We start from the raw sequence: 288,358 nt of genomic DNA, 5'->3' as shown, positions 1-288,358 counted from the left end.
CTAGAACTGCCAAAACTCTGGAGTCCAGGTCAGCATGGATGTGAGCGACTTTATCTGCAAAGTGACAGGCAAACTGATCACAAAGAGCTGTAGATGACTCCTCCCCCATTGTCTGGGGGGATGTGTGGAGCAAGGTTTTTACCACACACTTATAAAATTAGTGTACAATGCAAAAGGATTCTCTTGGTGCAGAGAGGGGAAGATTAGGGTTTCTTCTATCCTGTGCAGATTTAATAAACCCCAAGGGCTGAGTTTAAAATTAAAAATAGACCTATCTCATCCAGTTGTTAACCAGTGCCAGTTTTCTAGAGATGAATTGTCAACTGAAGGCTAAGTTGAGCTAAAACAGGGTGGATGGTTATTTATTTTGTTTGTTTCCACCATTTATATCTCACCTTAAAAAAAAAAATGTTCAGAGTGGGCAATAACAAAATATTATGCAAAGATTAAAATACAGATTTTTTAAAAATGAAACAGTAGTATTAAAACCAAACCTTACTCCAACTGATTAAAACAATGAGCCCTTTCTCATGATCATGAGAAAGGGCTCAAAGAGACGAGAGCAGGAAGACTTCAAAAGCTTACCTCCCCGGCAGATGATCCATTACCGCAGATGATCCATCCCCGCAGATCGCACACCCAGACAATCCTCTGCAGCTGCCAGCAGCAGAGAGGTTTGGGGGCTCCCAAAAGTCCCCGCACACAGGAGAAACCAGGCTGGGCTTCCTTTGCTCGGATTTGCCTGTGTGTGAGAACAGCCTTTAAAAGCCTCAAATAATAAAAAGATCTTCAATGCTTAGAAACAGCTTGATGGATCTTTCCAGAGAGATCATTCTAAAACTGTGGTACTACCACGGAAAAGGCCCTTTCTTTTTTGGTTGCTAGATAAATGTCAGTTAGAAATGAGAGCAGAGAGCAGAGCCTCTAAAGATGAAATAAAGGTTCATATTAAAGATAGTTTCCCAGTGACAAGCTTAACCTTCTCTACTTACATCTTAGATGCTACAGGTATAACACAGTCCTAGCACAGTCAGACTGATTTTTCCCCAGGACTTCCTTCAAAGCCATGGCATCAGATATAATCGATCTTTCACATATATAATTGCTTTTTCTCAATTATGTTCGCTCCCCTACAGACACTTAACAGGGAGCTGTGCTGGAAGTGGAATTTACCATAAATGGTTTATGTAATACTAGTTTAACAGGAGAACTTTATTACGAGCCTGCGATTATTCAGGCCATTCACACAGACCTCACTTTGGAGGGAAACTCTTCCAGAGTAACAATAGAACAGAACAGCTAAGACAAGATACAGAACCTTGCTAAATAGTAAAGCATGGAACAGCACCACCTATTGGCCAGTGGTGTTAATTTTACGGTCATTACAACTTCCACCCCCTAAAGCAGTGTTTCTCAACGTTTTTGGAGTCATGGACCGGTACATTATTCAATGAGCCCCTGGTGGCGCAGTGGTAAAACTGCCGCCCTGTAACCAGAAGGTTACAAGTTCGATCCTGACCAGGGGCTCAAGGTTGACTCAGCCTTCCATCCTTCCGAGGTCGGTAAAATGAGTACCCAGAATGTTGGGGGCAATATGCTAAATCATTGTAAACCGCTTAGACAGCTTCCAGCTATAGAGCGGTATATAAATGTAAGTGCTATTGCTATGCGCCATTTCCTGGACCAGCAGTTAGTAAGGGAGTCACCCCCCTTGCCCCCAACCCTGCCCCCAGGCACCCCTACCCCAAACTATTTCAGGCAGCTCTCTGGAGCTCATTTCCAGACAGCCCTTGCTGCTGGATAATGTTCATTTCGAAGAAGTGACATGAACATTATCCAGCAGCGAGGGCTGCCTAGAAATGAGCTCTGGAGAACTCCCAGTGGCCCCTGCCAGCCCAAAATTGGTTTTTTGGGGGTTGATTTTTATTAGTGATGCCTCATGGACCAGTACCCAATGCCTCACGGACCTCCACAGAACAGTGGTTGAGAAACACTGCCCTAAAGTAAGCATCTCACAAGAATTTTCATAGTCAGCTAGCTAACAGGGGGCGTATGTATTTTCCTGCTTTCCCAAATTCTATATTCCAGGGATGGACATGTATCAGTGATAGCTGATTCCGAGTGATTTGGGCAGAGTGGTTCAACACTCTCTGCTACAGACAGGTTGTCATTTTCTAGTAATCCTGGTTCAGGATTACTAAAAGTTCCTGGAAATTCCCCCTCAAAGGTGGGGCCTCTTCAAGCTGGCGTAGGTGTCTCCCCCACTCCTTGCCAATCAGCTGCAATAGGCTCAAGAGGGTGGTGCTGACCCACCACGTTGGGTTCATCTTTTCTCTCAAAATATTGATGGATCAGGGTCCTATGGACAGGGCAGTCCCTAGGGGGCCGTGGGGCTGGGGGCAATTCAGCATGTGCGGGGCCTCCTTAACGTTCCGATCTAACATATGTAAAACATGCACATATTTTTACACTTATGCATAATTTTTATTCAAAACTGAATTCTCTTGCAGTAAAAACCTTATTTTGAAGGAAGACAGATTCTTAACATGACTGTACATTTATTGCAAGCGCAGGTATCATTTTGAACAAGGCGCTCCACACTTTTGCACAGAGGCAGAATTAATGCAGTCCTCTCTCCCTCATTAAAGGACACGGAGAAACAACTGTTTTTTAAAGGGTGGAGGAAAGCACCTCTGCACCAAATTGTTCAGTGCGTGACATTTGCAGAGGGGCACCTAGGCAATTTTGGAGCCTAGACATAAAGGCCTTTGGAGGCCACCTCCCCGCCCTGTTGCAAGTTCAGCATCATCTACACACACACACACACACACACACAGACACACAGAGTCATGCCGTATTTTTAACACATTGGTTCTTGAGGGCACAAACAGCAACTGAATAAACAAGAATGTGAGGATGTAACAAGTATATTCATAGTATATTCATCCAGAATATGCTTGTGGCTAATTTTGCTCTGGTCTCCCGACCCTCCCACCCCCAATTTCTGAGCAGTTTTTCTTTTCAATAAAAATTCATTGAAATGCCCCTCTTAATTTGAAGTGCTTGGTTTTAAATGAATTCACTCTCACTAGAATCAATTATAGGGAATTCGACTGAACTCTTTTATACTAACTGCACTAGCTTGTAGATAAGTATTAAGTTAGTGTTAAGCAAGATGTCAATTTAAAAAAAATCTTTGTTACTATAGTGTCTGCAGTTTTCAAGATTTTTTCTGAATGAATTATTTCAGAAATTAACAAGCATGCAGTTTTAGGAGCTATAATTTAGAGCTACCACACCTCAGAAAAGGGGTCTGAAACTTATCAAAGTTGCTTCAAGGACTCTGGAGACCACATGTGGAGAAGTAAGAAAGGGCTTGAATTCTGAGGGCTGGCAAAATATGTACACCAAGCACAACAAAATGAGCCATGGTCAGAGGTAGCCCTAAGCTACCAGACATAAGAAATGAGAAGCACTGAAAATAACTCCATGCATACTTCTGAAAGCTTTCTCACATGTTTTCATATGGCAGCTTGCAGTAGAAATTGTGGTACAAGTAGAGATCCTGCTGGAAAATTGAACATGTACTGAAATAATGATAGGCCTGGGTTTACAGTTTAAAGAGATTGCAGTATATTGGAAGCAGAAGAAAAAGCCACAAGTTTGCTATCTATTTAGGTTTAGATATCCACCAATCTGATTTCAAACAGGACAACAGAATGGAATACATGGAGTTAACCCAATTTCTTAGGATTTACAGATAAGCATTTCAAGGCCAAGAGAGCTTTAAAAGGGACTTTCTTGTGATCTGATATGCAAAGCCTTATTTTGAAGGAAGTATATTAAAAAAGATGTACTTTTGGTGATGGAGGAGGGGAAAATGTTTAATGTTCATTTTAGCAATTTGTGAAGCTGCTTTCAGGAAATTGGGGTATGTTAGTCCATTACAAGCTTATAAAAGACACAGTATGTAAGTTATCTGTAAATCCCTAGAAACTGGGGTAACTCCATTCTGTTGTCCTGTTTGAAATCAGATTGGTGGATATATAAATCTAAACTGACACTAAATTGATAGTAAACTTCTGGCTTTTTCAATGCTTCTCATTTCTTATGTCTGGAATTATAGGGCTACCTCTCAGGCATTATTATATGCAATGTGACAAAGTTTTGCCCATCCATATTGCCTGTCACTGCAGTGGTTTTTCCAGGCAGGGAGCTTCCACATTCCACCTCTAGAACTCATCCATTGGCCCCTCCTACCCCTCAATTTTGGGCCAATGGGGTGGCGGAGGAAGAGGGGGGATTGCTGGCACTACTGAACTAAAAAAAACAACAATTCTTGGTTCAATGGGCGTCCTCTTCAGAAAAGTGCCGGGGAATGCGCTTTTGGCAGGGAAAGGGGTGGAAGGGAGCCTCTTGCCCATCACTCACCACTGTAAGCATTGCCTGACCCCTCCCTTCCCCCACCACAAAAAAATGATGATAATGATAATGATGATGAAAATAACTGTCCACACTACAACACGCTGCAAGCATATATAATGTGACCAGCCTCCCTACAATGGAAAAATACAGCTACTTTCCTGCAATACTTTTGCCACATTATAGGGCAATAACGAAACAATTTAATCCAAAACAGGGCATGGGGAATATGAACGGTACCCTGCTGACAAAGTAATGACACCAATGTCGTAACACAGGCAAAACAGAGGGGCATTTGGTGAACACGTAACGAAACTGTTACAGCGCATAATTTAGAAAACGCCCAAGAGAGCCAATTAGGGGCTGGCTGCTGCTGGTATTGTGAAAGCAGTGGGCAGGGGCAGAAAGCATGAATGATTAACCTTTCCCTCCCCCTGCCGTGCTGAGAGCCGAGGTAGGCATGAGGCTGGCAGGTGTGAGGCTGCTGAGTGCCAAGCGAGCGGAGAGACAGGATGCTTACCACTTGCTTGGCCACCGTGAGACCTGTCCAAGTGCGAGGCCTGGGGCGATCGCGCCGGTCGCCCCGCCCTAACAAAGGGCCTGCCTATGGACTACAAATGGGCAAGAGCAACCTTTCTTTATGAGCAAGGATAAATTGCTTCTTTAGGAAAAGTATAATGTTCCCCAGAACGGTATAAGTTATAAAGGGCATAAGCCTTGGATTTCCAGTTGTGGAGACATACTTTCTTCCCCTCCTGTATGAGGCATAGCACATTTTGTCTCTTGTAAATTTTAGCAGGATGTGCCTGGCACTCCCTTTTGCGCTTCATTTGTTGTTCATCATGAGCAAAAGTGCCCCGCAAGTTGGAACATAAGCATGTGTGGAAACATTACTCTGTGTTGAGACTAGAAGCTTAGGCTGGTCCTCTTGCCAGAACATGAAGTCATACAGGAGCATGGGTTTGCCAAAAATAATCTCATAGGACAAGTACTGAATAGTGGAAAGCCAACTAGTATTGTATCCAAAAACAACATACAGAACTTTAAAATCCCAACTATTCTGGTCCTCACTGTCCAGAACCCTAAGTATGGACCCAATGGTTTGGTTTACTCATTCAATGCCCTCGTTACACACTAGCAGGTTGGGCCATGCTAGTCTTCACCTTGATCATCTTGAGCTGCCTGGTAATCCAGGCAGACTTACTGGGGCAGCCATGATTCAAATTCTTTTCCTTGATATCTGCAAATACAATTTGGGGGACCAAACTGCAACATAATGGATTTCGTAAGTGCTTCAGTCACCATCTCAGTCTTTTAATTTTTAAGAAGTTGTGCCACAACATACTTTGAAAAGGCATCATACACCTCTAACAAACACTGACTGCCAGAGGTGTTTCAGGAAGTGGACCCTTTAGGTCTACTTGAATAAATTCCCAGGGCTTAGTAGGCTGCAACATTTCCCCTAACCAAGTCTTTCTCCCTCTAGACAGAGCATTCTTATGCTGGCAGGTGAGATAAGACTGCAGCCACTGTTTAACATCCACTGCCATGCCAGGCCAAAAACACTTGCCTGAAATGTGGTCAAGGGTCTTCTCATACCCCAAGTGACCTGCTGGATCATTATCGTGTAGGTATTCAAGCACTGTCCTCTGCAAAGAAACCAGCATGATCACTCAGTGTCTCTCCCAAACCACTACATTTGTTACAAGATCAATGGATAAATGCTTTTGGTTGGAATTAAACCTCCCTAAGCCAAGTTGTTTCTGATTGAGCTACTGATGGACTATGCACTGTTCAGGGTCCCTGCACTGTCCTTGGCAAACATCTTTCCAGGATCAGGTGGCATCTATTTTCACTGCTGCTATATGGCTAAAAGCATTGGCCACTACATTCTGCTTGCCAGGTTTATGACTAATTGTGAAGGTGTATTCATACGGTTTGTGGATCTAGCACCACATGCAACCCTTTGGATTGCGTTTGGCAAGTAGCCACTGCAAAGCACTGGGGTCTGTGTGCACTGTGAATTCTGTACCCAATAAATAAGGCATATATTTTAAGGGCCAAACACTCCAGCTCTGTTGCAGAATACTGGATTTCTCTTCAATTCAACTTCCAGCCTCCAAATGCTACTGGCTGGCGCCTGCCCCACTGATACTTCTGTTCTAAGGCAAAGCCCAATGCCACTTTGGAGGCATCACAGGTGACAATTAGTGGGTGATAAGGATCTGGAAATTGGAAAATTGCATAATTCAGCAGACCCTCCTTTAGTGATTCAAATACTTTCTGGTGTCCAGCGACCCAGGTGAAGCTATTCTTGGTGAGCTGTTACAAAGGTACTGCTTTCTCAGAGAAGTCTTTCACAACACTTTGGTAGATTCCACAGAAATCAAGGAATTGTTGCATGTTTCCCAAATTTGCAGGTACTGGCCATCATTTATTCACACCCAGTTTCTGGGATGAGGCTCCAGCCCTTTCTTACTGACAATATATCCCAGAAAGGTGATGTGACTTCTTGCAAACTGGCATGTATTGCCTGCCAATTTAAAGCCAGACTCCTTGAATAGGCTGAGAACCCTTTCCAGGCCCAGCAGATGTTCTGTCCATGTTTTATGAAAACAAATGAAGTTGTCCAAATAAATATCTTCAGTCTTCAGCATCCTAGTGAGATAATTAACAACCCTTTGAAAGGTATTTGGGGCATTCATAAGTCCTAAAGGCATCCTGCAGAACTGAAAGGGTGTTATTTTCATAGGCTGTTATTTTTGCCTTTGTGGTTCTTATCTCGGGGTAAGGAGAGGAAGGTGTGTCTTGGGCTGGCACTGCTCTGAAGCAGGGAAGGTGCTGAAAATGTCAGGGGTCTTCCAAAGAGAAACTGCAATTTGAAACGAATTTCAGACTTCCTCCCAAAGGAAAGACAGCCAAGAATTTTTGATGGTTTCACCACAAAGGAAAACTAGAGAGCTGATGTGAGGAAACCTGTGATAATCAGAACTACAGAGAGACAACTCTGGACTCTTGTCAATACTTCTACACATTTTTGTTTATTTTCCTCCATTCCCCAGATTAAAGCAGCCTCTATTCTGACTCAAATCATGATGAAGGCCACGACTGCCAGAGAATACTTCCAAGGGCAGAGTTCCAAGAGTTGCAGCTCTACAGCAACAGCAGCAGCAACCCCCCAATTCTTATCTGTGCTTGAGTCATGGCTGCCCTGCAATAGTATGCAGCAGGCAAGCAATGCTGAACCGGCAGAGGTTGGGGTGGATCAGAGCCCTTTGGAAACAGGTGAACCCTTTGTGAGCCCTTTGGTGACAGGGAGCCATCTTATCTACTTATTTATTTTGCTATACAAACCACTTTGAGAACTTGATTAAAAAGCAGTATATAAAGATTAAATATTATTATTTCTTGTTTACACAGTCAGACAGGTATTATTGACTGGTTTGTTTTATCCAGACATCGAGTCCTTTCCAAGGACCTGGGATGGCTGAATTTTATTGTCAGTATTGTTGCTGTCATTGTTATAGGTATCATAGCAGAATATAGGCTGTTCCCAGTAAATATGCTTTTTGTAATTGGCTGATGGTGATTTCTGTGGCCCCTATGGTGTTGAGGTGCTCTTCAGGTTGTTTTGGAATTGCACCTAGGGTGCCAATTACTACTGGGATCATTATGGTCTTCTTCTGCCACAGCCTTTCAATTTCAATTTGTAGATCTTTGTATTTTGTTATTTTTTCTATTGCTTTTTCTTCTATTCTGCTATCCCCTGGTATAGCTATGTTGATTATTTTGACTTGTTTTTCTTTCTTCTCGACTGCAATTATATCTGGTGTATTGTGTGGCAGATGTTTGTCTGTTTGTAGTAGACATCTTCATTTTCTACAACATTTTCAATTTTTTGGCCCCACCAATTTTTGGCTACAGGTAGCTTGTATTGGTGGGGCCATAAAATTGCAAAAGTTGTTTATTATTATTTTGTTTACACAGTCAGACAGGTGTTATTGACTGGTTTGTTTTATCTAGACATCGAGTCCTTCCCAAGGACCTGGGATGGCTGAATTTTATTATCAATGTTGTTGCTGTTATAATTATAGATATTGTCGCAGAAAATAGGCTGTTCCCAGTAATGCTGCTTTTTGTAATTGGCTGATGATAATTTCTGTGGTCCCTATGGTGTTGAGGCTCTTAAAGTTGTTTTGGAATTGCACCTAGGGCGCCAATTACCACTGGAATTATTTTGGTCTTTTTCTGCCACAGCCTTTCAATTTCAGTTTGTAGATCTTTGTATTTTGTTATTTTTTCTATTTCTTTTTCTTCTATTCTGCTATCTCCTGGTATTGCTATGTCGATTATTTTGACTTGTTTTTCTTTCTTCTGAACTACAGTTAGATCTGGTGTATTGTGTGGCAGATGTTTGTCTGTTTGTAGTCGGAAGTCCCATAATATTTTTGCATCTTCATTTTCTACAACTTTTTCAATTTTATGGTCCCACCAATCTTTGGCTACAGGTAGCTTGTATTTTTTGCAGATGTTCCAGTGTACCATCACTGCTACCTTGTCATGCCTTTTTTTGTAGTCAGTCTGTATGATCTTTTTACAACAGCTGATTAAGTGGTCCACTGTTTCATCTGCTTCTTTACAAAAGCGGCACTTGCTGTTTGTTGTGGATTTTTCAACTTTTGCTCTTATTGCATTTGTTCTTAGTGCTTGTTCTTGTGCAGCCAGTATTAAACCCTCTGTTTCTTTCTTCAAGTTGCCATTCTTAAGCCATTGCCAGGTCCTGGTGATGTTTAATTTTCCAGTTATATTGTGCAAATACTGACCATGCAGTGGCTTATTTTTCCATTTTTCTTCTCGGTTCTTGACTTGTTCTTTCTTGTAGGCCTGCTTTGTTTCATTGGTGTTGAATAGTTTCTCATTATTGACCATCTTAAGTGCATCTTCTTCACTGTCCTTGATATATTCTTCAAGGCCTCTTTTCTCCTCCTCTACTGTTTGATGGACTTGCAGCATTCCCTCATTATTTATTTATTTAGTTTATTATTAGTGATAGTGGTGGTGGTGTAGGTGGTGTAGTAGATGTCTGGATAGGAGACCTAACTGCACACACAAGCAGACTGCTAGGTGCATCAAATTCTCTTGTTTGATCTGCTAAGCTCTATACCCAACCCTGCTTCTGTGTAGAAATAATATCTTGTGAATTGAGCATATGTGTGGAATACATTCACATTTTGTCCTAGGAATAATCTTGCAGTATTATTTATTTATTTATTTATTTATTTATTCGATTTCTATACCGCCCTTCCAAAAATGGCTCAGGGTGGTTTACACAGAGAAATAATAAATAAATAAGATGGATCCCTGTCCCCAAAGGGCTCACAATCTAAAAAGAAACATAAGATATACACCAGCAACAGTCACTTGAGGTACTGTGCTGGGGGTTGATAGGGCCAGTTACTCTCCCCCTGCTCAATAAAGAGAATCACCATGTTAAAAGATGCCCCTTAGCCAAGTTAGCAGGGGTTAGTATATCTGGAAGTATCTGGAAATATCTAGCCATGAGGAAGTTCTTAGATCTCACAACATTTTAACGCAATTACTGCTGTCTTTCCAAGTAGAGCTAAACAATTACCATGGTTGTTCTGTATTTAGCAATATAAACTTCACTAAATGCATTGTAACCATACATTATAAGAAATGCTTTGCTGTTAGCATAATGAATCAGCGCAATGATGTCAAGGCTAGTTTATCATGAAGTTTAAGGAGCTGAGCAGCATCAACTGCCTTTGAGTTCTGACAAAGATTCAGACATTAGAAAACAAACTATCAAGTCTGCTGCAATGGATTTTATTTTTTGCAGCAAATATTAGCATTTGTGCTTTTTAAATTAAAGATTCAATTAAAGATTTTTATTTCCCCTGTTGGTTCTCTATACGTGCAGTCAAAGTATAATGATGCATTTCTTCATAGACCTCTTTTAGTGTAAACAACTGTGTTGCCTGCCATTTTGAATGTACCAATTCACCACACAGAATCTGTCTGTCTATGAAAATTGTAACATTTTATGTTGATGACAGGGAAATAATTGCTTAGAATAAATGTAAAATACAAGATAGGCTAAGAGTTGTGAATGGTTTTCTGAAAGTAATGTGACAGAATTTGGGATTGCTGACCAATGAAAAATCCAGAAAAGATTAAAGAAGATTAACAGGCTAGAACCTGGAAATGATTCAGCTCCCAGATGGGATCATTTCATTGTTGTGGCCACCGTGATTACCACATTGGACCCAGAACTACCAATCCAATAATGTGAAATCAAGACCTCTGTCTGATTCTGTTTTATCGAGAAATCAATTGATGCCTGAATTCTGAGTGAAATGACTAACTCCTAAAAGACAAGCCAAATTGTCTGGACTTTGCTCTCAGGTAATGGCTTTGGGAAAGCTGGAAGGTAATCCTGCAGAATGTTTACAAAGTTGATGCTACCTACATTGTTTTGCCTTAATCAGATGCACTGATTACTAGTCTCACACATATATCCTTTTGCAGATACTTTGGAATGTTTTTTTAAGAATTACAAACTAGGTAAATTTACACAAGAAGTGATTTCTCCAGTTGTGCACATACTGTATGGGATTGGCAAGACTCAGGGGTCTAGCTGTAATTGAACAAGGGCAGGAAGGGAGGGCTGGGTGACAGCTTGCTCTTCACTTGTTGATCGTGTATGAATATATGAGGTATTTGTAGTTGGTATATATGTTTTTAAAATGCTTTAAAGCCAGGGAAATGCATGTGTGCATGTTTGTGTGTCTGCATGCGTGGTGAATGTGATGTGTGGAGAGTGTGTGATATTATTTGCATAGAAGCAAGTGAACAGGCATACCAAGAATATTTTGTTTTTCACTGTGTCCTTACAGTTCTTCTGGAGAAAAGACATGTGGGGGGAGAAGCTGGCTGGGGGCCAGGGCCCCATCTTCGCTTCTTGTCTATGTTGGGATTTGATACAGACATTGTCACCTTATTCAGGGCATGATTTGATACAGACATTGTCACCTTATTCAGGGCATGTTTCTCTATTTGAATGTATCTATGTACTGGCTTGGGGGGGTGCAGTCACAGTTTGTCTGCTCCTCACTTGTTGCCTTGAATTCAAACTGAGAGGTTCTCCTCTCTGCATAAGAGACTATTAGTCTGTTTATTGTTTTCTTAGCCTATGTTTAGTTAGTAATAAATATCAAACTCTTGTTTCTTAGTTGAAGTTGGCTTACTTTAAGTAAGTTAGAGAGAATAAGTAATTACTCTGCAACAGTCCCAGGGCCCCTCCAGCCTTGTTACCTGCACCCCTGTTAAGACTGGTCAAACTGGTGAAGAAAAAGTGTGCTGCAATCAAACCTGACTTATTCAGTAGAACTGAGCAAATATAAACTTGCCAGTTTCCAAATTTAAATTTGTACAAGACGTCTTTCATTTTAATGAGCAGAAGGTCTTTGGGGCTTCAGTGATCTAATATTAAAACTTTCGCACAGTTGTACAATGCCTAACTAATTTATAGCAAGTCTCTGAAGTGTAAATTGTATGTTTCCCCCTAAACAATTAGAGGAAAGAATGGGAAACAACAATTCACACTATAGCCAAAAAGAGAGAGAAGACTGTCGCAAGTAGAGAGGTTTTAAATTTGCATGTCTCATCCACGTGGTGAGGTGTTAATGAATTATATTTTTATCCAGATGGATATGTAAATTTCTTGGAGCTTTGTTACAGCACAACTACTGTACAAGTACTGTTTAAGAAAAAAATAGCCCGTTTCAAGGTCATTTTGTATGCTGCAAGTTTCCTAAGATGTACTTCAGTTTGTCAAATCTGCTTGTTCCAAAGCTTATTGAACTCAGTGGTAACAATTCCAGCAACTTCAACAGATTTTGAATTAAACTTAGATAGTTCGGAGCTTCAGTGCTCTTACCATGAAGTTTAATTTCATAACAGGAGAGGGGCAAGTTCAATTTCTAACATAAAGGTACTGGGGCTCAAACTGTGTGGAAAGTGATAACTTTAATTGAAAAGTCTTCTGATCTTAAATGTGTGGAGTCTGGATGTTACTATTTCAGTCATGTTGGGTGAGAAGACACTATTTTCAGATACACTTTCCTCTTTGGTAAGATTATGCAGGAAATGTGTGATAAAGAGTTTTGATATGAAACATATGGATCATAAGGGTTAGGGTTAGGGTTAGGGGGAATGAATGGAGGGGAATATCTTACAGTGCTCATACTTCTAGTCTCCCATTCATATGCAACCAAGGCAGAGCCTGCTTAGCTAAGGGGAAAAGTCTTGGTTAACTTGGCAAAGAGGCACCTTTTTAACATGGTGATTCTCTTTATTTAGCAGTGGGAGACTAACTGACCCTATCCACCACCAGCACAGTACTTCCCGTGACTGTTGCTGGTGTTTATCTTATGTTTCTTTTTAGACTGTGAGCCCTTTGGGGGACAGGGATCCATCTTATTTATTTATTATTTCTCTGTGTAAACCTCCCTGAGCCATTTTTGGAAAGGCAGTATAGAAATCAAATAAATAAATAATAAAATAATAAATAAGTCATGCTTGCTACCACAAGACCAGCTCTCTGTTCCATTCTTCTATGGATAGAAGAATATCACCCTTCCTCTTTGCTAATTGAGGATAGATTTGTCCAGCCATTTAGGGAAGAAGGCATAAGACTGAGGGCAGGTTGCAACAGGACAGACAGATGAAGGGGTGAGAGGGAAAAAAATTACAAGACTGCTCCTCCCTCCCTTTGCCCTAGTGCAAAGCAAAATGGAAACCCAAGCTGTGTCATGGCAGTGTGAGATAAAGTGGCTGCCTTATTTTTGCTCCCGCTCACATCAACCCAGATTGGTGTTTTGTTTTTGCCTAGATCACACACAGTCACAGCCAAGAGGTTGATGTGATATAGGGAGTAAATTTATCTTGGTTGCAGATGGCAAGGGCAGAGCGGGTAGGGCAACAAAATAACTGGAGAGCATTGGTGAGCACCCTGAGGCACTTCAGTAGTGAAGACAGGCTGCTCAAAACTCATGCTGGTCCCTTGAGGTTGACCAGGATGAAGAAAACTGGGAATTTTTTGCACTCCATGCAGCATGGATTGTTTGAGGCCAGGAATCACTTTCCTGGCTCTGGATATCCCTCAGTGTATTGTACAACAAGTGCTTTAGGCGCCCGATTCTGTGCGTGCTTACACACACGACCCTAATGCCTCAATTACAGGCCAGGATACAAGCTGGGTTAGGCAGGTGGGCAGCACCGGGATCTGTGCAGATCCTAGTACTGCACCTGAATAGCCTAACACAGGCTGGGCTACCTTAGCCTGGTTTAGGCTTCTTGTGAATATGGCCTTAATACGTTGTTTGCATTCTTTTTTTTAGTTGTTGTTACATTTCCTTCAAAAATAAGGGGACATCCAATCTTATTAGCCATCCAATTCCTTTTAACATCAGAAATGTATGCATGTTTTTGACCCAAATATCAAGACCGCAGTGCAGACTTTTATTTAGCTGAGAGTCACATGGTCTGTCTAATCTAATTCCAGCACTTCAGATTCACTGAGGTCAAGGAGAACTAAGTAGAATACAGCAGCAAAAAGAAAGTGCCCATTAACTAATTGCAGGAGTGAGGTGTCCATCTTATGGTCAAGAAGAAAGTAACCTTAACTGTGATATGAAGGATGTTGCTGGAAAGCTAGAGAAAATTACAGATGGCTGCTTTCATGATTACACTGAGGTCACTACTGCTAGTCTCTATTGCTAATGGATAGTATGCAGTTATTAGACTCCAAGATTTCATGTATAAAAATAGGGTTACTACTGCATGGGCGGGGCTGAGAACAAAATACAGCACTTAAACAGCACAATCTGGCACACAATGGAAGAAGTAAGATAATGAACTGTGCCACAAGCACAAAGTGAAAAGTATATTCCATTTCCCCATCACTTCAGTTGCAGCTCTGACTGGACTGTCTAGTTTAAATAAAAATGAATAAATAAATTAGTGGGATGAAAGAAGTAGAGAGATTTGGCCAATAGCAAAAGCATCAAATTTGTATTTAGCACTTTGGCTTTGGGGAGAAAAGTTCAGAGCAAAACAAATAATCAGTAATAACATTTAAAGGGCTACATTTTATTCAAGTTCCTTTGTTTGCCTCAGTGACAGTATGCAGACAGCATACATGTCAGTGATGACAATTGTACTCTACCATTGTTTTTGCTGTGGTGGGGTGGGTTGATTTCAGGTAAATCATGATCGGCCAGCACAGGGTTATCTGTCCCCACAACTTGTGCTGTGGCTTGGGGTGGATATTTAGTCTTGGTATGTTTCAGTTGTTTTTTCAACCTGTTAAGGAGTGGCCACACATTGGTTGCTCTCTGGACTTGGTGTTTTCTAAGTGTTTCTTTGTGGCCTAGCATGGCTCCTAAGCAGCGTCACTCTGTACCATCTACCCTGTCCTCACACTGGAGGGGGATTCTGAGGAGACACGACTTCAGGCCCTGCTAGATGATGTCTGGAAGCGCCTGCCGTGCTTGGAAAGGAGAAAGGGGCCCAAAGAGCCTAACACCCAGGGATGTGGGGCTGAGATAGTGGGCTCGGCTTTGGTAAGCTCCGGCTCTTTCGAGCCTTTGGAGGAGGTTACAGGTGGTTAGTGCTCTTTGCTCTCATTTGGATGCCCTTGAAAGGCATTCATCCAGAAGCAAATCTTTATCATTTACCCCCTCCCTGCGGGTCATCTCGATGAGCGGAGCTTTGCCTCAGCCATCCACCAAGTCCAGACCCTTATCCATGGTGTCTCCTGTATGGGATGAATCTGCCTTAGAGAGTGTAGTCAGGGAACACAGGTCTGCATGGACTCCCCAACGTGTGTGGCCATGTGTGCTGTGGTCTGCCCAGGCCTCTTTGGGCCAGCCACAGCCTGCTGTTTGGCCTCCACCAGAAATGTTCTCTTTCCTGGCTGCGGACAGCCCTTGACAGCAGGCATCTCAAGCAGATGAGCAGGTGTCTATGGTGATTACCAGCCCAGGCAATAGTTGGGCTTTACTAGTGGCCTCCTTGGCAGACAGTGAAGCTGCCCTCTCCAGAGTGGGAATTTCCTCATCCTCTGGTGGACTCGTCGGTGTGGGGAGTACCTTGTCTACAGTGGCCCCCGTGGGAAGCAGTGCGGTACTCACCGGCTCACTGGGCTTTGCCCATGGAGCTGATGGCGTGTCTGGCACTCACTGAAATGTAGCACCAGAGTCCAGGCCTGCTTGGTGTCACAGGTGATGTTGTGAATGGCTTGGGATTGACACCTCCTATTCCTGGCCCAGCAGACAGCAGTGCTCCAGCTGCTCCTCAAGGTAACCCAACTTCCCCATCTACTCTCAGAAATGGGGCATGGAGCATAGACCTGGTTTAAGGGCAGTGGGTGTAGTTCCCATCAGTGGGTCGCAGGACAGTGGTTCGGGGCTTAGCTGGGATAGTTGGTCTTCTTTATGCAATCCTTATTTAGACATGGCCACACCTGCAACAGGCCACAAAGGAAAAGATTTGGCGGGGGGAATATGTTGGATTGTTTTCCCTGCTGTTTCGGAATTGGGAACTAAACCTTCTGGTCCAGGATTAGGTGTTGGTCAATCTCCCTAAGGATGTTGAACATATTAAGGAACCTAAAGTTGAGATGAATTGGGTCAATTGGTTATATGGGTACTCCATATTCATGGCGGTTGTTCTTCAGGCACAACCTTGGAGGGCCCTGTTCTTGGTGAAATATCTAGACATTCACAGGGCATATAACGCTTATGTGGGTGCCTAGGGGTACATGCAGGTACATGCCTAGGGGTACATGCAGGGGCATAGCTAGGGGAGAGGGAGATAATGAAAATAGGGAGGGGTGGAGCTGAAGAACCCTCAGGAGCTGGGGCCCCTGGGTTCTTTGAACCCACCCGTTCAATTATAGCTACATCCCTGGCTTCATGGCTGGCATATGATGAGTTTCTTTGCATGTGCAGCTCAGTCAACAAGGCTATGTCCTGGGACCGAAAGGACAATGAGCTTTGGTCTGACTTGATGTCCTTGGATTGGGCTTGTGTGGACAAACGCTCTGATAGTAGCCATCTTTTGGCAACAGCCTCCGCAAGGGGTCAGTACTGGAAGGCTGAAGCAGCGACCAATTGCTTTCGAGCAGGGGTCACATGGTGGGGTGGAAACAGTTCTCCCAAGGAACAACCTTATATGGGGGCAGCTAAAAGTGCTCAAAACAGGATGCCAGTGCCAGTGTGGTTGGAAGCTCTTCGTAGATATCTGCTGCGTAGAGCACTGGCAAATTATCTGTGGCTCAGATTTTCCGATGGTTTTTTGCATCCCATACATGGGCCCCAGGGTTGCTTGTTCTGCCAACAATTTATTTTCAGTCAAGAATGTGGAATATATGTAAATATCTGCAAAGAAGTTGAGGCTGGTAGAGTGTTGGGGCCCTACAGGTCCCCACCTTTGCCCAATTGTAGGAATTCTCCTTTAAGCATTGCCTCCAAAAGACCACGGGTTAATTTAAATTGTTCCATCATCCGTCCTATTCTAATGGTGGCTCAGTTAATTATTTTATTGCCCTAAATTAGCATCAGTTAAATATTCTTCATTTGACACTGCTGTGGAACTGGTACACACTAACGGCAAGGGGGTGGGTGAAGCTCATGGCTAAATGTGATATTAAATTGGTTTTTCATATGCTCCCTCTGCATCCCAATGACTGATTTATTGGGTTTTCACTTTCAGGGTTGTTTTTGTTTTGACAAAGCCTTACCCATGGGCTGCTCTATTTTCTGATATGCTTTTGATAATGTTAGCACTTCCATGCAGTGGTGTTTTACACTTTTGAGGTCCAATTCCATTTTGCATTAACTAGAATGATTTTCTTTTTGTTGGCCCAGCAGGCACTGATGCATGTTCCTGGGCTATGGACAAATTTGCCCAACTCATGTCAGAGCTGGGAGTTCCACTGGCTGAAGAGATGTCTGAAGTCCTGCTTCTACTCTCCAATTTCTGGGCATTGAGTTGGACTCTGTCCACCATGTTTCTAGGTTGCTGGGGCAACCTGATTGCCCTTCAGGAATTGTTGCTGTCCTTTATGGCCCGCAATAATCCTTTGCTGCTTTCTTCTGCAAGTTAAGGACACCTTAACTTTGCTTGCAGGGTGATGGCTCCAGGCAGAGCTTTTTGCTATCAAATTTATTCATTGTTATCCCTAGCTAAGGTCCCACATCATAGGATTAGACTGCCCAGAGGATTTCACAAGGAAGTTGCTGTGCAGCAGGAATTCTTGAATTTGTTCAATGGTGTCTCATTTTGGAGGGACTCAATTTGTTGGGAAAGCAGCTTTCAAGTCCACTCGGACACAACAGTCTCCATTGGCAGGGCCAGTGGTGCTTGGACCATTGGCCCACAGAATGACAGGCCGACAATGTTGAGAAGGACCTCACATTTTTGGATTTTTAAAAATCCTGGTGGCAAGGCTGGTTTGGGGTCATTCTTTCCCTCTTTTTGGTGAGACAACCTTGCAGTTGACAAACAGCTTGTCAATAGTCAGTCTTCCAAGTAATCACGGGTTGTATGCCTAGTGCGTGAGTTTCTGTTGCGATAGTTCAGTATTTCTTTTAAAGCTCATCATGTGCCCAGCCTAGACAATGGGATTGCAGATGCCCTTTTGTGCTTTCTATTTTCCAGGTTCAGACTGCTTGCTCTGAAGTCAGACATGGAACTGATGCCCCTTCCTCCAGACCTGTAGTTGCATGACACAGCAAGGTGGATCAGGCCCTTCTTGCCTCATTGGTTCCTTCCACTTTCATTGCCTACTATAAAGCTTTTAGGCAATTTTTGATTGCTTCACTGTATCTGGTGAGGGTGAGGGTGCCCCCCTAGTGCGTTTAAGAGTTTCTTGTTTTTCTTCATGAAATGGGGTTGTCTCATCACTCCCCCTTGCAGCAGCTGGCAGCAATATCTTTCTTCCTAAGGGACATGGGCAGCTGGACCTGTGCATGGATTTTAGGGTTTGTAGAGCCATTCAGGGTTGGACCAGGGTGGCAGGTAGGTCTACTAGCCAGCAACTAGATTGCTTGTTCAGGTCCCCGTTCTTATGTGAATCCTTCTGCTTTTTCCCTAATTTGTTCTTCTGATTTTGAGGTCTGCCTTTTCCAGGTCACTTTTGTGCTGCTCATTTTTGGAGCTTTGCATATAAATGAACTCTTGCCTCTGTTCAAGTTTGACTTTTATAACTATTGTTCCAAGATGTTTCAGTGCAGGATTCTATGGTTTCTTTGCACTTACATTTTCCCATGATTTCATATTCCCTTTCCCCAGTTGGGTAAGGTTGCTGGGATTCAGCTGAGGCATGACATTGTGCAGGGTATATACTGTATGCCCTCTTGAAGTAGTGGCCAGCTACTAGAGAAAGAAGTTGCATGGCTTCTGAAAGGTAAATCTTGTCTCACTAAGCATTTGGAGTTTTTTTGAGAGTGTAAACAAGTGTGTGCATAAAGGTGATCCAGTTGACATAGTATACCTGAACTTGCAAAAAGCTTTCGACAAAGTTGCTCATCAAAGACTCCTGAGAAAACTTAGCAGTCATGGGATAAAGGGACAAGTACATGTGTGGACTGCTAACTGGTTGAAGGACAGGAAACAGAGGGTAGATATAAATGGAGAGTTTTCACAATGGAAGTAAGTAAGAAGTGAGGTCCCTCGGGGATCTGTACTCGGACCAGTGTTTTTTAATTTATTCATAAATGACCTAGAAGTAGGGGTATGCAGCGAGGTGGCCAGATTTTCAGATGGTACCAAACTCTTTCGGGTAGTGAAATCCAAAACAGATGATAAGGAGCTCCAAAAGGATCTCTCCAAACTGGGTGAGTGGGCGACAAAGAGGCAAATGCGGTTCAATGTTGGCAAGTGTAAAGTGATGCACATTGGGACAAAAAAACCCAACTTCAAGTATACATTGATGGGATCTGAGCTGTTGGTGACTGGCCAAGAGAGGGATCTTGGGGTTGTGGTGGACAGCTCATTGAAAGTGTCGACTCAATTTGTGGCAGCTGTGAAAAAGACCAATTCCATGCTAGAGAAAGGGATTGAAAATAAAACTGCTAATATTATAATGCCCTTATAAGCAAGGATAATCAGCGAGGTGGCCCGATTTGCAGATGATACCAAACTCTTTCGGGTAATGAAACCTAAAACAGATTGTGAGGAGCTCCAAAAGGATCTCTCCAAACTAGTTGAGTGGGCGACAAAATGGCAAATGCAGTTCAGTGTTGGCAAGTGTAAGGTGAAGCACATTGGGTCGAAAAACTCCAGCTTCAAGTATATGCTATGGGATCTGAGCTGTCGGTGACTGAGCAGAGGAGGGATCTTGGGGTCGTGGTGGACAGCTCATTGAAAGTGTGGACTTAATGTGCGGAAGCTGTGAAAAAGGAATCATTAGGAAGGGGATTGAAAATAAAACTGCTAATATTATAATAGCCTTATACAAAACTATGGTGCAGCCACACCTGGAGTACTGTTTACAATTCTGGTTACCACGTCTAAAAAAGGACATTGTAGAACTGGAAAAGGTGCAGAAGAGGGCAACCAAGATGATCAGGGGCCTAGAGCACCTTTCTTATGAGGCAAGGCTACAACACCTGGAGCTGTTTAGTTTAGAAAAAAGATAACTGCGGGGGGACATAATATAGGTCTATAAAATCATGCATGGTGTGGAGAAAGTGGATAGAGAGAAATTCTGCTCCCTCATACATACCACTAGAATCAGGGGTCATCCCATGAAATTGATTGCCAGGAAATTTAGGACCAGCAAACGGAAGTACTGTGAAGCAGATTGGGTGCTGGTCTTCTGGTGTGTTCTGGCTCTATGTCCAGAGGAGCCTATGCTAATGGACCAGTTAATTGCTACTGTTTTATTTCCTCATTTAGGTGCAAGAATTGGTGGGGACTCCATATTGATTTGGATCATCAACCACAATATTACTCATTGGGCATCCTTCAACTGCTGAGATCTACAGCCTGGGGCCAGGTCTCATGTGGACATTTATTGGGCAAGTCATAGAGGGATGTTGTGGAGAGACTTGATCCCTGTGAGTAAATTCTTAATCTGAGAGCATTAACCACCACACTTGTTAGTTATTCATCTGGGAGAGAACAATATTGTGTTCATTCCCAGCCTCAAGTTTATATTGTTAGTCACCAATGATTTGAATCATGTTCTTTGTTTTTGTCCCAGCTCCACCATCACCATGGTTGAGCTATTATCTTGGCTGCAGTGGCCTGGGGCTTGAGAAGTTCATGCACTTAACAGGTCCAGGAAGAAGATCCATTTGGAACTGTTTTAAATTGTTTCATGGCAGGGTGGTATCCTCTTCATACAGCCTGAATTTCAGGTGCTTAGAGGGGGCATATTTGGCAGGGATGGGATTCATCTGTCTGAGGAGGTTGGGAAAGCTTATGTGTGAGGTTTAAAGGTGGACATCTCTGCCTTCCTTTCTAGGTGTTTTCATACCTGCCAACATGTCCCTATTTTCCCATTCAGCTGAATGAGAAAATAGAAACATGTTATCAGGTATGTGTTTGGAGGCACAGGTGCGGGCCTGCCTGTGGCAGTGGGAACTGAGGGACATCAAGAACATTAGCCTTGAATGTTAATTTTGGGCATTTGTTTATCTCTTGCTACATTGTAACCTTTGTTGTTAATTATTTTGCTTAGTTGATTAACAGGTGCTTGTAACTTTGTGTTAGACAATTTATAGCTTTATACAGCCTATTTGTGCAGACCACGGGGCAGTGCAAACTGGCATTGTCCTGGATGTTCTCCGCTTCCTATTGGTTGCTGTCCTTCAGTCTCCTTTTGCAAACAACACCTAATAATATAACACCTTATATTAACAACAACAACAACAACAACAACAATAATAAAGGTTAATAATAGGGTTTTGCCATGTGTCCTATTACCACCACCATTTCAGTTGTCTGGCCTGGTCATTAATGGCCTCAAATATGTTATCAACAATCTTAGAATGTTGTCATGTTAAAGTATATTAAAAATACCAAGGTTTACATACAAGATTTGTAGGCAAATATTCTATGATCTCTTCTCAGTAAGCTTCATATTTAGCTAACATAAGCATATATAGGACAGAAAGAAAATACCTGGTGATCAGAGTATAAGATCTATCTATCTATCTGTCTATCTATCTATCTATCTATCTATCTATCTATCTATCTATCTATCTATCTATCTATCTATCATATTTGTATACTACACAAAATGCAAGTCTCTCAAAGCTTAGAAAAATAGCAAAGCTGAGAAAATAGTGGCTATTCTGGATAATGAGGGTAGTTGTAGGGGTTAACTTACAGCTTTGAAAGTGGGGAGGAAGTCCTGCCCTGGCACTGGCACTCATCCCCTCCTTCTGGCCATTCACAGTTATGGTGCTGTTTCTGTGAAGAGGGAAGCACCATAACCGGGATGGCCAGCACTTCTGTGAGCAGCAACCTGGATCACCAGAGGCTGTCACTTATGGAAGCACCATCCATCAGGGTTATGGCAGGAAAGCAGACCCATCAGACATTCTTCAAAGACATCCCAAAATCTTCCTGGTATGTCCCTTTATTGCATAGGGTGAGTAATCTGAATAGCCGATTTACATGCACTCCAAATACTTGTTTAAAGAAGTATTTTGAGCACATGTAGAGGGGTGTGATTCAACAATAATAATTAACAAAACCCAGACTAAAATGCCAAGGTCAATAGGGGGGCACTCTAGAGTGCCCCAATCAACTGAAGAATCATTTTTATTTAATAGGGTCTGAAAAATGTAGATGACTTGATTTTTATTAATTCTGCATGGAATGCCTTAAATATAGCCTATTTATATGCTTGTTTTCAAATACAGTTACCAGAGTTACCAACCTCTACATGCAGGAACCTCCCTGTTCCCATGGTAACCATGTTCACTCTATGGTTTGAAAAGGAAATTTGGCCCAACAAGCTCAAGGGGATTTTGAAAAATTGATATAGGTCCAGTCCCTTAATTACACCCATAGACTCAGTTAAAAGCCAGTCATATAACAATGTTTTAAAATAAAATAAATATATTTAAATAATATTATTTCATTCCATAGCTTTAACTGGAGATGTGTGTTTCTGTTTTTTGATTTTGCTTATTTTAATTTGTCATCATGGATACAACACTTTTGATTAAAAGATATATGTGCCTGTGAAGAATGTACACTTAATGCCAACTTAGGCTTTTCCTTTCCAAGCAAAATGAACATTTGTGGTATTAGACTAGGCTAATCCAAAGATAGTTCAGACAAGAAGATGACTTTTTAAATCTCAAAAAGAAGATAGTATTCATTTCTCCTCTAATGTCTTGTTATGGCCCAGGGCCTGGTCCAGTTGATTTTGTTTGTCAATTGACAAACAAAATAAATGTCGGTATTATATGGCACATTACTTGAGGAAAAGTACAAAACTCAAGCATTGATGGGATATCAAGGTAAATGGAAAGTGTGCCATCAAGTTGATTTCGACTCCTGGCGACCACAGAGCCCTGTGGTTTTATTTGGTAAAATATAGGAGGGGTTTACCATTGCCTCCTCCTGCACAGTATGAGATGATGCCTTTCAGCATCTTCCTATATCACTGCTGCCCAATATAGTACCAGTGGGGATTTGAACCAGCAGCATTCTGCTTGTTAGTCAAGCATTTCCCCACTGTGCCACTTAAGGTGACAAAACTTAAATAAGAGGTTTTTAGTTTCAAAAGGCAATGGTGGTATCAGGAGCAAAAGCAAAAATCAAAAGATGTCAAAAAGCAAGCTCCAGAGTAAAAATCCATTTCCCCCCCCTCTCTCATTCGGAGGGCTTGCTATAAAAAGCTTTCAAAGTTGACTTCTTCATCCTAGATGTCTGCTTCAGGAACCATTCAAGATGTTTTCCTTCTGTCTCCCAACACACTAGCCCTCTTCAGGAGATAAAAAAATGGCCCACTGTAACTGTGTACAATGGAGTGACAGGGGAATGTTGTATTCTATCTAGTAATCTTTTATGTTGTGTTGTTGAGAACTTTGTACCAGTAGGGATCCTGTAGGGAGTGTGGAGTCAGAAAGGAAAAGGGAGGGAAAGGAGAAGGAGAAAATGGAGTGGTAGATTTAACCTTTAGTTAAAGCTGCATAATATCATTTCTGTGCCAAAAAAGAATCCATGTTTAGCCTTGAGAATAACTTGTGCTTCACTCACAGCTCTGGTCTCTGAGCTCTACAAGTTGCATTCCTCATTGCAAGCTCAGTCAAAATGTGGCTGAAGACATTCTAGTTGAGCTTAGTTGCTGGATGCTAAGGGTGCTGCTGTAGCAGCTGTTGTAAGGAATCATAATTCTGTTCAAGAGAGCAACTTGTGATGTTACTCTCTGTTACACAGAGTGTGTTACATACAATTATTCTGTTACACACAGAGTTACGGTGATACACACAGCACGGTTACAGTGGCTGGTAGTGGAATAAAGACACATTTATTCACCCGGGCTTTTAAACAGATTTATATTTTTAATTTTTAATGTTGCGTTTTAAATTATTTTAATCATAAATGGCACAGAGACTCAAGTTTTGGGTAGCGTAGAAATATGTTAGTTTAATTAATTAATTAATTAATTAATTAATTAATGGGTCAATGATTCTTTCTTGGCCCTCTTTGGAATGTGTGTTTGACAAAATATGTTGTTCTGTGTTGTGAGAGATTGTGTGTGACTGTGTCTGCGTTGCTGGCTTTGTTTGTTTGTTTGTTTGCAAGGCAGGGGTGCAAAAATGTGTGCTCTCTGCTTGTTTTGCCCATAGGGAACAATGGAGAACTCAAATCACTGAATGCAGACACACACTCACGTGTCTTACACATTGGTGACAGCCTGACACATAGGTTAGGGGAACCAGTCCATATCTTATTGTCATGTATATGAGACCCCTGAGGGGGAGAGGTATGTGCTTGATGTAAACTTTATCCCAGTCATGCCTCTCACATAACAAAGTGAAAACCTATGGTCCTAGGATAAGCTAGGCCAGGGATAGTCCAGACAAGCAAAAAATGAAGAAGGGGGACTCTTTTCTCCCCTAATATCTCTTTTATTGCAAAAAGAAAATAGAAAGAATGCAGTATCAATACTCAGTCATTGACATCAGGTGAAGGCACACAAGTAAAGTAAGCAAGTACAAAAAGCACATGAAAAAATACAAAACAGTTCTTCTCTTTCCAGGAATACATCATACACAAAAGAAAATCCCATCCCTGTTGTTTTCATTCCACTGTAATATCCAGATCTTTTCTTCACCCCCAGAACACAGTTACAGGACTCTGTTATACAGTTTCACTTTCACTTCTTCAGACAAGTCAGAAATCGATGATCTCATTGTCATGCCTGGCTGGTTGTAAATAGACTGGGAGGAGAGCAGTGAAGACCATACTCTGAGTGGCCAACAACAGCAGCTGTTCTCAGCACAAACAGAACTTTGCTAACAGGACAGTGCAAATATGACTTTTCTGGGGTCATAGTATCTCTGCTCAACCCCCCCCCATCCATTTTAGATCATCCATCAAAAATTGAACGCTATCCATAACATTACCATCCGCCATGGTGGTGAGGTGGGTCAGTAGGTCATTGACTTACTGCCCCAGATAAAATTTAAAAATTCATTAAAAAATCACTTGATTGATCGATTCCATTGTGGGTAGTTTGACAATTCGATTCTATTGTTGTGGGCCTTCTCCATTGCTGTCCTGAGGCTTTGGAACGTGCTCCCTGCTGAAATAAGAGCTGCCACATCTCTGACAACTTTTAAAATGTCCTTAAAGATGCATCAGTTCACCCAGGCTTTTAATTAAGTACTGTTTTAGTAGTTTTTAAGATTGTTTTAAAATTTTAAGTGGTAATATAGAATTACAAAATTTTAACTTTTAAAAACTTTTTTTATATTTTAACTTTTTTCAATTGTAATTTGTATTGTTTTATTGTAAACCACCAAGAGCCATACGTTTTGAGCAGTATACAAATAAGTTAAATTAATAAATAAAATACACAAAAAAGTTACAAATCGCACCATAGGAAACAATGGGGAACTCATATCACTCCATTGTCCCCATGGGGAGGTCAAGGGATACCAAAGTGGGTTGTGTGGTAGGGCATTACCCAAACTACCTTCCAACCCACAAAAAACAATTTCTGATTCAATTTGTCAAACTGACCGGCTGTGGCCAGCCAGTTTGACAAATCAATTCTGTTTTTGCAATTCAGCTCACTAGTGAATCAAATAACAAAAAGTATTTGTGAACACCCTAATGTGGACACTCTGCCCACAAAGCCAATTTTGCTCTGCCCACAAAGCCAATTTCTGTTACTTGCATGGAAGGTCACTTTCAACAGGTGCAATCAAAGGGGAAACTATGCTAAGGTTTGCAAGTCTGCTGATTCTCCATTATCACTGCATTACTGATTCACTATATGATAAGGATAAGATATATGAACCGCTTCCTGACAGCTTTAAGTGTGACAGAATCAGAGCTTTCTTCTCCACATTGTCAAGTTAAACTTAACAGCCATGAAGTGCAGATGCTGACTTATTCTGGTTATCTGTATACTATCATTACCCATCTACTTTACAAGAAACTCCTTACTACATCAGATCTACACCTGCAGACTTCAGACATCCACCCATGGGGATATAGAGGTTCCCCTATTGCCATAAATGGATACTTCACTGTTGTTCTGGAATACATATACAGAATTCACTGTGTATGTGCCACAAAAAGGAGTCTCAATATTGGATTGGAAACATCAGAAATATCTATGGATCATGTTACACCCAAATAGTATGGAACCCATATTACAGATGATGGAGCATCTGTATGCTGATATGTGTCAGGGATCCCCTGACAGGCCGTGGACTGCCGCAAAAAATCGGGCCAGCTCTCAGGAACCTACCCTCCCAGTGTGGCCAGTGTCAGTCCCTCCCAGCCATGTAGCCCTGGAGGTGGCTGCTTGCTCCAGCTAGGAAGCATCTGCCTGGCCCCCATGAGATAGCAGCATGCCATTGCTTGAAGATGGTGAATCGTCACAGGATCAGGGGCAACTCATGCAAGATCTCAGCCTGAGTTCTCATGAGGATTGCTCCACTTGCAACGGTGGGGCCGAGCTAAACCAGAGCTAGCCAGTGATGCAGGGCCAGTCCAGGAGGAGAGCTGCCAGGAAAGGAGCTCTGTGAGAGGTGGAGAGCTGGAGGCAGCAGTTCCCTGGGCAGTCTGTGAAAAGAACAGATTTCTGGATGGTGGAAAAGTGCTCTCCCAGTGACCATAATTCTGAAACCGTCTGGACCCCTCTACACATGAGGAGGTGGAACCTTACAATATGATTGCTGATTTATTGGGCCTTTTTGCTGAAACCCCTGGCACTGCTGTACATTTCAAACATAAAATAAAGATGAAGGCAATTGCAATACAGTACCTGTAAAACACAAAGTGAGGAATGTACCCATAGCACTGTGCCAACCACTTAGAGAGGAGCTCTTAAGACTACAGTATGCTGACTTCATAGGGTTTGTCCCATTCTCGTGTGGAAATCAAATGGTACACAAAAGTGAGCGTAGATTTAAGAGATGTGAACATGGTAGTGGATTGCCATCTATTACCCAATATCAATGAACTGCTGCTTACTCTGAAAGAGGCCTCAGTGTTCACAACCTTTTCGTCAGCCTATCATCAATTCCTCTGCTCAGAAAATTTCCCACAAATACACTTCCTTCATTACCCTAGAGGGTTTTTCTAAATACAAAACACTGCCCTTTGGATTAGTCTCTGCAGCTTTGGTATTTCAGTGAATGAAGCATGCAATTCTTGGAACTACGGATGACATAACTTACTTTCAGGATGATCTTTCAGTGTATGGCTAAACCATTGAGAAGCATGATGCTAAATTGACAGAAGTCTTAAGAAAACTCCAACACAGATTTACTCCCTGCAGAGAAATATCAGTTTTACAGACATTCGGTGATGTACTTGGGACACACAATATTTCAATATAGTGGCAGGGCTGTCCTTAGAGAGCCCTGGTGGGGTGTGGGGCCCAGAGCAAATCAGCAAGTGTGCCCGCCCCTTCCAATTAATTCTAATGAGGATTAAAAGCGTGGGGCCTGGGGGCTGGGGCGGTTGCCCTGCTTGCCATGCCCTAAGAACAGCCCTGCAGAGGTGTAGCAAGAAAGGGATGGATGAGAATGCTTTTTATCAACTTTGCTATGCCCATTTTTTGAGATGTCAATTTCTCGGGACAAAAAACCTTAAAACAGTGATGTTTAAGCTTGTAACATCCAGGCTTGACTACTGCAGTGCACTCTACATTTGGCTGCTATGCCAATTAGATCCATTTCTCAAGATAAACAACCTTAAAACAGTGGTGCATATACTTGTAACATCCAGGCTTGACTACTGCAATGCACTCTACATTGGGCTGCCTTTATGCATAGTTCAAAGACTGCAATTGATGCAGAATGCAACAGCAAGGTTGGTTTCTGCAGCTTCCTGTAGAGACCACATGACTCCTCTTTTAAAATAATTACACTGGCTGCAAGTTAGTTTCCGGGCAAAATACAAAGTGCTGGTTATTACTTATATGGCCTGTATGGCTTGGGCACAGGGTATTTAAGAGAGTGCCTTCTTCTTCATGAAGCCTGCCTTCTTTTAAGATTATCAGGGGAGGTTCATTTGCAGTTGCCACTGGCTCATTTGGTGGTGACCCAAAACTGGGCCTTCTCTAGGGTTGCCCTGAGTTGAACACACTCCCATATGAAATCAGAATTTCCAGTTGTTTTTAAATGACTTTTAAAGGCTTTTAGTTTATGGTGTTTTAAAGTTTTAAAGTTTTCTTTATGGTAATTTTAATCTGTTTATATTATTTTTGGATTTTGGTTTGTTTAAATTGTAAACCACCCTGAAATTTTATATAGGGTGGGTGGTAAACAAATGCAAGAAATAAAATAATAAATAAATAAATGTTTCTGCTATTCTGGACTAAAACAAATTATCAAAATCCAAGGAGATTCTGTCATACTGGATGATGGAAAGAAATGGAACAAAAACTTTCCAGCATGCATACTATGAGACAAGAAGGAAAGGAATCTGATTTCAAGAGAGGAACTGGGGAAGAATCTGGAACTGGGGAAGAACTTGCCTCCAGTTTTGACCTCACAGATGAGGCTGACAAAAGTGATGGACAATCCTCTGTACCATAAAAATCACTAACAGTTCCTGTGACAGAGAACCCAAGAATTTGGAGAAGTGTGCAGAACAACCTAAAAGACTTTAAGACTTTTTCATTGAATTTTAAATTAATTCAATTCTGGTTGTTATAAAGGGGAGGGATATATTGTATTGTATCTAGTAGTATTTTATGTTTTTGTGTTGAGAAGTTTGTCTCTGTGGAGATCCTGTAGGGCATGGCGGGGTAGGGGGTGGAGACAGAAAGGGAAAGGAGAAGGAAAAAATGGAGTTGTTTCTGAATAAACCTTTCGTTACACCTACATAAGATTTCTTTGTGTCTGTGAGGGAAGCTGCTGTAAAACAGGGAGAAAGTCCCACCCCTGTGACATCAGTCACCTGCACGCTGCCACCCACACTTACAGCAAGGCTTGTCTGAAGAGGGAAGAACTCTACTTGTGATGGAGGGCACTTCCATGATGGTGAGGGTGGATCAATTGAGTCTTGGAATCATGGGAGTGCCAGCCATCAGGATAGGGCTCTGCCCTCTTCAGATGAGCTCCACTGTGTGAGCATTGGGGCTTGTGGGTAAGTGATGTGGCGGGGGGGGCACTTCCTCTCCCATCACCCCACTGTTCCTGTCTACAGCAAAGCATTTTTATAGCACCTACTGTTGCAGGCTGTCGTTAAGGAATTCTCGCCTCTCTTCCCTCCTTCCAATTTAAAACAAAAGTCAGGTGCAGATGATCTCATTGTTTTGACTAGGAGGGTACAAGTGAAGGCCATGCAGACAGTGCAAAACTACAAGTGCTGCTTTCAGAGAAAATACAGACACTTTATGTAAGGGTAATAAAATAAATAATAATAAACTGTAATTGTTAGCCACCCCATAACAAATTGTTCTCTGGGCAGTTCACAACAACCCAATAAAAACCATCCAATTAACATATAAAACAAAAACAAACAAATTACAAAATAAAATAGAAAATACAATACACAATACAAAACATTTTAAACATAACCAAAATGGTTCCTCTTAGGTTTGCTTTTGACTTGTTTTAGTCATTTGAAAGCAAACATCCACTAAATATACATGAAACATATATATTTGTTAAATTGTTAAATATATTTTTATTGAATTCTGTTCTGAAGTTAGATGTCTTGAAGACAGCATTGTTGAAAAATTGGGCAGAAATAATAATAAATAAACAATAATGAATGTAACTGTATTATGCAGTAAATGCATAATGAACTGGGAGTATGTCTAGTTTCTATTCTTCATGAGCATATGATTGCAATCACAGTACCATTTATATCTAGAACCTACAGGACTGCTAATCCAAAACTGTTAGGAAAGAAACATTCTTCTATATCCTTTCATAATACAATGTACTTCACTAAGTCAATCCATATTTAAACTGAACAGTGTATTCAAATTGATGCATTAGGGAAACTGAGATCTTCAGATGGCTAATAATCTGTAATTAAGTGGCAACTGGTTGACTGAAGTGAATTATGCATGAGGTGACATTTGTTTTGTACAAACAGGAAACATGAATGTAGATTTGTTGAGAGACTAAAAGTGGAACATGGTCACTCCTTTTGTCCTGAAAGTAACCTGGCTTAATGGACAACATTCAGAGTCTCCAATGACAATATCATACCTTGCTTCACCTATTCAGTGCCCTTCATTTCCTCATAGATATGGGCTGAATCTAGACATAACGTGAAACTGGAGTTAAACGGGGTAGAGGCTTGAACTCAGTTACATCCGAATGCATGCAACTGCAGTTTCGCAAAAAAAGCGACCTGCAGTTCACCTCACTAAACTCCAATTTGAACCTTTGGTTTGCAGTAAGGTTTGCTACTGAAACCTGAGTTTTTGGCTGCTGACGTGTTATTCATATGGCACCATAACCATGGTTCCATACATTTTTGGGAACCACAATCATAGAGATGTCAGCGCAGACCCGCTTGAGATTCGCCTGCTCCATGCCTTCTGTGCTTCTCACTGGCCACTCCTCTGAGCCCTCGCCCCATCCCTCCTGTCTCTGATCCATCAAAACAGTTGCCTGGAAACAGGGACATCGCCATCTCCCAGCCCCAGCTTGTCAGCATGTCAAACAGTAAAGTTACACAGGGGCATTCCCTCTTCTCATTCTGTCCCTTACTCCCTGCTCCTGGCAAGCAGAAGGGAAAGGGGATAGGATGACAGGACGGGCACTCTTTGCTGCCTGAAAATAAAGAAACAAAGATGTATGTTCATGTGCACGATTGTGCATGCATTCCAGGTGGCAACATGAGCAAGGCACACCATTAGGGCACTGGGACGGAAACATATGGCAGAGTGGGGACACCCAGGCAGCCCCAGGGATTCTTGAATGGAAAAAAGTCTAATTTTTGTACAGTGATGTTGAGGAAAGAGAGCCCAGTCCCTTCCCCTTGGGGGTACCTGTGCAGTCCCTAGGCTTATTCATAAGAAGGTCTGGGCAGCAGGATCAGCACTGCCTACGTGAAAGGAGCGATTCGACATCTGCAATACTGATGGATGCTGATTCCGAGCCTACCACTCACTCATGAGAGTGTAAGGCCATGGAAATACTCCTTCACAATCCATGAGAAGAACTGTTGGTGCAGACAGGGGTGTGATTTGTCGGCATGGAGTGCTTTACCAGGGTGAGCCCTTGCAAGAGTTATGGCAGGACAGACACACACACACACCCCGCCCTGGATCCTTTGCCCTCTCCTATATACGTATATACGTGTTCCCTCCTAGGAAGTCATCATGTTCCCTTCCCTTTCCTGAGTAACATGAAAAAAGTGCTGCCAATACTACCCCTCCCCCAAATGTGCTTGTGAAGGACGGTTTTGTTTAGGGCCTCTTAGGAAGGCAGTGGTGCAATCACTGTCAGAAGAAGCACTGGCATGGCATGGCATTTAAAGGATTTTAAAGGCCCTTTCCTTGCCAAGGGCAGGTGGCCATCCTGAAAAGGCATGCCCACTTGACATTGTGTCAACCTGACATTTATCTGGGATTGTGAATCTTAGTTCTCAGCTACGGCTGTCAATTTCAGGTAAATGTCAGGTTGGCACAATGCCAATCTGATATCACTGAAAATGACTGGGTTCACATGACCAGAAATTGGAAATGCATGAGCTGTGCAAATCTGGGATTTAACGTTTACCAGCAATTGGCTTTCATTGCGTGAACTGGCCCTATATGTTTTCAATTGTTATCTGGCCCTTGGCTAATAAAACAACATCTAATATGTAAATATGATGCACAATAAGGGTTTCAGTGAGTACACACTACTATTCTTAACAATCATTAATGCCCCTTACAAGTTTCAGTGGCTTGTAACAAATCCTATAGAGGCATAATATAAAAATATTGTTGCCAAACGAATTATTGATACAAATTATTCAGGATTCAGACAGAAAGGAAATGAATTATCAAGCCATGGAATGTGATACTATGCATCATTGTTTCTGTGCACCATATGAATAACTCAAAATATGGAATGAAACATTTGTATTTGGAAGCAATTAATGCAATTAGATTAAAAATTTGTCCAGTTGATAGAGTTAGGGATGATAAAGTGGCTGTAATCTACATTCTCTGAACTGATTGGTTCCTTGATCTTCTACTATAAGCAGTGGAATAGTTTGTGTTCCTAACAAACAAAACACTTATTAGAGTGTATTGAGTTGCCGGAGAACTGCCCTGTTCTTCTTTCCATTCAGAAATATCTTAACACATTCCCAGATCCCTTGTCACATCTCTTTCCCTTTTCACCTTTTTGTTATCTTCTGGACTATACCCTATTGACTCTAGCTTGTTTGAAGGATGCTGAAGTCACCATACCCTTTATTTTAGTTGTTTGAGTCGAGCAGAATCACCTGAACTATAGACACAGTGCTAATGTTGTCATGTTCCTCTGGTTTAGATGTTGACCAGCTGTCTTACTTGAAGGCCACTGAATATGTGTATGTGGGTTTACAAATCATCATTCTGCAAATAACTATGTTGTGAATGGTTTTCTGAATAAGTGTGGCATTTTCTGAACTGGCTGCTTAGCATCAGGCGCAGATAGAGGAAAAGCTCAAGGAGAAACTTCTCACATAAATTTTTTTGGGCGGGGAGAGGAAAGATACATTGTTAAGGGGGAAAATATGTTTTGAGGATTGAAACTATATGGTTTATTAGGTTTGGCAGTGGGGCGGTTCAGTAAAATGAGGAAGGAATTCATCAAATGTTTAGGGGAAGGATCTAAATGTTTAGGGGAGGGAAGCTCACCATGCTCATATTAGCGTGGTGTAGTGGTTAGAGTGGTGGACTAGGACTGGGGAGACCTGAGTTCAAATCCCCATTCAGCCATAAAACTAGCTGGGTGACTCTGGGCCAGTCACTTCTCTCTCAGCCTAACCTACTTCACAGGGTTGTTGTGAAAGAGAAACTTAAGTATGTAGTACACTGCTCTGGGCTCCTTAGAGGAAGAGCGGGATAGAAATGTAATAATAATAATAGTGCTTTTACCATGCATAATTTCTGTGCTGTCTGCACCACATTTAGCTCAAGATGCATACAAAATGATCCTTAAAATTATCTTGTTTAGAAGAGGATCTTGTTTAGAAGAGGATTTTCCAAGCTTCTTTACTTTGCTCAGTTAGCAAAGCTGTTGCCAGCAGGCCAACTCTGAAGCATCAAAGCTATTTCTTCTATCAAAGTCATCATCAGTGTGTTCTCAAATGGGGCATTCCTTGATAGTAATTGGAAAGTTGCTTTGAAACTGTTTTCCATGTATAAACTATTACTGTGCCTGAAAAATGCATTCCTTCCTTCCTGTGGTACTTTGTTCAAAGCATCCTATTGATTTCATCTGTTTCATCTGTCATTCACATACAACTGTTTTGCTACCTGAAATCTCTGCATTCTATTCCCTAAAGTTCTACCTGTCATTGATTTTTGACTTGTGTGTGTGTGATTTTCTAGAATTAGACTTTTGACTGCCTTTCTCTAACAATGTCTATAATAAGGAAAGAAAAACTGAAGAAATCGCTTGAGGTTTTACAAAGGATATGACCTGCAACATTATACTTCTCTTTCAGCTTTTTAAAAAAAGATGATAATCATTTCCTAGTACATCTAATAATAGAATTTTTTAAAAGCCATGGCTTCTTTGAAAATTCATATTGAGTTCCTTCTGTTATCTTTGTCTGGAAATAGGTTTGTAGAAGTAATTGAAAGTGTAGTTTTACATATTTTTCTTCTATTTAGTTAGTGGTTCCTTTCTTTCCTTGGAAACTATTGAATATCTCTTACAATACTGAATTCATTTCCTTGTTATACAATGAGAAGACTGATAGAGTAGATTGAATTGAAATACTCCATTTAAATTCTGAGTACAGTAGTCAGTCTTGCAGATAACAGTAAATCTCAGGGCATTTTGTCAATTGCAATATTTCCTAGTTTCCATGATTTACAAAGTAATGCAAATACCTAGGAGCATATGTTGCATCTACTACAAGCAAAGAATCCACAGACTTTTGACATTACTAGAGTTGTCTGATACTCTGGGAGTAGGCTGTTGAGAACTCTCAGTCTTTACAAGTTGAAAAAAGATATGTTAACAAGTTATCAAAAGGATATGAGAACAACTGGCATGGCTTATAAAAAAGTGATTAAAAGAGTGGGCTCTAAGCTAAGAAGCTCCCATTTCATATCTGCATTTAGCCATAAACAAATTGGGTTGCCTTTGGTAAGCTTCCACTTTCCAGCCTCATTCATAATATGGGAATAATAATACTTACTAGTCAGTAAAAGATTACTGAGACAATATATATGGAGAATTTCAGGATGAAGATTACGGTGGTAGTGAAAGGGACAGCAGGTGCCTACTAACTCAGACTTGTACATAGATAGCACTGGCTATCACTGTGGACCTACTAGCTAGAATTATCTCAACTACAAAATCTGAGTACTGGGAAACCCTTATATCAGAAGTGCAAACTTGAGAAAATATATCTGGATTTTCTAAAACAAGACTGCTTAATATGTTTATTTGTTGCACAGCTGAAAACTGATAGTCCTGTTTGCCATTCTTCTCTTAGAAACAAAGCTGCCTTTGTTATTTTAAAAATATTACAACTTTAAAACTTTTTCTATCTCATGAGTTGTGACTCAAAAATTAATGTTTAGGAAAGGGTGCAGTGACAACTGTATCATCATAGTGTCACACAAGTGGAAATCTAGAACTTTGATGCAGCTGTGTGAGTTGGTAGTATGATAATAGTTTCACAACAATAAGGAATAAAAACAGCTGTAAGAAGTAAGCAAAACAAAAAGAAAACAGCCGCATAAATTGGTCTGAGACTGCTTGAGTTTGCTGCATCTATGAAAAATGTTTGAGTTGTTACTAAGGAGTAAATGCAAGCATTTTTCTCCTTGAAAAAATATACTATATAATGAAATGTATTAGGAATAAAGACAAATTTATTGGCAACATTGCCTGCTTTTATTTATTTGTTTATAGTTAATTTCCTATACCACCTTTCACAAATTTCTCCCAAGATAGTTTACAAGGTTAATATAAAGCAGCAAAATCTAGAAAATCACATTAAAATAACAAACAATACAAACCACAAAATTCAGAGAAAGCAGCAAAATAACATAGACACCAACATCCCCTAAAGGTAAAAGCCTGAACTAACAACAAAGTCTTCTTTTTAAGAGAACTCTTTAATGCATAAATAAAACATAAAAGATTTTCAAAGAGAGCAGATATTTTGATGTGACAAATCAGGTTTAATGCTGTACAGTAGTAGCTGAAATGTGCTCTTAAATACAACTCAACATCAACTCATCAAAGCTGACAGCAATTAGCTAATCCTGTTACAGTGCCAGTGCCAACCAATCCGGTCTTAAAACCCCCAATGTCTCATAATAGGGAAAGAGTAAAAATTCCCACACTCACATAACAGGAGGGAGAGAGTGAAAATTCCTATCCTCACTCAATAGCCAATGAATTTAATCGCATGGAGGAGAGGTCTATCAATGGCTACTAGTCGGAGGGCTGTGGGCCACCTCCAGCCTCAAAGGCAGGATGTTGTACCTACGATTAAATGTCGTACCTACTCCATTGATAGACCTCTCCTCCATGAAGTCATCCAAACCCCTCTTAAAGCCATCCAGGTTGTTGGCTGTCACCACGTCCTGTGGCAGAGAGTTCCACAAGTGGATCACGCATTGTGTGAAAAAGTACTTCTGTTTGTTGGTCCTAGACCTCCTGGCAATCAATTTCATGGAGTGACCCCTGGTTCTAGTATTGTGTGAGAGGGAAAAGAATCTCTCTCTCTCTCCTTTCTCCACACCATGCATGATTTTATAGACCTCTATCATGTCTCCCCGCAGTCATCTTTTTTCTAAACTAAAAAGCCCCAGGTGTTGTCTTGCTTCATAAGAAAGGTGCTCTAGGCCCCTGATCATCTTGGTTGCCCTCTTCTGTACCTTCTCCAGTTCAACAATGTCCTTTTTAAGATGTGGTGACCAGAATTGTACGCAGTACTCCAAGTGTGGTCGCACCATAGTTTTGTATAAGGGCATTATAATGTTAGCCGTTTTATTTTCAATCCCCTTTCTAATGATCCCTAGCATGGAATTGGCCTTTTTCACAGCTGCCGCACATTGAGTCGACACTTTCAACGAGCTATCCACCACAACCCCAAGATCCCTCTCCTGGTCCATCACCGACAGCTCGGATCCCATCAGCATATACTTGAAGTTGGGTTTTTTTGTCCCAATGTGCATCACTTTACACTTGCTAACATTGAACCGCATTTGCCATTTTGTCGCCCACTCCCCCAGTTTGGAGAGATCCTTTTGGAGCTGCTCACAATCCGTTTTGGATTTCACTACCTGGAAGAGTTTGGTATCATCTGCGAATTTGGCCACATCGCTGCTTACCCCTGCTTCTAGATCATTTATGAATAAATTAAAAAGCACCGGTCCCAGTACAGATCCCTGGGGGACCCCACTTCTTACTTCCCTCCATTGTGAAAACTCTCCATTTATACCTACCCTCTGTTTCCTGTCTTTCAACCAGTTAGCAATCCACACATGTACTTGTTCATTTATCCCATGACAGCTAAGTTTCCTCAGGAGTCTTTGATGAGGAACTTTGTCAAAAGCTTTTTGGAAGTCCAGGTAGACTATGTCAACTAGATCACCTTGATCCACACATTCGTTGACACTCTCAAAGAAGTCCAAAAGGTTGGTGAGGCAAGATTTACCTTTGCGGAAGCCATGCTGGCTCACTCCCAGAAGGGCTTGTTCTAGCCCATTTAGTCCAGCATCCTGTTTCACACAGTGGCCCACAGTGGCCAGCATTCTGCACAAATGGAAAAAGTTAGAGAGAACACTGCTCAAGAGAGGAACTAAAGAGGAATTTGATCTTGCCTTCATTTTTCACCATACAAATAAGGTTGATAAAATTGATGGACAATCTTCAGTACCAGAAGAACAAACAGCTCCTATGCCAGAGAACACAAGACTTAGGAGAAGTGTGCATGACAGGAGACCACCTAAAAGACCACCTAAAAGACTTTTTCACTAAATTTTAATTCAATTTTAATTCAATTCAATTTTTGTTTTTTTTTATAAAGGGAAGGGGTGTGTTGTATCCTATTGAGTAACCTTTTACAGTTTGTTTGTTTGTTTGGACACTTGTCTCAGAGGTGGATCTTGTAGAGAGTGTGAGGGAGGAGATGAGGAAAATGGAGGGAAAGAAGGAGCAGAAAATGCAGTTGTGTATATGAGGGAAGCAGCTATAAAACTTGCTACCACACAATCACTTCTACCCAGGTTTTTCTCTTAACTTTCCCCCACATAACTGAACATTGAAAGCACATACAGCAACTAGACATATCCCTATCATTTTGGTTTAAAAGGGATTGAAGCAGGCCAGTAATTATCTAGGTTGAAGGGATCAAGAACAACCTTTTAAAATAGTGGTTTTACCACTGACTCCTTGAGACTCAATGAGGTGCATAGGAAGCTGCTGGTAGTATGGGTGCAACCCGCCAGTGATAACCTAGCATGCCCCCTGCTTCTGACATCAGAGGCAGGGGCATGGCCATATGCAAAAATTAGGCTGAGCGGTCCCATTTGTAAGGCGCTTAAACCCGCATGGGATTTCCAGCCTGGGAGCAACATGCAGACCCATTTGTGAGATGCTCCAGCCTGTGCTGGGTTCCCAGATGGGCTGGGAGTGCATCTCTCTGCCTTTTGAGGCAGGGAAAGGCACTCCCATCCAGACTGGAAACCAAGCGTTGGCTGAAGGGCCTTATGAACGGGGCTGTGTGGCCCCATTTCTGCATATGGCCATGCCCTCTTCATCTGATGTCAGACTCAGGGGGCATGGGTAGGTTGGATGGGCTCCACCAGGCAATGGCAGTCAGGTTCTTCAGACCCGTTTGCATAATGGTGGCTCTGCCCTTCAGCTCAATGATATCTGGCCCTCCCTGAATGAGACAATAATAATAATAACCTCTACCCATTGAACTGATCCTCCCCTGACAGATTTTATTAGCCATGAAGGGCAAGAATCAAGAGTGCATGGTGTTGCCCTTACACTGCCCAGAACCTGTCCACTTTCTTATGCTGCATTAACTGAACTAAATCCATCACTATAGGACCAGGCAGTGACCAAGGCAAATCTCTTAGAATGCCCCAAACTGCCTGGAATCCAAATCAATATGGTTGTGAGCAACTTTAAGTGACATGCAGACTGGTCACAGTGGGCTGTTGATGGTTTATCCCCCATTACATGCACAGATGTGTTGTGTGAAGCAATGAATTTGCTACATAGGAACATAGGAAGAACATAGGAAGCTGCCATATACTGAGTCAGACCATAGGTCCATCTTGCTCAGTATTGTCTACACAGACTGGCAGTGGCTTCTCCAAGGTTGCAGGCACGAATCTCTCTCAGCCCTATCTTGGAGAACCCAGGGAAGGAACTTGGAACCTTCTGGCTCCATCCCATGAGGGGAATATCTTACAGTGCTCACACTTCCCTTTCATATGCAACCAGGGCAGATCCTGCTTAGCTTTAGGGGACAAGTCATGCTTGCTACTACAAGACCAGCTCTCTTCCCACATGCCATAAGCCCATAATCTTCCATCCCATACATGAAACAGCTCCACTGGTTACACTGTGCAGATGCAATGGAGGTGGCAAATAAGTATTTATTCACTGCTACCACCACCACCATGGAGTAGACCCCTCAACATCTTGGGTCCAGGGTACTTAAGAGAGTTAATTATTTGTCATGAACCCAGTCACCTATTAAGATCATGTGGGAAGGTCCAGTTATGGTTGTCAGTGGCTCATATGGTGGTGAATTGAGACCAAGCCTTCTTTGTGACTTCTCCAGGGCTTTGGAATATGCTCCTTGTTGAAACAAGAGTATTTCCTTATCTGTTTGCTTTTTGGAAGACCCTCAAGATACACCTGTTTTTTCAGGCTTTTAACTGAAATTAAATTTTGACAGTTTAATTTGCTTTTATCATATGTGATTGTTTTTTTCTCTTTATTCTGTGAAATGTTAACAGCTAAAGATGCACACACCACCTAAAGATGCACACATCAGGCAGTATAAAAATATGATCAACCAACCAACCAAATGGGACTCTAGCCTGTGTTTGGTTGGATTCTTTACACATCTTCTTCCAGTTTTACTCTAGCCATAATCCAAGTTGTTTCACTGCCCTAAGTCCTGAGAAAAACCAAGGAACTGAATGGGCTTCACCAAACTAGAGAGGGCTTGATAGGCTTATTTTTAGTATTAAATAGGATTTGCGGGGATCTGGATGGGAGCAATATGGTTAACACCTTGGCATCATGATCCCATCCTGGCTGCTATTTATTTGGTAAACGTCCAAGGTGCTCAGCCCTAATAATGGAATTAAGATAACCTGTAGTTTGGTCCAATACAGCTGAGCTGTTTCCTGCTACCATAGCAAAACTCATTATTGCTATGTACAGCATCGTCTCATTGCCCAGAGCAGTACTAAAAATGGAAAAGGGTTTACTAGAGATATGAGAGCACACCAATGCATCATCCAGTGGTGACCATAATGTAATTCTTGCCACCACAAAGCTAGCTATGTATGTCATGCTTTAATATTTCTCTTACACTTCAACATAAATATACTGGTTCTAAATATTTTTCATTCATAATGTGCATGGAATTCATATGAAGGAAAAAGGCTTTAATATGAATTTTACTCATATAAAAAATAATATGCTTATGTATGCTTCTATAGGAATCTTGGGTTTGGTTTTGCATATGGAATTGCACTAGTTGATACTGGGATTATGTTGTACACACAACATCTCTAGATTATTTTACATTCTGACATAAAAATATAGATTCTTTTCTAAATAAAAGTGACAATGATTCATATATGTGAATCATTTGGCTTATCTTGGCACTCAATATTAAAAGCAAATTGACACCACTTAATTTCTTGAATGGTTCAAGATATTTTCACTCGAAACTGCTTGGAGCTGAAACCTATTGACTTGGATGATGCCTCCTACTCATAGCTATGAGGGGGGGGACATGTCTGGGATTTGTGAGCGATCATTCTAATGAAGAACTGCAAATTAACTAGCACTCCAAGCAATTTTTAGATTTTTGATACCCTGTCCCTGAATTCCAACAACAATTCTTTGTGGGGTGTGTTGGAGGATTCTATCCTTTTTCATTTGCTTCATCCATGTAATTGTGATATAATGTTCCGCATAATTCCATTGGACTAAAGCTCATGTGATAATAATCAAAGCTGATATAAAATCAATTTCATATTAGTCTCATTATGGGCCTGAAATGAGGGATCAGATTCCACCCATCCTAGAGCTTAGCATTCCAAACCACTAGGGCTTTACAATGTTGCTTTTCACCTAAAAGAATAATTAGATTAGCAATTACGTAACAGTGCTACTGCTGTGATAGTACACTTGCGTAAGTGATGTTCTCAATTCAATTTGCTGTAATCTACTTCATAGAAACTTTTAGCAAGTACCTTTGAAAATGTGCATACATACATCATTATAAGAACAGCATTTCACTGATGCACTTTCAGACCAGTCTTAAGAGTATGGCTGCACTATGCTTTTACTGGGATCCAGTTGTGATGTATCCCTCTTCTGATCCCTGCAAACCACATAGCAACTGTGCCAATCTTCACTTGCCCACAAGACAGATAGAATAAATTATGAGGCTGGTATAGTTGTACAGAATACTTGGAAACTGTCTATTTATTCAGAAAAAAAAGACTAAGAAGTAATCTAGAAATTAAAGCAGACAATATTTATGATATGGGAAGATCTATAATTTCTGCTTGCAAGTGAAAAGTACATTATATGATCGCATTATATGATCTTAGACAAGCCAATGTTTATCTGTTATCAGTATCCCGTGTGCAAAATGGAAATAATACTGATCCTACCTTACAGGGCTGTTTTACAGATTACTGAGATAATGTAGTGAAGCAGACATACTTCACACACTCTAAAGCAGGGGCGTAACTACCATTAGGCAATGGGAGGCAGTTGTCTTGGGGCCCCACTGCCTTGAGGGGCCCCGCAGAGGCACATCACATGACTCCCCACCTGCCCATGTTGCACCCTCTATGAATTATGTGAGTCTCTTGGAGATCGGCAGGAGCAGAGAGTAAAAAAACTAGATTCAATGTGAACTAGATATTCACCGTATTCATAATGGGGATGTGAGTGTGAGTGCACTATATATTGTGAAGTGTGTCTGTGTGTGTATATTAGCGAGGGGCCCATTTTAAAATCTTGTCTCTGGGCCCACTCCAACCTTGCTACACCCCTGCTCTAAAGTCTATATAATGGATAATTCCCACTAACTTACTTAAGGGTGTTTAATATTATATATGAACTTATCAAAGGCACTTAATGTAAACCGTCCTGAGCCATTGCTGGAAGGGTGGTATAGAAACTGAATGAATGAACGAATTAATGAATATAAGTTTTAGCTTTGAGAGACAATAGGGTTTTATTTTTACCTTGGCTGAAATGATTAAAAGCATTTGATATTGGCAGAATTTCCAGTCACATATCTGTTCCAATGATAATGCCTGAATAAAAACTTGGTTTCCTCTATTAAATGAGTTCCTGACTGGAACAGTTCTGGTGTGGCTGAGCTCCATGAAAGTAACTAGATAATGCATCTCAAAGTCACTGCAAATATAGTTCATGGCTTCAGCCTCCAGCACAGTAGCTATATTTTCCCTCCCTCAACATGCTTCATATCTCAGACCATCTGTACACCTAAGTGACCTTTCAATACAAAGTCATAACAGACAGCATTTCAAACACAATGTATTAATAGTTACTGACAAAGTGGCTGAAGATAATCAGTCATGATATATGATATAGCTAACGATTTCTGATCAGCCAATATAAAAAAGCCCCAGTATTGACAATGGGTAGAATTTTCATTACTGTATTCTTAGCAATATTGATAATGCAGAAATTAACCCCTTTCATGTCAAACATAGCAGTCAACACATATGATATTTCAAGGCTATATTTATTTAATCTGTCTTAAAATGGAGCATGCATCTCCTAAGTAAGCTTAGAAGCAATTGAATCCTTTTAAAATTTTCAATGTATCAGTGCTGGCCAAGCAGAGGTTTTCATCTTCAATGAGATTAATGGTCATATCAAATTTCAAATTCAGTGATTCAACAGTGGCCTTGGCAATATTAGCATAAGAAAGTATAGTTTTCATATATTCATGGGTAACAAAAAACCTGGATTTGATTGTGGCTATCCCATACATTCTGTTGCTGTTTTTCTTTCATGGTAGAAAGGGGCAGCAGATTATGAGGTACTTCAGGTGTCTGTGTGGGGGGGAACTAAGTAATCTATGTCCTTCATGTCAGGGGCATAGCAAGGTTGGAGTGGGCCCAGAGACAAAATTTTAAAATGGGCCCCCACCCCCACTGAAGCTCAGCTCATGAAGTAAAGAATTATTTTTTAAAAGGTTTTGTAAACTGTGGACGATTCAAGTCATTTAATGGTACTAGAGAAAGACATGCTGTTCTGGTAGCTCCAGGTCTTAACACTCTCACATCAATTTTGGAGGATGAATCCAACTGAAGGAAGCCCGGGCGGCTGCGCGGCTGGGGGAGTCAGTCATGTGACTTGCCTCTGGGGGCCCCCCAAGACAGTAGACCCCCAGACAACTGTCTCCCCTTGCCCTATTATAGTTACACCCCTGCTTCATGTATACATACACTTAAATAGTGGAAGTTCAACAGACAAAAGAAATATGAAATCCCAGGAAATGAAACCTTCCTATAAGTTATATTTCATCACATTATGAATCAAGAGTACAGAAAATGACTAGATTCAAAGATATCTGATATATATCTTTGGAGGACTGTTAGGAATTGCTTTGCATTCTCAATAGCTTCCCAATAGCACACTGGGGCCATGCCCATCTCCACTGGTACATTAGGCCCTTGCCCCTCCCACGCCCCCACCTTAAAGGCAAATTTGGATGGGAACTCATTGCTAGCAGGCAACAGATAGTGCTAATTCTTCTCTCTTACCCTCAGAAGGTAAGTGGAAGTTGAGCCAGTGCTGCATTCATTTGCCCCATTTCTTGATGGAGAGGGTGTAAGAAGAGGGGCGGCCATTGCTGCCAAGTCCTGGAAGTGACAGTGCTTTAGAGATGGGGATGCCAATTGAAGGTGGTGGTGTCAAAAGTCTCTCTGCCAATTTGTGTTATTGCTACCACCCGCAAAGCTGGTAGTGGGGGTTCAGAGGTTGAGTGGGGTAACCTGTGATGGGTATAGACCTTCAGGCTGGTGCCCAACATGACCCAGCTGTCCTGAATTGCACTGTTTCAAACTGATCATTGTATGCAGAGCAAAATATGTGCTGTATCATTTGAGCTACATTTTTGCCATATATCCTCAGCACCGCTCCTCCATGCTTTCTGTATAGGATGCTCCCCAAGACTCACTCCCCCAAGGTGCTCCCTGAGACAGAGGGCTCAACAACAAACAAATTCACAAAATGTGGAAATAACTGGCAGTGAGTAAGCACGCTGAGTTGTGGGTTACAGCAAATATAAAATAACTTCTACAAATAGAAGGAAAATCAATAGACACTAGAGATCTACAGCCAAAGATCTGGCTGGTAACTTCAAATCAATACATGAAATTAAAACCAACATGTTCCTTTATTTTCCCAGCCCTCTGGTTTTCTGACCCACAGCTACCCTTTTTCTCCCTAGCTCCCTGATCTTTCAGTTTGCCTTCATAATCCTACCAAAGGCACACAGATTTCATTGCCCACTGGTACATCCTATGTAATCCTACATACACAAAACCACATTATCTCCATTGATTAATCTTGGATAACTGCCACTTATGGAATGTATATAATCATACTAAAAGTGTTAGGATAGTTACTTCTTGAACAAACATGCATTGAATGGTAGTAGAAATCTACTCTTTTATTACTCTTTAAGAACTCTGATCTTGAGTACTATCTATATTATTAATTCTCCAAGACAGGTCATGCGTGGGGACGTGGTAGAAAGGAGGCGATTGACTGACAGAGTTTGCAAGCAGAAGCACCTGATTGGGCAGAGGGGATTCCATATGCAGATACGGAGAAAGAGTCTGTGAGAGCAGAAGCACCATGGTGATTGGGCAGTGGGGATTCCATATGCAGATAGGGAGGAGGAGCCTGTGGCACTGTGGTGACTGGGCAGTGGGGATTCCCTATGAAGATAAGGAGGAGGAGCCTGTGATGGTTAAGGTCAGTTGGAATGCAACTGTTACTGGTCGGAAGATGTGCTTGATTGTAGAGGAGAGGAATCTCTCTATACAAAAGGATAGCAGGCAGGGGTCTGCAAAAAGATGGATCCTGAGGGACGAAGGAGCCCCTTCAGGAGAAGGAGGCTGCTGTTGTGTGAATTAGATGAGGAAACAAGATGAACAAAATCTGTTAACTCAGAGAGGGAGGTAGAGAGAGAAAATACATGAAGGGAGGGGGAAGAAAGCGCGAGAAAGAGCGAGTGGAGGAGAGAGAAAGAGAAAGAGAAAAAGAAGGGAGGGGAAAGAGAAAAAGAAGGAAGGGCAAGGGATGGGCCTGAGCCTGTCAGCAGCCTGAGGGGAATGAGCGGCCATGGCAGCACTAGCAGCAAGGAAGGGCCCGGTCAACCACTGCTGCTGTTTGGGGCTACCGAGGTCATTGTCAGAGGGAGGCAGGCAAGCAAGGGATGGGCCCGGGCCTGTCAGTGGCCTGAGGAGAACGAGCGGCCATGGAAGTGGCGGCAGCGAGGAAGGGCCTGGTCAACCGCTGCTGCTGCTCCTGGGAGGAGAAGCAGGTGCGGGGTTCACGTGAGGGTGGGAAGGTCTCTGGGAATAGGGGGCTGCAGCTTGGCCAATGCTGCAGCTACGACCAAGAGGGGTGAGGTGGATGGAAGCAAAGGGATAGGGGAGAAGCAGGAGTGCAGCTCAGGTGAGGGTGGGGAGATCTCTGAGGTGAGGGGAGCAATCAAGTACCAACGCGCAAATGCTCTAGAGCATGCAAGAGCTTTAGCATTGAAGAGGAGATAAATAATGGCGATGGTCAGGATGCAGAGGTGGAGGGCCAGCAGGTGAAGCCCCTCCAGCCAGAAGAAGTGGGGGGATGGTGGGCGAAGCCCCGCCAGCTAGGAAGAGGAGGCAGTGGCGGGGAGAAATAATGGTGGTGGCAAGGAGGTGGGCAGACGGCGGGCAAAGCCCTACCAGCCAGGAGGAGGAGGTGGGAGGCGGTAGTGGGATGGCCTGGCCCTGGCCCTGGCCCGCCCAATGGTGAGAGCAGCGGGAGGAGGGGGGTGAGCGAGCTGCGAGGGTAGAGCAAGCAAGCGAGCTGCAGGGGGAGAGCAAGCGAGCGAGCTGCGTGGGGAGAGAGCGAGCGAGCTGCAGGGCGGAGAGAGTGAGCGAGCTGTGGGGGGAGAGAGTGAGCGAGCTGTGTGGGAGAACAAGCGAGCTGGTGGGAGAGCACGAGCGATCAAGCTGGGGGAGAGTGCGAGCGAGCGAGCTGTGGGGGGGAGAGCGAGCGAGCGAGCGAGCTGCGGGGGGAGAGTGAGAGCGCTGCGGGGGGAGAGCGAGCACACTGGGGGGAAAGCAAGCGAGAGAGCTGCGGGAGATGCCACAGGCTTAGTGCATAACTGCACAGATGCTCTGTGCGGGGTCAGCTAGTAAAGTAATTAAAGTGTGCTAAGGTGTTGCTAATGCACATTAAGTTATGATGAATATATGCTCTGAGGTTGCCTTGGTAGACACACCAACCCTTTGGTTTATATTCTGTATGCAGTGTTGCCCTGAACATATTAATGATATCACAGCAACTCAGCCAATTTTTTCAGAAACTGTCAGGCTAATGTGATCAATTTGATCTTAGAAATATTGTGACTTAACACTGTGTGCGTATGTTGGAAAAGTTAAGCGTGATTTAAAATTCAGTATTTCTTACACTGTTTCTTCAATCCTAGGAACACAGGCAGCTGCCATATACAGAGTCAGACCATTGTCCATCTAGCTCAGCATTGTCTATACACACTGGCAGGGGCGTCTCCAAGGTTTCAGGCAGTTGTATCTCCAGCCCTATCTTGGAGATGCCAGGGAGGAAACTTGGAACCGTCTACATGCAAGTATGCAGGTTCCCTTCCCAGAGCGGCCTATCCCCTGATGGGAATATCTTGCTCACGTGGTCTCCCACTGAAATGCAACCCAGGCAGACCTTGCTTAGCAAAGGGGACAATTCATACTTGCTACCACAAGACCATCTCCTGTGCTTGGTCTCAATCCTGTGCTTGATCTCAACTACCTGTCCACATTAGTAGTTATTATTATTATTGTTTCTTGTTTACACAGTCAGACAGGTGTTATTGACTGGTTTGTTTTATCCAGACATCGAGTCCTTCCCAAGGACCTGGGATGCCAGAATTTTATTGTCAATTGTTATAGATATCGTTGCAGAATATAGGCTGTTCCCAGTAAAGCTGCTTTTTGTAATTGGCTGATGAGGATTTCTGTGGCCCCTATGGTGTTGAGGTGCTCTTCAAGGTCTTTTGGAACTGCACCCAGGGCGCCAATTACCACTGGGATTATTTTGGTCTTTTCTGCCACAGCCTTTCCATTTCAATTTGTAGATCTTTGTATTTGGTGATTTTTTCTATTTCTTTTTCTTCTATTCTGCTATCCCCTGGTATTGCTATGTCGATTATTTTGACTTGTTTTTCTTTCTTCGCCACTACAGTTATATCTGGTGTATTGTGTGGCAGATGTTTGTCTGTTTGTAGTCGGAAGTCCCATAATATTTTTACATCTTCATTTTCTTCAACTTTTTCAATTTTATGGTCCCACCAATGTTTGGCTACAGGTAGCTTGTATTTTTTGCAGATGTTCCAGTGTATCATCCCTGCTACTTTGTCATGCCTTTGTTTGTAGTCAGTCTGTGCGATCTTTTTACAACAGCTGATTATGTTTGATCTAAGATCGTAAATAAACAAAAACAATAACAATACAACAGCTGATTAGGTGGTCCACGGTTTCATCTGCTTCTTTACAAAGGCGGCACTTGCTGTTTGTGGTGGATTTTTCGACTTTTGCTCTTATTGCATTTGTTCTTAGTGCCTGTTCTTGTGCAGCCACTATTAAACCCTCTGTTTCTTTCTTCAAGTTGCCATTCTTAAGCCATTGCCAGGTCTTGGTGATGTCTGATTTTCCACTTATATTGTGCAAATATTGACCATGCAGGGACTTATTTTTCCATTGTTCTGCTCGGTTCTTGACTTGTTCTTTCTTGTAGGCCTGCTTTGTTTCATTGGTGTTGAATAGTTTCTCAACTGAAGATCCTGAGTCCTGTTGCCCACTTGCCACCAGATGTCCAGGGACTCCAGCACCTGGCGCGGTCCTTGTTGACCCAGGCGACGACCAATCCGGTATAGATTTATTAAAGTTACGTCTCACCATATTATTGATGGGAGAGGCACTCTTTGTCTGGTTCCTCTGGTGAGACCTCTCCAGTGTGGTTGGAACTCTGGCATAGCTCTCACCTTCCTCAGAGCACGCAAGCCCCACAACCATGCCAAGGTAGTGCCTCACTGGGGGCCAAGTTAGTGCCTAACAACAACAACAACAACAACAACAACAACAGTTATATCCCATTCTTCCTCCAAGGAGCCCAGAACAGTGTGCTACATACTTGCGTTTGTCTTTCACAACAACCCTGTGAAGTAGGTTAGGCTGAGAGAGAAGTGACTGGCCCAGAGTCACCCAGCTAGTTTCATGGCTGAATGGGGATTTGAACTCGGGTCTCCCCGGTCCTAGTCCAGCACTCTAGCCACTACACCACGCTGGCTCCTGGCCCAGTTCATGGCCACTGTTTTTAGATCTCACATCCATAAGGTATGTTATATTTTATTCCACTTTTCTTCCAAGAAGTTCAGCAGAACGTATGCTTTCTATCCCAACCATTATCCTCATGACAATCCTTTCAAAGGCTAGTCTGAGAGAGTGAAACTGGCCCAAGGTCACCAAGTGAGTTTTATGGGTGAGTGGAGATTTACAGTCTGGTCTGCCCAGTTGTAGTCTAGTACTCTCGCAGCTACACCACAGTGTCTGGCTACCTCCTGCACAATGCAGAGGATCTGATCAGAAGAAGGTATGACCACCAGTGTCTGAGAAGGAAGCAGAATGACAATAAAAGTTCAGATTGCACCATATGTTTTATAGCTACCAACCAGAAATGGCTTGGTGTTTTAATGCATTGACATAAGTTAATTTAAGAGAAGAAGTGTTTTGTTTGTCATTGCTCTAATGGTCTGTAATACCTTTAAATGTATTTCCTGGTGAGTTGCTGTTGTCCATGGAAATATTTTTGGATTTCTCTATTTCCCTTTTAAATAAATTCTTCAGCTATTAATAACATTTGCATATGTATACTAAAATGTCTCTAGGGCATATTCATTGCATTTTTAGAAGCTTGTATGTCTGGAAGTGGCCAGCTTTCCAGCTATTAGTTATTCATATATAATTAATATAAACCACTGAGTTAAAATATACTGTTATTTTAAGAAGATCTGAATATCAATAAGATTCTCTGTCAGCTGCCCAGAATGGTAGCGCACTGTGGCAATAAACTTCCCCATAGAAACTTCAAGTTGAAATAAATTACCGCTAATTTCCTCCTATTATTTCCTAATATGTCCCTGCTAATTAGCTGTTTAAGTCTCTTAATGTGAAGGATGGGTTAGGCCAATTGTGTAACTACTTGAAACATTCCAATTAAAACTCACCACACAAACGATCTAGTTTTTAATGCTCTTTGCATAGTTCTTCCCACATGGAACCCTGTAACTGCTATTGCTTTCTTTGTATGGTTCTTCAGAGTAAGGTATTGCAATTGCTGTGTTATGTCAAAAGCATCAGGTCCCAGTGGTGGACAGACATTGACCATTCTAGAAAATGTAGCCCATATCCAGAAGATCAAATCCAGATGACATCAGGACTCAACAGAGCAAATCAATCTGTGTCCCAAACTGAATTGTCCAGAACTATGCAATTTATGAAAAGATTTATTCATTTAAAGATGGATTTATATGCCACAAATTTATCAGGATATACTTTTAATCACGGTCCACTAAGCTGAGCCCCAAAACGGATTTTTAAAATCAATGCTCAACACTGAAATTAATAGGCGATTAAAAAAAGACACGCGCTTTTGTACAGATGCAGATGGCCTTTTCTAAAGCAGGGTACCACAACCAATGCGTGCGCGAATGTGCGTTCGCATTGGGGTGTGTGCGTGCGTGTGTCAATGGGAGGGGCGGGGTGGAAAATATGCCAATGCACTTTTACAAACTGCTGTCAGTCGGGAGGGACCCCCTTTCTCCCACGTTCGCGCCCACTCACTCTTACACACCCAGAGCATTGTGGGAATTCCTGGTGTAACTTCATGCATTTGAGAAGAACGTCTGTGTTTCATCCATGTGGGTGGGGTCGGTCGCGTGGGTCTTTCTCACCTTGTCTGCACCCTATTCCCTGATGGCGCCCATGAGGCGGGAAAGACCAGGTGACGCCCCCGCCCCCCGCGGTTATGCTGTCATACGGGGTCCCCAGAAGTGGGCGGCTCTCACACCTCGGAGAGTTTAAAGTGGGTAACGAGGCGAGGTAGCAGCTGTAGTGGATGCGTGCCAGTGCCGCGTTGACCATCGCAGTGTCCTCCCCCCCCCTTTAAAATCCCTTTCTCATACTCTGCAAACTCGTTCTGGCACCTCCAGGAGGATGCCTTTAACTGGCTCTTTAAGCAGGGAGACTTGCTCCATCTGAGGGCAAACAGCGAGCGAGGGCGAGGCTTCCGAGTCCCCTGCCTCACTGAGTCCGCAAAAACACGTGCGTGGAGTTGGGGAAGGCTGGGCTGGAAGGCTGGCTTGACGAGGCGGCGGCGGCGGCGGCTCGAGCAGGGAGCAGTCAGCAGTAGCAGCAGCATCATTGCGGCTCCTCCCTTCAGGTAGAGACAGCACAAGGCAACCAGCCGCGGCAGGAGTGAAGGCGAAGCTGCTCCCATTACCCCTTTCTTGACTGTTGTGTTTGGCTCTTCGGCAAGGGAGCTAGAAAACAGGCACGGCTGAGGTGAGTTTCCTGGGGTGCGAGCTGAGCTGGGGAGGTCAGTCTGTCGAGGGGAGGGCTTGTGCTTGAACCCCTTCTGCAACTGACAAGAGAAAAGCTCTCCAAAGTCTGCTAATGCTGAAGAGAGCTCTAAGGCACGATTTAAGGAAGGGGAACAACGCGGGGCTTAAAATGACAGTTGTCGCCACCGATTAGGAAGGTGAAGGTCTTTGTCCTTTTCTTTATTTTGGAGTTTTCATTGCTGGAGTCAAATAACGTTGTCTTTGGGAGGGTGCAGTAAGGTTTGTGCATATGTATCTGTGGGGTAGGCATGTGTGACTTTTCTTCCTCCCCACCTCAGGCCCCCAATTAATCTTATTTGGCCAGTCATTGCCTTGAAGGGTGTAATCAGAAAGTGTATAAGAGACTGCTGTTTGAAAGAACAGAGGAAGCTGCCACTGGCTTACATTTTGGTTGACTACAAAAAGGGACTTGCTCCCTTTCTCCTTCATGCATGACTCCTATGCCTTTTGAAACTTTCAGACCTTGCTGTTTCCAAGGCTATTCCAAGGTGAAAAGAATTACAACCTGTGTGACCGACGAGGGAGATAGAAGAAATAAGGAATACAGTTGATTTTTAATAACTCGAATGAGGGCTTCCTCAAACCTTTAGAGTCTTTACAGCTCACTGAAGAACTCTATCACCCTATTAGTTTGTAACGCAGAATCAAGGGTTCAGTGGACCCACATGCTTACCTGTCCACACTTGGATAAACCAAACAGGACAGGAACCATACTGCAGTTGGGGAGCTCCTTCTGGGACAACCCCAACAGCCAATCTCAGCCAGAGAGAGGGAGGAACTTTCTCCATCAACACTGGTTACAGCCAATGCAGCCTGCAGTGCAGCATTTGGATATACAGCAGGTGGCTACAAACTTCAGGTAGAAGCAGTGAAACTTACTACAGCCCAAGGTTTCAAATTGGAGTTTGGGAAGGAAAACGGTCAGAAAAGTGACCCAAGGTTTCCCTTCCCAAACTTCAATTTGAAACCCACTTTTCTGATGGGACTGGGGTTTCATGCATTTGAACATACAGGAGGAAGGTCAACCTCAGGCTAATTTAACTCCAGTTTCTTGTAACATATGAATGGGGCCTATGAGTGAACTGAGAAAATGTAATTGGGAAAGTGTTAAAACAGTGAATGTGTGCCCTTTAATCCTTATTTGCTGCACACTTGTATGATAGTTCTAATTAAACGAATTGCCTGCACTTGGGCCAATACAACTAGTATGTGGAGAAATCCTTTGCTAGGTTTGCTTAATATAGTAGGGCTACGATCCAGCACAGAGTTAGGTATGCCTAACCCACTGTGGGCATAAGTATACTTAACTTGGATTGTGGCCTGCATATATTTTATGTATGTATGTATGTATGTATGTATTTATTTATTTATTTATTTATTACATTTATATCCCGCTCTTCCTCTGAGGAGCCCAGAGCAGTATACATGGTCATCTTTATCCTCTCAACAACCCTGTGAGGTAGGTTAGGCTGAGAGATACATGACTGGCCCAGAGTCACCCAATGAGTTTCATGGTTGATTGGGGATTCGAACTCAGGTCTTCCTGGTGCTAGCCCAACATTCTAACCACTATGCTGTGCTGACTATATTGGTAAGTACAAAGCAAGCTTACTGTTGTGTGCACACATGTCCTCTGGTAGTTGATAGTGTGAAATACAAATTGCAATAGAAGATTTAATTTATCAGACCAGTGCCAGCTTACTTATATCAGTGTTTAAGTGAGCAGTGAAAGTTTTGTCTAGCTCTTTTGTTTCCTTCAACCACCAGTGTGGCAGGTCCGGTGTGGCAACTCCCCTACAACTCTAATTAGCTGTTCTGTATCAACAGCTGGGAATTTTGGATACTTGATTTTTGCAGCAATAGTGCAGGGTATAGTTCCTTACCATAAAGGCATTTATAATGATAGTGGTGGGTTACAATTTTACCAAGTCCTGTTCCTTTTTTCTCTTAGCAATCTACTTATAATTGCCTACTTTATAAATTATCTGTATAAACAGTCTTCAGCTTTCATTGACAGCCCACATTGCCATGTAACAGTAAATCAAGCCATAGAGTGTGGTCATTGTCATGGGCGGTGGGGAAGGCTGCAGGAGTCCATGTTCACTGCAGATGATTGCTGAGGACTGTTTAGGCCAGTGTTCCCTCTAAGGCGTGTACATGCTCACAAGTTTTGTTTTTTGGTGTCTGCAGTCCCCTCAGTTAATTTTAGACCCCGGCTCAGATTGAAACAGGAAGATCCCATCCTGAATGTACATGCACACACACTGCCTTACTACTGCCACCCAGAACAAAACTCATTCCACACAAAGATGAAAAATTGGAGAGAACACTGGTCTGAGCATATGCATCTTGCACCCAGACAGTCTGCCACTGCCCCAGGGAGTGCGGAGGTGCAGGGCCCAAGACACATCATACTGGCCCCTGGAAATCCCACAGTGCATTATTGGGATCTCCACAGCAAAGTTTTTAAAGATGGTTTTCTGGGTATACAGGGTCTTCTGCTCTCTTACTTGAAGTTTTAGTCCTCTGATGATGATTTTCTTGGGCTTCAGAAATGACACATAAAATAAGGTGTGTGTGGTTAAAAAAAACAACCCTATTTTGTTGCCAAGCAAACATAAGATCAAAAAGAGAGAGTTTAGTGTGTCTCAGCTGTGACTGGATGTGGAAGTCCTGCCCACAATCACGACTAACATTGACCCAAGGCAGGTTTTGCCATTAGATGATCCTGACTGGCTATCCTAGGCTGCAATAACCGATGAAAAGATGGCCTCCATTTTCCAGGATGAGGAACAAGATTGTACTGCTCATGAACAGAGAGAGCCATCGTGGTGTTGTGGTTAGAGTGCTGGACTAGGACCGGGGAGACCCAAGTTCAAATCCCCATTCAGCCATAAAAAAAAACTAGCTGGGTGACTCTGGGCCAGTCACCTCTCTCTCTCTCAGTCTAACCTACTTCACAGGGTTGTTGTGAAAGAAACTTAAGTACACTGCTCTGGGCTCCTTGGAGGAACATCAGGATATAAATGTAATAATAACTAGCCAACCCCGCACAGAGCATCTGTGCGGTGCTTTGGGGCAGCTGTTTCCCCTCCCTCTTCCTCCTACCCTCGCCTCTCCTCTCTTCCCCTTCCACGATCTCCAGCCCTCCTCCCCTCCCGTTCCTCCACACACACAGAGCTGCGGCGGCCGGCCAAGAAGGGCCTGCCCGCTGCCCACCACCGCCTTTCTCTCCCCCCGCCCGCTGCCCTCCCGCTGCCCGCCCGCTGCCGCCTTTCTCTCCCCCTGCCCGCTGCCCGCTGCCTCTCCCCCCGCCTGCTGCCCACCCGCTGCCCGCCTTCTTCCCCCTCCCCTTCTCAGTCCTCACTTCAGAACTCTTGCAGCCTGCACGCATGTCCCACTCACCCCCTCTGGCGCCAGGCCAGGGCCAGTCCTTCCCACTGCCTCCCAGCCCAGGCCCCCCCCCCAATGGGCTGCGCCAACGCCCAGCCAATCAGGTGCCTCTTCTGGCCAAACAGAGCTTAGCCAATCAGGTGCCTCCCTCGCCGCACTCATTGCCTTGCCACATCTCCACGCTGGCTGGCTAATAGAATTAATTATAAAGATAATAATAATGAACAGAACTGTCTCTTCAAGGAAACAAGGTGAGTCAAGTGAACATAGGCAAGAATTTAGTGTGTGTGAACAGTAGCAATGGAACTGAAATATATGGAGAGTTGAGCAAATGGGAGAGAGTGAATTTAAATGCTTCATCAGAAGAATGCATGTATATGAATGGAAACAAGACTGACTCTTGGGGTATATGAGATGATGAAGAGGAGGATGCCAGACCCTATAGTTCCAAAATAAGGTGCAGAGAAATATGCCTATCACTTCAACATTTGGTCAAGGCTGCTATGTATCAAAGCTTGCAGGCCAAAGCATAATTGCATGAAAGTGACTTATTGAACTCTCTGGGTCTTGTGTCTGAGTAAACGTACTTAGAGATGTGTTGCAAAGCTGTATTAGTTACTTCTATTACTCCTTTGATTTGGCCCTGGAGCATTATCTGTAGAGCTATGATGCAGCAGTGTTGCTGAAGCAGGTCTTAGTCTGGTCAGTATGTGGAGAAAAACCACCAGGAACTCAGTGCACGCTGCCTACAATTTATGATCGAAGACAGGCAACATATAAATGTAATAAATACTTGGATTCAGTTGAACCTCTACCTTATTGGACAACAAAAGCAATGTTTTGTTTTTTGTTGCTGAAAGCTAGGGATGTGAACAAAACTGGTTTGGCCTGTTTGGTTCAAATTTGAACCAGGGTGGGTAGGTCCGGTTTTGGTTTTGCTTGAACTCCTCCCCACCCCAACCTCCCGGCTCAGTTTGAATTTGAACCCAACTCGATCCGCTTCTACATAGGGTATAATGGGGAATTGAACTGGCCCATTATTCCCTATGCAGAGCACCTAGGGGCACAAAACCAGGGTGGGTGGTAGGCACCCAGAGGTGCCTATCAACAACTGAATTTCAAAGCAATTGGACACTCCTGTGATTTTAGATGACTTTTTGAAGATTTTTCAATTTTTTGCATTCAGAAAAAGGAAACAGTGTGTGATCTTAATTGCTGTGAACTCTGAGTTCACAGCAATTAAGGAGGTCAGGTCACACAGTGTTTTTTTCTGAAGGGGGGAGGGATTCCTATTCATTGCATTGAAACAGACTGTCTTTTAAAAATATTTTTTTAAAAACCCATGAACATCACTGGCTTGAGATTTCCAGTGGGAGTTGTGGCCACAATTGCCTTGTACCCAAACCCACTTTGGTGCCCAGGCACCCCCCGGTGGGGCAGTTGGGGCATCCTCAAATCCTTATTATTCTCTATGGGGAAGATGCAAGAAATTGAAAAATCTACCCCCAAAAATCATTAAAAATCACAGGAATGTCTGATTGCTATGGAGTTTGGGTGATAGTTGGCACCCATGGGTGCCTCACAACCCAACCCAGTCTTGGAGGCCTGAACCTTTTGAAGCAGTTCAAACTGGTTCAAATAGAGCCAGGCTCTGTTTGGTTCGAACTAGGGCTGACATTGCCAATTCAATGCCCTGTTTGGTTTGAGTTGAAACCTGTTTGCACATCCCTACTGAGATAAGAACTGCCATTTTATCTTCTGGCATTTAATTATTTCAGTGTTCAGCCATCACTATGGTTGCTATTGATGTTGGATACTTCTAAATAAACAGTAGTATATAAAAGTGCAACCATTATTTTGATTAGAGGAGACAATAGATCAAGTTGATAACTATTGGAATGAAGGATATTTTAAAAAGTAATAACATGATTTGGCTAGATCAGAGAAAGTATAAGCAGTATTTGTATTTGTTCTAGATTTGTGGCTCATAGCTATTTAACACATAAGCTTAACTATAAGGAGAGGAGGAATACTTATTTAGGCCTTTAAACATCCTTCAAGTACATAAGGTTTGAAGAATAAATCTTTCACAATTAGAGCTGGGTTGTAGGGAAAGCTATTATATACCTAAACCTAGAGAGAAACAATTCAATGTTGTGAAATGACACTTGCACTGAAGCTTCCTCCCATTAGTATAGAATTTTATTGTTATGATTTACTGAGAGGATAAAACGTTCTAAAAAGCTTCAGTAGAAGTGAAGCACTTGGCATCAACTTGGATTGTAAAAATTGGCATAGATCCTCATTTGTTGTACACCAGAGTATTTAAGGCAATGAAACCATAGTAACTTTTACAACCTTATTTTTAGTCTCTCATCTTTTTTTTTTTAAAGACACATAACTCTTTTGTCCAATTCAGGAGATAACCGATACTGAAAACCTAACCAATGGAATATGTAGCTGAGTATGAAAATGTTAGGATTTTGATATCTTACTCTTTGGTTTTCACAATTTTATTGATTTGTAGCTATCGTTGTGATGTGTGTGTGTGTGTATCAGCGAGGGGCCCATTTTAAAATTTTGTCTCTGGGCCCACTCCAGCCTTGTTACGCCCCTGAATAATGCAATACATGTGTTATACTTAAATACAGTCTCCTGAATTTCCCTGCATTTTATTGTCACTAGCAAAACAAGAAGTTGACACAAAGCATCAAAAATAAGGGAATGGGATGGAAAATGCAATAGAGATAATAACATCAGAAGGGCACAGAAACAGGGGACTATGTAAAAACTGGAACTCAACTATCTGGAATGACTCCTTAATAATCAAACTGAATCCCCCAAACAGTGTTTAGAAAACCATATTTTAGAACTGAAAATGTTCCAATGTTGTGCTTAGTTAGCATGCAACCTGCTTCCACTCCCTCATTTAATCTTTTGTTCTTCACCACAGTATGTTCTATCCAGTATCTTTTATGTTTTGTTGTTTAGAAGTTTGTCCCAGTGGGGATCCTGTGTGTGTGTGTGGGGGGGGCGCGTGGAGTCAAAAAGGAAAAAGGGGAAAAAATGGAGTTTCTGAATAAACTCTTAGTTAAACTCTTAGTTAGATTAGATTACTTTGTGTTTGTGAGGGAAGCAGCTATAAAACACACAGGAACCAAAGCAATACCATGGGAGCACGGCCAGCAGTGTTGTTTTAACCCCTGAGAAATCTAGTTTCATGTAAAGTTAAATGGCCGCAGAAGTAAAAGCTTAACCTGTGCAAAATGCACCTACAGAGTAAGCTGGTTCCAGAAGGAAACATTAGTTGTGTAGTAGAAAAAATATATGTTAATCTCCTTTGTTCAGAATATTTCAAAACAAAAAGAAGTTACTCAGAAGCCAGAGCAACATGCTAGAAACAATAGCATTTTGTTTTGGGTCTATCAATGGGTATCCACCTATTCAGTCCCTGCCACCTGGATAGGAGCATTTCCCACCAAGTTTTTCCTGTTGGATTTTCCTCCCACCCTAAATCCTACTGCTTTTTTGTCTCTGGGTAGGTGGGTCAACTGAGCTGAATGTACTTGGAGCTCTGGCAAAGCTGCCTTATGGACCACACCAGTGTTCCCTCCAGCCACCACACTTCCACCTTTCATACAGCATTAAATATCCAGACATTAGACCCCAACGCTTTCTAATATATAAGTGCACTTTGTGCACATCCCATATAACAAATGGCCACACACAGTGTATCCCACAGACTCGGATTGCTGAGACAACCAACAATGAACATTACAGCTGTCCGATGCAAGATGCACTCAAAGCAGTGAATTCAGCTTAGCAAGTCTGGATCTCATGATCCAGCTTGGGTCTAGAGATGTGAAGACTGGTGGGGGGATTTTCCAAGGGAAAACAAAACTGGGTCCCCCCCCCATTCCCATTCCCCCCCCCCTGCAATGTTTGTCCATGTTTTCCCCAGTCTTTCACATCTTTACTTAGGACACAGAAGTTTCAATTTCAGTTCAAAATGGAAAAGCAGTGAATGTAAATGCAGGCATTTGTCTGGATGAATCCTCGTGCCACCAGATTCCTGCAGTGGCAGCAGGCCTGGCTACCTCTCAGATCTTCTTCCTGGGAATAGAGAGATTATACATGACTATAGTAGTAGCACTTTTTAACTACTACTACAAGATTTGTTTATTTAAACCCATTCCCCAAAGTGGAACAACTTTGGGGCCTGGATCGGAGGTACAGTTTAACTGCAGCTAAAGCCAACAGTGTTTGTAACAGCAATACCCCCAAACACTGCAAGCCTCAGTTAAGTCTAAAAAGTTAACTCCAGTCTGCCTCAATTAACTCCAGTTTGAACCTGAGATTTACCCCATGGTTTGTCACTGATAACTGCGGTTATGCTGCCAAAGCCTTACGCTCGAACCCTTACCTGTTCCTAACTGCAGTTAAGCACTCAGCAGTCCAAACTCAAATTATAAGGCGGCAGCGCTGACCTGCCCCAGGAAATCGCTGCTCCAAGCTTTCAGCACTTCTTGTTGCCAGCTGCTTGGAAAACCAGCCCTGCCCTTCCTGCCAGCCAAGCAGCTATGGAATTGCCAGGCTACAGGGACACCAATACACCCCATCCCAGACCAGCCAGCCTGGGGGCAACAGGCACCCCAAGCGGAAGCACAACAGGGCACCCCATCATGGCTCCAGGAGGGAGAAGCCCAAAGGCAGACCAAAGCAGGGCAGCTGGAACAGCCAAATTCTATTGTTGACAAAGAAAGGGTGGAGAAGCGTGGCCCAGCCCCAGGAAAAAGATTTTGCACCATAAGTCTTACTCATGAGAAGAACCATCAAGGGAAGTTATCAGAATTCTCCTGTGTTCCATCTAGATATTGCCCTGCCATTACAGACCAGGACTGCTCTCTCATGAGTGACAGGCCATGGAGGCATACATGCAGGTTACAGATGCCCAGCCAGGATACGATGTCTCTGAAAGCCCCAGGGAAGGGTACCACAGTACGCTTTCCTGGTCTCAGTGGATGGTGAACAGCAGGATCCCAACCACTCACCTGGCAGCCAGGTCGCCCCACAGCACATATTATTGTTATTATTAATAATAATATTTATATCCCACTCTTCCTCCAAGGAGCCCAGAGCAATGTACTACATACTTGAGTTTCTCTTTCACAACAACCCTGTGAAGTAGGTTAGGCTGAGAGAGAAGTGACTGGCCCAGAGTCACCCAGCTAGTTTTATGGCTGAATGGGGATTTGAACTCGGGTCTCCCCGGTCCTAGTCCAGCAGTCTAACCACTATACCACGCTGGCATATACAAAGGTTTCTCTGCCCACTACACCAGGCTGCTTGTCAGGGCTAGCTTGAAATGCCATCTGCCCTTGCCCGGGGTGCCTCGCTGTGTCTCATCTACATACACCACAACAATGGCCCTGTTCCAGGAATTTTGAATTGCTGGAAGGGCCTGCTCTGCAGCCTATTGCCCACACATGCAATTGGTTTGTGTGTGGGTGCAATTGCCAGGGTCTAAAAGGTAGACCCCCTGAAGGGATTTCAGATCAGCCAAGTACTAATTTTCACCAAGTAAGAGTGGGGAAGGGGAGACCAGCTCCTTCCCCAGGGTGTGTGTGTTTGCTCACTAAATCTTACTCATGAGAAGAACTGTCTGTGGGTCGCAAATGCCAAATTTATACGATGGTATTCTTATTGCTGGCTGAACTGCCAGCCCATGACTCCATAGATTGCAATGTTGTGGCAGTCTAAGGGGAGCGAGGGGCAAGTGCTTTCCTGGTCTTGACAACCACAGTCAAGCTGCTGTCAGACCTAGCACTCTGCAATCCCAACTGCCAATGTGGAGATGTGTGCCCCTACCGTGGCCCCCGACATGTGAAGCAATCCTGGGGCAGCTTGAAACTGGGACTCTCCACTACTAGAAATCTCCATGCCTGCAGGTCTACATATGCCATGATGCTGACCCAGGCCTGGTAATTCTGAATGGCTGGAAGGTCCCACTCCACAGCCCACTGCCTGCTAGGGGTGTGCACAGAAGGAGCTGGTTCAGTTAGCGACTGGACCGGATCAGTTCGGAGTGGCACCACCTTAAACCTGCCCCCCCCCCGGTTTGGTCCAGGGGGTTTGCAAACATGTTTTTAAATACAGAAAATGGAGGCCGCCGCGCCTGCGTGATTGGCCTCTGCATGGCCTGGGTGCAGGCATGATGGCCTTCCAAAGGTACGCTGCATTGGAGGGAGAAGCCCCGAATGGGCTGAAGTGCTGGCCAGTATGGGCATCAAGGGAGGCCGGCGGAGGAAGAGGGAAACTCTGCAGACCCCCCTTCCCCCGCCCGCTGCCTTCAACAACTCCTCCAGAGGGGGTAAGTAAATAATAATATTTATTTTATTTTATTTTTTAAAAAGTATCCACGAACAGTCAGTGTTTGGGGGGTTCACAGGGGATGGTTCAGTTTGACCCCAAATGGTCAAACCAAACTGGTTTGCACATCCCTACTGCCTGCACTGTCCATGCTAAAATCTTCTGGTGGTGCAATTGAGGGGTATGAAAGGCAGACCCCAGAAGGGATTCCAGAGCAGCCTAGTTCTAATTTTGACTAGGTATGGGTGGGGGAGTGAGCCCCAGCCCCTTCCCTGGGGCGTGTTTGGTCCCTACGTTTTGCTCATGAGAAGAACCGTCTGTGGGGAACTAGAACAAACTCCACAAGCAAGTGCTGCTGCTGGAGAGGAAGCTGCCATTCGTGGATTTGGTAGAAATGCCAGGGCAGAATCCCCAAGTTTGCACTCTCGCAAGAATGGCAGATTAAGGGGAAATTGAGGGAGGATGCTCCACGCTGGCAAGCTGCAGATCTGGGCACTCATGCAAGTGCTTTTCCTGTCTCAATGACTGCCACAAAGCTGATGCCAAACCATGCGCCATGCCATCCTACCCACCAATGTAGAGATATGCACCCCTACCCATGGCTCCCAATGTGTGAATCAGCCATACTGGGGTCATTGGTGACCAGGGCTTTCTACTCGCGTGGATAATTGCAACTCCAGATCTACATATGCCGCAATGCTGGTCCTGACCTAGGAGTTTTGAATGTCTTGAAGGTTCCGCTCCACAGCCCACCACCTTCACTATCCATGCAAATGGTTTGTGTTGGGTGCTATTGCCAGGGCCTGAAAGCCAGACCCCCAAAGGGATTCCAGAACAGCCAAGTTCTATTTTTCAACAAATTAGGGTGGAAAACGGGGCCCAGACCCTCCCACTTCTTGGGATGTATGCCGACAGCGGTTGGCTCATGAGCAGGGCAGGTCACCGGCAACAGTCTTCAGTCAGCTGGGATCCTTTTCCAAGGAAACTTCTGTCCGATCCACGGTTGGTGGCCAAGCATGAGAGTGACAGGCCAAGGGGGCCCCCCTCCCCCCAACATCTCATGAGAAGGACCATCAGAGTGCAGAAGAGAAGTGAGTTGGCTTGCCTGGACAAATCTGCCATGATCTAATAAACAAACAAATAAATACATTCAATAAATAATGATGCCAGATAGCAAAAAAACCTCCCCTTCTTAACTTCTCTCATGAGAGCATCAGGCCATTGGTGCTCTGGATAAAGTGATGATGGGTTGCAGCTTGTAGGAGAGGGGAGGCCTGTCCTGGGGAACACATTCCTGCTCTGAGTGACAATGGGCAAGCTGTTGTAATCCTGTGCCCCCTGCCCGCCTGCATGCCCGTGTGTGCAGGTGTCCCCTTTCCAGTGCTACGGAGTGGCAGCCCCACTCCCCGGTAGTGTCTGGAGAGTGGGTGTGCTCCTCTCTCCATCCGGAGAGTGGCTGTGCTCCCATCCCCATGCCCACGGATCTACATACGGCTGGTGGGTGGGCCATTAAGTGGGAGCTCTGGATGGTGGACAGGTGCGTGCCCATGCTCAACCCTAAAGCATGCACCAGAACAAGAGGGAAGGAGCTGTCTAGATGTTCTCTTGGAGCTTCCAGGCACACACAGGCTGAGTGTCTGGAGGTGGTGGACAATGAAAGGGTGGGGAAGTGAGAACCAGTCACTTCCCCTGGATGGGGGGCATGGCCCCCAATCATTCATTAATAAGGCCAGGTCTACTTGGAGACAGGAAAAGTATGATTATGAGTGTGGCATTGCCCATACAGACTGCACCTGCTCACGAGAGAGGCAGTCCATGGGTACTTTAAGTTGAGCTGTGTTGGGATTCGGTGGGTGAGGGTACCTTGATGTTTTCCTGTTGATGGTGGCTGAGATGCAAGGGAAGCCAGCCCCCTGCCCAGGCACCCGTGCCTGTGCACAGGTGCACCATCTCCAGTAATCCCTGCAATCAACTAAGCTGCACCAGGCTCAAAGAAGCTGAGGGAAGTGCACTCTCACTAGATTCCCCACACCCAGTCATCTACATGTTGTGCACAAAGGGATCAGACCCAGGAACTTTGAAACTCTAGAGCAGGGATTCTCAAACTTGGGTCCTCAGGTGTTATTGGACTTCAACTCCCATAATCCCCAGCCTCAGTGGCCTTTGGTTGGGGATTATGGGAGTTGAAGTCCAATAACACCTGAGGACCCAAGTTTGAGAATCACTGCTCTAGAGGATGTGCTGTCCCATGTGACCTTCCCACAGCCATGTGTGTGGCCCAGCTATTGATGGTGGGATGTGGGGATGTCCTCCAGGGTAAGCGCAATGTAGAAGAAGGATGAGGGGAGAGGCAAGGTGTTGTTTTTTTCTTGTTTAAAAACAGAAAAGGATAGTTGGGGACCCCATTAGAGCAAGGGCCCCTTGGATTCTCTGAAGGTTAAGTGGGCAGCTCAACTTGTGAGCTTGCAGTCCAGATAATGCCTTAGTGGGCACAGGTATATTACCAGTAGACTGGCTCTCTCATGAGAGTGTGAGCCTACTGGACGCTAAGCCGCTTGCAGCTGCTCTTGAATGGCGCTGGCTGGAGTGCTCTGGCGGGGTTTCCCCTCATGACATCTTCCCTGCTCTTGATGGGGCAGAATTACCCCCCCCCAGTATCCTTTGCCCTGCTCTGTCTGCGTATCCCATCCTGTCAAATGTGTGTGCTCCTCTCCCATCCTGCAGAAAAAGTGGGATTTGTCCCCCTCCCTCCAGGATGGGAGTTTGAATGGTGTGTAGTAGGGCTATGTAGGGTGGTGATGCCATGGCTATCAGAAGCGGCACTGACATTGCAGGGCATTTAAAGGGTTTTTGCTGCACTTCCCCTGCCGAGGGTGGGTTAGGCACTCCAAAAATGCCTGATCTCGCAAGGCACACCCCCTGGAGATCATGTCCAATCACAGTGACGCTTTGCTCACAGTCTGGCAATGGAGCTGCATGGGATCAGGCTGAGTGTCAGGGAGGGGCTCCCCTCTCTCTCCACTCCAGTTAGGCTAATGGTAGTTGGTTGAACATCTGCAGCACGAATTGGAGTTACAGATTTTAACTCTAGTTAGTGCTAAATACAGTTGAACTGTATTTGTGAACCGGCCCTTAGCTTAAACCAGGGTACCAAGGGCTTGAAAGGCATGTAGGTGCATGTTGTCTATTCAGAAGATGAGCAGAATAAAAGTCCATAATCCAGGGGCGTAGCTAGGAGAGAGGAGGGGTCAGTGTTCACCCTCTTTCTGGTGGCCCCTTGGAATGAGGAGATAAGGAAATAGGGGGCCATCAGGAGCTGGGGCCCCAGGCTCCAGGTCCTTTTAACCTATCCACTCAATTGTAGCTACACCCCTGCCATAATTCAGGTTCCTGGCTTTGATTGCATTTCAGGGTATATGAATAAGGAAAGGCCTACTGTGGCCTCACATGCTTTCTGTACATTAACATTTCTTTTGTCTGGCAGTAAATGGTGCTAATTCATGCTTCTTCCTCAAGGATGCACTTAAACAGGAAAATTGTTTTCAGGTGGACTTTCCACTGGTCTAGCTTCTGTATGACAAGTCATCTGATCAGTTTCAATATTTTATTTCTTTCTATCTGGCATCAAATGTCTCCCCTGTCTTGCGGTGCTGTCAATGGCGAGCCATAGACTGCCAGCATAGACAAAAGGAAGGATGTGAGGAAGCAGGCTGTCTAACAAGTCTGACAGCAGAAGTTGTGAGTGGAAAGACAAATTGCTTAGCTAATATGGGCTCATTTGAGGGTACATTTATCACCTGCCATTTTATACTTGAGGACTGAGAGAATATAAATTCTTGCCTTGCTGGTAACTTCTTACTGTATATATGTATATATAGAAGGGGCTTAATCCTTTCCTAATCATCATTCGTCTGATTTTTGCTAAAAAGCAATTTAAATGACATATCTTCTGAATATGCAAGTGCATAATATGAAGACATGAACACAATATTTTTATGAACTCTTGAAATCTTGCACTTGCCACCAGTGTAAATTGAGACTGACTTCCCTGTTCATCCATAAAATTAACCAAAAAGTAATAATTAATTTGACATTGTGTTTTTAATTATGTGTGCAGAATGCATCTGATGCTTTTGAAAAACCAGGTCTATAGTGAATTAAGCAGGGCACAGAAATAGAACAAAAGATCAGATGAAGTGCGTGCAGCATTTTGTTATTTGGTGTCAACCTAATTTAAAAGATTTCAATGAGGCAAGGTTATGTTTACACTAGATCTGTGGCAATCATAACAAATTGTTATACTCCATGGACCTTTTATTGATGCCAGACCAAATACTGCAGATATATAGTTGTAAGATGTGCGAGGTCACCAAGTTCTTCCAACAACCAGAAACTGAAAGTTTCTAATAAGGCTGTAAAAACTGGAGCTTACTTTCTTTTTCTTTTGAGTATTTTTGAACTGCCTGTTCTCTCCAGCAAGCTCAGCAATGGAAGAAAGCTTCATCTGATGTCCATTCCCTTGGAGCACACAGATTCAGATCAGTTACTTCACAGAATAATTTATCTCTGAAAACGGACATCAAACTTAACCTTTTCCTAGAGTTCAGCTCATAGCTAAAGCTAAAGTCTCTATCTGCACAGAGACTTGACAATTAAAGCTTTGAATGCTTCTTAGCATGGTCAACTGGAAAAAGGAGAAAACTAATGTAACAAACACTTCTATAAACCTCCCTTTTTACTAGGCTACAGCAAGGAATAGTTGCAATATTGGCCCTACTGTTCCTCTAGCTCTGGGATCAGCAACAATTCTGAAGTAGTGTGCAAGGGACTGCAGATGCAACTCAAGTAGAGTTGTGCATCTATGTGAATTTGGCATCCCTGCCAGGGGCAGATTAAGCCTTTTGCTGCCCGCACCGCTGCAGCAAGGAAGGTAGTAGGGGTGGCAAGGAGGAAAGAAGTCCCTCCCCCATTTTTCTTTAAATGCTGCCACAGCGTCGGGGCTGTCCACTCATTTGAGGAGGAGGAGGAGAGCGGGAAGGAGCTCTCTCTCATTATTTGTCCACACACAACAGCACACAGCAGATGGATGCTGCTTTAAGGTAAATGGAGGACTTCCTCTCACCAACATACAAGCCTCGCCGCTGCCTGCCACCCGATTCTGCTGCTACATGGCATGTTTTATTGTAAAAGGACCGGGTGGGGGGACTTTCCCTTTGTCCTCCATCCCGCTGGCACTGCCGCCCCCCGAGTTCCATCCATTCCACTACTGCGGTGGCATTTAAAGAAAAGTGTGTGTGTGTGTGTGTGTGTGTGGCTTCCTCCTCATCACCCCTACTATCCTCCTTGCTGTGGGGGTGGCAAAACAAGACTTGATCTCTCACCGCCTCCATGCAGTGGCCGCAGTTTTAAAAGTTAAAGACAAGTTTGTTTTTAAAGATTAAAAACATTCCCTTGCCCTAAGATCTGTGCTGCTCCTCCTGAATTTGTCGCCGTAGGCAATTGCATCGATTGCCTCTGCGGTTATAGGTTATCTGCCTATGATCCCCGCCTTGCTAGCTCCATTCCCTGCATTAGCCAGGCCATGACACTGTCCCACCCCCATATCATTGGTCATGCCTCCAGCCACTGGACTCTCCACCAAAGCCTTATGCTGATAGCTGCTATTCTTCTTCCCAGCAGTGTTCAATTCTGTTCTCCAGCCAGCATTAAGCACTGCTGACTGATCTGTGCCTCTTATCTTTCAACAAACCTTTGTGCTTTGTCTCCTCCATTTTGGGAGCAAAGTACAGAAGTTAATTGCTGGAGGGGAAAGAGAGGGAAACCAGTCACTACAATGCCTGTTGCCTGTCTTTGGCTGGTGTGCCACTGCTTGCAATAGCAGACAGTGGGTGTTGGGAATTCTTTCTGGTAAGAGAAACCCCTTTTCATTATAGCAGAGTGCACAGAGGCACAACACAGTGGAATTCGGTGGTTATTATTATTATTTCAATTTCTATACCACCCTTCCAAAAATGGCTCAGGTTAGGCATGCATGTATGCTGAGAGTAAAATAACTTGGAGCCAGTTCATAGTTTCAAATCAATATAAAGAGTATTTATTAGAGAACTCTATTCTAGATAGGAAAGTGAGGAGATAGGATCTCTAGTCTATCTATCTAGCTGGATGCAGATGGATTCTGCATCTCTGCACACATGGTGCAGGGAGAGAGGAGCTTGCATGTTGCAAGAGAGAAGGAAGGGAAGAGGAAGTGGCAGGCAAGCAGGCAGGAAATCCCTGAGATTAGCAATCTACATATCAAAGGGATAGTGTCAGAGTAGTAGAGAAGGGATGACCAATGTCTTGACCCTCTAGCCCTCTGACTCACTAGTCTGTCCTCCTATGTCATTGAGACAAGAGACAGCGCATAGTCCTTCACTTCCAACAGTGGGCATCCAGGATGGCAGTGGTAGTCTCTCTGGTTATGCCAGCTGGCTCATTCCCATATACACATGCTCATTTCCCCCCCAGTGTCCACTAGCAGTGTGAATGTTTCTCAAAATCTTTTCATGTGCTACATTTGGATCCCATACCATAGGTAGCTGACCCTATTCTAGCTCATAGCCAGTGGCTTTATTATTCCAGTTCTCTGGCATATGGACAGAGTTAGGGTAAGCAGTGAGAAGTAGCCATGTTTTGAATTAGAATAAGCCCAAATTGTAAGGATACAGAAAAATGATTAAATGTTTTGTGACAAGAGCACAAAACATATGCATTCTAATGGGTCAGAGCCAGACAAATGGCAGCCTGTGTTTGGCCCTATCCAGTGGCCCCGCCAGTGACACCCTGTGCACATGACATCATGTGCACAGGGGTTTGGCTCATGCTCCGGAGAGTCCTGAGCAAGCTCTCCCCATCTCATTTCAGGTAGTGCTTGCTGCTTGATAGCATTTTTCCCCCTTCCGCTCCTTCCAAGTGCTGCCTGGAAATTATAGTGAGAGGACTGTGGCGGGCCTTCAGGCCACACCCCCTTCGCACGTGACATCATGTACAATGGGGGCTCGAGCGGCCCTTTTCATTGGCAGCCTGGGTTCTTTGAACCAGCTGGCTCAATGATGGCTCCGCCCCTGCTGTCTAACCTAATCTAATGTATTTCACTCTAATTTCTTGTTTGCCAGAGCCACAATTAAATTGTCGCTTCTGCCAATTCTTCAGTTTTGAAGATTTGAAGGGCAAACCTCTGGACCAATGAGAAGGCAGTAATTTCCCACTCATGATAGAGATGGGTAACAGTAGACTATGGTGTCATAACAACTACAATCACACTGAGCTTGACCTTGATTCAATGAGAAGCATCACTATCAGAAGATAGATTCAAGGTTTTAGGCATAGATTTCCTTAAGAATTTCAGCCAGAGACAAGATCTTACCCAAGAACAAGTCTTTATTTCAAGACTTACCAGAATTCAAAGTTGAAAGCCACAAGAAAAGTTTCTTAACCTGTATGGTGGACCAGCAAAGATCTGTGAAGGACCTGTTGCTATCAAATAAAAGTATTTTTATAATTTTAATGGTAGTTGTGTACTGCTTTCTGATTAGATCTTTACAATGTGCTCACTGGCAATGCTTGTGTGCAGGGAGCATTCTTCCATGGTATGAATCCCTTAACTTATACAGGTTCCTCATACAGGCCAATCGGATTCCTCTAAGATTCCCATGAGGAGGACATGAAGGCAGTCGCGCTCTAACTGTTGCCTCCCAGCAATCAATATATAGTGGCATTTTCTCTAACCTCCATATTCCTTATAGTCTATGAATTTGTCTAATCCCCTTTTGTGCCTTTTCTTCCCCTAGCATTGACACCCTGTACTGTATCTAATACTTAGTAAATACAGTTGAACAATGCAAGAAACGGAGAAGATCTAAAACAGAGTAATCATGGATGACAGATTTGTTTTGGAAAAAATAGAACAGGAATAAATTCAAAGACCAATGCAGTTTCTACATTGATGAAATCCTTAGCTTCTATTCTAGAGTCTATAAAAATGCTGTCTGACAACTGTTGTGAATATTCAGCAATCTGGTATATCTTGGGCTGCATCCGCCCAGAGGCTTATGTTTTCTGTAGCTTTGAAGAATTTGGAACTTCCCATACAAATTAACATATATTCAGCTCAACTGCTGCTCTGATTTAGATGAGGGTGCAGTTGGGATGGCTTAGTTTTATTTTGTTTGTTGGGATTGCTTTCCTGAGAGGAGTTTGTTGGGATTGTTTCCTGAGAGGAGTTTCTAGTGAATTCTGTGAATGATTAATTGGAAGATGACTCTCTTTAATTCAGGCTAAAAATGGAAGCCATGAGCCAGTGAAATCTTAATAGGCTGAGGGTATGCATGCATCAATTTAGTAGGATGAAGTACTGAACATTCTTAAAGGTTCAGCAGCTAGTTCTTACATTTAAAAAGAATCTTGCTATTGATTTCTTAGCCAGTTTCCATCCTGTCTTCAATAACTGATTAAATATTTATTATTTCTCTGTGCAAACCTTCCCATTTTTGGAAGGGCGGTATATAAATTGAATGAATGAATGAATGAATTAATTAATAATAATAAATTGGTGATCTGTTGCTGTCCCAGTTTGATATCATATTCCAGGACCTCTTAGTCTAGCTTTTCACACAGTTATGAGCAACTACACTTGTTGGTTTGGTTGAGGTTCTACTGTCCAGAGGAAAACCATATATCCTTTTAATCCTAATTGGATCTTTGTTTTACATGATATAAACCACCTAAACAATAACTTCACACAAGGGTTAATTAAGTTTATGGCAAAGAGAGGAAAAGCAATCAAGGCAAATCAGTATGAAGAGAGAAGAATAAAAGAGGAGCAAGTGAGAAGTAAGCAATCCAGAACTAACTAATATAGATGGGCTTTAGTAGACCATGATGTATTAACATCCTGAAATGTCAGAACAGAACATCCTGAAAAGTCTACTACTTTGACAGAAGTTTGTGAACTTAAGTACATAGTATATGGCAGCTTCTTGAGTCAGACCATTGGTCAATACTGAGCTAGATAGACCAATGGTCTGACTCAGTATATGGCAGCTTCCTATGTTCCTATGTACTTAAGTTCACAAACTTCTGTCAAAGTAGTAGACTTTTCAGGATGTTCTGTTCTGACATTTCAGGATGTCAATACATCATGGTCTAATATTACTCTTTTAAAGAGCAAAAGTAATGAGATCTCCAATATTGAAGGGTTAATCTCTTTGCTATCAAGAAAACTGCAGTAGCTGAGCATAGCAGTAACATCGGGTGATGCCAAGACATGCACAATGACTGCTTGTGGTGTCCCAAATCCCTGTCACCTACTATCCAGTTAAGGTCACAGAGTAGGCACGTAGGCCAGTGTTATCAGAACCAGCTGATGTCTGTGGTCCAGTATCATGTCTGCAGTGAAGTTGTAGTTATACTTCAGAATTGGTGCCTCATCTGAGTCTAATTTCATTTTATCCCTTCTACATCAAAATAGCTGGATGAGATATTCTAACCAAAGTCTGAATATGGTAAAAAGAGAAAGTGCTTCTGAGCTACTACAGTCCTCCTGACAAAATTTTGATCCTGAATAATGCATGCATGCATTCATTCATCCATCATGTCAAAGTCCACCAGAACTTGGGAGAAGCTCTTAAAATTATAGTCTTTAACAAGCTAAGAAATTATACAGATTTGATTTGCCTATTCAAAGGAATTTGCCTCCATAACACCATTTAGTCTCGGAAACTTATATTTGTAGTATTCCATAGACATCTCTGTATGTCCAAAGGAATCCAAGCCTAGTTTTTGTTGTGCCCTTGAGTTGGTGTGACTCGTGGTGACCACAAAGCCATGTGGTTTTCTTTGGTAGAATACAGGAGGGATTTACTGTTGCCATTTCCCACACAGTGTGAGATGATGCCTTTCGGCACTTTCCTATATCACTGCTGCCTGATATGGGTAACATACCACTGGGGATTCAAACCAGCAGCCTCTTGCTTGTTAGGCACCGCTGCACCATTAGGTGGACTTTTAAGTCAACTTAAGTAAGTATTAAACAATTGTTAATTAAGTATTGAACAAATAAACTTAGAAGCATTAAGATGCAGAACCAATGCCAGATAGCCATCTAAGGAAGTTGATGGGTCTCCAGCTTAGCCCACTCAGGCACAAAGTCAATTCTCTAAATTTAGCATCATCTACAATGCTTCTGACAAGAGCAAGAATTATGGTACAACGTGATTTAGAGAGCATGAGGCTCCCAAATCAAGTTGTAACTTGAGAAATTTAAATCTTGTTTCAAAATTAAATCTTCCAGGTCTTTTTCTCTCTCCCCCGAATCTATGATGTAAGCACATCAAAAAAGATCCATGATTCCATCATCTGTAAGGTGGTGTCATGACTGCAGGCCTTGATAAGGATTTTCAGGACTACTGAGTGACTGCATTCATTTTGTTTGCCATCTCTCCAGAAGCTTCCTTAAGTCCTGACAGGATTCCGCTCTTTCCTGCCTCTGTTTTGATGAACATTTGAGGCAGTTGGTTGATACAAAATATAGCTCAAGGGAAACCATTGCTTACTTACAGCCAGGGGCGTAGCAAGGTTGGAGTGGGCCCAGAGACAAGATTTTTAAATGCCCCCCCCCGAAGCTCAGCTCATGAAGTAAGGCTGGGGGAGTCAGTCATGTGATTTGCCTCTGTGGGCCCCCAGACAACTGCCTCCCCTTGCCCTATTATAGTTAGGCCCCTGCTTACAGCTTCTAAGAGGGTATGATGTAGTTCACTCTGAATAAAGGTTTTCTGGCAAGGGTGCTCTCTAAAGTGGAAAGGTTGAACTTTTTTGACCATACAATTTCTCACTTACTCACCCCATCTACTCTCTGTTATCTATCAATACCTATCTGCAATGTATCTGCATTTTATTTTGGGGTGAAAAAAGTCATTGGTCAGTTGATAAGCTGTAAGTAATAACAGGGAGTTGGTTTAAGAAACTAGAAGATGAGAGTTTTAATCCCCATCCCTATTTGCTAGATATGCTGTATTTCCAACTTTGCAGTGAAAAACAAAAACACATTAGATTAGTAAAAACAGAACATAGTTCACTGGGAATTTCTGCTACAGAATATTGTTAATGGAACTGCTCCGGGATGATTGGCATACACTCCTAAATGCGTTTAGGCTTTTTGCGGGGAATTAGCAAGCTGGAGTGGAGCAGTTTCACATCAGAATAATTTTGTGCAAAGTTGTGGACCTGGGGAACTAACAGAGGTTGAAATTCAAAATAAAGTAAGGTTTTATTTAAGGGTTTAGGGGTACAATGGGATAATAAAGTTGCTTAAAGCAACATTATTACTAAAAATAGGTTGGAGATTAACCAAATATTTGCAAAGAGCCACTTTAGCTTAGTGTCTGAATTAAATGACTTCCAAGTTGGCTAGAGAAAAGAAGGCTGTAGAGAAACAGGTTTTTGGATTTAAGAAAAAGCAGGGATAGGAAAAGCCCAGAAGGGTATAGTGGTTATCATACACCCTCATCATTCTATTAGCGTTGAGTGGACCCACATGGTTCAGGCACAACCAAAGGACCTCTTTCCTCAGGGATGGAACAAGGCAGTTTCAGAGAACCGAAAGCAGCTCAGGGGCTAGGCAGCAGGGGTAAATCCCAATGGTGTCTGTTTTAGTGCAGCCAGCTTCATGTAGCAGTAAGGTGAGCTGGGTAGATTAGGCCAGCAAGGAAGGCTGATCTGGAGGCTGGAGCGTGAATGGTGCAAAGAGCAAGACACGGCCTGTTGTTATGGCTGATGTAAAGTCTATCACCCAGACAGTGGGTGACTCCACAGTATAGGGACCAAATGAAACACACTGGTTCAAGAAACCAGGACCAGTTATAACCTAAAATGGGCCCTGAGGAGAAATACCAACCGCTCCTCCTTTGTTTGTTGTGCTCGAGTAAAACACAGTGGCATGAATGGTCAAGAACAACCTATGTAAAATAGACTGAAAGGAAGTGCAAGGACTGTATCTGTTAGGTTGGAAGAACCCAGTAAAACTATTGGTAATTTTAATAAGTGTACCTCTTGAGTTCCTATTGCCCACTTAGCTCTTTGGTGATGGGGAAGGGAGTTGTGTTCACAGTGCCTTATCTGGCTTTCCTGTTGAGATGATTAGCAGTAGCTTGTAGGGATGTGCGAAACGTTTTGGGTACAGAATGATCTGTACCCGAAACAGACAATTTCAGGTGATTCGGATCCAAACCGAATCACCCTTCTAGCCCTCTGAAAATTTTCGGAGCCAAAATGAATCACCCCCGTTTCGGCCCAAAATATCTGTTGTTTCGGCCCTCCATTTTGTGGCCAATAAATGCCTTCTTCTTCCCCCTCCATTTTGAGCAATGATGTCTATTTGAATTTCCTGCCTTTTTGTCTCCCATTGACTTCAATGCAAAAAGGCCTGATGTGACCTCTACTTGAATTTCGGGTCCCGGGGCAAAATAGTGGGGTGTTAGTGCCTAATGGGTGGAGGCTACCACCCCAATTGCAGAGCGATTGGGCAGAGGGCTGATTTTTGGTCAATATTTGAAGTTTTTGTGTCTTTGTGGCAGATTTGGGGCATAACGTGGGATCAGGGGCAGAAGAGTGGGGTGGGGTGGTAGCGCCTAATGGTTGGAGTTTACCATCCCAATTGCAGAGGGATTGGGCAAAGGGCTGATTTTTGGTGAATTGTTGAAATTTACGTGTCTTTAAGGTTTTTCCTCATAAGGTGTAATGGATGTTTCAGCAGCCCCATAAGTGCACTTGGGGGGTGCTGGGGTGGCCCAGAGCGAGTGGTGGTGTATTGCACATAGGGTGCCAACCACCCCCCATGCGTTGCTAACCCATGGGGTACAGGGTTCTGTTGTTTCTGAGGTTTTCTGAGTGTGGATTCTATGATAGCAAATGAGATTTTCAATGAGACACCATGAATCTACTCTCATTTGCTATCATAGAATCTACACTCGGAACACCTCAGAAACAACAGAACCCTGTACCCCATGGGTTAGGAACCCATGAGGGTGGTTGGCACCCTATGTGCACTACACCACCACTCGCTCTGGGCCACCCCAGCACCCCGCAAGTGCACTTATGGGGCTGCTGAAAGCTCTATTATACCTTATGAGGAAAAACCTTAAGGACGCGTAAACTTCAACAATTCACCAAAAATCAGCCCTCTGCCCAAATCCTTTGAAAAAATTCAGGTAGCTTCCTTGCCCCTACCTTGCACTACCACCCAACCCCACACTGCTCTAGGCCACCCCTTTCCGCCTGATGTGAAGCCATACACCCTCCATTATACCTAATGGGGGAAAACCTTAAAGATGCGCAAACCAACAATTCACCAAAAATCAGCCCTTTGGCCAATCCCTCTGCAATTGGGGTGGTAGCTTCCACCCATTAGGAACTACCACCCCACCCCACTCTTTTGGCCCCAGGACCAGTTCTTTTAATCCGAATCGATTCAGATTTGGATTTGGATTAATTCGGATCCGAATTGTATCAGGGGTGATTCGGAAGGGCCAGATTCGGATCCAAAATGAATCGGGCGTGTTTCGATTCGGATCTGAATTGAAACACCAAAAATCTGAATTGCACACCCCTATTAGCTTGTTTGAGGCAACTGCAGAGGAGGGGGAAGTAAAGGGGTTAATCTTGGACAGAGAGACCTGAGTTAACTCGAAAGCTAATTCAGGTCTACTTAGATGTTCCCTAGTCTCCGTTCAGATTGCTTGGTAGCTGGTGAAACTGGGGGCAGTCGTCTCACTGCCTGCTACATGACCTGTCCCCATATGCCAACAAATGGGGAGCTCACAGTCCCGTGAGACTCCTGAGCATGTTAAGAGTAGGAGCCACAAGTCTGTAGTCCCAGACGTAAGCAGAGAGGCTTCTGGGAGCCCAGAGAACAGCAGTGCTGGCAACAGTATCTATGGAGATAAATGGAAATAGAGCAAGAGTAAAGTAGTGCTTGTGTCAGAGTACAATAGAGCTTGCTCAAGTGATGCTCCTAATGGCTGTGTGCCCTAGTTGTGTCTGTTGTACATGTCAAGGTTATGTTGTTTATAATGCTACAAAATCAATCTTGTATGAAACAAGCACATAATCACTTGTTGCTCTAAAATATTGCTCTCATGGTATCTTTGGTATTATGGTCAGAGCAATTTTCTCTTGTCAGATCCATTTTCTTGAAAATGTAAAATGTGAGCTGTTCAGATTAAATTTATGCAAATGATATTTTCTGCATTGTAAATTTTATTCCTTCTTTAGTTTGCAATGCCATTTTAAGAAAAAGTAATATGTTTTGGTAGTGGCTGGGCAGAGAGCACTATCATTTAGTCCTTCTCATTTCTCAAAAAGATGACCTTAAGAAAAAAAAAGCAAATTCCTTATCTGATCACAGCAGTGAGAGCGACCCTTGTATCTGCAACTTTATCAGGAAAAGTGCTCCTGTATCAGATTAGACAAGGAAGCTTAAATCCACACAGGATCTATTGTCCTTTTCTTTCATTGATAATTGCACTGTTGTAGATGAATAGATTCATACTGCTGGGTTAAGTATGTGCTTGTTTGAAAATCCATTAAAACAAAACAGTCAAGTGGATATAAACCAGCCTATGCACAGCATGGCAGCCCTGTATTGGAGCTTGGTAGCTGTCTGATACCCTTCTCGTTATATAGTATATAGTTATATACTTGTCTGGGCCTGCAAGTACAGGTCAGGGTCATAGGGGTGTACACAAAACCAGAGCTAGCGGTTCAGTTCGAATTCGAACCAGACACAAACCAGGGCCGGCAGTTCGAGTTCTGGTTCTGTCAAACCGACCGCTGGCCCAGTTCAAATTCAAACTGGGGTCGAACAGGTTTTGCCATAGGGGATAATGGGGATTCAAAACAGCCCGTTATTCCCCATGGGTAGCACTTAGGGACACCAAAATGAATTGGCTGATAGAGCATGATGGGTGCTACCTACCATCCAACCCACAAAGCAATAAGGTGATTTTTAATGCATGTCTGAATTTTTTTTTTCCTGGGTCAGTAGGTCAACTCTAACGTAGAGCTGACCTGACTGAGAAAAAAAATTCAAAAATGCATTAAAAACCACCCATTTGCCAGATTTGCTTTGCATGCTGCCCTCAGCATGTGACTATGAAGCCCTGGAAAAGGTTTGGCGGCCCAGACAGCAATTCCTGCACCTGGAGCCTGATTCACCTGGTTCATTCCTGCACCTGGTGCCTGGTGCTCATCTGCTGTGTGCTCTGTGTCCAGCAGCTCCACATGCAGCACAACCCACCTGTGCTTCATTGCATGGGATGTGCTGGCCACATCAACAGCAGCAGCTGCTACCCCCTCTATCGTCTAACCCTACCAGTGCACAGTGAGTGACAGGAAAGCAGCCTGTACCCCATGATAGCTGATTCACCCATCTGTAGTGAAGTGCATACTGGTATCAGGCCCTGCTAACTCCAGCAACCTGCTTGAAGCAGGAGCACATGCTTTGCTGCTGCTAGTTGAGGGCACACAAAGGCCTATCCCTGGGTGGTGCAATTGCCCTAGGCCCTGCGCCTAGACAGGCTAGGGCTGGACTGGGGTCACTGAGAGGGTGCCAGAATGTTTGTGGGGAGGGTGCCAGGTTTTGAACAGAATAGGTAATTAAGGGTGGGAGTTGGGGCGCAGGGGCGCCGTGCGGGTAGGGCGCACCAGGAATATGCCCTGTTACCGTGTGGGCCAGTCCGAGCATGAGACAGGCCCTGCCCTGAGGTGCACACCAGTGGCCGAGCGAGCGGCGAGCAGCTTGCCTCTGCTTGCTTGGGAGCCTCAAGTCATGCCTGCTGCCTTGGCACATGGGGGGGCGGGGCGGGCTCTGAGTGTGACGGACAGGCCTGACCAGGCTTCCCAGGTGAATCCCTACTACCCCAACAACATGAAGCATGAGAGGTTTTCCCATCTGACCGGGATTCCGGAGGGTATGCTGGGGGTGCTTGGCGAATAAGGGTCTCATTTCTCCTCTTCCTCCCCACCTCCCTATGCAAGCAGCAATTGCTCCTTCTAAAAAGCTGCTTCTAAATCTCCTCTGAGTGTATCTTGATTCATGCTTGGAAAGGGGCTCAAGGCATGCGGGAGCGCTAAATCTGAGTAGCAGTTACTATGGGTGAAATGACACGATTGTGCAGGAGATTGTCCCCCACCCCACCCCTGCGGGCTCCGCTGCTATTTCCCAGGGGTGTGTGTAGCACCTCAATCTGAAGCATGCTGTTTACTCTCAAGTAATTGTGGTTGAATTAGAACTGCTCCCAAGAAGCAGGCATATGCTAGAAAGCTAAGCAAAGCTTGTGCCGATTACATCGCTGCTCTACCTGAGCTGCCTCCTGCTCTTCTTCTTAGCCTGGAGCCATGTGATCTCTGATGCAGAGTCGTGCGCACTGGCAACACAACCACGAGTCAGGCAGGATGCCGAGAAGGAAGAATGAAGTGTTTTAAATACACTTTGAAACTCCCGCTTTTTTGCTCCCCACACAACTAATGGGGGCAGAGTTGCCCTGACAACACTCTGATTTGAATGATAACAAGCCAGCCAGGAGAAAAGAGATTGGCTAGCAATCAGAAGGCAGTGACAGAAAAGCCATCATCAAGGGAAAAAGGTTGTGAACAGAACAGACAAAATGGAGGCCACCACGATGTTAGATCCATCAAACTGGTTAAACTTGACCATCAGAAGCTGCTATGACTATGGAAATATGAATTTTTTTTAGACCTCTCAAATCACATGTCATTTAGGTATATTACTTTGGTTAATGGTGGATTATAGAAACATTGTCTTTATAGTGACAAAGTGATATTTAATTGTTTGCAAATAAATATGGATAAAAGCAAATACAGGTGGACCTCGATATTCACGGTGGTTCCGTTCTGTGGCTGTACTGCAGATATAGAAACAGTGACTATTGGATCATTGATCCCTATTGGATTGTGGGGTTAGGTTTCTGGTCAGCCATTTTTGGCTGAAAATTGGCCGATTTTAGCCTTCCCACAGGCCCACCTATTGGGATATGATATATAATGAACTAAAGAAAATATTTAAAATGACATTTCCTAAGAAGCCAGAATCCTTCCTGCTGGGAATAACACAAGGAGCTATCTCTACAACCAATTTAACATTTTTTATGTATGCCTCTACGGCAGCTAGAATTATATATGCACAGAAATGGAAGTCTAGTGAACTGCCTTCAAAAGAAGACTGGCTGATAAAAATTTTGGAATATGCGGAGATGGCAAAACTTACAGCACTATTAAGAGATCAAAATTTGGAATGTTTTAAAGAAGATTGGAAACCATTTTTGTTGTATTTAAAAAATTACTTCCCTACTATGGACTTGACAGCAGGGTTTGAAATTTAGTATAAATCGCAGGTTGCTTAGTTTAATTATGTTTGTAAGGGCTTGAACTTATGTTTTGAATTATTATTATAGCAAGGGTAAATATTATAGTTGATGATTCACGAAGAAATGTGAGCGGGAAGTCCATCTTTTATATGTGTATTTGTAATGAATGACAATATTGCTATTGTTAAAATTAATAAAAAAATGAACTTGCAAAAAAAAAAAAAGAAAATTGGCCGATTTTTGCGGGGTGTGTGGTGGAGCTCTTTATCTGTCTCTGCTACCCCCTGCCCAAGTTGCACTGCACCCTTCAACTTCCTGGAAATTGTGTATTTTTTAACAGGAGCCATTTTGTGGCTCTGATTCCTAAAATGCCATCCAGAAATGATCTCCATGGTCACTTCCAGCCACCCTTGAACCACAGATACACGGTCGATGTGTTCATACCCCTGCATATGCCAAGGTTGGGTGTCATTTTCCCAACTGTGGATATGTGAAACTGTGGATAACGAAAACACGAGTAAGGAGGTCCACCTGTATAGCACAAAAGTGGCAGGTGTATAACTCATAACATTATGTTTACATTGCGTCCCCACAACTAATTACTACATAGAGCCCTTAACTTTTTGTTTAGAGGCATATGCAAAACACAAGTATTATGTGTTTAAGAAGTTCTGGAACACACACACACACACACACACACACACACACACACACACACACACACCATGTTTGATGCTTCCCTATGTGACTTCCATTGAGAGTGGTGGGCAACAAAAAGCTCAATTTCCCTTCTCCATGCTTCAGTGATTGTCCTCAGATTTTCTGTTTTTAAAGTTGGAAGTAGTGGAAATAGTGCAAGATTAAACTAGTGTTTGTGCCAGAGTACAATGGAACCTGGGAAGAGATAATCCTAATGGGCTTGTGCCCTATATGTGTCTGCTGTACATGTACACAGGGGCAGAGCCACTATTGGGCGAACAGGTTCAAAGAACCCGGGCCGCTACCATTCAGGGGCCACGAGTGCAGCCCTTGAAATGTCCCCTGCATCTAACATCAGACGTGGTGGTGTTATTTTGGAGCCGAAATCGGCCCATGCTGCATTGGCAGTGCGGACAGAGTGACTCTCCCTGCTTTAAAGGCAGGGAGAGCCGCTTCTGGTCTTGCTGCCAATGCAGCGGAGCTGATCAATCTCCCTCCCCAACGGGGCTGCGCAGCCCCGTTAAGGAGAGAGATTAGCCCGCGCTGCATTGGCAGTGTGGCCGGAACAGCTCTCCCTGCCTTTAAGGCAGGGAAAGTCGTTCCAACCCACGCTGCCCAATGCAGCGCGGGCCGATCTCCCTTCCGAATGGGGTTCTGTGGCCCCATTTGGGAGAGAGACCACATCTCCCACGTCTGATGTCACATGCGGGGTTGTGGCTAGCTGGGCCCTTGCGTCTGATGTCAGATGCAGGAGGTGGGGTCAGGGCTGTGGTGGTCGCCGCCACACACAGGCTGCCACAAGCCTCCCTACACTCCTGCATGTACATTTTTAGCATCACATCTATTTTGGCCCTAGGATTAGGTCTTTGGACTCTTGTTTGCTTGTACTCTAATCTGTATTGCCTCTGTAGTTCTCAGCATGGCAGTTCTACAGTATTGGTATTGTAATATATTCTGTCTTGAAGACTGTTGGCTATATCATTTAAATAAGGTAACTGATTTGTATCACATGGAATCTGTGAACATTACCAAGTAAATTGCTTGAAGGCTACCTTAACTTCGAGTAGATACTTGGAACAGTTTCCACATGACAATCGCACTTAACTGCAGCTTTAGACTTCTAGAATCCCAGTGAAGTCAATAGGATTTAAGCAGCCTAACTGTATGCAGGATTGCAGCCTTTGCCACTTGAAAGCCTTTGTATATTTTAGCCCATTTGCTTTTTATCTGCAGTCTGTTCTTGTGAAGGACGATATCAAGGTCTTTTCAAAACAATGTCGTTAGCATACGCTCTGTCAATTGTGTTGGCTCTTCAGCTATTTTGCATAAATATCCACCTCTTTCTAAGTGCTGACAGTATTATGGTGTGTTGATTGCTATTATAACATGCCTGTTAATCACAGCAAAAATGAAGCTTGAAAAGAAAAAAATTGTATGTTTTGGATGATGACTGATACATTGCTGGGGATATACTATTGCATTTACAACTGCCCCACCTCCCTCGGTCAAGTCAATTTACTTGTTTACAATGTCTAATAGATAATGAAAAATACATCCTGCTCATTTTGTCTCTTCAACCCTTCATCTTATACTGACAATAGTTGATTATCTGTCTAAATTTTGAGTGCATTGTTATATGATCAATTCTTACAAGTGTTAACAAAGAAAGTCACCATAACTGTGATCAGAAACCAAATGTATAAACATTGATTAAGTGCGCCAAGTCAGTTGAATTTACATTCATTTTGAAATGAGTACCTATGACATTTCCCTTCACTGTAATTTCCCAGGGTTGTAGACTAAAATTTCTGAGGAGGGGGGAATCTGGAAAAAGTTGGGTATCAACTTTTTAACAAGTTCAGATAAATTAATAGTCCATGTAGAGACAGACAAAAATAATCAACAGGGAAAGCCGCAAACGTTGAGCCTGCAATTCTTTAGTACCCTAACCGGGCAGCAAATCACTTGCATATATTGGGACTTGCATCTGCCTTAACACAAACCTGCCTTTTAAAGCAATGTTTCTTTAGTCCTTGGTGGGACTAACAGGTTTTAATAAGGTAGAAATTATGCCCACATTTCTGCCTGTAAAGAAAAAGGAAAATATATTCATTGCCCCCCCCCTCAGGATTTATTGGTCAGCTGACCATAATATAGAGAAAGCACTGAATGTGTGTGCATGCCCACACACACAAACATACACTATCAAAAGATTTCTAATTATTAAGAATTGGAAGTCTAATATTAAAGATAATAAAGCTCTTCTCACAATCTGTGAGAAGAGCTTCTTCTGGATCTGCCCACAGACGAGCAGCTGCTTGTAGCTGGGCGGCTGAATCGGCCGCCCACATGGCTGCCGGCTCCGTCATGGAGCCGGCAGGGGCTGCAAGGATAGGGGGCTGCATCCTGGAGAGATCACTTGGTTGGGGGTCCACTCGTGTGTTGCCACGTGCCATGGCGACACACAAGCAATGAAATGAGGTTAATGGGGCACTTGCTCTGTTAACCTCATTTAAGGGGACGGTGTTTTAGGCGGGTTAGCCGCCTTGGGAGCACTGGGCTTGCCAGCGAGCCTGGTGGTTCCCACGATCCATGGAAAGTGGGCTCCTTTAGCCTACTTTCCATGGATCATGGGAATAGCCTCAATGTTGAATAATTTAGCTACTAACAAAATAACATTGCTATCATCCCCATCAATAAAAACAAAAGAAGAACAAGATGAGAAGAAGATGGACCACTGAAATGTCCGTATGCCACATCTGCTCCATATACCATGTGGTCCATATGAAGTGTACATATACACTGAGGACTGCAACCTTAAAATAATTTATAGCCATCATAGTGGCTCACAAATGATAATACAATGTATGCTGTAAACAAAATTAAAATCTGAAATAGCCATATATGGAGGAAACTGATTATCTAGAAACATTTCAAACTGGCTTTAGAGTGGGTCATGGTGTTGAGTCTGCATTGGTCGGCCTGATAGATGACTTTTACCGGGGAATTGACAGAGGGAGTGTGACTCTGTTGGTTCTTTTGGATCTCTTGGTATCCTTCTGGGGGAGTTGGGGATAGGAGTTGGCCTGGGGGAGCTGGGAATATGAGTCATTGCTTTGCAGTGGTTCCGCTCATATCTCTCAGGCATATCCCAGATGGTGGAGCTTGGTGACAATTCCTCTTTAAAATGGGAGCTATTATATGGAGTCTCTCAGGTCTCCATTCTGTCACCAATGCTTTTTAATATTTACATGAAACTGCTGGGTGAGGTCATCAGGAGATTTGGTGTAGGGTATTATCTGTATGCTGATGACACCCAAATCTATTTCTCCTCCTCCTCCTCCTCCTCCTCCTCCTCCTCCTCCTCCTCCTCCTCATCATCATCATCATCAGGAAATGGCATTCACTCCCTAAATGCCTGCCTACAGGCAGTAATGGTCTGGATGAGGGATAACAAATTGAAGCTGAATCCAAGCAAGATGGAGGTGATCATTGTGGGGGATCGTAATTTAAAGGATAAGTTAGATCTTTCTGTGCAGGATGGGGTTACTCTCTCCCAGAAGGAACAGGTACGCAGCTTGGGAGTGCTCTTGGATCCAGGCCTCACCCTGGTATCTCAGGTGGAGGCTATGGCCAGGAGCGCTTTCTATCAGCTTCAGCTGATTTGACAGTTGCGTCCATTCCTTGAAGAGAATGATCTCAAAACAGTGGTGCATCAGCCGGTAACCTCCAGCTACTGCAATGCTCTCTACATGGGGCTGCCTTTGTACATAGTTTGGAAACTTCCGTTAGTTAAAAATGCGGCAGCCAGATTGGTCTCTGGGGCAACCTGGAGAGACCATATTATGCCTGTCTTAAAACAGCTGCACTGGCTGCCGATATGTTTCTGAGCGAAATACAAAATGCTGGTTATTACCTTTAAAACTCTGAACTGCTTGTTTCTGGGCTGCCTTAGAGAGCGCCTTCTTTGATCCCCATAGCTCGTTGAGGTCATCTGGAGAGGTCCATCTCCAGTTACCACCGGTTTGTCTGGTAAAGACTCTGAACTGGGCCTTTTCTGTAGCTGCTCCTGGTCTATGGAATGCACTCCTGGCATATATCTGCAGTTTAGGCTCACTGTCGGCCTTTAAGAGAGTCCTAAAAACTCATTTGTTTGGCCTGACCTTCCAAGGTTTGTAAAGGGGTTCTTAAATTGGGTTCTTAAATTGGGTTCTTAAATTGGGTTCTTAAATTGGGTTCTTAAATTGGGGGAGCTGGTGGGATCTCAAAAAGCTCCCATGGGTGGTTTGATGAGGAGTGTTACAAAGCTAAACACCAACTTACTGCTGCCCTTTTGGTCCACAGAACTACTCTGACCTCTACCTCATTGGCTGAGGCGATGGATAGGAAGAAAGCTTATAAACTTCTTATAAAGCGCAAAAAGAGTGAAGCAGTTATGGCTGACTGGAATCAATTAATTATGGCAGCTAAAGCTAGAAACTCTGCAGTCTTCTGGAGACTGATTACCTGTCAGTTACGATGCAATTCTATTCTTTTTGATTATGTAATCCCCCCATTAGTTTGGGAGCAACATTTCACGAAGTTATTCCAAAAGGAGGACGATTTAGTCTTCCATTTAACAGACATTTCGGCCCCATCATCAGACTGGCCTCCGGTGTCATGCAGTGAAATCAATGCTCTTATTACCCAGTTGAAATCAGGCAAAGCCCCAGGTATTGACCATATTACCGCAGAGATACTTAAGAGTAACATGGCTTGGTGGTCTCCTGTTTTAGCTTCCCTATTCACTTTTATAGACCGAACCACTCAGATCCCGAGTGATTGGGGCATAGCAATCATTATTCCTATCTACAAAAAGGGAGATAGGAGACTCCCAGAGAACTATCGCCCAATTAGTTTACTTAGTACTATTGCTAAACTCTATGCTAGGCATCTGTATGGCAAATTGGTGGATTGGTGCGATAGAGAAAACATTCTATCGGATGAGCAATTTGGATTTAGAGCGGATCGATCAGTTTTGGATCCGGCTTTAATCCTTCAACATCTTGTTGGGAAATATGTGCTTGCTCATAAGGCTGCTCTTTTTGCCGCCTTTATCGATTTTAGGGCTGCATTTGACCTGATCCCGCGTGATAAATTATGGTCTAAGCTGTCTGAATCCACAATTGATCGTCATCTTCTATGCCTCATTCGCAAGCTTCATAATAATTCTCGGATCAGAGTTCGTTGTTCTAGAGTTGGGCATCTTACTAAGGAAGTACTGGTATCTAGAGGAGTTAGACAGGGATGCATTTTGGCTCCCTTGCTGTTTAACCTATATATTAATTCATTGATCGCTCACTTGAATCAACTGCATCACCATCCACCTAAGTTAGGCACAAGACATTTGTCCATCTTGCTTTATGCTGATGATGCGGTAATTTTATCTAGAACTCAAGTGGGTTTAAGGAGAGCTATGCGTGCCCTTGATGATTATTGTAAGTTGAATCTGCTGGAAGTTAATTGTTCCAAAACTAAAATTGTGGTATTTGCAAGACGCCCTATTTTACATCGCTGGTTTTTTAATGGAGTCCAACTTGAACAAGTGAAACAATTTAAATATCTCGGGATTGTTTTTTCTGCTACTGGATCACGACTACTGCACAGAGATTATGTTATCCAGAGTGGAAGAAGTGCTAATTTGATCCAGTCCTTTTTCCGCTCTAGAGGTGCTCAGTATGTCCCAGCAGCCATCAAACTATTTAATGCAAAGGTAAGGGCTCAACTACTGTATGGTGTTCAGTTGGGGCTATACTCCAATTTCAAGAAAGTTGAGGCAATACAATCAACCTTTCTGAAAAACATCTTTCAAGTACCTGGCTGTGTGCCCAGAGTAGTGCTGCGCCTTGAGGCAGGATTGATTAAAGTTGAAGCCTGGGCATGGCTTTTCATTTTGAGCTATTGGCTCAAATTGATGTTTAGGCCTATTGGTATTGTCTCATTGATTTTTCAAGATTCTTATCGCTCAGCCTGGTTGGAAGCTATTGAAGCGAGATTGCAGTACTATGGATTTTCACCTGCAGCCATCCTTAGTTTGCCTTATGAGGAGGCCAGGGGCAGACTTAAGGAAAGGATTCTCGATATGGAATCTCAGATTGACAGGAGTTTAATTCCTAGGGGTGTTTTCCTGAATGTCGAAACTGTAAGCTATTCCCCAGCCAGATATGTATCTCTTCTTACAGTACCTAAATTTCGTAGGGCTTTAACTTTGGCCCGTTGTAACGCCTTGAATACAGCTGTGCTGCAGGGGAGATTCCAAAATATTCCTTATCATTGCCGTGTTTGTCCGTGTGGATCGGGAGAAGTTGAGACGACGGCTCATGTTCTTTTGTATTGCCAATTTTACAGTGATATTAGGAAGAAATACATTTCACCTCAACTTATCCTGTTTCCAGGATTAACTGAAACTGATTATTTAAATTTAATTTTAAAGGATTGTAAAGAGGAGAACTTACTCAATGTTGCTAAATTCTGTTATATTTGTGGTGTTATTCGGAATGAAGTTGTTAATTCTAAATGATTTTATTTTTGTAATTCTGGCCATTGGCTGTATTAATAAAGACTGACTGAGACTGAATTGGGTTTTTGAAATCTTTTAAAAGTTATTTTAAAAGAGCCTTTGGATGGGGCGGTTTATAAATGTAATAAAAAATAATATATGGGGCAAGACTCATGTTCTAATAAGGGATCTTATTGTGCATATACATGGGAGCTAGACAAATGGGGAAGACAAGCTTCTAATGCAAATAAATTCAACATTTATTAAGCAGCAATTAAAGTACACAATCTAATTAGGGAACTAGCAAAATAAATTATTTTTGTGGGAAATTTGATAAAATAGACTTATTTGCAAAATTGCCAGTGCAATAAAACAAATCCAACTATAGGAATTCAAGTGAATGGGGAAACTATAGAGTTCTGGGAGGTTCGACTCCCATTTTGAATCAGACCATTGCAAACTTGAAATGTTCTGCACATAGTTATTTCATAAATGTCACCATTATAGGAATTTCAAAGTTATGTTTGCCGATAAAACTCCATCTTATAAACTTTTCAGAATAAATATGCAGAAAATATTCTGAGAAAGAAATGAAATGCATATTTATTTCTAAAAGTGTGTTCCTTTCGGGTTTGAATGATAGATTGGACTTTTCTGTTTTTCTTTGATATAGCCTTTTGTAGTGGATTAAAATCTCTGTCTCAGAGCAAGATCACATGAATGGAAGAAAAATGCTTAATCATCCCTGCTGAGCTTTCTGGATGAGGCTTCTCCTAAAACTTTCCAGTAATTTTTGGTAGGTTCTAAAGGCTGCCACCACTACCCACTTATCAACAGAGATTAACACCCTCACCCCCGCCCTGGGTTTGGGATGCAAATCCCAGGGAAACTCTTTCTCTTGCTATTGGAAAATTACACAAAATCCTCCACGTGCATGCCTACATGTGGTGAGAAAACTGGTAGTTTGCTTAACGTCTGAGCACGTGCTTGCACCAGAGTAAGACCCCCTTTCAACTCCCCTTTCTCCTGAGTTAAAAACCCGACTCAGAGAGTCTTGTAAAATAAAAGAACAAAAAGAAAAGCAAGTTTATTCAAATGCTACAGACTACTTCCACCTGAGGCTATCTGGTTACAAAAAATACTTCAAAAAGCACCCCAAATGACATTGAGGTGGCATGCTTTAAAAATCATGGCTACCCAGTTGCAGGGAACAGATATGTAGGAAAACACAAAAGCACATTTAAAAGCTTTCAGAGTCTTTTGCAACACCCTGGCTGGATGGGTGAAGGCTAGTGTTAGTTTAGTTATGTTACAGGTAAACGATCATAGAACAGTTTTAGGCATATACAAAGCACACACCAAAGAAACAGAAAGTCTAACACAAAATCTGACTAAACAAACTTTCCCTAGACTAAACTTCCCGAAGCCAAAGCTCTGGCTTCCTATGTCTTGAACTCACCAAATCCTGGATGAGAATTCAAGCCCCTGCTGTTCTGTCTTCCAAGCACTGCAGTCATCCTCCAACGCCATCCTCCCCCAGCCAGATTCTTCTAACAAAGAACTCCTCCTTCCTCCCAGCAGCTCTCTAAGTCCCATCCACCTGGTGTGCTGGCTGGCTGACAGGCTGGTGAGTTCACTAGTTTCTAAGTCAGGACAGGGTTCACTTCTAGTCAACTCTTTAAGGGAGAGGTAGCTGATCACTACACCCTGTATACTTTGTAAAGATACATTTGTGATGTATCTTTAAAAAGCAGAACCTTTGCAGGCACTTAAGTGTCACAGCTGTTGGCCAGCTACTCCTTCTGTAGAGAGAGCTGTACCATATGCTCATGGCAAAGGAGCCATTATTTGTTCTTTTTGACAGTACTGTAAGTTTGTCTTTTATATGAGAAGAGAAATCACTTATTTGGTGGACTATCTTTCGTGGTTTGAAGAATAGCTGGGTTTCTTAGAAAAATATGTTATGTGAATATTAAATGAAAGCCACCGGATTGGGGATTTGCTGAAAAGGTTTGTCTCTGGTTTGCTGACCAGCCTGGGACAACAGGGTGGCCATTATGGGGTGCTGGCATGGATGAACATGTACATATGGTGGGCTGGTAGGGGGCACGGTTTCACAGCAGTTTATCCATGGTCCCCAAGGCAAGGAAAGCAATCTCTGGGGTAGCCCAGCCTGAGGCTCACCTGCACACAGCAATCTGGCTCTATTCAGAGGCCCTATGGCCTGACACTCAGCGATGCATTGCCCACATGGGCATGCAGACTAGCAGGACACAGGGTTTGACAGCAGCCACCAGGACAGCTCTCATCGAAGTGCCCGTCCCTGCAGCTTTCCTGCACAGAGCATCCTCCCTTGTTCCCCTTAGTCTGCCACTCTCATGAGAGAACATTCCATTGGGTAATTGGCTAGGTCTCCAGTGTGATGATGTCCAAGATGGGACATCACAAGCAGCCGTTCTCATGGGCAAGACTTAGGGGGCAAATCTCCCCACTAGAGGAAGGGACTGGCCACCCCTTTCCCAACCTATATGTGCAAAAGTAGAACTTTGCTTCTCTGCCTTTTATACCTGACTCTGGGGATCCCTTCCCCTACCGGCCTTTGCTCCCCTCACAGTCCTGTGATGGGGTGTCCTGCTCATGTTGCCACTTGGAGTGTTTGTGCTTGTGAGCATACATGACTGCTGCCCCCTTCTCAGGAAGCAAAGAACTTAGAGGCCATCCTGTCATCATGTCTGCTCCTCCCCCTGCTTGCCAGGTGGGAAAAGCAAGGGCTGTCCCCGAGCAACTTCTTGGCTTGACAGGCTGGCCAGTCCGGGATGGGGTATGGTGGCATCCCTGTAGCCTGGCGACTCCATAGCTACATAGCTGCCAGAAGGAGTATGGCTGATTTTCCAAAAAGCTTCCAGTGAGAAGCGCCAGAGCATGGAGCAACTGAGTCCCTGGGCGGGTCTGTGCCACCACTCTATGATTGGGGGTTGAAAATTGGCACACAAGTGCGGTTATAGCTGCATCAGCAGTGGGATGTAACACCTTGGCGGCCAAACCTCAGTTGGTGGCAAACCTTGGATATAAGCGAAGGTTCCAAAGCATGGCAAACCAGAGGTAGCTTTCAGGCCCTAACTGTTACTTCATGCATTCAAACATAACTGAATCACAACCTTGGCCAGGTTTAACAGCAGTTGGCCATTACTTCAGAATGTGGCCATTGTATTATCCCCCCGCTCCCATTATCTTTGTTCTCCTTGTCTGTTGAATATACATGAAGCTGTACTTCATATCACAGTGTATCTAAATTTTATTATACTGGTACTCATCATTTCTTGTTCTTGTATCATAGGTTTTTTTGGTACTACGATACAGAGACCCAAGAGTTTCCACGCCCTTAACTTTTTACCAGAGTCCCTAACAGAGTCTCAATCTGTTAGGGACTTGAGGTGACTTTGGGGCTCCCCAGCAGCTGACTCATTCAGTTTTGATAGCATTGATTTTTAAAAATTTGGGTAACCGTGTCTGCAGTTTCCACAAGTGTCACTAGAGGGCAGCAAGGTGCTATTTGACTGCCAGTTTCAGTGCTTGCCAAGTTCCTTTTGGATACAGAAGATACTGATCTGGGGGGGGGGGGTTGGTGGTAGCAAAGTCTGTTCACTAGGTTACCAGGGTAACACACCTTAGCCCCTATCCCCTTATTTTTTGCTCCCATACTGGAAAGTCCACCCAACGAAATCAGCTCAACCTATATTCGTGTGTCACTGGAAACACCACCCTAGGGACCAGTCTAGGGGATCAACATGTGCGGAAACGTAGCTAGCTGAGCCCTCACTCTTGGGTGTCTTGTGTCTTGAGCCTTCCTGTTCCTGGAAGAGGCTGCCTGTCCAGCCAAAAGGGGTGCATATACGGATTTGCTACCTGATCAGTTCAAACCTAAATCGCATGGACAAATTATCTCTAATTGTTCCAAGTCATCTCCTGTCTGGCTACTTTTATTTAGTGGATGTGTGAGAAAAGACAAAGATCACACCAAACATATCTTTTGTTACTATACTGAAAAATTGTAAAAGGCATACAGAGAGAGAAGCTAGGCTAGGCAATCAAACTAGACTTCCCTAACCTATTGGGTACAATTCTTAAAAGGCAAAGGGAAGAAAAAAGAGAGAAGAGGAAGATATGAGGGAGAAATATCAGTTCAAATACTGGAGGAGTTAATCGATGGGCCAGATTGATTGAATCATCAGTCAGTCATCGTGGCTTACCAAGATGTTGTAGATTGTAGTCATGAAGCAGAGTAGCCAGAGAGTGAAGAGACAACACATGTTGGAGGGAAGGGATATGGATTCCCCTGTTCTAGCCTCTTGCTGTAGGGTGGGAGCAGTTATCCCTCTGGGTCTTCTTTATCTCTTTGGGTCAATCAACTCTCAGGTCACCAGGTCAGCCACTTCCTTTGTACCATGTCAGTTCTGATGCACCCAAATGTCAAAATCTGGGGCTCTGGCAGGTGTTTTCATACACTTGTCATGTTCAGCTCAAAGTGGCTTGTTATCAAGTCAAGTCACTATCTCTCACAAGATGTTCCGGGGTCAGGATGTCTTCTTTATATGTCATCACTCATGGACATTTGGCCTTGATGTACTCAGCCAGAATTGTCAACAGGGTTGTCAGTCTTCCAGTCCCTCTTGGCTCATCTTAGCTGTTGATGTCTGGACAGGGAGTAGGTGAATATGGGAGCACTAAGATCTCTCTCTATCATATTTTTATACCGCCTGATATGTATTTCTCTATACACCTTATAATTAAAACTTGCCAGAGCCTTGCAATATGTAGCAATGATATTTGTTTTTAAAAATTATTTATTTATTTAACATATTGTTATACCGCCCCAAACTTACAATATAGAAGTGTCAGTTTGTACCTCAGCCTATCGTCTTAATTGTACAGTTATTTTAATAACAGATTGTTTCTTTCCCATATTGTTTAACCTTTGTCATCCTATTTGGTCTGGAATATACAGAAGACACACACACACACACACACACACACACACACACACCCCTCACATCCAAGGGGGTATCATGATGCTGTAGTGTTGAGAGTATTACTGACCCATATGGCTCTTGCCTCTTTCCCTGCTTGCCATCATGGCCATTTTAGTCTGGTGAGAGAACAGCTTTCTAGAACGCCAAATCTCACAACTGGTTACATTCCCATGCCAAGTATCATGGACAGAAGTCTTTTTTTTTTTTTTAAAGAGGAACATGCTGTTTGGTAACAGGATGACACAAGACTGTGTAAAGTGTGTGTTATTAAAACAAAAATCACTCCCAGCCAGCACTATAGGCTGGCACATCACTATAAGCTTGACTCAATCCTCCAGCCCCATGGGGATACAAATAGCCTCTTGGGACCCACTACTCTTCTACAAATTCCTTGAATGAATCATTAAAATATTTTTTGAATGCATAGTTAAAATTGTGCATTGGCATTTCCTATGGAGTATCCCTCTTTGACAACTAGAAATGATTTGGAAATGAAACAATCTAATTGTGTGCAATCTCCTAGAATAGAACAGTTATGGGAATAGTGGGTTACTGAGTATATTAATACCTTAAACTAGAATGAAGCTTTTCCCAGTAAGCACCATATCAATTGTGATATACATCTGTACGTATTATCTCACTCTTTCTGCTTCCACTCTGAAACTCGAATGCTATGGTAGGCAGAAGCCTTTTTTAACACTGACAAATCCTTAGGCCTCACTGCTTTCTGATCATGTTTAACCTTCAAAATGTTTTTAAATATCTTGTGCTATGTTGGATGTTAATACTTGTGTCGAGAACTGCAGCAAGTGGGTGCTGAAGCAGCAAGGTAGATGGGTCAAGCACAAGTGGAGAGAGACTTGGCTTGAACCAGACAGATTAGAACACAGAGCACTTTTGAAGATCGATGCTCTGGCAATGTGTGTAGCAAAGAAGCAGATCTTTTCTGCCTGCATTGCTCCTGCAAGCTTACATCCAGCGGAGTTGTCTAGGGTTGTGAGATGGCTAGTACATGCCCCTCTTCACCTGAATGAGTATTTGGATCCATCTGTTACTGTTGCGGCATTTTAAATGAGTTTTTTGCAGATAAAATCTCTGGTATTTTAGCTGAACTTGACTCTACAGTTTCCGCAGAGTCTACTGTGGAGGTATCCAGCAGCTCCTCTTGTGTGGTTAAATTGGATCCATTTCAGTTTGTGACTCCTGAGGATGTGGACAAGATATTTGGGACACTACACCTTACTACCTGTCCTCTTGACCCTTGCCCAACATGGCTGTTATGATCTAGCAATGAGGTTATTGGAGAGGACCTTGTTAAGATCATTAATGCTTCTCTGAGCAAGGACAGGATGTCTTCTTTTCTCAAGGAGGCAATTATTGGACTACTGTTGAATAAAACTGCATTGGAGCCCTCAGAATTAGGCAATTATAGCCCTACCTCCAAACATAGGAATGTTTGGGCAAGGTGATTGAGAGGATGGTTGGGCAAGGTGATTGAGAGCATGGTCAGCTCGAGGCTGTCTTGGAGGACATGGATTATCTGGACCCATTTCAAATTGGCTTTCAGGCAGGCTATGGGGTTGAGACGGCCTTGGTCAGCCTGTTGGATGATATCCAATTAGGAACTGACAGGGGGAGTGTGACTCTGTTGATTCTTTTGGATCTCTTGATGGCTTTTGATACCATTGACCATAGTATCCATCTGGTGCACCTGGAGGGGTTGGAAGTGGGATGCACGGCTTTGCAGTGGTTCCGCTTCTACCTCATGGATAGGTTCCAGATGATGTCGCTTGGAGACTGTTGCTCTTCAAAATGCAATGCCCCATACTGTCTCCAAACTTAGTTTAATATCTACATGAAACCACTGGGAGAGATCATCAGGGGATTTGGTGCAGGGTGTTTTTAGTATAAAATATTACTAGATGTATGTATATGAAGACTGCTGAAGAGCCCTTCCTTAGCAGATGTGTTTAATTAAAGCTTCATTTCATAAGTTAGGTGTTTGCAGGGTTCATACAGTTCTGCATATCTGTAGCAGCGATAGTGATAGATTTGGCTATACACAAGCGAGGATGCATGTGTAAATGATTTCACACTTGCTTAGGAAAGGAGAGTTCTATAGACTTCATACAGGGACTGCAATTTTAAATTGGTCCTAATAGAGAATTTATTTAGTTAATATAGTTTTATACCACCCCATACAAAGTAGTCACTGGGCGGTTCACAAAGTTGCTCGAAGCCACACATCAATCCATGGCTAATAGTCAAAATTACACATAATGCAAAAAAAAAAAAAAAAAAAGGGGGGGGGGAGAGAGTCATGTTTTCTCCCCACCCCCCCACACCATCTTTTTAAATAGCAGATGTGGGTAGCAGGATCAAGATCAAAACAGTAATATGGGCAGGAGTAAGGATGCTTTTTCTGTACTGCGGCCCTAATTAAAAATCTGTCCGCTGATGCTATTTTGCCCCAGAAGGGAAGCTCCTATTGGCAGCTATGTGTGGTATAAGATTCTAGCCAATGATAGGGTCAATCTTAATATCATGAGATTTTCTGTGACACCACACAATTATACACATTCTTTAAAAAATTTAGCTAGAGTTTTACCTCTGCTACCACCAGGAATCATTTTATAGAGATGGGTAGAAGATCCTGGCTGTAAAAAAGGCACCTTTCTTTATATTTACAGGTAGCTTTCCTTTAAATAGGAAATCTTTGTTTATGCTCATCTTTTAAACCAGCCTTATGCTTGGCAAGAGAACCCTGAGATAAGTAAAGGACTCATAAAAGCAAGATTTACTACTGAATCATATATATGTTTACTTATAAATTAATAGATTGATTGATTCAGTGCTGTGAAGTTAGTGTTGACTCTTAGTGACCACATGGATAGATTCTCTCCAGGGTGATCTGTCTTCAACTTCGCCTTGAAGGTTAGTGGTGCATTCATTGCTGTCGTGATTGAGTCAATCCATCTTGCTGCTGGTCGTCCTCTTCTTCTCCTTCCTTCAACTTCTCCTGGTCTCTGGGTCATCTCGGAGAGACTATATAACTCCTATATTGAAGAAGCTACACTGGCTGCTGATATGTTTCTGGGCAAAATACAAGGTGCTGATTATAACCTATAAAGCCCTAAACAGTTTGGGCCCTGGGTATTTAAGAGAACACCTTCTTCGTCATAAACCCCACCGCCCACTGAGATCTGCTAGAGAGGTCCGTCTGCAGCTGCCACTGGCTCATCTGGTGGCCACTCAGGGACGGGCCTTCTCTGCTGCTGCCCCGAGGCTTTGGAATGCGCTCGCTAGTGAAATAAGAGCCTCCTCATCTCTGACAGCTTTTAAAAAGTCTTTAAAGAGTCATCTCTTCACCCAGGCTTTTAATTAATATTGTTTTAATGGTTTTAATGCTGTTTTAAAATATTCTTTAAAAATTTTTACATTGTTGTAATGTGTTAAATTTTTCATTTTTGTCTTAACTAATGTTTTACTTTGTTTTTATTCTGTTGTAAACCGCCCAGAGACATAAGTTTGGGGTGGTATAAAAATGTTTTAATAAATAATAAAATAAAATAAGTAAACCTTTCCAGCATTATGGACTTTTAAAAGGAGCTGGGTTTTAACATAATGTGTCCTAAATATGATAGTTTGAGGCTGGTCATTTGTGCCTCGAGTGAAGATTCTGGATTGATTTGTTCTATAATCAATTTGTTTGTTTTCCTGGCTGTCCATGGTATCCTCAAAAGTCTTCTCCAGCACCAAAGTTCAAAAGTATCAATCCTCTTTCTATCTTGCTTCTTCAAAGTCCAGCTTTCACATCTATAGATTGTCATGGGAAGAACCATGGTCTGAATGATTCTAATCTTCGTAGGTATAGACACGTCACAGCATCTAAATATCTTTTCCAAGGCCTACTAAGTGCTAGTCTGGTTTATTTCTTGACTGCTGGATCTTTTACTGTTGTTGGTCAATCCTAAGAGTCAGAAGCTATCAACTACCTCAATGTCTTCATTATCAATTCTGAGGCTGGTTGCTGTACCCATTGTCATTAGTTTAGTCTTCTTGACATTTAGTCGTAGTCCCATTTTTCCACTGTGCTCCTTGACTTTCATTACTAGAGCTTGCAGATAATCTGCATTCTCAGCTATCAGACTGGTGTCATCAGCATAGCGCAGGTTACTGATGGTTCTTCCTCTAACTTTAAAACCATGCTCATCTTCTTCCAATCCAGCTTCTCAGTATGTGTTCAGCATATAAACTGAATAGAGAAAGTAGACAGCCTTGTCTTACTCCATTGCCGATCTGGAACCAGTCTGTTTCACCATGTTCCATCTGGACTGTGTCTTCCTGTCCTGTGTACGTTACAGGTTTCATGAGAGCAATGTGATGTTCTGAGTTGCCCATTTTGCTAAGGATATTCCACAACTTGACATGGTCAATGCAATTAAAGGCTTTTCTGCAGCCAATAAAGCACCTATTGACTTCTTTTTGGTGCTCTTTGGCTTTCTCAATGATGTCTCTTGTTCCTCTGCCTTTTCTGAAACCAGCTTGAACATCTGGCATTTCCCTTTCCATGTGGGTCTGTAATCTGCATTGGATGATCCTGAGCATTATTTTGCTTGTACTAGAAGTTCTTGCAAGTAGGGAATATCTTCTAGAGTATCTTGGATGTTGACGTCCCTGCTGTTCAGATCTTCAGTATATTTCCATCCCTGTTTGACCTTCTCTGGATCAGTTACTAATTTGTCCTTTGGCATCCCTTAACATACCAATTTGAGGTTGGAGCCTCCTTCTGAGTTCAGAGATGTTTGGGAAAATCTTCCTTGTTTTTCTGTGTCTATTTCCATCCTCAAGATGTCATTGTCATTCCATCCTTTACAGATGTCATTGTAGTACTGTTCCTCGTCTTTTCTAAGAGCTTTCTGAAATTCCCTATTCAGTTCCTTCATAAGGTCTTTATTTTTCTTGACTTTGGCTTCTCTCCTCTTCTTGGCAATGTCCACCATCTGTTCTGACATCCTCCATTTTTCTTTCTTTAATTTCTTGGTCTTTGGCAGTCCTCTTTCATATTTGTCCTGAACAACTTGTTTGATTTCATTCCTCTGCTTCCCTATCAATGAGGTTCAGAACTTCAAAGTGGTTCCTGATGTTCTCCTTGAAAATTGTGGGTACATTCTCTCTCTCTCTCTCTCTCTCTCTCTCTCTCTCTCTCTCTCTCTCTCTCTCTCTCTCTCTCTCTCTCTCGTTTTTCAACAAGGTAACAGAAATAGAAAAGAGACATAGAAAGAAAGACAAAAAGATAACTTTACAATTAGCAGTTCTTAGACATCTCATAATTACATACATCAATCGGGAGGTTCAGCAGCCCTCTGTTCTCCACCTTCCAAAAAACACCCACCCACACAAAACCGCCCCTGCCAAGAATGGTAAAAACAAACAAACATTTCTAAAAACACAGAAATACCACTTTAATTAACCGTTAAATTAATTATATTAACTGCAGCCAGGATCTTATATGCTGCTAAATGGAGACAACAAATAATCCCAACAGATGAGTGGTTATTAAAATTATGGGAATATGCCTCTATGGCTAAGGTTACTGCTTATTTACGGAATACTTCAGATGCAATATTTATTTCTATTTGGGAGCCTTTCATAATTCAGCACGGGGTCAACACCCTCATCCAAGATTTGGTTTTTCTTTCTAGAATATACGGTTAATATAATTGTATGGGATTTTATGTAATGATCTTTCCTTTTTATATTAGTCCATAAATACTTATGTAACCCTTCTGGAAGGTCAAACCCTTCCATAGCCATCATTGAACCATATGGTTTTCTGATCCAGTTCGAAATACATGTCAAGCAACTGGCATGATGATATAATTTCAAATTAGGAACAGCCAATCCTCCTTGATCTTTTAAATGTTGCATGACCTTGAACTTAATTCTTGGTTTTTTATTGGCCAAATAAAATAATGTATAGTTCTCTGCCACATGTTCAATGTCTTATCTTCGATTTTAATACAGATCATTTGAAAGAAAAAGCTCATCTTTGGTAAAATATTCATTTTGACTGATGCTATCCTTCCCAGCCAAATAAATAAATAAATAAATAAATAAATAAATAAATCCCACCTGGTGAGATCTGCCATAAGGCTCCATGACAGTAAATAATTATTCTTGAACAGGTCTCCGTTATTCACTGTTAAATTAATCCCCCAATATTTAATTTGTTTTTCTGTCAGTTGAAATCCAGTCTTGTCTTTCAAATATAATAGTTCTGTATCTGACAAGTTCCATGTAAGAATCTGCATTTTGTTTTTATTAACCTTATATCCCGAAACATAATGATTTATATGCTCCATTATTGAGTCAAAGAGTGCTTTGGTTGAGTAGTTGTAAGAACTAGATCATCTGCATACAATTTTATTTTATGTTCTTGATCCACCATTTTAATTCCAGAAACTTTTTGTTCCTGCCATATCTTCATCATCAATGGTTCAAGAGCTAGGATAAACAACAATTATGGACCACAGTTCAATTTTTCTAATAGTTTAAACAAGAAGGACCAATCAAGATTGTCAAAAGCTTTTTCCACATTCAAGAAAATCATCGCTGCCTTACTCTTATTCTTTGAAATATCTATTGCATTCAATATATATCTCGGATTGTCTTTCATGTATCTCTTCGATACATATCCTGTCTGATCCAGATGTATTATATCAATTAAAAAACCTTTCAGCATTGTAATCCACATTCAGCAGAGAAATTGGTCTGTACGATTCTGGTCTAATGGGATCCTTCCCTTCCTTATGAATAAGAGAAATGAATGCTTCTTGCCAAGAAGAAGGCAGCGTATGACAAAGTAATATTTCATTCATCACTTGGATCAATGGGCTGATTAATATTTCTTGGAAAGACTTGTAATAAACTGCTGAAAATCCATCTGGGCCTGGTGCTGTAGGCCTCAGCCACTGTATTACTACTTTTGTTTCTTCCTCTGAGATTGGTTTATTCAGCAGCTCTTTCTGCCAATTGGTGAACTCTGATATTTGTAAATCCTCTAAATACTGTGAAACCTTCTCAAGATCTAGCATTTACTTTCTGCATAATCTGGTATAGTATTCCATAAATTGGTCTATCATCTTATCTGTATTTGAGAAAAATTCTTCCCCATTCCATATTGAAGTGATGGTTCTCTTCTCCTGCTCTTTTCTCAGTTGGTACTCCAATTATTTGTCGGCTTATTACCTTTCTCAAAACACTTTTGTTTTGCAAAAGTTATGTTCTTGTATGTCTCTTTTGTCTCTATGAGATCCATTTGTTTATGGAGCTCCTTTATGCTTTGCCATATATCCTTATGAGCCATTTCTAATCTATTCAACCCATTCAATAAGGACTCCTTCTGTTGCTGCTGAACTTTCTTGCCCCTCGAAGCCACTGAAATAAGCAGTCCTCACATGAAGGCTTTACTGGATACCATACTGATAATAATGAAACATCATATTTCTCTGGAAGAAACTCTTTAGTTCATATTGACATTTAAGCTTAACCTCTTCCTGCAGTAACAGAAGATTATTAAGTCTCCATCTTCTTGGACCAGTAGGTTCCCTATTAAACCTAATGATCAATGGATTATGGTCCGTATATGTTAACGGTGCGACTTCCTCTTTAATCAGTCTCAATAAAGCAGATTTTGAAGTCAAACACATATAAATCCTCAAATATGTTTGATGTCATTGGGGAAAAAAGGTATAGCGCTTCTCCAAGGGATTTTTATATCACCATACATAATCTGAAGGCAGGAGCGCCATAGAGTCAAACACATTTCTTGGCAATTTACTGGAATTCTTCTTGTGTCCTTCTGTTTCATCAAGAACTGGTGAGAAAACTGCATTCCAATCTCCCATCCCTAAAATTTCTCTTTCAGCTATCTCAAACAGTGACTGAAAAAATTGCTCATAAAATTCAGTTTTATTGTCATTCAGAGCATAAATGGAAGTAATCATGATTTTTTGTTGTTGGGTTTGGAATTTCAATATAATATCTGCCAGCCTTATCTTAAGTTTGTTCCTCCAAGATCCATGACAAATTCTTGATATAAATCGCCACTACTTTTTTTTTTTCTTATCGCGGTGGCTACATAACTTTGGCCAAGAAATTTCATGTCCAATAAATTGGCATTACTCATCTTAATGTGAGCTTCTTTAAGGCAAATGATGTCTGCTTTTTCTTTTTTCAATTTCAAAAATATTTTTTTCTTTTTAAACTGGCTATTCAAGCCATTAACATTTATATTAAATATTTTTAGTTCACCCATCATTCTAAGAATTATCTTGACCTGATCTATTCTTTGTCTTTCTTTCTAAAAAGCTGAAGCTTGATCTCATTTCAAGTCTTCAGATTGGTCCCCCTCTGGAATTTTATCTGGCATAGTCAAAGTATTTGTCACATTCAGAAAAACCTGTAAACACTTTGCATCTTGAGTCGTGTATATCTGTGCCTTCCCTTGATCCATAAAAACTTCCAGACAAAAAGGTACTGCCCACCTATATTTAATCCCTCGTTGCTGAAGAATGACTGTCAAAAATTTTAATTCCTGATGTTTTCTTAAAATATCGGCAGGAACATCTGGCAGAATTTCAGTCTGTTTGCCTTCAGGTTTCAGCGGGGAATCCCCTTGCACATGAAAGATCGCTTCCTTGGTCCTTTTATTTGCAAATTTTATCATTATATCTCTTGGAAAATTATTTTCTTGAGTATGTCTAGAATTCACCCTATTGATCTCTCAGATATCAAGGGAGTCTTCTGGATCAAGATCCAAAAATTGCAAAAGGAGAGCTTCAATTTCAATTTCCAAATTCTCCTTTCCCACCTCTTTGTCCACACCGTGGAGTTTCAAATTACAGGAATGAAACTGAAATTCGAAAATCTGAACTCAATTATCAAGTCTTTTACATTCAAATTCTCGCGCAGTTTCTTCTGGGTCTCTGCCATTGTATCTAAACACTGATCATGATTGACTATTTTCTTTTCTACCACGTCAAATCTGTATTTCACTTCTGACTGAAAGGAGTCTAGTTTCTGCTCAATTCACTGAGTAGTCTTCTCAGTTTCCTCGGTTGCATTGTGTAATTCCGTGGCAAAGATTTTTCAAAATTGGGAAAGGGAAATGGTATCCTGAGGAACTTGTAAGCCTTCTTATTGATTTTCGCCTTCGGCACCTTCAGAGTTATCTCCTTTGTCATCTCTTTTCCCTGTCTTTTCCTTACCCATTTTACAGGTATATGAAACAGATACGCTTCTGCTCAAATATTTTCTCATTAAAAAAAAAGTACCCAAAAAATTAAATGGTAAAAGCTAATTCCACTGGAAATTTACAGAAACAATATAAAAAAATAACATCTAAATTATATTAAATTGCCACTATTCCAATATCAGTAACAGCCAAGTTAATCAAATACTAAGAAAATATTTTTAAAAGAATATTTATACAGGAATTCTACATTAAATTCCCTAATTTAATAATTTTTACTAATTTCTCAGATTTAAAATACTGGGTTTCACAGAAACTTTGATGCAGTTGGATAAGAATTCTCAAAGTTCTCAGAAATTTATCTGTCCACTTCGTTTACAGTATTTATAGATAGCCTCAAATATTAAGAAAGAGAGAGAAAGAAAGAAGGAAGAAACAAACAAACAAAAACCCCTGTCTGGAGACAATACCAAATGTCATTCAATTATATGCAACATAAGATGCAAAATAAACATGGGATCAGATAAAGTCAGAGATTGGCACTAAAGATTTGACCTTCATTCCAAGACCTTTTATCAACATTCATTCCAGATATTCAGTCCTCACAAGATAATCTTCGGGCTTCCCCTCGTGACAAGGATATTCCGCAAACGGGGGGGGGGAAATCAAATATTCAGAAGCATTCAGGAATATAGTCCTCAAAGCAACAGTGATCTCCAGATTCCCTCTTATGGCAGCCACTTGTTACAAAAACATTCCAGCCCTGTATATAGAAAAACCACATAAAAAACAAAAACCAAGCAAAAAGCTTCCGTATGTGAAAAATTAACACTCCACTGAGTCAGGCTAAGTAAAGGAGATTCCTACACCTTCTAGCAAAATTGCTTACTAAAATAGTTCTAGTGGTTAACAAGCTCAAATGTTCAAAGCCAAAAACTTCATTTAGTAACTTGTAATCCACCGCAACCTTTGTACTCTGTATTGCTTTTATGCTTTTAAAATTTTTAATCAGATTTGTTGTTTATTTTTAGCTTAATATTTTAATTGTGTCTTTTTTACAATCTTGTTTTTAAATTTTGCTGTAAAGTGCCTTGGGATTGTTTTAATGAAAGGCGGTATATAAATTTAACAATCAATCAATCAATCAACTCAACAAGCCAATGTCAAGCTCTGCCAAGCTTTTCTAGCTGCATTCCACTTTTATAATCCATAGATTTGCCCATTTGTAATCCACTTGTCAAATCTCAAAGCTAAAAAAAAATCTGGGTATAACTACTCCACAAAGTACAGCAAACAAGAGGGAGAAGAAGAAGAAGGAAAAAAAAAAAATAATAGAATTGTGTCCACCAAGTCTTGATTTATTGCAAGTTAATTAGTTGAATGCTCTATTTCCCAGAGTTTCAACCAAGTATGCAATGTTAGCCAGGCAGTAAAACTATAAATCACGTAAATAGCCTCTCATGAGTAACTTCTAACAGACTCTGATAGTCTAAGGTCTAACTTTTACAGACAGGATGTTTGTTTCCTTATTAAAAAGAAAGCAGAAATTAAAATGGGGTGAGTCAAAAATGAAAAGAAAAAGAAAAGGCTTTGAACCATAAACTCTATGTTCTAGTTAAATCCTGATTGTTGAGAAAAAGAAGGAATTGAAGTAATGAGTTTAAGCAAATTTAAATAGCAATCTAAGTTTTAAAGAGTTCTTAACTTACAGTGGCAGCCTCTGGAAAACACTTCCACAGCTCGAGATCGCTGATTGTAGCTTGGAGCATAGATGCTTCCTCCAAGTTCGCTCTGAGAGTCTTTGGAATCTTCAAAGAGATCCCAAGTACCTCAAAAAGCAGACCCCAGCAATTAGGCATCTCAGTGCTCCTCTTCTGTGATCTAGACTTCTTGTCTTAAGATCAAAAATAACTTTGAGGGAGGAAAAGCAGCAGAAGCTGCTTACATTTCAAGGCACCATTTGCTAATTCTGTGGGTACATTCTCAAGATCATATTGTGGAATCTGGATAGCTTTGTTTTTCTGCTTTAGCTTGACTTGAAATTTGCACATGAGCAGTTCGTGATCTGTTCCATAACTGGCCCCCAGCCATATCTTTGCTGCTATAACTGAGCTCTTCCACCTCCTTGCACCAATAATGTAATCAATTTGATTTCTTTGTACTCCATCTGGTGATGTCCATGTGTATAGGCATCGCTTTGGTTGTTTGAAGAATGTGTTAGCAATGAAGAGATCATTGGATTGGCAGAAACTAAAAAGTCATTCTCCTGCTTAATTTTTGTTTCCTAGGCCATACTAGTCCAACTGTGTGTTCCTCCTTACCATTTACAACTGCATGTTCTGTCAATTTCAGACTGAACTTGACCACCTCAGGCCTAGCCCCACTAATGCTATATGATGACTTTCAATCCAGTTGGAAACAGAAAGCTATGAATGAAATAAAGCAGCCTATTCCTGCTTCACTTAGTTAACTTGGAGTACAATCCACCCAAGGCACTTATCAAACAACATATTACAGATATAGAGCACCAATCTGACATAGGCAAGGCCCCTAACCTCCCTGTAAGTGAAGGACTCAGTTATGTTAGCGCCCCCTTGCCATACCTAACTCAATTGGAGGTCCCAAAGCATAGGAGGGCCATTACACTGGCGCGCTGCCATGTGCTTCCCTCAGCCGTGCTTGAAGGTCACTATAGGAAAATCCCAATCCCAGAGCACAAGTGCCCCTGTAGCTTAGGGCAGGTAGAAACAGCAGGACAAGTTATTCTGTAGTGCCTGTTCTACAGGGACATCCGTGCCTCCCACATTTTACTACAATTACATGGCTATCCTGGGCGAATGGAACTGTTTTACACTTCTTTGCTGCTATCCAATAGCAACCGTGCTGCCACCTACAGTGTTGCCAGGTTCTGTGCAGCAGCAATTAATATCCGGTGGACGATGATCATGTGTGCCCAGAGCCCACCTCTATGAACTGGAGAACAGCCATGGCTACTGCCTTAGTGTGGCAATCCAACAACCTATATACCCGCAACTTCCTGGCTACTATTTTGCTGGCTTATATTTTTGTGTATATTATAGGATACCTTTTGATGCATATTAGCTCTTATTATTTTAAATGACTGTCATGATTTTATATGTTTTAAATCTTTTAAAACCTTTTCTTACTTTATAAGCATGCAATGCGATCTAGAGTATTGTTATATGGTTTATTCCTATACTTCTTATTGCAGCCGTAGTTAAATCAAAATGTAGCCCAGAGTCTACTATGTCTAGAGCTATAGCTAGATTTTTAATACAGTCACATGCCTATTTTTAATATTTTAAATCATTTTATGTTAGTAATAATGTATTTTAGCGTCTTTTATATTATTGTATATTTTAAATCATCTTATGATAATCTTAGTGTGTACTGATTGACTGAACTTGAGGATAAAATGCATCAACTTCCTCTTCTTCTGCATCAGTTGCTGGGGCATATACTTGAAGAACTGTCATGTTAAAGGGTTGTCCACAATATCTAGTTGATATTAGTCGGTCACTGACCACATGGTACCCAAGTACTGTCTTGGCTATATCCTTCCTGACTATGAAAGCAACACTGTTCCTTCTTTGTTTTTTGTGTCCTGTGTAGTAAATGGTATGATTTTCTGACAGAAAGTGTCCAATTCCAGTACATTTTAATTTGCTAATGCCCAGGATGTCAATCTGTAGCATTTCATCTTACACTGTGTCGAGCTTTCCCATATTCATGCTTCTTACGTTCCACCTTCCCGTTGCAATTCTGTCTTTGCAGCTTCAGATTTTCTTTTCTCGCATGGCAAAATCAGCTGCTAGATGTCAAAACGGGTTTAGTCTGTGTCATAAACACCATCGGTACTCTGAGAGATCCTCAGCTCTTTCTGAGTAGCATGTTGAGTACCATCCAGCCTGAGGGGCCCATCATCTGGCACTACATTGACCATCATTCTATCTTGTCTATCCATGTGGTTTTCTTGGTAAAATACAGAAGTAGTTTACCATTGCCTTCTTCCGCGCAGTATGAAATGATGACTTTGTCATCACTAAAGTGACCATTCTCCCTATATTGCTGCTGCCCAATATAGGTGCCTCTTTGCTTTAGCTGGGCAGCTGGGATAACCTTCACAGTTTGAGTGACTCTACAGGGAGCATATCTCCTGGCATATTTTGTTCATCTCTCCCAGGAACACACACACACACACACACACACACACACACACACACACACACACCCCGCCATGATGAGGCAGCATAGCAGGGGTGGGTGGGAAGAAGGAAAGCCATGCATTATCATGGAAATAATTTCTCTGATATCCTGACCCCTTGTTAGTAAACCAAACTTGCTTAAAGTCCTTGTATACAGTGTAAATTATTAGAAAAGTACCAAAGTTCCGTAGGGGTGTGTGTGCGTGCATGTGTGCATGCTCCAATTTTCTTTTGGCATGTGAGTTGGTGGTGGTGTGTGCTAAGCAGCAGCTGGGTCTGAAGGCTCCCTCCTACCCAGCAGCTGTACTCAGGTCATTAATAGGGTAGGAGGAAAGCAGCAGCTCTTGGACCGAGCTGCTGCTTAGCACATGATCACTGCTGGCATCCCTGACTTAGTTTTTAACTTGACATGAGCTGAAAGTGAGAGTGCACACAGATCCCAAACTTGGTCATGAGAACATCTCTTTAGTAGAATTCAAATTAATGGTTGTGATAACAGTCCTGAAGTACTGTCATTATTACAGTCTGGATGTTTCTTGATAGCAGTGTTCCAAGTTCAAAGGGGAGGCACAGAATAGGTAACAACATTGGCAATATACTATCATTAGGGTGGATTCACATTATTCTCTACGAGTAAATGGGTGGGAATTGGAAATTCCCAGGGAGTGCATGCTCCCAAAGTGCAGCTCAATTTGTGACATCCAAAATGATGGATTCTCCATGTCAGATGGAGAAAGTTGGATTCTCACTATTCCCAATATTCTGACATTCTCAAGCCAGCTTCAGTTATTTACAGATGTTGAACAGCAGTAGGAACCCAACATTCTTCACCTAACATATCCAGGTTTGAATGACAGGGAAATGGCTACTAGTACTGGCTTGCATTGGGACCATGCGCTCCCCAGGAACCACCAGTTTCCACCTACTTTGACATTGTGAGCACGTTGTATGAAGCTTTTGCATTGTGAGCGTGTTGTGTGAAGCCATCCCGAGTTTGGGGTGGTTCTTATGAATGCTAGCTAGAGATCTCTCTGTTTGGCAAATGTAATAGTCTAGGAAGCCATTGAATGTCTCTGAATGCAGAGTTAAAGGCTTTTAAGTACTCTAAACAGGACAAATTATGAGAGGTTCCTTCTCCCCACTTCCTCCTTGCCAAGGATCTCTGTAGCTGGTGTAAAAAATGGCAGATGTGCAATTTTTGAGTGAGACAGAGCTTGAGCTAAGAGAAGCTAAGAAAGACAGAGGCAAAGCTGATTGTGCAGTTTTTGTGTAAGAAAACAGGAGTGCAGCTTTCAGAATTGGTAAAGGAAGAGGTTGGAGTACATGCGCAGCCACCGCTACTACTTCTGGTGGCATCCGGTAAACAGCAGCACAGGGTGGCAGGGAGGTATGCTGTTGCCCCGAAATGCTCTTACATACTCGTTCACCAGTGGGAGAAATGTGGCGAGCAGGGGCGGTAAGTAAACCCACCCCTGCCCTTAAAGCCATCCCCCCACTGCTGTCGAATTTCGAATCAGCCCCGTGTTCAGACTTGTTCAGAGGCCCGTAAAAGGGCCTCCGAAAAGGTTCATGCACATCCCTAGTGTAGAGTTGTCCAGGAATCTGATGTGATCATTGCTGACATAATATATTGTACAAGCTTCTTGAATCAATTTGATGTTCAACCTATATATTTGCAAATAACAAAGATACCTTAAGTCTCATATCCAAGGGAAGCCAGAATCTGATTAGTGCTGCTACCCTGGAACTTAACAAAGACACCTTAAGTCTCATAGCCAAGGGAAGCCGGAATCTGATTAGTGCTGTTACCCTGGAACTTCTCATCACTTAGGGAAGTACATAGCCATATATTCATGAAAAAGCACAGTTTTCTGGAAGGAAAAGCCTTTGATCCGATTCATGACTTTTTGTTAACTACAGTGTGTGTATATATATTCATTATATTCAGCATTCATATATATATATGGCTCACTTGAGATGCCTTTCCAAACAATTATTTGTAAAATTGGGAACAGTAGTAGGCTTGTCTTACACTTTCCTTTTAGTTATTTGTTTTTGAGTTGAGTTTCCAATTCTGGTTTTGAAGGCAAGCAGTTTGTCAATTCAGATATTGCAGAAGCTCTGGTTGGTGCTAAATTGGAAGTGGCCAGGCACACAAAGAGAGGAGAGAGCATGTGAAACTTTAGCCATAGTTTGGAGGCTAAACTGAGACAATATATGTGTATTCATGAAGTTATGACCTGTGCAATTAATCTGTGTTACTGCTATGAGGGCAGAAATAAAGTATTGCTTCTGCATAACTCAGAGAGCTGGCTTTTTTAGAATGCCACAGGCCATGCTATTTTTCAGTTGTCCCAAGATGACAATAGAAAAATATGGCCTATGGCACATTTGAAATGTGAATCTTTAGTTTTTCTTAAAGATTATTTTTGTTTTACTTTTGACCAGAAAGCAAACCAAATGAAGTGGGGTTTTTTTAAAAAAACACACACACCATACTTCAGCTAATTAGTATTCCTAAGTGAAGGCTATGTTTAACAAAACCTAGACGTTGCATCCCATGTAGTTTTAATAATTAAATTTTAATGAATTTGAGGTTTTGATATTTATAGAAAACTGGCAAGGCTGTAGATACAGCAATTTGGCATTTATGAAATATCAGCTTTCAGCAGATAAGGATAAAATTGAAGATTATCTGAACCAGCATTCATTAAAACCCCGACGTAGGTAAATAACTAATTGAACACCATCTGTCTGTTTATACTCTGCTAATAAAAATCTTTGTTTTAGCCAGATTAATAAATGTGTCTGAAACCAGTATTTTTCTAATAGTTTCACACTGTTATTGCTGTTAGTCCAGAAAAATTGTGTTATACGTTTTGGAATTGAAGAACCACCTGAAACAAAATGTCTTGTTTAATATAATAGGATGTATATTATTTATTTATATAGTAGGTTTCATAAAACCTTGAATTTAATTGTTTGAATTTTGAAAAGGTTTGCAGAGAACTGAAAATTATATTTTACTGCATTTGGGGCGGGGGCAGGGAGGCAGAAATTGTTATCTTCTTGACGTTGTAAGAATGTTTGATAATCTATGGCAAAATGTAGTGGTTTTCTGAAGAATTCTGTAGTTGCTCAGAGGTTTATCAGATTAGTAATGGATCACAAACTACCCTGACAGTTTGCCCACCACTACTATCTTCTCCTGCAATGTGTAGCTGCTGAAAGCTGCCTTATGCAGAGTCACACTATTGATCCATCTTGCTCAGTAGAACCTGGAACATTCTGCGTGCATAGTAGATGCTCTGCCACTAATCTACATACCCATCCCTTGGGAAAATGTTCTAGTGCATATAAAGGAGAGAAACAGTGAATTCTGGCCAGTGTTTGACATGAGCTGTGTGTGTGTACTAGAATATGCTTCAGAATCTTCTTCTGCAATGTGTTGACTTATATAATATCTGCCTTTCTTCTAAGGAAATCAGGACGGTATATATGGGCATTATTCCATTTTATTGTCAGAAGAAGCAATGGCTCAGACAATAAGCTTTATAGCCGAGTCAAGATTTGAACCCAGGTGTCTCTGGTCCAAATCCAACACTCTGTCTGCTTTGTCACACTTGCTTTCAACATGTAGAAGGACTGGTGTTTCTTGGCTAACAAAGTTAATAAAGAGAATTTTCTGAGAGCCAGGGCCGTTCCCAGGTGGGTGTGGGGCCAGGGGCAAATCAGCATGTGCGGGGCTTCTTAACATTTGATATATTACAAAATCATACTGATTGATGACATACCGTTTAAATAGTGAGAGTAAATAAATGTTTGGTGAACTTCAAATAGGCTTTTTAAATGTTTTTATTATTATTTTAAAACATTTTATATCCCGCTCTTCCTCCAAGGAGCCAAGAGCGGTGTACTACATACTTAGGTTTTTCCTCACAACAACCCTGTGAAGTAGGTTAGGCTGAGAGAGAAGTGACTGGCCCAGAGTCACCCAGCAAGAATCATGGCTGAATAGGGATTTGAACTCAGGTCCGGTACCTATTTCTGTTAAAACACTTAATTTATATATAAATTTAGTAATGGTTATTCTTTTTTTATATCTGTAGAATTCAATAATGCAATGGCTGAAGAACAAGGGAGTTTCAGAGTAGCTGGACGGATATCTTGGATTTTAACAACAATTCTGATGGTATGGAGTGATTATGGCAATGGTCAAGGTAAACTGAAATATTTTATAATTGAAGGAAAGATTAACTTAGTTCTACATTCTCAATGACGTGTCATTTTTCATGCTGCTTCACCACTGATCAGTTTGCAAGTAACTATGTTGTCCTCTACTTCTTTTAGTTATGCATTTTTGTAAACCTTTGATAGTGAATTTCCATGAAGTTATTGAATATGATACAATGTATAATTTAAAGTAGTAAAAACCTTTCATTATTTGTCAGATAATATAAATTACTTTGTATTCTCCATGTGATGATTCTGAAGTGTGAAGTGATGTGCATATTCATTGTGCTTTGCAGATTTTTCTTAATGACTGTCTGTGCAAGATCTGTCACATTTTCAGAAAAGAGGCTCATTTCAGATCTTTGCTATTTTCCTTCTATGCTTCGTTTTGATAATCTTAAAATATTATCTGCCTTGTTGTTGGAAGAAATGGAATGAATGGTCGAATGGCATGTATGTTGATACATTAAATAGTTCTTGGAATTTAATTATATGAATCCATGAACTGAATAGGAGAATTTAATAGTATTGTTTGAGAATTTTGAGATAATTTTAGATATTTAATGGATTTACAGGTCTGCTTAAGCAGAGGCATCTCAGTCAATTGATTGTATACTGTACTTGATAGCTTAAAGACATGAAAGTGATTTAAATGTGTATTGCAATACTTTGTAGTGTGCAGTTTTGTGTTTGGATCATGATATTCTGTATGATTTCAAGAGAGGCTTTACAGATATTTCTATTAAATTAGCAAAAATCTATATTTATAATTTATGCATATTAATATTTTTCTCACCCTAAGATATATATATATATATATATATATATATATATATATATATATATATATATATATATGCATGCTTTCAGTTCACTTAAATATTTGAAGTTGCAATTGTTGAATGACAGGCAGGGATCTAGAAATTTAGGTTTGGATCACAAGCAAACTACTATTTGTGATCACCATCAAACACTTCTCTTCCCTCGGATTCTTTTCTGGTTCAGATTTTCTGGTGGAGATCTCAGGAGAGAAGCAGGAGCAATCTTAGGGAGAGAACCATTTGCACTGGGATATGGAGATAGTAAGAAACAGAGGGAGCCCTCTCTTACTGTTCAGAAAGGATTCTTGCTCAAGTATCTTGCTCATTCTTATCTCAAAAATGGTAGTTAAAATGAGTCCTTTGGTGAGGAGATCTGTGTGGTGCTGGCTATTTTGCCAGCATAGGGCTGGGGGAACTCACCACTGGTGAGCTGGCAAGCAGATTTGTGACAGGTTTCTGGTTTGACAGGTTTGTGGTTTTAAAATTCTGCATTGTTTTTACTTGTTTATACTGTTTTGGCTATGAAAAACCAATATGCTAGCTCATAAATGCATGAAAACATTTAGTTGAAAACCATTTCACAAATATTGTGATAAACCTGAGTGATGTAATTATGTCTTGTGTTAAGCTGTTCTTTTGAGAACTAACATAAATTATACTTGGGCTCAAGAGAAAATAAAACACATTACAGGAGAATAATTTTAAAGTTAAGATTTAAGTGCTACAGCTAAATTTACCCTGTAGCATAACACCAAGTGTGTCCTGCCATACTGAGTTTTCAAAATACAGAGCATCTTGTTAACTGGAATGAGTTCTGCACCTTTTTTGGTATGTTCTGAAATGTAAGGAAGATTCTCTACTTACCTATCCTTTCCTTACCTTATCTAGCCTGTATTATTTCTGATACAGAAATGCCGGGGGGGGGGGGGAAGGCATGCTGTTGCCAAATTTGCAAATGCCAGTTAAAGCTTGTCCATTGTATTTTGCCAAGCATTGAGGCTGAATTATGAACTTCTTAAAAAATGGTATGTGTTGTGTGATTAATACTAAACTTAAATGTCACATATTTTATCTAAGTAAGAAGTACTAGTGTGAGTTTCCATATGACTGACATCTTATTTAATTTAGGCTAACTCACCTGTTTACACAGCACTCGAATGTTAGGTACCTGTGTCTTGGGATTTCTATTCTGACAGGCTTTCTCTATTTGAGCAATAGCTTGGGCTATGGTAAAGGAGAATCAGTTAAATGGAATGCCATATGGGTAAGTTTTTCATAGAAGCCTGGCATAATTCTTTTTTATTTCCAAACAACCAATAAACAAAATAAAGGGAGCGGGGACAAATATGACATCTCACCATCATCTAATAGATCAACTGGGATTCCACTTCCCCACCATATCCCCTCTTATCATTCCATTCTAGTTCAGTAATGATTGAATAACATATCTAATAAATATCAAAATTAAAAGTATACAACTTGTAGCCTTTTACAGAGATAATCCAAATGTCGGGGATGGAGTTAAACCATGTACCAAATTATAGTGTATAAACGGTTCCCACATTAGAACAAATGTATCATTTGATTTATTCTTTATGTATGAAGTAATCTTTGCCATTGATGCATATTCCCAAAGCTTAAGTTGCCACTCATCTAATGACGGAATTAAGTTATGGCATCATAATTCTGATTGGGCCCAGATATAATTCCTATCAATGCAACTATAGAAACATACATTAAGAAATAGCATGCCTAACCACCAACTCATTTAAACAAACCTAGTTGCTCATTTAAATGTTTATCCAGCCTTAATCAAAAGCTATGGGGAAAAACTGCTGTGTCAATGCACATTTTCATTCACTGGAACTTGCCTGAAGTATGTACAGTATATTAGCTTAAATAAAACTTGGGGAAGGGCAGATTTTGTGTTTGTCCCACATGTTTCTTTAACTGAAGACAATATCTGTCTTACAGTGTTTTTGAAACCAAAGGCTGCTATAAAGGTTTAAATCCCCAAATTGTTGTTCAGGGACAGTAACTTGATAAAAAAAATTATCCACTCTTCCATAGAGACTAATCTAAATGTTTAATAATATCTAGTATTCCAAAGCTACCTCTGATGCAGTAAATATAGTAGGCAATGAACTAGGTTTTCTTCTTTAATTGTTTTTAAGATTGATTTTTGCCATCTATCTAAAAGCTGCGAATCAACTGACAAAGGAATATTGATACAAAGAAAAAAGTACTTTTAGTAGGATATGTATTCTAATGGTAGCTATTTGCCCAATTCAAGGCAATTTTAATGAGGAATAGAACTTGATCTTTTTCCACATCTGAATAATTTATCAGGTTTATGTTCAGAGTTTTTCAGTATCTGATGTGAAAGTATTTTGTAGAGCTACATTACCAGGGAATAGCACTTAGTGTGATAGCTTGTTCTTAACAACTGATGTGAATATAGTGGCAGGCATGCTATGCGTTGCAATGCTGGGGCAGATGCACATGTAAAACGCAGTTTTGGAGGTGTTGTGCAAAAGTGCATTTGCACAACTACCTAAGACAAGATGTGCACAATTGTGTAGTGCTACTTCTATTGGAAAAGACTAGCAACTTTCCCCGAAAGTAAGACCTACCCCAAAAGTAAGACCTAGCAGTAATTTCTGATGTACCGCTAATTGTCCTAGTGCATTTTTTGGGGCTAAAATTAATATAAGACACTGTCTTATTTTCGGGGAAACATGGTAAATCATTTCAGTGGTGCTTAGTCAAAATGAACTGTTTGCTGGAGAAAACATATTAGCTTTTCATGAACTCTTATATTAATATATCCACAGCATTTCACAAATCAGGTTGTGTTGCATAATTTCTGGTTAATAAAATTGAAATATGACCAGATTTTACTGGAAGTCAAATATATTTAAGACTACTTTCTCTCTACTTGCTCAAACTAGTATCAAAGATTCCTAGCCAGAATCAAAGGGTTACTTGTGAACAGTTGGCAACAACAAAATTATATACTTGTGGCTTCTAACTGCTCTTTTGTGTAAGGATTATGAATAAAAGTTATCAAGTTGCTTAAATATATTCATCTTGTGTGGGTGTGTAGTATTTTTGCTGTCACAGTTTAAACAAAGTATTAAGAAAAATAGTTGGTTACCCAGATATTGATATTTATCTTCATCCAGAATATTAAAATATTTTCCTGTCAGGATGTAACCCACTGTGATAAACTCCTGTTAAAAGTGTAGCCCAGCTTTATTACTCTTCTATGTTGTTACTGGGTAAGTAGATTCTTGATGGCACAGCCTAGTTTAAAACAATTTTGGTCTGGGTTATTTTATAACAAATATTTATATTCCACTTTTAAATAAAAGTTTCCAAAGCAGTTTACATAGAGAAATAATGGGATGGATCTCTGTTGCTGGGCTGTTAAAGATGATTTCAGATGCTACGTGAGAAAGTTTCCCCCCTTTTTCTCTATTTATATTATTTATCACTTTGCTAAGAACGCTTGTCAGTAGGGATGTGCACGAACAAATTGGGCAGCTGCCAGTGGTTCCCTAAAGCAGGTGAGCAGCTCCTTACCTGCTCGTCAGCCGCCTTGCTCCTTTTCCAAAATGAACATCACAAACTAGTGACAGAACTAATATAGTCTCAGCAGGCAGGCAGTTGCATATGAAACCAGCTTTTTGTCAGAAGTGGTATTGGACTGTATTCTTAAATTAGAAGAGAGGCTCGCCACAGCATAATAAAAAAGCCTCACTTATGGTTCCTGAAGCAATAAAGGACATTCTAGTGCTTGACCTATGCCTGTCTCTTCCTCATTCATGCAGCCCTAATAAAAAAAAAGTGGCAATGCTATGAGATTTTTTTTTTAAACAGAGTGGTTGGCATATTCTGAAATGCATTTGTTTAAAGATGCATAACAAATGCTACTCAGCTTGTCTTAGCAACTTAAAATTTTCATCTAAAACTAGTGTATGTTTGCAGGCTTCTTGGGAATTTTGTACCTTTATCAAATGAAAGGCATGACTATTGTGTATCCTGGAAAGAATACATGGTTTTAGTCCACCTAATTTAGCATTTGTATCATTTGTCTTAGCATTTTAGTGTCCATCAGAATACAGGTTAAAGGCAAAATTATAGCATATTGTGTCTTAATAAGGATGCAAGATTTATTCTCTGCCCTATCATTTTCACCTCTCCTTTTATACAAGATATCTTATAAAATGCTTGCTGTTCACACAAGCATTTCAACCATACACATCTTGTATTAACTTCAGTCAAGAAAATGTCTAATATTCTGCAGATCATCTGCCCATTGGAGGGCAAGTTGGAGGAAATTTAAATAGATTTTAGTGTATTGCCTCACATCAGGAAACCTAAACTACTCGTTCAGTGGTGAATCAATTTTAATACACTTACTATCGCACTGCTTAGTGCTGGGCCAGAACATTGGATGTTCTGGGATGCTTGGAGATGGAAAACCTGTCATTTTCAAAATGTAATGACTTCTTGGGAATGGGAACTTACCTAAAATAGTATTAGTAGAGGCATTTTTTATGCTTAGGTTTGAAAAGGCGCTGCCTCTATGGGTAGTGGCAGCAGCATTAGAAGTTTTGTTTCGACAACAGCTGGCTTGAACTTTTCTTCCTGGAATGCATTGGGGAATTATAAAATATTGTGACACTATACACAGGTGTGATTGGTGGACAGCCAGATGCAGTTGTTTCTCCAGAAATGCTCCAGGAAACAACACAATATTGTGACATTATAGCAATAGCAATAGCACTTACATTTATATACCACTCTATAGCCGGAGCTCTCTAAGCGGTTTACAATGATTTTTAGCATATTGCCCCCAACATTCTGGGTACTCATTTTACCGACCTCGGAAGGATGGAAGGCTGAGTCAACCTTGAGCCCCTGGTCAGGATCAAACTTGTAACCTTCTGGTTACAGGGTGGCAGTTTTATCACTGCGCCTCCAGGGGCTATATCATTCTATCATTCTCAGTGCATGGTAGGAAGGAAAAATTGAGCCAACAGCAGAGAAGAGAAGTGGCACTTCCAGTGCAGCCACTGTACTGTCTATGGAGACAGTAACTAAGCAAGAAAACTACTGAAAAGTTCATGAATTTTTTGTTCCCTTCCTCAGTGTTCCCTCTAACAGGGATTGTGACTACATTTCCAGGAATCCCCAGCTATAATGGCTTTTGCTTGGAGATTATGGGAGTTGTAGTCGACAACATCTAAGAATTCCTGTTAGAGGGAACGGCTTCCTATGCAAGGGACAAAATTTCCTCCCATTTTCTCTGCCCATGAAATTATCAGTGAAAGGTATCAGGGAGCTGCTACTGTGCATGTACTTCCTTTGCTTACATGTGTCCTTTTGCTTGCATAGGACTTTCAAGTAGATTTAAAAAAAGTCCTCCCTGTTCCAGTCAGTCTTGGAGGAGACTGATTATCTAGACCCACTTCTAATTGGTTTTTAGGTAAGCTATGAGGTGGTGACTGGCTTGGTTGGCCTGATCGATGATCTCCAAAGAGGAACTGTTGGTTCTTTTGGATCTCTTGGTGGCTTTCAATACTATCAACCATAGTATCCCTCTGGACCATCTGATTGGATTAGGAGTGGGAAGCACTGCTTTGCAGTAGTTCTGCCCCTCCCTCTCAGGTAGTTTCCAGATGGTGTCACTTGGAGATGGTTTTGCTTCAAAAAGTGATATTTTATATGGTATCCCCCAGGGATCCATACTGTCACCATTGCTCTTTAACATCTACATGAAAACTCTGGGAGCGATCCTCAGGAGATTTAGTGCAGATATTATCAATATGCTGATGATATGCAAATCTATTTCTTCATGTCAGAGTAATCAGGAAAAGGCATACCTGCCTGGAGGCAGTGATGGGCTGGATGAGAGATAACAAACAGACTGAATTCAAATAAGATGGAGGTGCTTATTGTGTGGGGTCGGAATTCAGGAGACAATTTTAATCTGCCCATTCTGGTTGGGGTCACACTCTCCCAGAAGGAACAGGTATGCATTCTGGGAGTGCTTTTGGAGCCAGACCTCTCACCTGGTTTCTCAGGTTGAGGCAGTGGCCAGAGGTGCTTTCTATCAGCTTTGGCTGATTTGCCAGCTGCATCTGTTTCTTATGATAAACAACTTCAAAACAGTAGTACATATCCTGGTAACCTACAGACTTGACTTTAGGTCAATACGCTGTATGTGGGGCTGTATGTAGTCCAGAAACTGCGATTGTTGCAAAATGCAGCAGCCAGGTTGGTCTCTGGGTCATCCCAAAGAGACCATATTACTCCTATATTAAAAGAACTACACTGGCTATCAATATGTTTCCAGGCAAAATACAAAGTGCTGGTTATAACGTATAAACAGCTAAAGGCCCAGGGTATTTAAGATAATGTCTCTTTCACTGTGACTCCCATTGCTCACTGAGATCTTCCAAAAAGCTCAATCCATGGTTGTCACCAGCTTGTCCATTGGCTACTCGGAAAGGAGCCTTCTCTGTTGTCACCCCAAGATGTTGGATTGCACTCCCTGCAGAAATAAGAGAATCCCCATCTTGGACAGCTTTTAACAAGTCTTTAAAGACACTTTTATTCACCCAAGCTTTAAACTAGAATTGTGGTTTGTTTTAATGTTTTCAATTATTGATTTAATTTGTGTTGTGGTGTTGTAAATCTCCCAGAGAGAGGAATTTGGGGCAGTGTACAAATAAAAAAAATACATAATGTTGCTAAGCCATGGATTATTCAGGGAGTGTATTCCACAACCTAGGAGCAGAGAAGGCGCAATCCTGAGTTGCCATCAGATGCACCAGTGGCACCTGAAGTTGTAGCTCTCCAGGTGACCCTAATGTATAGTGGGAAGCATGCAGAAGAAGGCTTTGTCTTAGGTTCTGCCCCTAAGCCTTTCAGGGCTTCAAAGGTAATAACTAGGGGTGTGCATGAACAGTTTGATGCAAACTGGGCTGCTGCGTAGGTTCGACTGTGAACTGGACTGGCACCAGACCAGTAAGCACCTTACTTACTTTCAATGGTGCCTCTTGCCACATTCCCTTTTTTAAAGACCTTTGTAAGGCTTTTTGTAAAGACCTTTGTAAAGCAAAAGGGGAATCCTTTACAAACAACTTTCAAAGCTGCATGAACAGGCGAACCATTTTGCAGATCCATGGTTCAGTCTGAATTCAGACCGAACTGTGGGAAATGGTCCATGCACTAGGGGTGTGCATGAATGGTTTGGCACTGAACGGGTTCACCTCAAACCAGGCCAGTTTGGAGGCTTGATTGTGGACCAAACCAGTTATGGTTTGATCCACAGTCGAACTGAATGAAGCCTGGTTTCTGGTGGACCAGTTTGGGCCAAAAGGGCAGCCATTGGGTGGCAAGAAAGGTAGTAAAAAGGTCTTCCTACCACCAAGCATGCTGCCTGCACCGCTACTTATCCACCCAGCACAGCCCCTAGTGAAAGTGCATGTGCTCCCGCCTCTTTTACCAAGCCGCATGCACAGAGGCCAGAACTGAGCTGTTGCCGAGCGGGCAGCTTTGTAAAATAGGCAAGACGTGTGTGCACTTTTGCTACACCAGTGAGGGGGGCAGGAGAGGACAGGGTGCTTGGCAGTGAAAAGATCTTAGTATCTCTCTCTCACTGTTGCCACCACCGCTGTCCCTCTCAGGAGCCAAGTCCCCACCCCTATACTTATAATGGGGGAACCTTCTCCGGGTTCCCCTTTACAAGTATTGCTGCCCAAACTGCTGAACCAGTTCAGCTGAACAGACTGAACTGACTGGTCAGTTCGGCATAATGCAGTTTGAATTGATTCAGATTTGAACCAAACCATGTTCTTGGTTTCATGTACATCCCTAGTAATAACCAACACTTTGTATGTTACCTGGAAACATATTGATAGGCAGTACAATTGTTTAAATACAGGCATAATGTGGTATCTCCAGGTTACCCTGGAGCCCAATCTGTCTGCTGCATTTTGAACTAACTGAACTTTCCAAACTACATACCAAGGCAACCCTATGTAAAGCATGTTGCAGAACTCAAGCCTGGAGGTTGCCAGCTAGTGCACCACTGTTTTGAGGTCATGCTTTTCAAAGAATGGATGCAGCTGTTGCATCAGCTGAAGTTGATAAAAAAGCATTCTTATCCATAGTCTTCACCTGAAATACCAGGTTGAGGCCAGGATTCAAGAACAATCCCAAACTGAGTACCTGTCCCTTCTGGGGGAGTATAACTTCACCTAGGACAGGAAGATCTATTCTATCCCATCCCTAAAGTTCCAGTCCCATACAATTAGTACCTCCATCTTTTTAAAATTCAGCTTCAATTTATTATCCTTCATCCATCCCACTACTGGATGAATGTAGGGAATGAATGCCATTTCCTGATGATGATGACGACGACAACAAGAAGAAGGAGAAATAGATTTGGTTGTTGTCGGTATACTGATATTACCGCAAAACTCCTGATAACCTCATGCAGTGGTTTCATGTAAATATTAAATAGCATTGTTCACAGAATGGAGCCCTGAGGGACTCCATATAATGGCTCCTGTTTTAAAGAACAGTGGTCAACAAGCGCCACTATCTGGAATCTAGAGACAGGAGTTGAGCCTCCTATCTGCAAATCCTCCAGGTGATACAGAAGGATAACATAGTTGGTGTTATCAAAAGCCACCAAGAGATCCAAATGAACCAACAGAGTCTCACTGTCGATTCTCTGGTAGAAGTCCTCTATCAGGCTGACCAAAGTTGTGTCAACCCCATAGCCAGCCAAAAACCAGTTTGAAATGGATCTAGATAATCCATTTCCTACAAAACCACAACACTCAATCACCTTGCTCAACCACAGGTTTATGTGGAGGTGGTGCATGCGGCAAAAAAAATTTCTGGTTTGCGTGCATTGCTTCTGCGGGTTCGCATCCAGCAGAGCTGTCTCGGATTGTGAGGAGTTTGATTCAGGCTCCTTCCAGTTCAAACCAACCCCCAGGTACTTTGTTCTGCTGTGATACTTTTAATGGGTTCTTTGCGGACAAAATCTCCTGTATTCAGGCTGACTTGGACCCCACTGTTTCTGCAGAGTCTTAAGGTGGTGTCCAGCAATCCCTCTTGCAGTATTAGATTGGATCAGTTTCAAACTGTGATGCCTGATGACGTAGACAAGCTGCTTGGGGCACTGCAGCCTACCACTTGTCCTCTGGACCCTTGCCCGACTTGCTGCTTTTTTGTTGTTGTTGTTGTTCTAATGTGGGAACCGTGTTTGAATTGTGGGTTTTATGTCTTTTTAAAAAGTCGTTGCACCCCGCCCAGAGCCTCTGGATGGGGCAGCTTATAAATGTAATAAATAAATAATAAATAATAAATTGGAGGCTGGCCTATAATTATCCATCATCAAAAGATCCAGGGCAGGGTTCTTAAAAAGCGGTCTAACCATTAGGAGTGTGCACAGAACTGGCTGGTCTGGTTTGGTTGGAGTTCATACTGGATCCAAACTGGTCCAGTTTGGTCTGGAAGCCCCTCAAGCCTCCCCCCCTGGTTTGGTTCAGTTGGGGGGGGGTTCCAGAGTAACTGGCCCCATCCACCCCCAGCACAGTACTTCCAGTGACTGTTGTTGGTGTGTGTCTTATGTTTCTTTTTAGAATGTGAGCCCTTTGGGGACAGGGAGCCATCTTATTTGTTAGTTATTTCTCTTTGTAAACCGCCCTGAGCCATTTTTGGAAGGGTGGTATAGAAATTGAATTATTACTATTACTATTATTATTATTATTATTATTATTGCACTGAGAATGCTGAGCAAAACTATCTATTTTATTTTAGATGTTATTTCCTGGTTTCTGATTGTACATTATGTGCAGATTAGAAACCAAAAAATATATGTGGATATTTTTAAATGTAGAGAGTGTAGAGCATACTTTTGTCTGTCAAATACTAAAGGTAAAGTGTGCTGTCAAGTCAATTTTGAATCCTGCAGCCCACAGAGCCTATCCTGTTCTTTCAACATATGTATTTTGAGAACTAAAAAAAGAAGTTAATGTGACAATGTATTGGAATGTATTTTTAAAGTAATGTTGCTTAGAAGAAATTTTTCCTTTCCCTTTAAAATATGGCACTCAGAGAGAACAAAACAGATGAGGTTTCTTAGACATGTTTTTGGCAGTCATATTGGTATTAATCAGGAAAACTTCATAAAAATAAAATGAATTGGCAAGAAAGAAAATGATACAATGATGCATAAAATATAACAACATTTAATCCTGGAGTCCATACAAGATCTAAGTGTATTAATGTAAATTTGTTGAAATACGGCATGGCATTTCATTTATATTATACTTTAATCAATTCAATTAGGAATTGAATTTAGGCTGTTTTGTTAAGATCACTTTATTCTTTTTTTATTTACTAGAATTATGAGTCATAAAGGTCTTGAGAAACTTTAGTAATTATATTAGATGTTCTGGACTCATTTTCATAGTCACTGATTTTTAAATTTTAATTATTAAATAAAATTCATATCCTCCCTGTCAAAGAACTCAAGATGGGTTACAATAACATTTTATAAAAATTTCAATGTTTTATACTGATAAAACACAATGGCTGCCTAACTAATGAAGCATGGTGCTTCATAAAAATCACTTCCACTGCTGGCTTAGTGGTAGGGCTGATTTAGACAACCTCCCCTTCCCCAGGAAGTGCATTGTGCCACCTGAAAATATGTCCCTGAGGGTTGGACAGCCTTCGGGACATATTTTCAGATGACACAGAGGGTTTCTGAAGGAAGAAGAGGCTGTTGAAACACACACACACACACACACACGCACGCACGCACGCACGCACACACACACACCATTGTGGTGTAAATCTGGAACCAAAACTGGTGCTACATTGGTACTTGTGCCTTCAAGGAGGAATTCATGCATGAGACCATCTCAAGAGCAGTGTTCCCTCGAAGGGGTGTGTGTGTGTGTGTGTGTGTGTGTTCATAAGTCTTTTGTTGATGTCTGCTCAGTTAATTTTAGATCCTGCTCAGGTTGAATCAGAAAGGACTGACTCTGTGCATGTGCACACACAATGCCTTGATACTGCCCAGAACGAAACTCATTCTGCACACAGCTGAAAAAATTAGAGTGAGGTGCTCAGGAAGTGCTCTAGTGTATTGGCCAGAGCAAAAGACAGTCCTTCAAGTACCTTGGTCCCACGTTGATCGTTAACTTTTTAAGGTCTAGCATTTTAAACTGTTTTCAGTTGGCTAAAGCATATACAATTCTGTGTTGAATTGTTATCTCAACAATTCAAAGCCAAAACTAATGCATAGATATGACTATGCTGAAAATGCAGGGACTATACTGAACACATTCCTAAGAAGACTACATACTAAAAGCCAAATTTCTATTTCCCATGAGTGAAGCTCTTGATTTTTGTATTTAATCATTAATTAACAGTGGGAAGATATCAGCATTAACATTATAGCATTATAACCTTCAGCATTACTTTGCTGAAAATGTTTGGTTTTGAACTGCTTCTTCCATTTACCACTCCGGGTTGCATTACTTGATACATTGCTTTGTTGCACTAACATTTACTATGAGTATGCATGACAATAATGAGGAAAACTAAAATATGTGGGCAACTTGAGAACAGGTTATTTTAATGTTTACCATCTTGATCTTATTGTGTGACGTATTTGAGGATGAGAAGCAGTAGTGGGAAATCATTTATTTACTTTTGCCTTTATATACTGCCCAACATCTCTGGGCAGTTTACATACTCTTATATACTCCAGTAGTGTAGACTCCTATACTGCTCATTTGTCTATGGGCCAGTTTGGTCCATCACCACATCACATATGATGTGAGCACATTTCACATGATGTGGGTTTGCATATCCTGCTTCCCCATTCAGCATGAAGTCTCATAATCTCAGGGGACAGCTTTTCTGAACACACAATGTAAATACTACTGTGACAGATATATTTTTTCCACCAAATCCTTGCTTTGAAAATGTTTAACTCCTCGAATGAAATTAAAAGCAGCAAGTTAATGGTCTCATGTGAGGTCAAATGCAATCACAGTGATAATACTAAGGTTAATTACGTAATCTATTTTCTATTGAAATTCAGATCATTACTTTTGAAGAGTTTAACATTGGATCAAATCATTTTTATGGGAAGAGAGAGGAGGAAAGATTTAACCAAAGTATTTGAAATTAATCTGTATGAGGCCTCAAATGGGATATGTATGTATGTTTCAAATAGTCACTTATTACTATATTTGTATGTATTCAACTATTTCATGCATAAATTTATTTAATCGCTCAAGAAATGGAATGTTTTCCTACTTTACACAGAAACAAGATCACATTACTGCCTCCAAGTAGGTTACTTTTTCAGATTATGGGCAGTTAGTACACTAAATCAGGTCTGTATGCTGCTATACCAGAAGATATTAAAATATAGAGTCCAATCTGATTTTCAGCAAAGACAGCATTTTATAAAGGTTTTTTCTAATACCCCTGTAGAGGTGTCTTTACTGGAACTTTGCTAGTATCACTTAGCACTTACCCATACATTTCATCCTGATTCATGCTTGATTTTCTTTTTAAGAGGCACACTGGCCACTAATACAGACTCTTGCTCTAGTCTCTCAACTGTTTTTACCTTGTTCTTTGCTTCTCCTGCTTCCTCATTCTGACATCCATTGCTGTAGTGCTGGATAGAAATATACCAGTACCTTCATAGGCATAGTGTCCATTGGAAAAGGGGGGACAAATGTCCCTGGGCCTGGAGGGTCAGGGGGGCCACAAGGGGGCCACAAGAAGAGGCATCCTGGGGGGCCTCCCAGTGATCTGGGGGGCCACCCTGCTGCTGCTGTGCCTCCGCTGCCTGCCACCCCACTGATATATCTCATCTTCACTGCCGGCAGGGTGGGTCAATGGAGTGGCGAGGGGTGCTGTGGATGGTGGGCCTCTCATGGGCATGCAACATCCATACTCAAACTGCACAGGCACACAGGAGAGGCCCACCAGCCATGGTGCCCGCTGCTACTGCCACTGGGGGTGACCTGCTCTGCTTTGCTCACCCCCCACCCCTTGACTGTGAAGATGAAATACTGGCAGTGTGGTGGGCAGTGGCAGCAGCAGTGGCAGTGGGGTGGCCCCCCAGGTAACTTGGAGGCCCCCAAGGAGGCAGTAGAAGCAGTGGGGTGAAATAGCTTAAAAAAAACAACTAATGGGGGCAACTTGGATGTGGGGGGTTAGGTAGGTTGACCCACCCCCTTGTGTCAGATATCTGATGCAGGGAGCATGCCTTGTGGTGCTGGGGCACATGTGCTTTATGCATGTGATAGGGCTCCTGTTCCTGCTTTTTGTCCCCTGGCCCTAGGAAAGCCTACTATGCCTGAGAGTACAATTACCTATAAAAATATGTGTGTCGCCATACTTTGATATCTATAATTTAATGGTAGAACATATGAGCAAACTGGTTTCAGAAAGAGTGCTTTGATTAAATCAACAATTTACTTGTTTCTGTCTTCTTTGCTACAGTATATGAATAAAATGCATGTTATGAATTTTTGTAATTAAATAGGGACTCCTAAACTTTCAACTCTAACACACACACATTCTCTCTCTCTCTCTCAACTGAATTTGTATTTAATTTATAATGCCATATATATATATTTAAAAATGTATGGAGTTGAGGGCCTGCTATTTCAATTTATATACATAAGGTAGGAAGACACTCCACATCAAGTGTTTTGGCATGGGTCCAGCTGAACATTACTGTCACATTTGATTCTTTATTGGGGAGCATAAATGCATGCTGTAGATCTGAGAAATGAGATCTGGATAAAGTATTAGTCCAATTTCTCAGTGGTAAATAAGTTTATACCACATTTTGGCTTGTTTACCTTCGGTTAGACACCATGTAATGCAAAATAATGCATTGTTAATGCATTCTGATGGCCTACACAGATTATATCTGCTGCACACTAATTAATATAAATTGTGGTAATCCTACAAACAACTTTATCTGAGCTTATCTTGGCAGTATATTCTAACCCCAAACCTTTAATTGCTCTACAGTTTATTTTGCCCTACTTCTGCATGGTTGGAATTTTGTATTGTTTTACATGCAGGCTGACTTCCAGTAAGCAGCAATTCATTTCAACTGCTTAACTTGAGCCAGGGCTCCCCTGGGCGTCATTCTGTTAAGCTATAGCTCTGCTTCAAAAGAGCAGAAGTATTCTTCTTAGTCTTACTTCACAACATGTGTAAGACACCCCCCCCCAATAAATAACCACAGCACCAGTCCTCAAATCTGAGTCAGGGAGCTTGATGGCCAGATAGGGTTTGATACCTAGTACCCATTATTTCAGAAATGAAATATTGGAGAACACTTGAAGGTAGCATACAGAGTGTCTCATAAACCGTTATTTTGAGAATTATGATGGAGACTCTCTCCACCCCGCGGTGTGAGAAGAAAGCACTTCCACTCATGCACGGGGGAGGAAGAGGGACAGTAATTCCTTACAGTATCCACATCTAAAACCTTATGGGGTGCTTTTGACTTTTGTAGGTGGCTTTTGGGGGGATAATGGGTGGAGGGACTGCCACTTGAAGGAAAAAGCTTAAAAATCTGAGCAGAAGAACAGGGCAACCACTCTTGCTGGCCTGAATCCTAGCCATTATATACAAGACAGCTCCTGGGTTCCATCTCTTTCTTGCACTCTGGCTTTATTTTTTAGCCTAAACATGAAGTTAGGGAGCTATGTGGATAAATTGACAGGAATATGTTTAAGTCCCAGCTGAATGACGATCCTCTTAACACGCTTTATTATCTTTCATATAACCGAGTGGCTACCGTTCACTAATAATTATTTGCTAATTTGAGAACAATCATTTGAGAACAAAACCAGCTATCTTGATGACGATTGGCTCAACCTGAGAATCATGTGTGTGCTAGACAGAGGAAATGAATGCTGTGTGAGTATTCAAAGAGGTATTGTGTCCTCCCCAATACACGACTCCTCTCTGTAATTTCAGTCCACTATTACAGTGCTCCTAGGGGGTTTCCTGGTAGAGAATATCTGTCTTGTGTCCCACATATGGTGTATTTCAGTTATGCCTTGTGAAATTTTGTTACTTACTTTTAGTATAGAATTCACTTTTGGAAAATTTGGCATCAAGAACAAAATGCTTTTATCTATCTACCTTCTTTACAGTCAGCTTTCCATTAAATAGTTTAATTTCCACATATCCATGTTTAGATTGGAAATGGGGGCTCTGCTGACTTGCTCTCTAAGATTTAGTGCACTGGAGACCTGCAGTGAAATATTTGGCTGGAAAGGTCGAACTAATATATGAAACACGGCTGGGCTGGGGTAGAACAGAAGGAAAAGGGAGCTAAGCACATAGAAGCAGGGAAAGATGGATTATAGCTTTCCCTTTCTATGCAAGGGCAACATAGTGCATAAGCACTACTTGTTCACTGGGGATTGAAGGGGTGTGTGTGTGTGTGTGTGTGTGTGTGTATGCCTCTGCATGTGTGCAACAGGCCAATATGAAACAAATGTGGAGGGAAACTTCTACATCCCTTTCCTCCATTTTGATTTTCCTTCCATGCTGAGACATTTCAGGCCTGGCAGAGGAAGAGAGAAGATTAAGTGAGGTGGAGAATATCAGTTGACTTTCAAGCATGCAACACAAGCACTTGGCAATATAGCTAGTTGGTGTTCAGTGAACTACCTGTATTATTTATAGGTATTCGGTAAACCATACATATTATAATGGGATTAATTGGTAATTAAAATTCATTTTCTGAAGTTTTACTTCAAGGAAGATTTGTTGAATTATAAAATGGGTAGTTGATTTGCAGTTAATTCTATCAAAGCTTGATTGGTAGCCTATCAAAGTAGTAATATGCTTACTAAGTTATGTATTACATTCTACATAAATTACTAGACACCTAATAATGGTGGGTTTTTAAAGTATTCCTCCTGTAGTATATTAGGAAAATAAATTTTGAGTGGATTAAAGGATAAGTCATTATAGGAATATATCCACACATGATTTATATGGGATTCATTTTGAGTGAACATGATAAAAATATGTAATACTTATTAAGTTGTGTTGCATACTATGGAAATGAAAGTATATAGTTCCTAATGCAAGCTGTTTTGGGAGAAACAGTTTGGGCTGATCTCTCCCTTTCTATGTAGCTTGAATGGGACACATTATTGATTTAACTATAGGTCATTACAAAAGGCATTACAGTTTACAGAAATAATGTAACACTAGGAAAAAAATCACAAAAATGAAATATAAACTATTCCAGCAGATAAATGTACTTAATGGGATTGACACATCTGTCACTCTTGGGTGGCTTGTTATTATACAAACCAAGTGTTGTCATGGGCAACTGTGCCCCCATTGGCTGGGAAGAGGGAGGGGGGAATACAGTTTCAAAATGAATACAGTTTCATGCCTTGCACACCCGCAGACAGAGAAAGTACAGACAGAGAAAGTTTGATACAGAGAGCTGTAGGAGTTTCATGTAAAGATTATGTTGAGCTATCTAGGAAGAAAGCAGAGCAAACAGGGGAAATAAATGGTTATGTATTCCCTATTAAAGCATATAGGAATACTAAATTTAGAGAAGGGTATGCAGTACTAAAAATCCCATATGTGTTGGAAAGGTTTACTTGGGAGGCTCAGTGGATTCTTAAGAAACATGGCATAGAGGTGAATGTTATTTGTACAGTTCAGATGACCTTGAGACAGCACTTAGTAAAATCAAGACTGTATGATAATAAATGTGAAGTTGCCTAATTTGTGAGAATAAAGAGCGGAGGTGTCAGACAAAAGGGGAGATAAATAAAATGGTGTGCTTGGAATGCATTCAGTTTTATATTGGCGAAACTGGTTGGCCCCTGATAAAATGATATAAGTACACCGCCCAGAGCCTCTGGATGGGGTGGTTTATAAATGTAAGAAATAAATAAATAAATAAATAAATAAATAAGGAACATCTGACAGACATACAGCATAGAGATAGAACAAAACAATGGGCAGTGCGTGTTAAACATCAACATCATGGCAGAGTAGTGAATACAAATTTATCCACCTTGGCTGTAGAGACAGATGTGAGGAAACAAAAAATCAGAGAAGCCATATATATAGAACAGTGGCACCCAACTATAAATGTTAAAGATAAAATGAGGGAAGCAATGAAATTCATTGGCTATGGAGTGTATGAACTTCATGATGCTTTTGTGTTCTTTCTCATCCTTCCACTGTGTTTTACTGTATGTGATATTGCTGCACATGATTGGTTGATTGCATTCAGTTCTGAATCATGCTGTGGAGTTGTATTTAAGTACAAGACTCAGTCGCCTTTGTATAGCACTGAGGATGATGTCTTACATAGAAATGTTTGCTATTTTGCTACATCTGTGATTTAGTTTTTAAGTTTTTTAACTTTTGAATGGTTTAAAACTTTAAAACTTTTAACTTTCAATTGCACATTAAAGAATGTCTTTGAAAAAAGCTTTGAAGTTTCAAAATGTATTCAAAGGGAGAGGGGGACAGAGACAGCCCTTATACTTCTCACTAGTAATTTTAAGCCCATTAAAATAACAGGCGCTAGTAGAGTCTGAGGCTCTGTGTTTGTTTGTTTTTTTGTGCTTAGTGCAAACTTTTGTTTTGGGCTTTTGGGCCGCTTCCGTCGCTGCCGTTTCTCCTATTCTCTCACCCGGGCTGGCCTCGCCCCCGTCCTCTCTCCCCTCCCCATGGCCAGGCCGGACCTGTCGCTGCCGTTTCTCTCCCTCACAGGACTGGGCTGGTCCCGCTGCCGCCGTCTATGGTTCTCCTTCGCCCGGGCTGGATCTGCCCCCTCCCCCTGGCCTGGCGCTCACCTTCCCGCGGCTGATCTGGAAGAGGAGGAGCAGGAGGTGTTGGAGCAGTTGGAGCAGCTGGCCATCTGCCTGATGTGAAGCCTGAGGGGATGGGAGGCGACGGTGGCTGCCGTACAGCTCTTACTGGTCTGTGTGAGGCCGCCGCAGAGCCTGGCCAGGGCTGTCGCTCTTGGAGCTGGGCTCTGGTGTGGAAGAGGAGGAGGGCGGCAGGTTCCAGGGTGGGCGGCGGGGGTGTGGCCACACAATATAGGTCTGAGGCGGCGGCAGGCGGGTTTGGAGATGGCGGCTTGCGGGGATGAATGTGGGCTGCCGGCTGTTCTGGACTTGGTGGCAGTTAGTTTTTTCTCCTCCCCCTGTTCGTCGTCGTTGTCGGTGGCGGCTCTGTCGCAGCCTCGCCTGGCTTCTTCCGTTGCTTCCTTCCCCGTGCGGTGGCGCCTTGCCTGGCTTTCCCTGCCGGTTCGGGCCCGGCTTCTTCCATTGCCTCCTCCTCCATTTCAGTGGCAGGGCCGGTCCCGCCATTGCCGCCTCTGCCCTCCCCGGTCCCCGCTTCTCCTCCCGGTGCCCGCGGCCGTTTCAGCGGCAGGGCCGGTCCCGCCGCTGCCGCCTCTGCCCTCTCTGGTCAACGCTTCTCCTCCTCCCGATGCCCATGGCCGTTTCAGCAGCAGGGCCGGTCCCGCTGCTGCCGCATCTGCCCTCCCCGGTCGACACTTCTCCTTCTCCCGGTGCCCGCGGCCGTTTCAGCCAACATGGCCACCTGGTGCCTGCGGCCGTATCTCCCTTGGACATTCTGGGCATGCGCTCCGCACATTCACAGAATGGCCGAGGGAGACACGGGTGCAGAGACACGGGCGCACACCCAAGGCTTTTATAGAGGATGATAAGAGTCTAGATGCTTTGTTTTTTGTCAGACCATTGGCCCATCTAGCTTGGTATTTTCTATAGTACACAGAATCAGAAATCTCCCAGGCTACAGGCAGGAGTTCCTCACTCAGACCTATATCTGGAGATGCCCTGGAGGGAACCTGGAACCATGCATGCAAGCATTCAGATGCTCTTACCAGAGCATCTGGGAGAATATCTTAGAGAGATGCTTACATTTCTTCCTACTCCTTTCGTCTTCAGATGGCTGAACTCGGTGCTGAGCTGCTCAGGCCATGACTGCTCTGTCATCTCTGTGGCTGGCAGAATTGAACAAAGGCAAAGGATAGGGTATTCCTCTCCAACCCAAGCCCTCCTACCCAAGCCCTCTCCAACCCAAGCCCTCCCCTCCTGCCCTACAAAACTTCCACTAGCCACAAAGGGGTGGAGCCACCATTGTGCAGTAGGGTTCAAAGAACATAAGAACAGCCTTTCTGGATCGGGCCCAAGACCCATCTAGTCCAGCATCCTCTTTCACACAGTGGCCTACCAGATGCCACTGGAAGCCTACAGCAGGAGTTGAGGGCATGCTCTCTCTCCTGCTGTTACTCCCCTGCAACTGGTACTCAGAGGCATCCTGCCTTTGAGGCTGGAAGTAGCCTGTAGTCCTCCGACTAGTAGCCGGTGATAGACCTCTCCTCAATGAAGTTATCCAAGCCCCTTTTAAAGCCATTCAGGTTGTTGGCTCTCACCACATCTTGTAGCAGAGAATTCCACAAGCTGATTACGCATTGTGTGAAAAAGTACTTCTGTTTGCTGGTCCTAAATTTCATGGCAATCAATTTCATGGGATGACCCCTGATTCTAGTGTTATGGTAGAGGGAGAATTTCTCTCTATCCTTTCTCTATACCATGCATGGTTTTATAGACCTCTGTCATGTTTTGCTGCAGTTGCCTTTTTTCTAAACTAATTAGCCCCAGGTGTTGTAGCCTTGTCTCATAAGAAAAGTGCTCTAGGCCCCTGATCATCTTGCTTGCCCTCTTCTGCACCTTTTCCAGTTCTACAATGTCCTCCTTTAGATGTGATGACCAGAATTGTACACAGTACTCCAGGTGTGGCCGCACCATAGTTTTGTATAAGGGCATTATAATATTAGCAGTTTTGTTTTCAATCTCCTTACGAATTATCCCTAGCATGGAACTGGCCTTTTTCACAGCTGCCGCACATTGAGTCGACACTTTCAACGAGCTGTCCACCACGACCCCAGGATCCCTCTCCTGGTCAGTCACCGACAGCTCAGATCCCATCAGCCTATACTTGAAGTTGGGGTTTATCGTCCCAATGTGCATCACTTTACACTTGCCAACACTGAAGCGCATTTGCCATTTTGTCACCCACTCACCCAGTTTGGAGAGATCCTTTTGGAGTTCCTCACGATGTGTTTTGGATCTCACCACCCAAAATAGTTTGGTATTATCTGCAAATCTTGCCACCTCGTTGCTTACCCCAACTTCTAGATCATTTATGAATAAATTAAAAAGAACCGGTACCAGTACAGATCCCTGGGGGACCCCACTCCCCTCCATTGTGAAAACTCTCCATTTATCCCTACCCTCTGTTTCCTGTCTTTCAACCAGTTAGCAATCCACATTTGTCCCCTTATCCCATAACTGCTATGTTTCCTCAGGAGTCTTTGATGAGTGACTTTGTCAAAAGCTTTTTGGAAGTCCAGGTATACTATGTCAACTGCATCACCCTCATCCACACACTTGTTGACACTCTTAAAGAACTCCAAAAGGTTTGTGAGGCAAGATTTACCTTGCCTCCAATGAAAAGAACCAGATCTCCAATGAAAAGCACCACCAATGCCCTCTTTTGCACATGATATCACATGCAAAGGGGACATGGCTCTATAGTTGGCTGGAAATGGATACATGGCTGGAAATGCAATGAGGAGGGCTGGGGCAGGTTCTCTACAAATGGGCCATTCCCCCTTTGCATGGATGTCACACACACTGGGGTCATGCGCAGGGGTTGCCAATGGGTGAAACACAGGCCACCCTTTCGCTCACTATGCCACTGTACCCACATAATGAAATCAACCACCTATTGAGATCATAAGGAAAGGTCTATCTGCAGTTGCCACCGGCTTGTCTGGTCGGTACTCGGGGTTGGGTCTTGTCAGCTGCAGCCCTGAAGCTTTGGAATATGCTCCCTGTTGAAATTAGAGTATCCCCATCTCTGACAATTTTTTTAAAAACAAGAAGATGCGGTGACAGCCAACAACCTGGATGGCTTTAAGAGGGGTTAGGGTAACTTCATGGAGGAGAGGTCTATTATTGGCTACTAGTTGGAGGGCTATAGGACACCTCCAGCCTCAAAGGCAGGATGCCTCTGAGTACCAGTTGCAGGGGGGTAACAGCAGAAGAGAGGGCATGCCCTCAACTTCTGCCTGTAGGCTTCCAGTGGCATCTGGTAGGCCACTGTGTGAAAGAGGATGCTGGACTAGATGGGCCTTGGGACTGATCTCCAGCAGGGCTGTTCTTATGTTCTCATGTTATGTTCTTAAGAATAAGAAATTCAAAGCAGCACCCAGTCCAAATCACTGGGGCTGCCTCTCTTTAAAATATATATATCCAGAACATAAAATAAAAGCAGTTGGCGCTGCAAATTAAAAGGATAGAAAAAATAGAGAGACAGATAAGCCCTGCAAGCATTCTGTCTCTGTCTCTTTCCCCACTCACTAGACCAGGCAAGCAGGCCCATATCACTACCACTTCCATTCTGCTCTAAGTACTGCTGAAATCTCTCTCTGATCTTTCTCTCCTGAGGCACAAAATGGCTCTCTTCCTCCATTTAGTCCTTAGATGGATTTGGGAAACTCCCTCCCACCGATCTCTCCCCTAAGCCATGCTTTATTTCACAGTTTTTTGGAGAAGAGAGCTGGTCTTGTGGTAGCAAGCATGACTTGTCCCCATAGCTAAGCAAGCATGACTTGTCCCCATAACTAAGCCCTGGTTGCATATGAATGGGAGACTAGAAGTGTGAGCACTGCAAGATATTCCCCTCAGGGGATGAAGCCGCTCTGGGAAGAGCAGAAGGTTCCAAGTTCCCTCCCTGGGATCTCCAAGATAGGGCTGAGAGAGATTCCTGCCTGCAACCTTGGAGAAGTCGCTGCCAGTCTGTGAAGACAATACTGAGCTAGATGGACCAATGGTCTGACTCAGTATATGGCAGCTTCCTATGTTCGTATGTAAGCCAATGGGGGCACAGTTGCCCATAACAGCACTTGATTTGAATAACAAGCTAACAAGGAAGCATGGAGTTCTCAAGCCAATCAGAAGCCTGTGCCAGAAAAACAATCAGCAAGGAGAAAAAACAAAACAGGACTTATGGATCTTTGCCATCACAGGTTTTTATTCTAATGTAAATCACCCTGAGCCATTTTTGGAAGGGCGGTATAGAAATCAAATAAATAAATAATAAATACATATTAAATAAAATGGCACTTGAATCAATTCAAGCTTGAATCAGGGTCAATTCTGTTTGAACTCTAATCATGTCCTTTATTCTACAGGTGATTTGATTCAAGTTTGAATCACTTGCATCACCCCAATCTGAGCTCAAATTGATTAGACTCAAATTGATTTGCACATCTCTACCTTTCCCCTGTAGCTGTCTGCCTTGGAACTCTAGTGCTCTGCTGACTGGCCCTTGGTATGTAGAATGCCTTAGCTTTTGGAACTTCTTGTCAAACTGGTACCTTGCTGCCTTTGCTTAACTATTACTTAGGTAGCACCTCTGTAGATAGGACTCTTTGGATTTCCCTGATAAGATTCATTACTCATGAGAGAACAGATTAAAGGACATGTATAAAAGTTGCTCATTATTCTTATCCTCCATCCCACTTTTCATTCATATTAAATCTCTGCCAGCTGCTAAGCTAACCAAGCCATCAGCTTTCTCCTCCCTCTCCCTCAGTCCTCATATTACCAGGATTTTACATTGTGCCTCCACTCTGTACAAAATAAATTGTATCTTCAGAAGTCTTGCCGCTGATTCTGTATGCCCCTCTGGGATACTCTAATATGGCTTTCCACTGTAGACTGCAATCCATGTTCTATTTCATGCTTGCAAATTTGGTTCTGAATAATTTCTCCATTTTGGTCTCAGCACATATTTGCACATATGTGTAGGATACATTGGTGTGAGCAAGCAACAGTCCTCCCTGTTTATGGATCTTTGCCATCACAGGTGAACAATTGGCCCAGAGTCCTTACAAGTCAGGTTCTCAAGATTCACAAATAGGAGACATCTGTGCATGTTGACTGAATAGTGATGTAGTCTGCCCTAAAAAGAACATGATGTTAATAGAAATGGAGTGCACAAGTTGGTTTTGGATATCCCTGAAACAAAACGTGCAACTTGAATATGTATTTCATATTATCCAATTTTCTTTCCACTGAATTTCATGAATAATTCAGTTGGAAGAATCACAATTTTCAAACTTTACTGTCATGTATTTATCCACTTACTTACCTTTCAGTCCTTAAAAAAATTCAATCAGGTTAAGAGCATTTTAATGCACCTATAATATGTCCATTGCCCCAGACTCTGAGTTAAAGGGCTCTTGTGACTGTTTTGAGAAGAAGAAAGTTTTTTTTAGTATCCATTTGATTTTGAAATACTTGCCTATTTAAAATGTATATAGTGCAGAGCACTTTATATTCAGGAAATGTTATGTAAAATGCATTTCCATATAACTGAAGATGCAGTTCTATCGCACCAACCTATTTTGCCATTTTAAAAAAACCTTGTAGTTTAGGTTCTCTAGACATCATCTAGGTTTATAATTAGAGATGGACAAAGTCAGCTTGGATTAATTCCAAACATATGAAGCTGTCTGATACTAAGTAAAACCATATAATTCCAGTATTGTTGCATTGTGGCTGCATCCCTTTGGCATTTCAGACAGGAGTCTTTCTGTGCTCCACCTGAAGAAGTCAGCCATTGAATCTGGGGTGAGAGAGGGAGAAGAGCGCAAAGCATGTGCTCTACCAAGAATCTCTGCATGTCTGATTATTGAACTACTTATTCTGATCTAGTTACTGCTTTATTTATTTTTTTAGGGGGTTGTTTTTGGTTAAGTTCCAGTTCACTGAAAAATGCTCTCGGAACCAGTCTTCGGATTTGGTTCGGCTCCCAACCAGATGGACTTGGGAATAAATATGATCAGTTCAGACTTGGACGTATTGAGTTTGAGATGGTGATAAAACAATCAGGTTGATATGTCAGACAGCTTGTTGAAGATGCTGGTGTAATCAGCATATAGGTCTTATGGAATGTCATTGGATTAAGTGAATTTGCTCAGGGAGAGCATGTAGAGAGAGAATAGGTAAGTGCAAGGAACAAAGCCCTGAGGCATTTGGGTAGAGAGAGGGAAAGAGGAGAAATGATTTACCTCTGTGGAAACATTGTGAGAACAATTAGAGTGGTAGAAAGAGAACCACTTGAAGACAGGATCATGCAGATCAAAGGCACAGAGGGAGTGTTTATACTGAAAGTAGTTGAGATGTCAAAGATGAGGACAGAATAGACATCTTTAAATGGTGATTTTTATGAGGGCAGTTTCATTGGAGCCAGTGGGTAGAAGTCAGACTGGACAAGACTTTACTATTACAGTCATAGAACAGTATATACAGTATAGATAGCAATAAATCAATCAACAGTGACCATGGGACAAATCAGTAAAATAACAGTATTAAGTACTAAATACCATACATGCTACTTTTAAAATTCTAGAGCAATATGAAGAAAGTCATGGAGGACCTACTAAAACGTGACGGGCCCTTGTGGCTAAAAAAACAAAATCAGGCTACCTGATGTGTGATGTTAGAATCTTTATCTAGTAAAAGATACCTAACATAATAAAATTCATCCTGCTTACCTGGGCATTTTTTAAATAAAGGATCAAGATAAAATGCACATAGCAAAAGGACATGAGCAATCAATTCAATATCACAAGAGCCATATGGACATAGCCGTTGGGAAACTGGAATATTATTACAAGGAGAAGGAGAGCTGGTCTTGTGGTAGCAAGCATGACTTGTCCCCTTAGTTAAGCAGGGTCCACCCTGGTTGCATATGAATGGGAGACTAGAAATGTGAGCACTGTAAGAGATTCCCCTCAGGGGATGGAGCCGCTCTGGGAAGAGCAGAAGGTTTCAAGTTCTCTCTCTGGCTTCTCAAAGATAGGGCTGAGAGAGATTCCTGCCTGCAACCTTGGAGAAGCTGCTGCTAGTCTGTGAAGACAATACTGAGCTGGATAGACCAATGGTCTGACTCAGTATATGGCAGCTTCCTATGTTCCTATGATACTTGCCTTCTAGAAATGCTGAGGGAGAGAGCATTCAGATGGGCTCTAAAAGAGGCCCATTGGTATTTAAAGAAAGTGAGTGTAGATAAATAAGCTGCTGGAGAAGATCTTAAGGACTCTCTAAGAGGTCGATATATACTTGAAGTTTGACATAAATCATTCTGGAACTCCAGATCTCAGACCCGTTGTTTAATAATAACTTTGGCCTTTTCAAATCCTGAAAATACTAGCAGCTCAGGCAAAAGGTCATATGAAAGTAATTTACAGTTAATATTCTTCCACCAATTATTTGAACAATAATTATCAGGGAAATCAGACCAATTGGAATTAAATTTACCCTTAACCCTGCTGTTAGAATGGCTATCCAAATTTTGGCCTTGATTGTAATCAGCCTAGTCTTTAATCTCAGGGCTGTATTAGGAAAATATGTAGGAATAAAAAGAGATGAGAAACGAGATTGTACTTTTTCAATGGACCCAAAGTTGGAATAAGAGTCTAATTGTGCTCCATATAAAAGCTGTGCTGTCGACTTTGCAATAAATAATTTGATAGTTGCTGGGAGAAATTTCCCCCCCTAAGTTAGAAGCCTGGAAGACAACTGCTAAGTATTTAAAATAGTTAACTTGCTCTATGTCAGGGTTATCTATACACTATTTGTGGATCTTAGAACTGTTGGAAAAACCCAAGACTTTTGTTTTTTATAATTAATAATCAAATGCTTCTCCTTATAATGTTGAACAAGGTCCTTAAGAGCTCTTATAAGGCCAATCTGAGTCTGTGACAGAATAACTAGGTATGGAGCGAGGCCAGCGGCGGCCCGGGTACAGCCTCCACTGCATCCCCAACCCCACACACCAGTCCTGTCCCTTGCATCTGACATCAGACACAGTGAGCATTTACACAGGCCCCCCTATGTCTGACATCAGACACAGGGGTGTGGTTTCACTCCCAAAAAGGGCTGTGCGGCCATGTTTAGGAGCTCAGTCAGCAAGTGCTGCATTCACAGCATGGCTGGAGCGACCCTGCCTTTTAAAGGCAGGGAGAGCCACTTTGGCCGTGCTGTGAACGCTCTTCTAACTCCCAAATAGGGCCGCACGGCTCTGTTTGGGAGTGAAATCATCCCCCGCATCTGACATCAGATGTGAGGGGGGTGTCTGGGGGACGGCAGCCCGAGTTCTTTGAACCCGTTTGCCCAATGGTGGCTCCGCCCTTGAAAATAAATGTGTCATCTGTGTCCAGGGAGTCCAGGCATTTCAGGAGTATGCAGAAAAAGGGTAGAAGGGAGATTGGACAATAAGAGAGGATGACTCGGTCAAGGGATTTTGTGTGGAGGGGGGAGGGAATTGAAGAGAGACATATTTGAATGTCATGGGGAAGGAGCTAGAGGAAAGCAAGAGGGATTGATTATATGGTACACTGAAGGGATAATGTCAGGGGAGAGGTGAGGATAAAGAGAGATATGGAGGAATTTGGTGGGGCAACAAGCAGTTAGGCTTTACAAATATATCACTGAACTGTCATTTGAGGAACTGCCTCAATGTTTCAACTTCAAAAAACATTTTTCTTACCAGCCTTTTAATATTACACAAAATCCCCTCTCCCAAAACTAAATAAATACCTATAAGCCTGTGTGCATGGAGACATGGACCCTGGATTAGATTTACTTAGGGACAAATGGAACCTGGAATTTACAGATTAAGTGTCACCAGCACAATAGCAAGATATTTTAGGTAGTGTTAAATGCAGCTCAGTGGATCTTGAATTGTGTCTAATCCAACAGATTGTTTTCAGAGCCTATTAGACCCCTCTACATCTTAAGCTATTAAAAATGACCTCAAATAGAAACTGCTGGAGATGCAATAAATCTCATGCCAATTTAATACATATGTTCTGGGACTGTCCAATAGTGCAAGGCTTCTAGAGGGAGGGTACTATGTGTTACTTAGTACATGTGGGTACTTAGTGATAGATTCATCTGGATTCATCAATATGCACTGAAGGATCTGCATATAGACTTGGGGTATATCCCATCCTACTGGAGAATAAAATCCAGTTCTAAACTATGGCTATGGAAGAGCTAACAGGTATCCAAGAGGATAATAATGAGGCACTGGAAATCTTCCAGTCTCCGAAGGAGTGAGGACTGGGAGCAGGACCTGATTAGGAATATAAGAATAGCCCTGCTAGATAAGGCCCAAGGACCATCTAGTCCAGCATCCTCTTTCACACAGTGGCCCACCAGATGCCACTGGAAGCCTACAGGCAGGAGTTGAGGGCATGCTCTTCCTCCTACTGTTACTCCCCTGAAACTGGAACTCAGAGGCATCCCGCCTTTTATGCTGGAGGTGGCCCATAGCCCTCCAACTAGTAGCCGATGATAGACCTCTCCTCAATGAAGTTATCCAGACCCCTCTTAAAGACATCCAGGTTGTTGGCTGTCACCACATATTGTGGCAGAGAATTCCACAAGTTGATTATGTGTTGTGTACTTCCATTTGCTGGTCCTAAATTTCCTGGCAATCAATTTCATGGGATGACCCCTGGTTCTAGTGTTATGGGAGAGGGAGAATAATTTCTCTCTCTCCATTTTCTCCACACCCTGCATGATTTTATAGACTTCTATCATGTCTCCCTGCAGTATTTTCCCCCCTAAACTAAGTAGCCCCAGGTGTTGTAGCCTTGCCTCATAAGAAAGGTGCTCTAGGCCCCTGATCATCTTGGTTGCCCTCGTCTGCACCTTTTCCAGTTCTACAATGTCCTTTTTTGGATGTGGTGACCAGAATTGTACACAGTACTCCAGCTGTGGCCGCACCATAGTTTTGTATAAGGCCATTATAATATAAGCAGTTTTATTTTCAAGAGCTTTACAAATGATCTCTAGCGTGGAATTGGCCTCTTTCACAGCTACCGCACATTGAGTCGACATTTTCAACGAACTGTCCACCATGACCCCAGGATCCCACTCTTGGTCAGTCACCCACAGCTCAGATCCCATCAGCGTATGCTTGAAGTTGGGGTTTTTCATCCCAATGTGCATCACCTTACACTTGCTAACAATGAAGTGCCTTTGCCACTTTATCGCTCACTCCCCCAGTTTGGAGAGATCCTTTTGGAGCTCCTCACAATCTGTTTTGGATTTCTCTACCAAAAACAGTTTGGTATCATCTGCAAATTTAGCCACCTCGCTGCTTACCCATACTTCCAGATCATTTATGAATAAATTAAAAAGCACCAGTCCCAGTACAGATCTGTGGGGGACCCTACGTCTTACTTCCCTCCATTGTGAAAACTCTCCATTTATACCTACCCTCTGTTTCCTGTCTTTCAACCAGTTAGCAATCCACATATGTTCTTGTCCCCTTATCCCATGACTGCTAAGTTTCTTCAGGAATCTTTGATGAGTGACTTTGTCGAAAGCTTTTTGGAAGTCCAGGTATACTATGTCAACTGGATTACCTTGATCCACACACTTGTTGACATTCTCAAAGAACTCCAAAAGGTTGGTGTGGCAAGATTTCCCTTTGCAGAAGCCATTTTGGTCTTTCCCAGCAGGGCCTGTTCAATTGTAAATGCACTTACAATTTTATCCTTGAGGATGTGTTCCATCAAATTGCCTAGAACATACATTAAGCTAATCTACTTAATGTAATTTCCTGGATCACCCCTGGATCCCTTTTTGAAAACCTGTTTTACATTTGCTACTTTCCAATCCTATGGTGCAGAGCCCAGTTGTAGGAATACGTTATATATTTTAGCAAGGTCAGCAATTTCACATTTGAGGACTCTTGGATAGATGCCATCTGGCCCTGGCGATTTGTAATACAGTATTTTAGTTTTTCCAGACAGTTTAGAACATCATCTTTTATCACTTCTATCTGACTCAGTTCTTTAGCCTCCATCTCCGAAAAGCCTGATTCAGGAACAAATATATGCTCAGTATCCTTTGCCATGAAGATGGACGCAAAGAACCCATTTAGCTTTTCTGCAAACTCCGTATGTTCCTTAATAGTCCCTTTCCTCATTGTCTAATGGTCCAACTGCCTCCCTGGCAGGTTTCCTGCTTCTGATGTATTTAAAGAAGTTTTTGTTATTCCCCTTGATAATCTTAGCTAAATGTTCCTCAAACTCTCTTTTTACCTCCCTCGTCACCTTGTATTTCTTTTTCCAGACTTTGTGTTCCTTCCTGTTCTCTTCATTTGGACAGGCCTTCCAATGTCTTCCAATTTCCAAAGCCTTTATGGCTTTCTTGGTGGTACCCATTAGCCATGCTGGCATTTTCCTGGACTTAGTGGTACTTTCCTCCTTTCGGGTATACAGTCTAACTGGGCTTCTAGTCTTGTGGTTTTGCATTCATGCATTCCGGAGCAAAGTGACTCTCCTGATTTTCCCTTTCAGCTTTCTTTTCACCATACTCCTCATTTTGGAGAAGTTTCCTCTTCTGAAATTCAAAATGTCTGTTTTAGACTTCCTTTGTGATTCTCTCCCCGCATGTATGCTGAATTTTATTGCACTATGGTCACTGTTCCCTAAAGGGTCGATGACGCTGACATCACACATCAAGTCCTGGGTTCCACTCAGGATTAAGTCCAAGGTCGTCTTCTCTCTGGTTGGTTCCATGATCAACTGTTCTAGGGCACAGTCATTCAGCGTATCTAGACATTTGACCTTTCTGTCATTACCTGACTGTGAATTTACCCAATCTATGTGTGGGTAATTGAAGTCACCCATTATTGCAGCGCTGCCCCTCCTTGACAGCTCCCTGATTTCCCACTGCAACTCCCAGTCACTGTCAGCATTTTGATCTGGAGGGCAGCAGCACGTCCCCAGCAGCACATTTCCTTTCAGGCCTTGTATTCCACCCACATGGTTTCTGTGGAGGATTCCAGTCTACCTAGGTTTTCTAGATTCTATCCCTTCTTTAACATACAGTTTTACTCCACCTCTAAGGCACCACTTTCTATAGAGTTTATATCCAGGGAAAACAGTGTCCCACTGGTTTTCACTGTTCCACCATGTTTCTGTTAAGCCCACTATGTCTATTTTTGCGTTAGCAACCAAGCACTCCAGCTCACACATCTTGGCTCAGAGGCTTCTGGCATTGGCATATAAGCACCTACACTGAATCTCTTCCTTGGTGTATGCTATCTTTCTTTGGACTCTTGGACCAGCTGGCACAGGCTTCTGTCTGCTCTTTATATGGTTCTGCTCAGTCCCCTTCTGTTTTATCTGAATACTTTTCACCCTCACACTTTAAAAGATAGTATTTGCCAAACCGCATACTCCCCAGCTCCTGTCAGCAATTCCCCAGGCATCATTTTAAAAGCTGCTCTGCAACCTTTTAGATTTTAAGCGCCAGCAGTCTGGTTCCATCTTTGTTCAAATGCAGCTTGTACCTTTTGTACAGGCCTTGCTTGCTCCAAAATGTATCCCAGTGCCTAACAAAACTAAACCCCTTCTCCTGGCACCAACATCTCATCCACACATTGAAATCCCTCAGCTCTGCCTGTCTCACTGTACCTGTGCATGGAACAGGTAGCATTTCTGAGAATGCTACCTTGGGGGTCCAGGACTTCAATACGCTACCTATCAGCCTAAATTTGGCTTCCAGGCCTCCCGACTACATTTCCCTACATCGTTGGTGATGATGTGCACCACGACAGCTGTCTCCTCACCAGCACTGCCTAAGAGCCTATCTAGACACTGCGTGATGTCCGCAACCTTCGCACCAGGCAGGCAAGTCACCATGCGGTCAACACACAGGTCACAAACTCATCTCTCTATACCTCTAATGATCATATCACCCACTACAAGGAGCCCCCAGCCCCTGGAGGAGTATCCCCTGTGTGAGAGGATATGGGCTCATCTTTCACTGAAGGGGTCCCTTCTAAAGGAGCATTTCCCTCTTCCTCAGACTAATGTCCTCCTTGCCCAAGACCTTCATTCTGCCTGACAGCAGAGGAGCTGTCAGTCCTGTAGTGGGATGCCTCTACCACATTCCTGAAGGTCTTGTCCGCATGCCTCTCTGTGTCTCTCTGTTTCTCCTAATCCGCCTCCTTGGTTTCAAGGGAACAAATTTGTTCCCTGAGAGCCAGAAGCTCCTCGCACCGAGCACACACCCATGACTTCTGCTAAACTTTTACCAGTGGGGCTAAAAGTCATACATTTGGCACTCTATGCAGTACAATGGGGAAGTCCCCCCTCCCCTGCTGACTTCATATTGTGTTTTTGGCTGTTTACAGCATTTAGAGATAGTTTATTAGGATAGATCTCAGCTGTAATGGTCATCTATTTAACTGTCCAAACAACCTTTCTCAAGAATAAGAGGGAGGGATTTGTACTTACCTTCTCTTCTCCACCAGGTCCTTGTGATCACAGGGGCTTGTTCCAGGCTCACCTACACACTTCCCACTCAACTCCTACAAAACTCCCAACATCCTGTTTGCTATCCCTGTGCACTATGCTCTGCTCACTATGCTCTCGGGCCTTCACCTCTTATGTAGAGAGTAGTCTTCCAACTGAGACACAGGATGTGGGTCAAAGGAATGTCAAAGGAATGTGGGACCTCCCCCAGCCATAGCTGACTTCACCCCCTCCAGGCAGGGACAAACAAAAACACTGGAGTTTGCTAGCTCTGGCAAAACAAAAACACTGGAGTTTGCTAGCCCTGGCAAATGCTAGCCCTTGCAAATAATGCAGACACACACGCAGACTAGGGCTTATCGCTTAAAGAGAAACCAGCCCCTCAAAATCTCCCCTCTTTCTGTCAGTTAGTTTGAAGGAGGGAAAGGCTAGATGTTCTGTTTAGAAAAGCTTGCTCACCACCTCAAGCTGTGTCTGCTTTTCACAGAGTTAGCAGCTTGAATTAGCAGCACATGAAAAATGAGCCCTCATAAAAGTAAATAAATCAGATAAATGGTCAGAAATCTGGGACAACTTCCTTGAACTATTCTTAGAATAAAAACTCCTCTGATCTACCCACATCTACTAGTCCAGCAGTGAGTTTCCCTTCTCCTGTTTCCTCCCTCCCCTTCTGCTCTCCTTCTCCATCTTTCACTTTCCATCTTCTCATCTCCCCCAAATCAGTGCTGAAAGGGGAAGGGAAGGTTGGGCTCGGGGGTGAGGTGGGGGGAGTGGGGACCTGGGAAAGATGGTGTAAAATACAAAATGTTTAAAAAAAATTAAATTGTAAAAAAAAATCAACTTTGTTAATAGCAGTAAAAACAGTTTAAAATGAATTTCTATTAAAAGCCTGATAGAACAGATGTGTCTTGACAGTCTTCCTAAAAGCAAACAGAGAAGAAGATGCTCTTATTCTACAGGGAGCATATTCCATAGGCCTGGGACAGCCATAGAGAAGGCCCGCTTCCAGGATGAGGACTCGAACCAGCCTATTATTCCTTATGGCGATCACTCCTCTCGCTCAATCCGCAAGCTGCTGGGGTACTTGTGTGTTTATGCGTTTTAGGAATTTTGAGGGTTTTGGCTTCTTTATTCTCACAATGAAGAGCTTGTATAGCAACCATGAATCCAAACACAACTTCTTTGCCATCCCTATAGCCAGAGCATAGATCTTCAAATGTGCTCTGTGTTGTGATCTGTCGGATTCGTGCACGTCTTCCACCACTTGTGTGATAGTTCTCTACCTCACTGGTTCAACTCCTGCAGTTCTTTCAAATACCATGGGGCTGATTTTGAAGCAGGTCAGTGAGGACTTTTAGGAGTAATTGTGTCTACAGGTATAGTGAGTTAATTATTCCATGTTTGGACAAGCATATCAACAGAATCACTAGCAGGGCCAACTCTAAACCCTTCCAAGGCCTCATGGAACCTTGTTGGCTCCAATAATCTTCTCAGGTGGACCAACCTAATAGATCCTTCACCCCTGCAGAGATAGGTTGTGGATGCAAGTCCCATGTTAACCAAATGGTGGTCCATCCATGACAATGGGCAGATTATAGGAGTCCCCACCCATGGAACACCACCCTGATCAGAGCAAAATATCAAACTGAATGTGTGACAAGCATCATGCATCAGTCAAGAGATCACTTGAAATAGGCCCATAGGTGTCATGGCTGCTATGAACTCCTGAACAACTCCCAACCACCCAGTCCAGAAATGAACATTGAAGTACCCCACCAACAACTACCTGGGCAGCTCCAATGCCAATTCCACAACCAGGACTGTCTACTCACTTAAGGACTCCGTTGGGCAGTGGGGTGATCAGTGGGGTGACCAACAGAAGTCCCAGTCTATCCTTGGTCACTATACTCAGGTGCACACATTTAAACATAGGACAATTCTCTGACAGGGATCCTGGTAAGGTGGATAGTATTCTTATAGACCAAAGCCATTCCACCTCCCTGCCTACATACCCTCACCTATTCCACCATGGAGTAACCCACCAGGAGAAGCTGGGACCAAACCGGACTCCTAGCCTCTCCCGACCAGGTCTCTGTAATGCATACCAGTTCAGCTCCTTCATCCATAATCAAGTCATGGATGATCTCAGACTTATTTTGGTATGATCTGGTATTACAGAATAATAAGTTGAGGCTCTGTGGATTGTTGGCACCGCTCTCCATGGTCAAAGGAGTGGTAGGTCTGCTGGGAAACAGCAATTAAATTTTTGAATTCCCTACCCCTAAAACGGCCCGCTAACCTACCAGTGTCATATCTGCTGACCCACCAGTGCCATTAAGCACTACTAACAGAATGAAGTGTTGCCTTTCTTCCTTCCTCTTTGGTGCTTGCCATCTAAAGACTACATTGGGATATCTCCAAAGACAGAAGAGTGAATTGACAGAAAATGATGATACAGAAAGTGCCTTGAAAGCATAAGGCATTTTAGATATTGAAAGGTATTAATTGCTACTGAGTTAACAAGTTAACATGAGCTCTACCCTAAATGGTCTATTTTCAGCAAATGGCCTGTAATTTCTCATGAGATAAATTAACTGAGATTTTCTTTTTTCTTTTTTTTACTAATTATGTGCCTGTCAATCAGACAAGCTGACTTCCTGATTTAGTTTGACTTGGCTACAATATTGCTCCTGCTCAGGAGCAAATAAGGGGAAAGAAAGGGGCTTGCTAGATCGTGACAATGGCAAACTCACAGCTGAAAGGCAGCCTTCAGAGAGCTGCATCAATTACATTTCCTTCCTCCAGGGTTCTTGTCATCAACATTGCTGTTGCTATAGTTGCTGCTGCTATAGGAGACATGGTATTGTAGCTGACAGCCTATAGGTGGCAGTTGGCTGCTGACAGTCTGCAGGCTAACAGCAGGCAGAAGAACTTTCATATTCAGTGTCAGCAGTAATACCATTGCGACTTTATGGCAAATGATTGTTGGAAGAAGAAAGCCCTGTAGTCCTTGTTTATGTGATGGCAGTAATGTTTGCAGCTGACAGCTTGACCAAACAATGAAGTTGCAAGCTGTATTGAATAACTGATGAAGTCACTTTCTTTGGGAAATCATTTAATTAAGAACAGTTGTCCTGTAATGTGAGGGGTGAATGAAGTTGAAACAATATTTTAGTGTTCCACAATGGACAATTATTTAAGGAATAAGCTATGAGTTTTTTAAAAACCTCATGGATCCAGACATTCTTTGCTGGTCTCCTTGTGTCTGTCACAGTGGTCTTCAGAAGATGGCAGTTATCACGTGGCTGAGGGAAACAGTTCAAAAGAGATGTTGAGGTTGTAGACCGTTGGCCATATAATGAGGCTATACACAGACGCTCATGCAAAACCAGGCTAAGGGACCCCAGCCCATTTTTGCATGTGCATGTGAACCACCAGGATCGGGCAAACCCACCTCCCAGTTAAATGAAGTAAAAGGAGCAAGTGCTCCGTTACCCTCATTTTTCTGATTGAGTGTTGGCCACAGCTGCTTGTTGGTGGGGAGAAGGGGGATCCTAATAGTGCACTATGCACTTGCACGGTGCATTATTGGGGCTCCATGGGGTGGGGCGATGCGCGGCAGTGCATCCTGGTACCCTGACCCCAGAAGCTGTACCGGAATCCACTGCTCGTCTGGGTGGGCAATCTTCGCATCCAGGGACTTGAAGGAGATTGTCTGCAGGGAAGGTAAATTAAACCCTCCTTCCCTGCAGACCACCCTGGAGCTCTTCTCACAGATCATGAGAAGAGTTCTAATGAATGGCAAAAAATGGCTTAAGGTCTTACAAGATCTTGTGTGGGAAAACATGGTTTCAACATACAGGACTGCTAATGGCATCACTTCTAAAGAGCAGCCATTTGTTTGAACTGGTACACCCATGTGGGACATGTACATGAAGCTTTAAAAGCATCACTGTAGTCATGTACATTACAGTAGCCATTCACTTTTCTATGTCATTATTGGCAACGTATTTTTCAGCTGCTGTGACCTTGAGAATTGCAATGACCACTGCTAAAGTTTGCACATGGAAACTTAGTATCTCTGCATGTATGTAATTCAGTGCCAAGCTCCTAAGGTATTTGCCTGGGATACACTGGCAAGTGTGTACCAGCTCCAACGCTTTCCAGATACAGTATCTTGATCTAAGAATAAAATGTAAATACTGTTCAAACTTTGGGATATATTTAGGCATGACTTGTACTAGAGAAGGGTGATTTTCATCCCAAGTTGCTTCAGCACTGCATGAAATGGAAAATTCATATTGGAAGGTTGGATCACTTGAAAATTTTTCATGGCACTTATACCAAGGAGTGGCAGCACAGACAGGGTAACTTGCTACTTGGTCTGCTTATTCCCTATGTATTCCCATTTCTTAATGTTAGCAAAGTAGTGCAAGACTGAGCTATAAGAAGTCGCAATTCAGTACAGGAACACATGAATCTGACCCTGATTGATATGTTTTACTTCACTGGGGGTATACCTTATTACAGTTTTTGTGGTTCAAAAAGAATCTCCACTCCCCTGCTTTTTATTTGATGGGTCACTTGCTCTATGTGGAACTGAGGTAACTACCTTAAATGGCTTTTCCTGTTGTATGGTAATTTTCAGTTAAAGCAGAAGAGTTATCCCAGCTATTTGTGACAGTTCTCAGATCTATTATTTGCTTGCCCAGCAAACCAGAAACACCCAGATAATTAAGTTAGGATGACTGCCAAGATGTAATGGATTTTCCCTGTAACAAAACCTCTATGGGTAAGGAGTTATTTTTCCTAATTGTAAGTATTGTTGTACATATTTCATGAATTCAAACAAGCATTATATTGATTAAAGCCTTTAAATCTTACAATCAGTGCAAAATATATATTTAAATGACAAAGTTTTTCTAAGGATTGGTACATTTTTCAGTGTACTATAGATTTATAGAATAATATGTTGCAAATAGATGACTCGGACAGGAAAAAAAGCCCTCACTTTTTTTTAAAGGTTGCACTTTGATTATCACTGAATTGTTCAAAGTGATGGTTCTCAATATAGGTTGTATTAGCCAAAAGAATTGCATGCTTTTACTCAACTGTTTCCAGTCAAAGCTGCATCTGCTAGTTATTCAAAATGCATGATTTACAACATTATGTTTGAAGATATCTGTAGAGGCATACTTTCCCCCAGAAGTTTTAACTGTGAATAATGATAAGGCTGATGAGGCCATTCTACTCTTTATACAGCATATGTGTTTCCCATGTGTCCATTGTATATCTAAAAGTGAATACTGTAGCATTTGAAGGAGTAACATGTCATTTATGTTACCTTATGTTGAGATCTTGTATCAGTTCTTTCTGTGGGATATGCTTGTCTATGTTTGAATGTGTCTTTGTACTGGCTTGGGGTGGAGTCACAGTTTGTCTCCTTCTTGCTTGCTGTCCTGAATTCAAACTGAGAGGTTCTCCCTCTCGCTGCATAGACACTGTTCATCTGTTTGTTGTTTTCTTATCCTGTGTTTTAGTTAGTAATAAATATCAAATTCTTGTTTCTCAGTTGAAGTTGCTTCCTGTGCAATGTTATTAGCAATGCTCTTCTGCCGTCTCCCAGGAGCCCCCCCCCACTTGTGTCTGAGTCGCTAGGCTTGGAGATCTCACTCTTGACATGCTCAGAACCCTCACATGCTATTGTACCCTCCATCCATGAAGATTTCCCCTCACTCACGTCTATGCACTCTGTTGTCATGACAATCAGCCTTGGCATGCCTTGGCAATTCCCACATTATTATACTGAGAAAGAGCAATCAGCAACACTAGAATTTTTGTTTCCACCCAACACACCTTCTTTCAGCAAAGAAGAGCAACAGGAATTTGGCCCCAGGATATGTCCTTGGGTATAGCAAGCCCCAATTACATGTTCCAGTGTCCTCTTTGTGTACCTTCTACCTTGAAGTCACCAGCTGCTTGGAAGATTTACTGTTCACAGGACATCACGCCAAGCTGTGTCCAGTTTTGTGCAATTCTCCAGATCAGCTTTCTTGCCTAGCCTGATCTGCCCTGTCTTCCTTGCCCAAGAAATGCAAAGTGAAACCCGTGAACAACCTTGAACAGTAGGCAAAGCGAAAAATGCAGAGTCACAATACAGGGTACAACAATACTCCAAGTGTAATCACAAACTGCAACAGGCATCCATAATACAAAAAGCAAGTAAATACAAACAATATAGGCTAGTGAAAACTCCAGACTCAAAGATGACAAAAGTTACTGAGATGCTAATGGTACCAAATAGCCGATGTGATGCTAGTGGTGCCAGTTTGCTTGAAATAAGTCTTCATGGGTAAGAGGTAATCATCCTGAACAGGAAACCTGAAACTTGTAAATCCTCATGGGTAAGAGGTAATCGTCCTGAACAGGAACCTTGAAACTTAACAGACTTCCTAGGTAATAGGTTGTTTCAAAATAGTCTTCATCAGAAGTATCAATAATCTGCACATCAATTAAAAAATTGATAAAACACCAACAGTGCGAAGTAAGTAATGAAAATATGTAAAGACTAGTGACTGTTAAGCCTGTTACATTAACAGGCGCTAGAAGAGTGGTGTTAGAAGAGCGCTAGAAGAGTTGCGCTAGAAGAGTTGTATATCTATGGATATAGGATATAGATATCTATGAGTTGTATATCTCTGGCCGGGCCCACCACCCACCACGGCTCCGGCCGGGCCCACCGCCACCTCGCCCGGCTTCCCCCGCCACCTCCTCACCTTTCCCGGCCAGGCCCGCTGCCTCAGCTCTGCGGCCACCATGGCCGCCCACAGCCTGGCCCGCTGGTTCTACTGGGTGTGCTGCCAGGACCAATCAGGCGCCCCCTGCATACACGGATGCCTTTACGCGTGCGCCACGCATGCGCAGAACATCTCCAAGAGACATGGACGCAGGAACCTTAGGGTTTTATTATATAGGATACAACCAAACCAAACCTTATATCTGGAATAGCCTTGTCTCTTGGAGCAGCACCATCACAAGTGCCTGCTAGAACATGCTAATCTCCTTAATAAACTACACTCAGCCTTGGAGTTAAATACTCTCCACATAAATCAACCAGTCACATGGTCAGGTGGAAATAATTAGTGAGCTGTACTGATCTTCATCTATCCGTTAAAGGAAACAGGAGAAATCACAGTTTACATTTAACCTTGCCGACATAGGAAGCTGGTTCCATGGAGGAAGCACCCTCATGGGTGCACCTCTTATCAACTAACCCATCTGGCCTTCTCGCCTCTGCTACTGAAGAACAAGGTCCTTCAGTTGCTCTAGGAGCCTCGAGGTTTATTCGTGCAGATCAGGCGATATGAACGTTTGCCCCTCGCTGGGCCCAACTCTATCCCTATTCCCTTTTCTTAAATCCAGCCACTTCCCTCTCTAAAACCTGTTTCTCTTGCCAGCCTAGGAATTTAAGCAATAAGGACTTTGAGCTTAAAATACCTCTTTGCAGTTGAACGTATCTTTAATAGGATTGCTTTAACCACACATTTCTTTCTGCTGTACTCCTCTTTCCAATAAAAATGTTCTTTTGATTTTTTGAAACTTAAACCTTGTCTCAGTCCAGTTATTTCCTGGGCCCACAACTTTGTGTAAATATAATCTGATGTGGAACTATTCCTTTGTAAACTAACTTCTCCACACAAGCCCAAGACAATTCTTGGGATGTTTACCAATTGCCCCAGGACAGTTCCATTAACAACAAATATTTATAGAGGATAAGTAATTTCTCTGCAACATTGGGTTATGGGTCCAGTTGTGAAGCAATAAGTTGTGAGATAACAAAGAGTTTGTAGGCAAGAAAACTAGACAAGATGGCTACTTTTGCATCTGTGGAGAGGCATCCCATTGTTGAACTACTCAGTAAAACAAACTTCAGAAATGGTCCTTCAGAGTGGTTGCTGAATACATTTGGACTTTCATGTTCTGGAGGAACACAGACCAATAGAAAATGAAAAGAAAAAGAGAGAATGGGATTCTGCATACAAGCAAGTCATAGGACACATTTCTCTGACTGTAATTGAGTTTATCATATCAGAGTTTATAAGTTGATTTATCTTGATTGATTAAATGCCATCAAGTTAGTGTAGACTCTTAGCGACCACATAGATAGATTCTCTCCAGGATGATCTGTCTTCAACTTGGCCTTTTAGGTCTCTCAGTGTGCATTCATTGCTGTCATAATCGAGTCAATCCACCTTGCTGCTGGTCATCTTCTTCTTCTCTTTCCTTCAACTTTCCCCAGCATTATGGAATTCTCAGTGGAGCTGGGTCTTCATAATGTGTCCAAGGTATGATAGTGTGAGCCTGGTCATTTGTGCCTCGAGTGAAAATTCTGGATTGATTTGTTCTATGATCGATTTGTTTGTTTTCCTAATTACATTACAGCTGTCCATGGTATCGTCAAAATATCCTTCTCCAGCACCAAAGTTCAAAAGCGTCAATACTTTTTCTGTTTTGCTTCTTCGAAGTCCAGCTTCTGCATCCATAAAATGTCCAGGAAAAACCATTGTCTGGACAATTCTAATCTGTGTAGGTATAGACATGTCACCGCATATAAATATGCTTTCCAAGGCCTTCATTGCAACCCTACCAAGTGCTAGTCTATGGCGTATTTCTTGACTGCTGGATCCTTTACTGTTGATGGTCAATCCTAAAAGGCAGAAGCTATCCAACACTTAAATGTCTTTATTATTAATTCTGAGGTGGGTTGCTGTACCCGTTGTCATTAGTTTCGTCTTCCTTACATTTAGTTGTAGTCCCATTTTTTTCACTCTGCTTCTTCACTTTCATTACTATAGCTTGCAGTTCATCCACATTCTCAGCTATCAGAGTGGTGTCATCAGCATAGCACAAGTTATTGATGTTTCTTCCTCCAACTTGAAAACCAAGTTCATCTTCCAATCCAGCTTCTCTCAGTATATGTTCAGCATATAAATTGAATAAGTAAGGAGAAAGTATACAAACTTGCCTTACTCCATTGCCAATATGGAACCAGTCTGTTTCACCATGTTCCGTCAGGACTGTGGCTTCCTGTCCTGTGTATAGGTTTCTCATGAGAAAAATGAGATGTTCTGGGACGCCCATTTTCCTAAGAATTTTCCACAACTTGACATGATTGACACAATCAAAGACTTTTCTTTAGTCAATAAAGCACATATTGACTTCTTTTTTGTATTCTTTGGCTTTCTCAATTATCCAGAGTGCATCAGCAATGATGTCTCTTGTTCCTTGGCCTTTTCTGAAACTAGCTTGAACATCTGGCATTTCCCTTTCCATGTAGGGCTCTAATCTGCATTGGAAGATCCTAAGTAGGGGTGTGCATGAAACTGGATTGTCCAATTTGAGTCTGGGCTGGAGCCAAACTGGACTTGGCCAGTTCGATCCAGTACCCCCTCGAACACCTCCCCCCTGGTTCAGTTCAGGGGGGTTCATTTTTTAAAAAATTATTATTATTAACTTCAAGGGAGTTGGAGGCGGTGGGGGTGGGGTGGTGCATGGAGCTTTCCCCTCTCCCCACCGGCCTCACTTCATGCCTATGTCGGCCATTTGGCTGGCTCTTCGGCCCTCTTGGGCTTTCCCCCTGGCATGGTGGCCATTTCGGAGGCTACCTTACCTCCACAATTGGCCTTTGCCTGTCCCAGGCAAATTGCGCAGGCACAGTGGCCTCCAAAATGGCCACCATGCCAGAGGCGGAAGGCCCAAATGCTCTGGAGATCCAGCCAGTTTATGCATGAAGGTAGGCTGGTGGGGGAAGGGGGAACTTGCACGTTGCCACCCCCTGCCGCCTCCAACAGCTCCCCTGAAGGGGGTAAGTTAAAAAAAATTTTTTTTAATAAAAAAAAATGTCCGTAAACCTCCCTAACAGTCGGCGGGTGTTCTGTCTGGGGTCGGACCTAATGGGATGGTTTGGTTTGATCCCAAGCATTCAAACTGAACCGGTTCGAGGTTGAACATGTTCAGCGTCAAACCTGTTTGCACATCCCTTATCCTGAGTATTATTTTGCTAGCATGTGAAATTAAGGATATTGTGCGATGGTTTGTGCAATCTGTTGACTCTCCTTTCCTTGGTATGCGTATGTAGACTGACCTCTTCCAATCTGTTGGCCATTGTGTCATTCTCCAAATTTGCTGGCATAGTTTGGTTAGAGCCTTGACTGATTCTTCTTCTGTTGCCTGTCATTTTTCTGTAGCTATTCTATCAATTCCTGAAGTCTTCTAACTTAGTAATGACCAGAGTGCTGATCTAACTTAATCTTCTCATACTAGAGGTTCTAGGAAGTACAGAATATCTTCTAGAGTATCTTGGATGTTGATGTCCCTGCTGTACAGATGTATCATATAGAAGATAAAATACAGCAAAAGATCTGTGGTGTGAGATCCTAGGAGGGGCATTTTCTATGGCCAAATTGACCAGACTACTTGACCAAGGTTTCAGGAAAGTTCAGGCTTTCAGGTCTACAATGTCAAAAATGTGCCCTCCCAGACTGTTTTTCAAACAGTTTCCAAATTGTTAGAAGATGCACTTTTCAGAAGATACACCTTAGTGGCTTTCCAACATGGGTGAGGTTCTACATCAGTGGTGGTGAACTTTGGACCTCCAGCTGTTTTTGAACTACAACTCCCATCATCCCCAGCCACGATTGTGGCTGGGGATGATGGGAGTTGTAGTTCAAAAACAGCTGGAGGGCCAAGTCCCCCCCCCCCGTTCTACATCAGTGAAAAACTGAAGGGCAGAAAGGAGATGATAGTGTATTGACAGGATGGAGACTTGACCACAATAGTTCCTGTCTGTTTCTCTTGTGATAGATCCTTTGAAATAGATTTTTGACAAAAGTACTTGGTATGGAAGATATCAAATATACCTGTATTAAATTGTGCAAATCCTACCTAAATCATAGTCTGAGGCTAATTGACCAATTGGTTTATAGGTCAAGAGTATGCTGAATTAATTTGGCAAATATTGATAAAACAAAAGGGAACAAATTTAAGGGGGTGTTGCCAGGACCAGAGGGGGAAAGTGTGCAGGAGCAGATATGTTCATTTTCAGGGACATTTAGAGAATTGGAACTGCAAGAGATAAATATGCCTGAACCAGAAAAAAATTGCACTGTTGTTGCTTAATACCTTGGGTAACAAATATGAGAATATTGTCAGTTTTCTTCAAATCAAAATTGACTTTGAGAGTTGTGCAGGAGTTTTTCCAGGAGTTTAATTTGAAAAGGAAAACAGAAAGGGAGGAATCAGTTAAAAATCAAGCCTACAAAGTTCCTGATGGTGGGCAATGTTTTATATGTGGAAACACCTTGCATTGGGTTCTTCCACATATAATGTGGAATAATATAATTAGGACAATGCTTGTCCTAATTAAGAGCAAGGCAATTATTCTCAACAGAGAAAAGAGAATCAGGCTAAATTCCAGGAAAATGTACTTTCTGACAATCAAACTTGCCAATACAAATGTGAAAGCAATTAAAACAATGCTGAAAAAGATGAAACATTGTGCACTACAAAATGAATCATCTGCTAGATTGATGAAAGTCAACACAGGAAAAAAAGGATAATGGAGCTATTTCACATTTCTTGAATAATTTGCAAGATATTTCTAAGATGAGCATAGAACATAAAAGTGCTATATACCTTGCTAATGGGCAGCAAATTTTTGCAGAAGGAGAAGGATCAGTTTATTTGAAGTGTAATCTTGGTTCAAATAGAGTGAATGAATTGTATATTTAAGGGGCATACTGTGTTCCAAGTTTGCAAAACAGTTTAATGAGTGTAAAACAGCTACAAGGCATGGATGTAGAATTCTTTTCAGAAGGGACCTTTGCTTTATTTTGAAAGGAGGAAAGCTTCTGATGAAAGGCATGTTGAAAGATGGTGAACTTGTATGGAATAGATTGCAAAAGATAGCAAGCTAATGTTGCAAATGAGTGTGTACACAAATATTGCATGAATCTTTGGAAATGCTGATTTGTGTTTCCAAGCAAGGAATGCATTTCAAAATTAGTAAAATTACAATTGGCAAGAAACCTACAGATTAAACCATGCAAATCTCGAGTCAAATGCATAGACTGTGTTAAAGCAAAAGCAACAAGGGGCATATATTTATCAACCACAGAAAGGCAATCCAATGAGGTTTTGGGTTTGATTCACAATGATATTTGTGGGCCCATCCCAGTAAAGATACCAGGAAAGAATCTCTATTTTTGGACGTCCACAGATGATTTTTTCACTATACTTACACTTACCTTCTCAATTTGAAAAATGAGGTGTTGCCAAAACTTAAAGAATATGTGACTAGACTAAGCAACAAGTTTGGAAGAAAACCTAAGACTTTGCACACTGATAATGATGGAGAATATACAGGGAAACATTTTGAGCAATGCTTAAAAGAACAAGGAATTAAACATAAGAAAACAATACCTTATACCCCAAGGCAACATGGAGTGGCAGAGAGAAAGATCAGAACTTTGATTGTGAAATGTCTAGGAGTATGCTTCTTGACTCAGGTCTGGAAAACAAATACTGGGGGTAGCTGTAATGACTTTAACTTATTTGCAGAATAGACTTCCAAATACAACTAAAGGAGTAGCACCCTTTAAACTGTGGAATGGGATAAATCCTAACAAAGTATTTGGATGCAAAGCATATTCATATATTCTTAAAGAACCAAGAAGAAAATTAGAGTGCTGTTTTGAAGAAGGAATATTCATAGGCTATTCACTGAATAGCAAAAGCTACAGAATACTGGATCCTATCACAGAGACTGTTAAACTGTTGCATATTTTCATGAGAGGTAAAAAATCAAATGTCAATGTGATGTCTGACGTGACTTGGATTTTCCAATAAGTGAATAGATAGAAGAGCAACAAAATGAACAAGTAATCATAGGTCATGATATAATGAGAACCTCAATCAAGACGGGGAGTTAGTGACAGAACCAGAGAGTTCCAATCAAGAAGGGGAGATTGAAATGGAGAAAGAAATGAGATGCTCAAGCCAAGTTAATAAAAGGATTCCACCTAAAAGATTGTCACTGGCAGTCATCCCTAGATTTATTTGGTCTAAATGAGACAACGTTTGATGATCTTGAAGGTGAAATTACATGATGGTCAGGCTTGAAGGGGAGTGTACTAGACTATGTTTATGTATCTTGGGAGGCACTTAATCTGCTGCTGCAATTTAGAATGGAAGGGCGAGTAGAGAGTGACCATCTCCCATTCACTCTTACCCTGGGTCCGTTGGGAGGAGGGAAGCCTCTTATGAAGCCCCCCCCCCAGTCTACCTCATATGAGGGTCTAAGTTATATGAAGGTTAAGTGGTCTCCACATTTGGCAAGTCAGGTTAGAGTTCTCTTAGGGTTAGAAGAAATGTCCTATCCGTATTTCTTTACAATCTGACTCGCATAATTCAGATGTGTTGGCTAATTATTGTAAACTTACTTAGAAACTTCAGTCTTGCCTGAGACATTTGACCAACAGGTGTACAGATAAGAGGAACAGACATCATGGCTGGTTTGACCATGATTGCATTGCAGCAAAGAAAATCTTGGTTTTTAAATTTAACCAACATAGGCTCAACCAAAATGAGGACTCACTTCGAGAAATAGTGGAGAGGAAGAAATCATACAAAAAGTTAATTAGGGATAAAGAGCACACGTGATAAAGGAAGCATGGGAACAGCTTCTCGTTGCAGCTAGGTTGACAGACTCTAGATCCTTCTGGAGAACAATGGCGCCGAGTATCAAGGAAGGTCCTTCCAAATTGGGCAATCTTATTGCTGTAGATAGCTGGACGTCTCATTTAAAGCTTTATATGCAGCTAATATGCTTTGTTTCTCCCCACGTCCATATTATTTGGTTAGCTTATCCACTTGGCCTCTGGTTACGACCCATGAAATAACTAGTCTGATCTCTCAGCTGCCATCCGGTAAGGCCCCTGGTATAGACTTGATCCCAGGGGAGTCACTGAAAGCGGAGAGCGATTGGTGGGCAAATTGGGCAATCTTAGCCAAGCTTTTCACCAATATAGATCACATGGGTTCTATTTCCGAGGATTGGTATGCGGCCATTATTGTTCCGATTTTAAAGGGTGGACAACATTTAAACCCTGCCAACTATCGCTCAATAAGCCTCTTGAGTATAATTAGTAAATTGTAGGTGAGACACTTGTTTTCCAAATTCATTGATTGTGCGGAGCAGTATTCTGTACTTAGAGATAAACAGGCAGGCTTTCGAGCCAGCTGGTCCACTCTGGATCAAGCCATGGTTCTATACCGCCTGGTGGAAAAATATACTGCTAAGAACTCCTCCTTATATGTAGCCTTTATTGACTTCAAGGCTGCCTTCGATTCAATTTCTAGATCGCGTCTTTGGAGCAAACTTGCCAAGACCAATATAGATTCTCGCTTGCTCTTTTTGATTCATACATTTGATGAAAATACTCTTTTGAGAGTCAAATCTAATAGCCAGGGCCATCTTTTGAACCCAATTACTTCGAAGAAGGGGGTTAAACAGGGCTGTATTGTGGCCCCCTTTTAATTTAATTTTTATATCAACTTCTTAATCCTCTATCTTGATGACCCTACCTTACACCAACCTAAATTAGCAGGAAGACCCATCTCTATACTATTGTATGCCGACGATGCGGCGATAATATCTACTATGCTCGTCGGTATGCAAAGAGCCTTGAGATCACCCACATTATTTTGTGAAGAGGAATCTCTGGTTATTAATACACAGTAATCCAAGATGATGGACTTTAGCAAGGGAAGGAAGATCCATAACTGCGTTATTAATGAAAGAAATGTCCAACAGTTTAAAATCTATAGATCTTGGCCTGGTATTCCATGTGCGAAAATCATGGAGACCTCACTGCGAGTATGTGGCTGCTAGTGCCCAGAGATCTATGACAGTGATTTTAAAATTCTTCTATACTAAAGGAGCCCATTATATGCCGGTAGCGCTTAGGGTTTCTAAAGCTAAAACCCTGGTACAGATGCTGTATGGAGCTCAGATATTTTCCACAGGCAATTTACAATCCCTTGATTGTAAATTGTCCAGGCGGACTTTTTGCGAGCCATTTTTCAGCTTTCTAGATGTGTCTCAAATGTGGCTTTACGTTTGGAATCTGGAATGATTAGGTTTGTGGCACAGGCATGGTTGCGCACGGTCACTTTTTGGCTCAAACTTCACACTTACTCTTTGGGACTTGTCCCGCTAGTTTTGAGGGATGACTTTCAGTCTCCCTGGATAAAGAATATCCAAACCATCCTAGGTAAATGTGGCTTCTCAGAACAAATTATTCGTACTTTAAGCCACGATGCAGCCAAAAAGATTTTCAAACAGAGAGTTTTAGATATAGAGAAGCAAAGAATTTGATTGCTCCTAGGAATATATGTGGCAGTTCTTTAAATTATCCGGCGCCTGCCGCTTATTTAACCCAACTGTCTACTTTAAGATTGAAAAGAGTTTTTCCCCAGGCACGATTTAATGTTCTTCCCTCGGCTGTATTAGAGGGAAGATAGAAAAGAGTCCCTCTAAGGAATCACCACTGTCCATGTGGTGTAGGCAAGGTTGAGTCAATAGCTCATGTTTTGCTTCACTGTTCCTTTTATAAATCAATTCATTCCATTTGGATTGAGCCTTATATGAAAAAATGTTCTCAGCTTTCTGATGATTAACATGTTGCTTTCTTTCTAGCAGATCGCCAAGAGGAGACTACTTACAGAATTGCATGTTTTTGTGCCGCGGCGTGCAAAATAAGATGCTTGCACACTGGTGTTCAAATTCACTTTATTTGGTTTTAGATTTTCAATTCTGTACTTACTGTTCAGGTGCTGTTTTGTTTGGTCATTGACCATAAATAAAAAATAACTAAATAATTAACTAATCACTGGCAGCCAGAGAAGAGAAAATGCCAGAACCTACAGATTGGCACAAAATTGAAATCATGCCTGATTCATAGACAGATAAATGGCTACAGGCAGCAAAAGAAGAGATTGCATCACTTTATAAAAACAAAACATAAACTCCTGTAGAGCTACTTGAGGGTATAAAAACCATAGGATGCCATGTTGCTCCCTGCTGCTGTACTTGCGGGGTGGCAGGGTTGTGCTTCTGGCTCCATAGACAGACATAGGGGGCCACCATCTTGCCTGCCCTGATTTGGGCCAGCCAATTAAGCTGTTATCTGGCCTCCCCCTGCATGTGATGCAGGACAGCCAATGAGGAGTGGGTAGTGTCTTTATAAGCAGCAGATTTTAGTATAGACTGTCAGTTACTCTCGGGCAAAGCACCCACCTGTCCCATACTCAGTGAGAATTATCTGGTCACTATCTGATGTGAAGTAGGAATTTTTTGGGTCGCACCTGATTGTCACTAGGTGTGACCTTTCCCCACCTACTTCTTACTGAGTTTGATGATAGGGGTTCCGCCGGATTTAAGATCTTTGGTCCCTGGGCAGGAGAGTACAGGTTTGGGGTAGATTATTTCAGTAATAGTGATGGGCTAGAGGATCATTTAAGGTGAGAAGGGGTCAAGGAATAGCAACTCTGAGTTTTGTGGCCCTTTGGCTGGGATTCACCCTGACTTGGCTTCACCATTCAGTGTTTTGTGGCCTGGGTGTGGGCGGGTCAGGCTACCTCAGCCTCAGCAAGGAAAGTCTGGCAGTGAGACGATATCAGGACTTGGTGCCTGGCTGAATTGGCACCTGGTCCTTCACCCTGCTGTGGCGCAGTTCTTATGAGGTTGACCACATGGATGGAGTACCCACACTCTGATTAGTTCAAGTTCCTCATTGCAGGTTCTGTGTTGTAATAGCCATAAAGTGGCCCTTGTTTTGTCCAGTTATGCATGTCTGGTCTTTATTGGGGCCTGGGGGTACAAATGGGTGTTTACAACCAAGTGTGATGCAGAAGGTGATATCCAGTGATATAAAGCAAGGTTGGTTGCCAAAGGTTTTGCACAAAAATATGGAGAAGATTATGAAGAAACATTTGCACCTATGGCCAAATGTACATCCATTGGACTGCTACTTACTATTGCTTCATCAAGGAAATGGAAGGACAAGCTTCCAGGGCTTAGAACAAAAAAGCCCTGAATCCTAAGTGAAGGATTCAAGCAAGGAAAAGCTGATCCCTGCTTGTATACAGGGCTCAGAAATGAAAGATGGACATACATTCTTATTTATGTGGATGACCGAATAGTGTGCCATCATGATATGATAGATCATAATGTGCTAATGAAAAGTTTGAAGAATTGGAAATTAAAAATATGGGAGAAATTTCCTTTTATCTTGGAATTAAAGTAAAAAGGCGAGAAGATGGGAATTTTACCCTAAATCAAAAACAAAAGATTGTGGACTTCATAGAATGTCTTGGCTTGGCAGAAGCAAACCCCCAATGGAAGTGAGTTTTCTAAAGGAAAAGGAATGCAGTGAATCATGGAAAATAATAAGTACAGAATGGGAATTCGAAAATCGCTATACATATCAAATGTTTCATGACCCGACATTGCAGCAGCAGTCGAGATATTGTGCAGAAGAGTGAACTCTCCAATAAAGAGAGACTGGACTGCAGTTAAAGGGATTGGACAATATCTAAAGGGCACAGCAGAATTGGAGTTGCTACTACCTGCCAATGAAGAACCTAAACTAATAGGTTATATAGATGCCAACTGGGATGAGAAGAAGGAAGACAGAAAACCAACCAGTGGGAATGTATTGTTATATATAGGAGTGATTTCATGGATGAGTGTTTCATGATGTGTGGTTGCATAGACTCCTCCTGGACTATGAGATAACTGAACCAACACCAATTACCATGTATGAGGATAACTAGAGTTTCATTCTCCTCTCACAAAGTGACAAAACCATGCAATGATATGGACACTAAGAACAACTTTGTGAAAGACTTGGAGGACAAAGATTTGATCCAGCTAAAGTAACGTGTCTCAGAGGAGATGGTGACAGACATATTCACAAACCCTTTCGCCAGAGAACAATTTCAGAATTTGCTAAGGGCACTGGGAGGGAAATTGAGTTAGTTTTGATTGGTTTGTTCAGAAAAGATTTGGTAGGGGAAAGAGAATAAAAGGAGGCTGGCCTGCAGCAGAGTTGCAGTTGAAGCTGAAGCTGAAGTCAGAGCTGAAACGTGGAAGAGTTTAAGTCAGTTCAAATGAAGGAGTTTAAGGAGCTCAGGTTCCAGTTGGAAGCTGGAGTCTTGAAGAGAAAGGAGAGAAGAGCCAAGAAGAGTTGCTGAAATTATGGCTGAGAAATCACTGGAAGAGTTGAGATGAAACTTTTTTGAGAACTCCATTACTGTCAAAGCAGCCGAAGGATCGATCAGTCTGGAATTGAAGATGAAGATAATGAATATTTATATACTGCTTTTCAACCAAAGTTACCAAAGCAGTTTACATAGATATAAATAAATCAAATATTTAAATTTCTGTCTCCAAAGGACTCACAGGCTAAAAAAGAAACATAAGATGGATACCAGCAACAGCCACTGGACAGATGCTGTGCTGGGGATGGATAGGGCCAGGGAACTGAACCACCAGAACTGGATAAAAAGAGCAAGACCTGAGACTGAGAAAGCCAGGCTTGCTGTCTAGAGGTAATTATAAGAAGACTCATGGTAAGGACTCGGAGTTGGGGAACAGTATTAGGAGCAGGTTAGTTTTGATGTGTTTTTCTCATATTTTATTTGTTCCTTTATGCTCATTTAGCTGCTGTTACTTTGTACTAAACTCTCCAAAAGAACTACTGTTTAAAGTAAAATTTCTCTTTTTTGAATTTAACAAATGGTAGCTTTTTCTCTGTTTCCCCCATGTTTAGAAGCCTTTCCACCCTACCCAGCTTTGAAGGAATAGAGGTTTGGAAGGTTGTTTTAGTAGATACAGCCGGAAAAGATACACAAGTCTAGTGACAGTAGTGAAGCTTAAGATCATGGGGCTGATTGAGACCAGGCCATGACGCATTGTCTCAGTTCTTTGTATTGGGCATGCTTTTCTGTTTGAATGTGTCTTTGTACTGGCTTGGGGGTGGAGTCACAGGTCCCCCCCACTTTTCTGTCCTGAATTCAAATTGAGAGGTTCTCTCTCTCTCTCTGCATAAGAGATAGTTAGCCTGTTTGTTTTCTTAGCCTATGTTTTAGTTAGTAATAAATATAAAACTCTTGTTTCTCATTTAAAGTTTCTTTTTGCACAATTACTTATAGAGAGTAAGTACTTTCTATGCAACAATTTAACACACAGGAACATGTGGCTGCCAGTTGAAGTTGGCTTGGATATGCTGGCTATAGTCTCTGGGTTTCAGCTAGATAAGAACATAAGAACAGCTGTGATGGATCAGGCACAAGGCCCATCTGTCCAGCATCCTGTTTCACACAGTAGCCCACCAGATGCCTCTGGGGAGCCCATAGGCAAGAGGTATGTGCATGCCCTCTCTCCTGCTTTTGCTTCCCTGCAACTGGCATTGAGAGGCATCGTGCCTCTGAGATGATCTGTGGGATGCTGTTCAACAATTCTGATTTCTGGAAATATCACTTCTTTGTCCTTCCATGATGATTTTGTCTCTGAAGTATGGCTCTGCCATATGTTGACATAGAGGGAGATGAAAAAAAATTACATTTTCATATGTTGACATAGAGGGAGATGAAAAAAGACGTTTTCAAAAGCACTTCATGATGGCACATTTATGCATTACAGGGACATAGCAAGGTTGGAGTGGGCCTAGAGACAAGACTTTTAAATGCTCACCCTCTCACTGAAGCTCAGCTCATGATGTAAAGAAATCTTAAATGACTCGGAATAGTGGTAACAAAAAGCATTTAGGAACATAGGAAGCTGCCATATACTGAGCTCAGTATTGTCTTCACAGACTGGCTTCGCCTTCTCCAAGGTTGCAGGCAGGAATCTCTCTCAGCCCTAGAAGAAGTCAGGGAAGGAACTTGGAACCTAGATGCTCTTCCCAGAGTGGCTCCATCCCCTGAGGGGAATCTCTTACAGTGCTCACACTTCTAGTTTCCCATTCATATGCAACCAGGGCAGACCCTGCTTAGCTAAGGGGACAAGTCATGCTTGCTACCACAAGACCAGCTCTCCTCTCCAAAATCTTGTCCTATCTTGGAGAAGCCAAGGAGGGAACTTGAAACCTTATGCTCTGCTCAGAGTGACTTCATCCCGAGGGGAATACCTTACAGTGCTCACACTTCTAGTCTCCCATTCATATGCAACCAGGGCAGACCCTGCTTAGCTATGGGGACAAGTCATGTTTGCTACCACAAGACCAGCTCTCCTCTCATTGTGTGTGTGTGTGTGTGTGTGAGAGAGACACACACCCCTATGTCCCACAATTAGAATATCATCCAATACTATTTTTTTTAAGGTTTTGTAAATTGTGGACGATGCAAGTCATTTAATGGTACTAGAGAAAGACATGCTGTTCTTCTAGCTCCAGGTCTTAACACTCACATCAATTTCAGAGGATGAATACAACTGAAGGAAGCCTGGGTGGCTGGGGGAGTCAGTCATGTGACTTGCCTCTGGGGGGGGCCCCAAGGCAGTGGGCCCCCAGACAACTGTCTCCCCTTGCCCTATTATAGTTACGCCTCTGATGCATTAATAACCATGAAAGAATACAGGGATTATTCATATTAAAGTATCCTGTGCAAATCTGTAGTTTATGTATTATGTCCACACCAGGTCAACTATAAAATGGAAGAGAAAATATTTTAGAAAATATTTTAGAAAATATTTTAGAGAAGGCTTCACACCTGCCAGTTGTAGTTCTGATAACATTAAAAATTCAGAATGAACAGTTTCTTCAGTGTGGGCCTTGTTTTGTGAGCTGTAGAGGTGAATGTACTGCCTGCATTCTGCTTCCATTCAAGGTAAACGTGTGATTTATGGCCAAGCACAGGATTTAACAGATATAAAACTATGAGACTGCTGATTACAGCCAAATGCTAAAGACTTTCAGTATCTGGAATACAGTTCAAAGAAGCAATATGCAGATGCAGACAAAAGAGAACTTTGTGCCTAAAAAAATGTTTTTTAAACAGCACGGTAATTTCTTTGGGTGACTTGGAACATATGTACAAGTTCTAGAAGCACATCTTGCTTATATATCTCTGCAGTTATATTCTGCCATGGTCCATGGAGCCTGTGAGAGGTCACCCTCTCTTTGCTGCCCACAATCAGATCTGTTTGGCAGGATCTGAGACACTCAATTCTTCCTCCCCCCACCACCTAACTGTGTAATAGTGTGGGGGCTTCTCTTCAGGTGTGGTGGGATAGGAAACAAAACACCCTTGATAAAACTAAATAACAGTATTTTATTGCTTAACAAAAGTTCTTTAAGCATGATGGTTACAACTTCTGGAGGTGCATAAGCATAGTGGTTTCAAAGTGTTGACATAGCCTACAGAGATGTTAATAGTCTTCCTTCACTCAGAGATTCAGGTGCCTTGCTTGTTTACAGAGTTTCTGCTAAGCCTACAGGTGAAACTCGGAAAATTAGAATATCGTGCAAAAGTCCATTAATTTCAGTAATGCAAATTAAAAGGTGAAACTGATATATGAGACAGACGCATTACATGCAAAGAGAGATAAGTCAAGCCTTAATTTGTTATAATTGTGATGATCATGGCGTACAGCTCATGAAAACCCCAAATCCACAATCTCAGAAAATTAGAAAATTACATGGAACCAAGAAGACAAGGATTGAAGAATAGAACAATATCGGACCTCTGAAAAGTATAAGCATGTATTCAGTATGTATGTATTCAATATGTATTCAGTACTTGGTCTGGGTCCCTTTTGCAGAAATTACTGCCTCAATGGGGCGTGGCATGGATGCTATCAGCCTGTGGCACTGATGAGGTATTATGGAAGACCAGGATGCTTCATTAGCGGCCTTCAGCAATTCTGCATTGTTTGTTCTCATGTGTCTCATCCTTCTCTTGGCAATGCCCCATAGATTCTCTATGGGGTCAGGTCAGGCGAGTTTGCTGGCCAATCAAGCACAGTACACTGTATACTTTTCAGAGGTCCAATATTGTTCTATTCTTCAATCCTTGTCTTCTTGGTTCCATGTAATATTCTAATTTTCTGAGATTGTGGATTTGGGGTTTTCATGAGCTGTACACCATGATAATCACAATTATAACAAATTAAGGCTTGACTTATCTCGCTTTGCATGTAATGCGTCTGTCTCATATATCAGTTTCACCTTTTAATTTGCATTACTGAAATTAATGGACTTTTGCACGATATTCTAATTTTCCGAGTTTCACCTGTACTCCTTAGAAGTGTTATGTCTTTGCCTGAATAGGCCTTGGCTTTCAAGTGGAGAACAGATTCATTCATGCCTCCAACTAAGCCTTTCTTTTGTCGCCAGAACCCCCCCCCCCCGTTTGGAACCCAAGTCTCCAAGCCTCTGGCTTACCTTCTATCTTTGCTGTCTGACTAATTGTCATCCAACTGACCAATTTATTTATGTCACTTCTTTCTCGTGGCCTTGCCCCTCCTACATTCCCAGCAGGGTTTTTCTCCCCTTCCTGCAGGGGTCTCACTTCTGCTATTGCTGTCACTCATCCTCTTGCACATACCTAGACATTTCTATAAACATAATTTCCAAAACACACACAAATAATACAATAAATAAATTTAGCAAGCAATACTATACACACACACACACACACACACACACACAACCTTCACAGAGCTTACCCCAAGTCTTTTAGTTTCTGGACATCAAACAGAGACATTTTTGAAGTCTTGTACAGTCCTATACATTTGAAGAACTTCTATATGAATTTATCTACCTATCTTCCTATTATACTTCTGTACCGCCCTATCAAAAGGCTCTGGGCAGTGCACAACAAGTAAAATATAACAAACACCATTTAAAACAAACAAGTTAAAACAATATAAAAACAAATCTAAAACAGTTCAGAGCCATTTCAAACCAATTTAAAAACTTTAAAACCATTTTAAAATCTTTCAAGGCCAGGCCAAACAAAAGTCTTTAGGGCTTTCTTGAAGGCCAACAGTGAGCCCAGACCATGGATATTTGCTGGGAGTGCATTCCATAGACTAGGAGCAGCTACAGAAAAGGCCCAGCTCTGAGTCACCACCAGACATACCAGTGAGAACTGGTGACGGACCTCTTCAGATGACTTCAATGTGCGATTGGGATCTTACAGAAGAAGGTGCTCTCTAAGGCAGGGATTCTCAACATGTGGGTCCCCAGATGTAATTGGACTTCAACTCCCATAATTCCCAACCAAAGGCCACTGGGGCTGGGGATTATGGGAGTTGAAGTCCAATAACATCTGGGGACTCACACGTTGAGAAACCCTGCTCTAAGGTAACCCAGACCTAAGCCATTTAGGGCTTTGAAAGTGATAACCAGCACTTTGTAGTTTGCTCAGAAACATGTTAGCAGCCAATGCAGCTGTTTGAGAACAGGCATAATATTGTCTCTTTGGGTTGCCCCAGAGACCAGTCTGACTGCCGCATTTTGAACTAACTGAAGTTTCCAAACTATGTACAAAGGCAGCCCTGTATAGAGCAAATTGCAATAGACAAGCCTGGAGGTTACCAGCTGATGCACCACTGTTCTGAGATCATTCTCTTCAAGGAATGGACACAGCTGCCAAATCAGTCAAAGTTGATGGAAAGTGTTCCTGGCCATAGACTCCACTTGAGATACCAGGGTGAGGCCTGGATGCAAGAGCACTTCCAGGCTGCGTAATTGTTCCCTAGGGGAGTGTAACCCCATTCAGCACAGGAAGATCTAACTCAACCCGCAAATTCTGATCCCCCACAATGACCACATCCATCTTGCTTGGATTTAGCTTCAGTTTGTTGTATCTCGTCTAGCCCATTACTGCTCATAGACAGGCATTTAGGGAGTGAATGCCATTTCCTGATAATTATGATAAGGAGAAAGAGATTTGGGTGTCATCAGTATACTGATAACACCATGCACCAAATCTCCTTTTGACCTCACCCAGCGGTTTCATGCAGATATTAAATAATAGTATTGGTGACTGGAATGGAGCCCTGAGGGATTCCATATAATAGCTCCCGTTTTGAAGAGGAGCTCCACCATCTGGAATATGCCTGCAGAACTACTGCAAAGCAGTGCCTCCTTTCCCCAACTCCCTCAGGCGATCCAGAAGGATACCATGGTCAATGGTATTGAATGCCGCTGAGAGATCCAAAATAACCAAAAGAGTTGCACTCTCTCTGTCCATTCTCTGGTAAAGGACATCCATCAGGCCAACCAAGGCTGTCTCAGCCCATCTCCTTTAAGACCTAGTGAAGTGTCAACTTTTGTTATATCATTTTGAATAAGACGGTATAAGGGCGATGAAATATGCATTGCCACACTGCAAAGCTTTTTCAATGACCTTCTTTAATGCGCAATAAAAGTTAAAAGTTTTAAAACATTCAAAAATTTAAAACTTAAAAACTAAACCACAAATGTAACAAAATAGCAAATGTTTTGATGTAAGACATCATCCTCAGTGCTATGCAAAGATGGCTGAGTTTTCTTCTTAAATACAACTCCACACCATGATTCAGCTAAAGAACTGAAGGCAATCAACCAATCCTGTGCAATTCCAAATATCACATACAGGGGAAAAAGAAAAAAGAAAAAAAAAACCATGGAAAGAGGGAAAAGAACACAAAAGCATTATGAAGTTCATACACTCAATAACCAATGAATTTCACTGCTCCCCTCATTTCCTCTTTAACATTTATAGTTGGATGCAGTTCTATATATGGCTTCTCTGATTTTTCATTTCCTCACATCTGTCTCCACAGTCAAGGTGAATATCTTTGTATTCACTATGCTGCCTTGAGGTTGTTGAACATGAACTGCCCATGGTTTTGTTGTATCTCTATGCTGTATGTCTGCCAGATCTTCCTTATTTTTTTTATCAAGGGTTGACCAGTTTTGCCCATATAAAACTGCATGCACTCCAAGCATAACATTTTATATCTCACCCCTTTTGTCTGACACCTCCTCTCTTTATTCTCACAAATTAGGCAGTCTTCAATTTCACCTTTATCATCATACAGTCTTGATTTTAATAAATGCTGTCTCAAGGTCATCGGAGCTGTACAAATAACATTCATCTCCAAGCCATGTTTCTTAAGAATCCACTGTGCTTCCCAGGTAAAGCTTTCCATCACATATTGTTAGAGGTTGTTGATTTTTACCCACAATAGGTAAAACAGCAGAACACTAAGGAATGAGCACACACACCAGTTACAGAGTAGGTAGCACAGAGGATGGTTTGGATATTGCAGCTATTTAGAGAAAACACATGGAGATCCTTGTATGACTAAACACTAAATATTTATTGGTTAAATACACTTATATAGGAAAGACCTATATCTAATCTAAAGGACTACATAATGGATAGGAAAGGAGAGATAGATAGACGTTTCCATCTGCTCTCTAGGAGGAAAGGAAGGATTGTGACTCAGCACAGGAAGTGCTGCAGAGTCAGTTCAGGGATCATAGAGTAGGAACACCCTTATTCACTGTCTCTACTCCTAATGCCCCTAGTGGTCATTAGGACAGTTGGTGCAAAAGGTCGATGCACTGGAAGTTCATTTCCAACACATATAGGATTGTTAGTACTGCATACCGTTCTCTAAATTTAGTATTCATGTATGCTTTAATAGGGAATACATAACCATTGATTTTCTCTATTTGCTCTGCTTTCTTCCTAGATAGTTCAACATAATCTTTAGATGAAACTTCTACAGCTCTCTGTATCAAAGTTTTCTCTGTCTCTACTTTCATGCCTTATGGGTGTGCTGATCTGTTGCTTATTATTATTACGTTTTAGTAGGTTTCCTATAACAGGACAGGAGAGCTGGTCTTGTGGTAGCAAGCATGACTTGTCCCTGGTTGCATATGAATGGGAGACTAGAAGTGTAGGCACTGTAAGGGGTATAGAGCCGCTCTGGGAAAAGCAGAAGGTTCCAAGTTCCCTCCCTGGCATCTCTAAGATAGGGCTGAGAGAGATTCCTGCCTGCAACCTTGGAGAAGCCGCTGCCAGTCTGTGAAGACAATACTGAGCTAGATAGACCAATGGTCTGACTCAGTATATGGCAGCTTCCTATGTTCCTAACTTGTCTCAACTCCTCCTCCTTTTAATTTAATCTCCGTATTTAGAAACGGCAACCACCCTTGAGCATCAAATTGCTCCTTTGTCAATGTCACACTTTCCACTTCATTCAGCTTCCTGAACAGCTGATACATATTATCTTTTGATTTGGTTATAATTATGTCATCAATTTACTTCCTATACAAAACAATATCTTGAATTATACATTTTGTCTCAATGGAGAAGATATAACTTATGGCCAGGAGTGGGGCCAAATGATTTCCCATGGCCAAGCCACATTTCTGCTCATAGTATTCCCCACTAAACCTAAACACATTACATTGTAGACAAGCTTCTATTAAGCTTTCAATGACTTTAATAGTGAAACCATAGCACTCCATTTCCTGCTTATTATCTTGCAATAACTGTATCAAAAATTTCCTTGCTCCTTCATTATCCACATTAAAACTCCCCATTGAAAAAAGCTTTACATCATTTTATGCAAGTGAAATCTCAGGCAGTTCTCAGCAGAGGCTCTCTGGTAATGGCACTTGCATTCTGGAATGTTTGTCATAAGTATTCCAAGGGTCCTTCATATGCCATCTGCTGCCTGTTCCTACAATTAGAGCTAGCGTGGTGTAGTGGTTAGAGTGCTGCACTAGGACCGGGGAGACCCGAGTTCAATTCCCCATTCAGCCATAAAACTAGCTAGGTGACTCTGGGCCAGTCACTTCTCTCTCAGCCTAACCTACTTCACAGGGTTGTTGTGAAAGAGAAACTTAAGTATGTAGTACACCGCTCTGGGCTCCTTGGAGGAAAAGTGAGATATAAATGTAATAATAATAATAATAATAAAATAATAATAATTTGCTGCCAACTTAAGACTGTGCTTTTTACTGAGGTGTTCACACTCAGTAACTCACATTGGTTAAACCAATCTTTGATTTATTGTGGCTCAGTTTTTATTTATTTTTAGATTGAAAAACTACTAAACAGGTTTTTAGTTTGTTCACTGTGCTTTATGCTGTTCTACTTTATTTTGTTTTGGAGATGGTTCACCATGGAATAGTAAATGATGATCAAATGAATCTCCACCTCATTCTAACTGAATGACTGATCCTATCTCCACAACCTTTTTCCACCTATAGTTCATTTGCCCTGTCATTCCCACCTGTCATCTTCAGTTTTTCTCTGTCCTGTGGCTCCATTGTATTCAAACACTATTAAATCTTACTTGTTTGGGGAAAATAAAACCTAAATGAATTATGTTGTCTCCTCAGTGCGCATCTGTTAGAATCAACCAGTTTTTAAATGAGAGCTTTCCCAGCCTCACCAACATCATCTGTATAGGGCTGCTCTACTTTGTCAGTATAAGGACAATGAGCTCCACCCACCTCTCTCCCTTCAGCTTCCATTGTCCTCTAATCCTGGATGACTATAGGAAAGCTTTACAGAATGCAGATTCATCCTGTTTCTGTTTGGGTATTTTCATTTCCATTTTCTAATTAATTGGGGCAGTAGAAATTGCAGTTGGCTGAAGTCCCCCAAGGGATCTTCAGTTAATCTTTTTCAGCCTTGTTGAGAAGTAATATGCACAGTTTTTATATATGTCGATGATCTAACTGGAGGTACGGTAAGGTAGGGATTCATCTAGCCAGCCTAAAATTCTTGGGGTGCTGGGGAGGGAATCACAAAAGTGAGGGTGCCAGGTTGGCAACCGTCAACAAGCCTTGGAACACTACTGGAACCCCACTAAACTGAACCAGTGTTTACTGACAATCATTCTCCATTATTTGTTTGTTTATTTGTTTATTTGTTTATTTAGATTTATGTACTGCCCTTCCGAAAAGGCTCAGGGCGGTTCACAACATGATTAAAACAAATTAATAATTAAAGTACTAAAACACAATAAAACCAATAAAACAGCTAAAAGCCCTGAAAATCAGGGCAACAGTTTAAACCAGTTTAAAACAATTAATCATTTAAAACTCTGGAAGTCCAGGCCAAATGAGTACGTTTTAAGGGCTCTCTTGAAGGACAGCAATGATCTCAAATTACGAATTTCTGCCAGGAGTGCATTCCATAGCCCAGGAGCAGCTACAGAGAAGGCCCGCCTCTGCGTCGCCACCAGACGAACCGGTGGCAACTGGAGACGGATCTCCTCAGATGATCTTAAGGTGCGGTGGGGATCATGTAAAAGAAGGCACTCTCTTAGATAACTCGGACCTAAGCTGTTCAGGGCTTTAAAGGTAATAACCAGCACTTTGTATTTTGCCCGGAAACATATTGGCAGCCAGTGTAGCTGTTTCAAGACAGGCATAATATGGTCTCTCCGGGTTGCCCCAGAGACCAATCTGGCTGCCGCATTCTGAACTAACTGAAGTTTCCAGACTACGTACAAAGGCAGCCCCATGTAGAGCGCATTGCAGTAGTCGAACTGGGAGGTTACCAGCTGATGCACCACTGTTTTGAGGTTATCCTCTCCGAGGAATGGACGCAGCTGTCAAATCAGCTGAAGCTGATAGAAAGCATATCCTGGCCATGGCCTCCACCTGAGATACCAGGGTGTGGCCTGGGTCCAGGAGTACTCCCAAGCTGCATACCTGCTCCTTCTGGGGGAGTGTAACCCCATCCAGAACAGGGAGATCTAACTCACCCCTCAGATTCTGAGCCCCCACAATGAGCACCTCCGTCTTGCTTGGATTCAGCTTCAATTTGTTCTCCCTCGTCCAGCCCATTACGGCCTGTAGGCAGGCATTTAGAGAATGAGTGCCATTTCCTGAAGATGAAAAGGAGAAGTAGATTTGGGTGTCATAAGCATACTGATAGCAACCAGCACCAAATCTCCTGATGACCTCACCCAGCGGTTTCATGTAGATATTAAAAAGCATTGGTGACAGAATGGAGCCTTGCGGGACTCCATATAACAGCTCTCGTTTTGAGGAGCAACAGTCACCAAGCTCCACCATCTGGAATCTACCCGAGAGATAGGAGCGGAACCACTGCAAAGCAGTGCCTCCTATCCCCAGCTCCCTCAGGCGATCCAGAAGGATACCATGATAGATGGTATCGAACGCCGCCGAGAGATCCAGAAGAACCAGCAGAGTCACACTCCCTCTGTCGATTCCTCAGTAAAGGTCATCCATCAGGCCGACCAAGGCTGTCTCAACCCCATAGCCAGCCCTAAAGCTAGTTTGAAATGGATCTAGATAAGACCAAATCGAGTGTGTGGCCAGCAACGTGAGTTGGTTCAGAAACTAATTGGGATAGGCCCATAGTTGTCATGGCCGCTATGAACTCCTGAGCCGCACCAGACAAGCCAGTCCCAAAGTGAATATTGAAGTCTCCCAGCACCAAAAGTCTAGGAGACTCCAACACCAACTCTGCGACCAGCTCCGTCAGCTCAGTTAGTCAGTTGGGCAGCGGGGTGGACGCTACACCAACAGAATCCCCTATCTATCCCTAGTTCCCAGCCACAAAAATATGCACTCGATATTAGTCAGCTGTCTTACAGGCGCCCTGGTAAGGGAAATTGTTTTCTTATGGACCACAGCCACTCCACACACACACCCCGCCCAGATCCTCTAGTCTGCTCCATGACAGAGTAACCTGGTGGAGAAGCTGAGCCCACACAGGAATGCTCACCTCCCCCAAGCAGGTCTCGGTTATACATGCCAGGTCAGCTCCCTCATCCACGATCAAATCGTGGACAATTTCGGTCTTATTCTGAACTGACCTGGCATTACAGAGGAGCAAGGCAAGACTCTGTGGGTCATTGGTGCTGCTCCCTGAGGCCTGAGAGTTGACAGCGCAGTTGGAAGTGGAAACAGTCACTAAGCTACTAATTTCCCTTCCCCTGTAATGGCCAGCTGCTCTATCTGTGCCAGTTCTTCTATTCCCCACCACAACCGTAATAGCTGCCCCAGAAATGCTGGGTGCACTCCCAGCACCATCCCCCTCAAGAGAGCCCAAACACATATTTGAAAGCCTGGCACAACCCAACCCCCCAGCCCTCAGTCCCACCCTCGAAGGCCCAGCCCCAAAGTCCAACCCCCTTTGACGGCCGGCTTCGGCGGCCCGATGGCTACGCCTTTGGCCAGCCTCCTTGCTTTTAAGCCAACAAACCCTGATAGCCACACCTCTCACGTGTAGCTCCCAGAGCAGGCTCCAGGTGGATCTCCTCAACAGTCTTGGAGCTGGCAACCAGCCAGCTAGAACTTGGCAGCAGACAAGCAGGCTTCTCCCCGTCTGGGCTGGAAGCTCCACAGCAGGCAGAGGGACCACTTGGTAAGTCCCTGCAGGCAGATGGAATGGCCTTGCAGCTCCTTGTCACCTCCAGTTGTTGCAAGGCAGGTTTCCCTGCTTTTAAGCCAACAAGCCCATATATAGCCAACATATAAATAAAAGACAACATCCATCTCCATTCATGCCTATGGATATATCCTTCAACTTTAACACTGGGACAACTCTCACTGGGCCAACCACATAACGCCAGCAGCGGCTGATCCTAGTGAACTGCAGGGTGTGCCTCAGGAGGCCACTCAGGTGACTCTTCCCTCTCTTCTCCTCCCACCTGAGAGCCATGCTGCCTACAGCCTGGCCATTCGTCAGGTAGAGCTGTGCAGTTAACAATGCAGCTCTACCTGACAGATGGCCAGCATGCAAGCAGCACAGCTCGTGGGGAGGGGGGATAGGATCCACTCGAGCTGATGTTAGGAAGCAGAGACAGCCATGCTGCCTCTGCCCCCCACCATTAGGAGCAGCCAGTACTGCACGATGCTTCTCCGGGAATCCCCTTGCCAGCTTCCTGTCTGTGCCTGATCCTGTACAAGCCTCTTGTTCATGGCCTTGCTCCATCTGCACTCTCCTCTCTTGCACCCAGCACATCACTGCCTGTGACCTTTGCTCTTCCATCTCCACCACTCTCAGCCATCCAGAGAGCCATCTACACCGCTGCCTGTGTGGTCATCTGTGCCTAGAGCCCCATTCCACAACACCTGGGGCGCTGCTTTTCTTCCTTTAAAGCCTGCTTTCCTTGAAGGCTTTGAGACAGCTTCTCAGCCCCCCAAAACTGAAGCAGATGCCTCTTCTCCTCCTCTTTCCCCCTTGTCACTGTCTTCCTTCCCTTCCTCAGTTATAGTCACATTCCTAACCTATATTCACATTTAGATTCTAAGCCCATTGCAGCAGGGACCTGTCCTCTTCTATTTGAGAAAACACTTTGGCTCAATAAATCAGAGGACAAAAATGGGAGGAGGTGCTGCTGCTACTGCTAAATGATTCTGTGGATCTCAGGGGCTTACCTGTTGAGGGCTCATAAGGGGCACTGCTTGGGTAGCTTCCCATCTGTCCTATTCCTCCTCCTGCCTCCTCTCCCCAGTCCTTAGGAAGTGCTGTTAGGTGCCTGAGGCTCCCTGAAGCTTGCATGGGAGGGGGGAGCTGTTGGGTGTGTGGCAAGCAGGTGCTGCAGTGACAGCCTATAAGTGGCATGGAGAAAGGACTGAAGCAAGCCAGGGATCTTGGAAGTGGGGTCTGAAGTGGCACTGCTGTGATTCATGGTACGTTTGCTGACCTCTTCTTCCTAGAAGTCTCCCTGGGGCCTAGATAAGCTCTTGACTTCATTGTGCTTGCTGTCAGAGGCACTCTTACCTCTGGACTTCGGGGCTGAAGTCAAGGGGCTCCATAGCCCCAGAGGGCCCCCATATCCTCTTTAGTTTGTCCTGGGTGGTGTGGTCACTGGGCAGAGCATGATGATACTTAATTTGCAGGGGAAATGGGCCTCCAAAGGCCTTTAGGTACAGGCTCTAAAACTACCTAGGTGCCCCTCTGTGTATGCATACACATATATACATAAAAGTACATATTTAAGTGTTAACACTAACTGTTAAAATCATTGGCTCACATCCACATTACATTTCTCATAAGTAGTCTTATTTAAATTAATGTGGCAAGTTTACTTGTCCTATTAATTTTAGTTAGAGAATTCAATGCTAATTTTCTAAAGCCTGTTAAGCTGAGAGGTCAGGTTTGCTAAGCTTCAGCACATAGCTAGCCTATCAGCAGAGGAGGATGGTCTTCACCCTTCTCCTTTCTCTTCTGCAACAGACACATCACTTCAAGGTGGTGATAATCAGATGGAGAACAAATAATGTGGTTTCAGAATGAGGAGTAAGGAGTACTCAGAGTACTCCATGGGAACCTTTCAAGACCCCTAGGGGTATTAATAAATACCTCCTCTTGTGAACCCTCAAGTTAGCTTATTGATGTGGTGAATATTTTATCCATGATGTATCATTCATGTAAAACTAACTGTTCACTGGGATTTTTCTACTTATGAGAAATAACTCATGACTATGAAAATGTAGTCAAATTTCATAATAGGTTTTTTACATTATGACAGTTCCTGCAAAATGAACAGGGGACAATCCTAGATGTTGCTTATGATCTAAGAGAGGGGTGGTTATTAGGTAGGGATGTGCGAACCGGTTCGAATTAGAACTAGTTCGAATTTGAACCGGGGTGGTTCGAAGGTTCGGATTCAAACCAAACCAGCCATCAGGTTCGAGCTGGTTCAAACCAGTTTGAAACGTTTCAAATTCGAACCAAACAAGGGGGGGTTGAGCAAAACCAAAACCGAACCACCCCCTCCTGGTTCGAACCTGGTTCAAATTCGAACCGAACCGGGCAAACTGGTTTTGTGCATATCCCTAGTATTAGGTGCCTTAGGAGCTATTGGGAGCTCTCAGGCTTATTTGAAATTGCTTTACAGGCAGTTGGCCTTTCTTCTCCATCTCTCTCCTTTTCCTCAAGCTAGCTTATTAATGTGATGAATATATTATCCATGATTTATCATTCATGTAGTACCGGTACTGCATATCTGATTGGTTAACTGAGTAAAAAATAAGAGCAGCCCTGCTGGATCAGTCCCAAGGCCTAGCATCCTGTTTCACACAGTGGCCCACCAGATGCCACTGGAAGCCTACAGGCAGGAGTTGAGGGCATGCCCTCTATCCTGCTGTTACTCCCCTCCAAAAGGTAGTCAGAGTCATCCTGTCTTTGAGGCTGGAGGTGGCCTATAGCCCTCCAACTAGTAGCCGTTGATAGACCTCTTCTCCATGAAGTTATCCAAGCCCCTCTTAAAGCCATTCAGGTTGTTGGCTGTCACCGCATCTTGTGGCAGATAATTCCACAAATTGATTATGTATTTTGTGGAAAAATACTTCCGTTTGCTGGTCCTAGGTTTCCTGGCAATCAATTTCATGGGATGACCCCTGGTTCTAGTTTTATGGGAGAGGGAGAAGAATTTCTTTCTATCCACTTTCTCCACACCATGCATTATTTTATAGACCTCTATCATGTCTCCCCGCAGTCATCTTTTTTTCTAAACTAAATAGCCCCAGGTGTTGTAGCCTTGCCTCATAGGAAAGGTGCTTTAGGCCCCTGATCATCTTGGTTGCCCTCTTCTGCACCTTTTCCAGTTCTACAATGTCCTTTTTTAGATGTGGTGGAAAGAATTGTACACAGTACTCCAGGTGTGGCTGCACCATCGCACTATAATATTAGCAGTTTTATTTTCAAGACTCTTCCTAATGATCCCCTAGCATGGAATTGACCTTTTTCACAGCTGCTGCACATTGTGTCGACACTTTCAATGAGCTGTCCACTACGACCCCAAGATCCCTCTCCTGGTCAGTCACCGACAACTCAGATACCATCAATGTATACTTGAAGTTGGGGTTTGTTTGTTTTTTAATATTTATTTTAATATTGAAGTTCGGGTTTTTCATCCTAACGTGCATCATTTTACACTTGCCAACATTGAAGCACATTTGCCATTTTGTGACCCACTCCCACAGTTTAGAGAGATCCTTTTGGAGCTCCTCACAATCCATTTTGAATTTCACTATGCGAAAGAGTTTGGTATCATCAGCAAATTGGGCCACCTCGCTGCTTATCCCTACTTCAAGATCATTTATGAATAAATGAAAAAGCACCGGTCCCAGTACAGATTCCTGGGGGACCCCACTTCTTACTTCCCTCCATTGTGAAAACTCACCATTTATCCCTACCCTCTGTTTCCTGTCTTTCAACCAGTAAGCGATCCACATTTGTACTTGTCCCCTTATCCCATGAATGCTAAGTTTCTTCATAAGTCTTTGATGAGTGACTTTGTCGAAAGCTTTTTGGAAGTCCAGTTATACTATGTCAATTGGATCACCTTGATCCACACACTTGTTGACACTCTCAAAGAACTCCAAAATGTTGGTGAGGCAAGATTTACATTTGCACAAGCCATGCTAGTTCTCTCTGAGCAGGGCCTGTTCTTCTAGGTGCTTTACAATTTTATCCTTGAGGATGCTTTCTATCAATTTGCCTGGAACAGATGTTAAGCTAACTGGCCTGTAATTTCCTGAATTACCCCTGGATCCCATTTTGAAAACTGGTGTTACCTTGATCCCTTTTTAAAAAATTCCTGGATCCCTTTTTGAAAATCGGAGACATGGCTGTTCCATTATCTCCCTCACTGAGTGATCTTGGTTGCTTTGACTTACTTTCCCATGAATTTCTTCCATTTTCTTCCTCCAAACGCATCCTCTCTTCCTTCGTTCCTGTGTTGCAGCAAAATTCTCCTGGAATTTGGGGGGTTTGATGTTAAAATCCCTCATTCTTCAGATGTAAATTTTTGCACAAGATGCTATTCTGCAATTGCCTCTGCTTCCTCAAGTTTCCATTTTGTGACATGTTCCATCTCCCAAGCCACTATTTTGTTCTGGGAGCTTCCAAGGCTCTGGCACAACAACAAAAAGTAGCTCCCAGAAGCCTTAGGTCTGCTCATCCCTGGTCTAAGTAAAGGGATTGGTTTGAAGGGGTGAGTGTGTGTGTGTACATACATGCATCCATACAAAATAGATATTGCAAAACGGTTGAAATACGACTGTGGATCCATGGGGTGGGGTAAGGAAGATAACAGAGGGGATGGCTGTTACTGCTGTGGCAGGAGTACAAATAAGTTGCAACACTGAGAAATTTTATGCAATGTCAGCAGATAATATATTATTTCTTGTTTACACAGTCAGACAGGTGTTATTGACTGGTTTGTTTTATCCAGACATCGAGTCCTTCCCAAGGACCTGGGATGCCAGAATTTTATTGTCAATTGTTATAGATATCGTCGCAGAATATAGGCTGTTCCCAGTAAAGCTGCTTTTTGTAATTGGCTGATGGTGATTTCTGTGGCCCCAATGGTGTTGAGGTGCTCTTCAAGGTCTTTTGGGAGTGGGACTGCACCCAGGGCACCAATTACCACTGGGATTATTTTGGTCTTTTTCTGCCACAGCCTTTCAGTTTCAATTTGTAGATCTTTGCATTTGGTGATTTTTTCTATTTTTTTCTTCTATTCTGCTATCCCCTGGTATTGCTATGTCGATTATTTTGACTTGTTTTTCTTTCTTCGCCACTACAGTGATATCTGGTGTACTGTGTGGCAGATGTTTGTCTGTTTGTAGTCGGAAGTCCCATAATATTTTTACATCTTCATTTTCTTCAACTTTTTCAATTTTATGGTCCCACCAATTCTTGGCTACAGGTAGCTTGTATTTTTTGCAGATGTTCCAGTGTATCATCCCTGCTACCTTGTCATGCCTTTGTTTGTAGTCAGTCTGTGCGATCTTCTTACAACAGCTGATCAGGTGGTCCACTGTTTCATCTGCTTCTTTACAAAGGCGGCACTTGCTGTTTGTTGTGGATTTTTCGACTTTTGCTCTTATTGCATTTGTTCTTAGTGCCTGTTCTTGTGCAGCCAGTATTAAACCCTCTGTTTCTTTCTTCAAGTTGCCATTCTTAAGCCATTGCCAGGTCTTGGTGATGTCTGATTTTCCACTTATATTGTGCAAATATTGACCATGCAGTGGCTTATTTCTCCATTTTTCTGCTCAGTTCTTGACTTGTTCTTTCTTGTAGACCTGCTTTGTTTCATTGGTGTTGAATAGTTTCGCATTATTGACCATTTGAAGTGCAATATTATTATTATTATTATTTTATTATGTATTCGATTTCTATACCGCCCTTCCAAAAATGGCTCAGGGCGGTTTACACAGAGAAATAATAAATAAATAAATAAGATGGCTCCCTGTCCCCAAAGGGCTCACAATCTAAACAAAACATAAGATAGACACCAGCAACAGTCACTGGAAGTACTGTGCTGGGGGTGGATAGGGCCCATAATAAAAAATAGGACTTGTATTATTATTTTTTATTGATTATTATTGATTATTAAAAATTTTTTGCCGCCCTTCCAAAAGGCTCAGGGTGGCTTACATTACATTTACATTATCCTGGTCTGAAACTAACAAAATGAAATTCAGCAAAGAGAAATGAAAAATTCTACTATGTTTTTTACATACACACAGCTGACTTGGCAGTAGAAAATGGTGATACGGTCCTGGAACTGAAGCCAGGAGCTTCCATGACGCAGCAGTGGGACAAATCTACAAAAAGGTTAATGTGATTTTAAGCTGCATAACAGAACCATAGTTTCCAAGTCATGAGAAACCACACTATTCCACACTAGTTGGACCTCACCAGAGGTACTGTGTCCAGTTCTGGGCACCATACTTTGAAGATGTAGACAAATTGGAACAGTTTCAGACAAAGGCAATGAAATGGTCAGCTGTTCAGAAAACAACCCCTGTTGAAGGAATTTGTTATGTTTTAGCCTGGACAATAAAATATCAAGTGAAAACAGGACAGAATTCTTGAGCTACCTAAAAAGCTGTCACAGAGAAGAGAGCAAAGACTTGTCCTCTGCTGTTGTAGAAGCATGACTGGATCTAATGGACTGGTTGCATGAGATAGTAGATTTCAGATGAACATTAGGTAAAAAATTTTTAACAGTAAGATCAGTTCAGACTGGGCCAGGGGGTGGGGGTGCTCTTCCTCACTGGAGGTCTTCAAGCAAAGTCTGGGTGGCCATCCACTGGAGATGCTTTAGCTCTGGATTTCTTGCATCAAATGGGGGACGGGGAGGTGCCTACTTCAACTCTGATTCAACAAAGCACTGCTCCGGCTTCTTCCTATAAATCAGTTTACTAAAAATTGGAATTATGTCTCAGAATCATTAAAACATACTGTCATTCCATACTACAGATGAAAATTGCCTTTTCAGCTTTGGAAGATTGCATTATCCCAAATCTCATTTGCTGTTCATTAAAGTTCATAATACAGTTCATATTCTATGTAGTTAACCAATATTCTTTTACTGTGTCCTCTCTGTGTGTGTATGTAAATTTATTCTCGACTATAAATAATGCACTTGTTTAGAATGCTCTTTATTCGTAAGTTTCCTACTCCAGTTAAGCCACTAGATGGTAGTGTTTCATTTTGGTTTTTGTAATTTTGGCAATTCAGATTTCAGCACAGGATAGAACCAGCACATGCAAGCACCGCAAAAATAAATAAATAAATAAATAAATAAATAAATAAATAAATAACTATCACCGAAGTCTGCAATCCTATTCACAATTACATGAATGAGTTTTGTTTGAGCTCAGTGGTGCTTAAGTCTGAATAAAAACATATAGGATTGTGTTGCATATCATTTGCCTTTTTTTCCAGTAAAGAAGTTTTTGTGTATGTTAGAAATATTTCTTTTCCTTTTATCACAAATTGTATTATTTGTAAAATCTAAGGATAACTAGACTAAAGCTATTTTAGTTATCTAGCATTCATGCTGATGTACTATCAACACTTTTTGGAATGCTTGATTATGAAGGTGAAAAATGCAAATTAAAGAATATTTCTAAAGCTAGCACTAGACAAATTCCAGGTGCCTGTGAGACATGCTGCCTAGAAATTTAAATGTGGCACCTAGACAAGGATATTCAGATGTAGTTATTTAATAAAACCTTTATTTTTCCCAGGTGGCTGTTTCTGTTCTGTTGCTTGTGAAGGAGATAAAAAGAAGCCCATTTACCCTCTTCTCTTCACCCCACAATGTCTGTCATTAAGTCTGATAATTTTGCCAAGTGTCCATTGTCTAGATTCTTAATTTTTGGGTCCTACTCCCCAAGAGTTTTTAAAGGTCTTGCTTCAGTTATGAGCAAATAGGACATTTTCCATGAACAATTAAGACACATTTTTTGAAATAAATCCAATTGTTACTAGATGCAACTGTATTCATTCATTCATTCATTCATTCAGTTTATATACCACACTTCCTAAAAGGACTCAGGACAGTTTACATTTAAATCAGAAACACAAAATAAAACAAGTTTCCAATTTTTAAAAAACCAGATTAAAATGCATTAACATTAAAATTAAAACTAGATATCATTAAAAGCTAGGCTAAAAAGATGGGTCTTTAAGGCTCTCCCGAAGACCTCAAAGGAAGATAATCCTCCTATATCCATTGGGTGTGCAGATATTGAAAATGAGCTTTCCAAAATTGAATTGACTTACTACCTCTGATTTTTGTAATCCCAAATTGCTATGGATGGATGATTGTTTAAAATATTTAATGGGGTGGGAGAATTCCACTATAAGATCCACAGCAACATTAAAATATAAGATAGCAAATTTACTTCCAAGAGGCTTGGAACATCTGCTGAAAGCGAGGACCCTTCAGCAGGCAATGAAAGCTGAACAGATCTTTTCTGATCTTGCATGGCAGGAAGCTTCAGGAGATAGAAAGACTATAGAAAGACCTTTGCAGAAGTCACCTCCAATTGCATCTCAAAGTGGCATGACAATATGACACCTCTAGATGACCTGAGGCATCTGGCAGGTGGAGGAGTTCCTTCATATACAACAGATGACTCACAGGAAAACCAAAATAGAACAAACACCACACAAACAGCAAATTGCTAGCAAAATACTCTTCAACAAACTTAATATCTGTAAGTCAGCCTCATTAGATCCTATCAGTGATAAAAACCATTTTCAGCTGGCTAGATGTGCCAGGTGCAACACTGTGTTAAAGAGAGCAGTAGAGGAAATACTGTTTTACATGAGAGTCTCTCAACTCAAGGTGTTTACCTTAGAGATGAAACAAGCACTCAGCAACCTCTGTCTGATGCTGGCCTACATCATTTCAGACTGCAGATTCAGCTTTGTTGTAAGCAGGCTGCAGCGCCCTCCCTGCAAGGGAGAGAGGGAGCACACAGCCCCTCCCAACTTAGCCAATAGAGGCTACTCCTGGTTCGGCTCTGAGGTCATGGAGCAATCAGGAGTGAGGATGTGAAGAGACATCACACACAGTTGTAGTTTCATAAATTTTATTAAGGCAAATGGTTACATCTAAGCAATTAAGCATGCAAGCAAAATAAATCAATTGGTTTTCTTCCCCAATGTAGTGTAGTGTTTTCAATAGCAGTTAAAAATCATTTTACTTCACTAGCAATAAACTCACTGTGTGTGTTATCTCAGAGCTGTTCTTTAGCTAAAACAAAACATTCAGAGTTTCGATTTTAAGCAGCTAGGGGGAGGAAAGAGCAAAAATCCAGGTGTGAGAAAAAGGAGGGGGGAAATGGGTGGAGAGAAAAGAACAAAGAAGGATAGCCCCTCTTCCCAATACTAGCCAGCCACCCCTCTGTATTGCTGGAACTTACTGAATCCAGTGGCAGCAACTGTATCCCCCTGATCACCTCTCCGGTGTAGATGCCCATGCTGAGAGAGAGAGAGAGAGAGGAGAGAGAGAGAGAACAGGGCAAAATGGAAGCACATTCAATATTTGATGGTCCATGATACATGAAAAGTTGTTTTGTATCCTCTGCTTTTCAATTCCCTGTGTGTAACCAAGGTCTTACTACCAGGTGTAACTCTACTTGGGGCACAATTTTACTGTTCACAGAGCTGGACAAGGTTGGCTCAGTTAACAGAATATTTATTGACCAGAAGTAGCCCAACTATTTAAAATTATTATTTATTTATTCTGCTTTTCATCACAAGCTCCTAAGCAATTTACACAGAAAAATAAATAATAAATCAGATTATTCCCTGTCCTCAAAAGGCTCACAGTCTAAAAAGAAACATAAGGTAGACACCAATTACAGCCATAGAAGGATGCTGTGCTGGGGTTGGAGAGGTCCAGTTGCTCTCCCCAGCTAAATAAGAAAAAACACCACTTTGAAAGATGCCTCTTTGCTCAGTTATCTGGGGTAACTCAAAGTCTAAAAAGACAGCCTTTTAAGTCCCTGACTAGGAGTGATTTTGCAAAGACAGGTTGCTCGGCTCTGGCAGCAAGGAGTATGTGTTCCTCTCAGTTTTGATCCTGGAAGTTGCTGTTTGGAGCCTTTACACACATGGCTTTTAATTCAAATCCACTCCAGATTGGAGTGTGCCAGTCCACATATTAATTGTATTTACCCCAACGTAGGATGGACCAGTACAGACATGACTGTTTCTCTCCAAAGCGAGGCTGGGCATTCTGGCTTAGCCCAAAGTATGTCCAGCTTTTAAAAATATTGTATATCCAGTGCCTTTGAACAATAGCTGATGTTTTCCTTTGATGTGAGCCATTGCTGACAATTCAGCTTACTTGCACGTTCATGTTTTTTTTTAATTTTAAAAAATGTTTGCTGGGTGGATTTCCGTAAATCCACCCAGGTGTTAGTAAAGGATAGTTTGACAGCTCAGTGTGCTGTGTTCTTTGAGTGATTTGCAATTGCAAGAGCTGGGGGAAGGGGGAGGGGTTGTGGCAGATTGATGCAATTAGTCCAGAAGGGGAGGGAGGAATTTCTGAGTTAAATTCAAATATAAGCAAAATATGTGTCTTCAAAGTTTGGTCACCATAGCAACACAGCTTACATATGCAGATATTTGGATATGCAAATGTTTGGAAGCTTAACAGTGGAGACTGCAGGTTTGGGTTAAGTTCTGTTGCTTTGACTTGTCATTTTTGCGGACATCCAGCTGGCTGTCAAACTAAAAAAAAAATTAATACTGAAGGTAGGCGTCTCGCACAGAGGCGTAACTAGGGAAAACGGCGCCCGGGGCAAGCACTGAATTGGCGCCCCCCCCGTGCCCCCAACATACTACATTATACTTAGGTTTTTCCTCAAAAGCGCCCACCGCCGCCGCCAAGCCAGACCAGGCCACTGACTGGCCGCCAGGCGACAGGAAAGCAATGGGGGGGTGCGGGAGGGACCGCTTATGGGGGAGGGGGTGCTGACGTTCTTCCTTGACTGCTGCAGCGCTGCTGCACTGAGCAGGAAATATTTGTATTAAAAAATTAAAAAAAATTAAAAATTTTTTTGGGTCATGGCGGCGCCCCCCACGTGACCAGAAAAGATGGCGCCCGGGGCATGTGCCCCCCCTGCCCCCCTATAGTTACGCCTCTGGTCTCGCACCTCCCCTTGGATGTGATTGGTTGGAGGAAAAACCTGAAACAAAAAGTGGGAACTCACATAGGAGAAAGATTGCAGGGTGTGCAGGAGGAGCCCACAGCTACGTAAACTGTCAATTTAATCCTCGAAGTAAACATCTTGCGAATCTGCTGTGAAGCAGATTCGCTTTTCAGATACCTCAAGGCCTAAAGACATGTGTGAAAAACCTTCTGCTGGATACGTGCTCCACAAAGGCTGTGGATCTCAGTCATGAAGTGAGTTGTTCTGTCAGGGCCACAATCTTGATTCACCAGACAAGTGGATCAGCAGTCCATTCTTTCAGTAGATCTCAAATGCCTCTGAAAATTAGGTTCTTGTATTTCTGTTGATTTCTGCTCTTTCTTTGGCTCCATATTGTTGGAGATGGAATTCCAGTGCACGGACATTTTGCATCAACTATCCTAATGACCACTAGGGGCACTGGAAGTAGAGGTAGTTAGTGAGGGTCTTTGTCATGGCTCAGACTTCTGACTCAGAAGAGTCAGAGCAGGAATGGGAGGATTCGCCTGCTAGTGAGGGCTCAGAGAGGCACAGCAACAGGACTTGGCAGGGAGCCCAGACTCTGGAGCTGAGGATTCGCAACAGCTGCCAGACATGATTTCTGATGGGGACGAGCCTGGGATTTCATCTGTCTTGAGAAGACAGCTTAAGAGGGAGGCTCAGTGGAAGTCATGCAGGCGCAGGAGATCACTAGAGAGGAAGCTGAAGTGCTGACTCAAGGAAGCCTGATTGGCTGCTGGTTCTCTTGAGCCATATATATTTGGTAGTCTCTCAATTACTCAGGTGCTGTTTGCAACTTTCGCTGGCTGCAGACAGTGTGCCATTGAATTCCCAAACTTTGTCCGAGTTCCAGTTTGCCTTGTTTATGCTTCCTGCTTTGTTCTGTTAATTCCTTACTTCTGTTGTCCTTCGCTATTTTCATTCCTTTGCTCTGTGTTTTCTTTTACTTATTGCTCAGTTATTGTTAGAGTGGGGTACCTAGTGCAGTTCAGGGGACTTAATTCATTTACTGTTTTTCTTTGTGAGCCTTTTATTTTTCACTCGTGCAGTTCCGCTGCCACTTTCTGTTAACTCACCGGAGAGTACTGAAGGGGGTTGTAAATCCTGTTGGGTTAGCCGAGCTAACAGATTTACGACAAGCTCTGGCTTGTTTGGGCTTCTGTGCATGCATGGAAGCCCTTTTTAAATCTTCATCCATGCACATGGGCCATTTGCATGACCACGTGATTTGTGTGGTCATGCAAGTGGCCCGTGTGCATATGGGAAGGTTTAAAAAAAGAGGCCTCCACACTTGCATGAGGCCTGAGATGGGCCAAAACGGGCCCAAAATGGACCCAAGCCATGTAAGAGCTGCCGAGGGAGACTCAGGAGGAAGTCGGAGGGATGGGGGAGCCGCCGCAGCTAGAACTGCTGGTGCTAACTGAGAGTACTCCAATTTATAACTAGCTACACTTAGGGAACCCCCCTTCCCAGTCGCCTTCATACCAGGCCAAAACTGGCCCAAGCGGTTCTACTGTACCTCGGACCGAACCAGACCCGGTTTGGTCCAAGGTCAAGCCTTTGAACAAGCTTGATTTTGAGCTGGTTTGCATACCCCTACTCCATAGCAGGCATCCACCTCACCGTGTTTGTCAAAGGCACTCGGAGCAGGCCTTCAAAGAAAGATCTTAAGGTCCAGGTTGGGATATATGGGGCGCTCTCTCAGGTAACGTGGTCCCAAGCTGTTTAGATCTTTAAAGTTGAAACCAGCACTCAAAATTGGGCCTGGAAATGGACTGAGAGTCAGTGCAGCCCACAAAGTACTGTCATAATATAATCAAAATGTCCAGTCCCAGTTAATGATCTTGCAGCCCTATTTTGTAAAAGCTGCAGTTTCCAGATCATTTTCAAAGGCAGCCCCATGTACAATGCATTGCAGTAATCTAAGCAAGAAGTTACCAGAGTGTGAATAACTGTGGTCAAGCTATCTCTGTCCAGACTAGGTGAGGTCACAGGTGGTGTATCAGCCAAAGCTGATATAAGGTGCTTTGAGCCACAGAGGTCACTTGAGCCTCTAGCAATAGTGCTGGATTGATGAGCATCTCTACATTGAAAACCTGGTTCTTCCAGGGAGTGCAACCCCATCTATAACAGGCTGAACATCATTCACCCTGGCAGAGGGACCACTGACCAGCAGTATTTCTTTCTTGTCTGGATTGAGTCCCAACTTGTTCACTCTCATCCAGCCTATTACTGCATCCTGGCATTGATTCATGACAGTCACCGCTTCACCTGTTTTTGATGAAAATGGGAGATACAACTGTTATCTGCATACTGACACCTCTGGCCAAATTTCCAGATGATCTCCCTCTGTTGTTTCATGTAGATGTTATACAGCATAGGGGAAAGAATGGAACCCTGTGGAACCCTAAAGCATAACTGCCAAGAAGTTGAGCAGTAATCCTCCAGCACCATCTTTTGGAATTGGGTCTCAAGGTAGGAGCAGAACCACCTCCAAGCAGTGCCCCCCACACCCAACTCGGCCAGCCTGCCGAAAAGGACAGCATGGTCAATGGTATAGAAAGCCGCTGAGAGACCCAAGAGAATTAACAGGGTTTCACTACACCGTCTCTCTTTCTGCACAGGTCATCCCACAGGATGACCAAAAGAGTTTCTGTTCCAAAGCCAGGCATTAAGCCCAACTGAAATTGATCTATATAATCTGTTTCCTCCAAGGGTGTCTGGAGCTGATCAGCCACTTCACCAGGGCTGTTCAACTTTGGCCACTCTGAAGATGTTGGCCTACAACTCCCATAATCCCTTGCTATTGGCCACTGTGGTTAGGATGATGGCAGTTGTAGTCCAAAACCAGCTGGGGAACCTAAGTTGAGCAGGCCTTCACTACATGCTCAAGCACCTTGCCCAGGAAGAGAACATTGGCCAAAGACCTATATTGTTTACATCCTTTGGGTCCAGACTGGGTTTCATTAGGAGTGGTCAAATAATAATTTTCTTCAACAGAACTGGGGCCATTCCATCTCTCAGTGAGGCATTCAGAACTTGCTGGACCCAGCTAAAAATTCCCTCCCTATTAGATTTAATAAGCTATGAAGAGCAAGGCTCAAGCAAGCACGTGGTTGGCCACTAGAACTACTTGACCCACTAGACAACCAAGTCAGTTTCAGTCCCATACCCAGGACAGTAGCCAGATTGAAAAGGGTCTAGACCATTCTAATTGGTCCACTACCCTTGCAGAGGGCAGATGGAGCAATCAGTCTAAACCCCACCTGACAATGATCTGTCCATGACAAGGGAGTTATCTCAAACTCCTGATTATATATTTATTTACTTATTATATTTTTTATACCACATGATATGTAAATCTCTAGGTGGTGTACAAATCCCAACATTAAAATAACAGGTTTTAATCCCCGCTACCTGTGAAATCACTGCCCCAGACCATCCCCACTCTTTTGCTCTCACAGACATATCTCCTCAGCCCAACCACCACTAGCTCCTCTGTTTCAGTAACACCAGGCCTACAACTTCCTCAGTCATGCTGAAGAGCTCTGTGTTACACTTTCTAATTCATTGTTGAAAGCAAGGGATGTTTCATTGGTTCTTTCTCCTTCTGGAGCCCTAGTCTGCTCACCTCAAGGCTGAGTGCCAAAAGGATGAGAGTCCTTTAGTTTTAACCAATGACAGTGACCAGTAAATAGGCCCTGTCCCTGCTCAGTCAGTGGAGTGCCAGGAGTGCATTCCAGCCACAAACAAATGCCAAATCTTTTTCTCTTCTTAAATCACTGTTGCTTTCAAGTTGCAACCCTAGGCAAAATTACTTGGAAGCAAGCTTTATTGGGTACTGTCATGACCCTGGTCTCTCCATGGCTGTTCTCTTATTTAACTTCTCCCTCTCACCTCCCCCAAGCAGGGCCTCAGAGTTTTTAAGGGGAGGGGTTGGTACACCTAAGTCTTACTTCTCCATGCTCCTTGGGGTCACTGTGGTAGTCTCTCTCCAGAGGCCTCCAACACTCGTCCTCCAACTGCCCCTTATCACTGGCCAAGCCTGCCTTAAATCTCTCCCAACAACTGATGCATCCCAACTAATTGGACCTCTGCCCTGCCATATCAATCTGCTCTCACACTTATCCCCCTCAGCTGTGCCTCTGCTGCTGCCTCCTCCATCACTCGCCCCCGCCCTTCCCCCAGCCCCTCTAGCCTGGCTCTTTGGTCTTGCAGTGTTTCGGCTGGCTGCTTGTTGGGCTGCTCTGCCTGGCCACCTGCTCCACCTGGGGTCTCTCTGGCCTGGGCTGCCAAGGGAACTTCGGAGCCGGTAAGACTGGCAAGGGCCCCACTGGACAGGTACACCATAGGATGTATATCTGAATAAATGTGCATGGGATGGTGTTGTTGGCAGTGTCCACAGAGGACCCTAGTTGAAGAGAGAACTGACTGAAAGAGTGACCCTCTGCCTTTCTGGGGTGCTCTCTGCCTATGCCTGCCTGATCCTGCTGCTGTCGCCACTGTTCCAGCCCACTCCATCCATGTTTGTTTCTGGTGCTCATGCAGTAGCAACGGGCTCACTCGGTGTTGGTCCATTGCTGCCACATGCATCTCATCTGGTCTCAAGAAACCAACTGTATTAAGCTGCTGCAGCTCATCAGTGAAACTAGCCAAGAACTCATGATGGCTCCTGCTGTGGCTGCAGATATTTCTACCTTGAGGGCCAGCAAAAAAGTTCCCATGGGTTGACTATGGTCTCTGGGTCTTACATTGTGCAGGCCTTTTGTGTAATTTGTGTAACACATATTTATTTTGTAAAGAAGTTTTGTCTTGCCAAAATTGTCCAGAGTTTATCAAATCATAATGCACAACTGGGCATTTTCTTGTCTTTCTAGTGCTTTGCTATAACCCTTCAAATTGCTAATAACAACAATATTATCAATTATTTAACTAGAGTGTTGTTTGCATAAAAGTGGTGCAGAAATATGGACTCAACTGCTGTTGCTCTCATATAATCTGGCTAACTCTACTCCATAGTCGCTGTAACCTTGGGCATAAACATCACATGTGGATGTATGAGCTTGCCTGGTTAAAGACCCTAAAGCAATTAGGTGAATATGCTGCATTCATACGAGCCAATTGCTCTAGGGTACAATACCATCTCACCAGTATTTTATACCAGAGCACCAGAGGGATGGGGAAAGCAGTGTAAATCACTCTATGTTCTGCTGCTCCGCAGCACTCTGGTTGAGCTCAGAGCGGCCTCTCTGTGTTGGACACATCTCCACTACATCCTGATTTGGCTGCTCTGGTTGCCAACCACTGAATTTCAGCAGGAAAAATAATAGTGGAATATGTGAACTGTTGGGTGAAATTGAATGGACAAAAGTGATAAGAGGAAAAATACATATAGAAAGTTTTCAAAAATAAATTAAATACTGTGCATGGGTTATACATGTCAGATGGCAATAAATATAGTAAGAGTGAAGAAAAAGGCCAAGGTGGAGAACAAGTACATACAAAATCCAATCATGGATAAGGAAAAAAGGAATATGAGGCATATAAAACATTAGGTACAGGAAAGGCTGATAAGAATACAGAATGAAGCAGAGAGAGTGTAGAAAATTGATAAGAATAACAAAAGAAGGAAAATAAAAAGATGGCACAGAAGGTAAGATAAAATAACATCTTTGTAGTACCAAGGAAACAGAATACAGCTGGCAAAGGATCTCTGACATTGTAAAAATAATTTATTGGGAGATTATGGAAATGTTTCTTAAACACTTGCATTTTTGGCCTTGGTGCTCAGGAAAAAGAATGGAACATTATTGCCAGAAAAATCTGTAAATGTGCCAGGGAATAAGAAGAGAAAGCAAGGAGAAAAAAGATTGCTCCAGAAGAGATGATTGCAGAATTAAAATGGATAAAAAGTTGTAAAAGTTCAGGACCAGAAGGGATTTGTCAAGAGTTTCAAATAAAGCTGCAGATCACTAAGCAGAGGCAGCTTGCCCAGTTCCATCCTGATAGAGTTTAAAATAGTTTTATTTTAAAATTGATAGGGAATGCCTTTTGGGAAGGAGTTAGAAGTTGATCTTCAAAAGTTAAGTTAGTACTAAAGTAAAGTGTGCTGTCAACTTCAAGTTGATTTCGACTCCTGGTGCCCACAGAGCCCTGTGGTTTTCTTTGGTAGAATACAGGAGGGGTTTACCATTGCCTCCTCCCGCTCAGTATGAGATGATGCCTTGCAGCATCTTCCTATATCACTGCTGCCTGATATAGTACTAGTGGGGATTTGAACCGGTAACCTTCTGCTTGTTAGTCAAGCATTTCCCCACTGCGCCACTTAAGGTGACAAGTTGGCAGTGGCAGAGTATCTGGCTGTTACAGGGGATGGGAAATTAGTAATCTAGTAACTGTTTCCACTTTCAACTGCTCTGTCAACTCTCAGGCCTCAGGGAGCAGCCCCAACGACTCACAGAGTCTGGCCTTTCTCCTCTGTAATGCCAGGTTAGTTCAGAATAAGACTGAAATTGTCCACGATTTGATCGTGGATGAGGGAGCTGACCTGGTATGTATAACCAAGACCTGGTTGGGGGAGGCGAGTGGTCCAGTGTGGGCTCAGCTTCTCCCACCAGGTTATTTTGTCATGCAGCAGGCTAGAGGATGTGGGCGGGGGGTGGTGGAGTGGCAGTGGTCCATAAGAATACCATTTCCTTTACCAGGATCCCTGTGAGACAGCTGACTTATATCGAGTGCATATTTTTTGTGGCTGGGAACTAGGGATAGATTGGGGATTCTGTTGGTCTACCGTCCACCCCGCTGCCCAACCGACTCCCTAACTGAGCTGATGGAGCTGGTCGCAGAGTTGGTGTTGGAGTCTCCTAGACTTTTGGTGCTGGGGGACTTTAATATCCACTTTGGGGCTGGCTTGTCTGGTGCGGATCAGGAGTTCATAGTGGCCATGACAACTATGGGCCTATCCCAATTAGTTTCTGAACCAACTCATGTTGCTGGCCACACACTTGATTTGGTCTTTTGTTCAGATCAGGAGGGTGTTCTGTGGGTGGGGGATCCTGTCGTTTCCCCATTGTCATGGACGGACCACTACCTGGTTAAGGTTGGTCTCACAGCCACAATCCACCCCTGCAGGAGTGGTGGACCTATTAGGATGGTCTGTCCGAAAAGGCTGCTGGACCCAGTGGGATTTCAAAAGGCCTTGGAGGATTTTGACATTGGTGCGGCCGGTGATTCTGTCAATGCCCTGGTGGGAACCTGGAATAGGGAACTCATCAGGGCAGTAGAGATGATTGCTCCTAAGCGTCCCTTCCGATCTGCTTCAAAAATGGCCCCTTGGTATACTGCGGAGTTGTGGGGGCTGAAGCAGTTGGGTAGGCGACTAGAGCGCAAGTGGAGGAGAACTCGGTTCGAATTTGACAGGATGCAGCATGTGACCCATTTGAAGAGCTATGCGGTCGCGGTTCATGCGGCAAAAAAGGGCTTTGGGTCTGAGCGCATTGCGGCTGCAGGTTCGCGCTCAGCAGAGCTATCCTGGGTTGTGAGCAGTTTGATTTCTGCTCCTTCTACCTCAAATCAGTCCCCGGGGTGGTTCTGCTGTGATGCCTTTAATGGTTTTTTTGCAAACAAGATCTCCTGTATTCGGGCTGACTTGGACTCCACTGTTTTTGCAGGATCTATGGAGGAGGTGTCCAGCAATCCCTCTTGCAGTATTAGAATGGATCAGTTTCAATCTGTGACTCCTGAGGATGTGGACATGCTGCTTAGGGTGGTGAGGTCTACCACCTGCTCTCTGGATCCTTGTCTGACTTGGCTGCTTCTATTTAGCAGGGAGATTGTTGGAGATGGCCTAGTTAATATCATAAACGCATCACTGAGGGAGGGTAGGGTGCCTCCTTGTTTGAAGGAGGCATTGATTAGACCACTCCTAAAGAAGCCTTCTTTGGATCCTTTAGTGATGGACAGTTACAGGCCAATCTCCAATCTCCCTTGGTTGGGCAAGGTGATTGAGAGGGTGGTGGCCGACCAGCTCCAGGCAGTCTTGGAGGAAACTGATTATCTATATCCATTTCAAACTGGCTTTAGGGCTGTCTGTGGGGTTGAGACAGCCTTGGTCAGCTTGATGGATGACCTTTACCGGGGAATCGACAGAGGGAGTGTGACTCTGCCAGTTCTTCTGGATCTCTCAGCGGCGTTTGATACCATCGACCATGGTATCCTTCTGGATAGCCTGGGGAAGTTGCGGATAGGGGACACTGCTTTGCAGTGGTTCTGCTCCTATCTCTCGGGTAGATTCCAGATGGTAGAGCTTGGTGACAGTTGCTCCTCAAAATGGGAGCTGCTGTATGGAGTCCTCCAGGGCTCCATTCTGTCACCAATGCTTTTTAATATCTACATGAAACCGCTAGGTGAGGTCATCAGGAGATTTGGTGCTGGGTGGAAGGGGGAATTGGGTAGGGGGCATTTCCTTACCTATCTTCTGTGTTGGAAAATCAATTCATTCTTTTTGAGTCCACTATAGACCCTGACTGGGTGGCATCTGCCCAGAAATAGCACTGGTCATCTATTTAGGTGAGGATATGAGAGTAGGGAGGATGTAGGGAGGCTATCTTTCAGCTACCTGCTTTCCTCAAGTAGATGATTGATGATGAATCCAGTGCTCCTGAATCAGGCATTTTTGGGGAGAAAGTGTGCCCACCAAGCCAATAATACACATGTATACAATTGGCTCTAGTTAGTTTATTAATTTATATCCTAGATTTATGCACAAAAATGTGCTCGTGACAGTTTACATCAATGAAAATACAATTTAATTATCTTTCCCCCCATTTTTCCTTTCATTCATTCATTCATTCATTCATTCATTTATTTAACATATTTTAATACCACCCAAAACTTACTGCTTTGGGTGGTTTACAACAAAATAAAAAGAAAAGGTAAAACATTAGTTAAAACAAAAAAAAAGTTTAAAACATTACAAAAATTTTAAAATTTTAAAATAATATTTTAAAACAGCATTAAAACCATTAAAGCAATATTAATTAAAAGCCTGGGTGAACAGATGCATCTTTAGAGACTTTTAAAAAGCTGTCAGAGATGGGAGGCCCTTACTTCACTACGGAGTGCATTCCAAAGCCTCAGGGCAGCACCATACGAGCCAGTGGCAAATGCAGACGGACCTCTCTAGATGATCTCAGTGGGCAGTGGGGTTCATGATGAAGAAGATGTCTCTTAGATACCCAGGGCCCAAGCTGTTTAGGGCTTTATAGGTTATAACCAACTCCTTGTATTTTGCCTAGAAACATATCGGCAGCCAGTGTAGCACCTTCAATACAGGAGTAATATGATCTCTCTTAGATGACCCAGAGACCAACCTGGCTGCCACATTCTGGACCAACTGTAGTTTGCGGACTACATACAAGGGTAGCCCCACATAGACCACATTGCAATAATCCAGTCTGGAGGTTACCAGCAGATGTACCACTGGTTGTTCATCTCAAGAAATGTACACAGCTGGTGTATCAGCCAAAGCTGATAGAAGGCACTTCTGGCCACTGCCTCAAACTGAGACACCAGGGAGAGGCTTGGATCCAGAAGCACCCCTAGACTGTGTACCTGTTCCTTCTGGGGAAGTGTGACCCCATCAACAACAGGCAGATCAAAATTGTCTCTCGAGTTCCGACCCCTCACAATGAGTACCTCTATCTTTTCTGGATTCAAGTTTGTTATTCCCTCATCCAGCCAATCTCTGACTCCAGGCAGGCATTTAGGGACGTTATGCCCTCTCCTGATGATGTTGACATGGAGAAATATATTTGGGTGTCATCAGCATAGTGATAGCACCCAGCACCAAATCTCCTGATGATCTCTCCCAGAGATTTCATGTAGATGTTAAACAACATTGGAGACAATACGGAGCCCTGAGGCACACCATACAAAAGATCAGATTTTGAAGAACAGCAGTCTCCAAGGGAGACCATCTGGAACCTGCCCAAAAGGTAGGAGCGGAACCACTGCAAAGCAGTGCTTCCAACTCGCAACCCCCTCAGACGCTTCAGAAGGATACTATAGTCAATAGTCTTGAAAGCCGCCGAGAGGTCCAAAAGGACCAACAGAGTCACACTTCCTCTTTCAATTCCCAATTGGAGATCATCCATCATGCCTACCAAGGCTGTCTCCACCCCATAACCAGCCTGAAAGACAGTTTGAAGTGAGTCAAGATAATCAGTTTCCTCCAAGACTGTTTGGAGCTGGGAGGCCACCATCCTCTCAATTACCTTGCCCAGCCACAGAAGGTTGGAGACAGGCCTGTAGTTGCTCAACTCTGAGGTATCCAAGGTAGGCTTCTTTAGAAGTGGTCTAAAAATTGCCTACTCAAGACAAGGAGGCATCCTACCCTCCCTCAGAGATGCATTTATAATCTCTACCAGGCCTTCTACAACAACCCCTCTGCCAGATAATATAAGCCATGTCAGGTAAGGGTCAAGAGAACAAGTGGTAGGCCGCAGCATTCCAATCAGCTCATCCACATCCTCAGGAGTCACAAACTGGCACTGATCCAACCTAACCACACAAGAGGAGTCGCTGGACACCTCCACATTAGACACTGAAGTAATTGTGGAAATGGAGTCATAGCAATGCTCTACAAATTTAATTCTATCTATCTATCTATCTATCTATCTATCTATCTATCTATCTATCTATCTATCTATCATATTTTTATACTGCTTGATATGTAAATCCCAACATAAAATCACAGGTTAAAATACATAAAACACAATAAAAACAATATAAAACAAATTATTAAAATTATTAACATTCTAATGAAAAGCTTGCGGGAACAGGAAAGTTTTGAGGGTCTTCCTGAAAACAAACAGAGACAGAGATGCTCTTAGTTCAGCAGGGAACATATTCCAAAGCCTCGGGGCAGCCATAGAGAGAGCCCGGTCCTGAGTCACCACCAGATGAGCTGGTGGCAACCACAACTGGACCTCTCCAGAACATCATAAAAGGTGGGTGGGTTAATGACAGAGGAGGCGCTCTCTTAAATAGCCTAGTCCCAAGCCATTAAGGGATTTATAGGTAATAACCAGCATTTTGTATTTCACCCGGAAACATATCGACAACCAGTGCAGTTCTTTCAAAACTGGTGTTATATGATCCCTTCATATTGTCCCAGAGACCAATTTGGCTGCCTCATTCTATACCAATTTTAGTTTCAGGATTATGAACAAAGGCAGCCCCACATAGGGTGCATTACAGTAGTCGAGTATGGAGGTTACCAGCATATGTACCACTGTTTTACGGTCATTCACCTCTAGAAATGGTCATAGCTGATGAATCAGCCAAAGCTGATAAAAAGTGATCTTGGCCATAGCCAACGTCAGGCAGATCTAAACCATCTCTTGGGACACCCCCCCCCCAGTCAGTACTTCCATCTTATTTGGATTCAGCTTTAGTTTGTTATCCCTCATCCATCCCATTACCACCTCCAAGCAGGCATTTAGGAAAGATATGCCATTTCCTGATTAGGTTGACATGGAAAAGTAAATCTGGGTGTTATCAGCATATTGATAACAGCCAGCACCAAACCTCCTGATGATCTCTCCCAGCTGTTTCATGTAGATGTTAAAGAACATTGGAGACAGTATGGAGCCTTGTGGAACTCAATACTTCAGTTCTCGCTTTGCAGAGCAACAGTCTTCAAGTGACACCATCTGGATTCTACCGGAAAGGTAGGAGCAGAACCGCTGTAAAACAGTGCCACCCAATCCCAACCCGCTCAGGTGATCCAGAAGGATACCATGGTCAATGGTATTGAATGCCGCAGAGAGATCCAAGAGGATCAGCAGAGTCACACTCCCTCTGTCAATAGTCAATTGGAGATCATCTATCAGGCCGACCAAGGCAGTCTCAACCCCATAGCCCACATGAAAGACAGTTTGAAATGGGTCTAGAAGATAATCTGCATCATCCAAAACTTCCTGGATCTGAAAGTCCACCACCCACTCAATCACCTTGCCCAACCATGGGAGGATAGAAACAGGTCTGTAATTAGCCAACTCCAATGGATCCAGTGCAGCTTTCTTCAAAAGTAGTTGGATAATAGTCTCCTTAAGACAAGGAGGCATCCTGCCCTCCCTCAGATAAGCATTTATAATATTTACCAGACCCTCTCTGATAATATAATTATCAGATGAGTTAAGCCAAGTTGGGCAAGGGTCAAGAAAACAGGTTGTAAGGTACACATTCCGAAGCAGTTTGTCCACTTCCTCACAAACTGAAAATGATCCAATCTAATCCCATAAGAGGAGTTGCTGGGCACCTCCACAGTAGACTCAGCAATAACCGTGGAATCCAGTTCGGCCCAAATGCAAGGAATTTTATCTGCCAAAAAGTCATTAAAAATGTCACAGTGAGTAACTGATGTTTCCAGGTTTAAATTAAAGGGGGAGAGGGTACATACTAGCCCCCTCACAACCCTAGACAACTCAGCTCGATGTGAGTTTGCGGAAGCAATGCAGACAGAAAAGAACTACTTCTTTGCTGCCCACACTGCCAGAGCATAGATCTTTAAATGTGCTCTGTGTTGTACCTGATCAGATTCAAGTCGAGTCTTCCTCCACTTGCACTGTAGTCATCTACTGTACCTCACCGTTTCAGCTCCCGTAACTTATCCAAAAAACAATAATTCTTTAAAGCAGGTCGGAGAGTACGCTTAGGAGCGATTGTGTCTACTGCTCTACTGAGTTCATTATTCCATGTTTGCACCAGATCGTCAATGGAATCACTAGCAGAAGCAACTCTAAACTCTTCCAAGGGTTCTTGGAATCCTATTGGATCCAATACCTCCTCGGGTAGACCAACCTAATAGGTCCTTCAGCCTGCAGAGGTGGGCCACGGCTGTAAGTTTTACCTTAACCAGATGGTGATCTGTCCATGCCAAAGGGGAGATGACAGGAGTCCCCACCCATGGAACACCACCCTGATCAGAGCAAAAGATAAAATTTAGTGTGTGACTAGCATCATGTGTCGGTCCAAAGACCAGTTGGGATAGGCCCACAGTTGTCATGGCCACTATGAACTCTTGGGCCACTCCTGACAACCCGGTCCCAAAATGAACATTGAAGTCCTGCACCACCAACAACCTGGGCCACTCCAATGCCAACTCAGCAACCAGATCCGTCAGCTCAGTTAGGGACTCCACTGGGCAGTGGGGTGATCGGTACCCAAGGGTTAGGTAATAACCAGAAACTGGTGGTGTGGCATACTTTTTTCTAACTTCTGTCTTTTATCACTGAAATCCTTTACACACATTCCTACATTAACCTACTACTTACAAGTTAGCCTTGCGTAGCCAGATTTTGCTTTCTTTTCATTCTGCTACATCATTGTAAACTGCCTTTGGACATTTAACTTCAAATTATTAAGCTCTTGGACTCCAGTTCTCATTTCTACTTATGTGTAATTAAGCTTTCTTCCAAAGCTTGATATTACCATATCTAGGAAAACTACACACAATTTAATGTTTGAAATATTGTGGAATATCAGAATGCTTCAGTTTTCCATAATTTTTTCATATTTTGGTAAATATTAATTTTGTACTGTGGAGAATGAGGCGAAAGCTGTACCATGTAAAAATGGGCCAGTCTTCTTGTGATTTCAAAACAAACCAAAACCAAACAGACATGGGGGGAGGTGGCCTTAGGAGGCATTAGAGAGAGTATCTTGAGCTTCCAGTGTTCAATTATAATTTGCTCCTGGAGCACAGGAATTCTGGGCAGAGTCAGTGCATAATGGATTATACTTCTGAGCATGAGAAATGTCTGTTAGCTGAATATTCAACCTTTCCACCTTGTTTATAAATGTCTTTTGTGCCTGTTGTGTTATTTATTGTTGTTCATTCACATTAGTGATTTTTAAAATATGGACAGTCATTTTGATGACGTATACACTGCTTTTTATGTTTAAAAACACACAAAGCGGCTTACAAAATATAAAAATAAATACTACTGCTACATAATTAATACACCACTTTTGAACAATATGAACAAAAATGGGTCAACATAAACAGTGGTTTCAAAATAAACCACTTTGAAAGCAAAAGTTCTCACAGTGAAAAATAAAGATGGTTTACAATAACATTACAGTAAAACAAATGCAAACAAAATGCCAGCAATAAAACCGCAGAACTAAATGAGCCAGCAGATCACATCTGTTACTCATTGCAACAGAAATTTATTTTAAAAGGCACATCAAAAGAAAGAGGTAGGGCCAGGCCGTGTTCTGGTACCAAGTACTCCACATTCTTGGTACCAGCACTGAGAAGGACCCATCTTGGTGTATCTGCCTGCTTGATGTCCCACAAGAGCAGGACTAAGTGCAGGGCCTCAGTTGCTGATCATAAGATCCAGGCAGTCTATATGGGAGCAGATAGTTCTACAGTTATTCTGGTTCTTAGTTGTTTAGCCCTTTAAAGGCTAATTTCAGGAACATCTTGGATTATGAATTCAGTGCCACTGCCTTACCTTTCTCCCCAAAGTCACAAGAATAATCCCAAGGCAGGGAACATTTCCAGATTCATCAAGAAAATAACTCATGGCTGCTTCCTTTTCTTACTGCTTTTGGTGTTTTTAGTCTTCTTCAAATAGAATTTTTGGGAGCTGTTCATTCCTTTCACGTGGCTAAATTTAATTGCCAGAGACTGATACAATTCTGTAGAAGGTAGGCAAAAGTATGTTCTTCATGCTCAACTTGTCAGACTCCTGTTGCTTTGAAAGATGATTTATTTTGACAAGGGCATTCTGCTAGATTTGTGAATACTCTACATCTCATAGACTTTAGTACATTTTTTCTTGGAATCTGACCCTGAATTTTCAGACCTCAAATCTCCGAGTCGGTAGTTGCTATAGACTGATGAATGATGACACTTTAGTAATGTCTTCTAAAGTTAAACTGACAGGTTAAAGGGATTCTGTGTATTTACTATCACATCACATTCCAGGATTGTCAAGAGAGTGGGACCAAGAGTTGAAGATGAATTAATTCAGGAAAACTACATACATGGTTTCTTTTATCTAACATAAAAGGCTAGGTATCTTTTTATAGATACACATAATATTAAGTTAGAGTTTTATTTTTAGAGTTATGAAACTTAGGGCTGTGAATATGTGTCTGCCTCTTTATATAGATGTATATTGTATGATTAACAAGGTAAAGTGTGCCATCAAGTTGATTTTGACTCCTGGCGCCTGCAGAGCTCTGCGGTTTTCTTTGGTAGAATACAGGAGGGGTTTACCATTGCCTCCTTCCACTCAGTATGAGATGATGCCTTGCAGCATCTTCCTATATCACTGCTGCCTGATATAGTGCTAGTGGGGATTTGAACTGGTAACCTTCTGCTTGTTAGTCAAGTATTTCCCTACTGCACCATTTAAGGGGGTAGTATGATTAACAAGCCTACTATATTGAAAGGATTTCACATGGAGGCTAAGTGGCACCAGTGTTAAAATCTGTTTGTGCCGCAGATATGAAACAGTAGAAGACATTGCACAGAAGTGTATATACAGGTCATAAATGCTACCTAATGAAAGAATTTGTTCCCAAAGTTTCAAAGGAAATTGAGAAGCTGCTCATGTTAGCATGAACTCCTAATCTATGTGATTCTGTGTTGCAACAAACAGTCCTTTTCTGTATGTACCTCAGGGGACCCTCGCAGTGCTCTCCCACTCAATCCACCAAATGAAGTTAGTGTCCAGAGTGAGTGTCACTGTGTGGCTGTCTCCACAGGATATCTGAACAGACTACAAATATCTGCCCACAGTCCTGCTCCAGTTGCCCACCAAGTGAGGCAAGTCAAGGCCAGTCTGGAGCTAGGTGGCCAGATTTGGCTTAAAAAAAAGCCAAATTCTGGCTTACGGCCCATTTGACCCACGAGTATACCCCTTAGGTTCTGGAAACTCTGGAGGACCTTAGAGTATGTGGCAATTTAACTAACCCCTCTCAGAGGCAGACTGAGTCCTTAAGTACTTCTAAGTCCTGATGATACTTCCTGGGTTCCACTTCCCTGCCCAGAGAGTAGAAGGCTTAAAATGGTGGCTTTCTGGAGGCAGGTACTCCTCCTCCGCTCTTTCTGCTCCCACTGAGCTCGTTTGGCAGTGCTGCTGTGTGGATATCAGTTGACACAATGGTGTTATAGAGACTGACTCTGAAGTGGGTTCAGGTTCCAAGGGTGTTACCCCAGGGGGCTCAGGCCCTGTTCCTCAGAGAATTCCAACTTCCAGGCTCTCTGAGGTTGTGGTCTGGTGTCAATATCCAGGGCTGGGGCTAGTACTCCTCTTAGAAGCTTGGCATGGACCCAAAGGAGATCCCGAGGCTCCTTGTGTCAGAGCCTAGCTGTATGTGTGGACAGGGGAAACACTGGGTGTGGGGATGGATCTTTACTTCTATCCAAAATTCCCAGGTTAACTAACGCAGGCATTGCACTGTATGCAGATCTGCAGCCATGAGGAATTGTGGAAGAGGGGAGCCCCAATTTTCAAGGATTGTGGGAGAGGGGAGCCCCAATTTTCCAGGAAAGAGAGTTGACCATTTTGGGGCACAAAGAAGGGTACACATGTCCACATGGGCAGACGGGCTGAATCATTAATAATGCGTGATGACAAAACAGCCTCTTGTCCCACAGACCGCTCATTCACAAGATTGGCAGGACATGGGGGCTCTGTTTTGAGAGAGGTTGCTCTTTATAGGAAAGCCGCAGGACGGGTGCCTCCCAAACTGCTCTCCCTGTCTTGGCAACTGCAGCCAAGTAGCTATCAAAGTGTGCCTCTTGCCAGCCAGTTCTTCTCATGAGTTGTGAGAGAGTGTCCCCATGGGCTTACACTCTCATGAGTGAGCAATCCACTTGGGGTCATCATCCATCATCATCACTTATGCCAAATTGCCCCCATTCACTGCAGCAGCAGTGCTGATTCTGCTGCCCGGCCCTTCTCATGAGTAAGCCTACGTCAGCACAAGTACCCCAAAGAGGAAGGGGCTAGACCACTTTTCTCTAATTTCTCTGTACAAAAAAAATAGAAATTGGCTGTTCAAGAATCCCTGGTTTGCACTGTCTTTTAAACCTGACCCTGGGTATCCCTGCCCTAATTCATGTGCCTGTCACAGCGCTGTAATGGGGTGCCCTGCTTATGTTGCTGCTAGAGAGTCCCGAATCACTGGCTGGCCCCTAACACATGGCATGGGAGCCAACCCCCCTGTGTCTGCTTCAAGGGCCCAGGGCACAGCCCTGCCTCCTTCAAGCCACATATTGCAGAGGGGAGCAGAATTTCCAGAGCATTATTAGAAATGAACTCTTGCATGTCTGATCACATCAAACATACAAAAAAACTACTGAACTCTGTATAGCAGGTGCACGTGTGAGTTCACCTCTAGATTTGTCAATATTGTATGATTATCTTCTGTGGGACAGTAGGGAGAAAAAGGAAGGTAATCTTCCTAATCTATCTGACAACTGTGTTGGCATCTTTCCTCAGCTGCAATCAGGGATGGGCCAATCTTACTGTCTCTTGAGGAAACAGTTTATTGTTGTAAGATATCTCAAAAAAGCTAGAGAAAATGAAGAAAAGTAGTTGGGAGGAAGCTGCTGCTGCTTTTACAAGATCTTTTATTTTTTATCTTCAGTGTTTTACATATGCAACAAGAGCTATTCCTATATAAAAATGCAGATGTTTGCCCATAACCATTTATTTATCAGAGACCGAACTTGTGACCTTGCAAACTATAAACATATTTCAGACTCAACGTGCTTCTGAATCTGATTAAAGCACAACCATGCCACTACTCCATGATGATGATATTCACGATGCCGAGAGATTAACTGGCATGTAGGGGTGAAAAATAGAAATTCCGCTGCAGATGATGGCTAATTATTTTTCTGTGCGTGTTAGCAATGCCTTTTAGCAAAGTTGTTCACTTTGCTATATCCTAGTATGAGCTTATTTACAAGCTAAACAAGGGGAAAGCTCCCAAACTACTTAAGATGGTGAATATGAGGTGTCTTAATAACCAGACAAATCAAACACCAAATTCAAAATGCATTAATTTATTCTTGGAAATTCATTTTGTGAATATGTGATGTAGGCTAATACTAAATTAAGTCATAGGTCACATTGAGACTATTGTGACATTTAGAATAGCTCTCACTGTGGCAAGCTTACAGGGTGACATTTAAACGGAACTTTTTAGAAATATATCACATTCTCCAGAAAGTACTGCAAGAGTGAATAAGATTTATAGAGCTGTGAGGCTATTATTCAGAACTGTAGATCTTTGCTGTCTACCAATGAGATGAGCTTTTTTGCTAATATTCGAGCGTCGTTTTGTCTTCCCCCTCTGCTTGTTGGAGCAACAATTCAACTTGATAGGGTTTTTTATAAATACTTTTCAGGGAGTACTAACATTCTGCTTTTAATCTTGTTATGCACATATTTGATGCTTGGAACCTTGGTTCTGTTTTGCTGTAAACAGCAGATTTGTACCAAGGATTGTCAGAGCTGCACAGTGTAAATATAATAATGTAGTTAAGAACTGTATAAGACACTCTAATATACATTTACCATATGCTTGCATACTGTATTTACACAGAAGGAAGGACAAAATAAATCAGTACACAGTAATTTCAGAAGCATGATATTACTCCTTGGAGTGCACTGTTATCCTGAGACAAATCTACTGTTCAGAAAGTGGAAAACATAAAAAGAAATGTATCAAATGCCTGCAGTTAACTTGTGTGTGTGGCAGGCTCTGTGAAATGACTATTATAAAACATTTACATGGTGCTGTAAATTTGCATGGCATTTTATGTAATGTAGATAGCAAAGCTTCCTAGAACTGTACAGCTTGAGGATCCTATATAAATGTCTATCATACAGTAATAAATTTGTGAAAACCTAGAAGTTGTTGGGTAGCTTGCACACTGTGTCTTTTTCAGGATATTTTAAATAACATGCTCTATATAGTTCTGCTCAAGTTTTTTCTTCTAAAATTAAGTACAAACTAGTGGCCTTGGGACTTTTTAATATATAAAAGGAGCTGCATTTTATGTGTTGGAAACCCAACAAAATGCTTGTAGCCTTCAAACAGGCAACAACATCGAAGCACTGATTTAAGCAAGGTCTCCCATTTTATTAGTAGGAACACCTTTATTTCTGTTATTCTCCCCAACCCCAAGATTCAAGGTGGATTACATGCTTTAATAAGATTTTATTCCCTTTAAAACAGAATGTACAATAATTCATAGAAGCGAGTCTCACGATCAGTGAGACCCGCCTGAAAAGGGTTTGTGGGGAGAGTGGGATTAGCCTGCTCTCCCTGCAGATGATTACAATTGCAGACCTGGGCGGCCAGATCGGCCGCCCACATAGGGACTGTGGGGATTGGGGACCAAGTGGCCCCCAGAAGTTCCAGGATGCCCTACGCAGGTCATCCTGGAGAGAACGCCACTGTGGGGAGGCTTGTTTCAGCCTCCCAGGGGGGTCTCCTCGTGTGTTGCTGCAGCACGGAGTCACGCCGCAGCAACATACAATAAAAAAGACAAGGTTTAATGGAGCACATGCTCTGTTAACCTTGGCTAAGGGGAGGGGTACTTTAGTTTTGCTACCAGGAGCCGCGTGGCTCCGGTTCCAGCACACAATTGGCAAAAAGCGGGCTAGGCTCCCTTAGTCCACTTTTTGCCAGTAGTGAGAATCTCCTCATTATCTGTTTATCTCTGCTAGTCAGGTCTGATAGGAAGGTTACTGTTGGGAATTCTCTCTAGTAAGAGAAACCCTTTTTCATTATAGCAGAGTGCACAGAGGCACAACACAGCGGAAATATAGTTAGGCATGCGTGTATGCTGAGAGTAAAGTAACTTGGAGCCAGTTCATAGTTTCAAATCAATATAAACAGTATTTATTAGAGAACTCCATTCTAGATAGGAAAGTGAGGAGATGGGATCTCTAATCTACCTAGCTAGCTGGATGCAGATGGATTCTACGTCTCTGCACACATGGTGCAGGGGAGAGGAGCTTGCATGTTGCAAGGTAGAAGGAAGGAAGAGAAGAAGAGAGAGGAAGGAAGTGCAAAGCAGGAAGTAAGTAAATTAGTCCCTAAGAGTAGCAATCTACACCCCAAAGGGATAGTGTCAGAGCAGTAGAGAAGGGATGACTAATGTATTGATCCTCTAGCCCTCTGAATCACTAGTCTGTCCTCCTCTGTCATTGAGACAAGAGACAGCGTAAAGTCCTTCACTTCCAATACCCCCTCTCGATGTCTCGTGACTCACTTCACAAGATTCATTTTCTCTCTCAGCTTTACAAAGCAGGGTCTTGGTAGTGGCTTAGTGAGTATATCTGCAAGCATTTCATTTGTTGGGCAGTAGATCAGCTTGATTAGTCCATCCTTTTGCAGACTTCTCACTACATAGTACTTCACATCAATATGCTTGGTACGGCTCTTTACATTTTCTTGTTTGGAGAGTTGAATGGAGCTTTGGTTGTCTTCATACACTGGTATGGGATGTGGTATATCTATACCTAGATCTTTCAGTAGTTGACACAGACATTGTATCTTGTGACAGCCCTGTGCAGCTGATACATATTCTGCTTCAGTGGTTGATGATGCTGTTATGTCTTGCTTGGTGCTTGACCAGCTTATGGCTCCATCTCCATAGAAAATTATGTGACCACTGGTGGATTTCCTTTCTGTTAGGTCTCCACCCCAGTCTGCATCTATGTATGCTTCGAGTTTTGGTTCACTGTTAGCTGGTAGCTTGAGCTTAAAGTGTGCAGTACCCTTTAGATACTTAACAAGTCTCTTAATTGCATTCCAGTCCTTGACCATTGGTGATGCAGTCTTTCTGCAAAGTAAGCCAACTGCTGTACTAATATTTGGCCTAGTGAGTGTACTAATATATAGAAGCTTACCCAATGCTTCATGATATCTATGGTTGTCAGATAGTGGATCAGTTTGATCTTCTGGTTTTATGTAGTTCACTTCCATTGGAGTTGGTGTAGGATTTGCATCTTCCAGTCTCAGCAGGTTTATCAAGTCTATAATTTTCTGTTCTTGGTTGATGAGGAAACTTCCATCTTTCTCTCTTTGTACGTGAATGCCCAAGTAGTGTGCAATGTTGCCAAGTTGCTTGACTTCCACATCTCTGTTCAGATGATGCATTATTTCCTTGCTGTCATCTGAATTCTCATCGGCAAGAATCAAATCATCAACATACGCCAAAATGTAAGTCCATTTGCCATCCCTGAATTTCGTGTACAGGCAGGTTCAATTCTTTTGAAGTTTGCTTGAAGCAGCAGATCATTTAGTTTTGTGTTCCATGCTCTGGCAGCCTGTTTTAAACCATAAATGCTCTTTTGCAGTTTTCATACAAGGTCCTGTTTGCCTTTCTCTGAGAGACCTGGTGGTTGTTGCATGTAAATGTCCTCTTCTAGTTCGCCATGCAAGAAGGCAGTTTTCATGTTTAGGTGTTCAACATGCATTCCTTTGCTAGCAACAATACTTAACAGAGTCCTTACTGTGGTATGTTTAACCACTGGTGCAAATGTTTCATCACAATCTTCTCAATATTGTTGTGAATATCCTTTGACTACTAACCTGGCTTTGTAGCACTGAATCTCACCATCAGCATCATGTTTGAGTCTGAAAACCCATTTGCAGCCTATAACTTTCCTTCCTTGAGGTAACTTAGTAAGAGTCCAGGTTTTGTTTTTCTGTAGAGCCTCAAGCTCTTCAGTTGTATCTTGTTTCCACTTCTGGGCTTCTGGTTGTGGTAGCTGGGATATTTCCTCCCATGATGAAGGTTCTGGTTGTTCCACCATTCTTGCGAGGTAGGACAGTCTCAGGGCTAGAACACCTCTGTTTGAGCGCGTTGATTGCCTCAACTCACCCACTGTGGTCCCTTCCATTATCTCAGGTGCGTCTGATGGATCGTTGGGGGTCTCTGTGTCGATTGTGGTTGGATCTGGATCTGCTGTCTCCTCCTCCTCAATTCTGCTGAGATCAGGAAGCATAATCCAGTCAGCGGGGTGTTTGGTCTGGTTGTTTGCTTTGGTGTAGGCCCCTTCTGAAGACATAGCTCTTTCATTCTCATCAAAATACACCGATCTGCTTATGGTTCTCTTGTTGGGGTCAGGATCCAGAATTCTGTAGCCTTTAGATTGCACTGAGTAGCCTACAAAAATCCCTTTTGTGGCCCTAGCCCCTAACTTAGTCCTTTTTTCCTTTGAGATGTATGAGTAAGCCGTGCTTCCAAAGACACGCAAATGCATCATGGACGGCTTATGACCATGCCAAAGTTCATATGGTGTTGTTTCTACAGGCTTTGTGTGCATTCTGTTTTGTATGTATGTAGCAGTCATGATGCCTTCTCCCCAGAGTTTCTGTGGGAGGTGTGCATCAGCAAGCATGCATCTTACCATATCCAGGAGGGTTCTGTTCTTTCTTCCTGAGACTCCATTTTGTGATGGATTGTAAGCTACAATGGTTTGATGCATGATTCCATGTTCTCTCAGGAACTGCTGTGTGGCACTGGACATATATTCTCCTCCATTGTCTGTGCGCAGGATCTTTGGCTTCCAGCCAAATTTGTTGCTTGCCATGGCGTAGTCTTGGAGTTTCTTGAACATCTGTGATTTCTCCTTTTAGTAGAAAGACAACTGTATAACATGAGTAATCATTGATGAATGTTAAAAAGTATCTGAAATTACCTATGGTTGCTGGTAGTGGTCCAGATATATCTCTGTGGATCAGCTCCAGGGGTCTTCTGGTCTTCCTTTCACTCTGCTTAGGAAATGACTTGTTAACTGCTTTGAACTCAAGACAACAAATACAGTTAGTCACAATGTCACATGGTACAAAATCAATGCCATCAGCTAATCCCCTTTCCTTCATGTTCTGGATTGACTCATAGCTCCTGTGTCCCAGGCGTCTATGCCACAGTTGCAAGCAGTTTTCATGCGAGCATGACTGAGCAAGGTTCACTTCATTGGGCTGGTATGCTTCAAGTTTGGACCAGGCTGGCCCTTCTCTGTTTGTCTTTGATACAGGTTGCTCCTGCACGCTGTACAGGCCTTTGCATTCAGAGCCTACAATGCAAACTTCTCTATTCTGGGTAACAACACGTTGTCCATTTCTAATATACAGTTCACAGCCTTGTTTCTCTAGCTTGGATATTGAAAGCAAGGAGCTTGAGAAGTCAGGGATATACAAAACATCTCTCACAAAGAACTCATTAATTGATCCATCCAATAACTTGCAATACAAAATTCCTTCACCTTTCTTCTTTGCTATAATTGTAGTATTATTGCACAAATGAACAATCTCCTCAGGAATATCAAACAGTTCAGTATAGAAATCCAAATGATTCGAGATATGAACTGTGGAACCACTGTCTAGTATGAGTCTTCCATTTTCTTGTATTAGGGAAACACTGAAATTCTTATTTGAATCTCTTTCTGTAAAGTCAGCTTTCCTTGTCTGATTCTTGGGATAGGTCGTCACCTTGTGGCCAAATTGGTTACACAGAAAACATCTAAAGGAATTAGTCCCAGCTAGCCTCATTCCAGGAGCAGTCTCCCTGCTGGCGGTCATGTGACCTCTCTCTCTGGACTGAGTTCCTTTGACAATGGAGCCAGACTTCTTTGTATGCAAATATGGGGGCCCCATGCGGTTTCCTCTTGCAGCATTCCCTTCTCACCTTGGGTTTCCTCTGGAATGGCCAATAGTTGCTTTAAGAGCAAAGTTATTTGCCAATTCACCCTCATATCGAGAATTCAAAACTTGTCTTCTGCTTGCTTCAGCAGAGATAGTTTCAACAACTCTCTCATAGGTTAGAGCGGTGTGGGTTTCCAATTGGATGATTATATTGCTATAGCTGGGGTGCATGCTTAGGAACAGAGCTTCCAATTTCTGACTCTCTGTAAATTCCTCCTTTGCAGCTTCAAATGCCTCAAAATAGTCCCATAGCAGTCCAACGTGTGTGGCAAAACAGTATCCATCTTTATACTGGAGATTCTGCATTTTCTTTCTCAAGTTAAAGGTGTATGCCCACCCTTTTCTCATATGCAAGGAATCTAGCTTGCTTAGCATTTCCTTTGAGGTCTCAAGATCACATATAGTAGAAACATAATTTTTACTCACAGAAGCCGCGATCAAAGCTTGAGCTTGAGCATCTTTGACTAGCCATTCCTCTTTAGCAGTTTTCTCAGCTGCTGTGGTTCCATTTGCGGCGGGTCTTCTTCAGTGACTGTCTGTAGTACTTCGGCTCGCAATGCAATCCTCAGTCACATTTTCCATTCCAACTAATTGTCTGGGTTCAGGATAGTCAGCCTGAGCTTTCCCTCTAGGTAAGTAGCAATCTTCACTGAGCTCTGTAAAAGGGCAGCTGCAGTAGATTAGTAATTCAAAGTGTCCACGGCTAGATATCACTGAATCTCCTGGAACAGACTTTTTAGTTGCAGTACACGCAGCTCAAAATACTGGGCTCCCATAACCTGTTGGGAATTCCCTCTGGTAAGAGAAACCCTTTTTCATTATAGCAGAGTACACAAAGGCACAACACAGCGGAAATTTAGTTAGGCATGCGTGTATGCTGAGAGTAAAGTAACTTGGAGCCAGTTCATATTTTCAAATAAATATAAATTGTATTTATTAGAGAATTCCATTCTAGATAGGAAAGTGAGGAGTTAGGATCTCTAATCTATCTAGCTAGCTGGATGCAGATGGATTCTGCAACTCTGCACACATGGTACAGGGGATAGGAGCTTGCATGTTGCGAGGTAGAAGGAACAGGAAGAGAAAAGGGAGAGAGGAAGGAAGTGCAAAGGAGGAAGGAAGGAAGTTAGTCCCTAAGAGTAGCAATCTACATTCCAAAGGGATAGTGTCAGTAGAGAAGGGATGACGAATGTCTTGACCCTCTAGCCCTCTGACTCACTAGTCTGTCCTCCACTGTCATTGAGACAAGAGACAGTGCAAAGTCCTTCACTTCCAACAGTTACTTTGTGGGGGGAGATGCTTGGGTTTGATGGGCTAGGTATCATATTTGATGTGCACTTTTCTGCATAATGAGGCAGAGTCCATTTCATTAGGGATGGGCCTGGACCAGTCCGGAGGCCATTGAGATAGCCTCCGGACTGGTCTGGACCAGTCCGGTCCTGGGCGGTCCGGTTCAGGTGGGTGGGGGGGTACCTTTAAGAGCGGCAGGAGGGTTTACTTACCCCTCCCACCGCTTTCCCGCTCTGGCGCTGTAATCCTATGTGTAATTGGGGCGGCAGGACACCTCCCTGCCGCCCCTTCCCCGACGTTGCTTGAAAAAATGCCCAGCAGTCCTTTGCACGCGCACACGTCACAGAGATGAGCGCGTGCACTTAAAGGACTGCTGGGCATTTTTTCAAGCAACGTCGGGGAAGGGGCGTCAGGGAGGTGTCCTGCCGCCCCAATTACACATAGGATTACGGCGCCAGAGTGGGAAAGCGGTGGGAGGGGTAAGTAAACCCTCACGCCTCTCTTAAAGGTACCCCCCACCCCAGTGCCGGACCTCAGTTGGCGGTTCCGTGCACACCCCTACATTTCATATGAGCAGATAAAGATACATTAGAGGAGAAACGAATCCCATCTTTTTTTACTTATCAGAAGTATCCTTGGATTAGCCTAGCCTAATACTACAGGTGTTCATTTTACTGGGAGATGAAAAGCCTAAGTTGAAAAAGTATATGCTCTTGGCAAGCACATATATCTCCTAATTAAAAGCATTGTATCTGTGACAAGTATAACATCCCATCACGGGAACAATGATAAACAATTAAAGACTTGGCCAAAAAAGGATGGTTGTCATGACTAGGGGTGTGTAAACAGGTTCAAATCCAAACCAGTTCGGTTCAATGTTTCTAACTCGGACCAAACCTGGTAGTGATCTGGCATTGCCGGTCCATTTTGAACTGAACCAAATCCAGTTTGATTTGAACCAGTTCAAACTGTTTCAAAGGTTCTAGCCTTCATTTTTGGCACTGGTGGCCATTTTGTGACACTTGTGTCACTTTAATTGATTGGCCGTGCTCCTGCTTCTCTGATTGGCCACATGTGTCTGGCTCTTTGATAGGCTTTGGAAGGTTGTCAGTCATGGAGAACTGTCACCCTATTGGCCAGGGGTGAGGGACAAGGGGGGTTCCAAAGGAGAGAGATTCAACCAATATTTAAAGGCAAGGCCTCACCTTGCAAAATCACTCTTCTGCTGAGACTGAGACTGGAGAGATAAAGTTGATTGCCCTGTGCCTGCCCTCCACCTTCAATGGAAAGTCTGTCTCTCTGTCTGTGCTGGTTTCATGTTTGTCCTGCCCTGATGTTTTTGTTTTTCGTCTTCCTTTCCCCCTTTTCCTAGGAAACTTCCTTTTTGTTTTTTGGTATTTTCCCCTTGCTGGCTGTCCCTCTAAAAAAAAATAAAAATGCAATGAGTGAGTGGGGCTTCTCCTGTGCTGCTTTAGCCCAACTAGCCAGGCTTTTGGCCCAATGATTTTAGAATCCCCCACCACCTTTTCCTGGCTATCTTTTTCTGGGTTGACTCTCTCTGTCCCCAGCTTCTGCAGTTGGGCACAGATCATACTTTCTAGCCTGCCTGTTGTGCCTTTGGCCTTTTTATTTATATTAATTTTATTTTATTTTAATCACGGCTGGATTACTGTAACGTGCTCTATGTGGGGCTGCCCTTGAAGAATATCCAGAAACTGCAGCTAGTGCAAAACGCGGCAGCGAGGGTTTTATCCAGAGCTGCCCATTGGAAACATATCACCCCCATTTTGAAAGAGCTGCACTGGCTACCGGTTCGTTTCCGGGTCCAATTCAAGGTGCTGGTTTTGACCTTTAAAGCCCTAAACGGTTTGTGCCCGGGGTATTTGAGGGACCGCCTGCTCCCAAGGGTTGCTGCCCGCTTGACGAGGACATCTGAGGGGGCCCTGCTCCGGGTGCCGACAATGAGAGAGGCCCGGCTGTCGTGCACTCGGGACAGGGCCTTCTCTGTTGCTGCCCCCAGACTCTGGAATGCTCTCCCGGTGGCCATTCGTTCCTCGGACTCCATCATGGCTTTTAGAAAGCTTGTAAAGACTTGGCTTTTTACCCAGGCTTTTACATAATCGTTTTTACTGCTGCTTCTGGGTGTTTTTATTTGTTGTATTGTTTTATGCCTGTTTTTATATGTTTTTATACTCTTAGCATGTTGTTTTTATTGTGTTTTTATTGTATGTTTTTAACTTTTGTAAACCGCCTTGGGGCTATATTTTAACGAAAGGCGGTATAAAAATGCAAAAATAAATATAAATATAAATATAAAATATTTGGATTTTTTGCTTTTTTATTCTTGGAACAGGTGCTGCTGTTTCTTCTTCTTCTTCTTCTTCTTCTTCTTCTTCTTCTTCTTCTTCTTCTTCTTCTTCTTCTTCTTCTTCTTCTTCTTCTTCTTCTTCTTCCCATTTTGAAGCACACTGCTCACACTCCACAGCCAGAAGCTGAGTCTCTGGTGTGTGTGTGTGCGCATGTGTGTGTGGTCCGCCCAGGGCCCGGGCCCTTGTAGTCCCCCCTCCATGTTTTAATTTATTTTTACCTTGTCTCCCTTTTGGAAGTTTTTTGAGAGAGAGAGAGGCAGACCCCCCCCCCAATTACTTTTCAGCCTTTTAAGTTTATTAAAGTGTGCTTTTGCACATTTCTTTTATTCTTTTAATTTCTTCCTCAGTGTTTATTAAAATTTGTTTTGGGGGGAGTGGGGGTGGTCCACCTGCAGGCTGCCCATCTCCCTCCACCCCAGCTGTGTGTGTGTATGCTGCTGCTGCCCGGAGCTGTTCTGCTGGGCTGTGGCTCCTGGCCTGTGCATGCAGCACAGCTGCCCGGGGAAGAACACTTCAGGACTATGGAGGGGTAAGTGACTTGCTCTCTGTTACCCTTTTCCCATTAGTTTTTGGGAGTAAATAGGGCCTCCTGGGTTGGGTTTGGGGGAGGTGTTTTTGCTGGGATTTGTGTGCTTTTTGTTGTTTTGTTGTTGCAGGCTTTTGCTTTACAGTTCCCCTTTACTTGTTCTCCCTTTTCTGTTGTTTTATTGTATATATTGTATTGTTGGGTGTTATGGATGGTTAGGTTAGGTTAAGTAGCCTAGGGTGTAAGTTCTTTTTTGTGCTCTCCTACGCGGAGGAGCCTCTCACCGTTCCAGTAGTGGCACTGCCAGAGCTGATGCCTCTGGTGGTGCCTGGCAGTGCAGGGGGGCAGGGATGTTTCCATGGTGGGGGTGGAGGGCAGGGGCTTGACGGCTGCTAGTGCATCCAGACTGTCTCTTGTGCTCCCCTACTGCTCCTCTCACCACTCACTGGAGCCCCACTGGTTATGGTGGCTCTAATGGGGCTTCTGGCTGCCCACTGATGTCACCCCCACCCCTACCACCTGCGTGCCAGAAGGACCTGGCTGAGGCTGCAGGAGCCGCCTCCTCCACAGTAGCAGATCCTTCCTCTGCATCTGACTCAGCCCTAGAGAACAGCCAAAGAAGCCACAAACAAACAAAAATTCTTCTTTTACAATTTAATGTTTTTTGACATTTTGTATTTTCCAGTGCCTTTCTTTCCCATACACCCCTTGTTGGGGTGCCCAGGCACCCCTCAAGGGGGAAAATGGGGCTGCCTAAAACCCTTATTATTGCCTATTGCAGAAACAATAAATCTTTTTTAAAAATCATTAAAGATTGCATGAGTGCCTTATTGCTGTGGGGTTTGGGTGGTAGTTGGCACACATAGGTGCCTACTACCCATTCTGCTTTTGTGCCCCTAGGTGCTCTGCATAGGGACTAATGGGCTGGTCATGTTAGGTTTGAACTAGAACGGAACTGGGTAGGAGGGATTTCTAACAAACCCTGAACCCAAACCTGGTACCTGGTTTGAGTTCTGTTTGAATTCTAACCGAACCACTGCAACCTGTTTTGTACACACCCCTAGTCATGATCTTCGGAAATCCTTCAAAATATAAGTTTTTCAGGTCCATTATATACAAAGGCAAAGATTTGTGGTTTAGAAAACTTAGTTAACCTTATGATGAGTTGGTGTCAGCTAGCAAGCCATCTAAGCAAATGTATGCTTCAGAGCATTTTCCTTGTGCTAACCATGAGTTAAAATTAGAATATCTTCTATTTAATAAAAATATCATACTCACATCAATTATTCTGAATGGTTTGGCCATCTTCTCATTGCATGCTTTTGATTATTTCTTGTGTACATCACTTTATGATAGCTTTGCTTCCATGATGTCTACATTGCTAAATGTATTTTTATAGCACTTCCACTCTTTTGGTGTATTAGTGGCATATCCAGTTATTGCTGAGAATGTGGAATATGAACCATGTCACAGACAATATTATTGCAGCCATTATCATCCCTTGCACTTTGCTGCGAAAGGTAATCTCTGTAAATCCAGAGATTTCTAGCAAAATCTGTTTTGGTGCAGTGCTGGGATTTTCAGTCACTTTCTGATTGTATATGCTTCAAAAGCATTGCTTTCTGAGTACCATTTTGCTACCATTAATAGTTAAGTGGGCCATGATACAGCTCAAGTGTGGCCCTTATGAACTATTAATGGTTATAAAATGCATGCAGTTCAATTCAAGTAGAATTTGTGAGCCCAGCTGTCACAGGAGATAATGGGCACATATCTTGGCTTGTTCCAGGGGTCTGGAAACCTAATGGGTCATTTCCTTTCCTACTATAGAATCTGCAAGCTGCTTATTACAGTCCTGCTGTTCTACAAAAGTTCAAAAATAGTGCTGCATTTTGCTTAAGGTCCATATGTTGTGCAATTGCTAATGTAAGAAAGGCCTTTTTTTTTTAAAGGCAACCTCTTCCTAAACACACATTTAAAAATCTTGAAATCTAGTTGCTAACTATTGTTGTAAACCTTCATATTCATAATAGATATATGTAAAATTTATCCAAAGTTACTATTTTAAACTACCTTAATGCTGTGTGTGTCATTGTGTGTGTGTGTGTGTGTGTGTGTGTGTGTGAGAGAGAGAGAGAGAGAGAGAGAGAGAGAGAGAGGTGTGTGTGTGTGGAGGGAGAGATCATATAATCATTTGGATTTACATAATTAAGAAAACCAGAGCAATATATTAGGGATGTGCAAATTAATTCAGGTACAAATCAATTTGTACTTGAATCTCGCTGATTCGGGTGATTTGGAGACAAAACAAATCACCCCTCTGGTCCATTAGCTAGATTTGGGTACAAATCGAATCATGCCTAATTTGATTCAAATCGATTTGAGAGTCAGATACCACCTATTAATTTCCCCAGATTCCACTTTTTACAAAAGGTAAGCTCTAGCCCTTGTAGAAATTGAGTTGTGGAGCAAAATGTGTGGTCATTATTTTTCGAGTGTTTGGATTCTTTGGTGTATTATAACTTTCCCTCAATGAATCCCTATGAGGATTCATTACACACCCTCATTTCTTCTATTCATTTTGACTATCTTTTCGACAGTGCCAGCTGTCAACTGCCATGTGACAACTACACCTCACTTCCATCCACAAGGCAGTAGGGTACTACTCAGTTTATGTTGTAGGATTTTTTTTCAAGTGTTTAGGCTCTTTGGTGTCTAATAACCTTTCCTCATAATGAAACCCTATGAGGATACATTACACACCAATGAGTCTAAACACCTCAAAAATTCCTAAAATATAAACTGAGTACCCAATGGCTTGTGGGTTGCAGGGTAGTTGGAACATGGGATGTCACTAATTCCCCACGCCCAACTGCAAAGCAGTGTGGTCAAAATGAACAGAAGAAATGAAGGTGTGTAATGAAGACATCCAAGAATCTAAACACTTCAAAAATACCTAAAAAATAAACTGAGTACCCCAGACTGTGGGGTGTGTGTGTGTGTGTGTGTGTGTGTGTGTGTGTGTGTGTTTGACACATGGGAGTTGACAGTTGGCACTGTCCAATGATAGTCAAAATGAAAAGAAGAAACAAAGGCATACAATGAATCCTCATAGGGATTCATTATGAGGAAAAGTTATTATACACCAAATAATTCAAACACTTGAAAAATAATGACTGCACATTTGGCTCCATAACTCCACTTCTACAAGTACTAGAGCTTAGGGGTGTTTTTTTTTCTTGAAAGCTGGGGATCCGTGTTAAGGTTCAGATATGGCAGCTTCAAATCCCCATTGTTTCCTGTGGCAGAAATATTCAAAATCACTAAAAACTTAAATTATTTATTAAAAATCAACCACGTGTCCCACTGCCTTGTAATTTGGGTGGAAGGTGACAGCCATGGTGACCTACCCACCACCCAAATGTGGTGCCCCTAGGTCCTTGGTAAGTGGTCCAAATCAGTCCTAATCTAAAGCAAAGGAAATACAAATCGAATCTGAGGTGATTTGGAGGGGGTAGATTTGGATACAATTGATTTGTGCACATCCCTAAAATATATAGACTCTTATTTAAACTTCAGGATAGTTGCTCAGTGTAGGCCAGTGGAGTGTTGGCCTGAACTTCTTTCTGTGGAACATTGTGTATTATAGGATGGGTAAAGGAATGAGACAAAGACCCAGGACCGGCTTTAGGGGTGTGTGATGTACATGCTTCAGAGGGCAAATGTGCCATGCTTTAGGTAGATGCCATGACAGGCCACTTTACTCTGTGGAGTGCACAGGGCCTTTTTAGGACTCTGAGATGCCTGTGGATAGAATGTTCATTTGAACTCACCCCCATCCCCTTCTTCTCTTTGGCTGACATACTGCATAATGTTTTGCACACAGTGGAATATAACATTTGTGCAGTTGCAACCGCATTCTTATGCAAACTGCACAAATGTGTAATGCTGCACAATGTTCCACTGCATGTGAAATTTTGCACAGTATGTCAGCCACTGCATCCTGTGTCAATGTAATAACCCAAAATACTGAAATAACACTTGACCCTGGGGCTATATTTTATTTTAACTGAATAGTTTTGCTTTGAATTAAAATGATTGATCTGTTTATTTCAAATACTGAACTATGGATGTCTCCCCTCCATGTATGAGGCTCGAGGATATTGCCGTTCACCCAAAGAGGCCCATGTTCCCCCAAAGGGGTACCACTGAGGATCTGCATATCCTACCTCTCACATGAATTATGTTGGCCTCCACAATGACCATGCAAGTAGTAGCAGCTGGCATGAAGTAAAACATAATTTGATGTTGAGAAGAGAGAGGTAGAACTTTCCTACACCCATCCCCTGATGCAGAGGAGAAAGAGGAGGCAGCAGCTCCTGTGTAACCCTTCATAAGAAGTGTGAAGGGTGTGATAGGCTTGCTCCTGCCTTTGCATGGTGGCTCTTCTTTGCTGGAGCCAAATGCTACTTTTATTTCATGAAAAAATGAATGTACAGCATACATAGACTACGTGCAGTGTACTAACTTACTATATTATTATTTACTTATAAGTCCCGTGATAGTATATAGTGGACAGATAAATTGTAGCCATAGCCAAATTAACTTTCTCAGAGAATAGCATAATTAACTAAGCTTTTGTAGAGCTCAAGCTCTGTGTCCCTGCTCACTGATTGAGGATTAAAAGCTGATATTTAAAAGACTCAAGTTAATAAAAATGCATGGTGGCATAGGCAGTCATGAACATGATTTTTTATCAATGATTGCATATCACCTAAGTATACTTAAGATTTCTGAAAATCGTCCATTTATCTTACCGATGCAAATTTATAAAGCCCTAGCTTTAGAAATGTTTAAAAGAGAAATGTGAAATGCTTGGCAATATCTACTTGCTCAACATCAGATATGTGTGTTTTAATGAAGAAGGAATACTCTTTCAGTACTTTTGGAAATTTATCTTCACTGCGTCTCTAGCACGAGTTTTATAATATAAATGAAATATGAAAGATTCACATTTCCTTAAGTGAACAGGATTAGCATAGTAGGAAAGAGGGGCAACCTTTGAGAATTATTGCCTTTGCAATCCAGCCACATTTTTGAATACCCCTTTAAGTTAGTAAAATTGTTCTTAGAGAAGAATTACAGATAGATTCCAAAGGATGACCTTTATAAATGCACCAGTAATGTGAAGTACAAAGGCAGAGTTGTTATGACAAGGTTCTTGTTGCTTGTTACTCAAGTGCTGAATTCACTTAATGTGTAGTGTATGCACACATGCATACACATGTTGGGGAGTTAAAATTATTTGGCTTCATGAGAAGGAAATCAGAATACATGCATGCTTGTATTAGCAAGGACACCATAATAGATTTCAGTAGGAATGTTCAGTGATCTTGCCATTAGTTAAACTGAGCAAAGTAGCTGAGACCAGGAGCATTTTTTAAAGAACTATATTGCATCCAGACCACTGAAGACATGAGTCTCAAAAGTGGAAAGGGCCACAACTGTGTTTAATTAAGAGCAATTAAACAATAATGGAATTAATTTTCATCAATCACGAGATAAATTTTCCCATTGCAGTTGTGATCAGGGAAAGAGTCTAATTATATTGGTAGGGATGTGCACAAAACTGGCTGGCCCAGTTCGATTTGAGTCTGAACAGGACACGAAGAGGATTGGGCCAGTTCAGTTTTGTCCCCCAGTGAAACACCCCCCACCGGGTTTGGTTTGGGAGGTTCACAAGTAATTTTTAATTCAATTTTTTTTTAGTACTTACTCCCTCCAGGGTAGGGGTGTGCAATTTGGATTTTCAGTGTTTCGGCTCAGACCCTAGCCAAAACACCCCTGTTCTGTTCTGTTGCTGAATATGGCCCTCCCGAATCACCCCCCGATTTGGTTTGGACCCGAATTTATTCAGGTCCGAATCTGAATCAATTTGGGGCAAAAAAGCAGGTCCCAGGGGCAAAATAGTGGGGTGGAGTTATAGTGCCTAATGGGTGGAGGCTACCACCAAAATTTCAGGGGGATTGGTCAAAGGGCTGATTTTTGGTGAATTTTTGAAATTTTTGTGTCTTTGGGGCAGATAGGAAGCATAACGTGGGATCTGGGTCAAAAGATTGGGGTGGGGTGGTAGTGCCTAATGGGTGGATGTTACCACCCCAATTGCAGAGGGATTGGGCAAAGGGCTGATTTTTGGTGAATTTCTGAAGTTTATGCATCTTTAAGGTTTTCCCCCATGAAGGGTGTATTGCTTCACGTCGGGGGGAAAGGGGTGTCCTAGTGTCGGGTGGGGTTGATGGTAGTGCCGGGTAGGGGCAAGGAAGCTACCTGAATTTTTTCAAAGGATTTGGGCAGAGGGCTGATTTTTGGCGAATTGTTGAAGTTCACACATCTTTAAGGTTTTTCCTCATGTTATAATGGAGCTTTCAGCAGCCCCATAAGTGCACTTGGGGGGTGCTGGGGTGGCCCAGAGAGAGTGGTGGTGTAGTGCACATAGGGTGCCAACCACCCCCATGGGTTTCTAACCCATGGGGTACAGGGTTCTGTTATTTCAGAGGTTTTCTGAGTGTGGATTCTATGATAGCAAATTAGAGTGGATTCATGGTGTCTCATTGAAAATCTCATTTGCTATCATAGAATCCACACTTTGCTGTGAAAGGTAATCTCTGTAAATCCAGAGATTTCTAGCAAAATCTGTTTTGGTACAGTGCTGGGATTTTCAGTCACTTTCTGATTGTATATGCTTCAAAAGCATTGCTTTCTGAGTACCATTTTGCTACCATTAATAGTTAAGTGGGCCATGATACAGCTCAAGTGTGGCCCTTATGAACTATTAATGGTTATAAAATGCATACAGTTCAATTCAAGTAGAGTTTGTGAGCCCAGCTGTCACAGGAGATAATGGGCACATATCTTGGCTTGTTCCAGGGGTCTGGAAACCTAATGGGTCATTTCCTTTCCTACTATAGAATCTGCAAGCTGCTTATTACAGCCCTGTTGTTCTACAAAAGTTCAAAAATAGTGCTGCATTTTGCTTAAGGTCCATATGTTGTGCAATTGCTAATGTAAGAAAGGCCTTTTTTTTTTTTAAGGCAACCTCTTCCTAAACACACATTTAAAAATCTTGAAATCTAGTTGCTAACTATTGTTGTAAACCTTCATATTCATAAACACCAAGGTAGCTTCCTTGCCCCAACCCAGCACTACCACCAACCCCATCCCGCTCTAGGACATCCCTTTCCCCCCGACATGAAGCGATACACCCTTCACGGGGAAAACCTTAAAGACACGTAAACTTCAGAAATTCACCAAAAATCAGCCCTCTGCCCAATCACTCTGCAATTGGGGTGGTATCCTCCACCCATTAGGCGCTACCACCCCACCCCACCCTTTTGGCACAGATCCCACGTTATGCCCCATCTGTCCCAAAGACACTAAAACTTCAGAAATTCATCAAAAATCAGCCCTTTGCCCAATCCCTCTGCAGTTGGGGTGGTAACCTCCACCCATTAGGCACTACCACCCCACCCCACTATTTTGCCCCTGGCACCCGAAATTCGAGCAGACGTCACATCCAACCTTTTTGCATTGAAGTCAATGGGATGCAAAAAGGCGGGAAATTCAAATAGACGTCATAGCTCAAAACGGAGGGGGGGAAAGAAGGCAAAAAAATGGAGGTCCAAATCACCCGAATTTTCGGGCCCGAAATTCGGGTGATTCGGCTCGTGCCCAAAATTTCTCGGATCTTTTCGTGCGTGATTCGGTTCGGCCCCGAATCACCCGAAATTCGCTGTTTCGGGCACAGGTGCCCGAAACGTTTTGCACATCCCTACTCCAGGGCACTTTTCCAAGGCTGCAGGAGGGTCTGTGGAGGTCCCCACTCCTGCTACCGGCCTCCCTCATGCCAAAAATCACCTGGATCGGGCATTCTTTGGCCCTTTCCAGACCTTTCCTCCTTGTGGTGGCCATTTTGGAGGCTGCCATGCATGCACAATGGGCCTCTGCATGGCCTGGGTAGGGGCCCATTGCACATGCACAGCAGCCTCCAAAATGGTCACTGCAATAGGGGAAAGGCCCAGAAAGGGCCAAAGAAGGGCCAAACTGGGCGGTTTTGGGCATGAGGAAGGCTGGTGGCGGAGAGAGAGATCTCCGTAGACCCCTCCTGTGGCCTCAGAGAAGCGCCCCAGGGGGTAAGTAGTTTTTTAAAAAAATTATTCGCAAACACCCTGAACGGCCGGGGCGGGGGTGGTGGCTCAGTCCAGGGTCAGAATGAACAGGGGCTGTTCAACCCTGCACTGTTGAACTGAACCACGTTCAACATCAAACCTATTTCCACATCCCTAGTGCTTGATATGAAATAGGCAAAATCCCTCCATCCGCAGCAGCCAACGCGATGAAGACCAAAACTCCTATCTGGGACCAAAAAGGCATCCAGTTGAAATACATACTATGCTCAAGTATGATGGGAAAAGGAATCTTCTCCAATGCTGAATGGGGTTGTGGGTGGGTAGGCGCTGCAGTCGCTAAAAAAACTCCATCCACCGTAATCTCCAGCCAATAAAATAACTTAAAATGCCTTATGATTTATTAAAAAGCCAGCTGGGGAAAACAGGCTGTGCCCAGGAAGTTTCTGTGCAAGTGACTGCACTCTAATGAGAAGAAGACAAGTCTGCCCCAACTGCTACAATGAATGTTACCCTCAGGAAGCCAGCTAGCCTGCTTTGGTTTAACCTGACTCTATTAGCCAGGGACATAGGAATAAGCTCCAAAAGTCAACTGTTGGGACTTGTTCTGACGTACATTTTCAAATGTACGTACATTTTCAAATAAAGAATTATGGGGTGTGTTCTGGTATGTACTTGGGAAGCATATTGAAGCTCAGTTGTGAAGAAAATAACCATTTGGAAGTCTAGACTCTTTGGTCTGTAACGAGGCTTCTTCTACAGAGATGTGTCACAGTCTCATTAAATGCCTGCTACTGGACTTAATTGCTTTAATAATTTGTTGCAATATTTATGGAATGCTGTGATGAATCATGCTGGCTATATCACAGTGTCCATCACAAATTAAATTACATTACAAAACAATAAATCAGTCTGTTTACAAATGCTGAAACTCAGACTTGATTAAAGTTTTAGACTAACAGTTGGGATCCAGGTAAGATTACTTTAAATATTTAGAAAAGAAAGATTTTGGTTGGCTTACAGTGACCTAGAGTTGTGTTTGTTTCCTATACAATTGCAGCTCCTTTGTGGCACTTTAAGGGAAGTGTCAAGGGAAGAAACTGCTTTATAGGCATTGCTCTATAATTATTGCTAGTGATTCACAAAGCTTTCAAGAAAAAAGTGCTAAACTTTTTGCATCATGTAACTATAGCATGTGCACTCTTTTTGTATGTGAAAAGGTTAAATGAATGTCGGTCAAGGAGCAAGCGGCATTGGCTGTAGACTGTACCTCCTTCCCACATGTGTTCATGATAGCATATGGTGAGAAGTCTCTACATGATTACTTAAAAGTATCATGATTACATGATACTTTTGGCTCCCAAAAGTATTCACTGGGGGCGGGGGGCAGCCTATGGCATGGTTCTGCTCCCCCTTTGATCACATTCATTTAACTTGCTTTTTGTTAGTATTAGGGATGTGCACAGAAATCTTCTGCACCAGCGGGGGTGGCGCTTTAAAGGCGGGGGAGGGTGTAGTCACCCCTCCCGCTGCATTTTCCCCACCGGCGCGTTGTTTTTTTTAAGCCCTTCGGGGTGGCAGCATTCCTCCCTGCCGCCCCATTTACCCCATTGGCCAGAAGTGGCCAGAAGTTGCAAGTGCACGTGCACCTGTTGCATGCGCACGCCCTTCTGCCGTGTGCGCGTGTGTGCGCAATGGGCACACGCGCACTTGCGACTTCTGGCCACTTCCGGCTGACGGGGAAAACGGGGTGGCAGGGAGGAACGCTGCTGCCCCGAGGGGCTTAAAAACAACAACGCGCCAGTGGGGGAAATGTGGCGGGAGGGGTGAGTACACCCTCCCCCAAATTAAAGTGCTACACCCGCCGGCACCAAAATGCTGAAACTGCCCCCAGCGCCGAAACGTTTTGGAGGCCTTCATAATGGCCTCCAAAACGTTTCGGGGACGTGCCTAGTTAGTATATTGGTTATTGGACTGGTTATATTGGACTGGTTATTTGTAGTATAACCAGTCTAGTAGTTAATCACAAAGATAATTATGAACAATATTTGTGATTCTGAAATTAAGAACATAAGAACAGCCCTGCTGGATCAGGCCCAAGGCCCATCTAGTCCAGCATCCTGTTTCGCACAGTGGCCCACCAGATGCTGCTGGAAATTGTTGAAGCTGGCTGAAATTCAGACTAATGTTACATAACATCAACATTAAATCTATTTATAAGACACAAATAATCACTTCATTTTGTTGGCACAAAATGTTCTAAGAGTTAATGAAAACAGTTGGTGTTAAATAATTGAAATAACTGATACTGGAAGAGAAACTTGGAATAATATGAAAGAGATGTTCTGTTTCAATTCTAATTATGTTACAAGAATCACATTCTATAGCTCTAAGTAATAAGAGGGTTCATCGCAAGAACTATAAAATAGGTGAAATAAAAAAGGTTTAAATGTATGTCAAAAGCAGTCATAGGTTAACTTTTATTACTGCAGACTATAAATTTTAGTACCAAAACTGCATTCTATACCATAGTGCACCCCCCAACACCCGCTTTCAAAATGACTTGAACCTGTGTTTTCAGCACACTGATGATACAAGCTGTTTGTGAATAAAGAGAAAGTGAGACAGTGAAGATTCAGAGATAATATACTTCAAGAATTGTATTGGAATAAACTATGCACGTAGGACATCTCTGAGTATACAAATGTTTTATTTGATCCTTAATATACTGTAGCTTCTATTAACAGCACAACTAATACCATAGAGCTGGGGAAATGAATAGAATTTCAGAATCTTAATTTAAGAAGCAAGCATACAGGAGAGAGTGTACACGTGAAAAAAAGTTCTAAATTATATTATGTATTACCCCTGCGAAATTGCATCAGATAGTTAAATTATCCCAGGCAGGAGATCAAAAGGAAGTGGCTAAATGATAGCAAATTGATACACACTGGAATATCTTGTAACCAAAAGAGCAAAACCAAATGTAAAGTAGTGGGTGGAAAACCTATTTCAGTGATACAGAAACGTGTAAAAATTTGGAGCCAGTGAGATTTCTATGAGCTGAATTGTAAGGAGAGAGAGACATAGAATATGAGCCCGCCAGTGAAAGAAGAATTATGTCCTGTTCTTCATGTGCTCTGCTACACCTTCACTCCCAAGCCCATGGCCTTCTTTTCACATAGTGCTTAACTAAGAGGTTCCAGGGCTCAAGCCTGCTTTGAAATTACTGAAGACAGTAATTTCATTTGGAGAAGTTGATTACTTCTCCAAATGAGTAGCTGCTGAATGCAGTTAATCTGTGGTGAAAATATGCAAGCTGTGTATTTTCAGATAGACCACTCTTCTTCTTCTACCATTACTAATAGTAGTGGCAGTAGGTAGCGAGCTTTTGTATTGTAGTGACTGAGAAATGGAGCTGAGAATCATAACTTTCCCAGTTTGAATCTTGCCTATCTCAGGAAGTAACAAGTAGCTGTCTTGGGGTTACCATTTCCCCCAGACTCCACCCACCTCAGACCACCACTAGGTCATTACACAGTAACACCTGATCTTCCCTCATCATTCAATTTGTCTTCCCTCTTCATTCAATTATAGCTACACCCCTGCTTGGCCTAAAAATACCTTCTCTAGCAAATTATGATGTGAGACTTTGCAATACCTGATGGATCCTCAGCCGTTCAAGTTGGGAAGACAAATTGTACAATGTGTGCATTACAATGTGTGCGTTTCATGGATGAATGTGCCATTTATGCATTCGACCGGACAAAATGTAGTGAGTCATATTATGCACTCAACACACATGAATACTGAGTTGTGCCATTAATGTTATTAATCACGCGACAGTCTACATAACAGGTAAAGCTGTTGTCTTAAGGGGCTTATTCATTTTTCATTTAAATAAAAATAAAAATCTTTGTTTTGGGAAAATAATCAAGGAGAAAGGCTGATATGACAGAGGATGACAATGAGCAATGGGAAGAATGCCTGTCTTTAGAAACATAAAGAACAGAGAGAGAAATTCAGCATTTTCCAATTTATAGCCATGATGCTACATGGAAGTTTAAATTGTAATTAAATGGATGTGAATATCATCATTTTGCAGCTTGGTTGGGCTCAGCTGCCAAGCTGTACTATAGTTCTGTAACCTCCAGCTGTTTCTTGGTGTCTCATGCTAGCTTTTACATATGTTCCACATTAATAATCAAGACAGATTACTGAATTCATGTACAGATATTAGAAAAACCAATACTTCTGTCAGGTCAAGTCTGCACACCTGTTTGCTGCAATTTGTTTTTATCACAGTTAAGTGATGATTAATAACATATTTAAATTGCTATGATGTCTAAATTCATAAATTGCATGAAACAATGGCAAGGTGGATTTGCCAGCAGAACATGCTAATATGATCACTGGTATTATCCCTTTTCAAACTCAAAGCATTTAAAAAGGAGTCAGAAAGAAGGCAAAAATAAGTTTTTGAAGATTTATTGAGGCATAAGCTTCCATGGACTAGTGCCACAATAAATCTGTTAGTCTTTAAGTTTCCACAATATAAATCTTTTGTTTTTGCTGTAACAGAATAACATGAAATTTCTGAAATTTGTCAGGAAAAAAGAGAGTCAAAACTCCTTGTCTGGCCAGACCCCACTCTTTGCCCCACAGGGTGGCCTCAGAGTTCAGAAATGGGATGGGACTGAGCATCACTCTGGTCCTCCTCTTTTCCTGGCTGGTCAGTCCTTGTGTCTGTCTCTCTCCAGAGGCGACAGACACTCCCCACAAGCCACCATCTCATCCCTGGTCAGCCCTTTATTCTTCTTTGCAGGCCACACAACTCCCATCCCCTTCCGAAGCCCTCCTTTATCCCCAGTAAGCTCTCATCCCATACAGTATTCCCTGGACTTCCCTCATCCAGGTGTGCCTCCCTAACAAACTTTCCCCATGGCTGCCCAGCCTTTGCTGGCTCTGCAGCTGGAGCATCTGGCTGCTTTAGGCCATCTTGGGCCTTGGGGGCTTGGTTTTTGCCTGTCGGCAGAGCCTTCTCTCTCTCTCTCTCTCTCTCTCTCTCTCTCTCCACTGCCCGTCCCAGCCTCCAAAAAGAGCCCCACGGATCCATCCCTAGAGGTAAGGCTGGCTGGCTATGCCAGACACTTCTTTAGCTAGGACTTTTGAGGATAGACAAAGAGGTAATTCATGCAATCAAACAGGCTTAGGCAACTAGGCACAGTGTACTTTGGGACAACTGGAGGCTGGGATAATGGGTCCTAGCCTCGGAGTGATCCACGCAGCTCTGCGCCACATGGAGCAGTGCTGATCATGTGAGAGCGTGTTCTGTGTTCCCACCAGTCTAAAAATGCTCGTCTGGGGGGAAGGCAATGTTTGCAAAGCTTTCCTCCCACCCATCCGGTAGGTTGTGAAAACAGCCTCCACAACTGTGTTCTACCTGGGTTTGGGAGCTGTGTGTGCTCCCAGTTTTTGGTTGTGTGGGAGGAAAAAATCCTGGATAGAAGTGACTGTGTGGAAGCAAGGTACGAGGGAAACCTGGGTAGCCTTTTCCTCCTGAATGCCAAAAAAAACCAAAACAACCCCACACCAAAAAAAACAACACCACCAGAGGGGAAAAAAAACTTATATAGTAATAGGCTTCTAAAAACTATAACTAGAAGTGGGGATTTTAATGATAGAATTTAAAAGTCCTACATAGAACAACTAAACACTTAAAAATATTCCATAAAAATAAAATATAAAACATTCTGATACCAATAACAACATAGTAGCACAGGAAATATAAGTGTCCCAAAGTAATACAAATATATGCTCGCAGGTGATCCAGAGTCCCCTTGAAAATTGAATGCTGTACCAACAAATAGTGCGAAGTCTTCCCCAAGTATAGAAGTCCTATTCAATGGATCAGTTGTGTTTTGACATATGAGACTTCTTCAGCTTCCATAACTCCGAACCATAGTGCCCAAAAGATAGGTATTATGGGAGTTGTAGACCTACATCTTCAAGAGGGCTGACCCTGCAGTATAGTTTTTGGGCTGGCATATTCAGATTTGAGCAGAGTAAACAAAAACTAGGGCTGCACAATTTTAGTCCTCCAGCTGGTGTTAAGCTACAGCTCCCACAATCCCTAACCATTGGTCACTGTGGCTGAAGATGATGGGGATAGGAGTGGCTGGGGATGATGGAAGTTGTGGCCCAACAGCAGCTGGAGGACCAAAGTTTTGTAGTTGTCAATTAATGCATCTAATCTAACAGCTGTTAATATTCCTATCAGCTATAAAACTTAATTCCAATTTTGAACTGATTTGTACAGTTGGCTATTATTACTTTTAGCCAATTCTTCTTATTGTAATTGTTGTAGGTTTAATTTTTTTTTAAAGCCACATGTTAATTGCATGTCCTCTAGTTCTAGAATTAAAAGCTGAATCACTGGCTATTATTTTTTTAATGCTGAAGCCTGCTGATTCACATAACTTTTAAAAATAATTCCTGGAGTTTTGTAACTTTTTCCAATTAAAAAGGGATGTCCAGAGTTATGCAGTGCCATCACGTGGACAGATTTATAAAGAATTGTGTTATTTCTGTATTGTCAGTTGGCTAATTATTCTTAAAGTTTTGTTCTTCTTTTTTGCTTGAAGCAGCATTTTTTTAAAATGCTGTTTTTGTAAGCCAGCTTGACATGTAATAATTGGTGGTATAGAAATGTATTGAATGAAAATAAATAATAAATGTGTTTACAGGAAAACTTTGCTCCCAAAAGATTCTTTTGGATGCAATATCTTAAGCTCTATTGAAATAAATGGGATTAAAGTTGCTAGCTGTATGTAGAAGTTCAGTACATAAATGATCAGGGCTGTCCCTAGGAGGGTGGGGAGATGATGGCAGAGCTGGGGGTGAATGGCACACCCTATCAGCTGCACTCCTCCTTTGCTGCTGCTGCCGCCACTCCCACTCCTCACCCCACTCAGTAGCCAACTTGCGCAGCACTAAGTATACTAAATCAGGCAGACACGCCTATGCCTTGATGCATAATCAGAATGCACATGCGCCTCTCATTTAGTATCCACCTTTAGTATCCACCTTTAGTATCCACTGGGAAGTTCACACCTCCCTCCATGTTCGAGAGACAAGAAAGGTGAGTGAATTTCCCATCACCGTGCAAGCTGGATACTAAATGAGAGGCGTGTCTGTGCCATGATGCTTAAACTGGAACCATCGATTACTTGCTGAGATGTGTTCAATGAATTCTTTGTGGAAAACATCTCTTGTATTCAGGCTGACTTAGTCTCCACAATTACTTCAGTGTCTGATGTGGAGGTATCCTGCGACTCGTCTTGTGTGGTTAGGTTGGATCAGTTCCAGTTTGTGACTCCTGAGGATGTGGACAAGCTGCTTGGAGCAGTACAGTCTACCATCTGTTCCCTTGACCCTTGCCTGACATGGCTTATACTATCTAGGAGAGGGATTGTTGTAGGAGGCCTGGTAGAGATCATAAATGCTTCTCTGAGGGAGGGAAGGATGCCTTCTTGTCTTAAAAAGGCATGTATTAGACCACTTCTAAATAAGCTTGCCTTGGATCTCTCAGAGTTGCCTGGGATCCCTCAGGACTACAGCCCTGTCTCCAACCTTCCATGGCTGGGCAAGGTAATTGAGAGGATTGTGGCTTCCCAGCTCCAGACAGTCTTGGAGGAAACCATTTATCTAGACCCATTTCAGACTGGCTTTCGGGCAGGCTGTAAGGTGGAGGCTGCCTTGGTTGGCCTGATGGATTATCTCCAATTGGCAATTGACAGAAGAAGTGTGACTCTGTTGGTCCTTTTGGACCTCTCAGCGGCTTTCAATACTATCAACCATAGTATCCTTCTGGAAAGTCTGAGGGTTGGGAGTGGGGGGCACTGCTTTGAAGTGGTTCCGCTCCTACCTTTTGGGCAGGTTCCAGATGGTGTCCCTTGGAGACTGCTGTTCTTCAAAATATGAACTTTTTAATGGTGTACCGCAGGGCTCCGTATTGTCTCCGATGTTGTTTAACATCTACATGAAAATGCTGGGAGAGATCATCAGGAGATTTGGTGCCGGGTGCCATCAGTATGCTGATGACACCCAAATCTACTTCTCCATGTCAACCTCTTCGAGAGAAGGCATAACCTCCCTAAATGTCTGCCTGGAAGCAGTGATGGGCTGGATAAGGGATAACAAACTGAGGCTGAATCCAGATAAGACTGTGGTACTTATTGTGCAGGCTCGAAACTTGGGAGATGAGTTTGATCTGCCTGTTCTGGATGAGGTCACACTTCCTCAGAAGGAACAGGTGCTCAGTCTGGGGTTGCTTCTGGATCCGAGCCTCTCCCTGGTGTCCCAGGTTGAGGCGGTAGCCAGAAGCGCCTTCTATCAGCTTCAGCTGATATGCCAGCTGCGTCCATTTCTTGAGATAAATGACTTCAGGACAGTGGTACATACACTGGTAACTTCCAGACTGGATTACTGTAATGTGCTCTATGCAGGGCTGCCTTTGTATGTAGCCTGGGAACTACAGCTGGTTCAGAATGTGCAATCAGGTCGGTCTCTGGGTAATCTCAGAGAGACCATATTACTCCTGCACTGAAGGAGCTACACTGGCTGCCGATAAGTTTCTGGGCAAAAAACAAGGTGTTGGTTATAACCTATAAAGCCCTAAATGGCTTGGCCCTGCATATTTAAGAGAATGTCTTCTTTGTCATTGTTGGAAGTGAAGGACTGTGTGCTGTCTCTTGTCTCAATGACATAGGAGGACAGACTAGTGAGTCAGAAGGCTAGAGGGTCAAGACATTGGTCATCCCTTCTCTACTGCTCTGACACTATCCCTTTTATATGTAGATTGTTAATCTCAGGGACTTCCTTCCTTCCTTCCAGCCACTTTCTTCCTCTTTCCCTTCTTCTTTCCTTCCTTCTACCTTGCAACATGCAAGCTCCTCTCCCCTGCACCATGTGTGCAGAGATGAAGAATCCATCTGCATCCAGCTAGATAGATAGATTAGAGATTCTGTCTCTTCATTTTCCTATCTAGAATGGAGTTCTCTAATAAATACAATTTATATTGATTTGAAACTATGAACTGGCTCCAAATTACTTTACTCTCAGCATACACACATGCCTAACTAAATTCCGCTGTGTTATGCTTCTGTGCATTGTGCTATAATGAAAAAGGGTTTCTCTTACCAGAGGGAATTCCCAACAGGTTATGGGAGCCCAGTATTTTGAGCTGTGTGTACTGTAACTAAAGAGTTAAGTCTGTTCCAGGAGATGCAGTCAGGGTGACTATCCTGAACCCAGACAATCACTTGGAATGGAAAGCTCGACTGAGGCTTGCATTATGAGCTGAAGGACTACAGAAAGTCACTGAAGAAGATGCTAAAGAGGCGTGGCAACTCAAAGATGCAAAGGCTCAAGCTTTGATCACTGCTTCTGTGAGTAAAAATTACCTTTCTACCATATGTGATCTTGAGACCTTAAAGGAAATGCTAAGCAAGCTAGATTTCTTGCATAAGAAAAAGGGATTGGCATACACCTTTAACTTGAGAAAGAAAATGCAGAATCTCCAGTATAAAGATGGAGGCTGTTTTGCTGAGAATTTGGGATTGCTGCAAGACTTTTTTAAAAATTTAAAGCTGCAAAGGAGGAATTTAGAGAGAATCAGAAGCTGGAAGGTCTGTTCCTAAGCATGCCCCCCCTCAGCTATAGCAATATAATCGGCCAATTGGAAACCCACACCGCTCTAACCTTTGAGAGAGCTGTGGAAACTATCTCTGCTGAAGCAAGCAGAAGACAAGTTTTGAATTCTCAATATGAGGGTGAATTGGCAAATAACTTTGCTCTTAAGGCAACAATTGGACATTCCAGAAGAAACCCAAGGTGGGGAGGGAATGCTGCAAGAGGAAACCGCATCCCCCCCCCCCATATTTGCATACAGAGAGGTCTGGCTCCATTGCCAAGGGAACTCAGTCCAGAGAGAGAGGTCACATGACCACCAGCAGGGAGACTGCTCCTGTAATGAGGACAACTGGGACTAATGTCTTTAGATGTTTTCTGTGTAACCAACTTGACCACAAGGTGGCGAACTGTCCCAAGAATCAGACAGGGAAAGCAGACCACAGAAAGAGATTCAAATAAGAATTTCAGTGTTTGCCTGAGGCAAGGCAATGAAAAATTTATTCTGGACACTGGTTCCATGGTCAAATCGTTTAGATTTCTATACTGAACTGTTTGATATTCCTGAAGAGATTGTTCATTTGGGCAATGATACTACAATTAAAGCAAAGAAGAAAGGTGAAGGAATTTTGTATTGCAAGTTATTGGATGGATCAATTAATGAGTTCTTTGTGAGAGATGTTTTGTATATCCCTGACTTCTCAAGCTCCTTGCTTTCAATATCCAAGCTAGAGAAACAAGGCTGTGAACTGTATATTAGAAATGGACAACGTGTTGTTACCCGGAATGTAGAAGTTTGCCTTGTAGGCTCTGAATGCAAAGGCCTGTACAATGTTCAGGAGAAACTTGTGTCAAAGACAGACAGAGAAGGACCAGCCTGGTCCAAACCTGAAGCATACCAGCCCAATGAAGTGAACCTTGCTCAGTCATGCTCACATGAAAACTGCTTGCAACTGTGGCATAGATGTCTAGGACACGGGAGCTATGATTCAATCGAGATCATGAAGGAAACGTGATTAGCTGATGGCATTGATTTTGTACCATGCGACATTGTGTTTGTTGTCTTGAGTCCAAAGCAGTTAACAAGTCATTTCCTAAGCAGAGTGAAAGGAAGACAAGAAGACCCCTGGAGCTGATCCACAGTGATATATCTGGACCACTACCAGCAACTATAGGTAATTTCAGATACTTTTTAACATTCATCAATGATTACTCATGATATACAGTTGTATTTCTACTAAAGGAGATATCACAGTTGCTCGGGAAACTCCAGGACTACGTGGCCATGGCAAGCAACAAATCTGAGCAGAAGCCAAAGATCCTGCGCACAGACAATGGAGGAGAGTATATGTCCAGTGCCACACAGCAGTTCCTGAGAGAACATGGAATTATGCATTAAACCATGGTAGCTTACAATCCATCACAAAATGGAGTCTCAGGAAGAAAGAACAGAACCCTCCTGGATATGGTAAGATGCATGCTTGCTGATGCACACTTCCCACAGAAACTCTGGGGAGAAGGCATCATGACTGCTTCATACATACAAAACAGAATGCACACAAAGCCTGTAGAAACAACACCATATGAACTTTGGCATGGTCATAAGCTGTCTGTGAGGCATTTGTGTGTCTTTGGAAGCACGGCTTACTCATTCATCTCAAAGGAAAAAAGGACTAAGTTAGGGGCTAGGGCCACAAAAGGGATTTTTGTAGGCTACTCAGCACAATCCAAAGGCTACAGAATTCTGGATCCTGACCCCAACAAGATAACCATAAGCAGATCGGTGTATTTTGATGAGAATGAAAGAGCTACATCTTCAAAGGGGGCCTACACCAAAGCAAGCAACCAGAACAAAGACCCCAGTGACTGGATTATGCTTCCTGATCTCAGCGGAATTGGGGAGGAGGAGACAGCAGATCCAGATCCAACCACGCTCAACACAGACACCCCCAGCAATGCAACAGATGCACCTGAGATAATGGAAGGGACCACAGAGGGTGAGGTGAGGCGATCAATGGACTCAAACAGAGGTGTTCCAGCCCCGAGACTGTCCTACCTTGCAAGAATGGCGGAACAACCAGAACCTTCATCATGGGAGGAAATATCCCAGCTACCACAACCAGAAGCCCAGAAGTGGAAACAAGCTTCAGTTGAGGGGCTTGAGGCTCTACAGAAAAACAAAACCTGGACTCATACTAAGTTACCCCAAGAGAGGAAAGTTGTAGGCTGCAAATGAGTTTTCAAACTCAAACATGATGCTGATGGTGAGATTTAGCGCTACAAAGCCAGATTAGTAGTGAAAGGATAGTCACAACAATATTGAGAAGATTATGATGGAACATTTGCACCAGTGGTTAAACATACCACAGTAAGGACTTTGTTAAGTATTGTTGCTAGCAAAGGAATGCATGTTGAACACCTAAACATGAAAACTGCCTTCTTGCATGGCGAACTAGAAGAGGACATTTACATGCAACAACCACCAGGTCTCTCAGAGAAAGGCAAAGAGGACCTTGTATGAAAACTGCAAAAGAGCATTTATGGTTTAAAACAGGCTGCCAGAGCATGGAACACAAAACTAAATGATCTGCTGCTTCAAGCAAACGTCAAAAGAAGTGAAGCTGATCCCTGCCTGTACACGAAATTCAGGGATGGAGAATGGACTTACATTTTGGCGTATGTTGATGATTTGATTCTTGCCGATGAGAATTCAGATGACAGAAAGGAAATAATGCATCATCTGAACAGAGATGTGGAAGTCAAGCAACTTGGCAACATTGCACACTACTTGGGCATTCACGTACAAAGAGAGAAAGATGGAAGTTTCCTCATCAACCAAGAACAGAAAATTATAGACTTGATAAACCTGCTGAGACTGGAAGATGCAAATCCTACACCAACTCCATGGAAGTGAACTACATAAAGGAAGAAGATCAAACTGAGCCACTATCTGATAACCATAGATATGAAGCATTGGGTAAGCTTCTATACATTAGTACATTCAATAGGCCAAATATTAGTACAGCAGTTGGCTTACTTTGCAAAAAGACTGCATCACCAACAGTCAAGGACTGGAATGCAATTAAGAGATTTGTTAAGTACCTAAAGGGTACTGCACACTTTAAGCTCAAGCTACCAGCTAACAGTGAACCAAAACTCGAAGCATACATAGATGCAGACTGGGGTGGAGACCTAACAGAAAGGAAAACCACCAACGGTCACATAATTTTCTATGGAGATGGAGCCATAAGCTGGTCAAGCACCAAGCAAGACATAACAGCATCATCAACCACTGAAGCAGAATATGTATCAGCTGCACAGGGCTGTCACAAGATACAATGTCTGTGTCAACTACTGAAAGATCTAGGTATAGATGTTCCACAGCCCATACCATTGTATGAAGACAACCAATGCTTCATCCAACTCTCCAAACAAGAAGATGTAAAGAGGTGTTCCAAGCATATTGATGTGAAGTACTATATAGTGAGAAGTCTGCAAAAGGATAGACTAATCAAGCTGATCTACTGCCCAACAAATGAAATGCTTGCAGATATACTCACTAAGCTACTACCAAGACCCTGCTTTGAAAAGCTGAGAGAGAAAATGAATCTTGTGAAGTGAGTCACGAGACACCGAGAGGGGGTGTTGGAAGTGAAGGACTTTGTGCTGTCTCTTGTCTCAATGACAGAGGAGGACAGACTAGTGATTCAGAGGGCTAGAGGGTCAAGACATTGGCCATTCCTTCTCTACTGCTCTGACATCATCCCTTTGATATGTAGATTGCTAATCTCAGGGACTTCCTTTCTTCCTTCCTTACAGCCACTTCCTTCCTCTTTCCCTTCTTCCCTTCCTTCTACCTTGCAACATGCAAGCTCCTCTCCCCTGCACCATGTATGCAGAGATGCAGAATCCATCTGCATCCAGCTAGCTAGCTAGATTAGAGATTCTATCTCCTCACTTTCCTATCTAGAATGGAGTTCTCTAATAAATACTGTTTATATTGATTTGAAACTATGAACTGGCTCCAAGTTACTTTACTCTCAGCATACACACATTTATTTATTCATTAGATGAACATACCTCCCTTCCAAAATGGCTCAAGGTGGTTAACAACATGATAAAAACAATTAAAACAAATTAACAATTAAAATCAAACTATTAAAACACAATAAAACCAATAAAACAGCTAAAAGCCCTGAAAATCAGGGCAACAGTTTAAAACAGTTAATCGTTTAAAACTCTGGAAGGCCAGGCCAAATAGGTAAGTTTTAAGGGTTCTCTTGAAGGACATGCCTAACTAAATTCCGCTGTGTTGTTCCTCTGTGCACTCTGCTATAATGAAAAAGGGTTTCTCTTACCAGAGAGAATTCCTAACAGTCATGATAAACAGGCCACCGTTTATTGAGATCATCAGGAGAGACCTCTCTGCAGTTGCCACCAGCTCATCTGGTGGCTACTCAGTGACGGGCCTTCTCCGTTGCTGCCCCGATGCTTTGGAATGTGCTGCTTGCTGAAATAAGAGCTTGCCCATCTCTGACAATTTAAAAAAATCTTTAAAGACAATTTTTTTTCCACCCAGGCTTTTAATTAAATACCGTTTTAATAGTTTTAACATTGTTTTAAAATATTGTTTTAAGGTTTTAAATTGTTGTAATGTTTTAACTTTTTACTGTCATTTATTTTAACCAATGTTTTAATTTCTTTGTTGTCACTTTTCTGTTTTAATTAATGTTTTATCTTCGCTGTTCCTGTTGTAAACCGCCTAGAGATATAAGTTGTGGGTGGTATAAAAATATGTTAAATAAATAAACAAACAAACAAACAATCAGGGCATATGCTCACCTCTCATTTAGAATCCAGGTTATGTGGCACTGGGAAGTTATGTGCCTCTTCATTTGAGCGATGAGAGAGGCAAGCAAATTTCCCAGCTCCACTGCAGGTGGATACTAAATGAGAGGGGTGTATGCACTCTGATGCACACTTCTGATTTAGCTCTATTTTAATGGCCTGTGGCTACACAAAAAAATTATCTTTCTGTCTATCGAGCTATTGATCTATCAATCTGTGTTGGAAGTGTGTGTGTGTGTGTGTGTGTGTGTGTGTGTGTGTGTGTGTTGGGGTGCATTTCACCAATATAATTTAAGTTTATATTGGCTCCTTAAAAGTAAAGAACTGAAATATTATTATTATTATTTCTTGTTTACACAGTCAGACAGGTGTTATTGACTGGTTTGTTTTATCCAGACATCGAGTCCTTCCCAAGGACCTGGGTTGCCAGAATTGTATTGTCAATGGTTATAGATATTGTCGCAGAATATAGGCTGTTCCCAGTAAAGCTGCTTTTTGTAATTGGCTGATGGTGATTTCTGTGGCCCCTATGGTGTTGAGGTGCTCTTCAAGGTCTTTTGGAACTGCACCCAGGGCACCAATTACCACTGGGATTATTTTGGTCTTCTTCTGCCACAGCCTTTCCGTTTCAATTTGTAGATCTTTGTATTTGGTGATGTTTTCTATTTCTTTTTCTTCTATTCTGCTATCTCCTGGTATTGCTATGTCGATTATTTTGACTTGTTTTTCTTTCTTCTCGACTACAGTGATATCTGGTGTATTGTGTGGCAGGTGTTTGTCTGTTTGTAGTCGGAAGTCCCATAATATTTTTACATCTTCATTTTCTACCACTTTTTCAATTTTATGGTCCCACCAATTCTTGGCTACAGGTAGCTTGTATTTTTTGCAGATGTTCCAGTGTATCATCCCTGCTACCTTGTCATGCCTTTGTTTGTAGTCAGTCTGTGTGATCTTCTTACAACAGCTGATCAGGTGGTCCACTGTTTCATCTGCTTCTTTACAAAGGCGGCACTTGCTGTTTGTTGTGGATTTTTCGACTTTTGCTCTTATTGCATTTGTTCTTAGTGCCTGTTCTTGTGCAGCCAGTATTAAACCCTCTGTTTCTTTCTTCAAGTTGCCATTCTTAAGCCATTGCCAGGTCTTGGTGATGTCTGATTTTCCACTTATATTGTGTAAATATTGACCATGCAGGGGCTTATTTCTCCATTTTTCTGCTCGGTTCTTGACTTGTTCTTTTTTGTAGGCCTGTTTTGTTTCATTGGTGTTGAATAGTTTCGCGTTCTTGACCATTTGAAGTGCATCTTCTTCACTGTTCCTTATATATTCTTCAAGGCCTCTTTTCTCCTCCTCTACTGTTTGATGGACTTGCAGCATTCCTCTTCCACCTGAGCTGCGAGGGAGGTATAGCCTATCTACATCACTGTGGGGGTGCAGAGCATGATTGATGGTCATGATTTTCCCGGTCTTATGATCTAGCGTCTCTAGCTCTGCCTGGGTCCAGTCTATTATTCCTGCAGTGTATCTAATAACAGGTATAGCCCAGGTGTTTATGGCTTGTATGATGTTCCCGCCATTGAGTTTGGACTTGAGGATTTTTCTGACTCTCCTGATGTATTCACTTCCAATTTTTCTTTTAACTTCAGTGTGTGCGATTTTATCAGCCTGGAGAATGCCCAAGTATTTGTAAGGTTCTTTCTCTTCCAGGTTCTTTATGTTGCTTCCATTGGGCAGTTCTATTCCTTCTGTTTTTGTTGTTGTTGTTATTATTATGTATCATTATGATACATACCATTCCTTGCTCCAAGGGACTTACAATGTAAATGTTGTTAAATGGGGAAGGAGGACACAACAGAGGGAATGAGGGAGATAAAAGGGAAACATGGGATCAATGAGGAGGCAATATTCAGTGTATGCAAAGCTATATCTTTGCAACCAAAAATCTTATATTTGAGAAAAATGAAGAAATCTGCTTTGCTGGTCTTGTGGTAATGAGCATGACTTGTCCCCTTAGCTAAGTAGGGTTCACCCTGGTTGCATATGAAAAAGAGACTAGAAGTGTGAGTGCTTTTCAAGTTCCTTCTCTGGTATCAGATAAGGCTGAGAGAGTTTCCTGCCTGCAACTTTGGAGAAGCCGCTGCCAGTCTGTGTAGACTATACTGAGCGAGATGGACCTATGGCTTCCTATGCATGTGTATATCTAGGTCTTCTTCTTTTTGGTTCCCAAAAAGTTGCTCTTGAATAAACACTGAATAAACATTAATTAATCAATTAATGCAAGGGTTCCCAATCAGTGTTACTTTGAAGAGTCCCAGGTGGTACTCAGAAGGGGCTCAGCTTAGCTATATGCTGGACTGAGCTCCCTGCTCCTGTCCACTGCCCCCATGTCTACTCCAGAGTCCTCTGCTGCCCCCAGCTCTCTTCTGGAGTTGTCCTCCACCTCCATGTGTGAGCCTGGGTCCTCCTGACAGAGCTTAGCCAGTTGCAAGCTCTGTCAGCGATGCACGCAGCCAGATTGCTAGAAGTTGTTTGGCAGTGGGCAGGCTGGCTGGCTGACTCGGCAGAGCAGCCTGAAGCGTGCTGCATGTGCTTGTGTGCATATTCACTGCCATCATTTTTCTTCAGGGCTCCTTGCTCTTCCTTGTCCCTGTGTTGTCCTTTGCCAATTCCAAGGGACCTCCTTCCTCCTTGTCTTCTCTCCTGCACATGCATGCATACCTGCTTGCTGCCATCACTGCTTTTCAAGACTCCTTGCCTCTTTATTTCTTCATCCTCTCTATGCCCTCCTCTGCCTTGTCTCCTTTCTGTGTAAGCAGAGAGTCCCACAATGGGCTGAAAATGGCCCGACCTGTCGTTTGGGAGGCAGGCGGGCTCAGGGAAGGAACTCTTGGTGCTGCCACCTCCCCCACTTCAGTCTCCCCTCACCTCCGCGAGTGCTCACCCCCTTCCGGCCGCCCCCTGTATCTGCTACCATCCCCACTGCACAGCAGCAGTTGAAAAAAGTTTAAAAATAGATGTAACTTGCCCCCAACTCCTCCGAATTTGCCGCCTCTTAAGAATTTGCTGCCATAGGCAAGTGACTATCTTGCCTGTGCATTAATCCTCCCCTGCCCACAAACGATGGTGCAGATGCTGCTGGGAGTGTAGCTCATGCTCCAGACGACCCGTGCTGCTCTAAGCAGCATGGATTTCCAGAGGCCAGGACAATGCTAATGGCCAAGCTTAAAAGTTGGGTTACCCGTGAGGGCAGCACTGAGATCAGGCTCAATGCTTGTGGTGCAAACAGGCAGCCAAACCCAGGCTCAGTTTTGCTACTGGTGTGCATAGCCTAATAATCATCTTGTGACACTCCCCCGCTTTTAAAATAGCAGATGATCCAGACTGGGTTAGCAGTGCAAGTGAAGGGTATGTTTAACACTCTGCCTCCCTAATTTTCCCGCTGAAAATCACCTCTCTGCATTAAAGTGGCTGTTGCCCCAAAGGTGCATTGCAGAAAATGGCACTTTCTAGCCACTTTAAATATGTGTAGAATGGGGGCATAATGATTGGCGGCTTCAGCACATGGAGATTATGTTGGTTAGCAGATACTTCATAGATAAATATGCTGGGATTCATATGGAAGTATATACTTGTATGCATGCTTTTGAGGAACCACATATTTGATCTATCAGTATTGAAAACTAAAGAATAAGTGTGGAAGTTGGCCACAACAACTCGTGTGTAATATGTTCGGACTGGTCACTGTGCTTTCAATTTAGACTAGATAAAGCCAACTCATGATCATTCTCATTCAACCAATTACAGTGAACTGAAAGAAAAAAACCTTCTGAGGGTTATTTTAGTCTGCTCCAGAAAACAGGGGTGGGGTGTTGTGGCATGGGATTTTTTTAAAAAATGTGTCACAATGTTAATTAGCCAACATTCTAGTTAACACTGTGCATGTGCAGCCAAAAGCCAATAATAATATACAGTTGCTGAACTCCTGTATTCAGCAGTAGGGGATTTTTATTTTTTATTTTTGCCAATCTCTCCTTCTCCAGAAGTGCTTTGTACGATCTGCAAACAAGTCCCTGAGAGCTGAGCTTACACAGTGTGTCTATATTCTCTCTCTCTCTCGTGCATGTGCCCATTTCTCTTTCCTGCTCCCTCTCTCCATAAATATATAAAATGAAAATGAACTGTTTTGAAAATTCTTTGTGGGCGATGATTTATTTGTCCAGGTGTTTATGTGTTCTGCCCAGGGCAACTGCAGTCTTATCAGCATGTGCAGAATTGGTGAGACTGCTTAAAGCAGGTTTTTAGTTTTGATGAATAATAGTATAGTTCTACAGTAGAAGGAGCCAGAGATTCTGCACAGAGGCATGGGAACTAGCACAGACCGTCACAATGAATACAATAACACCACCAAAAAGGCCCCCAACAGCTTTGGGAGGCAAGCACTCTCTATGCAGAGCTGACTGATTGCTGTGATGGGGAATAAGACGATAGTTCCAGTATTTCATAACATAGAACAATCCCAAAATTCAGGAGCATTCCTGCAACATGTGGCAGTATATATCTTTTGCTATGATAACTGTGCATTGAGATCAATGGGGCCGACTGCACTACTGGATCATTTAAAGATTTCTTTCAGATGGGAAGGTCTACCCTGTTAATTACTAAGGTTAGTTTGGAATTGGAGTATTTTCCATTCTTTAAATGCCATCAGAGCTTTTTGACATTTTGGCTTCAATATACTCTGAAACAATTAGCTAAGGAATGGAGACTCTGGGTTTTAGTTGCAGGCATCATTAACCACACTGAAGGCAGTTATGCAGCAGTACTTGGCTGACTGTTAAATTACGCTGGGAGCAGCTATGAAGATGCTTGAGGTAGCATTTTCCCTAAACTAATTTCCTGCAGGCACTCCATTCACTGTCTCATTTCACTCCATCACTTCTCCTTTCATTATCAAATGGTTGAACTAGGCTTGAAACACAAACTTCCAGAAGACAGATAAGTGCTGTGGGAACTGCTGATGTCTACATGGAAAAAGCACATTACAGCATTGATTTTGTAGATTTCAAAGGGCATGTGGAGTCAGCAGGTTTAATTTCATCATATAAACATATTAGTGACAAGATCAAGACTATTTAGTGTTTTGTTCTGAGCACCAAGGACTTTCTTTTCTTGCCATTAGGGGAAGAAATGTAAGCTTCTAGTCAGTGGCTGTAAAGGATATTTTTATACTAAGCTACCTTTACTTTTACTAAAGCACAGTCCTTGAAAGCTTTCACATTATAATATTGCAATTAAACATGAGAAGATTTTTCCTTTTCTGTTACTTGTTTCTCTGGGTTGCTCAGTCTTGTTATGATTCCTTGAGAAATCATGACTCAAGTTTGAGTGTTACCCTGAGGAGATTGAGACAGACCCAGTAATAACTGGGCAAAAAGGCACCTTTTAAACGTGGCAATTCTCTTTATTTAGCAGGGGGAGAGTAAATGGCCCTATCCACCCCCAGAACAGTACCTCCAGTAACTGTTGCTGGTGTCTTTCTTATGTTTCATTTTAGATTGTGAGCCCTTTGGGACAGGAATCCATCTTACTTACTTACTTGCTTGCTTGCTTCATGAATGAATTTATATTCTCTAAGTAAACCGCTTTAGAAACTGTTGTTGAAAAGTGGTTTTATAAATTGTTGTTGTTGTACTACTAGACACCATCACAGTTCTGAGCCAGAAGAAATCTCAGACCCAGATGTATCAGGAATAGCATCTGCAGAGTCTAAGCCCAATGAAACTCCCACACCAGAAACATTGGTTGTGCCAGCAATAGGTTAGGAAGGACTTGATGAAAAGGAGAAGTGCCAGACTCTGGGCTGAAGGCTGGTCCTTTAAGACCTGTACTCTTTAACCTAGGAGACCTAACCTGAGCATAGAGGAATTTAAGTATAGCTCTGACCTTTGTCAGGGAAATTGTCCCTCGCTATCTGTGATGCTGTAGCTCTGCCTTGTCTTGCCTGACCTCTTTTCGCCATCTCTGACCTTTATTCCTCAGCTTTTCAGCCTCATGGGTTGGCTCGGATAAGGATTTGCCCTTTCCCCACTTCTCTTGAATCCCCATTTAGCTAGGAGAATTTCTGATGAAATAAATTCTGGAATTTGAACATGCTAGAACTTCCAGTTGATTTACATCAACTTAACATGACCAAAGCACAAGCCTGCATTTATATAAACACCAGGGAAAACATCTTGATGTAATTGTGGTGTGATTGCATCAATATTATTAAAATCAGGATTTTACTGATTAAATATTTTCCTTATTGGTAAAATTATTGTTAAATTACTTATTGGTAAAATAATGCCCCAAAATAAACTTCCTATAAGTGTGTACATCCTAGTTTCTTGGTGGTGTTTGATCACTGTTTCCAAAGTAGGATCAGACTGGGTAATTCAGAACTCCATCATTGAGGGCAAACTTAAGATGTTGAGAATTTCAAAAGCATCTCTTATTACTGTGGCTGACATCCTGACTAATGAAGCACTCACACTTCTGCTGCTGCGAGGAACCCTCTCATAACTCTCCCTGTCCCTCTACACAAGCATGGTTGCGCAAGTGCCTTTGGACTCCAGAGCACTTACCTGTGCTCTGGAGTCTAAACAGTCCTACACGATTGTACTCACACACGGGGATGGGGGAGTTGCATGAACGCTTTGTGTGCATGCCCATAGCCATTAGAAATAAAAGGGCTTTGTTAGGATGTCAGGCAATGAAATTTTAACCCATCTTCATGTAAAATGGCTGCAGGGGTTAAGTAGGTAACTGAACTAAAAATAGATAATTATTTTATTAGCCTGCTTTCCAGTAGGCTTATGAGATTACCCGGTATTCTGTGTGTATGTCCATGAATGTGTCCATCTCTCCCCGCCATCAACTTGGCAACGCCAGGATCAATATGAACCAAATCAGGTACAGTTGTAGGGACAAATAGGGACAACTCAATGGCATAGTTCGTGATGATGTCATCCCCCCCCCAATACAGGATGGCAGATGTGTGAACTTTTGAGGTGCAAGTGGGCTAACTTGTGAACCACTTCACTGATTTGAACCAAATTTGCTACAGTTATAGGGACGCATAGGGATGCCCAAATGGCATGGTGTGTGATGATGTCATTCACTACCAATTCAAGATGGTGGCTACATGAACATCTGAGGCACAAGCAGGCTAAATTGTGCACTGTCTAACCAAATTTAACCAAATTAGGTACCGTTGCAGTGAGTGATACACAGGGACACCTCATTGGTGTAGTTTTTGATGATGTCCTCCACACCGATTAAAGATGGCAGACACATAAACTTTTGAGGACCAAGTGGACTAACTTGTGAACCACCTAATGATTTGCACCAAATTTGCTACAGCAGTAGGGACACATAGGGATGCCCTAATGGTGTGGTGTGTGATGATGTCATCCACTCCAAGATGGCGGCCATGTGAATGTCTGAGGCACAAGTGGGCTAATTTGTGGACCATTTGAACCAAATTGGGTACAGTTGCAGTGAATGACACACAGGGATACCTCAACAGCATAGTTTGTGATGATGTCATCCAGACCAATTCAAGATGGCGGATGTGTAAACTTGTGAGGTGTAAGTGGGCTAACTTGTGAACCATTTAACCAATTTGAACCAAATTTGCTACAGCTGTAGGGACACAGAGGGACATATCAAAGGCAAAGATTGTGATGATGTCATCCACCTCAATTCAAGATGGCAGACATGTAAAACTTTTGATGTGCTTGAGCTAACTTGTGGACAGTCTAACCTATTTGAATCAAATTTGCTAAAGCTGAATGGACACATAGGGAAGCCCCAATGGTATGGTTTGTTATGATATCACCCATCCTGATCCAAGATGGCAGATGCATAAACCTTTGAGGTGCAAGTGCACTAACTTGAGGACTGTCTAACTGATTTGAACCAAATTTGGAACAGCTGTAGTGAGTGACACACAGAGACACCTCAGTGGTGCAGTTTATAATGATGACATCCACCTCAGTCCAAGATGGCGGACACATGAACATTTGAGGCACAAGAGATCTAACTTGTGGGTCTCGATTTGCACCATATTTCGTCCAGATGTAGAGACAGTGAAAGGAATGTAGGCTGATTAGTTCTTACTAGAACAACTTGTTTATATATTTGAGTGATATGCTGCTAATTGCTATGATGGCCTCTAAGCAGCCAACAATATCCTTCATTAATATAGCAAAATCACAAAGTTCCAAGGTTAAGTCCGTAATCAAGGTAGAATAGCTAAAAAGCTTGTTACTGTATTATATCTCATAATAATTATAGCAATGTTATTAACACTGATTAAATAGTCAACCTTTTTTAAGTTAAAGATTTCTGAACCCTTGGTATGTATACCTCGGGTACAGCTCAATTTACAGACTAGCCTATGAATGTTTTCTTGATATAAAAGTGGAAAGTGCAAAATAAACACCACAAGAAGTGGAAAATAAATTCCACAACAAGTGGAAAATAGACATGACAAAACAGCTTATAGCACAACCGTCTTCAAAGGCAGCCCCAAGTAGAGTACATGGATAACTAAAGTCAAGTTTTCACTCTCAAGATAGGTCCTTGGCTGGCAAATCATGCTTTACTGGTAAAAAGTGCACCCGGCTACAGAAGTCATCTGGACATCCCAAAGCAATGCCCATAAATTGTGCACTTGTTTATTTGAGGGAAGTACAACCTATCCAAGACAGGCCTAACACCTCAATCCAGCAAACTAGCTGGAACACACTCTTCCATCTTATCATAATTAAGTTTCAGCAACTCTGCTTTATCCATCCCAATACTATTGTCTAGCAGAGCTACTGCTGGCCTTACCGGCTCCAATGTTCATTCAGCAGCCAAGGCCAGAGAGGCCCCAGGCGGGGCAGGCGGCCAGGCAGGGCAGCCCGATGAGTGGCCAGCCAAGATGCTGGAAGATCAAGGAGCTGGGTTAGAGGGGCCAGGGGAAGGGTGGGGGTGAGTGAGTGAGGAGGCAGTAGCAGACAGAGGCACAGCTGAGGGGGATACGGGGAGAGCAACCTGATATGGCAGGGCAGAGATCCAATTAGCAGGGGCATGGGATGCATCAGTTGTCAGGAGGGATTTACGGCAGGCTCAGCCAGTGATGAAAGGCAGTTGGAGGGTGAGTGGTGCAGGCCTCCAGAGAGAGACTGCCACAGCGACCACAAGGAGACTGGAGGAGGAGGGCTCAGGTGAACCAAACCCCTTCCCCTCAAAAACTGAGGACCTTCCCGAGGGAGGTGGGAGGGAGAGGTAAAACAGCCATGGAGAGACCAGTGGCATGGCAAGTATATTGTGATCCTAGTTTAGGGTTGTGATCCAGCCTTGCAACTATGCAAAAAATCTGTCTATGGTTACAACAGACAGGTGGCTTCTGAGTGTGTCAGGTGTGTGGGGCGGGGTTTTCAGGTGCACTATCAAGATGCTACACACAAGTACAGTGACCATGATTATTTTAATACCTGAAGAAGACTATGGTGTACAAGGAAACAGAAAAGTTTTGCTCCTGATGCTTGGTTCGTATAACTCTCATGATGGTGTTCCCTTACTCCATTATAATTTCTACAGTTTTCCCCTTCCCCCCCCCCAAATAAAAAAATTCTGATTTGTCACGGTGACAAGGCAAACAAGTTAGGGTCTGGCAGGGTATGCTGTTATCTTATTCTTGTTTGGATGTTTCTTTAGCCCAATTTGGAGATTCATTCTCTGGCTGCATGGATTCTGCCATCTTGCCAAAAGCTCCCTGTTGAGGAAGCTATCTCATGTTTTAAATCTTTGAAATCAGGATTGACATTCTAGCTCAGATGTAAATATTCTAGTATACTTCTTTTCTTCAACCTACCACAGCTCTATAAGTCAGACTTCCAAGAAATAAAGCACGGGTTTTGTGTCACATCCAACTTTGCTTGAACCGTAATGTTGATATAATTAATATGGCAGAAAAGGGCAGGGGGCAAAGTTTATACTTTGCATGTCAGTAATTTTGAAAAAATTCAGGCACATGTAGCAAGAAAAACACTGACAGAGGCAAAAATTTTAAACTGGTCTAAGGATCACTTGTTAAACCTCACTTAAGCTCGCTTATTTCTATAGGGGGAGCCTGTACTCCATCTGATAAAACAAGCCCTGTTGTACATTGAATTTAGAAGAAATATGTGTACTTCTACTGGCATGACAACCTGAACCCCCTGGGTGACATCCAAACTTATGTAATTGCAAGACCTCGATGACATTAATCATTCAACCACAAATTGAGTTTCAAACTTAAGAAGTATTTGTCTTCCTTTCAACAAATATAGCACTCCAGAATACATAATGATCTCAGATATTTGCTGGGCTTTGTCAGAAGGGGGAGCTGTGTAGAAAGGGAAGAAAGAACACACTGAGAATGCACTGCAAAGTAATCTTTGGCCAGCACAATAGATTTACATTTTCATACTATTTAAAAGCATGTATTTTCTGTACTGATGTTAAATATTTGTTTGTCAGTGAGGGAATTGGATGACCATTATGATTTGGGTGTTCTATGTTGACATTTAAAATTGTGGTAAACATGCATATTGTGGCATTGAAAAAAACCTGTACTTAGCTGGGGTTTTTAATGACAAATGAATACAACAGGTATACATATTAAGGAAACGCAGCATACACATGAGTCATCCATGAGTGGTCTATTATGAGAAATGTAGTTTCTGACAGACTTCTGGTAAATTGTCCCTTTCTTAAGAAAGATTCTTGGTTACAATTCAAAATTAATGCATAGTAAGTTCTAGAAACAGATTTGGGTCACTTACAGTAAAGCTATCTATTGAATCACGAGAGACTGTCCAGATTTAAAAGGGAATTAAAATGCCCCTTTAGTGATAGTCAGGCTTGAGGAAGGAATAGGCTGCGATCAGAGTGACTGCTTGGAAGCAGTAGGGCCTCTCCAAAAAAGGAACAAGGCCCGGGAGAATCAAATCCCCGTGGCCCAATCTGGAGTATGGAGTAGGGTTTACTGGACAACAGCCTATAGAGAAGTAGGGGAGCGGTGTGTTCAGTTCTTCTCTAGAGGCCTCTGAACTACGTCTGATCAGCAACTACTATAGTACAAAGTCAGTCTAACAGCCTTGGGCTAGGAATCAACTGGAAGTTCCTTACCTGGAAGTAAGAAAGAAGGGTAGGGGCCAGTTTAGCTAAATTCATCAGGGAATTTATTTTTAGCCTGCTTTCTAGTAGACTTATGAGATCACCCCACATTCCATGTGTGTGTCTCCATCCATGTGTGTGACCCTGTGTGTCTGTATGTGTGTCCCCTGCCCATCAACTTTGCAATGCCTGGACCGATATGAACCAAATTGGGTACAGTTGTAGGGACACATAGGGATGGCTCAATGGTGTAGTTTGTGATGATGTCATCCACCCCAATTAAATATGACAGACACGTGAATGCTGGAGGCACAAGTCGGCTAACTTGTGGACAGTCTAACTGATTTGAACCAAATTTGGTACAGTTGTGAGTGACACACAGGAACACCTCAACGGTGTAGTATGTGATGATGTCCTCCACTCTGAATCAAGATGGCAGATACATAAACATTTGAGGCTCAAGTGGGCTTACTTGTGAACCAACTAACCAGTTTGAACTAGAGCTGATACTGCTGTAGGGACACTTAGGGACACCTCACAAGCATAGTTTGTGATGATGTCCTCCACCCTGATTCAAGATGGTAGATGCATAAATGTTTGAGGCGCAATTGGGCTAACCTTTGAATTGCCTAATTGGTTTGGACCAAATTTAGTCCAGTTTTAGGGATAGTGAAAGGAAAGTAGCCAAATTAGTTCTTACTAGAACAACTTCTTGTTGAAATGCTTGGATCTGTCTGCATGGTTCTTGTAGTTCCTTGGGAAGGGTTTTACTTGGATGCCTCTCAGGTTTTCCTGATTATCCAATTATTAATAAATTCTTGTTGTTAAAGAGTGTCACTACTTATTGGCTCCTGCCTAATCACAAACTCTTGACGGCCTCAGACTGCTTAAGCCTTTCTTGTAGGGAGAGGTTTTACAATTTATTGTCCCAGAATATCCCCTTGGAAGAGTGAATTTGTTCATATTAAAAAGTGGAAGGCAGGGACTCCTCACAGCTAGAGGGCTTTTGTATCCCCACCCCCATTTTATCATTACAGCTCCCTACAAAATATTAACAATAAGTATTAGGTGCAATGAACATTTCATTGCATGCTTCTCTATAATCATGCTTTTATAGCTCTATCTAGCTACAGTTTCACCTACATCCCTTGTCAATGTCATTCTTTTAATTTTAAGGCAGTGATGAAACTTGTAATGTATGATACCTGTAAAAAGTGTTGCTGTATTATTAAGAAACAATTCATTGTTCGTTTTGGGCCTGGCAAACATGAGTTGTAGGTGTGTGCAGTTAAATATAATTATAATATAATATAATATAATTAATTTGTTTGTTAGCCACCCCATAACAAATTGTTCTCTGGGCGGCTCACAACACAGCATTAAAATATCAATTAAAACACATAACAGATGAAATCAGAACAAACAAACAAAATCTCAAAATACAATAAAAACAATTTAAAAACTTTTTAAAAGGCAGCTTTAAAAACTTACCTTAGAAACTAAAATTTAAAAGGCCTGAGTGAACAAAAACACCTTTACCTGGCATCTAAATGAAAAAAGTGATGACGCCAAGTGAGCCTCACTGTGGAGGCTATTCCATAAATGGGGTACAACCACCGAAAAGGCCTTCTCCCTAGTAGCCCACCTGCCTTGCCTAGTTTGTCAGGGGAAAATGAGCTCTGCCTCTGAAGAAGATCTTAAGGTCCTAGTTGGGCAAGGCACTCTCTCAGGTAACCCAGTCCCAAGCCATTTCAGTCTTCAAGGTACTTTGAATTGGGCCCAGAAGCAGAGTGGGAGCCAGTGCAGTTGACGGAGCACTGGTAGAATATGATCAAAAAGTCCAGTCCCAGTTAATGATCTTGTTCCATGGCATGTTATCCAATAACACCCTTGTATTCTAAGCTATAGCCACCTAATGGCAGAGCGGGGAAATGCTTGACTAACAAGAAGAAGGTGCTGCTTTTCTTGTCCCATACTCACTGTCCATTTAATACACCATTGAGATGACTTTTCCCCAAAGAGACCTAGAATAGTTTGGAAGAGACCTAGAGGAGACCTATAAGTGTGCTAGAACAGATAACATGTTGAATTTGTGAGATCCAGATTCAAATTGCCTCAACCATAAGAGACTCCTGGTCTTGGGCAAGTAGCCCTCTCTTAGCCCAGCTTGATTTACAAGATTTTGTGAGGATAAAAATGTGGTAGAAATGAAATATGACATACTGATTGCTCTCATGGAAGGGTGGAATAGAGATGTGTGTTACAGGACAGAGGCGCTCTTATCCCTGGAATTCCAGGCCGAAGTCCAGGGCCTCCACAGCCCCGGGCTCCCCCAAATCTTCTTTCTGGGTGGTGGTGTTGCCCAGCCGAGCATGATGATGCTTAATTTGTAGGAAAGAGGGGGCCTCCAAAGGCCTTCAGGTCCAGACTCAAAAATTACCTAGGTGGACCTCTGGCTGCAGGATGCTGTTGAAAAGTCTGAGTAACTGTGGTGAATGGCCTTGCTGTGGGGGTATAACTATGATAACATCTCCCTGTTTCAGTCTGTGCAAATGCAAAGTCCAGTGAAGGAAAGGGAAGCACTTGTTTACATGTCTGTAGAGCACAAGTTAGAGGTAAACAAAAAATAACACCCCATTAGACAAGATAGTTTCCTTGTTTTTTTAATGTGCATTTTCACCACAAAGTGCCCTTACTTTTCTATTTGCTTAAACAGGTTAAAACTATATGAGACTGTGTAATTTTGCAGAATTCATAGTCAGTGGAAATTAATGACTGTTTTCTAATTTGTGGGATACTTCTTTTTTTAACAAAATAAGCTTTATAATTTAAGATTTAATGGCTACTGATGGCTGTTTGAAATGCCAGTGCTGTAACTTCATTATTTCTTTGCACATTAAATAATGATTTTAATAAAAATGTAGAGATGCTGTTTTGTTCAGAAAGCCATCACATTCCGACTCCTGGCACATACCTCTTTATCTTTAAGGGAAAGTGAACAACACCTCATATTTTTCTTAAGCGTTATATGAAAGCATTAATTTCCTTCTGCTGCCTTGACAGGACTCCAGTGCTGTGGGGCAAGTTAATGCAAAATGATCACATTTTCACTCCTAATCAATATAGCCATGTGACAGTGGGCATCTATTTTTCAATCCAGCACTCAGTAAAAGCAGAAACATCTGTGGATTTTCTTCAAAAGGTTTCTTCCCAAAATCAAAAATTGAAATAGTAAGTGACTGAGTAACCCGATGATTACTGCAATCTTATGGTGGCGCTGACAGATCAGAACATACTGGCTATGTGTTTTTCCCCTCCATATCCCAATGAGATAATTTTGTATCCTGTCAATTTATTTAAGAAGCTAACTATACAGAGCATACTCCTTTTGTTATTCAGTTCTTGTAATCTCTTTTCTGTGTCTTCACCTTCCAAACACCCATTTCATTTAAAAAAGACCCACTGGAGGTGAACTGGGCTTAATCTGTGAATGTTACTGGAGAATACAGTTCCATTTCGTGCAAGAAAAGTGGTAAGTCACATTGCAATGCATAGTAACATAGAAAATAAAGTGATCACTCTTCATTTTACTATGACTTTCACAAAGTCTTGCAACATCCAGGAAATTCTTTTGATAAAAGGTCAGATTCCATTGATGAAAGAAAAAAAGCATCTTGTCAATTTTCTTTTTGCCTCTATTTTAAATAAATATGTAGGTTTTGGAATCTACTAGAAATAGTGGGCTTTTAAAAAACCCAATAATATTAAAGGAGAGGGCTTTTAATGAAAGTGTGGGCAGAAGGGAGATTTATTGGGTAATTACTCATTTGCTGTAGATCATGGATTCATGACACACAACAACAAAAAGTCTGCACCCTATTGCAGACTTGCTCTCCTGATCCATGGCACAAGTTGTATATTTAGTGTTCCTTAGCTATAAACTAGGATTTCATGTATAAGAGTGCTGAAACAACTTACTGTTTCTTAATCCAGCAAACAGGGGTGGAACTGTAATTGTGCGCATGCCTTCCAAGAAGCTCTGTGCAGCTGCTGCCAAGGCCACCACCGTTCTTTCTGGGGCTGCCACGATCATGGTGATGGGCAGCCAGTGGCGGCCCCCTTTTTTGCCTGCAGCATGTGCGACTGCCTCCCCGCCGTGGTGCCCCTTCTCTCTCACCTCATGCACAGTGGCCAACTGAGCGGTGGGGGCAGGGCAGCCTACCTTGGGCTACTCCCTCAGGGAGGTTGTTGCTGCTACATGCACGAGGTGGGACAGAAGGGGCAATGCGTAGAGGGAACTGCAAGTGTGTGTGCTGCTGCCAAGTTGGGGTGGGTGACCCGGACATGGGCTGCCTATGTCCTCCCTATGCCACTGCCTGCAAACAAAAAATATTCTGTGCCATGGCTGGTCTTGTGATAGTCACTTATATCACAGTCTCAGTGTGTCTGTGCTTATGGCCCAAGTGGTCTAGTGGCCTTGCAGGCTGAGCTTGCAGGTAGGGCAGGGTGCAAAGTGGGCTGCAGTTGGAGGGCAAAATGGCAATAGCAGATTGCTGGGACTAGAAACAGTAACAAGAGCACAAGAACAAGGCAGAGTCCTGGGAGATAGTTCTTGAGGGGCTCTTGGTGTAGAGCTGTTGCACCTGCGAGCGCCTAGCTGAATCTGTATTCATCCCCACATAACATCTTTTCCAGTGTTAACTCTGTATCTCATATTCCTTTTTCGATGATGAGTCCTTTGAGATTCTTCTCCCACCCCCATCACTTTTGCTATGTAAACTACTTTGAGAACTTAGGTTGAAGAGTATACTGTAAATGTGGTGTATGTGTGTGCAGTATACACATGTGGTATGGGGCATGCAAATGGTATTTATGGCGTGTGTGTGTGTAGAGCTGATTAACAATAAAAAGTGTGTGTGTGTGTGTGTGTGTGTGTGTGTGTGTGTGTGTGTGTGTGTGTAAGCTTGCACATATAATTTGCCTTGGTAGGGAAGCTGCTGTCAGCACTCATAGAGAATAGTCATTAGTCACTGGGGCAAATAACAGCTTTTGTTTGGGAAAATGGTACAGGGAGAAAGAATTAATTCCACCTTCTCATGTGCTGCATTCTCTCAGCACATGAGACTAGGCCCCTATGGCTGCTATTTAAAAGAAATAAATACATGCTTATCTTAACATTTGATTTAATCTAAAAGTGTTACATTTCATTAGTTTCTTCCCAGACAACATTACTTCTTGCTTGGTGCTGGTGCTTTTTGTCAAGTGTTACTAATTTCATGCTGCAGTCAGTCAGTTTACATACTGTTTTAAAGAGCTGTGAAGTATTTGTGACTTCACATTTATAGAGAAGTATGACACAGCGGAGAAGTAACTTGCCTAGGGAGCAAGAAGTTGCTGGTTTAAATCCCTGCTGGTATGTTTCCCAGACTGTGGGAGACCCATATATCGGGCAGCAGTGATATAGGAAGATGCTGAAAGGCATAATCTCATACTGCCTGGGAGATGGCAATGGTAAACGTCTCCTGTATTCTATCAAAAGAAAACCACAGGGCTCTGTGGTAGCCAGGAGTCAATACTGACTCGACGGCACAACTTTACTTTACTTTATGAGAAATAACACTGAGTCAAAAAGGTCTTCTAAACAAATGAACTCTGTAGCCTTAGGCAACAATTCAAAGACAAGTACAAATTGTGAGAGTATGGAAACTGTCAGAGAATGATAGGTGCTTTTAAAGGATCTAATTTATATAGAAATCTTACATTTTTAAAGTAAAATTGTATCTTTAAAACTGGGCAGGGGAAGCATTTTTTTCTGTGACACCCTCTGCTTAATTTCTAAATGGGACAAATTGCAGCTCAAATTTTATTGGAACCCGCATCATCTGCTTTGGATACTTTACACCTCAGTTCTAACAGCTGAATGAATCTTCAGCATATTTACCCATAAATTCTGCTGACCTCAGTAGGATTTAGTTCCTAAGAAAAACAGCAAGGAGTCTTGTGGCACTTGAAAACTAAAAAATCTATTATTGCCTTAGCTATTTGTGCTATAGTCTACTTCATCAGATGAGGGAAAGGCTCAGGGGCATAACTATAATAGTGCAAGAGAAGACGGTTGTCTGGGGGCCCACTGCCTTGGGGGGCACCCCAGAGGCAAGTCACATGACTGACTTCCCCAGCCGCACACCTTCAGTAGTATTTATCCTCCGAAATTGATGTGAGTGTTAAGACCTGGAGCTACCAGAACAGCATGTCTTTCTCTAGTACCATGAAATGACTTGCATCATCCACAATTTACAAAACCTTTTAAAAAATAATTTAGGATGATGTTCTATTGTGGCACATAGGTTATCTATATCTCTATATAAATTTCACTATGCTTTTTGTTACCACTATTCAGCCGCATTTAAGATTTCTTTACTTCATGAGCTGAGCTTGTGTGTGGGGGGGGTTAAATCTTGTCTCTGGACCCACTCCAACCTTGCTATGGCCCTGGAAAGGCTTTACATATTTGAAATAATACAGAATGTAATGTCAGGATTGGGGGGCGGGGAGACCTTTGTAATTGCATTGGGGGGGAGAGAGAGAGAGGTAAACAAAAGACTTCAGAAGTTATTCAAAAGGGTATCTCTTGGCAAGCAGCATGTAGGAATGTGCAAATTGATTCGGATACAAATTGATTTGTACTCAAATCTAGCTGATTCAGGTGATCTGGAGAGAAAACAAATCACCACTGTGGTCCATTGGCTAGATTCGGGTACAAATTAAATCGTGCCTGATTCAATTTGAATCAATTCAAGATTCGGATTGCTCTTATTAATTCCCCCAGATTCCCAGATTTATTTATATATTTCTCTTTTTAAAAAAAGCTAAACTCTAATCCTTGTAGAAGTGAAGTTATGGAGCAAAATGTGTGGTCACTTTTTCCCCAAGTGTTTGGATTCTTTGTTGTATAATAAATTACCCTCAATGAATCCCTATGAGGATTCATTACACACCTTCATTTCTTCTATTTAATTTGACTGTCTTTTTGACAGTGCCAACTGTCAACTGCCATGTGCCAACAACACCCCACTCCCACCCGCAAGGCAGTGGGTTACTACTCAGTTAATGTTCTGGGATTTTTTCCAGGTGTTTAGGCTCTTTGGTGTCTAATAACCTTTCTTCATAATGAAACCCTATGAGGATTCATTACACACCAAAGAGTCTAAACACCTCAAAAAATCCTAAAATATAAACTGAGTACACAGTGGCTTGTGGGTTGCAGGGTAGTTGGAACATGGGATGCCACTAATTCCACTGTCCAATGATAGTCAACATTGACAGAAAAAACGAAGGCATATAATGAATCCTCATAGGGATTCATTATGAGGAAAAGTTATTAGACACCAAAGAATGTAATTTCAATATTCCTAAAAATTAAAATGAGTACCCCACTGCCTTGCAGGTGGAGGGGGGGGTATAATTGGCACATGGCAGTTGACAGTTGGAACTGTCCAGTGATGGTCAAGATGAACAGAAGAAGTGCAGGTGTGCAATGAATCCTCATATGGATTCATTATGTGGAAAAGTTATTATACACCAAAGAATCCAAACACTTGAAAAATAATGACTGCACATTTTGCTCCATAACTCCACTTCTACAAGGGCTAGAGCTTAGCTTTTTTTAAAAAAAAATGAAAGCTGGGCATCCGTGTTAGGTTAGGATATGGCAACTTTGAATCCCCATTGTTTCCTATGGCAGAAATGTTCAAAATTAGTAAAAACTTTTTAAAAAATCATTAAATATCAACCAAGTGTCCCACTGGCTTGAAATTTGGGTGGTAGGTGGCACCCATAGGGAACTACCTACCACCCAAATGTGGTGCCCCTAGGACCTTGTTAAGTGGTCTGAATCAGTCTGAATTTTAACCAAATCAAAGCAAATACAAATTGAATCTGGGGTTATTTGGAGGGGGTAGATTTGGATACAAAACAAATCAGGGGTGATTTGTTTTTGACACAAATTGAATTTTAAAAAGTCAATTTGTGCATGGTCTTTATGCTGATTGGATGAAGTGCCAGCCAGAACTTCCTGATTCTTCCTAATTCTTCCTAAATAAGTAATTGTAGCTGTATACAAAGTACAGCAGATTTTGGAAAACCTTTCTTTGGCGAGAGTCACCAAAAGCTTTGGTTTTCTGAATACATTTACTAATGTGACAACTTTTTTACATGTAGTAGATATGAAAAAAAAAAAATTAAGAAGTATTTTCCACATCACAGTTGGAGCCCCAGTGACTAATGACTTTAAAAGAATGGCAGGTCATTTTGAGTCTTTTAGCAGAACTACATGTTTATAAGGACATCATGAACTTCCCAACTCCATGGTTGTCTTCTAACAATAATGCGGATAAAGGGTAACAGAACAGGTTTAGTCAAGTTGCTGAATCATTTCCTCACCTAATAGACCTTTCCCCTGGCTCCTACTGACTCTAGGATTGGAAATGGATTGAAAATAAGCCTGGCAGGAGAATAAAAGGCCCGAGGGAAAATTTGTGGGTCGGAGAAAGGTTAAGTGTCCCTCCTACATCACCTCCTGATTTTCCATGGACCCCACTCTAAAGTAAACTGGTGATATATAATTTTAGAAAACATGTAATGCGCAACGTCATGTTTAGCTCAAACAAATCCTGAGGACCTGTGTTGATTTATTATATGTATATCCTGCTAGTCAGCTATACTATTCACAAACCCCAGGATCCTAGGCCACTGTTTGGCAATCTAGAGAACGAACTCCATCTTGTTCTTATGAAGCTTGAGCAAATAAGCAAGAGCATCATTTACAAATCCTACTTGGTTGGCTGGTACAATAAATCTGATATTGTGCTTCCCAATTCCTGAATAGTGAGAAGTTTCAGGGATAGTGCTATTTAGGTAGTGTTTAGTCAAGTCAAGTTTTATTTACGGTCCTAGACCAAACAATCCATACGTGCAAAAGGCAAAACAAATTTATAAGAAACTCTATAGGTTCTCATTATACATCTTAAGAGCAATGTAACAAAATTTGGCTACAGAGTTAAAATTTAAAACATCCTCATCAGAGAGTAGAAATTTAACAGGTTGTTCAATCCTTGGCGCAGCTGCTGGGTTTTGAGGAGGAATCTGTGGACCTTAAGAAATTTGAGAGGCAACATACAAGGAACCCCCATGTGTTGAAGTCATTACTATATTTCGAAAATGATCTAATTCCTGCATCCTTGGCAAGGATGAGGAAATTCTTGAATAAGTGGAGAATCTTCCCTAAAAGAGTATTTTCTAAACCTTCAACTGTGACTTCCTTGGATAAATATTTTGCTCAGGTAGTGTTTACATTTTAATTTGCTTGATATGAGAAAACACTGGAGACTTCTGGTATTTTAGTAAAATCTGCTTTTTTACAGCCATATAAGTGGAGGCAAGTTGCATGCACACTCTTAAGAGGCAGCACATCATATTGAATCTCAGGAAGGCTTTGCACCTCAGTGCCTTTAGCTCTTTTCTAGCTCTCAACTTTGTCAAACTACTATTGCTTCTCTCTTTCTCTCTCATGGACATATGCCATACATCCTCCTCCTCTCCTTAGTTGGTTGTGGTGTGTTAGACTTTCCCATTCAAAACACTCGGCTATCTTGAAAACTATTTTCCAACCATCAACCCCCATTAAGGAAATATCTATTGACAATTTAAGAACATTTAATATTATTTTGTCAAATCTCAGAACCTAATTGGGCACACCCATAGAGGAAGAAAAATGTTCACAATAATCACACAGCAAGATTGTTTCAAAATGGTTCTTGTTGTACCAAAAACAAGAAGTTAAGATAAGTATCACACATCTAGATGATTCCAAGATAGTTTAATCTATGCCTGGTTAAAACTGTTTCTGGGGGGAGCTGAATATAACCTAAGGAATAATCATGTAGCTTAACCAAAGGGTATAAATATTAGTGTAGTTGTATCAAGTTGTATTCATCATTACAACTAAAAGGGTCAAGGAGTACTGTCCAGAGGGCCTTCCAACAAGGAAGACTTCTGGATGATATAACCAGCTGTAATTAGTATAGGAATCACTTCCTGTTGTTCCAACAAACTGCAGCTTAATGTTTAACAGAACAAACTGTTTTTGTATGCTTTGTGACAATCCCCCCTTCACACAAAATCAAGGTAGTAACAACCAGACCCAAATTGCATAACTTCAGCAAGTTGCTAAATCAGATGCTATAGGAAGGTGTCTACTTCTGTGACTAAGTTTACCTGAACATATGAATGCAAAAGTATGTGGTGGTGTGCAAAGCCACCCAGATTTAGATGTGAAATGTATTTGCTTTCAACTGGATAATTGAAAATTATCCTCAACACATGTTGATGTCAAATATTTATACAGGTAAGAAGGAAGCCTTTGCTTATAGGAAAAATGCACTCTGCATATACTCAGAGACTGTCCCATCTTAACAATTTTCATTGATTCATTGATTCATTCAATTTCTATACTGCCCTTCCAAAAATGGCTCAGGATGGTTTACACAGAAAAATAATAAATAAATAAGATGGATCCCTGTCTCCAGAGGGCTCACAATCTAAACATAAGATATACACCAGCAACAGTCACTAGAGGTACTGTGCTGAGGGTGGATAGGGCCAATTACTGTCCCCCTGTAAATAAAGAGAATCACCACGTTAAAAGGTGCCTCTTTGCCAAGTTAGCAGGCGTTTAACAATGTAGTAACAAGTTAGCAACTTTTAACAGTGTAGTAGTTTATGTACTATTTACAAGCATCATTAAATGGTAGCCTTTTTATAAGTTGTCCTTTATAAGTCTCTGATGAAGAACAATGCACTCTTTTAAGAACTAAGAGTGCAATTTCCTGGCATTGTGGAACTTGAGTAAGCATAGAAAGCGCTTAGAGAATGTTAAACTGGAAAGCTTTTTGTTAATGGAATATATATTTGATTGAAACTTGATATTTGATACTATTTTATTTATTTATTTATTTTCTATTTAAGACATTTGTATACCACCCAAAACACAAGTCTCTGGGCAGTTTACAACAAAACAATAAAAACAACAGATAAAGATTAAAACATTACAACAATTAAAATTTAAAACATTAAAACTATTTAAAACACAATGAAAACTATATATAATTAAAAGCCTGGGTGAACAAATGTGTCTTGACAGCCTTTTTAAAAGTTGTAAGAGATGGGTAAGCTTTTATTTCAGCAGGAAGTGTGTTACAAAGCCTCGGGGCAGCAATGGAGAAGGCCCATCCCTGAATATCCACCAGACGAGCCGGTGGCAACTACAGACAAACCTCTCCAGATGATCTCAATGGGTGGTGTGGTTCACAGCAAAGAAGGAGTGATATGGTATCTTCGAGATGACCCAGAGACCAACCTGGCTGCCGCATTCTGGACCAACTGCAGTTTCTGCACTACATATAGGCAGCCCCATATAGAGTGCATTGCAGTAGTCAAGTCTGGAGGTGACCAGCAAATGTACTACTGTTCTGAGGTCATTTATCTCAAGAAATAGACGCAGCTGACATATCAGCAGAAGCTGATAAAAGGCACCTCTGGCCATTGCCTCAACCTGGGACACCAGGTAGAGGTTTGTGTCCAGAAGCACCCCCAGACTGCATACCTGTTCCTTCTGGGGAAGTGTGACCCCATCCAAAACTGGCAGATCAAAATCATCTCCTGAGTTGCGACCCCACACAATAAGTACCTCTATCTTATCTGGATTCAGCCTTAGCTTGTGACCTGTCATTGAGCTCACCACTGCCTTCAGGTAGGCATTTAGGAAGGTTATGCCTTCTCCTGATGATGTTGACATGAAGAAAAAAAATTGAGTGTCATCAGCACCTTGCATCAAATTTCCTGATTATCTCTCCTAGCGGTTTCATGTAGATGTTAAACAACATAGGAGACAATATGGAACCCTGAGGAACACAATAGGAAAGTTCAGATTTCGAAGAACAACAGTCCCCGAGGGACACCATCTGGAATCTTCAAAGCAGTGCCTCCCACCCCCAACCCCCTCAGACGCTCCAAAAGGATACTATGTCCAGTAGTATTGAAAGCCTCCAAGAGATCCAAAAGGACCAACAGAGTCACACTTTCTCTGTCAATTCCCAATTGGGGATCATCCATCAGGCTGACCAAGGCAGTCTCCTCTGTATAGCCTGCCCAAAAGCCCGACTGAAATGGGTCTAGCTAATCAGTTTCATCCAAGACTGCCTGGAGTTGGGAGGCCACTACCCTTTCAATTCCTTGCCCAGCCATGGAAGGTTGGAGACAGGCCTATAGTTGCTCAACTCTGAGGAGTCCAAGACAGGCTTCTTCAGAAGTGGTCTAATAATTGCCTCCTTATGGCAAGGAGGCATCCTGCCCTCTCTCAGAGAAGCATTTATGATCTCTACTAGGTGTTAGCCATGCTGACAAGGGTCAAGAGAACAGGGGATAGGCTGCACCCAGATGCGTAACCAGGGTGGGGCAGTCAGGGCACGTGCCCTGGGCGCCACATGAAGGGGGGGCACAAGATGGCTGCCACCCACCAAAATCACAGGCCCCAGCGGGCACCGGCGCTGCTTACCGCTGCAGCTGGCCGGCGTTGGGCGCCCAGGCTGCAACGCCGGCGGACCTCGCACCCATGCACCCCCCACTCGCGCAGGCGCAGTGGTGGGCGGGCGCTCCCATTGGCTGGCAAAGCGCACGCCCCCGAGCTGGTTGAATCCTGCGCATGATTCCCTGCACAACCCCGTGGCCAAGAAGACTAAGCAGCTGCCTGCTGGGACTTTCTGCATTCCTTAGCCCTGTGAGTTTGTTTGTCCCCCCACGGCTTCCCCCATGCGGCTTCCCGGGCCAGGAGCCTTCCTTAGAGAGGTGCTCCTTCCTTAGCCCTGTGTGTGTGTATGCGTGTTTGTCCCCCCCCCCGGCTTCCCCCACGCTGCTTCCCCGGGCGCCTTCCTTAGAGAGCTGCTGCTCGGCTCCTTCCTTAGCCGTGTTTATGTTCGTTGGTCCCCCCCCCTTCCTCCACGCTGCTTCCCCATTGCCTTCCTTATTTATTTTACTATTGTTTACTGTTGGATGAGGGTTGCGCTCCTTCCTAAGCCCTGCGTGTGTGTGTGTGTGTGTGTTTGTTGGTTGCCCCCCTTCCTCCACGCTGCTTCCCCATCGCCTTCCTTATTTATTTTATTATTATTTACTGATGAGGGTTGCGCTCCTTCCTAAGCCGTGTGTGTGTGTGTGTGTGTTCCCCCATGCTGCTTCCCCCAGTCGCCTTCCTTAGAGTTGAGCTTCTCCCTTAGCCCTGTGTGTGTGTGTTTGTTCCGCCCCCCCTTCCCCCACATTGCTTCAAGTCTGATGTTTGGAAAAAAATTGCTTAGCTGGTTTCAAGTTCTTATAAAGAATTCTAGGAGGCAGTTATCAGTGTTCAAAGGCAACATGAGTGCAACACACATGCACAGTTCTTGGACCTTCCCAGCTTTTGATGAGCTAAAGCCTCTTTCTCCCTTTTTAAAAGGATTGTATACTTCAGTGGTCCCTCTGATATGCAGCAACCAGAAGGGTGTCCACAGTTCCTAACTTGTAAAACAAGGACTGTAGGGGTTCAAATGGACTTAGAAGCTTATTTCTTTGCCCTTCATTTGGGAAGCCCTTCAACTAGAGCAGGGGTTCCCAACCTGTGGCACTCCAGATGTTGCTGAACTTCAACTCCCATCATCCCCAGCTACAGTTTTTGTGGCTGGGATGATGGGAGTTGTCGTTCAGCAATGTCTAGAATACCACAGGTTGGGAATCCCTGAACTATGTCAAAATTATCTGAAAGATGGGTGTCAGATTGGATGGGGGGGCGCAATTTCAGTGCTTGCCCTAGGCGCTATTTTCCCTAGATACGCCTTTGGCCACACCACTCTGAGCAGCTTGTCCACATGAGTCACAAACTGGAACTGCTCCAACTTGACCACATAAGGTGTCACTGGACACCTCCAATTCGGACACTGTAGTAACTGTGGGGTCTAAATCCAAGTCAGCCCTAATACGAGAGATTTTATCCACAAAAAAACCCCATTAAACACATAATAGCGGGTAATAGATGGTTCCAAATTCTGATTCAAGGGAGGAGGGGCACTTACTAGCCTCTCGCAACCCTGAACAACTCCACTGGATGTGAACTAGCAGACGCAATAGGGTCTGAAATGAATCGCTTCTTTGCCGCCTGTATTGCCAAAGCATAGATCTTCAAATGTGCTCTATGTTGTAATCTGTCAGATTCGAGTCAGGACTTCCTCCACTTGCTCTCCAGTCATCTACCTTGCTGCTTCAGCCCCTGTAGTTCTTCCATATACTGAGGGGCCAATTTTGAAGTGGATTGGAGAGGATGCTTAGGAGTGATCATGTCTACTGCCCTGGCGAATTTGCTGTTCCAATGCTGTTCCAGTTCTCCACCAGGGCATCGACAGGATCACTAGCAGAACCAACACTAAATCTCCACAAGGCTTCTTGGAACCCTATTGGATCCAATAACCTTCTCAGGCATCATCTCATACTGTACGGGAGGAGGCAATGGTAAACCCCTCCTGTATTCTACCAAAGAAAAACACAGGGCTCTGTGGTCACCAGGAGTCAACACTGACTCGACAGCACACTTTACCTTTACCTTTAGTATTCCATATACTAAAACCACAAATTTTCATTTTGAACATTACTATAGTAAAACACAGTGACTGACAAGCAGATGAAGAATACTTAAGTAGTTCCACTGCAATTAACTACCTTGTACCATTAATTTCAATATCTGTCCCTCATTTTTTAATGAGAATATTCTGAGATAGTTGAATCTGACTTGACTGTAACCATAATTAAGACAATGTTTGTAGGGGTGAGCCTATACTTTTAGTATAGTCTGCCCAAGAAGTTTATTGGATCCAAAAGGATTCCAAGAGGCCTTGGAAATATTTAATGTTGGCTCTGCCAGTGATCTGGTTGATGCCAAGGTGGGGATTGGAAAAGCAAACTCACCAGAGCAGTAGACAGAAACACCACTAACGGTCATCTCTGACCTGTTTCTAAAATGGCCCCTTGGTATACAGAAGATCTACAGGGGACTGAAGTGGTGAGGAGTACAAGTGGAGAAAAGCTCTACTTGGGCTCAGGCTAAATACATGCAGCAAAGAAGCAATGCCCATATTGCATCCACAAACTCACACCCAGCAAAGTAGTTCAGGGTTTTGAGAGGACTAGTGAATCCCACCTTCCAAATCGAAATTGGGAAGCATCAATTACCAGGTGATGTTTTTAATGAGTTCCTTATGGATAAAATATCTTGCATTTGAGCCAACTTAGTCTCTCGGACCCACAATTACTGCAGTGTCTAATGCTCAGGTGTCAACTAACTCTCTTATGTGATTAGGATGGATCAGTTTCAGTTGTGACTCCTGAGGATGTGGACAAGCTGCTTGGAATGGTGCAGCCTACCACCTAACCTCTTGACCCTTGCCTGACATGGCTTATACTATCAGGCAGGGGGTTTGTCGTAGAGGGCCTGGTAGATATTATAAATGCTTCTCTGAGGGACGGCAGGATGCCTCCTTGTCTTAAGGAGGCAATTATTAGACCTCTTCTGAAAAAGCCTGCATTTGATCCTCAGAATTAAACAACAATAGGCCTGTCTCCAACCTTCCATGGCTGGGAAAGGTAATTGAGAGGGTATTGGCCTCCCTGCTCCAGACAGTCTGATTATCTAGACCCATTTCAAACTGGATGTTGGACAGGCTATGGGGTGGAAGGAAACTGTCTTGGTCGGCCTTATGAATGATCTCCAATTGGGAATTGACAAAGGGAGTGTGACGGTTGGTCCTTTCATATATTTCATCAGCTTTCGATACTATTGACCATAGTATCCTTCTGGAGCATCTGACAGGGTTGGGGGGGTGGGATGCACTGCTTTGTGGTGGTTCCACTCCTACCTCATGGACAGATTTCGGATGGTGTCCGTTGGAGACTGTTGTTCTTCAAAATCTGAACTTCTATATGATGTCCCTCAGGGCGGCATATTGTCTCCAGTGTTTTTTAACATCTACATGAAACCACTGAGAGAGATCATCAGGAGATTTGATGCTGGGTGTTATCAGTATGCCTTTTCCATTGCTGCCCTGAGGCTTTGGAATGTACCTTCTGTTTAAATACGAGCCTCCACATCTCTGACAACTTTTTAAAAGGCAATCAAAACACATTTGTTCACCCAGGCTTTTACTGAGATCTACAGTTTAACAGTTTTTACCATTTTAATACTGTATTAAATTTTAAATTGTGTTAATGTTTTGTTTTTATTTTGTTTTTATTTGTATTGTTTTTATTGCAAACCACCCAGAGATATAGGTTTTGGGTGGTATATAAATATTATAGAAAGATAGATAAATATTTTTAATGTTTGGTACTATTTTTAAAAGATTGAAACTCCAAAAATGTAAAAAGAAACATAGTATACTAGAATCTTCCCACTCCACTAACCAATAAACTTTCATAACTCATTTACAGCTGTGGATCAGTTCTGTATGTCACACCATTATACTGCAGCTGTAATGAATAAAGAAAATTTGTGTGTGAGCATCCCCCATATTGTTTAGAAGTTACCTTTGGGTATTATCTAACTTTGCTCCATGCCCCATGAGGTCTGAATAGAGTTTGACTTTCCTTCGCAGTCTACCCCCATCTCCCACCCTCGCCACAAATTTCCACCAGTACAGATTAAGAACATGTTCTGTGAGCAAACTACATTTTCTGTCTTAAAAAAAGAAGAAGCTATCCTTGGATTTTTTTTTTAAATTAGTGTAAATCACAGCATTAACGTTTTATTCAGGACTATCACCCCCAATCTCTCTTACTCTATGCCTTGCAGTGTATGATATTAATAAATCTATACATAAGGATATAAATCACTGTTTTCTGACTTACAAAGCATATGCCATGGCACATGAAAATATATCAATTTCTAATCCCGTTTTGAAGGTGACCCAGAAGCATATGATTGCCGTAAAACAGAAATAATGAATGATATAATACCACAACAGATGAAGGATGATATTGTAAGAGAATCTCAAAGATTTAGAGCTGTGCATATATTGTATCAGGACCCTATGTTTCCTGATTATTTTTAATTGAATAAGTATTGTAAATATTTCGAGTGGATACTGCTGCCACCTGCTGGTGACAGTGCAGAGTTTCAGGCAACCACCACATAGATGCAGGTTTTTCTTTAATATGTCCACAACAAAAGCCATATTTCCAAGACTACCTATCAGGAAATTACCTATAATGCTGTGTATTTGAAATTGACTTGGAGTAAGTTCAGTTCTCACAAAAGGGGGTTTAGGGTGCAAACTAATATAGTTTTTTCAATTTTGGAATTTGAAGGTAAAATGTTCGGACAACTTTTGCGTCTAATTTGCTCCCACCTTTTGTATTATGATATAATACTTATTTTTGAGTTAATAAACACAGAGTTTGCTAAAGGTGGGTTAATCATATATATTGGATGCTGAAGGTTCTAGAGCTCCCTTTTGGATACATGGCCAGTATTTGGATAGAGATTTTCCCCCCACCTTGCTCTAACTAACAAACTACAGTCATTCCTTTATTACTATCTAGCATTCAAGAACAGCTTGACTAAATCACCAAAGAATGGAAGTGGACAGAAACCAGACCAATGCACAGTACTATTAAAAAAAATACTTAGCAAAATATTTGATCCATATTCATCACAAAGCTTTGACTATCTGTAAAGCAGTTAGTTATAGAACAGCATGCACCACAGATTCCAGTATTAATGCCTTGGAACCATTTAATGATGCTCTTAGGAAAACAGGGCAAGTCACGAGTGATTATTTGGTCCAAGCCTTTCATATCATGGGGTCATGGTCCTATTCATACAGTGCTATGACTGGAACAAAGTTAGTGCAGTTACTGGACTGGCACAATGTTAGTAGCTCTGTAAGGCCCGTTAATGTATGTACAGTCCTGATGAGTAGACTTATAAGATTCCTTTTGCAATAAAAACTAAATAACTTTATGGGCTGGATCTAAAGGTACCGTTCCTCATGTTCAATGATTTCCAATTATGGAAAATCTGTTTGCATCTGATTTTAAAGATCCATCTTTCTTATTTATTTATTTATTCATTCATTCATTCATTCTCTGTGTAAACCACCCTGAGCCATTTTTGGAATAGAAATCTAATAAATAATAATAAATAAAGTGTTGTGCAAGAAAAGAAACTCAATCCAAGTAGAGTTGCCAGGTCCAGATGGTAGAAATTGTCAAAATCTTTCACCAAAAATGTAGAAATAGTTGCTATTATTCACTAAAAAGGTCTCTTAAAAAAAATCCACTTTGCATACAAATGTGCATAAATTTCACATATACTAATTGGTATCATATATGCATGCTTTGCTAAAAATAGGATGAATTGAGAATAAATACAACTCACCAGGCAGAGCATAGAACAAATCTATGCAATTTTCTGGATGATGATCAGCCTTGATGGCTTTAAAATAAGCTTGGACAAATTCATGGAGGACACCTCAGAGTATCAGTTCCCTGGCCCTCCTCCTGGAGGCGCCGCTCCTCCTGGCTCAGTTTGAAGCTTCCCTTGGTGCTGCTTCTGACCATCATCCGCATGGTTGATGGACCGGTCGTTGCACTGCAAGGCAGTAGGAGCACTGCTGGCAATGGCAGGGGGACAGGGAGACAGCTGGCTGGTGTTCGCTAGCTGGCTGCAGCTCTTTGTGTGAATGGTGTGCTGCACAAGCGTGCCACCAAGCTGCTGGTTGGGGGTGGGATGGGGGAGGACCAGGGCTCCTTGCATGTGCGGAGAGCTTCTTATTGGCTGGTGGCCGCGGCCACGCAGCAGCCACTGCTGCCATGACTAAAAAAGATAAATGGCTGGCGGACCATGCAGCACTGGTGACAGGTGGGTCCCGAACTCTGGACACCACCTCCTACATGGAAATAGTTGGAGGGGGTTCAAAACAGTAGGGAATTTGAGGCAAAAGTCATTATCTGGCAACCCTAAATCCAAGTATGTTTTACCACTGATGCAACACAAAAGTGTGCATAACTTCTTGCACAAGAAGAAGCATGAAAGCTCATGTAGAACCTGCCTATGATAACTGCTCACAGAACAGTGTAAGCAGCTATTTTCCTCATGGCTCTACTATACAATTAGATGTAATATTTATCACTATTTATAATATATATAGAACGTTTATTTTTACAAAGTGCTTTACAATGTTTATTAGCCTGGATCCAAATAAATTAGTAAGCTATTTCTGTTAGCCAAAGGTGCTGGCACAGTTCCTAAGACTGGACCATTCATTTGATAAGTGAATTTCTTGCAGTTGAATTATGTCCATTATTTGGGAAGTGCTGAGTTATTTCCCATTGTGTTTTCAACAACTTGGTTTCTTAACTTCTGTGTTTGGATCAGCTTCTAAAGATCAACTGCATATGCTGCTATTTGTTGTTGTTGAAATAAGTTGTTGGCCAATTATTTTTTTCTGATTCAATCACAAAAGGGAAAAAAAACATGTTGTGGCTAAAGTCATTGCAATCTTTAACTTCTGAAAATCAGATCTGAACAGAAAAAGGGGCCTCTAAAATACTGTGCAGGTTTTCTGTGTAATCAGAAAAGGACTTATTGATGTCATAATTAGGTCTCTTCTGGAAAACAGCTGCTTGACTCTGGCCTCAATTATCAAGAGGATGACGACATATAACATTTCTCTAGCTTTTTGGGAGACTATTTAAACAAAAATGTGAAGTCAGGGGAACTAATTGGGAGGGAGTGGTCCCTTTTGGCACTCCAGCCTCTAGTCTCTTGAACAAGTAAGAGCTTTTCTAATGTTGAGGTGTGTGTGTGTGTGTGTGCATAATTAACAAGAAACAATGCTTGTGGTAACTGTGTTTCATTCTGACATAAGAAGTTGAAGGACTGGTCTAGAAGTGTAAAGTGCCTGGAGTTACAAAGGAACCAATGACAAACATTAGCTATTTTGACAAATCATTTATTTCTCTTTTTATTTCTGAATCCATGATAATCAAGAGTCTTGAAGCACCTGTGATGCCTTATTTCAATTGCAAAATGTCATTTAGACCAGAGCAGTTAGACCACTGAGGTTACCATCAACTTTGTTGTGTAGCCAGTACATTATTTAATTTTGTATACAGTTTAACCCCATTGAATATTGAATCAAAGTTGAGTAAATAAGCAGAACAGTTGTTACAAATGTACTAAATAAATACACTGCCAGTGTTTTAATCAGATGAAGATCAATACTTTGTATATAAAGTTTTTGGGGGGAGTCCTGAATCAGTGAAGCCACCTAATGGCACAGTAGGGTAATGACTTGATTAGCAAGAGAGAGGTTGCCGGTTTGAATCCCCGCTGGTATGTTTCCCAGACTATGGGAAACACCTATATCGAGCAGCAGAGATATTGGAAGATACTGAAAGGCATCATCTTATACTGCACGGGAGATGGCAATGGTAGACCCCTTCTGTATTCTACCAAAGGCAGCCACATGGCTCTGTGTTCGCCAGGAGTCGACACTGACTCAACGGCACACTTTAGCTTTACCTGAATCAGTGCATCCCATTGCGATCCCACTGACCATATGCTAATGTACTATGCTGGTCAGGAGGGTGAGATTGTGTGGAGTTACATAAGCAGAACAGCCCACGTGTGGGAAGAGACCTAAATTCTACTACTATGTTTACCACACTTGAAAGCCCAGTTCTCACAAAGAGAAACTGAAGTGATAAACCTGTTTCTGTACCATTTCACACTATCTTTTTTAAAAAAATAAATAAATCATGGTATGTAGAAAACTCTTAGATGTCTTGCAAAAACTGAGAATAATAGTTTGGCATTCTTCCTGACATGCTGTTTTTCTCTCTGTAGAGATTTGTGTGTGTGTATATGCAGAAGCATCCATATATGGGGACCTCTCACTGAAGTTTGAAGTAGTGCAAGAAACAAGTCCAAAAACAAGTTTACTGCTTCATCTGCTGTTTGTATGAATTAAGCCACTTTGTACTAAACATATCAAATGGATTATTCAGGGAACTCCAACATACCCAAAGAAACACTTGTGACCACCTCCTGCCTTTATTAATAGACAGTAGAACTGTGGTATTATCAAAATATCCTGTCCATTTCCCCTTTTGTAAAATGTCTATTAAATTGTGAACCATTATTTCGAACTATGAAGTGCCTTGAGTGCATTGTCAGAAGGGCAGTATATACATGTGGTAAACAAAACATAGGCTGTGCCTTAGACATCATTTATCCTGCAGTAGTATTGCTGGATTAATTTCGTAGGGCTTTTTAAAATATTTTTTTGTAATATAATTCCTTGATACTCTAGTATTTATAAGTGTCTAAACCAGTTCCTTAGGCAATTTTTCAGCTACTCTTGGGTGACACATCAAGAAAATGAACACCATGCAGTTAGTGTCAAAACTTAATTGTAGATAACATGCTATTCATGTAGAAGGCTCTGACATGTTGGTACTGATGAGTCAATCAGGGTTAACGCAGGTCTGTGAAATCAAAGTTGTCAGGCCAAGGGTAGAAGCTGGAAAGCACTTCCTAGGATAAGGCAAGGTCAAGGTCATATATGTAAAGATCAGTACCAGTAGGCTGTCCAATAGGAACAGGCAAGATGTGTGGTCAGACAATCAATGGGCGAGTAGCCAGAGACAGTATACAGGAGAAGGCAAGTTAGGCAAGTGGAAAGAAGTCGTGCAAGCAGAAAGTCAGGAACCAGGGAGTCGAAGTAAGAGCTCAGTAGCAGTCAGGAAAGCTTTACAATAAAGTTGCTTCAAAAGCTGCTCAGACTGAGCTCTTAAATGGGTCTGCTCCAGGATCCCTGTTTCAGACTCCTCCAACCTCTTCTAGGGATTTCAATCATTTAAAGGAACTGTGACCTATTCCTTATAAGCAAATTTCTCTGGTGGGATGATGATTCTGTTGGTTGTAGTTCCAGGGAGTCCTCAGAGTCAGAAGATGGAGCCATGGGAATATCTTCTGGGCAAGGTAGGGATGGTAGTTCTTCCAGATCAAGTGTCTCAGGTGGTGCCAGCTCTCCTGCATTCTCTTCCTTGTCTTCTACGCTGATGGCTCTGATTCAGTGAGTGGACCCTCAGGTTTGTGGTGCATGGGTACAGAAAGGGGATCTGGCCTCCATTCAGGCTCCTCAACCCCTGAGTTCTGATCGCACAGGCCTGGCAGGTGGTCCGGGTGGCTTGGTTTATGACAGGCTCTCATTTCAGTGCCTAACATCCTCCAGTTAAAGGATCACTATTAGTATTGCTGGAAAAGATGTCTATTTGGCACCTTGAATATTTGCTGCCAGTCAGTGGCTGATGTGCTGAGCAGAGTAACATTCGTGGTTTGAACCACCCATGCTCCTGCAGGCCTCTAAAACTATATCCTTGGCATTGTACAAGAGCACTCTTTTGTGGATATGTAAAATTGTGCAATCACGCTTGTGCAACACTACTTCCATTGGCAATTACAAAAGTAGTTGGACAAGTGTGATGACTTGACTTCATGTATTAGCACAAAAGCTGTCTTGCACAACACTGAGGGTGTTTCAGATGTCCACAGCACTGCGGTGTTGCAAAACTGCCTGGATTACTCTGTTCATCATGTCAGCCAGTGAAGTTTTGGGGTTAATGGACCAATTGCATGATTCATTCAGTGTGGCTTATATCCATTTAGGTAAATAAAATTCTACTAAATATGTTTGGGCAGAACTTGAATTTGTGAAATTGAATCAAATTGTCCGTCAGTCTCAGATTAACTTTAACTAAATTTAGTCAGTAGGGCAAGAACATGGTGTACTTCTCTGTGATAGTTATATAAATTCCAATACGAATAATTTGGTTTACATTTATTACCTTTAGATGCATGTAAAGATTCAGTTTATTTAAAATGTTAGAAATGATCCAACAGGTTTGTACTTTCACTGAATACACCTAAATTTAATTCTCCATCCCAGGCTTAAACTCTGCTGTAACTTTATAGGATCTGCAATTTAATAATGTATCGCTATTGCAATAATCATTGCAGACACTCTGATTGGGCTCTTGCAGTTACTATTTCATTTACCCTGTGGTGTGCATAATTGACTAATAATGCCTGTAATCTGCCTCTGTGATTAACTCATTTGAAGTGATAAAATATTCCAGATCAAATTATGATACAGGCAGAGAGGAAGTGTGTGTGTGTGTGTGCGTGCGTGCACAGCCACACACAGGCACTGATTTCTTGATTCCAGAGATATCTATGTGCATCTCTATGTATTAAACACAAAATACTCCTGTATTAAAAATAAATAAGCTCTCAAAACAATATGGCTTAATTAACCCAAAAAAAGGCATTTAGAAAAACTAGATTGTTAGAAATGGGGGGAAGCTGGTAGTCATCTGTCACATAATAATGTCCTGGGTAAAAATACAGCCTTTAAAAAAACAGAGGAACATTTATGAGGGAGTTACAGGATATGTGGGAAATATAAATTCTATTATTAAATATTCCACATAGCTCACTAAGAATCTTTTACAATCATTTACAAGAACAGTACAATAGTAGTGCTACCGTTGCTCTAAGGAAATAGGACTTACAAGTTCTTTGTATAGGCTGGGAGGGGATTCATGGCTATAGTAACAGTGAAAACTGAACTAACAAACAGCTCCAGCAAAGATTTTCACAATTCTGTTCATTCTTTCAGGATCATATATAGCAGGGTTTCTTAACCTTGGGCCCCCAGATGTTGTTGGACTACAACTCCCATCAGCCACAAAGGCCATGTCTGGGGATGATAGGAGTTGTAGTCCAACAAATCTGGGGGCCCAAGGTTAAGAAACCCTGATATACAGCATTATATGATGTTATAATGAAACTCATGTAGGGTGCAACAAGCTGATGACTTCCTGCATTGTTATAGATCATGGCAGCACAATTTCACCTCTCCAGCTGTTGTTGGACTACAGCTCCCATCATCCCCAGCCACACTGGACAGTCATCAGGATGATGGAACTTGTAGCCCAACCTTTGTAGTCCAACATCTGTAGGAGAGCCGAAGTTGTGCAGCCCTGTTATAGATGCTATAGAACAAAGAGGTGCATCCTCAAGATGTATTATTTATTTATAAAGATTTGTGAATTTCGTGCTTCAGTGAAAAAAGAACTCAGAGGAAAAGATGCACCAATTAAAAAAATAAAACAACAAATCACCAACAGTAAAAACTGACAAAAGCCAAGACAGTTGAAAACATACATGGAAAGCACTTGATTCCCAGCCAGAGGGAAACATTAGTATCTTGCTCTTTCCCAGTAGCAAACTCTTCATGTTGAACTAGTGAAAAAGCTATGGGAGAGTTCACAACAAATAAAGTGAGGTTATACCATACTAACGGTAGTTGTACTGTTCAAATAAGAAAATAAAACAAATTTCCTGAATAATTTAAAAGCATGGGGGGGGGGCGGACAAAGTGGCATCTATTTTAAGCCACTGACATCAGGTGACCCATTGGGTGGCAGCCTCAGGCAACTGATGTAGGGACCATTGGCATTTTAAAAAATGGTTAACAGCGTAGAAAGGAATCCTTACAATCGATGTTAGCTGTCTAGATAGATGGAATGTATAACATTTCTAGAGGATAGAGCTTGGAAAGATATGAGCTGAATGAAATTATAGCTAGGCTAATTGCTGAGGAAAGGGCTGTTGAATACTCAGAGGGCAACATCCAGACTGGTGCTATGCAAGCGTAGCATGGTGAGTTTCATACTACTATGGCTGCACTGTTGCTTCAGTGGGGAAGAAGCCCGCAATGTAATCCTTGCATAGTGCTAGTCCGTATGTTGGCCTCTGGGTATCCAACTCAGCAAGGGATTTGTATACTCAGTGGCCTTCCCCTACTCACGCACATTGTATCCCTCATTTGAACAAGGGAGGAATGCTGGCCTTCCCTTGCTCGAGTGGCAGCACAGCGGTAGCCTGGAAATTGCACTGCTGCACCTACGCAGGGCAAGTCTGGCCAGAATTTGTACAATCTGAGACCTTGTTAAATCTGAGAAGAGGATAACTTATGGGACATTCTACAAATAGATTGCAGGCTAATGACGACTGCCATGGAACTTTCAGGTCGAGATTCCAAGTTCTGTCCAAGCCATTAAGTATATGACACCATTATGATATGAACACAATATTATGACACAAGAATTACTATCCTAATTGGCCCTGCATTTACAGAGCTTAATACTGGCTCTTTGTGAATTCATTGTTCCTTTACCAGTTATGTGACAAGTCTTATGATGAATAGATTTGTTATTCAGAATTGTCAGATACAACTCTGTTTAATTTAATGGCTGTTTAACATGCAAGCTTAACTGAAGCACAAAAGGGTTAGTTCAACAATATCCTCTGGAAAAACAATGCAGTGTCTGAAAAGTCTTGAAAAAAGAAAGAGACTGATAAATATTCATACTCCTGTATGTTTACTGATAAGAAAAATATGTCCATTGTGTTTTTGCCCATGTGCATCTTATCCACTGGCAACAAATATTGGCTGTTAAAAATTTAGCAGTTATTGCCAATAATAGATATATTTATGGAGCAAAGCATTAATTCTTTTGTCTGATTCTTAAGTCCTTATAGGAAGCAGTGTAGACAAGTAAGCTCTTTAGCAAATGTTTATTTTGAATAGCAAGACAAGAAAGTACTTAATCAATTTTCAAAATGTCTAACCTCTTCTTATTGAAAAATCAAATGAATATTCAAGGGCTTTAAGGTCTATGTTTAGCTGTTATTTAATATGAGCTTTTAAAAAAATATTTGATGCTTGACCCCCAGAAAATTCATGCTTTCAAAAAGAAATTTCCATACTCTGGAACTGTTCAGGTTTTGTTGACTAAATATCTCACTTTTGCAGCTTTTATTTATTCTGTATTAGCACAGTGCATTTTAAAATCTGATATAGAAGAGATAGCAATTTAGCAATACTCATTCCATAAGTACACTCCTCCTCCTCCTGGGTGCCTGATGTTGCAGAGAAATTACTTATCCTCTGTAGCAGGCCTGTTCTCGGCTGGCTTAGCAGAGGGGCGGCTGTGGGGCCTGCAGCTCCCTTCACATTTATTTATTTATTTATTTATTTATTTTTACATTTCTATACTGCCTTTCGTTAAAAGAAAACCCCAAGGCGGTTTACAAAAATTAAAACATACAATAAAAGCAGTAAAAACATCAAGCAATAAAAACATCAAGCTAAAAACATATAAACAAGCATAAAAACATGACGACAGATAACAGATAAAAACAGAGAAGCCGCAGTAAAAACAATCATGTAAAATCCTGGGTAAAAAGCCAAGTATTTAAAAGCTTTCTAAAAGCCGTGATGGAGTCTGAGGAACGAATGGCCACCGGGAGAGCATTCCAGAGTCTAGGGGCAGCAACAGAGAAGGCCCTGTCCCGAGTGCACGAAAGCCGGGCCTCCCTCATTGTCAGCACCCGGAGCAGGGCCCCCTCAGATGTCCTTGTCAAGCGGGCAGCAACCCTTGGGAGCAGGCGGTCCCTCAAATACCCCGGGCCCAAACCGTTAAGGGCTTTAAAGGTCAAAACCAGCACCTTGAATTGGACCCGGAAACAAACCGGCAGCCAGTGCAGCTCTTTCAAAATGGGGGTGATATGTTCCCAACGGGCAGCTGCAGATAACACCCTCGCTGCCGCGTTTTGCACTAGCTGCAGTTTCCGGATATTCTTCAAGGGCAGCCCCACATAGAGCGCGTTACAGTAATCCAACTGTGACGTGACTAAGGCGTGGGTAACCGTGGCCAGATTTGCTTTCTCGAGAAAGGGACGCAGCTGGCGCACCAGCCGAAGCCGTGCAAAGGCACCCCTGGCCACCGCCTCCACCTGAGCTTCCAAAAGCAGAGCCGGGTCCAGTAGTACCCCCAAGCTGCGTACTTGCTCCTTCAAGGGGAGTGCAACCCCATCCAGAACTGGTAAAATCTCCTCATCCCGATTGGCTCTCCTACTGACCAACAGTACCTCCGTCTTATCCAGATTCAATTTCAGTTTGTTTGCCCACATCCACCCCATCACGGACTCCAGCCCCCGATTCAGGACATCCACCGCCTCCCTAGGATCAGATGACAAGGAGAGATAGAGCTGAGTGTCATCCGCATATTGCTGACAACTCAGTCCAAATCCCCGGATGACCTCTCCCAGCGCCTTCATGTAGATGTTAAACAGCATGGGGGACAAGACCGACCCCTGCGGGACCCCACAGGCCAACGGCCACAGGACCGAGCAGTAGTCTCCCAGCACCACCTTCTGGACCCTCCCCTCAAGAAAGGACCGGAACCACTGCAACGCAGTGCCTCCGATTCCCATACTCGAGAGGCGGCCCAGAAGGATACCATGGTCGATGGTATCGAACGCCGCCGAGAGGTCCAGCAGAACCAACAGGGACGCACTCCCCGTCTAGTTCCCGGCGTAGGTCATCCACTAGAGCGACCAAGGCAGTCTCAGTCACATCCCATTAGGACAGGGGTCTGGCCCGGGCTTTGGGTGATTATGTCCTTGGCTTTGCCCCCACGGTTCACCCCTTCTCTGCCCAACTCAGTCCCTTAAGCACTGAGGCTGCTGGCCGCTGAGAGAGTGATAGCACCCGCAGGAGAAGTTACTGCTGGATTTGTAGGAACATTGGGCAGATTTGGCTTTTGTGGGGGGGGGGTGGTATGGTGGTATTTGCAAGAAGGACGCACCTCATCCGAAGCTCAGCTAGACCCACATTCTGATGGGCTGTGGGGGGGGGGGGGGCTGTGGGGGGAGCTGCCAAGCTGCGCAGCAATGCCTCCTAAACCTCCTGTGTGCTGCTGCAATGCCTCCTAAACCTCCCATGTGTTGCTACACAGGCTCCGCAAGACTGAGAATCGCCCTAGAATGTGAGGGGAGCCCCGTCAGAGTGACGCCAACCCCACACATGCCACACTCAGCACCAATACAGCCTGGAAGCCCCAAAGTAGGCCCTAACCACTGAGGCAAAGCCTGCTGTTGATCTGCTGCTGATGCCTTGCCGCCATGTCAAAGAGTACAGTGCCTCAATCTCCTGATGCTGCCAACTCCTGGTCTTCACTGCCAGGCCTCTGGCATAGCAGCAAACTCCCTTGAGCTTCCTGGAAATGAAAACGCAAGTGTGTCCTGAAGGAAAGACAGGGTACATACATATCTTCATTCAGTGCATGCACGCCCTCATTTCCAGGGAGCTCCTGGTCCAACAGTAGTGAAGTGGCTTGGGAACTTGCAAGTGGGGAGAAAGCGAGCCCTGTGGAGGGCTCAGGAGCCAGAGGGAGGCAAGCAGCCAGAATGGCCCTGTGGGCCAAGAAAAAGAGCCTAGCAGGACGGATATGTAGGCCTGTTCTAGATCATTTATGAGCAAATTAAACAGCACTGGTCCTAGTACAGATCCTTGGAGGACCCCACTTCTTACTTAACTCCATTGTGAAAATTGTTCATTTATTCCTACCCTCTTCCTGTAGTTTAAAATATTTAAACTATGAATCTAATTAAAAGCCTAGGTACATAAATATGTCTTCAGTGCCTTTTTAAAAATTGCCAGAGATGAGGAGGCTCTTATTTCAACAGGGAGCTCATTCTAAAGTTCAGTGATAGCCACGGAGGGGGTCCACTCTTGGGTAGCCGCCAAACGGGTTGGGGATAACCGGAGATGAATCTCTCCAACTGATTGTAACAGGTGATGGGGCTCACGGTGAAGAAGATGTTCTCTTAAATACCCAGGGCCTAAGCTGTTAAGAGCTTTATAGGAAATAACCAGCACTTTGTATTTTGTCCAGAAACTGTTAGAGGTTATTGATTTTTACCCACAATAGGTAAAACAGCAGAGCACTAAGGAATGAGCACACACTCCAGTTACACAGTAGGTAGCAGAGGATGGTTTGGATATTGCAGCTATTTAAAGAAAACACATGGAGATCCTTGTATGACTAAACACTAAATATTTATTGGTTAAATACACTTAGATAGGAAAGACCTATCTCTAATCTAAAGGACTACATAGTGGATAGGTAAGGAGAGAGTGAGATGTTTCCATCTGCTCTCTAGGAGGAAAGGAAGGATTGTGACTCAGCACAGGAAGTGCTGCAGAGTCAGTTCAGGGGTCATAGAGTAGGGACAGATAGGGAGACCCTGACTCACTGTCTCTACTCCCAATGCCCCTAGTGGTCATTAGAACAGTTGGTGCAAAAGGTCGATGCACTGGAGGTTCATCTCCAACAGAAACGTATCAGCAGCCAGTGTAGTTCCAGAGACCAACCTGGTCACTGTATTCTGAACCAACTGCAGTTTACGGACTACGTACAAAGGCAGCTCCACATAGAGCGCATTGCAGTAATCCAACCTAGAGTTTACCAGCATATGTACCACCGTTTTGAGGTCGTTCATCTCAAGAAACAGATGCAGCTGGCATATCTGCTGAAGCTGATAAAAAGCACCTCGGGCCACCTCCTCATCGTGGGACACCAGGGAGAGGTTCGGATCTAGAAGCACCCCCAGACTGCATACCTGTTCCTTCTGGGGAAGCATGAACCCATCCAGAACCGGCAGATCAAAATTGTTTCCCAAGTTCCAACCCTGCACAATAAGCACCTCTATCTTATCTGGATTCAGACTCAGTTTTTTATCCCTCATCCCTTATTATTATTTTATTTATTTTTACATTTATATCCAGCTCTTTCTCCAAGGAGCCCAGAGCGGCATACTACATACTTGGGTTTCTCCTCACAACAACACCATGAAGTAGGTTAGGCTGAGAGAGAAGTGACTGGCCCAGAGTCACTCAGCTAGTATCATAGCTGAATGGGGATTTGAACTCGGGTCTCCCCGGTCCTAGTCCAGCACTCTAACCACTACACCACACTGGCTCTCTGATTACAGTTCTGTCTCTCTTTGACATCTCTTTGATTTGCCTCTCCAACACCAGGTCACTCTCAGCATTTTGATCAGGAGGGCAATAGCATGTCCCTAGTAACACATTTCCTTTCACTCCTTGTATTGTCACCCATAATGATTCTGTGGAGGACTCCGGTCCTCCTAAGTATTCTAGCTTGTTGGATTCTATCCTTTCTTCAATATATAGTGCTACCCTAGCCCCAATCCCCTGCTCCCTCTCCTTTCTGTAGAGTTTGTATCCAGGAATAACCATGTCCCACTGGTTCTCACCATTCCACCAAGTTTCCACTATGCCTACCATAAGTATGTTTTCATTAGTAACCAAGCACTCCAGCTCACTCATCTTGGCTCAGAGACTTCTGGCATTGGTATATAGACACCTGGCACTGGTATATAGACACCTATACACCAAATTTCTTACCTGGCATTGGTGTGTGCTATATCCCTTGCTGTCATTTGATCTTTTTGACTAGCTGTCATGCTTTCATTTACTCTACTTTGTCCCCTTCTGGTTTCTCTGAAATGTTTGCACCCTCGCACCTTAGGTGATTTTGCTTGCTGAACCAGATACCACCCAGTTCCTGTCAGCAATCTCCCAGACAACACTTTAAAAGCTGCTCTGGAACCTTCTTGATTTTAAGTGTCAGCAATGTGGTTGCATCTGGGTTCAAGTGGAGCCTGTCCCTTTTGTACAGACTTTGTTTGCCCCAAAATGTATCTCAGTGCCTAAAAAATCTAAAACCATCCTCCCAGTACCACCATCTCATCAATGCATCGAGACCCTTAAGCTCTGCCTGTCTCACTGACCCTGTGCTTGGAAGAGGTAGCATTTCGGATAATGCTACCCTGGGGATCCTGGACTTCCGTATGCTACCTAGCAGCCTAAATTTGCCTTCTAGGACCTCCCAACTGCATTTCCCAACATGGTTGGTGCCAACGTGCACCTCAACAGCTGACTCTTCCCCAGCACTGCCCAACAGTCTATCGAGACCAGTGATTCTCAAACTTGGGTCCTCAGGTGTTATTGGACTTCAACTCCCATAATCCCCAACCAAAGGCCACTGAGGCTGGGGATTATGGGAGTTGAAGTCCAATAACACCTGAGGACCCAAGTTTGAGAATCCCTGATCTAGACAGTGCATGGCATCTGCAATCTTCGCACCAGACAAGTCACCATGTGGTCTACATGCGGGTCACAAATCCATCTCTCTGTACCTCTAACAATCTAATCACTCACTACTGGGAGGCCGCCAACCCCTGGAGGAATATCCTGTGTGAGAGGATACGGGCTATATCATATATCACTGTCACCTGACTACCACAACTCTGGAAATGCGGTGGCCTTACTTTTTATTCTGTTGTGTACTTTTAAAAATTAAACATGTGTGGAAGACAAACACTAGCAATATTTTTGTTATGTTACAATACAGATTAGCAATGAAAAAAGCAGTTCAAGGGTGATAGTGGAATAGTGCTTCTGAATCTGCTGTTTATAGTCATATAGAATCAGCTGGTATAGTGGTGATGGAATACGCATGACAGCTCAAAACAGTTCTCCTTTACAGACCTACTTTTTTGCATATAAAAAGGGTTAATCCATAAGGATTATGTTAAAAGAAAACATTTTGACATAAAGATGTTATTTTCAGTGCTTGATATTTAACAGCGTTTGAACCGGTATGCAGGGGCAGAGTCACTATTGGGCAAATGGGTTCAAAGAACATAGGCTGCCACCAATCAGGGGTCATGCCTCGCAGCCCCAACACCTCCTCATGTCTGACATCAGATGCGGGGAGCGTTATTTCACTCCCAAATGGGGCTGTGTGGCCCTCATTGGAAACAAAATCAGTACACTGCATTGGCAGTGTGGGCCAGAGTGACTCTCCCTGCCTTTAAAGGCCTTTAAAGGCAGGCAGAGCTGCTCCTGGCCTCACTGCCAACGCAGTGGGGCCGATCTGCCTCTCAGACAGAGCCGTGTGGCCCCATTTGGGAGGGAAATCAGCCCATGCTGTGTTGGCAGTGCAGCCGGAACAGCTCTTACTGCCTTTAAAGGCAGGGTGGGTCACTCTGGCCCACGCTGCCCAATGCAGCACGGGGCACATGGCCCCGTTTGGGAGAGAGACCACAGCCCCGTGTCTGACCTCAGATACGGGGGTGTGGCTAGCTGGGCCCATATGTCTGAAGTCAGACACGGGGGCGGGGCCGGGGGCCATGGCGGTGGCCGAACAGAGGCCCCCACTAGCCTCGCTCCGCAGCTGCTGGTATTCTTATATAGCAAATCTGAAATTCTCCCAGCCAATCACCTGAAGCTGACAAAAGGCACATGGGAGAAGAGATAAGAACACTTTCCCGAGCTCAGCGCTAACAAGGAGAAGGGAGGAGAAATAAACAAGTTTGACTGTACACCCTTTAGAGTCCAATATATCTCAGAATTTCTTTAAGTTCCTCCTTACCATTAACACCAGGTTTTAGTTTATCAATGTACAATGTTTCTCTGATTTTTCTTTTGTGTTTGCAACATTCTATCTCCAAAATACACACTTTAAGTGTTGTTGTTTTTGTGCCTGTCCCTCATGTGTATTGTCTAAGGTCTTTCTCTATTAATATACTTTGAGTCTGCAAGATGTTTTTTAAACCTAGGCAATAGAGGCCCTCCAGTTTCTCCCACATAACATTCACCACAATCTGTGGTAGTAATCTTATAAACAACACCTTTCGGTTTACAGATGCCTTCCCTGTTTTCACACACTGGGCAAGCTTTTGTTTCACACCTTTCATCATATAGATTCAATCTCAACAAATGTTGCCCCATTTGGGAGGGAGCTGTTTGGCAAACCACATTGGCCTTGGACTCCATGCTTCATTAAAATTCTATGAGACTGTCTAATAAAATTATCAGACATAAAAAGAATCTCCAAAATGGGCAATCTTGCCTCTTATTTAACGCGCCCCCCCCCCCGGGTCTTTTGAAGAGGAAACTATATCCATTAATCTCTGCTAGGTTTCTTGCTCTTTCTATGGCCTGACTTACATAACCTGACTTACATAGTTCAATTTCTATACCATCCTTCCAAAAATGGCTCAGGGTGGTTTACACAGAGAAATAACAAACATATAAATAAGATGGAACCCTGTCCCCTAAGGGCTCACAATCTAAAAAGAAACATAAGATATACTGATCAAGGTCAAGCTGAACCCACCGGTCCAGTCTGAGACTGGTCCGGCCCCACCCTAATTGCCGACTTACCTCCATCGCAGAGCTTTGGGGGGTACTGCCATGGCTGTGGGGGGTATCACCTGAGGTCCCCCCCTCCTTGCTGGCCTCTCCCCAGTCTCAAACAGCCCATTTCAGGCCATTTTGGGTCTATTCTGGGCCTCTGTGTGCTGGCAGTGGCCATTTTGGAAGCCACCACACATGCGTACTGGCCATTTGCATGGCCGGGTCCAAAATGGCCACCACCAGCACACAGAGGCCTGGAATTGGCTGAAAACAGCCCAAAATGGGCCATTTGAGACTGAGGGGAGGGCAGCTGAGGGAATGGAACCTCAGGAGACACCCCCCTCCCATGGCTGCAGCAGCACCTCCAAAGCTCTGCAATAGCAGTAAGTTTGCCTTTAAAAAAAAAAAAAAGTAATTCCCCCCAATTCCTCCTCCCCATGAACTGGGCCCTAAATGGTTTGGACTTGATCTAGAATAGACCCAGCTCTAGTGTGCACTGAACTGGACCAGACCCGGTTCAGTTTGAGTCTGGTTCTACTGGAACCGAAACAGATTTTCTGAGTTTGAGTACACCTCTATCAAAGAGATTCCTGGCTGGCCCCAAAAGATTCCAGTTGCTGTTCAAGTGGGCTCTGGAAGTATGAGAGGGCTATGATGGAGCAGACATTTCCCCACAGCACCAGGACACTCCTACAGATTCATGAGTGTCAGACGTTCTGATGCACAGCTCTAGTTCTCACTGCAAAACACTGCTCTTTTACCACAGCAAAACAGCCAGGCTTTGATGGGTGATATTGAATGCCCATGAGAGGTCCAGCAGAACCAACAGGACAAATGCCAGTTCCCTGCATAAGTCATCCATTAGAATTACCAAAGCTGTTTCAGTACCAAAATCAGGTTGGAAGCCAGACTGAAATAGATTCAGACAATCAGTTTCATCCAGGTATATCTGGATAAGGATATAATTAGGGTTGCGTGTTTTGTATTTTTTCTGTTTCGATTTGTACCAAATACGAATCAACCCCATTTTGTATTTTGTCCAAAATTAAGCCGTCCGAATCACCCCCGTTTTGTTTTGTATCTGAATTAATCCGAATCTGAATTAAGTCAGATTTAAAAATGGGTCACATAGTCAAAAGAGTGGGCGGGGGTTATAGTGCCCAATGAGTGGAAGCTACCACAAAAATTTCAAAGGAATTGGGCAAACTGCTGATTTTTGGTGAATTTTTGAAGTTTGCGCGTCTTTCAGATTTTCCCCATAGGGTATGATGGAGGTTTCAGGAAAAGTATAGCTTCATGCGGGGGGGGGAGGGGTGACCCAGAGTGGAGAGTGGTTGGTGGTAGTGCCCAATTGGTGCAAGGAAGCTACCACAATTTTTTCAGAGGAGTTTGGCAAAGGGCTGATTTTTAAAGAATTAATGAAGTTATGCGTCTTTCAGATTTTCCTCGTAGGGTATAATGCAGTCTCATTCCTGCAGTCTCATAACTCCACTTGAGGGGCACTGGGGGGCCCAGAGGAAGTGGTGGTGTAGTGCACATAGGGTGCCAACCACCCACATGGGTTGCCAACTGTTATGAACAGTCTATAACCTATCAGACTCAGAAGTATGGTGAAATATAGGCCTGTGTCTGACTCCATTTTATATCAAGAAATGAAATGATACCTGAACTCTGGTACCCAGGTCAACTGCTCTGTAGAGCAGGAGGAATATAGCATTGTGTTGCTAAAATGGATATGCAAGAAACAAAGGCTTTGGCCTGAGCTTTCATATGCTAAAAATGTGACTCACTATGTCTGTCGAAGGGTTTGCCCGACCTGTTGAGTTCCTCCTTCCATTGTCAGTGATGGCCCTGCAATGCCCAAGTGATTAGCTCAATTGCTGTCTATAGAAATTCAACATAGCCAGATGGATACAGAGAAAATGCCTGTGGACTTTAAATTCTTACCTCACTGCGGTGTCTGCCTAGCTAAATGTATTGAATATCTCGCACATGCATGTATACTTTAAAATATTTTCTTGTTTTCAATTAAAAACTGGGTAGAGGTACACAAGCTGTCTCACACAAAATATCCTGAATCCCCTTACTAACTGCTGACTTTTTAACACCTTCTGGGGGCCAGACTGCCAAGATGTAATTTGTAGCATCTTAGATGCAGATTTGCTGTGGGCAATGTCCCCCTCCCTCCCTTCCTGAAGCGCACAGAGTTTACAGAAGATGAGATTCAGAGATCTCTATGGACTGGCCGATATCCTGAATAATTAAGATTTTGTTCAGAAGGTAGCAGCACGTTATCACCTTTGGACATCCAGGAAAAGAGGAGATCTTTGAATAGATTCTATTCAAGGATCAAAGAGAAAATCACTATAAGAATGAGGCTTTTGAGACAGAGAGTTTAGCAATCTTTGCCTACAGCAAAGCTGCTTAAAAGATCCCAGAGTTTGCTGCTAAAGCCACGGGGCAAAGCAGGAACTCTGTTCATGAACAAAAACTACAGCAATGCCTGAGTTCTGCTGCCCAAGCTGCTGGATCTGAAGCAACTGCACAGCTCCTGTCTCTGCCAGCGCCTCACTCCTTCAACTGAAGTGATTCTTCTCTCTCCAGCCTCGGTTCCTGGTAAATATGCTGCTCCTTTATAGGCCTTGGATTCCCCTCCATCTTTCCCCTGCTCCCTTCTCCTTCCCCCCCTTCTCCCCTTCCTTTCCTATACTAACTCCAAACCATGCCAGCCCTCAGCCTCTCTCAAACCCACCTCCCTCTTTTCTGCCTGTATTTGAAATGTATTAGAATCTAGGAAGATTTAATTACACACACATAAGCTAGTTAGGCACACGGTGAATATTGGTACTGGTTAGGACGTTCTGCTTTTTGCCTTGCTAGATTAGGTCTTTTAAACTCAATAAAGCCCATTGAATCTTGAGGACTGGTTTGGTCTCCTTTCTTCTTTGCATCCAGATCATATGTGGTCAGTAATACAAAAGAACTTGGTCCAGACCTATTCTATATACTGGCTAATGAGCATATTTAGTATATAGCCCAGGCCTGGTCTGTAACACAACCCATGAAGTACAGGGTTTTGTTGTTTTAGAGGTGTTCTGAGAGTAGATTCTATAGTAGCATATGAAAGTGGATGCATGGTTTTTTGTTAAAAATCTCATTTGCTAACAGAGAATCTAAACTCAACACCTCAGAAACAACAAAGCCCAGTAGCCCAATGGTTTGCAATCCAGGGGGGTGGTTGACACCCTCTGTGCACTACACCACCACTCGCTTTGGGCCATCCCAGTGCCTCCCAGGTGGAGTTATGGGGCTGCTGAAACCTCAATTATTCCCTATGGGGGAAAAATCTTAAAGATGTGTAAACCTCAAAAATTCCTAAGAAATCAGCCCTTTGCCCAATTTGGAATCTGAGTGCACCACCCTTGGGGCACTGCCACCCAACCCACTGTTTTGCCCCTGAAGCACACATAAACAAGTTGAAAGAATGAAGAGAATGATGAACAACAACACTTAATTTTTTGGCACAGTTATTTGAGAATTTTGCAGGGGTTGTGAGCCTGTCCCTGTGGCAGCAGCATAGCAGCACAATCCATTTGTTGATTCAAGCAATCTTTCAATAAAAACACTCCCTCGCCATGGAACAGTGACCACAGGTCATTTGAGATAGCAAGATACATCAATGAACTGCCTTGGTGCTATGGAACAGCTTCAGATGTTCATTTAACTGAACTGGAGTGAGCTGTAGCCCAAACAAATCAGCCTACTGTTCAGAGTTGTTGAGATTTATCATCACTACATTTAAGAAAGTGCAAAACCATGGATCATGTTTACAAGAAAGAGAGAAGCAACTAAGATTCCTGGGGATGTCAATAGATTGACAGTAGTATTCCCCACCCCACTCCTTTTGTCTCCTGTAGTCCCATGTGGATGACCTGTCCCTGCAATGGCAAAAGTTGTGAACCCCTGGCTTAGACATCGTCCCACCAAATTCCATTGTGGCCTAAATTACATTAAAGTACTCAACTTGGGCAACAAAACATAGACACCACTATAACTCATAAAAATCAGAAGAAAAACAAAATAGCTCTTCAAAAGACCCCTGAACAAGTCAAGAGATTCTTTCTAAACCTTTGGAAAGAAACACCTGTGTAATTTCAGAACTTTCCTAACCAGCTTCTCGAAAAACACACAATTTATACCATGGCTTTTAGCAAGAGCTTTGGAATTGCATTGAGCTCCTAAAGATATTTGGGTATTTCTGTCTCAAAATGCTGTCTTCCAAATCCCTTTGCAAGGTCAGTTTGCATTACAGTCACACTGAATACAACGTATACTTAACTAAACCATTCATGTGCAACAGCTTTTTGCATATCTTATCTTCTGCTAATCACTCAGTGCCTCAGCTGGAGTGGAGAGAGTCAGAAAAGTCAATTTCAATTGCAATGCTTTTCTGAAGAACAAAGCATTCTGTCCGAAACACAGTCATTTAGATTTGGAAACAAAAATCTCTGTTTTTTAATTCTTGATATTGTTTTGGTTACAAAACCTCCAAAATTGCCATTTTTGGGCACAAAACGTTTTGCACCCGAATTGAAATGCACAAGCCTAGATATAATCAGGAGGAGGCTGTTGGAGTCTGACCCCACATGACATTGGGCCAGCACTCCCAAGTGGGTGGCCACAGGTGCTCACCTCATTTTAGATCTCCTGCTGCCTTTGACACGACCTGGATATAACCAATTAAAGGTAAGTGTATAAACCACATCATTACTGAACATATGAGACATAAGACTCAAGTCTTATAATATAAGCACAATTTCTTAGAACAGCTAGTGCCAATGCTTGCCATGCATCTAATTCAGTTTTGGATTGTCTTTTTTGCCATTCCATGTCTATTGGTATTCGACTCATATAATTTATTTAGTGCTGTATGGGTTGCTTTTGATGCAAGCAGACATGAAAAGAGTACAAGTAAATGTTTAAATGCAAACGTCAATTCTCTTCTATATTGATTCTAGCTTTTAAAAGTCTTTTTGTGTAATGAAAAAGGAAAAGAAAATATTTCTTTTGTTATTCCTCAAACATATCTAGGTTTTCCAGTATTACAACCCTGTACATATTGATTTTTTCATAGTATCAAATGTGTGCTTCAGTAATCCATTTCCATAGGTAAGGTATAGGTACAATTAAAGGAAAAATCACTGAGTCTGGTTGTAATTCACTGATTGTAAAGGTACAGCCCTGCTTTATGGGACTGCGGAGATTACAGGCAACATCAGCCTAAATAGCTAAGGACAAGGAGGCGGAGCTGTATTCACTAACTGGCAATGGTCATTGGTGATTAGCAATCTCACAGACTATAATAGGTTTTAGGAACTGATTAAATAAATGCATTAACAATTTATGAAGAGTAATTCAGTGTAACTCCCAAATAAGGTTCAAGGTCCAGGATGGATCCAGAAAGTGGAGGAGGAATAAGTGCTTGAAAAATATTTCCATTCTGAAACAGAGGTTAGGGATGAGTAATGTCCCAAAAGTTCTACAATACTGCTGAACACCTAGGCTCATCCTGGGCATGGAGTTTTTGGCCCACTCTGACTTTTAATGAAGCACAAAACTGTGAGAACAGTTGAAGACTGACTGAGATACCCTCGTGGGTGGGGATTTGAGCCGTTGGAGTTTGTATCCTCCTGGATTTTTAGGGAAGCATCCCTACCACCCTGGGAAATAGTGTGGGTTTCAGTTGGTTGTCCTTTTGCGGTCTGTGTGGGATTTGTTTGGCAGTTGTCAAATTAGATGGCAACGGGAAGATGTTTGCCTACCTCACACTATTCCCTCTAGTTAGGTCATTTTCTGATCATGACCTTCTGATACAAGTCTGAAGAAACCTAAATTACCGTACTGGCGAGCACTTTAAGGTGCATTTAAGGTGTAATTCTCTTCTAACACATTACAGATTAAACTTACGTAAAGTAATGTTGAATGAGTTTGATCTTTATCACATTAACTTAACAGGTAAATTCTATTCCATTATGCTTGGATTTGCTGGTATAATACTACTTTAAAATGTTATAACACTGTTCAGGTTTTCATATTTCAAAATAATACTATTCAGTCATTTGTAAATCTGTTAAAGAAAAAGCAAAACTATATACTTGTTATGTAGGCATTTAATTAGTTAATTAGATGTACTGCTTTGAAAACATAGTTTATATGCTAGAGGGTAGAATTTTTGGAAAAGAGATCCCATCTTCCCCTCCCCAACTTAATTTCCAGAGGGTAATGGATATAAACTGAATCATGTGAAACAAATAAAGAACTATGCCAGGTTGCATCCGCTGGGGAGAATAGTTAAATCTTTGTCTTCAGCCTCTTGACATTATCTCAATTCTGTATAAACAAATTTTCAATTTCAGAAATTTCCTCTGGGAAATCCTTAGCAAATTCAGTTTCTTGGCTTCAGAGAGGGTCAAAAACACACTAAGATATTGTGTCTAAAGAATGATTATTTGTAGGTTTGTTCTTTAAGAAGACCAGAGACATTTAATTTTAAACTCAGCAAAAATGTGTGCTAAAACTACCTGAATGATGTTAGTAAAGAACCTACAATTCCTTTTTGAGTGACTTACAGTTTTAAATACACACAAAATAAAATAAATTTAATATAAATTTTAAATATAAATTATAAAATTTAATATAAGTTTTGTGTATCTGAATACCACCTCAGATGTCTGTCTGTCTATAAATATATATACATAGATTTTATTTATACATAAAGAACAAAAAGTAAAATTGAAAAAAGATATAATAAGGCAGGACAGGAATGGCACTAATGTCGCAGCTGAATATTAAAAGGATTTTTTTGTTTCACACTTATTTTTAAATATATCTCCTTGTATCAAAATACTATATGAAATGGAAAAAATAAACATACATTTGGTTGACATAAAAGGTTTATATGATATAATTAAGGAAAGAAACTTCGTGGCAAAATTATAAGGGAAAGGAAATATAATAAGGTTATTTAAAACATATATGACCACAGATTTATCCTAGAAAATAGGAGATTGTGTGTTTAGACTTTATTACTTAAAAATGTATTTGTGATTCAAAAAGAAGGTATGTATTAATATAATGAAAAGGCCCAAACATAATAACACCACTAGGGGCAGTTTATAGCCCAACTAGCCCAATAAGTTTATGAAAACTTCTTTAAAACAGTTTTCTGTATTTCTCTCTCATTTTTAGCTTCTGTGAGATAGTCTTTTCCCAAGACAGATTCTTAAATGTGGTGATGGAATGGATTAAGGGTGAATAAACATAATCTTAACAAAAACTTAGTCTGGAAGTGATGATAGGGAGTGAATCAGTGAATCAACTGAAAGAGCTGGGGAAATGATTCTGGATGGTTGTACCCTCTTTGAAAGAAAAGGTTTGCAGCTTGTCGGTGTTGAGTTTCATTACACCCGTTGCCTGATCAGAGACTGGAATTTGACAAAAGAATGTAAATGTTCCTGCTTGGCTGTGGATTGTACCTGGATAGAAAGTTCACCCTTGTTTTGAGGACCTAGAAGCATGCTTGAGATATGTGTGCAGAAAATGTTATAAGACAACCTGCTAATGTTATCGGACATCTTGAATTTCAGGCATTATGAAAATGTTATCAGATATCTTGGATTTCAGCTTTGAACCTTAAAGTCTGAATGCACCTCTGGTGTCAATCACGGTTGACAGAATAATTAACTTCAATATAGTGTTTATAATTATGTGGATCTTTTTTTTTAAGCAAGGACCTCAATAATTTCTGCATGACTTCTATAAAAATAAAACAGAAATGTTGACAACATTTATAACCTTTTTCAGATAATATGTCTATATATTTCAAAAGCCTCTATATGGGATGCAAGGAAGACTTTCATAAAAGTCTATCTTATGAAAAGACACAGAGGCCTTTCACACAACCAAAGTGGGCTGGGCTGGGGCAAGGCATATCCTACCTGCCTTCCGCCAGATGACTGTACGTTCCTCTGGGCTCAGCCACTTGAGCATCCACATGAATGGCATGGCAGCAGACTCCCAAAGTGGGATTAGGAAGAGACAGTCTTCCCATATCCCACAATGCACCACACAAGTAGCAGAGAGGCAGCCGTGGCAGTGCAGCAGCACTCCTCTCCCTGGCCTCACTTTCCAAAGCACACATTCCTGGCAGCCGCTTTTACAGCTCTGGTATTCCAGATGACCACAAAGTAAAGTAGGACAGGCTCTGTTTACCTCCTATAAGCCATTTTACCTGGGTTGCCAGTCTGGACTGCCCAGGTCTGTAGCAACAGGGCCAGGAGGTCTCCCAGTAGCCCAGACAACATGAGCTGCCTGAATTAACTCTCTCCTATCTAGGTTGTTGGAAATTCTCTGTGGTGAGAGAATCCCTTTCTCATTATAGCAGAGTGCACAGAGGCACAACACAGCGGATTTAGTTAGGCATGCGTGTATGCTGAGAGTAAAGTAATTAAGAGCCAATTCATAGTTTCAAATCAATATAAAAAGCATTTATTAAGGAACTCCATTCTAGATAGGAAAGTGAGGAGTTAGGATCTCTAATCTATCTATCTAGCTGGATGCAGATGGATTCTGCATCTTCTCTGCACATATGGTGCAGGGAGAGAGGAGCTTGCCATGTTGCAAGGTAGAAGGGCAGGTAGGGAAGAGAGAGAGAGGAAGGAAGTTAGTCCCTGAGATTAGCAATCTACATATCCAAAGGGATAGTGTCAGAGCAGTAGAGAAGGGATGACCAATGTCTTGACCCTCTAGCCCTCTGACTCACTAGTCTGTCCTCCACTGTCTGAGACGAGACAGCGCAAAGTCCTTAACTTCCAACATAGGTAGCTGGTGTCGTGAGAATAGTCTATCAGTATGAGCCTTTTTAAGGGTCTATCAGTATCAGCCTGTTAAAAATACAGAGTAGAAATGAAGAAATACAAGAAGTGTTATGTGCATTAGGTCAAGTATAATTGAAGCATAAGAAAAAATATTCAATGGAATATTATTTAAAAAGTGAATTAATAACAGCCAAGGAAGAATACAAGCCATACTAAAATGAAGTAAGGCACCAGGACCATATGACACTCCTCATTCTAATTATACTGCTTTTGCAGATATTTTAGTTGATACATTAACAGAAGTAATACATGAAATATTGCATACAGAAGTTTTGTGCATACAGAAGTTTTACCATGATTTTTAAATGAGGCTTTTAGTAATTGCAAAAACAAAGTCTTTGTAATTTTGCATGGTTTGACAAGTTTCTCTCTCTCTCTCTCTCTCTCTCTCTCTCTCTCTCTCTCTCTCTCTCTCTCAACTTGTCAAATCATCCAGTAAACCACAAGTAATGTTTTATTATTGTTATTCAGAACCAGTATAGGTAATATAGAAGTGGTAGATCTTGTTGTGAATTGCTAGTTTTGAAATTACAAAATTAAAAACAATAAACAAAAGCAGGAGCAAAGCTATCAATGTTCCAAGGCATCCTTGGAACATGAGCTACATGGTGATCTGGTGGGTGAACTTGTTGCCTCCTGCCTCCTCCCTCCTCCTGGCCACTCTTGCTGCCCCACTGGCCAGTCACTCATGCTGTTGCTGCCTGCTTCCTCTTCTTGCTTGGCAGTGGTTCCTGGCCAATCAGAATCAGTACTGGCTTGGAAGCCAGTACTGGCAAGTGGTAGCAAGCAGGCGGCAGGAGTGGAAGCAAGATGCTGCTGCAGGTGAGTGTGGGGTGCCCAAACATGTGCCCTCTCTGTCCTCATTATGTCACTGGGCATGAGTTTGTGATGGGGACTGCAGGTCTGATAACTGCCTCTAAGTTTCCTTCTACATGTCATTTTGTTTACACAGAACTTAGTGTCACATGCCCATCAGTTAGGATCAATTGACATGATGGACTTTCTCACAGCCATTGCTTTTTGTCCCTTGTGGCTATTGCATGAAATGAAAGTAGCTTGTTATAAAATGCTCAAATTGTTTTTAAACTGCAGAGCTTTTTCAATGACCTTCTTTAATACGCAATAAAAGTTAAAAGTTTAGAAGTTTTAAAACATTCAAAAGTTTAAAACTTAAAAAGTAAACCACAGATGTAATAAAATAGTAAACGTTTCAATATAAGACATAATCTTCAGTGGTATACAAAGGCGGCTGAGTCGTACTTAAATACAACTCCACACCATGATTCAGCTAAAGAACTGAAGGCAATCAACCAATCCTGTGCAACTCCAATATCACATACAGGCAGAAAAGGAAAAAGGAAAAAAAACCATGGAAGGAGGGAAAAGAACACAAAAGCACTGATGAAGTTTATACACGCAATAACCAATGAATTTCATTGCTTCCCTCGTTTCCTCTTTAACATCTATAGTTGTATGCAACTGTTCTATATATATATGGCTTCTCTATTTTTTTGTTTCAGCTTTTCAGTGTGGAAATCCGTATTTAATCACCTTTATACCACCCAGAGGCGTAACTAGGGGAAATGGCGCCTAGGGCAAGCACTGAAATTGCGCCCCCCCGTCCAAACATCATACGCGCCCCCCTTCCAAACATCTGACACTAAGAGCCAGACATGGTTTAATTGTCTAGTGCCCAGAAAAATGCATTAAAAAAACTACTTGGTTGGTTTGCTCGCTGTAAGGTATTTATAATGTGCACTGAATTGTAAAACAGAGGCTGGGTATGCTGGGAGTTACAGGTTAACAGAGAGAGAGAAAGCAGAAAGAAAGTTAACAGAGAGAGAGAAAGAATTAACACAGACTTTTGGCTTCTTCCATCTTTTTTCCTTTATATTATTTTAGAAAACTACAATAAATACATGTGCTTAATATCAGGATGTTAGATGGAGATGAACATTGTCCAGGTAAACAGGTAGAGATGTAATAAAAATTGCATGCATCATGGCAAAAGGCCAAAAGCATACATATTTCAAAATTCAGCATAATAAAAGCTGAATTAATGGAGGCAAATAGACTGGTGGTGGTGGGTGGATTTCATGAAATCTACTGGCATTATTATTGTTTAAGCCACAGACTTGGGTTTGATGTTTAAACAGCAGCAGCCCTCAGACACTAACAGTAGCAATGGTTGGGCCCAGTCTGGGGGAAAACAGATGCTGCAGCATACTGAAGATAAACAAGCACAGATCTAATCAGTTTTCTCAAGGTGAAATGTCTGGGAGCCCTATCTAGCTGCAGGGTAATACATATTGAGTTTTTAATCATAAGAATGAATTCTAAAGCATAAGACATGAGTTCTAAAACATAAGAAAATACTGTCCTTTAGAAGTTATCATCTTGATTATCTCTCTATCTCTGCTTTTTACTGTTGAATTTCTCCAGCACGATAGCAACAAAATAATACAGCAAAAAAGTTATCAATAAAGTCATGTAACATTGACTTCAAACTAAACTATTGCTAGACTCACTCATCTTAAAAGGACACCTGAACTACTGTGGGAGAGAAAGGGACTATATGCAGTATACAAGTTCTGATTCTCTTTTCATTCCACTTCATTAATTTTGCTTATACAGCCTTGGCTTGGTGCAGCAACATCACCAAGTCTCAGTTAAGAGAGT

The 288,358-nt window shown here is 42.4% G+C and overlaps 2 long non-coding RNA genes across 2 annotated transcripts in view; one reads left to right on the top strand and one right to left on the bottom strand.

The window, feature by feature from the left end:
* LOC128351833 (uncharacterized) overlaps positions 1 to 1,232 on the bottom strand; it is a 15,814-nt gene extending 14,582 nt beyond the window's left edge. Inside the window, exons 1-2 of the long non-coding RNA XR_008320066.1 lie at positions 993 to 1,232; positions 586 to 742 (exon numbers count right to left, since the gene is read on the bottom strand). This is a non-coding gene — a long non-coding RNA (uncharacterized LOC128351833). The remainder of the gene's footprint in view (positions 1 to 585; positions 743 to 992) is intronic.
* A 48,810-nt stretch (positions 1,233 to 50,042) lies between these two features.
* Positions 50,043 to 264,747, top strand: LOC128352446 (uncharacterized). The gene is made up of 3 exons (XR_008320420.1): positions 50,043 to 50,461; positions 107,561 to 107,671; positions 264,446 to 264,747. It is a non-coding gene; the product is annotated as an uncharacterized LOC128352446 (long non-coding RNA).
* The last annotated feature ends 23,611 nt before the right edge of the window (positions 264,748 to 288,358 follow it).

The sequence above is a fragment of the Hemicordylus capensis genome, chromosome 3, assembly GCF_027244095.1.
Source record: "Hemicordylus capensis ecotype Gifberg chromosome 3, rHemCap1.1.pri, whole genome shotgun sequence".
Lineage (NCBI taxonomy): Eukaryota > Metazoa > Chordata > Lepidosauria > Squamata > Cordylidae > Hemicordylus > Hemicordylus capensis.
Note: the sequence above shows the minus strand (reverse complement) of the source record. Positions and strands in the feature narration are given on the sequence as shown.